General features: G+C 39.0%; 5 protein-coding genes across 11 annotated transcripts; 1 reads left to right on the top strand and 4 right to left on the bottom strand.

Moving 5' to 3' along the window:
* Positions 1-32,431: 32,431 nt before the first annotated feature.
* slc20a2 (solute carrier family 20 member 2) lies at positions 32,432-67,854 on the bottom strand. Its single transcript, XM_008113063.3, has 10 exons — positions 67,553-67,854; positions 61,411-61,551; positions 60,637-60,722; positions 55,909-56,005; positions 54,714-54,830; positions 53,657-53,860; positions 51,614-52,205; positions 41,113-41,298; positions 40,021-40,105; positions 32,432-34,554 (listed from the first exon to the last, which is right to left on the bottom strand). Exons 1-10 carry the CDS (start codon positions 67,839-67,841, stop codon positions 34,390-34,392), a joined length of 1,962 nt encoding a protein of 653 aa, XP_008111270.1. The 5' UTR covers positions 67,842-67,854; the 3' UTR covers positions 32,432-34,389.
* Positions 67,855-67,968: 114 nt separating this feature from the next.
* Positions 67,969-130,468, bottom strand: smim19 (small integral membrane protein 19). Of its 2 annotated transcripts, XR_009999754.1 has the most exons (4): positions 130,240-130,468; positions 125,982-126,106; positions 124,888-125,038; positions 67,969-68,104 (listed from the first exon to the last, which is right to left on the bottom strand). XR_009999754.1 is itself a non-coding variant. In XM_003222395.4 (3 exons), the coding sequence occupies exons 1-3, from the start codon at positions 130,410-130,412 to the stop codon at positions 124,971-124,973; spliced, it is 366 nt and encodes a 121-aa protein (XP_003222443.1). In that variant the 5' UTR covers positions 130,413-130,467; the 3' UTR covers positions 123,077-124,970. The 2 variants fall into 2 exon arrangements, 1 of the variants encoding a protein (XP_003222443.1); XM_003222395.4 differs by lacking the exon at positions 67,969-68,104 and having other exon boundaries at positions 123,077-125,038; positions 130,240-130,467.
* An 11,584-nt stretch (positions 130,469-142,052) lies between these two features.
* On the bottom strand, positions 142,053-151,074 carry pomk (protein O-mannose kinase). 2 transcript variants are annotated; one of them, XM_008113071.3, is made up of 3 exons: positions 150,946-151,074; positions 146,049-146,356; positions 142,053-145,052 (listed from the first exon to the last, which is right to left on the bottom strand). In XM_008113071.3, exons 2-3 carry the CDS (start codon positions 146,328-146,330, stop codon positions 144,282-144,284), a joined length of 1,053 nt encoding a protein of 350 aa, XP_008111278.2. In that variant the 5' UTR covers positions 146,331-146,356; positions 150,946-151,074; the 3' UTR covers positions 142,053-144,281. The 2 variants fall into 2 exon arrangements, with proteins under 2 accessions (XP_008111278.2, XP_003222408.3); XM_003222360.4 differs by lacking the exon at positions 150,946-151,074 and adding an exon at positions 148,227-148,657.
* On the top strand, positions 150,723-189,666 carry hgsnat (heparan-alpha-glucosaminide N-acetyltransferase). 2 transcript variants are annotated; one of them, XM_008113068.3, is made up of 18 exons: positions 150,723-150,899; positions 160,407-160,522; positions 164,785-164,900; positions 166,027-166,148; positions 168,399-168,468; positions 169,733-169,802; positions 171,303-171,412; positions 173,083-173,159; positions 174,153-174,183; positions 175,380-175,540; positions 178,064-178,179; positions 180,986-181,107; positions 182,231-182,357; positions 185,663-185,749; positions 186,087-186,164; positions 189,032-189,102; positions 189,184-189,296; positions 189,418-189,666. In XM_008113068.3, the coding sequence occupies exons 1-18, from the start codon at positions 150,809-150,811 to the stop codon at positions 189,597-189,599; spliced, it is 1,860 nt and encodes a 619-aa protein (XP_008111275.2). In that variant the 5' UTR covers positions 150,723-150,808; the 3' UTR covers positions 189,600-189,666. The 2 variants fall into 2 exon arrangements, with proteins under 2 accessions (XP_008111275.2, XP_062813739.1); XM_062957669.1 differs by lacking the exons at positions 150,723-150,899; positions 160,407-160,522; positions 164,785-164,900; ... (3 more) ...; positions 171,303-171,412; positions 173,083-173,159 and having other exon boundaries at positions 174,175-174,267.
* Positions 189,667-190,826: 1,160 nt separating this feature from the next.
* Positions 190,827-221,315, bottom strand: ints10 (integrator complex subunit 10). 4 transcript variants are annotated; one of them, XM_062957667.1, is made up of 19 exons: positions 221,136-221,274; positions 219,648-219,861; positions 219,137-219,204; positions 217,871-217,974; positions 214,672-214,811; positions 214,145-214,226; positions 213,005-213,145; positions 211,716-211,887; positions 210,233-210,402; positions 208,314-208,447; positions 207,667-207,817; positions 204,961-205,043; positions 204,133-204,285; positions 202,504-202,612; positions 199,412-199,491; positions 197,900-198,062; positions 197,208-197,301; positions 192,936-193,013; positions 190,827-191,214 (listed from the first exon to the last, which is right to left on the bottom strand). In XM_062957667.1, exons 2-19 carry the CDS (start codon positions 219,717-219,719, stop codon positions 191,058-191,060), a joined length of 2,151 nt encoding a protein of 716 aa, XP_062813737.1. In that variant the 5' UTR covers positions 219,720-219,861; positions 221,136-221,274; the 3' UTR covers positions 190,827-191,057. The 4 variants fall into 4 exon arrangements, with proteins under 4 accessions (XP_062813737.1, XP_008111279.1, XP_003222409.1 ...); XM_008113072.2 differs by lacking the exon at positions 219,648-219,861 and having other exon boundaries at positions 221,136-221,315; XM_003222361.3 differs by lacking the exons at positions 192,936-193,013; positions 219,648-219,861 and having other exon boundaries at positions 221,136-221,315.
* Positions 221,316-225,572: the final 4,257 nt, after the last annotated feature.

The following is a 225,572-nucleotide window of genomic DNA, read 5'->3' as shown; positions in this document are numbered from 1 at the left end:
TACGTTCATATCTATCTAGACAACTTTCTATATATGGATAATTATATCTGTATAGGATTTGCAAAGACTTGCAAACATGTGAGGTGAAAATTCATATATAAAATAATGTATACACATAGATACAGATATACAGGTAAATGGAAACCTCTAACTATATGTATATAGGATTTGCAAAGACTTGCAAACATATGAGGAGGAAATTCATATATAAAATTGATGTATATAGATACAAATATAAAGGTACATAGGGATTGCAAAGGCTTGCAAGGTGAAATGCCTATATATCTGTAGCAGAGATTAACAAATATTTCAGGGGGAAATGCTTTTATAAGATTAATGGGTATATATTGCTCCTGACTTGCAAGCAAGGGAGGCTTTGGAAAAGTAAACACTGATAAGGGGGACAAGATGAGAGATAAATATATCATATATTGCAGGCAACAGGCCTCCAGGCTCCGCTGCCGGCTTGACCTTGACCCGATTATAAGCCGGGGGAGGCTTTTTCAGCTCATAAAAACGGGATGAAAAACTCGGCTTATCTTCAAGTATATAAGGTAGTTTCATTGCTTTGTAGGGAATCGTGCATATTTTTTCTGGTTTACAGTGTTCTGATAATTTTTTGCATAATTTTAATTTTCTAGTAGCATTTTGTAGAGCATTTAGAGGTTTGTTTAAAGTCAACAGCTCCCCATCTTTACACATGGAGTAAATTAATCATGTAACCTCTAGTCATCCAATCCCATGTATCGCTTTGCAAATGTAAAGTGGACCCTTGGTACCCACTTAAGTTTGATTCCAGGATACCAATATCCATGGATGTTCAAGTCCCATTATATACAATGAAACACCTGCTAGTAAAAAAGTGTTTCCATTTTAAAATGGCAATATCAGGGTTTGATTTTTGGATTTGTTTATGGGGGGAGGGGGATTGAATCCACAGATTCCAAATACATAGATCTGGAGGTGAAAGTTTTCTTTCACATACCAGTATATTTGCCCAGCAACTTTTTGTAAGTCAACAACAAATACTAAGCGTTGGTTTTCCTCCATAGCAGCTGGTTATATTCCTTAGCGGGAAGGGGCAGAGATTCTGCCTCTTATACAGCAGGGAAAGGAATTATCATTTTGTCACCAACTGCTTGAATGGTGCTCCTGCAAAATTTTAGTGCCAGGTACAATGGGTATATCATCCTTATTAGCGAAGCAGAGAATAGCCCTGTGATCATGAGTTTGGCATTCTTCCCACAGTGACACACTTCTGCACAAAAACCTATCTAGAACATCTCTTCAAGTTGGCAAGCTGTATTGGACTAATAACCCCCATTCCAATGTTATAAAAGGGCATATATATACAGATTTACATTAGGACTATGTTACTACATCTAGGTCCTGGTTGTTGTTTTATTTTAATTGCTGGTATACCTTTAAACCATAGTAAAAGTGCATGGAAGTCATAGCCTGCCAACAATTTTGTGTCTGTGACAGTGAAGATGACAGCTGAGATGAGGTGGTGGTGAGGATGATGATGGTGATGGTGGTTATGATGAATACAGCACAATCATGACATCATTGGATAAAATGTGGATGATAAAAAGTGTGAAATGCAGCTGTCTTTAATATGAATGTTGAAAAGTTTGAAGTTCAGTTATATTTCAGAGGCAGGAATTGGCAAAATCACCTCTGAGTATTTCTTGCCTAAGAAAACCCTGCAAAATTCATGGGTCACCATAAGGCAACAGGCAACTTGAAGGCATATAATATACATATAGGAGGGAAATTTCCACAATTTCTACCATGTCATGGTACAGCAACAAATTGCAATCTACAATCTTGCCTTATCCCATCCACTCTCCCTCCAATCCCGAAGTCACAGAGATTTACACAACACCTCTCTGTCAATTATTTCACTAATAAATTATCCTCTACTCTATTTTCCATTTTATTAATGTTAATCATAACTTTCCCTAATGATTTCTCCAAAAATTTCATTGAAGGTGATTCTACACAGGAACTATAATGCAGGTTGAATTTTCCTTTCCATTTCATCCTGACCGCCCTCTGCTGGAGTATTTTTCATAAAGTGAAATCTGAGACAGAAGCAGAAGTCACGTACTCTGAATATCTGTATAGAAGGAGCCCCCGATGGTACAATGGGTTAAACCCTTGTGCCAGCAGGACTGCTGACTGATAGGTCAACAGTTCGAATCTGGGGAGAGCAGGTCAGCTGCAGCTCCCTATGTGGGGACATGAGAGAAGCCTGCCACAGTATGGTGATGGTGAAACATCAAACATCTGAGCATCCCCTGGGCAACGTCCTTGCAGATGGCCAATTCTCTCACACCAGAAGCGACTTGCAGTTTCTCAAGTCACACCTGACACAAAAAAATAACCTACATAGAAGCTTAAATATTACATTCCCCCCCCCCTCACTCTCTCTCTTTATCTCAGCAATTGGCTGGGATTCCTCTTACAATACTAGGAAAGCCAGTGAGGCGCTTGCTTTCTTCTGACATGTCATTTAAAATTGAACCTTTAGGCAAGTGCTTCACACTCACACTTGAAACAATTCAATGTCCAGACAAATGCTACATACAGTAGAGTCTCACTTATCCAACATAAACGGGCCGGCAGAATGTTGGATAAGTGAATATGTTGGATAATAACGAGAGATTAAGAAAAAGCCTATTAAACATCAAAATAGGTTATGATTTTACAAATTAAGCACCAAAACATCATGTTATACAACAAATTTGACAGAAAAAGTAGTTCCTTACACATTGATGCTATGTAGTAATTACTGTATTTACGAATTTAGCACCAAAACATCACAATGCATTGAAAACATTGACTACAAAAATGCGTTGGATAATCCAGAACGTTGGATAAGTGAGTGTTCGATAAGTGAGACTCTACTGTAATGTAATTCAAGACTGCCATCTACCAAGAAAAAACAAAACAAATTGAAGACAGAGCAAATAAAAGGTTAAAAGGTTAGAAAAGTTCCAAGAAGAGGAAAAGAGTTATCACAGGTAGACAGGTGATGGATTTCCTGAATGTGACACTTGCTAGCAGGACTATTAACACAATCAACATCGGGATGCAAAGGCAAAAAAGCAAGAGTGGTGACAATTCCAGAAAGAAATTTATTAAAGAAAAAGACATGATGACAAGAACAGAAGAAATAAGAACAATGCCAGTTCTCCTCAATCCATTGCTGGGAGCCCCTTGAACAGCAACAAGGATGACCCCAGGCTGGCCAGCGTGCAGCATTCTCCCGGTCTCAGCCTGCATCGAGGTTCAGCATTGGGCTGAGATGTAAGGATTTTTCTATCTTAGTCAAGCAAAGAGGCTAAATTGATCACATCCATTTTACATCAGCCCTCTCATCTCTCTCATGCCATCCCAGTTCGTTTTTAACAATGAGAGTAGGCATAAGAAAGGAAAAAAGTGACATTTATCCCCTTAAAAGAGATTTCATTCATTTTCTTTTTAAGGGCCAATGAGGATAGAAAAATGGGTCTACTGTGCACCTCACCTAGCTTGCCTCCTCGAGATAACAATAGTCTTCCGCAAGTGCCCCCTCTACTCCACCCTCTGAGGTACACAGTGATCCATTTAACCCATTTGCCCTATTTGGTCAGATGAGGATTTGTATAAACCTCCTCAAATCAAAACTAGCCTGATTTCAAAAAAATAAAATACAATCTTTGTCCTGATATTATCCAATTGCCTGCCCCTGTAACATCCATACAGCAACCATGGTTCCTGTGTCAAAGCTTGTTGCTGGCACAAGGATAGGGTGGTCATGTTGCCTACTCCTTGCAGCAGGGATACGGCCACTTTTTCTTGAGCAGACAGATTAACTGGCAACCAAGAAGACACTCGAAATTTAATGCGTTGTAGATGGCTTTCATGGCGGGAATCACTGGGCTGCTGTGAATTTTTCTGGCTGTATGTCTATGTTCCAGTAGCATTCTCTCCTGACATTTGGCTCACATCAGAGGCTGGCATCTTCAAAGGTTCTGTTGGCAATGATGCATTTGGATCCATGGAGGAGAGAAACTAAACAAAACATATATATTTATTGGTTGTATTTGTTATTTATTATTATTGTTGTTGTTGTTGTCTTTTTTGGTGAATTTATTTGTAGTATTTGTTAGATTTTAACATTCATTATTTTGTTTTGTTTCTTAGATATAGTATACATTTATTTATTTTTACTTTTATTTATTTATATCCTTTTTATTTTGTTTATTTTGTTTACACTATTTGCTTTATATTATTTGTTGTTTGGTTGTTTTTTGTTTGCTTTGGTTTTGGTTTTAGTATTGTTTGTTTTTTTCTGGGACCGCCATGGAGGCATTTAACATGCTCAAAACCCACCAGCTGCTTAGGGTAATTTATGGAAGGGGCCTTGACTCAGAAGAAGCCACCATCATCTTTGGTTATTTTGTTCATTTTGGTTTTGACTTGAGATTTGGGTCATTTATTTAAGGGGCCTTGAATCAGAAGAAGCTCTCATCACCTGGCCTGCACTGAATCAGCACCACCAGCAGTGGAGATAATAGCAAATATGTTATTTATTCTGTTTGTACTAATTGCTTTGTTTGTACTAGGAGCCCCGGTGGCGAGGTGCGTTAAAGCACTGAGCTGGAGACCAAAAGGTCCCAGTTTCAAACCCCGGGAGCGGCAGGAGCGGCCACTGTTAGCTCCAGCTCCTGCCAACCTAGCAGTTCGAAAACATGCCAATGTCAGTAGATCAATAGGTACCGCTCCGGCGGGAAGGTAACGGCGCTCCATGCAGTCATGCCGGCCACATGACCTTGGAGGTGTCTACGAACAACGCCGGCTCTTCGGCTTAGAAATGGAGATGAGCACCAACCCCCAGAGTCAGACAGGACTGGACTTAACGTCAGGGGAAACCTTTACCTTTACCTTACTAATTGCTTTATAGTATTTATTGTTTAGATGGGTTTTTTTTGTTTTGGTTTTGGTTTGAGGTTTTTTTGCGAGTTTTTTGGAAACGTGATGGAGGCATTTGACATGCTTAGTACTGGCCGGCTGCTTCCCGAGATCAGGGCGATTTATTTAAGGGCCACTGACTGCGAGGAAGCCCCCGTCACGTGGCCAGTGCCACCCAGCCAGCAGCAATGGCCGAGCAGGCAGAGGTGCCACTTGAGGGAACTCGGTCCATAGTTGCCTATGCGGAAATCCTGAGGAAGAAGGTGAAAAAGCAGTGGAAGGAAAGGGAGATCTGGAGACAGAAACGGCAGGAGCGCCCTGTCTTATCAAGGAAGCTCCACAGCCTTGGGAAGCTCTGCAAGGAAGAGCAGAAAGAACACATTGCATGCTTTTGAACAACTAGGTTGGTGGAATGGCAGTTAAACATGGGAGGAGGGCCTCTCTGTGGATGTTGGAGAGTGCCTGGTTGGTAGGCTGGATCCCTCCCACTCAGCGGCCAGTGGAATGGCAGTTAAAGATGGCGGGAGGGCCTCTCAGCGGCTGTTGGAGAGTGCTTGGTTTGAAGGCTAGCTCCCTCCCACTCAGCAGCTGGTGGAATGGCTGAATGTCTATCTGGACTCCCCTTTCTTGTCCTTTGACTCCACTGCTCTATTTCACAAAATCCTAGAGCAGGGGCCCTCAAACTTTTTAAGCAGAGGGCCAGTCCACAATCCTTCAGACTGTTGAGGGGCCGAATTATCATTTGAAAAAAAAAAACCGAACAAATTCCTATGCACACTGCACATATCTTATTTGTAGTGCAACAATAACAATGAAAGCCCAATACAATATTTAAAAATGAAAATAATTTTAACCAACATAAACCTATCAGGATTTCAATAGGAAGTGTGGGCCTGCTTCTGGCCATTGAGATAGTCAGGTTAATTAGGATTGTTATTGTTGTTGTGTGTCTTCAAGTCATGTCAGACTTTGGGCGAGCCTAAGTCCAAAATTATTTATTTATTCATTTACTACATTTATTTACTACATTTATATCCCACCCGTCCCAACCCGAAGGGAACTCAGAGCACCTGTATATACATACAATATATTATATTACAGTAGAGTCTCACTTATCCAAGCTAAACGGGCCGGCAGAAGCTTGGATAAGCGAATATCTTGGATAATAAGGAGGGATTAAGGAAAAGCCTATTAAACATCAAATTAGGTTATGATTTTACAAATTATGCACCAAAACGTCATGTGATACAACAAATTTGACAGAAAAAGTAGTTCAAAACGTAGTAATGTTATGTTGTAATTACTGTATTTACGAATTTAGCACCAAAATATCACGATATATTGAAAGTATTGACTACAAAAATGGCTTGGATTATCCAGTAGCTTGGCAAGGCTTGGATAAGTGAGACTCTACTGTATTAGCATAGCACAATATTAGCATTGCATATTACTATATTGAACTATACCACTATACTGTAATATTATATGTAATATATAACATATAATTAATATTACTATATGGTATTAAAAATTAGTATTGTATAAAATGATAATATTATTATCAATATCATATGTATATACAATATATTATATTATTAAAACTGATATAAAAATATTATATTATAAATGAGGGCGGGGGCCAGGTAAATGACCTTGGAGGGCCGCATCCGGCTCCCGGGCCTTAGTTTGGGGACCCCTGTCCTAGAGTATCTTCAAAAGATACAAAAGGCCATTCTGCAAAAAAGTGGAGATGAACATTTCTTGACAAAATATTTTCTTTATGACAATATTAACTACTCATTGGATTGAATAGCTCTGATCCTTAGTGACAAGTTAGTCTCCTTGACTGAGATTGTTCTGGTGAGGTCCTTCCTGAAATGTGATCAGTTTGAAACTCTCAGCCAGGTCTTTCTGAGGTTTTTCAAGAAGCATAAAAGCCTTATTGAGGGAGACAATGAGCCTGTTTCCATTTCCTAAAGATTTGCATAGATTTCCATATCTGACGCTTCATAAATCCTCTCCGTTACCCCCACATAGGAAAGAGAGGCGCCCTTTTAAGATTTTCTGAGATACTGGAGACATTGTTGAATTAACAGCAGCAGCATCTGCTACGAATGTATTTGATATATCTTGTCTGGAGTATCTCTAAAGGTAGGTTCATGTGAATCAGTTCCTCCTCAAATTCCAGGCAAAACTTAACATTTGATTCATATGCTCAGTTTTTCTCCTTCTAGAGTCAAGTGCACAAATTGTGGTCACTCAGACGCCAGCCTCTTTGCAGAAAAATCCTGAGGATAGTTGATTTACTTACAAACTTCAAGTATTTAACATGCAGGTACACAGCTTATTGTTTCCATGTTAACTGAAGAAGACTTGAAGCTGTACTATACTGTTCTGTTCTTCAACAATACATCTGCTGCAAACAGATTCATATATCAACTGAACATCTCACTGCAGCATCCTGACTAAACTCCTGCTCTAACTGACATCAACAGACTTCTAACTGACTTAACTGACTCCAACTGACTTCTGATTCAAACACATTCTAAAATGGAGTCTCATCCTGAACATCATAAGATCGGGGTTTAAAAGGAACTGAGGCTTACATACTGGAGTGTATGGGCAGGGAATAGACCTTTGTGCCTCCAATAAAAGCAACATTTTAGCACCAGGTCATACACTCTTGATGCATTTATAACAACCCACTCCAGGCATCGTGATGTGTGATGTGCTCTAGGAGTATATAAAGAATTAGCAATAAAGAGTAACAGATTGGCTACATTTGCAACACAAATGTTTCAACGTTAATAGTTCCACATTTGATTAGAAGATAGCAACTAGGAATTTATTTAGGTCTGAACCATTTATTTTGAAAAACAAAATAAGAAATCCTGAGCAAATTGTAGTAACTCAGAAGTTAATTGCTCTGCATAGACCTCACTTTTAAACATAAAACCTAATATGTAACTTATATTTGCTCTTCAAAACATACAAAATATAATTCCATGGAGAAATGGAGTGGAAGGTGTCCTGATCAAATCTTTTCTTACTCAAAATATTTACTACTCATGGCATTGAGAAGTTTTGTTCTTGTGGTGACTACTTGTTTTCCTTGATTGAGATTGCTTTGTTGAGGTCCCTCCTGTGACTTTTGTCTAAGGCCTCATCTATACTGCCATATAATCCCAGTTTCTGAATGCAGATTATCTGCTTTGAACTGGATATGGCAGTGTGGACTCATGTAATCCGGTTCAAAACAGATAATCTGCATTCAGAAACTGGATTATATAGCAGTGTTGATGCAGTCTAATAGTCACCTTGGTGTCTGTGTTAATAATACAGTAGAGTCTCACTTTTCCAAGATAAACGGGCCGGCAGAATATTGGATAAGCAAAAATGTTGGATAATAAGGAGGGATTAAGAAAAAAGCCTATTAAACATAAAATTACATTATGATTTTACAAATTAAGCACCAAAACATCATGTTTTACAACAAATTGACAGAAAAAGCAGTTCAATGCACAGTAATGTTACATAGTAATTACTGTATTTATGAATTTAGCACCAAAAATTGCAACATTTACTACAAAAACATTTGACTACTAAAAGGCAGACTGCCTTGGATAATACAGAATATTGGATAAGTGAAGCTTGGATAAGTGAGACTCTACAGTACTGTTAAAAATTAATTGGAAGATTTAAGTTGTATATTTTTTAAAATAAAAATTGGACCTGAAAATGTATTGATAAAATATTCTCTCTGTGAAAATATTACGTCTTCGTGTCACTCAGCAGATCTGATCTTATGGTGACAAGATGCAGTGTTCTCCATGATTGAACTTGCTCTGTTGAGGTACCTCCTGAGACTTGATCGGTTTGAAACCCTCACCAAGGTGTTTCTGGAGTTTTTATAGAAGCAAACAACAGCGATGGGAGGAAACGTTGATATTGTTTCTATCACCTGGTGATTTGCATAGATTTCCATACTTGTGGCTTCATAATTCTCCTCTTTATCTTAATCACAATAAAATAAAGATAGTCACCCTTTTAACATTTTAAAACAGGAGAAAATGTTGAATTAAGAGTATCATCATGTTACAAATGTATTTGATATATCTCGTTTTGAACATCTTTAAATGTATTATTGAGATGTTTATATGTTTATTGAGATGTTGTTTCTCAGCTCTCAAGCAAAATTTAATCTTTGACCAACATGCTTAATTTCTCTCCTTCGAGACCTGGCCTCTTTGCAGAAAAACCCAAGGGACAGAGTCGAAATTCAGTGCAAGACCAAAGCTACAGCGCACCTCTACACAGTGATACCTTTCAGTACAAAAAACTAGTTGATTATTTAAAACTACCGCAACAGTTTGACTTGGGCTGTGCTAAATTTCTTTGAATGTACATAAAGAGAAGCTAATAATAAACTAAAATGAGAACTTCACTTATTTGGAAGAGGCTTTTTGGCTTTTTAAGTTTTTTATTCTTTTTCCTCTTTAACAACCAAATTTTATTGCATTTCCAAAATGTATACAATAAAAGAAAACTGTTACCCACCCATACTATGTGCTGAGTTGCATGTGTTCTTTTACTGTTTTATGTATGACAATTATCTATTTTGTCATTTCTAATGGAATTCCTACTGAGTAGACTAGGAGAAGCCTGAGTGTTTGTCTACACTAATAAAAAAACATGAATCAGGACAGAAGTCACCCCTTTTAATCCACACGGCATCCTGGAACTTCTGGCCAATAATATAAGATAAATCCATGTTTACCCTATGTAAGCAGGTGTCAGGAAATGCTTAAAGTTATGCCACAACTGAGACTAATCTGTTCCAAAAAGAAAGCTAGTAAAATAATTAAATATAATTTAAAGGTATGAGCCCCGTTGGCAAAGTGTGTTAAAGCACTGAGCTGGAGACTGAAAGGTCCCAGGTTCAAACCCCGGGAGCGGCGGGAGCGGCCGCTGTTAGCTTCAGCTCCTGCCAACCTAGCAGTTTGAAAACATGCCAATGTGAGTAGATCAATAGGTACCGCTCTGGCGGGAAGGTAACGGCGCTCCATGCAGTCATGCCAGCCACATGACTTTGGAGGTGTCTACGGACAACGTCGGCTCTTTGGCTTAGAAATGGAGATGAGCACCAACCCCCAGAGTCAGACATGACTGGACTTAACGTCAGGGGAAATCTTTACCTTTACCTAAGGTTATGGGTGAGCTACAACTCACATCATGCCAGTTTAACCACTCCATCGGTACTTAAAAGTTGGGCATGTGTAGCAAGTTTGCTTGAGATGCATCATCAGTGAGGTTCAGTGTGCTGTCTGACTGCAGGATGAATTACAACTCCCAACTTGGTGGGCCAGTCCCCTCAAACCCCACCAGTAGGTTCAGTGGGTCATGAGGGTTTTGTGTGCCAAGTTTGGTCCCAGTCTATTGTCTGTGGGTTCACAGTGACTCTGGATGTAGGTGAACTACAACTCCCAGAAATCAAGTTAAATTACCCCAAAACTGCTCCCATATGTTCAGTTGGTCATGGGGGTTCTGTGTGCCAAGTTTGAGCCAGGTCCATCGGTGGTGATGGTCACAGTTTCTCTGGATGTAGGTGAATTACAAATCCCAAATATCAAGGTCAGTTCCCACCAGACCCCTCCAGTATTTTCTGTTGGTCATGGGGGTTCTGTGTGCCAAGTTAGATCCAGGTCCATCGTTAGTGGGGTTCAGAGTGCTTTTGGATAGCAGGTGAACTAAAAATCCCTGTATGTCCAATCCCAAATGTCAAGGGCATTTCCCCGGAAACCCCACCAGTATTCAAATTTGGGCTTATCTTGTACATGTTTACGGTTCTCTCTAGAACATGCAGTGCCAACGGAGGGAGGGCCTTTGGTGGCTCCTTCTTGGTGGGGTTACAGTTGTATGTGGAAGTGGGAGCCCCAACTACACACATACACACATACATACTTTCACTTTTATTATGGATACAAAAGATAGATTTACAGATGTGCGCAAACTTAGGGAGAACAAATAGACTATTGGAAAGAAACATATTATTAGAATATTTTCTAATAATGTTTTCCCGAAAATAAGACATCCCCTGAAAATAAGACCTAGTAGGGGTTTTGCTGGCTTGCTAAATATAAGGCCTCCCCCGAAAGTAAGACTTAGCAACGTTTTTGTTTGGAAGCATGCCTGCCGAACAGAACACCAGAGCATGCAGAATTGGTAAATGTTCGTATCATAGATTGATGGACATGAAAATAATGGTAGTAACAAGAAATTATTGATAGGATTTCACAGTTTGTCTGGTTACACTGGTTTGTGATGACAACTACTGTACAGTATATAATAAATGTTCATTTTTTGTTCAACAATAAATGTGAATTCTTCTTCATGGATAAATAAGACATCCCCTGAAAATAAGACCTAGAACATCTTTGGGAGCAAAAATTAATATAAGACACTGTCTTATTTTCAGGGAAACACGGTATGTTTCTGGTAGATTGCATGACCAGGGGTGAAAACTGCTACATGTAGGAAAACTACAAAATACACCATAGAGGGAAAAGAATAGACTATGAGTCAGGTATGGGCAAACCCTGACCCATGGCCAGATACGGCCCTTTGGGGTCTGAATTCTGGCCCCTACCTACCTCAGCCCTCCTCTCAGCATGCGGAAGAGGCAGCCCACATCGACAGACTGAGAGAAGGTCCGAGACAGAAACATGCGGCTGGCAAGAGATCTCATGAGCTCTTGCCAGCCATGTATCTTCTCCTCCCCTCCTGGGAAAGCGGCGGGCCGCCGTCTCCCCAGGTGGAGAAGAGTGCTGAGAGAAAGACAGGCCACTACCGGAGAGATCTCCAGCATTGACCTGTCTTGTCCTTCTCCTCTTCACCTGGGAAAGTGGTGGGACGGCGTCTCCCCAGGAGGAGAAGAGTGCAGAGGGGAATGCAATGGCCTGTCCCCCCTTTTTCTCCTCTTCTCTGCCTGGGAAAGCAGCAGGCCATCATCTTCCCAGGCGGAGAAGAATGCTGAGGAAAAGAGAGGCTGCTATCGGGGACCTCCGGAAACAGCCTGTCCCCTCTTCCGCTCCCCTTTTCTTCAGCTCAGAAAGCGGTGTTTCTTTCCCTCCTTTGAGCCCAAGGAAGTCGGGCCTCTGCCTTCCTGGGGCCCAAAGAACAGCCAGGGAGAGAAACATGGCTGTGCCAAGCGTGCTTGACAGCAGTGTGTTTCTCTCCTTTCTCTGAGCCCCAAGAAGGTGGGCCACTGTCTTCCTGGAGTGCAGAGAACAGCCAGGGAGAAATATGCGCCACCACCAAGCATGCTTGACAACAGCATGTTTCTCTCCCTTCTCTGAGTCCCAGGAAGGCGGGAAACAGTCGGGGAGAGAAACACACCGCTGCTGCTTGACAATAGTGTGTTTTTCCCCTCTTCTGAACCCAGGAAGGCAGGCCACTGCCTTACTCGGGGCCAGAAGGGCCAGGGAGCAGGGCAATAGCCAGAAAAAAATTTCGGGAGGGGTTTTGAAAATTTCGGGGGGGGGGGGGTTGAACCCCTAGCACACACCCCCCCCCCCCCCCCGCTACAAACCTGTCAATATCTGCTTGAGATAGTGCCTGGAGGGACTCTTGCGTCTCATAGACTTAGCATGAGGATTTGGTTAACCAGTTAAAATTCATGAGTAAACCAGGTTTTTTTTAATAACCTGAAAAATTTCGGGGGGGTTGAACCCCTAAACCCCCCCCCCCTCGCTACAGGCCTGCCAGGGAGAGAAACATGCTGTTGTCAAGCAGCACCAGCACCAGCAATAGCAGCATGTTTGTTTCCCTGGAGACAGACTCGCCCCTTGTCTTTGCCAGCTCCTGTGAGGTGATAAGGTTTTTGCAGGAGGAGAGCGTGGATGTGCTCGAGGCAGGGGAATGATCTTCACTGGGTTTCACTGCTCCACACTTGGAAGCATCTTGGGGGGAAAGGATTGCTGTCTCATGACTTCAGCTTCTCCAACATTTGCCAGTTGGCGCACAAAACCCAGGCCAGAGATCCTATTAATGGAGTGGTCTTCTTTCTGCTCTTCCTTGCAGAGCTTCCCAAGGACATGGGGCTGCTTTGGTAAGACAGGAGGCTCCTGCCATTTCTGTCTTTGGGTCTCCCTTTCCTCCCACTGCTGTTTCACCTTCGCCCTCAGGATTTCCACTTGGGCAGTTTTCTGTGGCTCCAGTTTCCACAAGGGGTGCCTCTGCCGGCTCAGCCACTGCTGCTGTCTGGGTGGCACTGGCTACGTGATGGGGGCTTCCTCGGAGTCAGGGGCCCTTAAATAAATCACCCTGATCTGGGGGAGAAGCCGGACGGTACTAAGCATATCAAATGCCTCTATGGCATGCAAAAAATGAAAAACAAAACAAACAAAAAACAACCAACCAAAAAGTAATATAGTGCAAACAAAATAAACAAAATAAAAAGGCTACAAATCAATAAATGAAAGTAATAAAATAAAATAAACGTATACTATATTTCAGAAACAAAGCTAAATACTGAATATTCAAAACTCTTAACAAATACTATAAATACATTTACCACAGAACACCAACTTAATAATAGGAATAAGAATAAATAACAAACACTACCAATAAATATATTCAAAAAACAACACAACAACAAAAACAATTAACAAACAGTCTAAAATAGATACAAACAAACCAAACAATTATAAAAACAAATAACAAATTCTACTACTACTACAAAAAAAAGCAAACCATGAAACAAAAACAACCCAAATACCAGGAAGCACAAGAGGAGGCAAGGACAGAGGCAAAGGGCAGGCAGGGAAGGGCAGAGATGAGGGCAAAAGGAGGCAAGAGGAAGCCCTGAAGATGCTGAGAGGCAGCAACAGTCCAGTCGCCTGGGGAGACATTGTGACATCAGAGGGAGGGAGGGGGAGGCATCATGACATCAGGGGGAGGTGGTCCTGTGGAGATGATTGTGGAAAAAAAGAAGAATGGGGGCCAAGCAGCAAGGCTTCTTAAGAGGGAGGCTGCCATCTTTGCCTTCCTCTGAATCATAGAATCATAGAATCATAGAATAGTAGAGTTGGAAGAGACCACATGGGCCATCTAGTCCAACCCCCTGCTAAGAAGCAGGAAATCGCATTCAAAGCACCCCCGACAGATGGCCATCCAGCCTCTGCTTAAAAGCCTCCAAGGAAGGAGCCTCCACCACGGCCCCGGGGAGAGAGTTCCACTGTCGAACAGCTCTCACAGTGAGGAAGTTCTTCCTGATGTTCAGGTGGAATCTCCTTTCCTGTAGTTTGAAGCCATTGTTCCGTGTCCTAGTCTGCAGGGCAGCAGAAAACAAGCTTGCTCCCTCTTCCCTATGACTTCCCTTCACATATTTGTACATGGCTATCATGTCTCCTCTCAGCCTTCTCTTCTGCAGGCTAAACATGCCCAGCTCTTTAAGCCGCTCCTCATAGGGCTTGTTCTCCAGACCCTTAATCATTTTAGTCGCCCTCCTCTGGACACTTTCCAGCTTGTCAACATCTCCCTTCAACTGTGGTGCCCAAAATTGGACACAGTATTCCAGGTGTGGTCTGAGAGTGGGACTTTGCCCAGGGGCTTTCGATGGTAGAATGTTACATCCCAAACCTTTCTTAGTTTCCAAAATTGATAGTTTGCAACCATTCAATAAACCCACAGCTGCATCCCAATTAAAGATACGGATAGAAACACAGGACCAGTACTGCTCTCCTCAACCTGAAATACAACATGGTCCAAAATTAAAAATGTCCCACGTTGCTAGCTGAGAGAGTGGCACCTTTGCTTTCTCAGGATTCACTTTGTTTTTGGGGTTATCTTGGCCAGATTTATTCTGAGGGAGTGTGTCTTTGCTTCTCTCTGGATCTGAGAGGGTGTGACATGCCCAAGGCCACCCCGTGGATTTCCATGTTTATCCGGACTCCCCTTTCTTGTCTGTTGACTTCATTGCTCCATTTTACAAAATCCTAGAGTTTGGGGGCATCTTAGAGACCATCCAGCCCACCCCATGGTAATCCATTCCTCTTTCAAAGAGCTCAAGCATTTCTCCCTTAAGTTGAAGCAGGATTTGTTTTCTTACCATTAGATTCCTGTTCTCAGAAACCTAGAGTTGGGAGCAATCCCAGGGACCATCTAGCCCATCCCATTAGCAATTTTAAACTATGAGTTTGCAATTTACGTTGTATTAGTGTTTTAATCTTTGTCCTATGTTTTTTAAATGTACGCGTATATGTATTTTAAGGTCTTTTATTTTATCTATTCGTTTTAACTATAACGTATCCCGTCTTGTGCCTTGAGGAGAGGTGGGTAACAAATGCAATTATTATTCTCATCATCATCCTCATTATCACTTTATTTATACCCCACCACCATCTCACCGCGGGGACTCAGGACGGCTTACAACGAGTATATGACAACAACATAGCATACAATACACACAATCCACTAAAACAATGAGATTTAAAAACAATGCAATACAAGATAAAAACAACATAATAGTTACTTTAAAAACCGGAACATCAAATTGTTCTGCACAGCAGAGGGTGACTAATTATCATTACTATTATTATAAAAGAAGATATACCAATCGGTTAAGCAAACCAAAACTAGGGTATTTATTGACAAATGTGAAACGGCTGTTGCTTTGATTTGTGGGCCGGTTACATTATGTTACAATATTTGATATTTATGTTTTTTTCCTATATCACATGATCTCAGGGCAGTGTAGAAGTCAAAACAGTGTAGGTTAAAAGAACTTAAAACAACAGAAATAATTTAGCTAATCTGAAACATATTCTACAATATTAAGGTAAAGGTTTTCCCCTGATGTTAAATCCAGTCGTGACCGACTCTGGGGGCTGGTGCTCATCTCCATTTCTAAGCCGAAGAGCCGGCGTTGTCCGTAGACACCTCCAAGGTCATGTGGCCAGCATGACTGCATGAAGCGCCGTTACCTTCTCGCCGGAGTGGTACCTATTGATCTACTCACATTTGCATGTTTTCGAACTGCTAGGTTTGTAGGAGCTGGGGCTAACAGTGGGCGCTCATTCAGCTCCTGGGATTTGAACCTGGCACCTTTTGGTCCACAAGTTCTGCAGCTCAGCGCTTTAACGCACTGTGCCACCAGGGGCCCCATTCTACAATATAGACAGTTTAAAATGTTTTTGGACCTTTGTAATAGGGAACAAAATAAGACAGTTCCCTTTGCTTTCTCCCCACTCATTGGATGAGATCCTAAGAGTCACTTTCCCCCATTAACAGACACTTTTTCTCTCTGCGGTGCTTACAGGTATTTTTTTCCTGCAGATGGGAATGCATCTTAATAGAGTGTTTGGGACAACAACCTATCGGAAAGGTTAAATGCAGCCTGTAACATACACATACCCCTACACGTCCAAAAACCCCAAGAAGCACCTGCAGTAAAATTGGCATGGGGAACGTCACTTTGGTGTCATTGAGAAAGTTAAAATATCATCTTGTCTATACAAAGGAAGCATTTACACTGTAGAATTTATGCATTTGACACCACTTTAACCAACCCTGTTTTTACTGTGTTTCTTCGTTGATACAGAGTCCTGGGAGTTGTAGTTTAGTAGGCTTCTATAGCATTAAGTCATGGCAGTTAGATTGGTGTCATACTGGATTAGTTGTATAGTGTTGGCACACAATAGTTTTCCATCCATCCTCAAGAGTGTACACTTAATTGTACATCCTAATTGTCAGCCCAGATTCTATTCACATGTTACCTTGAACTCTACAGGTTTACTGCACAGAGCTGAAGGTTTGTACAGAACCCTTTTGCAGTGATCTGGTACATATTTCCCTGCTAGGTTTTATTACAGGCCATGTGCCTGCCTTCCATGATAAGGTTATGCAACAAAAAGACCATCGCTGTAAGAATCTAGCAAAAGATGGACAAGAATTATGCAACTCGAATGCGGCCTCTGGTGTTGAGTAGAAGGAAAAGCACATGTGTTCAGAAAGGGAAGTTTCTCAGCAGCCAGCAGGTGATACTATAAGAAAGGCAATACCCTGCCAAGCAAACATTGCCTAGAAAACTCTTTTAAAAGCTTGCCATGAGTTTGAAAGACACTAAAGGCACAGAGCAACAACACTGAGGTGCTTATAGTGCTCTGCCAGAGAGCTCCAGACCACTATCTGTATTAGAAATCCTGTACTTGAGTGTAGAATTAAAGTGATTTTATCATTCCCTTCTAAGGCCCCTTCTACACTGCCATATAATCCAGTTTCCCATCCCAGATTATCTGCTTTGTATTGAAATGTTTTTAATGTAAGCCACTTTGAGTCTCCTTGTGGAGAGAAAAAGCGAGATATTTTTTAAACCCGTTTTTTTATTTGTGCATCATTTAGCTTGCATTCTTACTGCTCTTAATGAGAATGTAGCTACATTTTTGAGACAGGTTCATTTATAACAGGAGGTAGGAGAAAACAACAATAATGTTCAGACAGTCTTCCAGAATGCAAAATAATAAATGGTGTTGTAAACATTGATGATGGGTATCTTATCAAAATGACAAAAATTGGCATGATTGATGTCATATAACAGCATACTTCTTGAGTAACAAATGTTATGAATGTTATTACTTTCTCATTGTTTGCATAGGGAGATAGTGGCAACACCATTGGTGACTGGTGCGATAAACTCCCTGCGTTTTTAAAAATAACCATTGAGTGATACTGGATAATTAGAACATCGTATAAAACCAGAGTTTGAAAATCTTTCTTTTTCATTGGAAAAGTTTGTTTATTTCCTAAAACCAGTAGTTAGAATATGTTAAAAACAGAGCTGGGAAAAGTTTCAGTGGGGGAGTTCTGCTCAATGCATAACTTAGAGATTCTAATAAATTTCCAAAAATGTTATTCTTCGAACTTGACTCTTAGTCTCGAGTCATAGTCCAACACCAAAACCACCACACAATGTTGGCTCTGATGCTCAGAATATCATTAGGGTTGTTCCTTGAGGCATCTTCAAAGGCTGTTCTTCTATCTGAAGTTCTGGCCTGAGATACTCCTGGCCTGATCTGTCAACTGTACACACACACACATACCTTTTCTATTATGATCTTTCTATATTTACTTATACAGATGATCCCCATATCTTTGAGGGAGACGTTCCAAGATGTTGTGTGGATATGCAAAACCTATTGAATTGATGTCTTCCAGTGGAAGCATAGACTTGCACTGGAAAACCTAGGGAACGCCTTAAAAGGACACCTCTAGGCATCGCTAGGTCCTCTAATGCAACGTCATGGTCATACCATAGAATCACCCAGATGACCTAGAAAATGCCTAGATAGGACAAATTTTGTCAGACGTAGGTAAATGAAACTGCAGGTAATGGTCTCATAGATATGAGGGAATGTTATGTACAATCGTGGCTACTCTCCTTTGTTGAGGAAAAATACATTGTCTTCTTTGACCCTTCCTCATGATTTAGCTCATTGTCCTTTGATTCTAACCACTGGTCAAGACAGAGTTTTTCATTTAAGTCTTTGAGGCCCGATTTACTTTTAACCATGTACATAGTTTTAAGTCATTTAGCTTTTCAAAGATATTTTAACTTGTTCAACTTGTTTAATATGTCTTTCCCTTGTTTAAATTATATATTTATGTTAATAAAGACTTGTTTAAATTGTTTCATGTTTGCTGCCCTGAGATGTTATGATAAAAGGGCAAGATAGAAATATTTTAATAAAATAAATACATGAAATACTTTCTGATTTATCTTGGACGGCTGATGTAACTGTAGCTCTGCCAATACCCTTACCTTATAGTTGAAAGGCCTGATGTTGTTTTCCACTTGGATCTAGCCACCAGCTGCTCATTTATGCCTCAGGCATGGAGATCTATGTTAGGAGCAATTCCTGGTGGCTTCACCACTAGCTGGGCTCTGGCTAATCTTTGCTCTTTTTTTTAAATTCCAGTTGTTTGTTCGGATGATTCCCAACAGTCAGCCTTCCTCCACTTAAAAGATCTGTTTTTTTAAACATTTATTTTAGAATGCTATCTTTGTTCTGGAAAATACTTTCCTTGAAAAGGGAGCATGGATATGTTGTTTTTAAAACACCGAGACAGAAAAGGGCTAATTCGGTTTTGCTTTTCCAAAAGCATGATAAAAAATCAGCTTCTTTTTCTGCCCTGATATCAGGTTCCACTGTACAATGAAATCTGGACTTTTGTGTTAGGGAATATGAGATATATTAGTGGATCTCGCAAGGCAAGGAATTAGTGATATGTTCCTGGACTTACCGTGAAAACATGAAACTGCAGATAATAAACTTTATTGAAGGCTGAGAGGATACATCATAGCCATGTATAAATATGTGAGGTGAAGTCATACAGTAGGGAGGAGGGAGCAAGCTTGTTTTCTGCTGTCCTGGAGACAAGGATGCGGAACAATGGCTTCAAACTACAGGATAGGATATTCCACCTGAACATTAGGAAGAACTTCCTCACTGTGAGAGCTGTTTGGCAGTGGAACTCTCTGCCGCGAAGTGTGGTGGAGGCTCCTTCTTTGGAGGCGGTTAAACAGAGACTGGACAGCCATCTGTCGGGGGTGCTTTGAATGTGATTTTCTTGCTTCTTGGCAGAGGGTTGGATTGGATGGCCCATGGGGTCTCTTCCAACTATGATTCTATGACATGAATGGCTTCCAGTGGAAGCATGTCATAGAATTGCACTGAATAACCTGAAAATTGCCTGGAGAATACAGCTTTCTAGCATTCTCAGATCCTCCAGAGTGAATCTATGATCAACTTCCATCAAATATATACCATAGAACTGTGCTAGAAAATACCACAAGAGAAAATATTGTTTTCAAATACAAATAAGTGAAATCACAGCTACCAATCCTACAGATACATGGGCCATGCTTGCAAACAGAAGGTAACCAACAACTAGTTCCACACTACCACAACACATACATAGATTCTAGCAGAGAAACAAAGCAGGCGTAAGACTTCATCACATAGAGCTGAAAAAAACAAGGAAAGCGGGGTAAAGGGAGATGTTTCATGGTGTTTTGTCTTTAAAGAAGAAAAAGAAGAATTTACTTCCATCACACAAGATTGCCTCCTCCAGCTTCTGACTCAATCATCTGCTTAATTCCCATCACATGGGCAGGCGATGACTCCTCCCAGGATACCAACACACATTTAAAAACATGCATCCTTTAAAGGCAGCAGTGCCTTCAAGATCCTTTCATTTAAGCAGATTTGAGACATCTTTCTTCAAGCGGCACTTTCCCTAGGGTCTGCACTGAGATTTGTTTCCTTCCATTGTCCCTCCAGGATTTCAATTATCTTTTTTTTTAAAAAAAAATGACCCTGGATAGTAAGAAGTGGTTTTAAATTAATTCTCATCATTCCCTTTGCATTGGCGATCTGGGAAAATGGGCATTTCTGCTCCTCCGACATTCAGCGTCATCATTTTATTTACAAGCAGGCAACAGGAATGAACATCACAAGGGGAGATTGGCCAATTTGCCCGTCTCTATGTGGGGAATTTAAAAATAAGTTGACTGCTAACTGGCTTAGAAATCATTGGAATATTGGAAAAACCAACACCTTAGAAACAGCAAAATACCTCAACCCCAAGGTTGAAGCTTGCATCATGTGAAGGACACCATGGATTGCCGTTTCTTAAATGTATAGAAATGCTGGGTTTACTGTGTGTGATGAAGTCAATAGTCTCCTTGTGATGTAGCTTAAATTTCATAACATCTAATGGTAAATGTTATCTATATATATAAAAGAGTGATGGCATCACGGCAATTCACAAAACAACAAAAGTACAGGCCCCCCAACCTCAAAATTTGACAACACAACCCATCATCCACGCCTCAAGGTTGATACAACAAAAAGAAAAGAAAAATAAAGTCCTAATTAGAGGGAGAGCAATATTTTTTTTTATCCAATTGCTGCCAGTTTAGAGGGCTAATCTCTGCCCACTTGGTTGCCTAGCAACCAAGGGACAGCCAGGTTTCAGTTAGGGGACAGGCAGATTTAGGCCTCACTTAGACTTCTTCCACAGATTATCTAATTTGCACTGGATTATATGGCAGTGTAGACTCAAGGCCCTTCCATACAGCTATATAACCCATTTATAATCTTATATTATCTGCTTTGCACTGGATTATCTTGACTCCACACTGCCATATAATCCTTAATCCCTCCTTATTATCCAAGATACTCGCTTATCCAAGCTTATGCCGGCCTGTTTAGCTTGGATAAGTGAGACTCTACTGTATATTCACCTTCATCACTTGATGGCAGCAACATGCTTTAAATTATGGTTTGCATGCATCTTGGGCCGCTAGATATTGTCACCAACTCACGTCACCTCAACATTTGATTTTCATGTTATTCGGTTTAAAGACAAACAAGCAGATGTATTATTGCATAAACAATTTAGATTTAGTGTTTAGTGTTTCTATATGGGTCCAATTCTCATATTTCACTTTAAGCAATTTAGGCCAGTGCAGAGAAATGAACTGATGTGCAGTATGAATGAAGTCCAAGTAAGGAAAAACTAAATAATTCATATCCTGGTGTGCAAATTAGGACCAAGTCTAGTCTAATCAGCTGTAAGGAAATCCCACGTTTTCGAGCAATTGTCCTCAAAAGTCTGGAATTATATAGGAAACTATTATTTGAAGCAAAGTACTGGAGAAGGCTTTGATTCATTTATTTAATTTGACAACTCAGTGTAGAAAGAGGCTTTCTCTTTAGCCACTTGATAGTTATGTCTGTAGTCAAGCCCAGATTTAGGTTTGTACAGACACTTGCTGATGTATAAATGGCGGCCACTGTGGGATTTTCACCTTTTCAGAGGATTCCTTTAGATCAGCGTTTCTCAACCTGGGGGTTGGGACCCCTGGGGTCGCCAAAGACCATCAGAAACCACATTCACATTCGGACATATTGAGTATTCATGCCAAGTTTGGTCCAGATCCATCATTGTTTGAGCTGCCTAGATGTAGGTGAACTACAACTCCAAAACTCAAGGTCAATGCCACCAAACCCTTTCAGCATTTTCTGTTGGTCAAGGGAGTTTTGTGTGCCAAGTTTGGTTCAATTCCATCGTTGGTGGAGTTCAGAATGCTCTTTGATTGTAGGTGAACTATAAATCCCAGCAACTACAACTCCCAAATAACAAAATCAATCCCCGTCAGCCCCACCAGTATTCAAATACATCTTTTACATTATGATTCATAACAGTTTTCTATATTTAATGCTGCCACCATAGGCAATTAGTCTGAATCCATGCTATCAAATATCAAAATACAAAGTCATTGACATCACAGTCCTCAGTTACTGAACCCCAGCTATATCCTGGGAACCCAAATCATGCATGGATTTCAAACTTGATTGTTTGTAGTTTAGTACCAGACAGGACAATTAGTTAAATGTCCTTTTTAAAATTACTAGTAATAAGGAATTATTATTTGCGAGATTGTCTTTCCTGAGGTCTTCTACAAGAACTCATTTTCGTCCTTAATTTTGATATACTAACATGACATCTAATGGTCAAACTACACCAAGACTTCATACTTTTTCAATTCATGACCTCTTTCTGCCCAAGACATTTTTACACGACCCCAGGTATACAGATATATAAACAAGGTAGAAAAAGTAAACAATTCATGATAATGAATTTGCATGGTTTCCTCAACAAGTATAGCTGAAGCATTTTCTTCAGTCTACTATAAACACTGCAAGTTGTAGCTAAGAGATTTATCTAAATTTCTAAAACAGTCACTAAAACAGAAACCTTTTACTGCTGCCAAATTTTTCTCACACAAAACCCCATTTGGAATTCATAGTTTAATCAAGTTAAGTTAACCAAGTTAAGTTAGCCAAGTTATAATAGTTTAACCAAGTTATCACACCAGGGCTTTAAATCGGGCAGTCCCATATTTCTGCCACCTACAGAATCCTGGGAAATGTAGTATAGTGCAAGGCCTTTTGAATTCTCAGCTACAGAGGTCCTCGCTTTCCCAAACTACATTTCCCAGAATTCTGCAGGCAGCAGAAATGTGGGGCTGGTGTGATAACATAGTAAGAAGCAGTGAACTAGACAACATATTTAACATATATTTTGAAGAGGTGAAACCTCTAGAAGTGAAAGTTATTTGTGATCGCACATACATTCCCTTCACTGTGTATTTTGACTGGATTGCATTGTGGGTCATTGGAAAGAAAACATGGATTCAATTTGTAAATCTGATTGCTAGGCACATATCTCTCACAAATCCTTGATGCAAAAGAGAAAACAGGTTATTATAAAAAAACATGTGTTTCCCTTAGAGTTAAGTCTAGTATACAAATCGGTTTGATATTTTAGGAACCTGCAGATTAGCTGTGTATTTGTTTTCAGAATATAAGCTGTGCTTTGCCTCCAGGTGAGGAAGGGATGGCAGGAGGCACCTACAGGAAAGAAAGGGAGGAGGTATTTGGGGACGTAGAAAAGCACCATCGAGGCTAACATAAAGCTGGGTATTAAGTAAGTAAGTAAGTGGACTGCTGCCAAAGAAGCTGGGAAGAATGTTAAGTCATTAGCGGAGGGTTACCTAAGGCAGAGTGTGGGGGAGAACAAAGAGGGATCCTGCCGGGCAGCTAGAGGGTGGTGTGCATTCCATGGTGTTCTGATACATTCCCGGCTAAATTAAACGATAAAGCGACTGTACTTAGATTGGCAGTACAGCCCTGCAGGCAACACTTGCTTACCTGAACAACTTCGTGTACAGAAGCAGCAGGACACTGAAGTTCCTCTCTTATACACACAACTTTGCAAGGTTACTTTTGGAGCCATCGCTCCCAGAATTGCTCAATCGGCCATGCTAGCTGAGTTGAAGTCCCAGAGTCACATTTTAAGCTTTTCCTAGAACAGCGATGCACAACCTTTGGCCCACCAAGTATTTGTGACTCCAACTCCAATGGTTAGGAATGCCTGGAGTTGAAGTACAAAACAACTAAAAGGTAAAAGTTTCCCCTGACGTTAAGTCCAGTCATGTCTGACTCTGGGGGTTGGTGCTCATCTCCATTTCTAAGCCGAAGAGCCGGCGTTGTCTGTAGACACCTCCAAGGTCATGTGGCCGGCATGACTGCATGGAGCGCCGTTACCTACCCGCCGGAGCTGTACCTATTGATCTACTCACATTTGCATGTTTTTGAATTGCTAGGTTGGTAGGAGCTGGGGCTAACAGCAGGCGCTCATTCCGCTCCCCGGATTCGAACCTGCGGCCTTTTGGTCCGCAAGTACAGCAGCTCAGCGGTTTAACACACTGAGCCACCGGAGGCCCCCTACAAAACAACTAGAGGGCCACAAATGAATTAGAGAAAATGAATTAGAGCTGATCTACATGTTGTGAGAAAGCATGCAACAGAATTTAGTCCTTATCTCAAAGGGGAAGGAAAGTAGTATTTTTGAGTGCTGCACTATTGATGGTAGTGGGAACAGCTGCCCACCAGAGCTGTAGCTGAGGGGGGGGGGGGGGTTAGGGGTTCAACCCCTTTCCCAAACCTTTTCAGGTTTTTTTTAAACTAGTTTACTCATGAATTTTAACCGATTAACCAAATACCCATGAGTGTCCACTGAAGTTTATCAATGGAGCCGGATTTTGAAATTATTTTGCATTGTGGAACTATAATAATAATAATAATAATCATCATCATCATAACCATTGATCATATCCTCAGCTGCTGTAAGAAAATCGCACAGACAGACTACAAACAGAGGCACAACTATGTGGCCCAAATGATTCATTGGAACTTATGCCTCAAGTACCACCTGCCAGCAATAAAGAACTGGTGGGATCACAAACCTGCAAAAGTATTGGAAAATAAGCACACAAAGATACTGTGGGACTTCTGAATCCAGACTGACAAAGTTCTGGAACACAACACACCAGACATCACAGTTGTGGAAAAGAAAAAGGTTTGGATCATTGATGTTGCCATCCCAGGTGACAGTAGCATTGATGAAAAACAACAGGAAAAACTCAGCCGCTATCAGGACCTCAAGATTGAACTTCAAAGACTCTGGCAGAAACCAGTGCAGGTGGTCCCGGTGGTCATCGGCACATTGGGTGCCATGCCAAAAGATCTCAGCCGGCATTTGGAAACAATAGACATTGACAAACTTATGATCTGCCAACTGCAAAAGGCCACCCTACTGGGATCTGCACGCATTATCCGAAAATACATCACACAGTCCTAGACACTTGGGAAGTGTTCGACTTGTGATTTTGTGATACAAAATCCAGCATATCTATCTTGTTTGCTGTGTCATAATAAAATAATAATTTTATTTTTATACCCCGCCACCATCACCCCTGAGGGACTCGGGACAGCTCACAGATATAAAACAAGCATACAGTGGTATCAAATAACAAAAAACACACAAGTAAAATTAAAAGGCATAAAATAAAATCACAGTCATTATAAAACACATGATGAAACACAGCAATAAAATCATACAATGGACTGGGCAAAGTGCACTGAGTAAAACTTGTAAACATGAAGGAAGTTAAGGTGCTATAAGATAATGGGGAAAACGTTAAACTCCTCATTCGCTTAAAAAGTCTCACCCCCACCCCGATTTTTTTTCTGGTTATGGCCCTGCTGTCTACAAATTACAAGTGAACTCTATGTTAAACATTTCCTTCAAGATTATATTCAGCATAAGTCTGGGGAAATAATTTTGTTCAAATGAGAAGACATCTCCTTACAAAAGATGCATTTAATAACTCAGCATTGCTATATATTTCTGCACCTTGTACATCTGGCCCAATACTTCCTGTAGATGATGGAAGACTCACAAAGCACCATCTCACCTGTCTTGAAACCACCCTCCCTCTTTTTTACAGTAACAGTTCTTTTCACAAAGATCATGGAATTTCTCACATATTATAAGGGGAAACATTGTGGTTAAATTTAATTCAGTATTTCAAAAAAGCAAGCAATACTGATGCTTCCAATAACTGTGGATTATGTTGCTCCCACTTGGAAATAAACAGAAGCATCAACGATGGAAGGCTAGATGGTTAAGATCGCTGAGTTGCCAAACTCCCAAATGAATGTGAGTTTTGAAAGATAAGTCAATAAAAATATTTTTGAAAGATTGAAAATTGTTCACGGACTCTTTGAGCAATAAGTAATCTAATAATGTAATCATTTATTAATAAATGAATAAATAAAAAGAATGAAATACTGTTGTAGGCTCTTTGATAGGAAAACAGACTGTTCCACCAGGTAATGGCAATTAGAATATTAGAATCATAGAGTTGGAAGAGACCACATGGACCATCCAGTCCAACACCTTGCCATGCAGGAAACGCACAATCAAAGCACCCCCGAAAGATGGCCATCCAATCTCTGTTTAAAAGCTTCCAAGGAAGGAGTTTCAACCACATTCCAAGGCAGAGAGTTCTACTGCTGAACAGCTCTTACAGTCAGGAAGTTTTTCCTAATGTTCAAGTGGAATCTCCTTTCCTGTAATTTGAACCATTGCTCCATCGAGTCCTAGTTTCCAGGGCAGCAGAAAATGAGTCTGTTCGCTCTTCCTAATGACATCCTGTTACATATTGATACATGGCTATCATGTCTCCTCTCAATCTTCTCTTCTGCTGGCAAAACATACCCAGTTCTTTAACACTCCTCATAGGACATGGTCTTCAAACCTGTGATCATTTTAGTTGCCCTTCTCTGGACACCTTCCAGCATGTCAATATCTCTTTTGAACCATGGTGCCCAGAATTGGAAACAGTATTCCAGGTGAGGTCTAAACAAAGCAGAATAGAGAGGCACCATGACTTCCTTCGATAGACACTAGACTCTTTTTCATGCAGCCCAAAATCCCATTGGCTTTTTAGCTGCTGCATCACACTGTTGCCTCATGTTCAACTTGTTGTCCACAAAGACTCCAAGATCTTTTTTTACATGGAGTGTTGTTGAGCCAGGCATCACCCATTCTGTATCTTTGCATTTCATGCTTTCTGCCTAAATGTAGTATCCTACATTTGTCCTTGTTGAAATTCATTTTGTTAGTTTTGGCATAGCTCCCTAATTTGTTAAGGTCATTTTTAATCCTGATCCTGTTCTCTGCAATATTAGCGATCCCTCCTAATTTGATGTCATCTGCAAACTTGACAAGCAAGCCCTCTAAACCTTCATCCAAGTCATTAATAAAGACATTGAACAGTACTAGGCCCAGGACCAAACCCTGCGGCACTCCATTAGTCACTTTTTCCAAAATGAAGTGGAACCATTAGTGAGCAGAATGGCCATCTATTAGGGATGGTTAGTGCTGTATTCCTTATATTAGCAAGGAGCTGGATCGTAAGACCCTTGAGATTCCTTCGAACATGATACTAAGTAATTTAGTGACTATCTACCATGTATTTAAGATGAACTTTTCCTAGGACTTGCACCCTTTTCAACAGAGACAGATATCAAACCTCTTACACCAAGAAAAGCTGTATGAAAATGGTTCCCTCAAAGCTACTTTTTATTTAATTGCAAATTTTGAAAAGCAATATAATAGAATTCCTTTATAGCCTTTTTATTCCTATAGAACTCTTTAAATCTCAAAAAGTTGTGTGATTGCAATATCACCACTAGTAGAGATCCACATTAAAAAGGACTGCAAAGCAGAGATAGAAAACTATGTGTCACAGGCCCAAAATTATACATCTCTTTATTGGGAATAGTAGTCTTAATAGCAAAAGCAGCTATATTCGTGACTGAAGTGTCATTAAAATTTCAATGGGTATCCTGTACATAAGATTAAATTTGGATACATCCCACTATTTGCTGCTATGGTAATGTTGCTCTGTAAAACTGTTCCTGTTCTACTTTCCATCAGAAATTACTGCTAGATTGGGCCTCCTTCACAAAGACATATAAAATTCAACGTCCCCCCTTCCCCGCCAATCATTTATTTCTAGTTGCTTTGTTTGTCCCATCAAGCTCAATTTTTTTAAGCAGAGAGCCGGTTCATGTTCCCTCGGACTGTTGGAGGGCTGGACAATAATTTGAAAAGAACATGATATGTGCACACTGCACATATCTTGTTTGTAGTGCAAAAAATTGAAAAGTAATACAATATTTAAAATGAAGAATAATTTTAACCAACTAACTTAATAATAATGACTTGATTTTTGTATCCCGCCTCCATCTCCCCAAGGGGACTCAGAGCGGCTTACATGGGGATGAGCCCGGTCAACATCATAGAATATAATCATATTAAAATACATACACAGTATCATAAAACATAATAAACAACAATTAAAAACAATGAAACAGTTGTGATAGAATAAAAGCAATCTCAAACCAATTATATTTTTACTTCAAGCTTACCTGTATTTCAATGGGAAATGTGGATCTGCTTTTGGCTGATGAGATAGTCAAGTCAATTAACGTTGTTGTTGAGTGCCTTCAAGTCATTTTAGACTTAGGGCAACCCTAAATCTAAAGTTTAGGGTGCGTGGCGGATAAATGACCTGGACCGTGGGCCTTACGTTTGAGGATCCTTGCATTAAACCATCTGTCAGGACTTCCAGCTACAGTGTATGTTTTTTTAAGTGGCATATTCTGTTTTGGGGGTGGCAAATGTTGCTGTCACATAATTCAAGTTTGTCTCTCCATTGTAGATAGTGATGCAACTACCTCTGATGGCAGTTTTTGGGCTATCATTAAAAAGCAGCAAATTATTATTTCAGATATTATATTTTTACTTCTAAAGATGGAAAGAAGTGCTGGAGGGATTTTCTGCCTCCACATTCTGTATCAAAATACCGGTAATTTGGCTGGATTTTGATACTGTCAACCTTGATCAGGTGAGTTCTATTTGCAACCCTCAAGCCACATTTCTTGAGCCATTCTATATATGAGAAAGGTTCCTATACAACAGAAGGATTATTGTGAGACTCTCATTGTAGCATCTCTCCCATCGCTTCATGTTACTAGTGTCTTCTGTGTATGGGCAATACAAGAGCATTGTCTGTGAATGACTGTTACCATTATGGGGTGGGGATGGGATTGCTAGGAATGCCGTGGGCGTGTCTGCTGTTGCTATGTTGCAGCTCTTCGATTTCTACATTAAGAGGCTGTAGTTATTACTACAAGTGAACATAAAGTCTCAACAAGTTATACCAGTATTAGCTCTCTGTATAGCAGTGGCAACCTTGGCTTTGTAAGACATATTTTGCTCAACTACATACTTAATAGAATAGCTGAACCCCATTACATCTCTTTGCATAAAAGTTAACACTTGACATTTGAATCCAAACTGAGGTAGCAGAAGATGTTCACACATATATAAGTCCTGTGAGCATCTATATCTGGAAACCGTGACCCCACAATCCCATGAAGGAGGCATGGTGTGCACACATGCCGGTAATATATTATTTCAGATCATGATGCAGCATCTTATTTTTAGCAGTGGCATCTGCCAGAGTTAAGCTCTGGCTAAGCTAAAGGCTTTGTTCTTAATTTTGTTATGTACTAAAATGATTCCACAAAGTGTCCCATGACAGGGCTACTCATTGTTGCATATTAGTGAGGATTGTAACTCTAGGAGTTACTGCATTGTTTAGAAACGTCAATCCTTTGGCTATTTTTTCCCAGAATCTCTGATTACATATCATCTGCTTATTTTAAACCAGGCAGCTGTTCATGTAGCTCAGGGAGGGATTTGTGCCTTCAAATCTAGAGGTTTCTAGTTCAGCCTTGGCAGATGCCTGAAGACCTTAGCTTTGCAGTGGGACCCAGCCATGAAATTAATAAAAGCCTTACCATGATTCTATATTTAACCTATAATCATCCAGTTTCTTGTTCAGATAAATAGAAAGTTAAAACAATTTTTCATTCCTGATTAGGTAAGGTTTTCCCCTGACAGTAAGTCTAGTTGTGTCCAACTCTGGGGGTTGGTGCTCATCTCCATTTCTAAGCCGGAGAGCCAGCGTTGTCCGTAGACACCTCCAAGGTCATGTGGCCAGTATGACTGTATGGAGTGCCATTACATTCCCGCCGGAGTGGTACCTATTGATCTACTCACATTTGCATGTTTTCAAACTGCTAGGTTGGCGGAAGCTGGGGCTAACAGCAGGAGCTCATTCCGCTCCCGGATTCGAACAGCCGACTTTTCAGTCAGCTAATTCAGCAACTGAGTGGTTTAACCTGCTGCACCACCAGGGGCTCTCCATTCCTAATTAACTCAAAGAAAATAAGACAGCAAAGGATTAGCCCACCCATCTTGTTGTGTGTCTTGTTGGTATGTGTTTCCAGTGTATAGTAACCCTAGCATGATTTTGTTTTTGACAAGACTTTTTTCAGAGGAGTTTGCCTTTGCCTTTGTCTGAGGCTGGGAGTTACCGTACTTGCCGAAGGCCACCTAGTAGGTTTCCATGGCTGAGCAGAGATTCAAACTCTTCTCTCCAGAGTCCAACATGCAAATCACTATGCTACTCTTTCTCTCTCTCCTCCCATGTAACACCTCCCACCAAATCTTGGTCAAGGCAGAGTCAACACGCTTGGGATGAAAGGTATTCTCTTGAAGCACTATGCTGATGTAATAATACCAGCACAGGGGCAGGTCCTAAGATGAGAAAAGCTACTGGCCCATCAGCCATGAAGGAAGTGAGGCATTGAGGAAACAGGCTGTCAGAGTTGAGAGATTGAAGCCCTTATAGTGGCTTATAAATAGAGGTTAGGGCAAGAGTCAAAGTTGGAAGGGGTACACACTGGGATGGTAAACCATTACTATCACAACATTCTACAACAGGAATGGGCAAGTTGCCCCCTCAAGCATGTTCTTGTTGCCTTCAAAAGGCACACTTCATCTTTTGTACTCTCCAGATCTTCATTCTGTAATTATTAAACGCTCAGGTCTGGCAGCCTGAAACCTGGGCTCTCTCTCTTAGTTGATGACAGAAGATCATGAAGAGAGGATGAATTCATAGTAGATGAAATGAGCCAACTCGTTTGTTCAGGAATCAGTTTTAAAAGCATCTCTTAAACAGGGTACAATGTTTTCATATTTCATCACCAGACTGGTATGCATGTCGGGTTGACAGCTTTTTTTTTCTTTTTTTCTTTTTTAGAATCATATCCTCTGTAGCCTTGCTGGGAATCACAACAAACTTGAAATGCATTCCTTGTTCAAACATACACATTTTGACTTCCTCCTTTGCTCAGGCTGCATTTACCCTCCTGAAAGGGCCTCTGCAAGAACTTCAAACAACCGTTTCTTTCTCTAAACTTTGAACTCTGCAACCCATGTTGTAAAGAAATAATTTGCATCAGGGTCATATCCTCCTTGTGTGAGAGCAAAACAGGATTTGGTTGCTCTGTTTCACCAAGAGCTTAAATTACATGCAGGTTATGACATTAGTACTGAATCAATAGTAGTATGTATTAGGTAAAAATTGTATCAGGCTCTGTCTGCAAATTCAAATCAACCATGTCCATGCATGAACAAAGTAAGGACCAAGTACATAAATTATTCTACCTAATACTGACTCCATATATCAATTATTTGGATCAACAGATTCAAATTACAGGAAAGGAGATTCCTCCTGAACTTTCTGACTGTAAGAGCAGTTCAACAGTGGACAACAGTGTTCAGAGTGTGGTGGAGGCTCCTTCTTTGGCATGACTGTCATTCAGGGATGCTTTAATTGTGCTTTTCCTGCATGACAGGGGTTAAACTGGATGGCCCACGTGGTCTCTTCCAACTCTATGATTCTATGAATGGCAAACGGTACTGCCCACCTGTTTTACACAATAATTTATGTAAAGATTTACACAGAAATGATCAAATACCGTTATCAGTCTGAAAGATGCTGGCAAATGAAGTGTTCTCTGTTTTTCTTGCTGTATTGGATTGATGCAGCTTGTGGTTTGTCTTACCCTTCATGAACAATTATTTTCAAAAGTTTGAAATCAAAAGCCACTATAACTGTGTCTTGAATAAAAACTTGGTGGGCAGGATTTTTCCCTGGCCTTGCCTTGTCCCAATATGTTTCTGAGCATCTTATTCTCTAGAGTCATAGTAACACATTCATTTGCATCATTTTGTATGAGCTGTTCTCCTTACAGGATTAGCACCAAAAGAGGCCTACATCCTGGGACAAATAGTCCCAAGAGAAATAAATGGAAGGTTTTGTTTGCTTTACACAGAGCTCGGCTTTATTTGCACTTGAGAGTGTGGGAGTGTGGGTGCATGTGTGTGTGCAACCCACCCATTGTTACAAAAGTCTAAACAAGAGCCCACACAGAGGGAGAATAAATTAAAAAGGTCATAACAAATGCAAAACAGCAAGGAATGCTTTGTGTTCAGAAAGTGTCTACAACAAAGATGATGGTAAAGGCTAAGAAGATTCAAGGACTCCACCTGAAAAAGAAACTCCACACAGAAGCAATTTTCGGGCATTATTTTATTAGAAATTTAGAATGAATGACCAATGAAAAAGGATCACAATGGTGTACCAAGAAAGCTCATGTATCAAAATTTTAGCAGCATTTCAAAAGTCAAGATTCCCATTCTCCTCCAAACACACTTTCCTTAAGCCTGATCCAGTAAACCCAACATGGACATTATCGCAATAGTATGTCTTTAGAAGCCATGGAGCACAGTTTTCTCGAAAGAATTGTTTCATAAGCCCAATGGAAACCAATGAGAGCTGTATGAAAAACCAGATATATTCAAGAGAACTGAAAGACTCTATGGCAAATGAAAGAACTGGATTCTACCAGCTGTCTGTTGGGCAATACTATCCCGTTATGTTACTGGAAAAAGACCTAATCCAAGGCATATCTAAGGAATTGCAACACGTTGCGGTTGTAGGGCCAGGTCTCTTCAGTAGTGTTATTATTAAATGTTGTTCATAGGACTAGCAAACTAGGATGCCTTTTCAAAAAGGCATCCTAGTTTTTTTAGGATTCCTGTCTACATTATCAATAGCAATACATTATGACTCCTTGTTGTGTTTGAAACACTTCAAGTTCCCAGTGTCAACAGATACTCCATAGTGCAGCTTCTTCCTATGGCATTACTGCAGTGGAGCAACACTGGCATAAGAAGCTACAGTGTAGACTCTTCCATGGGAGCCTCAGAGATCTTATATTATTAGGAGGCAGGAAGAGTCATGCTGCAGAAGATCTTACTCTGCTCAAGGTTAACATCTGAATTAAGTCTTATATTTGTTCCTTTGTCACAAAAAGACACTTTAAATCCTCTGCATGATAACCATTTTAATAGCCACTTCTAGCATAGGAGATTGACATTATATAATACCTCAAATGAGCCTAATTTGTTCCCCACTTATTTAGATGCTGGGCATATATCACTACAATTGTGCGTGGTACCGTCATTCCCCAGTTGGCACTGCATAGTTAAGACTTACTGGAGGCAAAAGGAGAAGCAAACAGAATGGGCTCAATCCTCATCTTTTGCCCCCTGAACTCGCTGATAAATGGACGTTCTGGGAGCAGAACTGGATTAACATACAAGGGATGATGAATAGATGTTCGAAGAGAATTTGGGGTTTAACACGTAAAGCTGGACTTTTATTAAATCCCATGTGGATAGTATTTGCTATATAGACTGTAACATTACGACACTTTGCTAGTTACAGTAAACAGGAGTGATATCATCCCAGCTTTGCTGACGGTTGATGGCAGAAAATAATTTCCATTCGAAATTTACATGGAGGGGAGACAAACAGCACATACACGGACAGACATATAATGTAATACTGACAAGCTATTCCCCTTCTTTGGTACTTTCTAAACTTTCTTATCCAAAATATATCAGGGAAATGCACCATTAAAAAGCTACTTTTTAAAAAGTATTTATAAAACCAATATTCATACAGTATTATACACAACAATGATATGAACCACATTTTTAACCAATGTACTTCTGCATGGTTTTGCTCCAGTATCATTAAACAGCATTTTTTTAAAAAACTGCACCCATTTTGCACCTTGCTTTATCATATTATCAAAGTGACAAATATCCCAGCTCTTCTAAAATATTTTAAAAACTGCCACCAAATGATACATTATGTACACATTTTTACTAAAGATTAAATTCTAGGCAATTATTTTCACCTCACTTATAATTTAAGGTAGTTTTACCTGCTAGAAGCATATATATATATTTCTTTAATATATAAGAAAACGGCACCACGTGTTATGTCAACCAATGACACAGATGATATGTACAGCAGATGTTAAAGACACTGAGAATACATCCTTGCTGACTAACTGTAGCGTATGGTTTGAATAGGGAGCTCAGCACTCTTGAATGAGAGATCTTGCCTTCTTTTATTTCAAAGAAAGGCTCCCTTCTTTCTGGGAAACAACAATGAAGTCAGACGTAGGGCAGGATACCATACATTAGAATTGCCATGACGCCAGCACTGAATAAGCCGGCCACAGGAACTGTCACAAACCAGGCTAGAAAGATATTGCGGAAGAGATGCCAGTCAACAGCCTTCTTGGAGCGTATCCAGCCAACTGCCACCACAGAGCCGACCTTAGAGGTTTGAGAACAAAATCAGAATTAAATGCACTTAACATTGCTAACAGAAGCTTATCGCCAGGGTGTCCATAATATGTGTTTGCCTTTATTAGCCAGCATTATTTGTGGTTTCCATCACCTCATGGCCCAATGAATCTTCTGGCTTACAGAGATAACTGTAAAAGGCTGGGTTGCTCTTCATGTCAGATTATGGAGGCATTTAGAGTTAGCAAATGGTGTACCAAATGTCTCTGAAGTCCGGCATGAAGTAAAACAGATCTCTTCAGTATGTTCTGTGTGCCATGCATAAAATGAGACATGTCATGCCTCGCTTCCCAATTTTCTCTGAAACATAAGCCTGGCACTTTGCGCATTGAGGCCTGCCAGTGGCCTGAAGGATTTGACTGCTGCTGGCTACCAAGCATCCACATTTCTGGACCCCTGCAAAAAAACCAATGCCAGTCAGCTGATGCCCAGAACTATAAAGCGACTGAAAGCGCTCATTGATGAAATCTGAACCCATGTATCATCTTAACACAAGGATGGAGTTTTGTGTAAAGCTGCCACAGAGGCTGAGAACTACTTGAGATGGGTTGAGGGACTGCATCTGTTTGGTTTTTAGGAAGTGCCTTGCACTATTTGGATTCCATGCCAAGTATTTTTTTTAGCTTTGATTTCCATCTGTCTCTTTTTTTAAAGGACTGGGGTTGTATATTTGTCATATGAATTCCCAACTCTTTTGGTGAAGGGCTCCTCTTTCAAATCAAATCAAATTCAAATCAAGGCGACATTTGCAAAATGATGCTATATACAAATATTAATTTGCCCCTGGAGTGGAAAATAGTACAAGGGGAAAAAGGTAACTTGCCAAGCCTTAAGATTTGACAGAATATTTATTTAAGTACTCATAGAATCATAGAATAGTCAAATACTCAAATTCAACTCTTACATTCTTTTTTGAGCATGATGTAAAACGGGTGCTTTTCATTACTTGGATGCTGTGTTATCTGATGTACTAGAAAGGCTAACAGTAATAGTTTGACAAAGGCAATATATAAAAAAGAATTTCCTGTTCTGATCATTGCCATTTTAGGACATGCCTGAAGCTGATCTCCGGAGACAGGAAGATTAGACCTCCAACATCACATATTTGCTCAAAGTAGTACTATGTTTCCCTGCTCTAACTGTTCAACTCAACAAAGGAGTACAATTTATCTTCCGTGAGAAACTGTCATTTCGTCTAGTTCCTTAATCCAATTTCCTTCCTAAGTGCCATGATGTCTGCTGTTTGCTTTCTCATACCACCAAGTGAAAGCGCTGTAAGTTGATGCACAGAAAACCAGGCTTTTCTATATGCCTTATCCTGAGAGTTGATCACCACTCAGAAGCTTTCTGTCTTCCTGTTGTGTAGCAGCTAGGTAAGAGCTTTTCCATACATAAAAGGAAATAATTTGGGAAGAGATGACACTGAATATGAATACTTCTAATTTCCATTTTTTAGCTAGCTGGAACATTGATTTATTGATCAAAATGTTGTACTATATATTCTGAGGCCCAGAATTATCTGAGATAATATTACTGTTTTAGTTCTTCCCTATCCACATTACTTTGCAATGTTGCATTGAGTTCTCTGCCTTTCAAAAGTAAGGTACTGGTCCATCAAGCCTAGTCAAGATTCAAGTTTCCGACAGAGTGTGAGGTCTCTTAACTTGTAAAACCTCAAATCCTTTTTAGTGGCCAATAAGCTGAGATTCCCAAACTTATCTTTCACTACTAGATTTCACTCAGAGGAAATGTTTACATACTTACAATTGGATTCTAACTCTGGATTTGTGTAATGTACTACAACAGTGTTGGAACTTATAGAAAATTCCAAGAATTGCTCTCGGTGCAGAAGGGTACATGTGAATATTAAAAGGCATAGTCCCCTTTCTTTAGACTTACAGATCAAGTCAGATAGATTACTGAGATGCAAGGTCCCAAAGAATTGATTCAATCCAATTAGCACTGATGGCATAACCCACTTAATATAACTTAGTAGCCAAAAGCCTGTCATGAGACCATGTTTGATCAATCCAATTCCACAGGCCCTGAGTCTTAAAATAGTTAGAGCGGGAAACTACTGACTAAAATAAATTTTCTATCAATGTGATAAGTTTGCTTCAACCCCTTCCTATGGCAGCTTCCATGCCACCAGAAACACTACCATTCAAAGATCATATAGCCATTCAGAGTGGCATACCATGAGGTAGGAGATACTGCTACAAGAAGCACGTGGAAGGGCAATTCTCTTCCACATAGACACGGATAATCATTTTGCATATAAGCCTCTTTGGATCCCAGCACATATAAAGAGTTAATACACTATTTCTTGAAACAAAATAGATTTTAAAAACAAATTCTCTTTGCAAGGTTTTATGGATCCTACTGACACCTGCTGCCCACCTGTGGTCATGTCTCAGTCCTAGAACCCCTGTCCACTGAGCTTTCCAAAGAATTTCAAAATCTTTCCTCCTGTTTGCAGGATAAATCACGATATCCAATCTGTGATTCACTTTCACAGTGAGCCCCAGCATAAGCATTAAGTAAGCTACTTGAGGCAGCCCTTTTTGAGGTGGGGCAAGTTTTTTCTGGGCATTCCTTTAAAAACAGTGCTTGATAATTTCCGAAATAGGATGTTTGGCTATTTATTGTAGTTGCCTTCTCCCCAGCACTAGCCTTCTACACTTTGCTATCATTTCCAAAGGGAACATTCATGAACAAGCTTTTAGACTTCCAGGCCAGGGATGGATCACATCAGTAGTACTTCCACCATTTTCTTTCTAATGTTCATTTATTTTAATAGACAGTGTGGAGAAGGATTTTATTTATTAATTATAATTATATTATATTATTATATTATAACCGCTGCCACCAAATTATAAAGATGTTTTTATTTAAATGCTGCCAACAAATGTAAAGATGTTTATAATGCGGCCACCAGATGTAAAGGGGATTATCAGTGCTTGCCACCACTATGGGAAGGTACAGTCACTAGCTACTTAGAGAGGAGACCTTTTAAATTTTGTTTTTCTTTCTTTTCTTATTTACTCTTGATGGTAATATATGTGTCAGAGACTGAGATGTTTGAAAGAACAATAACACGTTTATTCAGGCACAAAGCTTAATGGTTACAGTAACTTTCTCTTTAGAGGCACTTTAGATAACAGTTGCAAAGCTAGAATGAGGTGTTTCAAACTTCTTAAAATGTCACTTCTTTCTCTACTGCTTTAAACTGCAGTCACCCTGTGAATTACAATCACAGATTATCTGTTCCTTATCAGGAGACAGACTACTTTAAAATAAGTCACCAAACTTATTTTAAACTGACTCAAAAATAAGCAATTGAGTCTCCCTGATCCCTTCAACTGAGGATCAGTCTTCACTGTACCCCATCAGGGCACAGACTAACTGCTTCTTTTTCAAACCTGCACTTCTCCACCCAAACGGCAGTTGGCTCCGCCCACTTCTCCATGGCAACCAACTAATGAGTGCAGAGATGCCATAACTGAAATATTGACCCTTTTAAAACACAATTAAACATGACATCTGTAAACTAAAAAATTCACACTTCATTACAGACAGGAACAGACTTAGGATAGGATTGGGAACTAAAACAAAAAAAGAGACAAAATGGGGGGAAATGTTGTAGATTAAAGGTAGGTTTGAAGTCTGAAAAGGATGACGAATACTATTCTAAAAGAAATATAAAAGGCGCCACTATTTTATTGACATATTCATCTTAGAGGATGGGTATCATTATTTGAGTAATTTATTTAGACCTCCTCCTCTCCTCCCCCCCCCCCCCCCCCCCACACACACACAGTTTAAAAGGGCATCAGTGGTGCTGGCATTGGTAAATCCATTCTAAGCATTATCTAAGTTTATTTTACTAAGTTTTGATGAGAATACAGGTTAGAAAAGCAGAGTCATTGTTCAAAAGTGACAATTCGTTGTCCAATGTCAGCTGTCTTTTGGACTGGCTTGAAACTAAATGCCATTTGCCTTCAGATGTTGCAATACAGGATCAAGAGTGCTGATGACTCTTATAGATGTGTACATGAAGTGCTCCTTAAAATTAGCCATATCAAAAATCCCTTGAATTCCATATGAAAAAATATGTATATGATTTGAGGGAGGATTCAAAGTATAAAAATGTTAGTGCAATGTTAACACTAAGAAGTCTAATGCATAGAGGCAAGAATACTAAAAGTTAAGATGATTGGCACTTGTTAATAGACTATTGGGTGAATTCTACAATGTGACTAATAAGTAGCATGAAAAATAATAAGCTACCTATATTCTTTCCACTCTATAATATTTCAGAAAAAAATCAGCATCCTAATATTTGCAGAAATGTGCATGTTCAATTTTGGTAATACTTTGATTTTGGGATTTGTTTTTTTTTTTAAAAAAACAACAACTGCTTGATGCATTATGTTATGAAGGCAAAATGGAAAACAAGCCTTTATTATATTTTTTCCATCTGTTCGTAAAAGCTTGACTGGGTGTTTATCTGGTGTGACCACTGCAAACTCCAATACCTTGCAATGAGTGGAGCTTATTGGAATACCCACATTTGAGGCTACAAGTACGGTTAGCGCACACATTACTTCAATGCAAAATCCACTGTGAAGAAATAAAAAGACAAATGGGAGATTTTGTAGTGTAAAAGAGTGACACACAGGAAATCCCATGCCATGCATCCATCAGGAAAGTAGAAGGATGAAGGGTGAAAAGTGTCAGAACCTCTGGATAAAGAAGGGGTGCATCAGGTCAAACTTTATGTGGCATGATCTGAGGGAAAAAATCCATTGCTATGAAGAGTTAACCGACCAGCAGCTTTAGAGACAACTTGCAATGCATAATTCAGATTAATTCCCAAAGGAGAAGGGCCATTTAATTCCCCCTCCCCCTCCATGTACAAAATGCTAAAAAGCCGTCTGTTACTTTAAAATCACTACTGTGGGAGGAGCAAATGGTTGGGTCAGCGCCAATCTTATTCAGCACTGTCCTGTGCAACTTTCTGAAAAGTGTATCGTTCCATAGGAAACAGTACACATTACTTTTGTACACCACTTACTACTCTTTGCTTCTGTGGAACACTAACTAAAATTGGCAAAAGTCCAATGGTAGACTGCATGACTGCCTTTTTTAAGGCAATATATATCAAAGCAAAAAGTAATGTGGATGAGCAGTTTTGATGCTAAATTATCTTCCAGGAATACAGAATATGAAAAAAACTGAGATGTCTGAGGAGGGAATTGAATACAAATCTCTTCATGCATTTTACAACTAGATGTGAAACTATTCCTGCCCTACCCACATGTATGGTATTTCTTCATTATGGTATCATGCCACTATAAACTGATCTGAGCAGCAGAGTTTTAAAAAATGTGCAGTCCAGACCAGCCTGGCTGCAGTCACATGGCAAAGGCATACCTTGCAGTGTGTAGTACTGACAGGAAGTCCAACATTGGAAGCTATCACAACTGTGAACGCCGAAGCCAACTCAATAGTGAACCCACTGCAGGAAGCATAAGAAAACACTTCACAGTCACTCTTTTTTTTTAAAAAAAAATTATCTATCAGTGTGGGCACCATGCAACATGCCAAAGTCTTACCAGAGTTGCCGCCAACTGCTGCCCTCCAACTGATTTTGGGTCATTGCGTTATATTAAGAGGAGAAGTTGCTGCTGAATAATGAAAAACTGTACACACGCATCCACATTATAGTAGTTGATCCACTCAATACTACTGGCAATCTATTCTACATTTCAAGAAATTATGCTTAATTAGTAATTAGGTTAGCAGCAGAAGTCTAGTACGCATTAAGAGCAAAGAAAAACCATAGAACCATTGTTTAAAAAATAAGTTACAGCTGTCCCTCCACATTTGCAGTTTTTATATTCGTGTGTTGATTATGGTCAAGTTGTCCTGCTGAAGGATCTAGAGCAAACCTCTTTAAAGTGCGGCTCTCCAGTTGTTTTGGACTTCAGCTCCCAGAATTCCTGACCGTTGAACAAGCTGGCTAAGGCTTCTGGGAGTTGGGATGCCCAAACAACTGGAGGGCCACAAGTTGAAGAGGTTGAGAAGTGTTGAGATACAACTTCTCTAGGAATCTGGAGGTCCTCTCATAAGATTCTATAGTCAGCTATGGAGCATAAAGCCATGCTGGAAGCCCCAGAAATTCCTAGAGAGGTGATCTCTTAAGTAATAAAACAGCGATTTCTTTATTTGCAGTTTTGCACTTTCACCTCAGCAAATGTGGAGGGCTGACAGTATTTGATAGCTCCTTGCGATTTTTGCCATTTTCTAATTTAGTCCTCTCTATGCTTTTGAGACAACAGACTATTCTACGCAATCAGACCTCAACAATTTTAATGCATCACATTAGTTTAAAGATGAAGTCATGCACATCACTACTCAAATCAAAAGCAGAAATCATTAGGCACACAAAGACTTGCATGGAATTTTATGAGAACTCACAGAATTAGACGTTGTCACAACCAAAGCAAATAGGCATGCTCTTACCTCGATGGGGTGATGGGAGTGAGGTCTTTCCCCATTGTTTGGATCACTCTTCGCCCCCAGACCCAAAGGCCTACGCAGATGCCAACACCTCCATACAGTAGTAGCCAAACAGGAGTAGGAGCTTCTTGCATTACCCCGCCTTTGTCATATATAAGCCAGAGGGCTACCAAAGGACCAATAGCATTGCTAGAAAGGGAAAAAAACCATAAAACTGGAGCTCAATGATCAAATTCTATAGCCTTTACTGAATTTCATACTGATCAATATTGACCTAAGGTGGAAGAATGCTTAGGAAAACTTTTTTATCTACAAACAGTAGTCTCATGCTATCTCTATGTTGCCTAACTTATTCCCATTTGACCTCTCTTTTTGGCATACAACACCCAGGCTGTTCAGATATGCTAAATAAAAGCTGAATGACACTTTTACAAAAATCTGGTACCTGGAAAAAAACAGGAACCAATGTAGATTTCTATCATTAACATATTTCTAGACAATTGTATCAGTTTCATTTACTTATACCAGGATGCCCACAATGCCCTGCCTCATGTACGGAGGAGGAGTTATTTAAAGCTACTGACAATGAGGTCGCTGTTGCCCGCTTTTGGTCTAAAACTATTTAGCTGTTTGTCATTTCTTTCTTTTATCACTTTTGGACTTGTTTGTTATGCAATGCTTTTGACACAAAATAAATAAAACCAGGATGATGGCAGAATAGCAATATTTTAATATGGGATTTTATAGTGTTCTTGGCTAGCTTATGAACCACTGCAAGAATGCATCTATGCATGGAAGTGACCTTGATTTTTAAATTAAAATCCAGGAATTGGACAACTTGCCTTCCCAGAAGAATTAAGTGCGGCACCATCCCTATTTAGCTTTAGGAAAGGGGTCAAGACCTTTCCATTCAAGAAAGCCTTTGATTTATACATAGTGAGATCCTTGGGAATCTTAAGCCTGTAAATAATTGAGGTGTCTCCGGTGGAGATAGTGACAGATTATAATTTTATTGTTTTAACTGATGTATGTTTTTGCTATGTTTTTATTGTTATTTACACATTTTAATTGTTGGAATTTGTATGTTTTTATGTTGTAAGCCACTTTGAGTCCGCATGCAGAGAACGGCAGAATACAAACATTCTAAATAAATAAATATTAATTTGTGATGAAGAAATGCCACAGAAGGTCCCAGATCTTTACGAAATTCTGTCCTAGACTTTACTATTCTGTGTCATTCCCACATTTAAAGGAAAGTGTTTGTTTCTTTGGGTTGATATGTAGAGTGGTGAAACAGAGCCAGAATTCATAGGGACAGAGAACACTGCAGCCTCGGAATTAATAAGAATGATGAAATCATTTGCCACATCTACTGCCACACCTCCACCACTTTCTCTGATTCATTTGAGCAAAACAACGATTCTAAGAGCAGCAGGTCCATTTGAGTTTTCATATCCAACAATGCATTATTGTGAGATATGCACATTATGATACAAACTGTGGTGTTTGCTTTTGAATTGTTAATTGTTAATGACCTCTACAAAAGCTTCTAGTAATGGTAAAAAGCGATTAAGCTAATTAGTTAAAATGGATTAATTTCTACCAGTGTTTTTGGATTCTCCTTGGAAGTCTGGTTATGGAGACAGTCATGGTGAATGTTTGCATTTCAAAATTTCCCAATACAGTAGAGTCTCACTTATCCAAGCCTCTGGATAATCCAAGCCATTTTTGTAGTCAATGTTTTCAATTCATCGTGATATTTTGGTGCTAAATTCGTAACTACAGTAATTACAACATAACATTACTGTGTATTGAACTACTTTTTCTGTCAAATTTTTGTATAACATGAAGTTTTGGTGCTTAATTTGCAAAATCATAACCTAATTTGATGTTTAATAGGCTTTTCCTTAATCCCTCCTTATTATCCAAGATATTCACTTATCCAAGCTTCTGCCAGCCTGTTTAGCTTGGATAAGTGAGACTCTACTGTACTGTATGTCATGGGATAAACACATGATTTGTGATACTGGATTTCAAACACAGAATTACTATCACCCTTGGGCTTGTGATTGATGGTTAATACTAAACTAAAAAAGGGTGGGAGCTAGGAATGCATGAGTTCACAGTTCTCTCCTTTCACTACAGTTAAAACATAACTTTCAGCATTTCAGAAAAAGTGTACTATCTTTGTCCCCTCACAACTCTAACCATGTGTTTTACACTGTAGATTTCCTGTGTACAATTTAATATTTGCGATAAGGAGGAGAGAAGATGGCTGATTCGTTTCCCTTCCTCTTTTATGGTCACACAATGTACATATTTGCCTTTATGCATGTTCTGTCCAACCTTTAATTTTACCAATTCTACAAACAGTATGAGGAGTTACAAGTATGTACATACAAATGTAATAAATGAAAAACACAAATATTTGAAAATGTAAAATACACATAAGATACAGGAAAACCACAAAACCCAAGAGTGGCTTCAGCTTTCCATTAAGGTCATAAACTTGGTTTGCAGTTGCAAGATACATAGATGCATAGTCTTTAAAGTAATTACAGTCATGAAATAAGTGAACTACTTTATTTGATAAAATTGTGATTCTGTAGGTGTGCAATAACATCTCACTAACCTGCCTGAACATTTATGGGTCTACAATTAATAAATGTACATTTGTTTTAGTGTAGCTTTCTGTCTACTAGGTACACCCATCCATCACTAAGCTCTAAACTCTGATGCAAATGTCTTGTAAGAAACTGATGTCTAAAGAATAAAGTTTACAGCTACAATGCTGAACACAAATACATGCCCAATATACACTATAAGGTCACTTTCTACTTAAAAGAAAGAAAGCAACAATCAAATTGATTATTAGAACAAAACCACAAAATGCTCAATGTAACAGACCATGTTTAGAAGCCAACATATTCTGGGGCATTGGCAGTGGAGAAAGGAATCTAGAGAATGCATAGTCCAGGAATTGACAGCTAGATTGAAAGACTAGCATTGACTATATTTAGTTTGAGAACCTTGCCAAGATACACAGTTGGAAGAAAGGGCAATGGTGCTGTCTGACATTGTGAGAGGGAGTTGGGCAATGGTTAAAAGTTAATATTTTCTGAAAATTGGAGGCTGAGCTTTCAAATGATATAAATCTTGGAACTTCTGCCTGACATACTCCCTAAGAGTTACAGGCATTCAGCAGTATACTGAAAGCAATAGCTGCAGATAAAAGCAGCACTCTTAATCTCTAATGGCTTTTAACTTAGAAGAAATAACATTTAGAAAGCTGTGATAAAAGCTGTGAAAGAGTTTTATTTGCCAAACTCAGAGATAATGGACCAGGAACAAATACTTTCAAATCAAACCTCAATTGCAGACTTGCTCTGAGCGGGAAGGAGGGTAGATTTAATTGAAAATCTTGTGTCGTACTACTATGTACTACTATGACCTATTTCTTATGATTAATTAAATGTTGCTTATGAAGCCCAGAATCCATCAACTTCGACATCTAATGTCTTCTCTCCTATTAAAAACATTTCAGATTCCGATTTAATATTTTTCACAGTTTGCTCAACTAACAATAACCCCACCCCCGTTCTCTCTTTCTTTTTTCCTTTTTTTGCTGTATAAATTGAAAGTTTTAAATTTTAAAAAAGTAAAAAAATTCTCAGATTTTATATGACCCCTACATTTGGGCACAAAACCTCTCCAATGTCCCACTTGCCAAGATAAGATTGAAATGTCTGTTTAAAAAGAAACAATATTTGTGTTCTAGTTTTCTCGCCTGTTCTTCCCCGCTACCTTTCTTATAGTCTCTAACTTCATAGTCTCTGAGACTGAAAGATAAGCCTGCATCTATTTTACACTATTTATTTACTATGTGAAGACCGGGGGTGGGGGGGGGGAGACGGGGACGACTGTAATATATTTTAACAAAGTCTTCAATTGACGCTGAACTAACAATGTCCAGTAACTGCAGTCAAACATTCTATGGAACCAAGATAGCTATTATGTAGATAAATGTTATGCATTTAGCTGTTTGTGATTCCTTTATTTTATCACTTTAATCTTATTTATTATGCAATGCTTTTGACACAAAATAAATAAATAAATGTAGGTGGTTTCAAATTTCATGTGGGTAGCATTATCAATAACATTAAATGTGGATCTTGTAGACTGTATTGGGGGGGGTGCTGTTTGCTATGAATTACCATTTAAACAAATGAAATGTGTTTATGTGTCCAGATGAGGCTTTCATTATGGAATTGTTCTGCCTCTTAAGAAGTATTACAAGAATTCTAAATATAAAATTGCAGTCCTCCCATATTTTCCCCACTATCCTTTTTCTTACTAGAAAAAGAAATTCTTTTGGGAGAGAGGAAGATAAAATAGCCATACAATATATTTTGATTGAAAGTGCAAATGATAGGGCTCGTGAATTAATGTGCACAGGCCATTAAGAACTTCGGGAAGTTTTGTTTATAGTCCTTTAAGTGATCAGGCAAGGCTTCTAACTGAACTCTCAGCATCTATATCAAACAGAAACTTTCCCTTCTGCTTTTACTGCAGAAGAAACCCCTATACAGATTATTTGCAGGAGGAGGGGCACTCAAAGCCTCTCCCCTTGAATGGGTTTGCTGAGCCTAGCAACCACCACACAAAACATACCATACGCCCCTGGGCTGCTCAGCATTGCAAGTGCAGAAAAGTAATCTTTCACACACTGCACCTGCCATTACCAATCTTACAGTTTAAGAACTCTTAAAAAGCATACAAAGAACACAAATAAAACATTACTTTTCTGTTTCAAAAGCAGGAAAGCAAATGATGAGTGAAACACACATGCATGCACGCACGCACAAACACCTCAAGAAACATAGCATCCTTGCTAATTATGAAAAAGGGGGCTCAAGTTGTGCAGGTAATTATCACCACCAGGTCAGGCTGCCCTGATTACAGGCATCAGTTTTCCAACCATCCAGCAAGTTGAATTAGCTCTCCAAGCCTGCCAGATACCATCCAATTGGCACCAGTGTTCCAGCTCTGTAGTGCTCAAATAAAGATGTGTTCTGGCCATTTGGGAGGTTAAGTAGGAGAAAACAGATAAATATTTAAACTGCAAAGTGCTACTATCTGAACAAAATCATAGATACTGCTTGTCATATGAGGAAGGAAGGCTCAAAACAACTGCAGCATTTCAGTTTGCATTCCCACTCAGTTTAAAACAGGAAGAACAACTCTAGGAATTACCGTATATTACGTCTAGATCATTTTTTATTTTATGTACATTAAGATATTAAAGGGGAGGAATACTTTTATTTAATCCTAATGAAGGATTAAATGTAATCATCTCTCACCTTTGGTGCCTTACATCTTTCCTTGCCTCCAGTGAACTAAAGACACTGCACATGGCCTCCAAAGGTGAAATGTCACAAAAACAAGATCCAGGACTGACAGGAAATGTAAGTATGGAACTAATTAATTTCTATGCCTAGGATTCTCCTGGAGGTATAATTTAACATAGGAAGAATTAGATATATAAATATTAATACAACTAATCCTAACATGGAAATTAAGACGGTCCACACTCTTAGCAAGACATAAGCCTGGATAAGCATAAGTTGATACTAAAGTAATACATTAACAAAAAAAAGGCTCTAACTGCTTTTTTAAAAATGGAATTCTTCTGAAAAACAAGAAACAAACAAACAAAAAGGGAGCAGAAACCCCTGCAAAATCAGTTGACACTCAAATAAAATGTTAGTCATTATTGTCGTGTAGGGAGAATGTTGTCAAAATATTCAGAAAAATATTTCAGGACATTGGTTAGGTTGTTTAAATGATGGCATGAAAGACAGTGCTAAAATAGCAGAGAAAGCGAAGTTATTCTTAGTATTGATCTTTACAACCGAATATGAAACCTGAACCAGTTGGATATATGTTTGAGGAAAAAAAATTAAGCTCTATTAAAAAATTAAAAATTAAGAAGTCATCCAGTTTGGATGGCATACAGGAGAATGCTCATGAAGTACTCAAATATGACTTTGTTCATATTCTAACCAAAACATGCAATTTGTCATTAAAATTAGTGTTATCACCAGAAGATAAGAAGACAACCAAAGTAGTGTGAAAATTTAAGAAAGGGGAACTGAAGAAAGCCAAAAGAATTACAGTGCTAACATGTAAATGGATGACAACTATTTTTAGTGGTTAGGGTTAGATTGATTAAGAACAGATTGAACTTCACCGTAATTTCTGAACAGGAATGCCCTGCTTTACCAACCTTTTAGAGTTCCCTGAGTGTGTCAGCAAGCATTTAGATCAGAGTGATCCCCAACATGCTATGTACTTGGGATTTCCAAAAATATTTGTGGAGAAAATCTCTAACCAAAATCTTCTGAGCAACCATAGAAGTCATTAGGTAAATTCTTCTCTTATGGATTAGTGGCTGATTAAAGGGCATGGGATAATAGGTAAATATAAACAGACAACAGACGCAATGAAGGTAAGCAAGGAATTGGGTCCTTCAAGAATTTGTATTGGAGCTGTTGTTTTTAACCTGGTTATTGATTATCGGTGAGCAATTTAGTGCAAATAACACCAAATCATTTCTTATTTCTTTAAGCATAGGCCATCCAGCCTCTGCTTAAAAGCCTCCAAAGAAGAAGCCTCCACTCCAACATTAGGAAGTTCTTCCTAATGTTCAGGTGGAATCTCCTTTCCTGTAGTTTGAAGCCATTGTTCCATGTCCTATTCTCTAAGGCAGCAGAAAAGCTTGCTCCGTCCTCCCTATGTCTTCCCCTCACATATTTACACATAGCTATCTAGTCTCCTCTCAGCCTTCTCTTCTGTAGGCTAAACATGCCTAGCTCCTCATAGGGCTTGTTGTCCAGACCCTTGATTACTTTAGTCACCCTCCACTGGACACATTACAGCTTGTCAATATCCCACTTAAATTACAGTGCCCAAAATTGGAGTCATCTGCAAACTTGATGACTATGCCAGGTGTGGTCTGACCAAGGCAGAATAGAGGGGTACATTACTTCCCTGATCTAGACACTATACTCCTATTGATGCAGGCCAAAATCCCACTGGCTTTTTTTAGCCACCGCATGATATTGTTAGTTCATGTTTAACTTGTTGTCCACGAGGACTCCAAGATTTTCACACATACTTCTGTCGAGTCAAGCGTCCCTATCCTGTATCTTTGCATTTCATTTTTTCTGCCTAAGTGGAGTATCTTGCATTTGTCTCTGCTGAACTTCATTTTGTTAGTTTGGGCCCATCTCTCTAATCTATTAAGATCGTTTTGAATTCTGCTCAAGTCTTTTGGAGTATTAGCTATCCCTCCCAAATTGGTGTCGTCTGCAAACTTGATAATCATGTATTCTAACCCTTCATCCAAGTCAATGATAAAGATGTTGAACAGAACCGGGCCCAAGATGGAACGCTGAGGCACTCCACTCATGACTTCTTTCCAGGATGAAGAAGACACACTGGTAAGCACCCTTTGTGTTCATTTACTTAGCCAATTACAGATCCACCTAGCCGTAGTTTTGCCTAGCCCACATTTGACTAGTTTGTTTGCCAGAAGGTCATGGGAGATCTTGTCGGAGGCCTTACTGAAATCCAGATACGCTACATTCACGGCGTTCCCTGCATCTATCCAGCTTGTTATCGAAAAAAGAGATCAGATTAATTTTACTAATGTTTATACTATTGGGTTCTTGTTGTATTAATTGATATGTGATTACTGTCTGTGATATATTATTTATTATATACGTTTATTGCTGTAAGCCGCCCCGAACCCTTTGGGGAGAGAGAGCAGGATACAAATAAAGATGATGATGATGATAATGATGATGATGATGATTATTATTATTATTATTATTATTATTATTATTATTATTATTATTATTATTTAGACCTGTCAAAGTTAAACTGAAAAGCCTTACACATATCCAACCTGGATCTGGGCAAGAAGACAGAACAATCTCCTGAGATTGATAAAAACTGAGCTACCCCCTTTGGGGGGGGGGGGGGGGGATAAAGGATCTAACCTAAGAACAATTCAGTCACTGAGAAAACGCATAACACTTTCCATATTGGCTCTTACTTAAGATACTCAGAAAAAACATAACCACAATCCCAAAACAACACTCAATATCCAATGATCTCATAGGCTTGCCTCTGCCCTCCATTCTGATCTTCCACAATGCCCTGGTTAGAAGAACTACAGAATGAAAGACATAAAATAAAATCCCTAGCTAAGTGATTTTGGACAGATTTTGTCCATCCAAAGCCTCAATATGAGCCAAGGGGACTTGTTCTACAAGAATGCAAGGTGCTAAACATTTGGATCACTCTGTAGGAGACTAGTGAGTTCAAAGCCCATTCCACTTGGCCCAGACTTTCCATGTTCAACCAGCTGACCTGAGAATTTAGCAGTCCTTTGAGGTACCCCTCCCCACTCAACAGAAATAGAAAGTGAGGCTCCCCCTGCCCAAACATAACAGATGTGCCTTACGTATCAGGACCAAGATCAAGTGACTCCCTGCATGTTTATGTGGCCTTGATGGCCATGTTTTCAATATGGATCAACACATGACTGCCCTGAACTTCCAGTAGCAGATTGAAGATTGTTAAGTACTCTGCTTGTAGTTGCACTCCCCATCCCATACTGGTGATTATTCTTCTTGGCTCTTGGGTGGACATTTCTAAGTTGAGAATCTCCAAAAGCTACCAATGCATGGAAAACTTTACTGCTGGGGGAAGTCGCATTATCACAAATTGCCTCGCTGCTCTCTTGTCCTGAAAAGGAGGATGAAACCATTGCAATCCCTTAAATGGAACTTGGCCCAAGGAACAGATTCAACACATGCCACCATCAACCCCAGAAGACCAAATGGCTGACCTTGTACTATTAATGATCCTCCAGGTAAGTAAACCTGAGGTACTCTCTTGTGCATCAGATTTTTCTAAATGTACAAGTATGCTTCCTGGAGGGTCACAGAAGGCCAGATAATCCAATTCAACAACTGACTGTAAGGTCTTCATATGGAATGTCCGCCTGGCTATGAAACAATTTATTATGTAAAAATTTGGTATAGCCCTCCAGTACTTGTTTTTCTTTGGTACCAAGAAGAGTACCAAGCAGGACTCTAAAAATCTTTGCTGATGAGGCACTGTATATTCATCTTTTTGGGTGATCCATGTCCTGAAAACTTTGTTGGTACTTTTCCTGAGCCCTAGGGCTGTACAAAAGAATCCAGGGGCTTCCTGATAAAATCTGTCTTGTATCCGTCTCTCACATTCCTTCACACCCAAGCACCTGGAGATGTTTTACCAGTGATGGGCAACGTTCTGGAGACATGCTCCCATTGGGAACTGTTCCAAGTCAGAATGACTAGTTAGACCTTCTAGTTTGTTTTTTGGAGGAAGCAGCACCACCCTTACTGAACCTAAAGACATTCGCTGTCTAGACTGTGGCTTGGAGGAGGCCCAATTTGATCTAAAAGATCTGAACTCCCTTTGCCTGAAGTGAGATCTGTAGGGACGAAAGGACTGAGCTCCAGATCAAAAAGGTTTCTTTTTCTTTCTTATTTCCTTTCCTTTTCTATGCTATTATTTTGGTAAAGAAGACAACCCTTCCTTTTTATTTTTGGTTTCCACCAATACACCATCCAAAGCCTCACCAAACATTTTAAAACCCTTAAATGGACAAGCAGTCAAATTAGCTTTAAAAGAGACTTCTCTTCATCTTTCAGTGAAAACTAACAGTATATTGCGGGCACAGAAACAAAAGAGCTTCCTTAGGTATAAAACATTTACAGCATATAAAGTTTACTGCAATAGGACACGAACAAAAATAAATACAATAGGTGTTACACCAGGCACCCAACATTAGTGTCAGTCAGAGTTCCAGTTATTTCTCCACACTGATAATAGAATTGTTTCTAAATTCAGGTGGTCTTCCTTTCTCGTGACAATGTCAAGCCAATTTACCAACATATCTCTTGTGTTAGTAGTAGTATTTTATCTTATTATTTAAATGCCTTTCTTCATATGTAATTACTATTGCAACATACTATGGTATGTACTTCTTAGCATCTAGTAACTAACAGCAATATTTTATTATCATTTCATTAAATGTTGCATTTCTTTATTTAAATAAATTGATTTAAATAGTAGTTTTACACAGCTGAACATTTCAGCCACTGCTGAAATGTAGTTAGTGAATCCTAACAGATGCAAAACTTGTGGTAAATCAATTTCACTACATCGATGAGTACTAAAATCAATGAGATATCAGTATGATCAAACTTAGTCATGAAAAGTAATCTGGCTCATGATTAACCATTATCTCATTGGCTTTGTTAATCTTGAGTCTTTAAAAAAAACCCTAAAAGTGTTCTCATGTACAGTCAAAAGATGCAAAGAAATTACAGAATCCTTATATTGCTATTATAAAAACTCACACAAATGAGTACCTCTTACTTACCTAACATCATTGCCACCATGAGCAAAAGATCCAAAACAAGCTGTAAGGATCTGGAGAAAGTGAAAGAGCAGGTGGACTTGTGAGGAGTCTCTTTCATCTCTCTCTTCTTCTGGAAGGTCTTCTGGGGGATGGTTCGGATCTACTAATTCAGAGGCCAATTTCATCTCCACGCCACCTTCCTCTGCTTCAATTTCTGCTTCAGCAACAGCATTACAGTAGCTGGAGTAGCTGTCATACCGAACTCTCTTTTTGGAATAAGAAACTGTGTCTGTCACTAGCTTTTCACTATCTTCTGTAGTCGACACATCAGCAGCCTTGAAGGATGAATGAACTGGCATCCCACAAATGGCGGCAGTGTAGCAGGTGTAACTGTTGTTGCGGCGCAGTAACTTGTAGTTATTTTCTTGCAGAGGCCTGTCGTCATTATTACCTCTGTCTAGATGTATTTTGTGAAGTAAGTCTTTGTATAATCCCGAATCTTTGTGCACAGTATGATATACGTGAATGTCACTCTTCATGTGGCCATCAAAATTAAACGTGCCATTGGAAACAGGAGATTTCACCGTACTGTGTGTCATTGAGAAGGCTCTTCCTGAAATAACATTACAAGTCTTGTTTTTCAAATCCATGGATAGCAGAAGGTTGGCATAGCAAGAAGTATTATTTCTCACGTTTCTATAATATATACTAGCATGCATATTCCATAAACCTCTATCATTCTGCATCTTGGGATAGAAGTAGAAAGAGAGCAAGGCTCTTTTCATTGGGAAGTATGGCTATTTGTCAAGCCTTCTCTTTCCTGAAATAATCAGCTCTTTCTACTGGTCTGTTTTGACAGCTATTCACTTCTAGCATTCCCTGACTGGTTTGCTTTGTCTTTCTCCTCCACTTTCAGATCCCACATTTGAGACTTTATTATTTTATATTACCAATTTTGTTGTTTTTGTGTGTCTTCAAGTAACTTCCTGCTTACAGCAATTTTAAGGTGAATCTACCACCTATGTTCAGAGGGGGTTTGACTTTACCTTTCCCCCTGAGGCTAAAACAATGTGACGTCTTGCAGAAAGTGACTTGCAGGGCAGGGATTCAAACTTTTGTCTCCAGAATCACAGTTGAATGGTCAAAGCACTACATCATCCTGGCTCAGTTTTAGCTGTCATAAATGAATAAACACATTTTTCTTTCTATACCTTTACTTTAGCTACAAACGTAAAATGTTTTACCACCATTTTTAAGAAAAATAAAGCACTAGCTTGCTCTATTTATTAAAAGTGCCTGTGTTTCAGCTGTAACTTTCCTTCCTATTCTCAAAGGCTTTAAAAATCCTTGCTGCCTGAACAGGTAAATGTCAAAAGGCACTGGCTGACAGCACTAGCTGGAAGGCCTACTAACTTTTGATGTGTGCCATTTATCTGTTTGTTGAATTAGGCACAGAGCTATGAAAGTAACAAAATAAATAAACCCATATTCAAATCAAGGGGCCAGCAGAGATGGGGGAGAGAACAGATATATATTATATATTATGGGACATTGTATGTATAATGACAGGTGAAGCCTAGGTAAGAGGATGGTGCAGGAATAGGAAGGTCTGATGGAAAGAGAGGGCTAAATGATGAACAGGACAAAAGCTAAGAATTAATATCATTTAAAGAGGGAGATATCAAGTTGCAAAGAAGCTTTCAGATGGATAAAACACTGTTCAATATCTCTAAGACACCACTATAAATTCAACTATTTTAAAATTATATTGTTTTTTATTACCAAAATCCTACAAACTGATTTGACTGTAACTATAACAATATCATTCAACACAACTCATAGCTAATGTAAAAAAAATGAACAAGCCTATGTTAGAAAAGAGCATGAAGAAAATGCACACATTCCTTTGGATTCCCTCGACTATAGTGATAGAAAGGGATAGCTATCTGTAGCCTTGTATCACTTACACCCATGAAAGGAACCACCAGTAACAAGCATGCAATGGAAACAAGAAAAAAAGTTTGGGGGGGGGGGGGGGGAGATTAGATGCTCTTGGTTTCTTACCATATGGTACACGTGGATGATTACCATTTGCAATACTATCAGATACACCAGCGTCTTCGGTTCCAGAGCCAGTGAGAGGAATAGTACTTTCATCTGTTGCTTTGGCACCAGGGAGTTCTTTAAAGACAGGCAGATCTTCATCTTGAAGTTTATCAAGGCTTTCGTCAGATATTTTTGACAATGCACCTTCTTTCTTTAACCGACCTAAGGAAAATCCAAACTTATGAACCATGAAAGATATCTTGTAATCTAAACCACTGCCCTTTGCAGCAGTGGTGACATTTAAATAAACTGTCCATAGTGGTATTCTACCCTTGCCTTTCCATATAACAATCAAGAAAATAAAAAAAATGTTTCCACTGCCTCAACTTTCTAACGAGTCACTATATTTTTCTGAGCTGCTTTTTCTCAAATGTAGGGCAGCTTAGATATTATAGATATTTCTCATCCAAACAGTAATGAATGCTGACCCTCCTTAACTTCCAAGAACAGACAGATGCCTTTAGGATGTTTTGGTCTTATATGCTGGAGTTCATATAACAAACACATACATTATGTTTTAAGCAATGACAATTCCAGTCCAGGCTAGGTTTATTTTTTTAAGTTAGTGATATACAGAATATGCTTTTAAAAAGTGGTTTTGTGTATACATCTTATTTCTCGTATTCCTGACATTTTCAAGTGCTTTTGTGAATGGGGTTTAAACAAATCAGTTATTCTTGAAAGCCTCCAAAATTTGTTTTCTGGAGTATTTTTGAACCTGAATTTTAATTGTTTTCCCTATGAGTGCCAAAATGTTCAAATTAATTCTGCTTGCAGCCTGCAAAAAAGGGATTGGCCCCTGCTGGTTGCACTTCCCTCACCTTTGTTTTATATAAATAAACAAACAAGCACTTTAGCTAACAGCAGCAGTACAAGAAACTAAACCCAAACATTTATAGCAGAAGGCAAAGAAACCACTGGTATAAAGAAAAAGATTTAGTGCAATGGAAATCCACCCGAAAGATTTTAAATGTGTTTTACCTTCCCGCACCCTCCCACCCCTCAGGAGACATACTTGCTATTTTTCTTTTCATCCATGGACACACAAATATCCAGACTAAGGCAGCAATTACTAGTGATACACCAATTGATATTAGTGCTATCGCCCACACAGGAAGAGTGATTCCTAGGACTGAAAAAGGAAGAGAATAAAATTATATAATTGAACACGCATTTGCTACAATTGCAATATGCTCTTGCCATGAGCTGAAGGGGACTGGACATGGAGGGAACAGAAGAGGATGAGGAACACCGACAAATAAAGCACGAAATCCTTAAATCAGGATGCTTGCTCTGTAACTTCTGGATTAAAAAAACACCATTCTGCACAACATGCTGGTGCTATTATAAATATAGGCAGAACACTGTGTCTCCACCACCTGTGGATCACATGAGATGATTTCCTACTACTGAATGCCATCAGACGCAGTGTCAGCTGTATAATTAATACAATGTCCATTTGTGTCAGTTTACAAGTTTAACATAATGCAGGTGGTGTTCTCTTATGCATTCAAAACAGCAAGGAACTATTTCAGGTTGTGAATATGCTTATTTTGAACTGCATGAAAATTCTCCCTTAGGCAGGAAAAAATATCAAGAAAAACATTGGCCGCTGACATTTCAAAGGTGAAGTGCAAATGTGATAAACACACATTTGGGAACACATACAGTACACATTAACACTTGCTGAGTTGCGAGCGAAAGCAATTCCATGCTCAGTGTACACTTGGTGGGTTTGTTTCCATGTGACATGACCCAAGAGAACTATGATAACCAAGGAGAACACACAGTAGTTTGTCAGACTTTTCATGAACCCCCCCTACCTACAGATATGACTTTTTTACAGAAGTAAAAATAAGGTGAGGCATATTTCTAGAACACCTTTTTGTTGTAACCATTGTTAGGTTAAATCCAAATTTAGTTAGCTGCAACTGGGTTGATGGGAGCAGACTTCCCAGGTCTTTCTTACCTGTGCAGCCACTCCAGCATCCAGTAAATGTCACAAAAAGCATTGGAAGGGACTCTACAGAAGCTGTGGGCCAAGGAGGGGGGGAATTATCCTTGAACCTAGGTTGAAGAACCTATCATAAGGAGTCCTTCAGACCACAGAAGGCAGATCCTGGATCCAACACATCCATAATAGAATGATGAGTTTTCAAGATTTATAATAGTGCTTTCATAGTAGACCTCATATGTGAGATAATACTCACCTGGGGCACCTGTATACATTATAGAGAATACATTAATCGTTATTGTAGCAGCATAGAACACTGGAAGGGCACGAAGACCATTGGGTACAGGGTCCTCCTGCATAAAAAAATGGCATACTCAAATCCTGTCACAATAAAAAAATCAGCATAATCCAATAAGAATTGTATGACTCTTTTCTTAGATAAAGGTCCTATTCTGATGTGTCAGAAACAAACACAAGCATGTTCCCATGATGGGAATAAAATGGCCCTATAATTCTCAGTATCCCAAAGAGCATAGCCAATGGTCAAGGGTGTTGAGAGTTGTAGCCCCCTGATATCTGAAAGACTTGCTTTACTTCCACCCCCTTGCACTAACCCTAGGGAATTAAGTCTCATTTTAAGGGCAGATGGGGAGAATCTGAATGTCAGACTTGCATTCTCCCAAAACAAATTGTCTTGTTTTCTAGCCCATAGGGCACAAACCCAAGCATATTTCCATGATGGGAACAAAGTGGTCTCACAACTCTCAAAGTCCTAACAGAACACACTAATGGATGGGGATGTTGACAGTTGCAACCCAATGATATCTGATGGACTATTTCAATTCCACCTTTGCACCAACTCATGAGAATTAAGCCTCATTTTACAGATAGGTGCTGAGATCAGCAGAATCTCATGGTCGGGGAGGAATTCTTCAAAAGCAATCTGCCTTGTTTTCTAGCCCATAGGTAATCCACATCTTTTTATGAGTTCAGCCACACAGCCTAAGAAATACTCAGATACAAGATTCAGGACAACATAATAGAAATTCTTAACCTGGTGCTATAAATGCACATCTCAGGATCCAAGAGTTGGATGCGAGAAGATAAAAATTTTAATTCAATATCCTTCCTTTTATTTTGATAGCTGTGATCAAGTGCATTTTTTCTAGGAAGGGTGTAGCTTTTATCAGACTCTCAAAGGGATCTGTGATTCTCCAAATATTAGGAACTAATGCACAAGGACAAGTTCTCTAAGTATGGAACTCTCTTCCCAGAGAGAACTGGCAGGGGATGAAATAATCATCAGGAGATGGGCTAGTTCTTTCCTTCCCTACCTCATACCCAAGTTAGTCTTTTGACCAGGCCAAGAGGCAGACTGCCAAACACATCATTTTTAATAGCAAAACGGAAGTCTATATTTGCTATTTCATATTCAGCAATTGCTGAAATGAGGAAAGGGTCAAAAAAGGTACAGTTTTTCAAATTGCGCCCAAGCTATTCTAGTATCCCTACACATTACACTTCATTTCTTTTTTCCTTTTTCACATGCTTTCACCTGACTCACACTTCCAGCAACAAACTTTGTTGGTATTTTATTAAGAAATCCAAACAATTACAAAAAATATGTTTTTAATTTCATACTCAATCCCTTACACTTTACATAGCAAAATTCTTGCTATAGAGAAGGGAAAATCTTGCCATCAAAATCATATAAAGAGCACATACAAGCCAAACAGATACTGTTGGCATATCTTCTTCTTTCATTATATTGAATGGGCACAAGGAAATCTTTTACTTCAGTTCTAATTCCAGTTTTTCATCACACCCAACCAAACAAATCCCAAAGCGTGGTAAATATATGGTTTCTTGAAATATACTGTCTTTGAACCCAAGAGTTATAGATGGAAAATATATTTAATGTAAAGACAGAGAGAGAGCATGATAATGACAAAATGATATAAACACTAACCTACTAACAGTCTAAATGAAAACGTAGAACTTTCTTGATAGATATTAATAATAAATAATTTAAGAAAAGATTTAAAATAATCTGTTATGAAAAATTAAGTTTAATTTCCACTGAAGAAAAACTGGAAAAGAATATATGAAGACCAGGAAACAATGTGAGAAGACATAAGAAGATACAACCAATGGACTTAAAATTGTTACAGTCCTCAATATTTTATGAAATATGTGTTAAAGAAAAAGAGATTAAGACTTAGTTTTAACAATAATGTTGTAAAAGAACTCCTCATACCTCAACAACCTCCACCCTCTTTGTTTTCTCCTCATGTCATACTATACATTTGTAAAGATGCAATTAACCAATAGTTAATCTATTATCCCCAAATTTTTCCTTAGCCGTCCCTTATTCCCCTACCCCCCACTTTCCTAGTAAATGTTTAATAAAAATTATTTGGAAGAAAATACAAAGAGAATTTGTAGCTCTGTGGGAAACAATTATACAAGTGAATATCTATATTTGGTTCCATCATCCAAGACTGACTTTGACCCTCTCAACAGCAGTATATCAACAGCAGTTCAGAAGGGGGAAAGGTTTTCAATTCTACCTAAGGCCCCTTTTATACTGTCATATAATCCAAATTATCAAATCAGATCATCCACATTATCTGCATTGAGCTGGATTATGTGATCTTAGGTAAAGGTAAAGGTTTCTCCTGATGTTAAATCCAATCATGTCTGACTCTGGGGGTTGGTGCTCATCTCCATTTCTAAGCCGAAGGGCCGGCGTTGTCCATAGACACCTCCAAGGTCATGTGGCCGGCATGACTGCATAGAGCACCGTTACCTTCCCGCTGGAGTGGTACCTATTGATTTACTCACATTTGCATGTTTTCAAACTGCTAGGTTGGCAGAAACTGGAGCAACAGCAGGCGCTCACTCCGCTCCCGGGATTTGAACCTGGGACCTTTCAGTCTGCAAGTTCAGCAGCTCAGAGCTTTAACACACTTTGCCACCGGGGCGATCTGATCTTACACTGCCATGTATCCCAGTTCGAAACAGATATCTGGATTTTATATGGCAGTGTAGAAGGGGCCTTAGTCAACAGAAAGAACAAACACAGCCATCCAATGTGATGCACAAAACTACAAGCTGTAAAATAAAGCACTGTACTTAAACTAAGATTGAGCGTTATTCTAAATTCCTGGTTGCTTTTTTATTACTGTAATTTTGTAGTTAAAAGAGGGAATCGGATATTGTAGCTCACAATACATGAGGACAAAAATCTTTTTCTAAGCCCTCCTTGAAACATTTGCTTCAGGGAAGAGATTTAGCCTAATGGAGAAAGAGACATGCACCCTACTGTCAAACTCTGTTTAGACATCTCTCTCAGATTTTAAAATGCCATTGGCTTTCAAGCTTACAGGCAAATTCAGAATGCTTATAAACTCCATAATTAGAACCACTGGATTTACCACTTGAATGCTGATGTCCTTAAATGCAGGGTACTGAAACCTTAACATTGGCTGGTGTCCCTGAAAGGCCTTCTTTTTCTTTATGATATGACACAATAAATGAATCATACATATGCTTACCTATTTATTAAGCACATGGCATAAATATATTCACCATCTGACACCTACTCATTCTGGTTCCTGTTTAGTTGTTGTCACTGGACTATACATAATTTCAAATGAATGTAATAATGAGACAAGCATCCCAAATTATTATTTTTACATAAAAGATGCAGAAAGAGGGAGTACTGGCTTTTTTGGCAAGTGATATTTGCAAAGTTGATTTTTGAACTGCAGAGATACACTTGGTGTAGGCATATATCTATACACACTCTGGGCTGAGAACTGAACCCTGTAACCATGATTGTTTATTTATTTTAGATCCATTCTTCTCCTATAATGGGACTCAAGTGGGGCTCACAAAAGAAATAAATTAAAATCCAAGAATAAAATTTAAAAACAAAAAAAGTACAAAATTATTTTTAAAGCACTCAAAAGGTGTTTTTATTTTTTTTTAAGTATATATACCCCAATAAGAAGCCTCACTGAAATGGATTACTATGTATAATATATACATTGAAAGTGCCATGCCAAAAAATTGACCCAATAAAATTGGATAAAGTTATCCACAGATAACAGAATCATAAAGCTGGAAGAGAACCTTGTGGACCACCCAGTCCAACCCCTCCATCACCTGCCCTTGATTTATACATGAGGTCGACTTAGACTTAAGCATATACAGTACATATCAAAAATCTGCCTAAACAAACATATCTTGGAGTACTAGGGAAAGTAATAGCAGGAGCATAGCCTCCCACAGAAAGGAACCCAGAGGATGAGATACATCTTTCTTTCTTTTTCTCACCAAGAGAGCCTGTGATGGTAATAAGGCCAATAAAAAGCCCTACCATGTACACACTATGATTGTGGCAGGTTTTCATGAGAGTGATGACCTCATGGGATGAGGGTGAATTTGCCTGCAATGACCATGTCTCTGCAGTTTTTACATTTACTCTGTCCCAGTGAATGTTAAAAAAAACTGTCCAGACTGCTACTGGCACATTTCATACCTTAAAATTAGATGGCAATAGAACTCTAGAGGTTAAAATCTTGCATTTGGATAGGAATCATGCAGCTGTACATATGTCATTGGATTGCATGGTCAAGTAGGCCTACTCAGCATACCAAATGGTAAAGATTACCAATAGTTGTAAACTAACAACATCTGGAAAGCATAATTTAGAACATTATGCAAGTTTAACTTAAACAATTTAGACATTCTTCAATAATTTTTTAGATCTGTTAATGTGCATACATCTCTTGAAGACTACAGATGCTTGGGGACTATGTTCATCCATAAAAATGTCAAAAACAGAAGGTTGTTTCTGAAACACATTTTGACTCTGTGGAGGGTTGCTGAGGCTACATGATAGGAAATTGCCTTTGTCACATATTTTACAGTCTTACCAGCAACATTAAGAATAGAGAGGACAAACATAGTCACTAACCTTATTTAAGATGCAGAATCTAATAAGCAAAAACAGTACACCAGACATCATCCCAGATAAAAGAGGGGAGATAAACCAAGAAGCAACTGAATAAAAACAAAGATAGGCATAATTATTCAATAAGCAACAACAACAACAAATGATAATCTTTGAACAATGCATATTTATGGTATTTTAATCCTGACTATAGCAGAAATGTGGTTGATTTTTTTAAAAAGAGGATTGACATGACCTAGCAGATTGTAAGAATGCTTATGTTCCATTGATTTTCATGAGTGTGCTAAGTATACATTTATGTCACTTCTACATAAATCAGAGTGGCTGCAAAATGATTGATGTTGTGTGGGCAACATCAGCAAAATGTTGATTTTTTAAAAACACATACACACATATATCCAATCCAGTGTTGGAATCCTTGTCCATGAGAAAAAATAGCATTGATTTAATAGCCACATTAAAAATGTAGGTTCTTTTTCAAGGCCAAAGGTAAACCAAAAAGTTAGAAAGGTTCTACATGCAGCCTTTAAAAAGCATGCCTGGCCTATATTTCTGTTATACGTAAAGAATTCTGTTGAGTGCAGTGTGAATTTGCACAAAGTAATTTCAATTAATACTATCAGCTTCAAGTAGCTGTACTGAAGTAACAAAGTACTCTAGAACACTAAAACAAAAGTATAGTAAAATTATAAAATGCTATTTCTACAACTCTTTTTTTTAGTCAATGCATGATTGTGCACAAACCCTTACCAAAAACAACTAGGAAATGTCAATTACCAATCTTGACAAGTTCCATCCACTGGACTCCTTTTGTTCCAATTGCAACTAATGAGAATCCAATGGTAGCACCTACAATGCAATGTGTTCCGGATATTGGGAGTTTCAAGAAAGATGCTATCAGTTGCCAAACAGCAGATCCTAAAATTTAAAGCAGGGACAAGAAAGTAGTATCAAAAACAACAAACATTTTTACAACTTGTCAGCATTACTGTTTGAAAGTGCATACTTCCCAACTCATAGTAAGCTGTTAATTGTGAGGGGCTTTGTGTTCATGAGCAGTCACAGAACATTTCTGCAAAGAATTAAAGAGCACAAGTATCACCTTTGTTTTACACTGCTTTTGTTCACTTTGTGTTACAAGATGTACTCCAGGAAATCTAGACTGTGTAAACTGCAATAATATTTTTGGCTGAACATATTTCTGCCTGATTTAATGTACATACTTCCACATGAAACTAAAATGAAATAAAGGTGGATTACTTTAAGGCAACTTATTAACTTTTACAACATTCCAAATTTTAAAAACCCACAATAAGGTAAGCAATAACATGTAACAATCTGGATTACCAGAATCCTTATAAAACATGAATATGTAAGAATTTTAGAAAAAGGACAAGTTAGAAAAACTGGTGAAGTTACTGAATGCAATAAGCAACTTTAACATAAAATTTCTGTTCACTGCTAACTTAAAATCAAAAGCTTTAAAATAATTCATAAACTTAGTTCTAGAAACAAATTATCATTTAACTGGAAAAAAACATAATAAATGCATCTCACAAAAAAACATTTTGACAAAATCTTCATTAGAGGGATAGGGAACCTCTTGCCCCCCTATAGGTAGTATAACACCTATCACAAATGATTCCGTTGAATAAAGCCAAAGAAGCTGGAGTCCCACAGCATCTTGAAAACCAGGTTTTTTGTCCATGTTATAAGGGGAAGTTCACCAACCTATTTCTGTTAAAAAGAAATCAATACATGCTGAAATGCATGATTTTTTTACTGATAATGTCAGTATCATGCTCTTTAAAAAGACAAAAATTGTTTAATATTGTATTGCCTAAGTTATTCTATTTTCTATAATACGGGGTGTTTGAAAAAGAACTCCCTATTCACCATTTAAATTAAATGGTAAATAGGAGTTCTTTTTCAAACACCCTGTATAAAAGAGAGGATATATAACAGATGATAGATGTACTGAATAGTAAGACAAAGAATGTTAATATGCAGGCTTCCAACATCAATCAGGAAAGCGCCTAATTTTTCAATGTCAAGTTTCATAGGAAGTTCCACAAAAGTCTGCCAAATTCATTATCTACATGATAGCACAGTGAATTTGTACATTGCAAATTTGTACATTGCAAGCTGAGACTACACAAGAATTTATTGCTTTGAAAAGCAGTAAAGCAATGCTCACATTTCACTCCCAGAATAGCCAACTTGTTCATCTCATCTTTAGAGGAAACCATCAGTACCAAATACAAATCCTTTGTAAAGTCAACAAGTAGAATTAATATTTCCTAACAAGATTCCTGAAGAACTTTTCCAAACCTAGATATGTTGCCCTTCTCCTCCATATCCTACAAAATATAATAATCTCACAATTAGCCTCTAATGTCTTTCCATCCATCGTTTGAATATTGTGATATCTTTCCTCATGGAGTAAGAAAAGTAATTCATTGTTAACTGGCTAATTTATCTCACTTGTCTGGGTATAGGTAAACCAGAAGGCCACATCTAGATGCCCCAAAAAACAAACCATGGGTGCAAACTTCATAGTTCATTTAACTCATTTCTGCTAGCAGCAGATGAAATTGGCAACAAACACCAACAATAAATCCTACAAACCATGGCTAATTGTGTGAACACTGGCACAGAAAAGTAACCAAAGTTGCTGAAATAAAATAAAAACTAAAAAGTGGAAAATAGAATTGCATATAATGACTGAAATTGACTCAGGTTCAAGTGATTGAATAACAGCACCTGAACACTGAACACCCAAGGGAGGTAGCTGGAATATGACTAAGTTAGCCACATCCACGGATGTTCCCATGGTTGTGGTCCTAATTACACTGCAAATTTGCATAGGAAATTTTATTCCATACCACCGGATTAAATAATCATTGATACCAAGATGTGAGAGAAACAGAACATGATTCTGGATATTGCTTCTGCCTAGTTCTGCTTTGCTATACAGGTAGGCAGACATCAGGCTTGTGGGATGTCTTCCAACCACCATCTACAACCAGGTGCAAAAGAGTGGCCTGGGAAGACAGAGATAGAATTGGGGGATAAGGTTTCTCAATCAAACTTGTATTTCAACTAACATTTTAAATTGATGTGGATCTAATTTAGAAGTTAGGCAGAGTGAGTGACTTCAAATAGCAGGATCTTCTCCCTTGTGACCCAAGATTAGGTTGAAAGAGAAAATACTTGGGCCAGGAGAGCTAAGGATGCTAGTGCTGGTTGCTAGTCCATTACCAAAGAGGAGAAGATGATACTAAATTATATATAATGCTGAAAATATCCTTGCGGTCTTAATTTCTTGTGCCTGTGCAGAGTGGTCATAGCCTTTTGAGATTCAGTGGTGCCAATCAGAATCAGTGTCAAACAAGGTAAGCAATACAATTAATAGTGATCTGCCAGCCCAGCTTTTGTATAAAATAAGGAGCGCTTATCTCAAATTGGTCTTACAATTTGAGACACAGAAGGTGTAATCCACCCATAAAAACTACACATCACTGTCCCTCCTGACAGTTCCAGATATAACGAATAATTGGAAGCAGGAAGGATGGGCAAACATTCCAATAACACAATGTAACACGATTTTTGTTCCTGGGTTATAAATGTCATCTTAATTGGTTCTATCATAAAAACAGGGAAAGGGATTATTAAACATTCTGCAGCACATTTTGCTATAGTTTTTCGATGAATATCTCATAAAGTCTCAAACATTCAACATAGTTTGTGGCAGCCACAAAAACAAAGTTTCTGGAGTATAACAACTACTTTCAAAGTAACTACTGCACAATTAAACATGAATACATTTTTAAACAAGAAACATTTTTTTCAAATTTTGTTACATAGTATAAAAGAACATAAGTACTTCTGTTCTTTTACAAGCTCAGAACATATGGAAGATTTGCATGAGACCTTTCTTCATACATACAGCCCCTTCACTCTTCCTTTGTACAATTAGCAATTAAATCATTAAACAGTCAATTAATAATTACATCCTGCTCTGTCTGAATCAGAATACTATGGTTACCAGCTTCAGGGCAAGTTAGATTAACCAACCTCACAGCACGGTAACTATGATTTTCCTACTATGATGGAAAAAAGAAAGTATGATTAATAAGACACTTTTTGGTAGGACAGACCACATATGAAGACCAATAAGAGACTATGACCTTACTGCATATAATTGATGAATCAGACTTTTGGTCTCCAGTGTGCAAAGAAAAGTGATCCCTGTGGCAGGGCATTTTGTTGAAGGTAATATCTTACTATAGCTGTAAAATTAATAGATAGAAGAACAAGTAATTTAAACAAAACAAAAAAGGAAATGAATTATAATCAAACCACCAACTTTTCAGGGTAGATATAGCCCAATTTTCTTTTTGGGGAGTGGGGTATGTATGTATGTGTGTGTGTGTGTTAAAGCTTTGCACTGGGCCCAGAGAAATTATGCCTGGACCATATCCTACTCACTTCCATGTAGTCTTCATTCATTTCCCTCCACAGACAATGCTGCTATGTTATACATCTCTAATGTTCTAACACAGTTTATTTATTTTAAACTTTAAACATTTTTGTTCTAAATATAATTGTGCCATTTGGATCTTAATGGCTGAATTGTAGGAAAATATCAGAGTATACTTATTACACCTCACTTTTACAATGAACATAAAAATAGTGCAGATTTATTGCCAATCAGCCTTCTTCTGAGATTGTTCATCTTACATGAAAATTCACAGGTGTAGAAATAAAAGGTGTTTTGAGTTATTTTTCAGATTTGTTTCAAGACTACAAAAATGCATGCTATCCTATTAATGCAACTGAATAGCGATTGCATTCATGAATTCTCCATTCCACTATCATCAATAGTGGTGTAATCCTTCCAGCTCACTGTGTTCAGGTACTTCAATATTCATGCTACACTCACTCTGATAGGGAGCAGCTTAGACTTTCAATTCATCTATGACAACCATATGTCTGTCCAAATTAGTTTCTGGTTCTATCCATGCTGTAGAGTACACTCTGGTTGCAATTTTCTGCCCTGGGTGGGATAGTAGAGATCTGAGTGTAGAAGTAGATACTTCTCTGCCACCACTAGGTCTACATAGGGTCACCCAGCAAGTAATCCTGAGTGATTGGGGGTCCTTCAGTGCACAGCCATACAAGAACAAAATTAAATTATTCAATAAACCACTGTGAAGAACTTACAAAACGTTTTGCATATAATTGCTTGGGTCTAGTTTAATTTCAAATAATACAATGGAATGGTGATGGCTTTGGTCATCTTGTTGGATGACCTACAACAGAAATAATACAGGTGTGTCCCTGTTGGACATCTCAGTGGCTTTCAATACAATTAGCCATAGTATTCTTCTGGGCTGCCTTTCTAGAATGAGACTTGGAGGAACTGTTTTACAGTGGCTTCAGTCCTTCATGGGGGGCTACATTCAAAAGGTGGTGTTGGAGGACTCCTTCCAAACTTCCTGACCATTAATCAGGTGTATCTCTCAGAGTTGGTTCTGTTCCCCAGGTGTTTACATGCAACTGCTAGGAGAAGTCATCTTGAAATCCAAAGTTCAGTATCAAAAGCTGACAGATGACATCCATCTCTATTTCCCCCTTTCATCTAACTCCAAGGAGGCTATTTCAGTACTGAATCAACCTTTATTCTCTATAACAGATGGGATGAAAAATAATTAAAACTTTATTCAGAGATGCACCTGGTTAATCAAAAGGCAGACAGGGAAGATAGAATTCCATTGCCTCTGAAATGGTTCATGAGTTGGGTACACTCTTGGACTTTACCATGAGGTTTTAGCATTGGTAAGGAGTGCATTTGTCCCATTAAAACAATTACACCAGCTACACCAGTTTCTTTAAATGTCAGATCTAGTTATGATAATATGAACATACTCCATGTACGGCTGTTTCTGTAGCCATCTAGAAACTTCAATGTGTCCAAAATACTGCAGCAAGACAGCTGACTAAGGCTGACTATAGTAAACGTATAATTCCCTTATTCAAAGAGCTTCACTGGCTACCATTCAAAGTGCTTATTTGCCATATAAAGCTTTAAAATATAAGTTTGTCTGAGTACTAAGATCTTAAAAGGAGGGCTTTTTTTCAGTCCCACCACCCTCAGGTACTTCTGATGAGAACTCGAAAAAGTATCTTCTCGGTGGCTGCTCAAACTCTTTTCTCAGGGAGGCTGATTGGTCTCTCTCTGCTCTCCATTCACCAGCTGGCAAAGATTTGCTTCTTTAAACAAGTCTTTAGTTTTAAACTGTCATGATGTTTTAATAAGTAATGTTTTATTTCCTTTAACTGATCTAAATTAAGATTTCGGTTGTTGTTAAATGCTTTTTTTAAACTTCTGTGTTACAGTTTTTAGTTATTTTAAGGTGCTATATAAGTTTCTTACATGGTCCTGTGTTAGAGGGAGGGGGGAAGAGTAATAATTAATTAAAATGTGTATACATCCCCAGCCTTTATTCAAGATAAGGCATGGAAGTTGACATTCCTCAACCAAAGTTCTAATTAAACATTACAACAGTGTTGTTTTTCACTGTAGTTAAATGTTTACCAGATCTAAATTCTGATCATGAGGAACCTGCATATTTCAACTTTCATTAATGTCAGTACCAATAAAAAGGAGAACAAATGTTGACAAGGACAAAGAGAAAGAACTTGAGCCTAGAGTGTATTCTCCACACTTTATCACTACTGAACTCTTAAAAATAAGGGCCCACAATAGCATTCTGAAACAGCAAATGTACACATTAAAGAATATGACTGACAGTGGAAGAGGATGCTCCATTACTTGGTTCTTCATTAGGTGATGTGACTAAGCGGATAGAAAAACCATGCAAGAAAAAGTAGATTTAAAAACAAAATTACTTACCAACCATCGCACTAACTTCTCCTGCCATCAGTAGATCCACAGTGCTGTTGTACAAATTCACATCTATTATACCTTTACGAATAGTTTCGCCTACTTTTGCTCCTAGCAGCACTGAACCAGTAGTTTCAAATATGGAAGCAAGAATACAGGCCTGGCGTAAGGTCACCACACCAGAGCCCACAGCCGTACCAAAAGAATTGGCAACATCATTTGCGCCAACTGAGAATGCTAAGATGAAAGCAATAATAAAACCGACAATAACCATCCACAGATATTCTTCCAACGCCATCTTTGTGGGTGCTGTTGTAGATGTTTCCCCTTTGTAAATATTTAATTAGGCAAAACTGAGGTTTCAGTGAGAGATTTGTAAAGCAGATTTCTTGTACACAATGAGTTATCTCTGGAAAGTGCTGTATAGTGCTGGAGCGTGAAGAAACTGCTAACTGGTGATTTTCAAGCTACTGTCAATACTGTTTGTTTGGCTGGTTTCAGTCACAATTGAAATCCATTCCATATTTTATTTCAATAGTGTTACAGCTGTGGTGATCTCTCCTGCAAAGAAAGGAAAACAAGGGGGATAAAAAATACTGCAAAAATAGCATAAATGCTTTAAATTAATTACTAGGATTTAAGAATGACAAGGAACACTCACAGCAATAAATACAGACAAGACTATTTGAGTTAGAATCAAAGTAGGATATAATTTATCAGTCCTCAACACTATATTTGTAAAGGAATGTTTTGCTTTGGGTAGAGCAGATTGGCAAAAGGTAAATCACAGTCTTCTGGTTGGCTACTGAATCACTTCTCAGTAATACTATATCAAGCAGAGCGGTCACTAATCCAGCAAGGCACCTGTATACAGTATGCACTTTGGCAAGGATGCCTGCTCACAGTTATTTAAAGCTTTATCTAAGGGCCCTTCCACACAGTCCCTATATCTCAGGATCTAATCCCAGAATATCTGCTTATCCCAGGTTTTCTGGCAGTGCAGAATTACGCAAACTAGGAAAGTTTAATTTATTCTGGTTTTGCTGGTCATAAAAAAGGAGGAGCAAAGAATTATTCTGGAAAACGAAGCCTCTGCGCAAGCCATCAGAAATCCTATACAGCTGCCTCTCCTGGTTAGATTTCATCAAGCTTCCCAAATACACTTTAATACACATTGTTGCACTCAAGAAGATTAGAATTACTTGTGGTTGTTGTGGGTGATGAAATCCGAAATTCTGCACCCAACAATATACTTGGTGCCTTTCTGTGCTCTTTGTAGAAATCACAGAATAGCCTTAGTCCTAGCTGCTGCCCAAATCTCAAATGACAAGCACTTTCCTCACCTTATATGCACAGAATTCAACAAAACCATCTTGAATTTTTATCGCCAACACTTCCACATTACAGTTTGTTATTGGAGGGAATCTAATTATTTCACTAATGAACACATGTTAACAAGTTTTTCCATTATCAGAACACACAAGAGCAGTCTTGGTCCTCTGGTTAAATATTGAATATTTGATATTATTTCAAAAGATCACAAATGATTTTCGAGCTCTGGGAACAAAGCTAAAACTGTATAATGTACATGTGATCTTTTCATCCCTCCTCCCCGTTGTAGTACATGGCTCTACAAGGGCCGGAAAAATAGTACAGGTCAATAACTGGCTCAGAAAATGGTGTCAAGAGGAGCATTTTGGCTTCCTTGACCATGGTCTACTCTTCCAAGAGGATGGACTACTGGCAAGCGATGGGGTGCATCTCACACAAGTAGGAAAACATCTTTTTGCACACAGACTCACAAACCTCATCAGGCGCACTTTAAACTAAATCCACTGGGGGAGGGGAACAACAGCCTGGCGAACACTATATTACCCACGACCACAGGGAACCGCCGTAAGGCTAAACGGAGGGCTGCACAAACACAGCAAGGACCAAGTACAGAGAGCACAATAATCCCAAATAAACAGTTCGAGGGGAGGTCACAGGGGCTTACATGTCTTTACACTAATGCTCAGAGCATGGGAAATAAGCAAGACGAACTCCAACTCCTAGCACAGCACCACACATACGATGTCATAGGCATCACTGAAACCTGGTGGGATGACTCCCATCACTGGAATTTAACCATTGAGGGCTATAACCTCTTTCACAGAAATAGAACAAAGGGGAGAGGAGGGGGAGTAGCTTTATATGTCAAAAACAGTTACGTTGCAGAAGAAATGCAAGACTGTAATCCGGGAAACCAGCTTGAAAGCATCTGGATAAGAATCAAGGGAACCAGGACTCAAAAAGATCTTGTCGTGGGTGTCTACTACAGACCTCCGAGTCAGGATGAAGGACTTGATGAAGCCTTCTGTCAACAGCTGACCAAACAGGCACAAAGAAGAGATATAGTAGTCATGGGCGATTTCAATTATCCCGATATCTGCTGGAAAACAAACTCAGCCAAGAGTACAAAGTCCAACAAATTCCTCACTTGCCTTGCAGATAATTTTATGGTCCAGAAGGTAGAAGAGGCAACAAGGGGATCAGCAACTCTTGATCTAATCTTAACAAATGTGGAAGACCTGATCAATACAGTTGAAGTGGTTGGATCCTTAGGGGCAAGTGACCATGTGCTCCTGCAGTTTGCAATACAAAGGAATGCTGAAACTAAGACAAGTCAAACACGCATTCTGGACTTTAAGAGAGCTGACTTCCAAAAAATGAAGGAATTACTGAGCGGCATTCCATGGACGCCGATATTAAAAAACAAGGGAGTTAAGGATGGATGGGAGTTTTTCAAAAGTGAAATACTCAAGGCGCAAATGCAAACAGTGCCAACAAAGAAGAAAAATAAGACAAGTGCAAAGAAGCCAGAATGGATGTCCAAAGAACTTCTAACTGAGCTAAAGCTCAAAAGTGACATGCACAAGAAGTGGAAAAGGGGAGAAATCACCAAAGAAGAATTCAAACGTATAGCCAACTCCTGTAGGGAAAAGGTTCGCAAGGCTAAAGCGCAAAATGAGCTCAGGCTTGCCAGGGACATAAAAAACAACAAAAAAGGTTTTTTTGCTTATGTTGGTAGAAAAAGGAAGAAAAAGGAGGCGATAGGGCCACTGCAAGGAGTAGATGGGGTGATGGTGACAGGGGATAGGGAAAAGGCAGAACTGCTTAATGCCTTCTTTGCCTCGGTCTTCTCACAAAAAGAAAGCCATCTTCAACCTCAGCAACATGGAATGGACGAAGGATTGGGGGAAATCCAACCCCAAATAGGGAAACAAGTTGTCCAGGAACACTTGGCCACTCTAAACGAATTCAAGTCCCCAGGGCCAGATCAGCTACATCCAAGAGTATTGAAGGAACTAGCGGAAGTTATTTCAGAACCACTGGCAATCATCTTCGAGAGTTCTTGGAGAACAGGAGAAGTCCCAGCAGATTGGAGGAGGGCGAATGTGGTCCCTATCTTCAAGAAGGGAAAAAAGAACGACCCAAACAATTACCGTCCGGTCAGCCTCACATCAATACCAGGCAAGATTCTGGAAAAGATCATTAAGGAAGTGGTCTGCAAACACTTAGAAACAAATGCGGTCATTGCTAATAGTCAACACGGATTTACCAAAAACAAGTCATGCCAGACTAATCTGATCTCTTTTTTCGATAGAGTTACGAGTTGGGTCGATACAGGGAATGCCGTGGATGTAGCATATCTAGATTTCAGTAAGGCCTTCGACAAAGTCCCCCACGACCTTCTGGCAAACAAACTAGTAAAATGTGGGCTAGACAAAACTACGGTTAGGTGGATCTGTAATTGGCTAAGCGAACGAACCCAAAGGGTGCTCACCAATGCGTCGTCTTCATCATGGAAAGAAGTGACAAGTGGAGTGCCGCAGGGCTCCGTCCTGGGCCCGGTTCTGTTCAACATCTTTATTAACGACTTAGACGAAGGGTTAGAAAGCACGATCATCAAGTTTGCAGATGACACCAAACTTGGAGGGATAGCTAACACTCCAGAAGACAGGAGCAGAATTCAAAACGATCTTGACAGACTAGAGAGATGGGCCGAAACTAACAAAATGAAGTTCAACAGGGACAAATGCAAGATACTTCACTTCGGCAGAAAAAATGGAAATCAAAGATACAGAATGGGGGACGCCTGGCTTGACAGCAGTGTGTGCGAAAAAGATCTTGGAGTCCTCGTGGACAACAAGTTAAACATGAGCCTACAATGTGATGCGGCAGCTAAAAAAGCCAATGGGATTTTGGCCTGCATCAATAGGGGAATAACGTCTAGATCCAGGGAAGTCATGCTCCCCCTCTATTCTGCCTTGGTCAGACCACACCTGGAATACTGTGTCCAGTTTTGGGCACCGCAGATGAAGGGAGATGCTGACAAGCTGGAAAGCGTCCAGAGGAGGGCAACTAAAATGATTAAGGGTCTGGAGAACAAGCCCTATGAGGAGAGGCTTAAAGAGCTGGGCATGTTTAGCCTGCAGAAGAGAAGGCTGAGAGGAGACATGATAGCCATGTACAAATATGTGAGGGGAAGTCATAGGGAGGAGGGAGCAAGCTTATTTTCTGCTGCCCTGCAGACTAGGACACGGAACAATGGCTTCAAACTACAGGAAAGGAGATTCCACCTGAACATCAGGAAGAACTTCCTCACTGTGAGGGCTGTTCGGCAGTGGAACTCTCTACCCCGGGCCGTGGTGGAGGCTCCTTCTTTGGAGGCTTTTAAGCAGAGGCTGGATGGCCATCTGTCGGGGGTGCTTTGAATGCGATTTCCTGCTTCTTAGCGGGGGGTTGGACTAGATGGCCCTTGAGGTCTCTTCCAACTCTACTATTCTATGATTCTATGATTCTATGATATTATTTTGTTTATTCAAGCTAAAATTAATAAAATTAATATCAGGAAAGAATCTCCGGGAAATGACCAATAGCTCCTCTTTTTAAATCCTAACTAAAAACCTATTAATTTGGAGAAGAAAAAACATTTTGCTAGAGCTCTACTTTATGTATTCTAAGAGATAATCCACCTATCATTGTTCCCCAGACCACTCACTCACAGGGAATTTCTGTTCTTTGTCAGAACATATTTTCTCCACTGAGCAATAGCTTCTGTAGATATAACTATAATCTCACTTAAACACACTGAATGAATTTGGCAGCAATGTTGAAATATGACTTTGTGTTATGTGAATAAGCCTTAAGCCTACCCTACCTTTTTCACCTTAGATTTTCTCTCTTATGGTGAAAACATGAATTTAAGAGAGATAATGTGAGACAAAAGAAAGAAAGACTTCCCATAATTAATAAGGTTGATGTGGACCATGGTGATTCTGAAAATACACATATACAAAAATAAAAATCTTGGATCATTTTATACTTCACTGTTCTCATCTACTTTGAGGTTACATCTAGCTTACTGATTACACCATGTAACAAAATTTGAAAAAATTCTGTTCCTGGTTTGAAAGTGTTATTTCCTGTTTAATTGTGTGGGACTTACTTTGAAACAGTCATTATACTCCAGAAACTTTGATATGTGACTGTCACAAACTATGTTGAATTGGTTGTGACTATGAGATATTTATTGAAAAACTATAGCAAAATGTGCTGCAGGATGTCCTGCAGAAACAAAGTTTTTGCACTTCAATAAACTTTTCCATGTTTTTATGATAGAACCAATTAGGAAAAGACATTTATAATCCAGGAACAAAAATCATGTTACATAGTGTTTTTATGAGCCAAATCTACCCGTTGCATCTGTCAGTGCTTTGCTTGGTCGCTACAGGATTCCATATCAACTTTAAAAATAGTAATTTTTGAGCCCTTGCATATTCTCACAGGTCATGGTTACTTGATATAAGCCAGAGAACTGTGAGACTCTTGGCTTGTTTATGAGTAGGATGCTCATACGACTTGATCAACAGTTTTCTCAATGAACCATACAAAGATGTCAGAATCTTTGTTGTGGGGGGAAAATAGAGAGGGGAAGAAAATTTTGGGATGACCTACTACAATTCACAGGAAAATCAGCTAGAAATTACACCAGAAATACCACAACGTTGGTTCCAGTTGTGTTGTGTTGTGTGTGCTTGGTGAAGGCTGCCAGGGAAAACAAGGGTAAAAACAAATCCCACAATATTTGTTTACCTACTGTTACTGTGAGTGTGAGCAAGTGAAAGCAGTTCCCCGATTTAGCCTAGGCTTTAAAAATACAGAATACATTACTTTAGCATGAAATAATATAGAGAATAATGTCAAGCTTTTCAGAAGCTTCTAGTTATCTTTCTATCTAAACACCCTGAAACATTGCACTAGTTTTTCAGATGACACAAATACAGCTGGCTAGAGCCAAATCAATGGAATTCTGCCTAGCTCTGTGTCAACGTGCACATTTTCCATATTCAACATTTCTAAAATATAAAAATGATGTTCTTTTTACATACTGCATGATTGAGAATTGTGAATCAATTTTTAAAATATAAATAAGGAATTGAACATGGTTGTATTAGATTCAGATTTCATTTTATAAGCAAACTACTTTTTAATGACATTTGCTATCATTAATTTGGAATACTGGCATTCCCCGAGTTATAAACATCCAACTTACAAATGACTCATAGGGGTGAAACAACAGGCAGTGTCAGAAATCTACCCCTAAGGAAACGAAATTTACTTCTGAAAGAGTAAAAACTTTCACACCAATCCTTGTTTCCATAACAAGCCAATTTTTTCAAAATCCAATTACCATAAGGACAGAAAGGTGAAATCTTCTGAATAGGGGCACAGACAGCAAAACAAAACCACAGGAATTAACCCTTCCCTATGCTATCCAAGGAGTGTGAGTGTGTGTGTAGCTGGAGTTATGCTTACAAATGTACTGTTTCGACTTACATACAAATTCAACTTAAGAACAAACCTACAGACATCACAACCTCTGAGGATGCCTGCCATCGATGTGGGTGAAACATCAGAAGAGAATGCTTCTGGAATATGACCACACAGCCCGAAAAACTCACAGCCACCCAGTGATTCCAATCAAGAAAGTCTACAGAACATATCTTGTCTGTCACTTGGGGACCACCTGTATCATAAAATCAAAATAAAGGTGCTTAGTATGTTGCTGCTTTTTTTTACGATCTGTTTTTGTCTTTTAATTGTGGTAAAACTTTACTCTAGTTTCTGACCTCATTCATAGGAAATACTGCCAATTTGTCCAGCATCACCACAAAGGAGGACTGAAACAATGTCCCAGCAGCAAGGATTGGAGAGGCAAAGAAAGCTGATGACAGATGCTTCTGTCCTGAAAAAGCCTGGAGTGCTGACCCTGCTGTACAATGCATAAGAAAAAGGACAGGATGTTGCTCTACCACAGAAGCAGCCAACTGAATGCATCAGCAGGGAATAAGCATGTACGGAATAAGAATATGCTACAAATCAAGAAATACATTACCACTATGTTTGACAGTACTGAAATATCATAAACTTGCTTTAATATTGCCTTCCAATGGTAATCTATTCCTAACCACAGTGGTTAATAACATTGCTGATATACACACAAAGCTGCAGGAGAATGCACTTTCAGACAGACACAGAATAGGTGTCCTTGGCTGACACAGAGCATGCCACTTCCAGGCACTAGAGAGAGAGAGATGCAAAGGAATCAAAACACGGTCTTCACCAGTAGAGTACATTTACCAGTTGAAGGGACTACCAATCCAAATACATAGATGAACTGAGATGGCTAAGCGATTTCTCCAACCTAGGCTGTCAAATGGCACAAAGTAGATCTGTGGGAAAAATGTACTTCCAAAAATAGATGAGGCATTTGTTAAGAATATTTGGAAAGCTATAAAAACAGACAGAGGCTATTCCCATTTTTTGGTCATGTGAGAATCAGGAAAAAGGGGAAATAAAAGATAGGTAGTAACATTTTAAATCCATTAGCAACAGAAAAGGAACTTCCTTTGAGATTCAAGCTACTCTTATCCTGTGAAAAGCTAACTACACAGAGAACACTGAACTTCTCAATGTGTTTGCTTACTGCAAACTAAACTAAACACGACAACATTGCTACAAGAATATTTTACAAGCATTCCTTCAATCCATAAAGTTGCCAAATGATAATGGCCACAAAGTATACAGGACACACCAATGGGCATATGCTTATTTTTAATTTTTTTAAAAAAAAACAGCATTCTGAGCAGCTGACCATATTCATATGATGCAGTCTTAAAAACAAAAAAGCAGCACTAAAGTCCTATGAGCAGGATCAGTTCTCCAGGCCTTTTCAGAAAAGAAGCATCTGTCATCAGCTTTCTTCACCTTTCCAATGCTTGCTGCTGGGATACTATTTCAGCCCTCCTTTGTGTGGGTGCTGGACAAATTGGGGTTATTTCCTATGAGTGAGGACAGAATGATAAGGAAGAGGGAAGCACGTAACAGACTCAAGCAGTAGTGTAACATATACACCAATTACCAAAATCTTGAGCGAATGGTCTTCAAAGCAAAAGGAATTCTACAAATCAAGGTACCACCACAGAAAAGGCCCTCTCCCATGTCCTCCCACAATGTATTTTCTTGCTGATGGAACATAGATGAGGGTCACTCAATAGATCTTAATTCCTAGGCAGGCACCTTGTGTTCAATAAACAGTTGATAAGAACTGAAAAGGGAGAAAAAGCTGGCCTGGTGAGCTTTTGTGGTAAAGGCCAAACAAGAAGAACTGTCCTCCTTTGATGCTTCTACACTATAGAAGTAATGCATCACCACTCTTTGGCAAGGAAGTCTAAAGACCTTGTAAAAATATTTTTCCCATGATTTGATAGGACTGAGTCATGGCAGATAAAGTGGTATTAAATTGCATAAATTCTCTAATATAGATGCATCCCAAATTTCAAATATACTCGAGTATAATCCGACCTGAATATAAGCCGAGGCATCTAAATTTATCACAAAACTGGGAAAACCTATTGACTCGAGTATAAGATGAGGGTGGGAAATACAGCTGCTACTGGCAAATTTCAAAAATAAAAATAAATATAGATATTAATAAAATTACATTATTTGAGGCATCAATAGGTTAAATGTTTTTGAATGTTTAATTGTGATTTATGATAATAATAATAAGACTTTAATAAGATAAGACTGTCTAAGTCTGATTACCTATATACTTAAGTATGAGCCGACCCGAACATAAGCCAGCCAGGAACCTCACTAGAGTATAAGCTAAGGGGAGCTTTTTCAGCCCTAAAAAAGGGCTGAAAAACTAGGCTTATACTAGAGTATATACAGTAAGTAAGACCAGGTATCACTGCATAAAAGAAATGGTTTGCATGCAAAGGCTCTCTGTTTAAAGCTTCTGGCATTTTTCTCTATGATCCTGGAAAGTTACTGCCACAAAGGAGAGAAAATTGAGCTGCGCCAATTTTCTAAAGGAACCTAAATGTCCTAAAGGCAACAGATCCTGTCTGTTGGAAGCTTAGCAGCCAGTCCTGGTTAATACTTGGATGATAAACCCTCAATTAATACTAGGATGCTGTATGCTAGATTTCAGAAGAAGGAACTAGCAAAATCACCTCTGAATATTCTTTGCCTAAGAAAATCCTATGAAATTCATGGGGCCACTATAGGTTGACAGGTGTGCACATCCATATCAGATAATAATATTGGCAAAAGATTTAAAAATTACTTTTTCAAATAACCCAGGCATCAAGTTAGTTAAACTTACTTTAAAAAGGATGTATACTTTTGAAGCTACAGTTCCGTGCATGCTTATATGAGAATAAACACCACTAAGCAGAAGCTTTATACCTCTAGTAAACAAGGTATTTCCAACTCTAAATCTAGGCCCAAAGGAAATTGATCCAGATAATCACTTTTATCCATTAGTACTAGGAGCTGGCTGGCAACCATTTACTCCAACAGCTTAACCCTCCACTTGTAAAGAAATCAAACATCATTTGCAACTAGCCTCTTAAGTCAAAACATATTTATGACATTCTGAAACAAACTAGCCAGTTCTTGGCAGGTTATGTTTTTGAGGCATCTAAGTCAAGTCAAATGTAAGTGATTTTCTCTTGAAAGTGTTTAGCAAATCTCATGATCTCTGAAGTGCTTCCAACTAAACAAGTATTCGAATACCCTTTAAATGCTTCAAAATGCAACTCACATCAATTCAAGTTATCTTAACCATTTGCTAAGGATATGGGCTTTCCATATGAAGATAAATCAGGTTGTCCATCTATGGCTTACAGAATAACTGAGTTAGGCCTTCTTTACTGCCACAACCTTTTTTAAAAAATGTGTGCTAATACAGTAGAGTATCACTTATCCAACACTCGCTTATCCAACATTCTGGATTATCCAACACATTTTTGTAGTCAATGTTTTCAATATATCCTGATACTTTGGTGCTAAATTCATAAATACAGTAATTACTACATAGCATTACTGCGTACTGAACTACTTTTTCTGCCAAATTTTTGTCTAACATGATGTTTTGGTGCTTCATTTGTAAAATCATAACCTAATTTGATGTTTAATAGGCTTTTCCTTAATGCCTCCTTATTATCCAACATATTCGCTTATCCAACATTCTGCCGGCCCATTTAGGTTGGATAAGTGAGACTCTACTGTATATTACAATCAGATATTAAAAGGTTAATTATCATCATTTAGAACTGGAAGACTGTTGTTGGTACGAGTCTTCAAGTTTAATTCTAACTTATGGCAAACAGAAAACAAGCCTGTTGTAACATTTTCTTGGCACCATTTGTTCAAAGGAGGCTTGCCCCTGCCTTCTTCTAACGTTGAGAGAGTGTGGTTTACCCAAGGAACCCCAGCTGCCTTCCGTGGCTGAGCAGGGATTTGAATGCTGGTTTCTCAATCTCCTAGCATAACACTCAAACCATTGCAGCATGTTGGCTCTCTAAGACCAATTAGGAGTCTAAATAAAACAACAGACTGTAACCAACTACAGTATGTACCTGCAATTGCTCATGTTCAAGACCACTATCATATTGCAAAAGTGCACCAAAAATTCAGAAGAAAATCAGCATGTGCATTCATCATCATTTACAGATTATAGCGAAGTCTTTGGCTGTACAGATCATGAAAAACTATGTGGCGATTTTTAAAGAAATGGGTGTACTAAGGATATGATTATCCTAATCTGTAACCTGGACTCAGAAGAAGCCACTACCATGACAGAATATGAAGAGACATATGTACAAGTTTGTTTAACTTGTACATAAAAGTGGATACAACTTTTAAAGCAAAGATGAGAAAACTGGATGAAGGAACATCATCAATTTAAGATATGCACGATATCATACTACTAGTATAGAAGACTGGGAATGACTGCTGAAGAAAGTAAAAGGTGAAAGTGTAAAGGCAGGTTATAGATGAACATTTTTGTTCATTTCAGTTGAAATAATAACCACAAATGATCTACACAGCTTTAAGTAGATAATAAAGATATTGAAATAGTTATTTTCTGTACCTTTGTTCACTCATAAATTAAAATGGAGACCGTAATCTAAAGTCAATAAGGGGTACATTATCTGTCAGGGTTTAATGCTATGGAATCATGGGACATTTAGTTTTAGACAGTCTTTAGACTTTTTTGGCAAAACATTCTGGCGCCTTACCAAACTACAAAAAGGAATGAGCAAGGATGTACCGAGGACTGACCTTGCACCTTGGAGGAGTCACCCACAATCAAGTTTCAAAGATTAGATAGAATTCCCTTTAAAATTCGAGGTAATGAAACAAGTTCAGGTCTCTGCTATGTAAATGCCTACTGGTAATTGCATTCAAAACTGGTGAAACGGGTGCCCTTTCAGATGTTTTGGACAAAAGTTCCACAGTTTGTTTCCAGGACACTTGCTATGTTTATGTTGCTATGTTTATACGATTATGATTTATGGAAGTTGTGATCAAATCATATCAAAAGATGATTTTATGAAATCAGAAGCTAAATCTGTGGTCATATTACTGAATAATGTGAGCCATTATGGTTGAATGATTTCTGCCTGTGTGATCTAGTATAGTGCTATTTCTGCACATTTGAAGATTTCAAATGCAACAGACAGTAAAGTCAACTACATGACTGATGGAAATATAAAAAAGAGAGTTAAGATTATGCTCTGTTTGAGAGGATCTGAGGAGCCCTGAACAAGGTAAAAGACAATCTGTCTCTTATTTTGGGTCAGATTTTACAAACGCATTCTTGTTGCTATTGTGTGACTTCAAGTCATTTCCACCTTAATGGCAACCCTAAAGCAACCTTCATGATGTGGCCACATCATGAGAAGACAGGAAAGCTGGGAGAAGACAATGATGTTGGGAAAAATGGAAGAAAAAAGGAAGAGGGGCAGACCAAGGACAAGATAGATGGATGGTAACCCTGAAGTGACTGGCTTGACCTTGAAGGAGCTGGGGATGGCAACCGTCTGGCGTAGGCTGGCCCATGAGGTCAAGAAGAGTCGAAGCAACTGAACAAATAAACAACGACAAAGCAACCCTATCACAGGAATGTCTTGGCAAGATTTGTTCAGAGATAGATTGCCTCTGTCTTTCTTTGAGGATGAGAGAAAACTGGTAGGTTTCCATGGCCGAACAAGGATTCAGATCTTAAATTCAAACCGCAATGTCACACTGGCTCTCAAATGCTTACATCAAAGTAAAAAACAGGTGTATCATTAGCAAGTGGATGTAAAGAACCCAGGTATAAATAAAGGTTTGTGTCCAGATGCGTGGACAATTTATATTATTATAGCAGTTTCATAAGTATTGAGTGTTTTTTTGCAAAGGGATACTATAATCACAACCAACTTACTGCAAATCAAATTTTGCTTCACTTTTAAAATAAAAAAACCTATTCCTTCCTAGACAAATTATGCTGATGAGACTTTTGAATACAATTTAGAATCATAGAATAGTAGAGTTGGAAGAGACCTCATGGGCCATCTAGTCCAACCCCCCGCTAACAAAGGCAAAATATTTTCAACAGTTAAACTTAAAACAATCACAAGGAAGCTTAAATCTAGGCAAATGTTGTATGACTGCAGTGTCTTACACGTGATGACTTTGCAGCTAATTTAAAAGGCATCTGCAAAATGTATCAAGTATTTCCATTACTTTAATACATAAGACTTACCCATGTCTCAACACTCCCCATTACTATCACAGCCACCCAGTTTATGGGAAGCCTCTAAAAAGTCATGACAACTCCCAAAGCTATGTCTTTCAGCTACTGCTTGAGTCTTTAGGTGTTTGGCATAGAATTGTTACCAACTTTGCCAATCCTGTAATTTCCATCTTCAGTTTATTTATTTCCTACTGCATTTGATAAAGATGTTTCCTACATCTCCAGGAAAACAATCTTATCTCTCATAGATTCTCATAGATTTTCCTTTTTTTTTTCTCTGTGCTTCATCATCTCTAACTCCTAGTGTGTGCAGTACACTCCCATAATTACCAGCCATTGCAGCAACAACTTTTTGCTCTCAATATTCTACACCCTCATGAAATATGCTAATGATTGCCTGTCACATCCAAAGGTCTCTACTCAGTCTTTATACTCATGAAATAATACACCATTTTCTTTTGTGTGACTCATCCAGGTTTCCATGGTTCTGTCCTCAGCAGCTTCTCCTATTTGTCCAACTGTTCATCCAGCTTTTCTACCAACAGCTATAAACCCTTTTCTCCCTCTTCATTAGATTTGACCCCAGACCTTCACTATCATCTCTATGCACAGTATGTGCCAACTGCACATATACCATAGCACTCAACATCACTAATAAGCTTACAGCATACATTTTTCCCTTAGAAGTGCTCACTTTCTCCCACATCTCAACTATGAGTTCTACATTTCTACTTAGCTATTTATATTTCTGCCTCAAAGATTGTTCTCACCTCTTCTCCCAAATCTTTCACTTCTCATGTCCTTCCCAAGCCTATAAATAACAACATTATCAATTCCTCAGCAATTCCCTTTCCATTGCTCTGGGCACATTCAACCCGGTGCTATGCCACAACAATTCTCCAAAAATAAGTCTTTTTCACTTTGCCTACAGATGAACAGAATGTGACCCGCTGGTAATCGGCTGAAGTCATTAGTGTCAGCAGAAAAAATTGTGGTATCATACACGGGGTAGAGTTTACCTCTAGATAAGCAAGTTGCTAACACTGTTGGCAAAAAGCAATGCCCATTTTTTAAAGAATGCCCTTGAAAGTTGCAGAATGAAGTTTAAAAGCCACATCTGGCTAATGGGCTACATTTTATTCATCTCTGAACTGCCCTGAAGAAAACTGAAGAATGCCTTTGGACTTTTGAAAAGTGTCCCTGCTTCATGGAAAAATAGGAAAGCAGTGAGGCAATTACTGCAACCTTCTCTCTTCTTGGTCTTGAAATATTGCATATCAGTTGTTTCATTTCTGTCCACAACTTTCATTGCTGTGATCTTCTCAAATACTAATTTTCAGCTTAAAGACATAGCACAAACTCAACGTCCTTGACTTCAAAGATCTTCTCCATACCTCCCCTCCTTCCAGGATTCAATCTATGATTTTTATTACTATAAACTAGTAACTCATTTTTTTAATCCAAAGCAATTTTGATGGGTTCTCAAAATCTACCATCCTAAAATGCCTCTATTTCTCTTTTTCACCTAACACATGTCCATCTTTTCTCCATTGTTGCCTCGATTTAGTACTGATTCCTTCAATATCTAAGTCATGCTTTCTGTTTCTATTCAAAACTCTTCCCAAACATAACTGACGTCTTTGGTATACAAAATATTTCATCTTAATTCCCTATTACACGAATGCTAACTATTTGCAGCTGAACTGAACATCTATCTACCCTCTACTCCACCACCACCCATTTCTTATTTGCATGTTCTATTTGCTACCTCCAATTTCAAATTTTAGATTGTACATTATTCCTGGTGTGAATCTATGTTTCTTTTGCTGTGACACTGTTGCAGAAGTATGTGATATACTGTATATAATTCACATAACATTATACTGTGTTTCCAGACTTACCTCCACAAAAGCCAACAGGCTATGGAAATCTCAAAAGAATTAATGGTACAGGAATTTCAATTCATAAATGGTCCCTGTCACTTGATCTTTATAACCACCTACTCACAAAATGAGACTCGTCATGCACAGCACAGGCCAATGTAAAGAGTGATGTAAATGTAAAGAGAAAATGATATGGCTGGATCACTATATGTTAGAGTCAATTTGAAGGCACATAACAACAATAGGTTCATAACTAGATATGGCAATGGAGTGAGCCAGCATGGTGTAATGGTTTGACTGCTAGATTAGGACTCTGGAAAACCAGCATTCACACCCTTTCTCAGCCATGAAAGTCCTTGGGTGTTCTTGGGTAAACCATATCCCCTAAACCACAGAGAAAAGGAATGGCAAATTTATCTGATTAAGACTTGCTAGGAAAACTCCATGTTAGTTTCACCTTGAGGTTGCCAGAAGTCAGAAATGACTTGAAGGCACAAAACAACAAGGGTCAATGGAAAAACTATACTTGAACTTCCAGACTAATCTCCCTTTCATTTCTCCCTTGCCTTTTGTGTTATATTGGGTTAAGACTTGACTTTTAAATACTTTGCAAAACATTTTAATACTTTGTAAAGCACTGAATCTTAAGCATGATTCCAATTAATAAAAATATCTAAATTAAGAAGATATTAAGCACCTGCCAATACTCAATGGATTTTTTTTTCTCTCAAAAGAGAAGACAAGAAGAGAAACCTCTTTATTATTAAAGAGAAATATACTGGAAGGAATTCCAGAAATTTGAAAAAGTTAAATGTTTTATGCCATCCAAATGCAAATTAAGAGTTAACACTTACAAAACAATTTACCCTTCTGACCACCCAAACAGTCTATCTGAGAAATGAGAATATCAGTGAGTGACGGTGAAGGATTGAGCAGGATGCTTGCACAGCCAAGTTTGTAGTCCAAAGGAACTGCAATCTGTTTTCAGCCAATGGCAAAATACTCTACACAAAAGGAACTAAGAAACTACAAAGGGAATGCTAATGAGTTATCCTTAAATTTCCTTTGGCAAATACGGGCAAACCCTGCTGAACTATAGTGCTTGTTTACATGTGGCAGATTAATTGCTGCCTGCCCTCTGCCAGCCTTTAAGAGAGATTCATTCCAGAACACATATACAGAAGCTCCATGCTGGAGGATCTTGACCCCTACAATATGGGTCAGAAGGCACTTGCCCTTAAAGGACACTGAATTTTACCCAAAGATAATTGTGCAGCATTCAGATACTTTGATATTCATTAGAGATTAACTATCCAGAGACAAGCATATCAAACCAGTAAATGTTTTCCTTGTTTTTCATCTCATTGTAATCACTGGTATGTCGTGCAAAACAGCACTGAAAACATTTTTATCGCTTATGAGCCAGAAGGCAAATGATGAAAAACCAAATCCAAAAGAACTGCAGGATTTCCCTTCTCTGTGTTTCCCTGTCCTATAAAAGAATCAAAGTGAGCTCTAACAAAGTTATACTTCATATCTGAAAATATGTTCAGGTTTAGTAAAGAGCAGCAGATTTGGCAGCAAGCTGTGTGTAATTTGTCATTGGTTTACAATTTTAGACTAATATTACTTATGAAACACATCTTGCTAACGATATTCTTGAACTATCAGGCAATCAAAGTTGGCTTGTAATAGCAGACATAAACATGTCAGTTAAAACTTTTTCCTCCTCCAAAAGGTCATAGTCACAAAAGGATTTAAAGTTTAACTGATCTTATCATTGCAGGCAGGATAATTAAAATAGTGCTATGCAAAACTGCATCCCTATATGGTTCTAAAATTCTATGTAGAAAAGTTCTAATAGGTATGATGGAAGATTTAACCTCCATAAAGTAAATAATGTCCTTACAATTTTAAAATAAATATCAGTTACATAAAGGGGTCACTTCACATACCAAAACCCAGTTTTCCTACACATCCTTATATAGCTTGGTTAATAGCATGCCATCTTGAAGGAGAAACACTGTATGTTGTTTTTCAAAAAACCATCCACTACCTTCAGCTACAAAACCACTTAGAAGAATGCCTACGTTAGTTAGCTTATACTGCCTAGGCTTTTGCAATTTTCCATTTAATAACTGGATCAGCATTCCCTTTTAATAAGCATACTCCTATATTCTGAATGAAAAAGAGTATCTGCCTCAACATGGCAGACACACTATATTACACACATTTATATTCTACTAGAATAAACAAACACCACTATATACCACAAAAACAACACTGTTTGAATTTAAATTAGTCTGTCAGTTTAAAACACAGGATCATGTTTCTTCCTTGAAACTCCATTTCTTTCTTGCAATTGTGACTTTAAAATGCTTTTCACAAGAAAGAGATAAACCAACTCACATGGTACAAATGGCAATTATCCATATTCAAGCCTTTCATTTCCCCCCACCTCTACACACAAGACATGAACATGTTTTTCAAAGTTTCATGAAGAAACAAAAACATTTTAAAACTCACTCAGTCCTTCAAGGCTGTTTCAAACAGAAGCTAAGTTAATTCTTTGAGCAGCCCTGCCTTGTAGGTCACAAATACATTCCTAATGTCTAAAATAGATGCCCTATCATATTCAGCAGTCACACCTCAAGAGCAGAGATCATAAGCAAAATGAACTGCTCCACAACTTACAGAGTAACCTTCGGTTAAAACCCACAGGCATAACTGCTGGGGAAGACAACACTCACAAGCATCAACCAGAAGTTTATACTCAAGGTGAAAAGATGCCTCGTCTTAACAAGTCACTCTGATGAGGGTGGATACAAAATACAGCACAGCGTCATGTTTACACTATTTAAACCAATCCAAATGAAGCTAATTTTAAAAGGAGTGCTTAAGAGTCCATCCCCGTTCCCAAAGCATGAATACAAAAGATTATTATGCTTCCCAGTATGGTTTTTTTTGTCTTAGTGTTTTCATAAACACTAAGAACCTAATGCTTGGGACAATTCATCCTAAATTACATTAATTTTAGACAATAAACTAAACATTCTCAGTTTAAAAGGTTAAAAAACTAAACAAAATATGAAAGGTTACCTGAAAAATACCAGATTCCATTTCAACTTGAAAGCTAAGCAGAATCAGCCATGTTTAATATTTGAATGGGAGACTACCAGCAAATAACAGGTGCTATAGGCTATTTCAAAGGATGGAATTGGCAAAACCATCTTTTGAATGTTCCTTAGTTAAGAAAATTATATGAAATTTTCTAGGGTCACCGTGGGTTCATAGGTGACTTAAATGTACATACACATACAGAAGAAGATTTATATCTTAGCATAAAGTCCAGATACATATGTTACAAACATAAATCATCAATCTTTATTATGGTATATGACCAGCACAATAAAAAGGAACAACATGTAATAATTTCCAACACTAACTGAAATAGTGAACAAAGTTTCGTTGATTGTCCAGTTAACTGTTTTCCAAATAGAGTATGTTAAACTCCATTAAGTCAACAGGGGAGTTGAAATGCATTACAATCATTCTCTCTTTTGTTAAATTAAATTCCTGTTTACCATTTGGTGCAGTATTGTTATAAGCAAGACTCCGCAATTTCAGGAAACTGGCTGCTCTCAAGTTAGTTTGGATCTCACAGTGTGAAATCTATTTAGCCTGTCAAATATGAAGCTAATGTTTTAAGAAAAATACTGCATGTCATAACATGACTTAAACTGTAATGCTTTCCACATCCAAATTTAGCATGACAAACCTAGAGGACACACAGTATTGCAAGTCAGAGCATATTTGTAGCTGAGGCAGAAACAACAACAGCCAAACCTTTGTTCTTTTTGGTTTTAGTCCAAATGTGTCCATGACTGGGATGTTTCAGCTGCAGCAGCAAACTGAAACAAAATTTAAAGACAATTCTTATTCAAGTATAAGATTCCTATAGAATATGTGTTCCCACCTAGCATAACCATTTTTTTGTGTGTGTCAGGAGTGGCTTGAGAAACTGCGAATTGCTTCTGGTGTGAGAAAATTGGCCGTCTGCAAGGACATTGCCCAGGGGATACCCGGATGTTTTTGATGTTTTTACCATCCTTATGGGTGGCTTCTCTTATGTCCCTGCATGGAGCTCGAGCTGATAGAAGGAGCTCATCCACGTTCTCCCTGGGTTGGATTCTAACCGGCAAGCTTCAGGTCAGCAACCCAATCTTCAAGTCATCAGTCCTGCCAGCACAGGAGTTTAATCCACTGCGCCACTGAGAGCTCCATCACAACCATATAATCATCAGTCTTGTAGAGGTGGGGCCTACTTTTAACTCATGTACAACATTGGAACTTCATATAAACGAGTCTCTCTGTTGTTACTTCTCCCTGTTGAAAAGGTGTCTATATCCTTTATATTTTCTACGGACTCTACCTTGTGCAGCTAGTTGATAATTAAAATGCATGTAACCTGAAATACAACAATCTCTCTTACAACACTACATTGAATTCTGGGATTTGCTGCTGCAATGGCCAAGTGTAATCTATGTCAGAAGCATTATATTGACTACCTTCTGTGCCTCGTGATACTGGAGGGGATACCAAGATATACATTAGGAATTATACAGGCAGTCTCCAAGTTACGAGCAAGATAGGTTCTGTAGATTTGTTCTTAAGTTGAATTTGTATGTAAGTCAGAAGATTAACATTTTTAAGTGTAACTCTAGCCATATCTATCTATCTATCTATCTATCTATCTATCTACCTACCTACCTACCTATCTATCTATCTATCTATCCATCCATCCATCAATCTATCCATCCATGTATCTATACATGCTTTGGATAACACTAGGAAAGGTTAACATCCCTGTGGTGTTTGTTTTGCTGTCTGTGTCCCCATTCAGAAGATTCCACCTCCCTTTCTGTTCCTGTGAAAATTGGATTTTGAAAATATTGGCTTGCTGTGGATTGGTGAGAAAGCTTCAGTGGAGACACCTTTTCTCCATGATAACTCTTTCAGGAGTGAATTTCCTTTCCTAATGGTAGATATCTCTCACTGCCTGTAGTCTCACCTCTGTTTGCAATGATGAGTCAATTCAATTCATATGTAGGTCGGATGTTTGTAACTCAGGGATTGCCTGTACTTGAAGACAAATATCTGTTTGTGTTATGTGCCTTCAAGTTGTATGTTGACTTACGGCAACCCATGAATTTTATAAAACTTTTCAAGCAAACAATAGTCAAGTTTTTCCCGTTCCTGTTTTTGAAATATAGCCTACAACATCTGGTATCCACTGGCAGTCTCCCATCCAAGTACTAATCACGGCTGACTCTACTTAGCTTCCAAGACCTAAGGCCCTATTCTAGATGAATACTTCTCTTAAAAAATAAGCAGGGCTGTCTGCAAACTCTGCCTTAGTAGTATTAAAACTAACCAGTTGAACATCAAAGCTTCATAATATAAAGGTATTTTTGACTGAGCAGTAGTTTACCATGCTGATTGTTTTACAGACCTTGGTCTTGAAACTGCCAAAGGTCAAAAACAATTCTTTAGCCTTCTATTACCGACATTAAATCCTTAATGAAATCATCCTTCCATTTAAAGAGTGAGAATGATCTGTCCTGATTCTAAATTCCCACAAGCTTCAACTCACTCATCTGGTTATTAAATCCAGCGATTGAACCAACAATCACAAGACTATATAACTATGGGGAAGAAAAACATATCTTTGGTTAGAGAGGATATGTTTAATTCTAACCAAACAAGACAACTTCTAGCCACATGAATCTGCTTAGTCCTTTAATAGTAGTATTGTGGGAAGATCTAAATAAGTTCCCACAGTAAACAGATATCAAGAGTTAGTTTTATCCTTAAAATTACTACATGCACAGGCAAAATAAAAAGAAATGTTTATATCAAAGGACAATGAATGGAAATATTTCAGAAGTTTGTCATTGTCACAGACACAAAGACGTGGGAAAGTACCTATAACAAACCTGCAGGAACTTTCCAGTTATACTCCATAAAACAAGTTCACCACTGTGGGATACAGGAAAGGGGTGGGGTGGGGGCAAATTGTGATAATCTCCAGCAGATGCTTTATCAAAATGTATACATAAAATATCTACTTAACTCAAACAAAATGCATAATGTTCTTATACACAAATCATTTTCACACCGTAAGCAAACAGTGAAAAGTTATTGTGGCAGGATATTAAAAAGTATCATTCTCTAGAAAAAATATTGATAACTATGAGATTAGAACACTGTTCTAGGGAGTGTGTACAAGGATTCTGTACATGTTCTTTGGATATAGCAACTCCATGACAGAATATTTAAACTAAAAAAGGGGTACCTAGGGTATTTGGAATACTCAAAACTTCAAACAGGTTTTTCCAGTTCCTTTCCTTAAACATAGCCTCCAGTATGTAGTATTCTTGGCAGTCTCCAATCCAAATACTAACTAGGACTGACCCTCCAAAATCAGACAGAATCTGGTGTCCTTAGAATTTATGCTAGGCCCTAGGAGAAGAGATGCATAGATATTAAAGGAACAGAGATTGTTCAGTGAAGTAATTTCCTGATTCAGGTTAAGAATTTTAAAACGTTTCTAGACGTAAAAATGAAAGCTGCTCATGTTCTGTAGGTTTGTTCGTAAGTTGAATTTGAATGTAAGTTGGAACAGACACATTTTTAAAGTGTAACTCTAGCCAAAAAATATATTTTTAAAACTTTGGATAGCACAGGGAAGGATTAACATCCCTGTGGTGTATGCCTTGCTGCCTGTGCCCCTGTTCAGAAAATTTCACCTCACTTTCTGCCCCTGTGATAATAAAAAAAATTTAAAATGTGGCTAGTTGTGGAAACAACGATTGACGAGAAAGCTTCAATTGAGACCTTTTCCCCATAATTCTTTCAGGAGTGAATTTCCCTTCTGAGGGGTAGATTTCTCTCACTTCCTGTTGTCTTACCCCTGTTCTTAATTATGAGTCATTTGTAAATCATATGTTTGTAACTTGGGGACTGCCTGTATATCTTTTGCAGGTTGGATGGGTTTCCTGAAGAGAAATCGCTGACTGTTAATATCGCAGGTCAGAGATGAAGGTGAAAGTACACTGGAATCACATTTTGAAATCTCCTGTTTTCTCTCAGGCCACAGCAAAGGTCAAGCTACTTAAATTTCCCTGCTAGAAGTCTTTACAGGCCAAAACACTCAGTTAATATACAGAAGCTAATCATCTCCAGTTCCCACATTTCTTTAATGTGGAGAATGACACGTTGAACTGGTGTGTCTCTCCATGTAGGGATGTTCTCCAAACAATAGAGAACTCTAATAAAACCAGGCTCTCCAATCTCATGGACAGCATATGGAGTATAACGGAAATTGGCATGCCAGAGGACTGGGATACAATTTTCTTTGCAAGTTAATCCGTTGCAATTAGAAAGAACAGCTAGGATGAATGAGAGCCTTGGGTGGGGAACCCCAATCTTCTTGATTAGGAGCCCAACCTTTTTCAATAAAGAACACAATCACTCTAATGTTATCATTTATGTGACTGTATTATGTGACAGCGCACACACCACTGTAGAGTAGTCACACCCCACAAATATAAGCACAATTTCCCTGTCATATTCATACCTGACTATCCAGTAGGAAAGTCGGAATGGATGTGCACTTGCACCAATAAAAGTACTTTCTCATCTGCCAGGGCACAATATTCTTTGGTGTCACTCTCTTTATAGAAGCTGGATTTGGAGTCATCCATATCAATAGAACCAATGTGAAAGAACAACTTATAGAATCATAGAGTTGGTAGAGGCCTCATGGGCCATCCAGTCCAACCCACAGCAAAGAAGCAGGAAAACTGCATTCAAAGCACCGAGAGATGGCCATCCAGCCTGTTTAAAAGCCATTAAGTAGTTCTGCCTTTTCCCTATTCTCTGTCAGCATTTCGCTATCTTCTCCTTGTTCTTTGTTTTTCTATCGACATAAGCAAAGAAGCTTTTTTTTTTACTGTTTTAAATGTCCCTGGCAAGCCTGAGCACATTTTGAGCTTTAGTCCTGTGAATCTTTTCCCTACAGGAGTTGGTAATTCGTTTGAATTCTTCTTAAATGCTAGCGAGAGGAAACCATGAAAACTATTTGCTCAACTATCTAAGGCAAACAATTGGCATAATAAAGCATACTGGGTACAAGTTAACTAGCAAAGAAAGTGGGATGATGGTCACACCGGGAGTCAAGGATCTTCTGGACTCTTAGACCAGTTCTTAAACACGCTCCTGGAATGAGCTTCGTGTATTCCAAGTAGACGGGAACGTACTTAGTCCTAATCTTTTTGTTATACTGGTTTTAAACCACTTCATTGGATGTGTTGCAATAGCAGATTCCCAGATTAGCTTAGTGTTTACACCTTATTTTATTTTTTTGGTTATTTAATATTTAATGTTTATTTTACTTAAGTAATATTTGTCTTTACTGTTCTAATGTAGCACAAATTGTATGTAAAATCATGCTACGTATTTTGACATTAATATTGAAATCTGAAATATATACAGAAAGTGATTTCGCCCCTGTTCCACTTTTTAGAAATTATTTGAACATCAATTCGGGCTTCTTTGCACTTGACTTTTTTTTTCTTTGTTGGCACTGTTTGCAATTGCGCGTTGAGTATTTCACTCTTGAAAACCTCGCATCCATCCTTAACTCCCTTGTCTTTTAGTATTGGCATCCGCTCAGTATTTCCTTCGTAGGTCAGCTCTCCTAAAAGTCCAAAATACGGGTTTGACTTGTCTTAGTTTCGGCCTCCCTTTGTATCGCAAACTGCAGAAGCACATGGTCACTTGCCTCTAAGGATCAGACCACTTTGACTGCATTGATCAGGTCCTCTACGTTTATTAGGGTGAGACCAAGAATAGCCGATCCCTTGGTTGCCTCTTCTACCTTCTGGACCATAAAATTGTTTGCAAGGAAAGCGAGGAATTTGTTGGAGTCTGTACTCTTGGCCAAGTTTGTTTTCCAACAAATATCAGAATAGTTGAGGTAACTTAGGCCAAGAAATTTAAATCTGTATCTTCATAGTATACAATTGCATCCATCATGTGTTACTGCTTACTCAGAAACCTTACTTTACTCAGAAACCTTACTTTTAAATCTGAAATCCACAATGATGTCTGCTTAATGTAAATATAGTCTTTTTGATTACTAGTGGTATATCAGCTTCCAAAATGGGCAGGTAGCTATCACTTTTCTATAAATATTTTATGTGTCATTATTTCAAAAGATACAATTACGCATAAGAGTGGACCTTAATATATAAAATGACTATATTTAACAATATGGTGCTAAACTAGCTTGAAATCAAAGGCTTATTGTACTACTCAAATGCTGTCTTGTAAAGAGTATAACAGTTTAGGAATCTAAGTCTAAGCAACACAATAAACTTTCAATTTTTTATACTTAGTTTAGTTAGCTGCATGGGCAGATCATGCAAAACAGTCATGAATGAGCAACTCAAATATGCATAGTGCATCTTCACAATGAGTCATCCTCAATGGGTTGCTTTCATGTGCAAATATAAGAGATGTAAAGTTTAGCTGGAGCTACAAAAACAGCAAAATAATTATACTTTGTGGATTCAAATAGCTAATGAGACTGGATACAACACAATGCTTATACTATTGCAAATGATTTGCTGCTATATGCTGGCTGGGGTTCTTGACAGCTGGTTAATTCATGGAAAGACATCTGAGAAAGGTTCCATAAATAGCATCACACAGAGCCCTTATACAACAACACACATCTTTCTTACACAGGCACTTAGCATTGACACCCTACACTCTGTCAAAATCTCATTGCAATCTCTATTTTAGGGAAAACAAAAGTGACATTTCAGTTAGCAGTGTGATTCTATAGCAATTTATTCTTTTTAAAAAGCATTCATCCTTTTCTTACGTTAAAAATGTACACTTTTGTTGCTTTTGACTGGACCTTCAGAAGTCTTTTACATCATTGCTATAATCACACTAGGTCATATCAACATAATTCTAGCATTAGAGACAAGATTCAGTTCACAGCCCAACCTCTTATTTGCACTAGATACAGTATGTATGTGTGTTGTGTGCCTTCAAGTTTCTTCCATATTTCTGCCAGAGATAATCAGATCATCTTTCTAAAAGTATAACGTATTTAACTAATATATTACTAAATGTCTGAGTGTTTTCAATCAATCCTTCACTTTGAAACATGAACAAACAGTTAACAAGGCTATAGCTGATGCCTAACCTTTGCTCCCTGGGGAGCCAGTGACAAAAGAGGAAGAAGTGAAGGTGACCAAGCTGTGACCTAGTAGCACAATTCAATTGTTCTTCCTCTTTTGAGGAGTGGGACTTCATGATGGGTGGTGCTTTCCCTAGACACTGCACAGAAGGAAAATCCCCCTCCTTCTGTAGCCCAGAGATTCCCCATAGAATCCATTGCAGTAGTGTAGAGAGGGGCTATAGAAGCATGGATAATCATGAACAACATTCACTCCATGTTTTTAAAAACTCAGCAACCTTCTTCAGGAACATGAGGCAAAAAAAATGTGCTTGACACATTTTGGTCTCAAAATCTTCAAATTCTAAAAATGTTCCATTTATAAATTAACTAGTATTTTAATAAACAAATACAATAGAATTAAAATTCTGAAACCTTACAGCATTTTCTCAGACGAATCCTAACAACTATACATTGATATAATATGAATACTTTTTGTCTATACTTAAATTAGTATATCAGCAATTTTAAATTTATTTATTTATTTATTTATTATTGCATTTCTATACCACTTGTCTCATCCCTGTGGGGACTCAAAGTGGTTTACAATGTAATAAATAGCAAAATTCAATACCTCAAATATATGTAAAATACATCACATATCTAAAATAGCTTATAACTGTGGATTAAAACCATTAAAACTATACCTTCAGTCTGTCATAAAGAGCATTCTGCACTACATATCGCTCAATTCTATTTTTATGTGTTTTAAATAATATATTAATAATATCCACCTAAGTTTTGAATTTAATTATCACTCACCACAGTAAATGTACCTCACTTTTCGTAGATAAAATGTTTGGGAAAACTTCATAGTGTAAAAAAAGTTTGTTTACAAAAATAAACACATTAATTCAGATCCCAACTTCTTTCGGAAAGAAATATCCAAAGTGAAGTCTGTAGGTATCCAAAACATTTTCCAAGTAAGATATTCCAAAAAAAAGCTTACTACTTAATTTGTCTCCACTGCCTACTGATACTGCAGCTTTTGTTGAGCTTCTTCAATTACTCCATATCATTGAGAACAATCATTCTACTGAATATTAATAAAGAACTTAGAAAGGCAGTATATAGCAGTCTGAAATCTTAAAAATGAAAGAAATACTTAAAACGTTTCCCATGGCCGACTTCATTGTGGTTTTAAGCCATAAAGTCAAGTAGGCTGTCATCTGTAACAGACAGCAAGGAGATGGTCAAACATGGAAGAAAATTCTCATATCTCTTTCTCCTCACATTTTTAGAAATGGAAATATGCTTTATGATCAGAATTTTAAGCAGATACCTTAGGCTCTCAGTTAACTGGCACCCATGGGGATTGGTAAATACTTGATAAGTGTAGTTTCTGGTTGTTTGAGAGTTACTATGAAAAACAGGCCTAACTAATAATACTGTATCATACTCTGTATTGACTTGATGTTCATATTGAAATACAGTGATTAAAGACAAATAAAGATAAACTTAATATAACACAGCTTTACTTTTTACTGTATTATACAAACAGTATTTCTTCAATTTTTGCCAGTTGCTTGAGAGTTCTGCTTGCCTGAATTCTGATAAACTGAGAGTTTACAGTATTCATTTGCACATTTACTCCCCTAATATTAATATTTGTGCATGTTTAAAGCTCTAGAAAGAAATCTCATTTACATCTCTAGAAAGAAAATAAGGCTTCTTTCTAAATATTCATATTTATGCATGTTTAAAGCTCTAGAAAGAAATCTCATTTACATCTCTAGAAAGAAAATAAGGCTCCTTTCTAAATGAGATGGCTGCATATGAAATTGTCACATTGAACAAGCATTTGTGAGTGAGCTCAGATAATTTCTCCCCACTTTCTATAAACTATTTCCTGGAAAGTTCCTGGAAAGTTCCAATGTCTGCAATCATTGTGGTTTGGACAATTTGCTAAATAGAGTATACAGGATATGAGATACCTTCAAAGAAATAAGCTAAGTAGTACTATTAATACATGTTCGGAAAAACTTATTATTCTGCAATTTCCATCTTACAGGACAAATGCAATAAATTCCTTGTAACGAAATCACATTGCAGAGGAAAAGAGAATTGAATCTCATTTTGCTCTTCTTGCCAGGTGCTCAACTTTTACAATGGGAAATACCAGACATACAAGGTGGACTTCTTACTCTCATGCAGACAATCAAAAGTTTAGTTTCTACTGGAAAATCAAAAGCAGTAGTATTTCTCCCACTTTTTATCTCACAAATTTAATTTCAGTATTCAAATACAGTAGAGTCTCACTTATCCAACATAAATGGGCCGGCAGAATGTTAGATAAGCGAATATGTTGGATAATAAGGAGGGATTAAGGAAAAGCCTATTAAACATCAAATTAGGTTATGATTTTACAAATTAAGCACCCAAACATCATGTTATACAACAAATTTGACAGAAAAAGTAGTTCAATACACAGTAATGCTATGTAGTAATTACTGTATTTACGAATTTAGCACCAAAATATCATGATGCATTGAAAACATTGACTACAAAAATGCGTTGAATAATCCAGAACGTTGGATAAGCGAGTGTTGGATAAGTGAGACTCTACTGTATAATAGAATAACAGATGAAAGAACACTAATTAATTCCAGTAAAAATGTGCAATACTATAAACAACTATCGTCACAGTATAGTTTTCAAAAACCAGACTGTAGACATCAGACATCATGCCAAACATCCCACTGTATTAAGGAAAATCTTAAGTCTGTTTATATTGTTGCAAATATGAATTTGCAAAACTAACCAAGGAAGCTGAATAAACCACACACAGAGATACATCTGTTCTGTTCTCTCACTTATATTAAACAAACACTCTACCTTTTTAATTGACATTTTTGAGGGAACACTTTGCTTGTATTAACTATGAACTTACTGTTTTGTGAATAGCATAGTTTTCCATTTTTGAAGTACTCTCTACCTATCTATCTTTTACTAATGGAACCAGAATGTCAAACTAGTAATAATGATGTACAGGTTAAATATTCTTTATTCAAAATGCTTGAGACCAAAAGGGTTTTGGATTTCAGATTTTTTCCAGATTTTGGAATACCCATATTTCCATATACATAATGTGATACCTTGGAAAGCCAGGTTTAAGCACAACATTCATTTCTGTTTCGTATATATCTTATACACATAACCTGAAGATAATTTTATATACAACTGACATGGGATCCCAGCGATGCCCAGGTTATTTGAAAAAGACATTTGTCTTTGATTGTTAGGTATTCTCAGTTTGGGGTGGGTGAACTACAATTCCCAGAATCGTGGGTCAATCCTCCCCAAACACAGCCAGTATTCAAAATTTTGGGTCTCTGTGCCAAGTGTGGTCCAGATCTGTCGTTGGCTGGTCATCGCCTGGCTGCAGTGCTCTTTGGATGGGGGTGAACTGCTACAATTCCCAGAGTCCCGGGGCAATTGTCCCAAAACATCTGTTAGTATCCACAGCAGGCTATGTTGAATCTATGTGCCAAGTTTGGTCCAGATCTGTCGTTGGCTGGATTCAGTGCTCTTTGGATGCAGGCAAACTACAACTCCCAAAATCAAGGCCCATTACCATAAACCCCTGTAGTATGTTCAGTTGGCCATGAGGCTTCTCTGTGCAAAGTTTGATCCCGGTCCATTGTCGGTGGGGGCCACTGTTTCTCTGGATGCAGGTGAACTATAACTCCCTTTTCCCCAAACTTGTCCAATATGTTCTTTTGGTTATGGGGCCTCTGTGTGCCAAGTCTGGTCCTGGTCCATCATCAGAGGGGTACAGAGTGCTCATTCATTGCAGGTGAAGTATAAATCCCAGTACCTACTACTCCCAAATGTCCAGGCCAATTCCCCTCAAAACCCACCAGTATTCAAATCTGGGCATATCAGGTATGCATGGCAAGTTTGGCCCAGAGCCATCATTGTTTGGGTTCATAGCATTCTGGGTGTAGGTGAACTGCAACTCCTCTACATTCCCCAGTAGGAGTCACAGTAATCTGACTTGATGCAGGGTGATCTACAACTTCTACCATGTGGAGTCAATCCCCCAAACTCCTCCAAGAAGTGTAGTTGTGCTGTGTTTGTTCTGCAGACAGATTTGAAAGGGAAGTGCCGTAGGCAGGGTCATGCGAATTTCACACCAATAGAGAACCCTGGGATGCCTGCCTGTGGTGGACAATGCAAAATCTAGGATTAAATGGTCCCCAAACGAAAGCATTTCTTGGGTGGTGGGCCATAGTGTTTGGGAATGACATGGGCAGGGTTTGGGCTGCATGTTCATGGAGCTCGCTGTAACCACAATGTCAGTGGAAAAGAGTGACTTGCTGGCTCCTCAGCACTAGGAACTGTAGCCTGTTTGTGGAGGCCGGAGCCTGTTCACACAGACACCCGTGCCACATACACACATACGGGTTTTCGCTTTTATTATGGATATAGATATAGTTATAGATATTTTAATAATTTTGATCATGAAAGAAATGTGTGCACACTAAATCATCAGAAAGCAAAGATGCCACTATGTCAGCTACCCATGTATACAGTTTTAGATTTTGGAGGACTTCAGAAGTCTAGATAAGGAATGCTCAACCTACTCAATTAATTATAGTCAACTGTTTACACAAGTCAATAAGCCCTAGAACAATGTCATTAACAAACTAGAGTTAATTTTATATTTTATATACAAGAAGGCAGGAATCCACTACAACAGTTGGGTCCCACTTTTGGCCCAATAATTTTTGACATAACCTTGAGTATATAGATATATCAAATAGGTATAAAAGTGAAAAGTTTACTGGTAACAAATCAGCATTTGTGAGGCTTGCTAAAGAGGTTGATTTTCCTTTTTATTAAATACAGCTGAAGCATTTTCAGCAGAATCCACTGTATATACTGCAGAACATTGTCTAAAACTGCCAACAAACATTCAGAAAACTTACTGTTACAAAGTTTTTGGGATCCCAACACTAAGGTAAGGGCCATTTGGTGTTGGGACCCACAATTTAGGAAGCAGTGTATTAGAATGCAAGTAAATTCTGGATTATTCTATTCACAGAAACGGGAGAAGAGCATTTAAGGCTGATAGTTCATTTCTGCTCCTTTAAGCCTGTGAACACAGCTCTAAATTATAGCTTACCATTACGTGCTATCACAATCTTTTCAGTGAGAAAACAATCCTCTCTCTATATAAGTAAACATATGTGGAAGTAGGCACGCACCCTACCTTCAGTATCATTATACTCATTTTGAGTTTTGTTTATTTAATTCATTCAGATTAATAATTGAAAAATGAATGGCTGTTGTTTATTAATTACACTGCGATATTGTGAAACTTGAATAAGGGAGAGCACATTCATGACTGAACAGCAACTAGCTACTCTAATGAACAGTTCTTCTGATGCATGACCCCCAAAATTGAAAGCCAAGTACTAGAATTGTTGAGTATTACAGCCCTATTAGCAGACAATGTCAACCGTCTTCATTTTTCAAATCTGTGCATATTAACGTACCTTGTTCTGCCATTTCATGTAAGTTCATTCTAATTCCTATGCACTCCATTGTTAACCATCAGAACATTGGTAAAAGTTGTTGAATAATATAAAACTAAATATACAATGTCTTAATGAGTATATAAAACTAAATACAAAACTTAATGCATAGTAATTTAAAACTAAATGGCCTTTTGTAATGTGACCTGAGTGTATGTGGAAAGTATGTAGTTTCACAAAAAAACAAAATGGAAAAGTATAGTGCCTTAGCATTAGGTCTGGCATTGGAGCTAGCACCACTTATGAGACTCAATTGCACAAGAGGCCTTCATGTAGGTCTGTGTTAATCACCTCTCTTCTAAAAACAGAGCTTAACAAACTAACATGCATTTTGTGATTATTCAGTGAAAGGTATTAATTTCAGGTCTGATTGCTGAAATACATACTTCTGCAGATGGAAGGGAAAAATTGGTAAATCATAGGAAATACATATCTTGTTTCAACAGTAACAAGTTGAAAGAGAGAAAGAGAAGAGTAAAATCTCACCCAAGATTTGGAGAAACCATATGAAATTACAACAGGTCAGATGGTACAATGCAGATTAGATAAGGTACCCAAAAAATCCAACAAGATACCAGTGTGGTCAACATGCAGTTACCAAAACCTTAAAAGGCAAGAAAGCTTTTCATAATATAAGCTGTCCCCATATGAGGACCATTAAATCAGCAAAACCTATCTAAGTTAGAAGATGTTGACCACTTCCGCTATCTAGGTAGCCACCTCGTCACAAAAGTTGACATTGATGCTGAAATACAACCTCCTCTGAACTCTGCGAGCGCTGCATTTTTTAATGAAACAAAAAGTGTTTGAAGACTGAAACATCCACAGGGAGACCAAGATGGTAGTTTGCAATGTCATTGTCCTTTAATTCTGTTGCATGCCTGCAAAACATTAATCGCCTACAAACATCACTCTCAACTTCTGGAAAGGTCCCATCAGCATTGCCTTCGAAAAATCCTGAAAATGTCTTGGGAAGTCAGGCAGACAAACATCAGAATTCTGGAAGAAGCACAGACTACTAGCACTGAAGTGATGATCCTCCTCCATCGCTGGATTGGCCACATTGCCTGAAAGTCCGATCACCATCTCCCAAAGCAATTACTTTATTCTCAGCTCAAAAACAGAAAACAGAGTGCCAGTGTACAGCAAAAGAGATTTAAAATGGGCATAAAGCTAACCTTTATAGTGGAATAAACACCGAGAACTGGAAAGCTCTGGCCCTTGAACATTCTAACTAGAGGTCAGCTGTTACCAATAGTGCTGTGGATTTTGAACAGACATGAATAGCGGGTGAAAGAGAGAAATGTGCCCTGAGGAAGGTGCGCAAAGCAAACCCTTGTTGGGACTGTTTTCCATCTGAAAATCTATGTCCTCATTGTAAAAGACTGTGCAAATCCAGAATATGTCTCTACAATCATTTACAGACCCACCGCCAAGACTCTACCTATGCAAGACAATCATACTCGGCCACAAGTGATTGCCTATGACAGTGGTTCTCAACCTATGGTCCCCAGATGTTTTGGTCTTCAACTCCCAGAAATCCTAACAGCTGGTAAACTGGCTGGGATTTTTGGGAGTTGTAGGCCAAAACACCTGGGGACCCACGGGTTGAGATCCACTGGCCTATGGTGATCAGAGTTAACAATAAGGAAAGAAAATAATATATTACTAAGAACATCAAAGCCAAAAATAAATTTCATTCAAACAAATCAGAAACAGACACCTGGTCAGAAAATCATCTGGATAATTCAGTGGCAAAAAATGGGAGGATACAGAACAAGTTTAAAGTGAAATTCGCAGAAAAGGCTGAATCAATCAGAGATAAGAAGGGGGAAATCAGAAGTGATACTAATAGTCTTCAAACATATTTAATTTGTCTCTGAAGGCCTTTTCCACACCAAGCAATAGAAAAATGCCAAAGTGGTTTTCAAAAAGGGATCCAGGAATAGGCCAGTTAATTTCTCATTGTTCTGGTAAACTGGCAGAAAGCAATATGGAATACAATTATTAAGGACAAAGAACAAAATTGGCTGAAAATCAGCTAACAAATGCACCCAGAAATAAAAGATCTGCTTCAGCACAAGTGCATAAATAAGGGTGCTTCAGTTGACTCTATACTTGAGATTTCCAAAAAGCTTTTAAGAAACTTACTCACCAAAGAACAAACAATACGGCTTCCTGGGAGAAGAGACTGTGTTAGCTACTGATTTAGCAAATGATGAGAATAAATAAGACAGTTATCATTATTAAAACTAGCATTAGGGCCCTCCAACTATGTGCCCCCCAGAGCCATGTTTCTTTCCCCTAACACACAGTGTTAGACTCAATATATGCCACTTAAACAACCTGACAAAGAATTAGAATGAACTCTTACCTTTGTGATCTCTCTGTATGCTTTCTATACCATTTGGATGCATCTTTTAAGAGTGCAGAATGCTAGAGTAAAATAATTTTGGTCTGATGCATAATGGCTCTTTTTTTACAAATCTAAAGCAGAGATTTTTTTTTAAAAAAAACTAGTGACCAGCAGACCAATGCAGAATCCAGGTCCCTGCTTTATAACCTATACCTCCTAAGATACTCTGAAGCATGTAAACTATTTTTCTGCAGGCTGTTTTTTACCTCATAAACAATTACAATAGGTTAAAGACACTAAATATTGTGGTTTTGCCTCCATAACACCCTCAATTACCCCCCAACCCCCACACACAAACACACACAAGGTATGCCAAAAACAAAACCAGAAGTGATATGAAATTGATCCCAGTCATGTTGAGACAGGTGGTTCACAACCCTTTTTAATTTTCCTCTGTGATGTAAAAGCCACTGGAGATTAGGCTTGGTGCAGAGAGAAACTATATCTGTGACTGCCCATTACCATAAAAACCAACAAGAACAACTGGAATTATCTACTCCTAAAAACTTGTCTTATCTACCAAATGTGGCATTTGCTATCTTTATTGACGCTTTTTTATTAGTACAATTATATACACATGCACCATCTTATATTCAAGTTTTTCTAAACACTCTTAACATTTCATGATTAAACCTTTTATTTTTATTGTGATTATAGGTATTTCATAAAAATGAGCCAGTTATGGGGGAAGGAGAGAGGAAACACAACAGACTCAATGCAGTGAACTAAGTAATATGAATAAGAAAAAAAGCAGATGAAAACTAAAATCATGGGACTATGTAATTATTACCTAGAAATTCACTGTACTTATTACACTTACATAAGACCTGCAGCAACTTCATAGTTCAGTCAATAGAGTCAGCAGTCCATACCTCCTTCTTCTATATAACACGTCCAATTAAAATTTCAAAAACAGACAGTAGCTATTGCTTCTTTGTCCTGTTATGCACTGATAGGTCAAATCTGACAGTTGCGCGATTATCATAATTAATTTAATCTGCAAGCATCACCTTGGGACTGAAATTAATTTTTGGATTATCCTGCCTTCTACTACTTTTTTTGTACAACTTAGCCCAATGATGATTTTAGAAAACTGGGAAGTTTGTACATTTCCATGACGTTCTAATTGGTCTTAACTGTGGATTTTTTCATGAATCAAGGTAGCTATGCTATCTGCGGTTTTTTACCCAACAACACTGTTCTTTTAGAACAGTGGTTCCCAATCTTTAGGTTTCCAGGTGTTTTGGACTTCAGTTCCCACAATTCCTAATAGCTGGTAAGGTGGCTGGGATTTCTGGAAGTCCAAAACACCTGGAGGCCCAAAGGTTGGGAACCACTGTCTTGGAGCTTTTGTATACAGTGAAACCTCAACTTATGAGCATGCCTATTCACGAGCTTTTCAAGTTACAAGCTATCGCTTGGCCCTGGTTTTGTTTTTACATATGAACAGTCTTTTAATATATGAGCAGCCACAGGGAGCATTAGCGTGAGAGGGAGTGCTAGCGTGAGAGTACAGGGCTTCAAGGGAGCAGCCACTGTGCTTTGTGCCTCTACCTGCATCTCTCGTGCTCTTGTCCATTTTGGGAGATTGGGTTAGCTGATTTTGTGTTGTTTTCATTCCTTGTATGTTTGGCTCATGGAGAGAGAACAGGGAGGGGGGCTGGAATGAGTACTTTACAGTATGAAGGAAATTATGTTTCTGCTCTTTATTTTGTGATTCATTGTCACAACATTGTGCTTCTATCCTCTTAAAGCCATACACTTCATTACTATCAGCCTTCTCCCAGTAGACTTAAATCAAGGAAAAGCTTCATGAGAACCACCACTCCCCTTAATGTTCCTCCAGCAACAGCAAGAGTATCCCTCTGGGCAGCTAAACCAGGAAATATCAAATGGATGCCCCCCTATGAGGGTCTTGCTTCAGGGGCAAACCAAGATTGGGCAACCTGGAAGTCATTGAACAGATTCAGAAGTGGAGTTGGCAGATCAAAAGACAACCTGGCAAAATGGCACAACCTAGAAGAATCCTCCACCTTGTGCGACTGTGGAGCAGAACAAACAACTCACATTTATATGCTTACCCACAATGCTCTGCCTCACGCACAGAGAAAGAGCTGTTTAAAGCTTCAGACAATTTTTGGTCTAAAATTATTTAGCCACTTGTGCTCCCTCTATTTTATCAGTTTTATACTTATTTATGCAATGCTTTTGACACAAAATAAATAAATAAACTATCTTAAAGTTGATCTTTTTTGTCTGTTCCATGTGAATGTGCAGGTGTTGCCTTGCTGTTACACTGGCCAACGCAAATTTTGTGGCTTCAGATGTGCTTCCTTGCCACATTGGCTGGATGGAACCAAGCATGTTTGTTTACATTCTCTTTTATTATGCGTCATTATTTTATACAGTATTTGTTATTTATTAAGTATATTTCTTATTTACAAACACAACAAAAAATGGAGGGGGAGTTGGGGAACCGGAATGGATTAACAACATTTCAATAGGAAAATTCGGTTTGAGATCAGAGCAATTTGAGTTAAGTGCTCGGTCATGGGACAAATTAAACTCCTAACTCAAGGTATCATTATATTTATCAGCAACTGATGCAGCCATAAACATTCTAATGAGTAAGCCTGCAACCTGTAGTAGCTGAATTTTGAGAATACAATAGAGTCTTGCTTATCCAACGTTCTGGATTATCCTACGCATTTTTGTAGTCAATGTTTTCAATACATCATGATATTTTGGTGCTAAATTCATAAATACAGTAATTACTACATAGAATTATTGCGTATTGAACTACTTTTTCTGTTAAATTTGTTGTATAACATGATGTTTTGGTGCTTAATTTGTAAAATCATAACCTAATTTAATGTTTAATAGGCTTTTCCTTAATGCCTCCTTATTATCCAACATATTCACTTATCCAACATTCTGCCAGCCCGTTTATGTTGGATAAGTGAGACTCTACTGTACCACTATTTAATAACAATAATATAATAACTTTATTCTTATATCCCAGCCCATCTGCCCAAGGGGACTTGAGGACCAAGCCCAGTGATAAAGCAATAAAATATATCAACATAACATACATTTTAATTACAATGAATTAACACATAAAAACATATACAATATCATAAAACGTAACTCAACAACCAATTACCGATAGCCAAGTGCAATAAGCATGTTCAGAGCTGGAGGCAGGGCAATGGTAAGGCATGTGCAATATGTTGCAAGGCTACTGGTAAAGGGGCTATTAATCAAGTGCAGAGGCTGGGTATTAAGGTAGAGGTAGGAGGACTAAGTCAAGTTGTATCCAATTAATCAAAGGCATATTGGAATAATCAAGTTTTCAGGTCTTTCCAGAAGGTGGCCAAGGTGGGGGATATTTATAATTTATGTTGATTTTTAGATCCTTTTTTAGTTGCTTTTCCTGTGGACTGCTTCTTGTTGTACTGTATTATGTCATAGCATATTTGGTTTTATGTACTTTCCTAATGTCCTAGGATGACGAGAATGTTAAAAACAACTTTACAAAATACATAATATTGTTCTTATTTAAGCCTCCACATTCAGATCTCTTTTTTGTTTTATCCTTTAATTACTAAGAGGGCAACGTTCTATCTTTTGAAAGCATAACCTTGAAACATCAATTTGTTATAGATCAACAAACTTCACTAGAATAGATTTTCTTCATGTGTTTTAGCCAATTATATAGAATTTACTTACACTGAGATTTCAGAACATCCTTTCAATAGGACTAGGCACTCTTCCAGGAAAGTAATGATCACTCTCCCTACAACATTCTTCAAAACAAATGCAGCATAAGAAAAAATCTGGTATGATGTTTTAATAAGATAAATTTACTTTGCTTGATGAAAACCAGTCATCCAATAAAAATAAATTCACATGAAGATTAAAAATTAGATTTTAATGTATTTATATTAGTCAATAATAGATAGTACCAACAGGCCCAATTAGGTGTATCAACATTATGCACGAGAACTTCATCCACAAAATATTGTGTTAATTTTTTGTAACCACAAAATAGACTAGTTTTTTTTTTTTAACCAAAAAAATGCCAGTATGATTTACAACAAAAGTAGCTATACTGTCTGGAAAAGCATACCAAATAGATTACAAATGCAATTACCAATGAGGTCAAATATAGATGTTAGTGTGAAGAATATACCGTCTATACATTAACTACCTTTTCAGGATCAGAAATCACATTTGTTCCATGTCTGAATGCCTGCACTCTGCAGCCAAGGTTATGTGAACGTTATATAAAACTTCACTGGAGACCACACACTGACTCTGAAGCAGAACCAACAATTTTTATTTTATTCATAAATGATCTGGAATTAAAATTAGCAATAGCGTACCCTAGGTTACATTCATCTATGTAGATCACATTAATTTACTCCAAGTAATGAAAACTCAAATTCTGAAGAGGAGTAAAGAGAAAAATAGACATAATTATTTGTTTATTTCTAGCCCGCTTTTTCCCATGGATGGGATTCAAAGCGGCATACAAAGGATTAAAAGGCATAATTACATATACATTAATACATAAAATACACAATGAACTAAAAACACCATACACCAATTTAGAAAATAACTCAATTTGAACATTCCATGTATAACAATTTATAATGATATTAGACTGACAGAGTGGGTAGAATTTAGCTAGAATGGGAAACAACCGTGTATTTTCATTTTATGACAGTAAAGCAATTTAATTCATATGAAAGAGAAACAAAGAACTTCTCCATGATGAAAAACAACTTCATTGATGCCTGTATAAGTACTCTTACCAATTCTCATGTATGTGAATACAGCTACAAATATAGGCAACATGTACTTTAAAGGTATGTTTATGAAAATATAGGATGAATATAGAAATCGCCATACTTTTGGGAAATGACTGCAAGTTTCCCATGGTAACTCAAAAATTTTACTTAATAGGATGCCAGAAACAATACTGCTATTTATTGTAAGAAAGCAACCATGAAGATTTATACATACATACAATTATATTATATTATATTAACACCCATGCCTTGCTCTGAGGTCAAGAGAGTATGATTGCACAGCTTTCAGAACAGACCAGATCTGATGCCTTCTAGTTTGTTAGGCCATAAGCCTGACCAGGCAGAACTTGGAGCGCCGCTCAGATACAGGGGAAGACCACATGGCCTCCTCCAGAATGGCCCCATCCTGAGGCAACAACAGCCCAAAGGCATGAAGCCCAACATCAGGTCTGAATAAAATGGAGACCTCTAAATGAAGGCTTCCTAATATATTAGCAAAGACTTTAAAGCTGAACATGAGACCTACAACAAGATGGATGCCTCCCAACATGATGGCAAGATTTAAAGCCTAACATAAGGCCTGAAACAAAAGCGCCCCTCTCCACAATATAATTGCAAGAGCTTAACGCCTAAAATGAGGCCAAAGCTTAACTCCTAACATGAGGCATAAAATAAAATGTAGGCCTCAGTATGTGATCACACAGTTAATGAATGGAATTGCCTGTGCCTTCCTGGGGCTGAAAGAGTCTGACTCCTTCCAGACAACAATTCATTAAGCATTATTTTAAAAGAGGGAGTTGTCTGCAACCTTCCTCTGTGGCCTAACAATCATGACTTCATGATTGAGGACTCACCCAGGCAACAGCAATTAAGAGTTTATTCTAAAGGAGGAGAGGGAGAGCAAACCTCCTCTGCTACCGAATGTGCCTTCCTTGAAGCAGCCCAGAAGGGGGAACTTTAAAGGCTGTCCTAAACTGGTGCCTGTCATCAGTGATGGACTGGATGAGGGCTAATAAGTTGAAAGTAAATCCAGACAAAACAGAAGTACTCCTAGACAGTTGTAAGGTGGATCAGGGTATGGGATTACAACCTGTGTTGGACGGCATCACACTCCCCCTGAAGACACAGGTTTGCAGTCTGAAGGTGATCCTGGACTCATCATTGACCCTGGAACCCAAGGTGTCGGCAATGGCCAGGAGCACCTTTGCATAGTTAAAGCTTGTGGGCCAGCTGAGCCCATACCTTGAGACGCCAGATCTGGCCACGGTAGTCCATGCCTTGGTTACTTCCCGTCTGGACTACTGCAAAGTGCTGTACATGGATAGTTCGGAAGCTGCAACTAGTTCAGAGATCGGCATCCAGGTTACTAATGGAGTGCCGTACAGGGAGAGAACTACTCCCATGTTAGAGTAGCTCCACTGGCTGCCAGTCCACTTCCAGGCTAAATACAAAGTGCTGGTTATTACCTATAAAGCCCTAAACGGTTCAGGTTCAGACTATTTGAAAAACCGCATCTCAGCATACAAACCAGCACGAGTGCTACGATCCACGGAGGAGGCCCTGCTCTTGGTCCCACCCTCGTCTCAAGCGCAGTTGGTGAGAACGAGAGGGGGGGGGGTTCTCCGTGGCCGCTCCCCGCCTCTGGAATTCCATTCCTAAAGAATTAAAAATGGCCCCTCCCTCCTCTCCTTTAAAAAGCCTTTAAAGATCCATCTGTAACCTAGCTTATATAGAGGAGGAGGATTAGCATTTCTACATATATTCTCACCTTGACATCAGAAACCTACCTTAGCCTGTTGATGCGATATATCATGTTTTAATGTATTGTATTTTAATCAGTTTTACTCCTTGTACTTATTATGTTTATTTAGTTTAATCCTCGGTTTCAGTTGTTTATAAATTATCTTATGCTTATTTTATTTTTTATTTTGCTGTGATTGTTGTTATTTGTTTGGCATTGAATGCTGGCCAATTTTGTTATTTTTGTAAACCACCCTGAGTATTATTATTATATTAGTGCAGCCACCCAAACATCTAGCCCAGCCCTTATCCTCTGCGGGGAAATCCCTGCCAATAGATGCCAAGGATAGACACTGCCCAGATTGTAGGGTGTTTTCCTGCGGCAAAGGCATAGCAATGGGAACCCTATTATCTGGAAAAGGGGGAGGGGAGGGAGCAAGGAGGGAAAGGCCTAATCTTCCATTAGGAACCTGCCTCCTACCTCTTGCTGAAGCAGAGCACAGCAGGGGACGGAGAAGCCTCAAATAGTCTGCAGCTCCGCCCCTGTCAACCACCCCCACCAAGTCTAATTTCCTTCACAAGGGCCTTCAACCCTTCCATCACTGTGCCTTGGGCTTTGCCTGCCAGTTATGGGTGGGCCAACTTGGTTGCTTCAACTATTTTGGCTATTGCTGCAGGAATGACAGTGTTAATAAATTGTCAATATTTACTTGAGGTAGTGCTTGCAGTTCTGGTTGGACTCGTTTAATTTTTGCTTCTCATAGGCTTAGGATGGGGATTTGGTTAACCAGTTAAAATTCATGAATAAACCAAGTTTTTTTAAACCTCAAAAATTCTAGGGTGGGGGGTTTAAACACTTAACCTCCCCCCTTGGCTACAGACCTGATCATAGTTGATATATTCTAGAACCTAATGGTTTAGAAAACCTAATTTTTTCCTTTTTAATATGTCCTGAGTATTAAAAAGCTTTGAGTATCTGAGCAGAGGTGACATATTCAAGGCTGTTTAATTTTATATTTCTATTTCAGTAATATTTTGCCAGTAACAGTACTTTCAATTTGACACAAAAATAAAATAACCTTTGTGTTATTCTAAGTTAGCAAAGACCTGTTTTAGCATTTTCACCTGAGATTTTGTAAGACAAACTAAAATGAACATGTTATACAGTACATTTTACAAGCCATATGGATATATTAAATTCCTCACATCCATATAATCAAAAAACAGTGAAATTGAATAGCTGCTTAGGAAATTATTTTTCAAAGAGGCACACAAAGCTGTTACAATACTAGTTTTAGCATGCATGAAAAACTATGCATATAAATATGTGCACTTCCTAGGCATAGCCAACTAATAAAAATAATTGCAAGTATAAACAGATCTGAAAAGTATATCGTCCATTCCAATAGCCTAATTTTATTTTGTTATTAACTCATTGAATGGAACAATGAACCTTAAAAGTGGACATTTCTTCACAGCAAAATATAACAGAAGATTTTTACTGTATATCCCTCTTCATGATCCTGAAAAAAGCTTCAGAAATTATCAAAACCTCATATCCCTTCTTCATTTTTAAGTATGTAACAATAAGATATATAGGTCCAAATACAATTACTAGTCCCAAGTAAAGCTGACCCGCAGAATCAATTTCTGAATGCTAGGACAACATTTATGTGAAATCCCACTGTTTTAATGAGTATAATGAAGGCTAACAACTGGATTTGGGTCAAAATATCTTATCCTATCATTTATTCCTGTAGTTATCAATACCAACTTCACAGTATATTGAAGAAGCTGTTGGAAAAAATGGTGTGTTTTCAGAGGCTATTACAGAAACTTGTGTTATCTGCCTGCAATCGTTAAAACAGGAATCAAGTGTACCAGAGTTCAATGAGTACCTGAAAACAACATCAAATAGATCAAAGGCTATCAGCATACTGGTTCCAGATATAGCTTTATTAAGGCAAACTCTATTACATTAAAGAGAACACAGATCAGTGTAAAGATTCAGACTTTTTCTAGTACAATAAAATGCAAAATGATTTGGAGTTTGCAGTCAGTACATTGTTAGATCACTAACAATTAGCTAAGTAAACAAGACTTAAAGAGAAAAAATTATAGTGAATCTTATTGTTAAGCTACTGTACAGCTTTAATCAACACCTTCTCTCAAAAGTAATCTAGATCCACAGACACCACTGACATGTCTGTATTTAAACCCAGGTTTATTTTTAAAATGCTCAAAAATGCAGCTAGCACAGCAGGTTAAACCGCCAACTACAGAAGATCTTGCCAACCGGAAGGTTGGCAGTTCAAACCATGAGTGAGGTGAGCTCCCGTCATTAGCCTAGCTTCTGTCTACCTAGCAGTTCGAAAACAGAAATGTGAGTAAATAAATAGGTACCGCTTTAGCGGGGAGGTATAAGACGTCCCTGAAAAACATGCCGGTGGTTTGATCAGGAAGGCATCCATGGATGACAATGCTCCTTAGCATGGAAGACTGGAACAGCACTTCTGCATGGCCAAGTCGAGCACAGCTTCCAGGTGCCGGAGATGGAAAAAAGAGGGAAGCCTTGCCTTTGTTTATGTACTGTTCTGTCTTTGTCAATTGTATAATGGCATTGAATGTTTGCGATATATGTACCCGTTATCCACTTTGAATCCCCTCGGGAAGATAAAGCGGAATATAAATAAAATATATTATTATTATTATTATGCATAAAGTAACAAATTGACCACTGAACTACCAGACAAATTATACATAGTGTATTTAAACACCTCCTTTCAGTATAAATATATCATCTTACCTCTCAATACTTGGCCTAAAAAGGACATTCGGAATAAAAGCAGTTGAATCTTATTTAGAAACAATGGAATTAGGTGCCAAACACCATAGCCTTTTTTTGTGATCTTGGTTTCTTATGCATTTATCTGTTATGCCTTGCTAATTATGTCAGCTGATACAACTGGAAAAACCCTGTAATCAAAATTAATATTTTCATTATTCAGCCATACTCTAGGTATGCAACTGAGAAATAATTATACTTCTACATTCTGCCCGAGTTGTTTTAACAACACAAGTACTGTACAATATTATTTTCAACTGTTCCTTAAGCATAGCAACATTCCTTCTTACCATTAGTAACATTATGTTCTTTGCTTGAAGGATAAGCTTCAAATAAGATGGGAGTTTTTCGTAACACTCCTTTAAACATTGCTCTTGCACACAAAATGCAGCCATATCCTCCCTATATCTATCTATCTATCTATCTATCTATCTATCTATCTATCTATCTATCTCTTAGGCATGGGCAAAAATACCGTTAATCTCGGTAATCGTTATAAAATCGTATTTGTTCCTACTTGTGAACGTGGTTCCGATGAGGGTTATCGCAGCGGATCTAACCCGCGATTTCGAACCGTTATAGACAATTTTTGTAATTTTTTCGTAATTTTATCGGTAATAAATAAAGCCATTTTTTTTAATGCAACCAAACTTGTTTTGGAGGGAAGCGCAGCCTAGCTTGGGCTTGCCTCCCAGACCAATCGCAGTGCACGTTCATGTAAAGGGAGGAGTTTGTACGTCCTCCACGTCCCTCCATACATGCCTCCTTGAAAAGTGCCTGTGGAGCGCCAGGAGTCTGCATTCGTGTTGGGGCGTGGGAGAGGGAGGTGGGGTCCGGCTGGCTGGCTGTACTGTGTGGATGCGGCGGGTGGCTATTTCTGCTGCAACATAGCCTTGCAGCAGCGCCTTGCAGCATGGCGCCATTGCTGCCTGAGTGCCTGCCTGGCCTTGGGGCAGCCATTGAAAAAGGGGGTGTTGGAATGGGAAAGGGCGAGGGGGTCCTTTATTTTTCTTTTAAAGTTTTAAAAATAATTAGGAGAAGTTGACTAAAGAAAAGTTTTATTTTTGATAAGAAAGGTGTGGGTTGTGACTGGAGGGAGCAGAGTGTTACGCATTTTTAAAAAATTCAATAGCATAGGCTATAGCCGTAGGCGGGGGCCGGAGCACTCAAAAGCCAAGCGTGCCCTCCTCGTTTTGAATGTGTTTGGGTGGGTCTGGGTAAAACAATGAGTCTGCCAAACTACATTCTCTGCCTGGGCGTTTGCTTGCATGGGGTGTGTAGTCCTACAAGACCCATCATCGCTCCAGAGTCCCAGTCATCGGTGGCCCACTCTAACATCAGGAGTGGACTCCAAGTTACATTCTCTGCCTGGGTGCAAAAAGCAAGTCCCTTTCCCAGTTTTTGTGTGTTTGCTTGCGTGGGGTGCAGTCCTATAAGACCCATCACTTATATAAGCTATGAAAATTCACCAAAAATCAGAGGATAAGGAAAACGTTCTGAAATTTGGTGAGCTAGCAGTGTTAAATGTGTTCTACCACTGTACCAAATTTGATCAGGATAGCTCAAAAATGAGGACAGGAGACTCCTCAAAAGTCCCCCCCAGCGCTGTTTTTCACCAATGCACATGCACGTCCACCATTAATGAAATAATTACGAATATTCGGAATTTTCATAGTTTTGAATTTTTGGGTTCAAAATCGGTAATGACTTTAGAAACGAAGCGCACCCTACTTTTGGAGCAAGTATTGAACCATTTTTTTTTCATGGATCGCACATACCTATCTATCTATCTATTTATATGACTTGAGAATTAAATTACAGAGGTACCCAGGCAGAAAGCGGGACATCTAAAACAGCCTAAATCCAGTCACATTTCATAAAATATTTACATTATTACATTTGTATCCAACTCAAACTTTGAAGACCTTATTTCAAATCACAACAAATCTTGATGGTAGGCAAAGTAGAGAAAACAAGGGAACAGGCTACATTACGCAGAAGTGCATACATCTATATTCTCATCTCAATTGTCACATTCAGGTATCACATCAACACACACCCCCGGTCCCAGGTTCTGAATGAGCTGCAACTACTACACTACGGCATTCAGGTTCCAATACTGTCTGCCTCCCACAACTGGGAGATCTTTGGGAATTTTAAACTAATCACATTTAACTTTAACCATAGTTTGTGCATTGCAAACAAAACACATCATAGAAAAACAAACAGAAACAAAAATATCGTAATTTCTCCACCTGGCTATGTGAAAAAATGAGGATGATGAGTAGTACAGGACTCACTATAATTCACGTATATCATGCTAATCAATTTACTAACACAAGCAGAACAAAATAACTATCTGTTGTTTTCAGATGGACTGTCAAATTCCAGGTAGCAGGAGTAATTTCTTTAAAAGGCAGCAGCAACCCTGAAAGCAAATGTATCCCCCCCCAAAAAACCCACACTATTATTAGTCAAAACTAATAGATTGTGCTGATTTCCAGAAATAACGTAAATTTTTAGTTCTTGCATTATCCTGAACCATTTAAATTTAATTCCTCGTGTTCTGTCATGCCCATAGACTACATTCACAGATCGCTGTAAAAGTCACCGTGCAGATCACTGAAATTTGACTTGTAGCATGGGAATGATACCAACTAACGAACACTAGTTTGTTAGCCTGCTTCAACCCACAATTATTAACCTGTTATTTATTGTCAGCTTACAAATTTTGGCATAGTATAACCAGCTTGTGAAAGAACTATGGCTTGACCTTCCTTGGTACCCCAAAAGGCTGTATTAATGGAAGAGGCTTACAAAGTCTGAAAACAAAACCAAGCACAAAGTCGCATTTCTTTCACTACTGCTTTGTGAAAGCTGCTGCACTGCCAAAAAGTTCACACCAACAAATGTTGACTTGTTATTGTAAAAGAAAAGACCATCATGTACTAATTCTAGAACATAGTTATTTTGAAGTAGTTTCTGATTCACAGGAACCTTAAGGCAAACCTAGCACAGGATTTACTTGGCCAAATTTGTTCAGAGGTGGTTTGCCATGGCCTTAGTCTATGGCTGAAATAGCGTGATTTGCTCAAGGTCACACAGGGTTTCCATGCCTAGGGTAGGATTCAAACTCTGGACTCTGGAACTGTAGTCTAACACTCAAAGCACTACACTGGCCCCATTAGCTAAATTACCAACAGTAAAGGTTATCTCCAATCTTATGCCAACCAGAATTCACCTGCAAAGAAGTTTAGAATCATGTCCTCCAGAATGCATTATTTGGAAAATGTGAATATATATTAAAAATAACCACCAAATAAAAATGTAGGTGCAAATGAACCAGGAGTTGAATTTCTGTATTCTCTACACTGCACTGGCAAAATTCCTAGAGGACCCTGTGAAATACTTGATGTATCATTTAAGTGGATGATGACCATTCCTAACTTGGCTTATAGTTTTTCTGTAACTTTCTTTGATGGGAGGAGGTGACTTCTTTGTTGTGAAGCAGTTTTCCTAACATGTCTCCCTATATTATTCCCCTTAGTTTAAATATCTTACAGGTAGTAGATCCTGTCTGATATAAGAAGTTAAGAAAGGTCACCTTTTGTTACTTTTTTTTTTTTAGTGTCAGGAGCAACTTGACTTGCTTCTGGCGTGAGAGAATAGGCTGTCTGCAAGGACATTGCCCAGGGGACGTCCGGATGTTTTGATGTTTTTACCATCCTTGTGGGAGGCTTCTCTCATGCCCCACATGGAGCTGGAGCTGATAGAGGGAGCTCATCCGCACTCTCCCCGGGTGGGATTCGAACCTGGCAGCCTTCAGGTCAGCAACCCAACCTTCAAGTCACAAGGCTTTAATCCACCGTGCCACCGGAGGCTCCACCTTTTGTTGCTACTTGAATGGAAGATCAATAATGAATATCAGATGCCAGAAACTATATTTCATAAGAAGGAAGTGTCAAGCCCCTTCTGAATATTCTTTACCTAAGAAAACCCTATGAAATACATGGGGTCATCATAAAGTCAACTGATAACTTCAAGGTGTGTATGTATGCACATGCTGTTCCCCTTACTGGCCTCTCCACTTCCCCCATGTGGATAATCTACTGAGCCTAATTTGTACACCAATGAAGCTGGAGAGAAAATTTAGCTATGCTCAAAGGCCAGAATTGCAACACTGACCCATTTTCAGTCTAGTCTCAGGCCAAGGTATGGTACAGTGTTACAGTCATGGCTGCTCAGATTGACAGCCTATTCCAGGGTGAAACAGGGAGGGGAGAGCAATTTCCCTGCTGACCCTCCAGGCTCCCACAGCAACCTTTAATACCATTGATCATGGTCTTATACTGGGCCTCCTCTGGCAGGTAAGAGTAAGAGGCACAGTTTTATAATATGTATTGCCTCCCCAAATCCCTAGCATTACAATAATAATTGCTCTTACAGTATGGAATAACAGACAATATCCAGCACGTAGAAAATGTTCATGGGCATCTATGCAGATGCATTTCCGAGAAGCCATAACACTAGATATTACTCTTCACTGATGAGCTTTCAACTAGCACCTTTTCCTATACCATATGTTCATTAATGCTGATCCACAAGATTTCAGTTAAAACAGTTATTCTGGGAGATCAAATTTTTGCTCTATATACAGTTTGAACACCTTGGTACAAGAATAGCATGAGGTCGCCAAGGGAGTCCTTTGGGTATTTGAAGGTAAGGTGAAGGTCACCATACATGCCTCCAAAATTGAAGTAATATCTGATTGCATGACTTATGGTTGTGACATCAGATGTCTGGCTAGTCCCAGACTATAAGACTTTTCAACAGTAGACAACATGTATGTTCCCATAACTGACTTGTATGGTGTGTGGGCATTAACATTTTACCTCCACCGCAGTTTCAATGAAATCACTCTTCCTATTACACAAAGAACTTTCCTCCCATCACAAATATCAGATGTTGGGGAGTATAAAGGAGGGGGGAGCATGAAAGTCTCCATCCCCAAATGCCATGAGCATGATCTGACTCAAGCTCTCCTCTGCAGGCTATTTCTGTTTTGAAAGTCATGCACATCAAGGCCAGGCACATGATTAACACTGCATCTAGCTGCGCTGTTACAGACTACATCCTGTGCCTGGCCAGTAATATAATAAAGCAACAAGCGGCTGGTGATACAAATGTCCAAGTTTTCATTTTGTTGAGCAACCAAAGAAAGCCTATTTTCTGATTTATGTGTAACGAGTCTTTATTAAGTACATTTTATGGCCAGAGCTGTAGAGGAGAAAGGGTGCAAATTCTGATCAGTTTGAACTTTCAGCTCTAATGACTCACTTAAGAATTATTTATGTACAAACAAGATCATATAGTAAGATAATCTTTATTAACGATGAAACATAGTCACATTCAAACCACTAATCCAGAAATCCTATTTTAACATGGCTCCACTTTTACTTTCTGCTATATTTATTCCTCTTTTCCCTCCCAAATTCTTGCTGGAGAGGGGCATTCTTATTTATCTCTTATAGAAAAACAGAAATGACTACAGTGAGTCCCTGAAATTCACTGAGGTTCAGTTCCAGGACCATCTGTGGATATGTAAGTCACTTTACATTCAAAGTCATAGTAAAATGATGCCCTTTACATAAAACTAGATTAGGTACCTAGTGATGCCTGGGTTGGATATTTTGTAATGCTATTTATTCGAAATACTATAAGTCTTTGTTTGCTTTGGGATTTTACAAATGGACACATTAGAAAACACATAACTGAATAATGGGTCCATTTCTAAAATTGTACGGCTGTGGGGATGCAAATTCCTACAACCCAAAATCTGGTCAGGCTGCATTACTTATTTGGTCCATATCTGGTCAGCTCTAACTCTCAGACCCCATCTATACTGTCATTTAATCCAAATTATCAAAGCAGAGAATCCACATTATCTGCTTTGAACTGGATTATATGTGACTACACTGCTATATAATCCAGTTCAAAGGAGATAATCTGGATTTTATATGGCAGTATAAACGGAATCTCAGGGCCCTTCCACACAGCCATATAACCCAAAATATCAAGGCAGATAATCCACAATATCTGCTTTGAACTGGATTGAGTCCACACTGCCATATAATCCAGTTCAATGTGGATTTTATACAGCTGTGCAGAAGGGGCCTCAGGTATCAGTGGGATTCACAGATGGGGGTGGTCTAGGGATTTATTACTGGAATTGGATATTTTTGGATCATGTTTTCAAGCCCTGGGTGGGTGTATCCATTGACAGGGAGAGTGGACTGTGATGAATACTATGTTTACCTCACCTTTCTTCCAACGAAAAGAACATAGTGATCACATTATCCTCCCTCCCGTACAGAGTGCTGATGCTGCCTTAAAAGCTTAAAGTCCAAGCTGTATTATGCTCAAGCGCAAGATAAAAGAGACAGACCAGGCATGGGCAAACTTCGGCTCTTCAGGTATTTTGGACTTCAACTCCCACAATTCCTAACAGATGTGAGAGTTGAAGTCCAAAACACCAAGAGGGCTGAAGTTTGCCAATGCCTGAGAGAGACAGAATCGAATTCAAGGCAAGTATCAAGTTTTAAGAAGCACAGTTGCATCCAGAGGAGGGCAACTAAAATTATCAACATTCCTATGAGGAGCTGCTGAAAGCACTGTGTATGTCTAGCCTGCATATAAGGTTGAGAAGGAAAAGAAAAAGGTAAAGGCCTGACATTGAGTCTAGTAGTGTCCAACTCTGGGGGTTGGTGCTCATCTCCATTTCTAAGCCAAAGAGCCGGCATTGTCCATAGACATCTCCAAAGTCATGTGGCCATCATGACTGCATGAAGCTTTATCCCTCCTCAGTGCGACATCTTTTCAAATATTTAAGGGAAATATTTGAAAGGATGTCGCACTGACAATGGGAAAAGCTTGTTTTCTGCTGCCCTGGAGACTAGGGCCCCTTCCACACAGCTGAATAAATTCCCACATTATCTGCTTTGAATTGGGGGTCCTTCCATACAGTCATATAACCCAGAATATCAAGACAGACAATCCCACAATATCTGCTTTGAATATCTGAGTCCACGCTGCCATGTATTCCAGTTCAAAGCAGATACTGTGAGATTTTGTTCAGCTGTGTGGAAGGGGCCTGGAATATATAGCAGTGGGGACTCCGATAACCCAGTTCAAAACAGATATTTCGAGTGATAGCCATGTATAAATATGTGAGGGGGAGTCATAGGGAGGAGGGAGCAAGCTTGTTTTCTGCTGCCCTGGAGACTAGGACGCGGAACAATGGCTTCAAACTACAGGAAAGGAGATTCCACCTGAACATTAGGAAGAACTTCCACTGTTCAGCAGTGGAACTCTCTGCCCCAGAGTGTGGTGGCAGCTCAATCTTTGGAGACTTTTAAGCAGAGGCTGGATAGCCATCTATCAGGGTGATTTGAATGCGATTTTCCTGCTTCCTGGCAGGGGGTTGGACTGGATGACCCATGAGGTCTCTTCCAACTCTATGATTCTATATTTTGGGTTATATGGCTGTGTGGAAGGGCCCTCGGATTTGGGAGCAATGAGTTCAAATGACAGGAAAGGAGATTGCGGCTAAACCTTTGGAAGAACACCCTGACCCCTGAGAGCTGTTCAAAAGAGGATCTGGGAATGTGGTGGAAGCTTTTCAACAAAGGCTGGATGGCCATCTGCTGGGGGTGCTTTGATTGTGCTTGCCCTGCCTGGAAGAATGGGGTTGGACTGGATGGCCCATGCGGTCTCTTCCAACTCGGCGATTGTATGAGAGCGAAAGACGAGGCTGACAAAAGTTCTCCTGACGAGAAGGAGGGAGGGAGGGAGATAAGCGGATTGGGGAGAGCGCGCGCAGAGGGCCCTCGCAATGAGGAGTGGACTGTCTGCCTGAGGAGAAGAGGGCTGAGGCGCCCTATTCCCTCCCTGTTGCCTTTTGGGGGCTCTGCTTTGCTTTCCCCTCTCCAGAGGTGTGACGTCCCTCAGAAGACCTTTAAGGGAGGAGGGGGGGCGTTGTAAAGGGTCGCGACAGAAAAGCCCGGCGGCGCCAGAGGAAAAAGAGCCCTCGTGACTGCAGGTCACCCTGACCGGGACAACCAAGAGCGAACTGACGGGGGAGGGAAGCCCGACAACAACAACGCCGCCGCCGCTACACAAGAGTCGTCCCGCCCCCTCCGCCGGCTGCCTTTGCTCACCGTCCCGCCAGCCACGCTTCCCGCCCGGCGCCTCGCCTCGCCTCACCCGCTCTCCGCAAGAGCCGCCAAACACGCCGGCAAAAACCCGGATGCACATCGACAAAAACAAAGCCAAAAGGGGGAGCGCCACCAAACGGAAGTAGAAAAAAGGCAGCGGGCCAGAACGCACCAAAGAGACTCGGCAAGGACACCGTTCCCAGAGCAGCCCCGACTTCCGGTCGCCTGTGCGCTTCCTTCCTCGGAACGGAAGTGAGATCGGCTTGCTAATAACAAATAGGGAGGGAGGGGAAATGGGGTCAGGTAGGTTTGGCTGAGACGGACCTTGTTGTCAAGCCCGTAGCCAAGGGGGCGGCATAGGGGTTAAAAGTAAAGGTTTCCCCTGACACTAAGTCTAGCTTTGAGTCCCCTCGGGGAGAAAAGCGGGGTAAAAGTGATATAAATAAATAAATAGTCGTGTCCGACTCTGGGGGGTTGGTGTTCATCTCCACTTCTAAGCCCCCAATGGTGCAGCGGGATAAACCGCTGAGCTGCTGAACTTGCTGACTGAAAAGTCCGCGGTTCAAATCCAGGGAGCATGGTGAGCTCCCACCGTTAGCCCTAGCTTCTGCCATCCTAGCAGTTCAAAAACATGCAAATGTGAGTAGATCAATAGGTACTGCTCTGGCGAGAAGGTAAAGGTGCTCCATGCAGTCATGCTGGTCATATGACCTTGGAGGTGTCTACAGACAATGCCAGCTCTTCGGCTTAGAAATGGAGATGAACACCAACCTCCATAGTTGGTCACAACAAGACTTAATGTCGGGGAGAAAACCTTTACCTTTACTACTATATCATAAGTTGTAGTACATAAAATATATACTATATTGCAACATTATTAATATTATATGTCTTCCTTATGACATCATTTCACATATTTATACATGGCTATCATGTCTCCTCTCAACCTTGTCTTCTGCAGGCTAAACATGCCCAGTTTAAGGACCATGCCCTCTGAGGATAATCAGATAATTAAAGCAGATAATCTGGATTTTATTTTACAGTGCAGATGGGCCTTAGTCACCCCAAAGCTTTTGGGTTTCTATTCTGGCCCCTTCTACAATGCCATACAAAATCCAGATAATCTGCTTTGAACTGGATTATATGGCAGTGTAGACTCATATGCTCCAGTTCAAAACAGATAATGTAGATTTTCTGCTTTGATAATTTGGGTTATACTGCAATGTAGAAGGGGTCTTATTTTTGCTACAACATTAGGACATTTAGAGTGTGGGATTTCTGAGTTTGAAGTCAAGCACACCCCTAAACTTTAACGAGTGTTTTTAAAAAAATGACCTTAGGACTAAAACTACCAAAACACACTATTCCTGTCCCACTTGACACAATATAATATTAACTTACTACAAAGAGAGACATTTCTTTGTCCTTCCTTCAAGCCAGAGGAAGATGGGAAATATCTCCCTGGAGGTTCAATTTACATGGCCAAGATTATTTCATATCCAATGATGATTCAAACCCCTTTAGAAAACCTCACGGTACATATAGCAGCTCTGGTGCCCATGCCCAAACAAAGCAGGCATGAAGTTCTTTCGGAACATTTCATAGCACAGAACAATGCCATCTATTGCATACACAATTTTGGAGTTGTTTCCATAAAGTACCAAATCCCCCTCCTGGCTCCAAAACAAAAAAATGGCAGCATATTACTGTCAAGGAGTATAATATTATATACAGATCCAAACTATCAAAATATATCAAATCATGTGGGTTTCAAGGCTTGAGGAAATGCATTTTATAGCAAAGGAATGCATATCCTCTGCCCATTTTTTAAATTCCTGTACAATTTGTACAGATGGAATTGGCACCTTTTGATAACAAGCTGAACTGTTATCTACCATTGTGATGAAGGCAGCGACTGAATTAAAAAAAAATACAATTGAAGTGGCTGAACATGCGCCCAAACTCAATTTCCTTTGGATTAGCCGTTTGCCTCAAAAATGGTTCCCGCAAGGGCACAATATCAAGAAAACAAGTAGGGTCAAATGCAAAATCTTGCTACTTGGTATGAATTGACTATACTTCACTGAGACATAACCACCTTTCAGCCTTGATTATCAACAGTTCCCTGCATTTCCCCTTCCTTCAAAATGCTTCCCTCCCCTTCAACAGCATCATCAGATACAGCTACTTTTGCCAAACTTTCCTATACATATTCTTCAGACTTCCAGTCCTTTCTCCAAACTATCACACACAAACTGCTTGTACAGAATAACTGTTATCTTCCCCGAATTCTAAATCTCCATAACATGAAGGACAGAAGTGCCCATAAAAGCTAAGAGGGAGCAGGAAAACAATCACCCTGAGAAAATCCACAGGTTTTGGCATAGTGAGCTGTGGGAACCATTTTTCTGTTTTCTGACATATGACTAGTAGCACAACACCCTCCCAGAATCCCAGAGTGGCTTCCGCCCCTCCAGAGGAACAGTGGACATGATCTTCACTGCACAACAGCTCCAAGAAAAATGCAGGGAACAAAATCAACCTCTGTACATGGCATTCATTGGCCTTGCAAAGGCATTCGACACAGTGAATCGCAGCGCTCTCTGGACCATCCTCCAAAAAATCGGGTGCCCTGACAAATTTGTGAACATCCTGCGGCTCCTCCATGATGACATGATGGCAACAGTCTTGGACAGCAACGGCTCCCAAAGTAACCCATTTAAGGTGGAATCAGGTGTCAAGCAGGGAGTGTTATTGCCCCTACCTTATTTTCCATCTTTGTCGCTATGATACTTCACCTTGTTGATGGGAAGCTTCCCACCGGTGTGGAAATCATCTATCGGACAGATGGCAAGCTATTTAACCTCAGCAGACTGAGAGCCAAAACCAAGGTCACCACAACATCTGTTATAGAACTCCAATATGCCGATGACAATGTAGTCTGTGCGCACTCAGAAGAAGACCTACAAGCCACTCTAAACACCTTCGCAGAAGCATACGAGAAGCTCGGCCTCTCACTGAACATCAAGAAAACCAAAGTGCTCTTCCAACAGGCACCAGCTAATCCCTCTGCAATGTCAGGAACACAGCTTAATGGTGTAACATTAGAAAACATTGACCATTTCCGCTACCTTGGCAGCCACCTCTCCACAAAAGTCAACATTGACACTGAAATACAACACCGCCTGAGCTCTACGAGCGCAGCATTTTTCAGAATGAAGCAGAGTGTTTGATGATCGGGACATCCGTAGAGATACCAAGGTGCTTGTTTATAAAGCCATTGTCCTCCCAACCCTGCTCTACGCCTGTGAAACGTGGACGGTCTACAGACATCACACCCAACTCCTGGAGCGTTTCCATCAGCGTTGCCTCAGAAAAATCCTGAAAATCTCTTGGGAAGACAGGCGGACAAATGTCAGCATGCTTGAGGAAGCAAAGACCACCAGCACTGAAGCAATGCTCCTACGCCATCAACTCCGCTGGACTGGCCACATTGTCCGAATGCCCGATCGTCTCCCAAAGCAGCTACTCTACTCCGAACTCAAGAACGGGGAACGTAATGTTGGTGGGCAGGAAAAAAGATTTAAAGATGGGCTTAAAGCCAATCTTAAAAACTGTGGCATAGACACTGATAACTGGGAAGCCCTGGCCCTTGAGCGCTCTAATTGGAGGTCAGCTGTGACCAGCAGTGCTGCGGAGTTCGAAGGGGCACGAATGGAGGGCTTAAGGGAGAAACATGCCAAGAGGAAGGCCCGTCAAGCCAACCCTGACCGAGACTGCTTTCCACCTGGAAACTGATGTCCTCACTGTGGGAGAACATGCAGATCAAGAATAGGTCTCTTCAGCTATCTACGGATCCATCCCCAAGATAACAGAAATGGAGGACCATCATCCTCATACTATGAGGGATCGCCTATGTAATAGTGCAATCAAGGACTTCTGCATAGTTGTATTCCTCCTCCCTCCTAAAAGTAGGAGCAAAAATGCTATTCTTTCATCTGTAAATATATGTAAATCTTGCATTTAAAATTAGGATTCCAAATGTAAATAATCAATAGTTCTCCACAGCTGTAGCTCAGTGTCTAAAAATCTCTCAGTCTAATACGTGTTCCATCCCTGTCTACTACTTCTTCTTTGCCTGTGACATAGGTGTCAGGAGACAAGCACTTAAACCTTTGTTCTACTATTCTAGTATCTCCATCAATAACTTCATATCTCAATGCTCTATTCAATGAGCACCCTGTATTAATCAGTAAGAGTGCTATCATTGCTTCCCTTGTTGTTTAGCCTCCTTTTCTGCTGGATATTACTTTTTTAACAAACAACGCCTGTCCCACATGCATCTTATATGTATTTCCTCTCAAACAATCTACCTTACATTGCCACAATTATTGCACTATTCAGTGGCCATAGCATCTTAGATTTTTCAAAACAAAAGAGTTGGCCATCACCACTATTTCACTCAAAAGAGTGCTGATCCATTCTTTAAAATGAAATACAGAAATTTATTGCTACCCATTATATCATTTTAGTGTATTATCTAGAATATTAAAGTGAGTATTATAAAGAATTTTTTAAAAAATCGACAACACTACAGTGCCGGAAAAAAGACATTTCAAACAGATCCAGCTTTATATAATTTTTACTAAGGTTGAAAACAAAACAAATATTTCATACACAAGGATTGTGGAAGCATTTTATAAGTAACACACTGAGAACCAAAAACCTAGCTATTTGTAGTAGTATTGGCAATTCAAAAAAACATGACGTCGTGCTTTTAGAAAAAAACAAAATCCTAAATTCATAAAAGATGTAAAGCTGTTCTTCAGACACACACATCATAATGAATTCCTCTGCATCACTTCTCTGCTCTTCTGTAGCTATTATATGATCACAGAGATTGTTGCGATCAAATTGTACAGAAATGTTGCTACACCCAGATATGCTGCACCAAATATGGGATTAACTGTTGTATCTTTTATTTTTAAAAAAAACTGTCCCAGGAGAATGCAAGCAGTAGTCCTCTACAGTGAAAGGCTTCCCTCAATATGACTACAAGTGGCAAACTCTTCGTCAAAACTAAATGCTCTGTCCTATACTACAAATATAGAATATAATCCCTAAGGTACTCATTATATGGTAAATTTAAATAAAAATCTCTAAAGACCAAGCTACTGTATTTCTGCCAATGTCTACTTGAAAGACAGTTCCTCTGTTAGAACTGTGACCTCAAAACTATACCCAAACATCATAAAAACCGTTGAAAATAAACAATTCTTGCTGTGCCCATGTATTTGAACATCTACCTTCCCCACAAGACAGCAAATCAGGAAAATCAGGGCAAAAATGTGAAAATATCGGAACTTCATGTTTAAGAGTAGACAGAATTTATCTTTATTCTATCATTTTGATACATACTAGCTGCTTGGGGATATAACATAGAATTTCAAATATTTCAGGAAAATTCAAGTCCAAATCAAACTTTTTCATGTTTCTTCAAATATTTATGAGCATCTGTATACATATATTTTTCTTGCCTACTCACTATATATTCTCAATGTAATTTATGTCTAAAATATTAGTAAACTACTTAAGACTGTAACTACCTGCTTTTAATCAGTTTTAGCTGTAAACATTAAGAGTAGAAATATTGCCCTATATTACCACAATATCTTCTTCTTTGTAACATTTCGCCTATTAAAGTGCCATTTAGAAGCTAAGAGCAATTGTCCTTGCCATAAAATTACAGACTTCATAAATGGGGCTATGCCAAGCCATTTAAAACATTTTTTTAGTTAGCATAATCTAGATACATAAATCCAAGGAGTACAGAGGCCCCATGTAATCTTAACTGAAAGTATTCTGGTTTGAAAAAAATAATAAAATACACAATTTAGAATATACTATAGAAAGATTTCAGTGGACAAATTTAAAATGGGGACCTGAACAGTATGTAAGCATTGAGGTTCATCTGACTAAGAGAATGGGCTATATCAAACAAGCATGTTATTCACAGCTCAGTGTTTTGTCTATATGCTAATGTTTCATTAGTCAAAACAAGAAGTGCACTTTCCAATATGTTGACATCTTCATCTATATTCTATTTTGAGAACAAAACATACTTAAACATCTCAGTGTGAGATGTTCTTCCATTGAAAGCACCAAGGAGTTTGATGACATTATAACAAATCAGATACCATATACTTCTTAAATCCATAATGAATCCACCAGTAAGAACAGCTGCAGTATCTCAATAGAACACTGGCCTGCTTCCATGAGCTATGACTTTTATTGAAAATCATTTGCTATACAAACTGGAAGACAGCACCTGTATGTATTATCCACACCAAATTTTCTGTTTCCAAACAATATTCATTGTACATTTACACAGCGCTGATCATTAAGAGACATGATATGCAACTGAAAAGACTATATACCTATAATGTTGCACTGAAAGTGACTACATCCCAAATGCTCTGTCATCTTCAGCACTGTCTCTCAGCTTCAGAGATTCAAGAACTCATTCCACCAAAAGTTGTACACTATCAGTCTGTTTCTGTGGTTGTTGCTGGTGGTCGTATTTTCTTGCTAGAAGAATAAATACATGTAGACATATTATGATAAAACAAGGGGAATACCATGTGTCATATCTGGAGGAATATCATAATATTTCAATCTTAAATCTGTAAACTATCACAGGTTTACCCAGAATAAAAGTTGTCAATTTGACCAGAAGCGTAACACAGAGTTGCACTCAGGACCTCTTTTATTTATTTATTTTACTGTGAATTTCTAGCTCTTCGTTTACATTTACAGTGTTAGTCATATTAAACTAAGAATCTGCACCCAAAGTACTCCTGTGGGTTATACTTTTTAAATATTGTTTATACTACGGGTAATAGCAAGCTTATTCTCTAAAGCATCAGCCCACACAGCCAAGATGGCACCTCCCATATAACAAGAGTGACATCAACAGGCATATAGAAACACCAAAAAAAAGTTTTATGAAAAATAAATGTTATGGGGAGGAATCCCAGGTCCAATTCAATGAGAGCTAAACATTCCCAGTGACAGAAGAACATGAAGTACCTGTTGTGAGAAAAGACTAGAAAGTTGAGAGAATAGAAGAAGAGGTGGTGGAAGAGAGTGTTCTGAAATCCTGAACAGAAGCATGATACATTACAACAATTTGCTGCATGATCTTAACTTATATAGCTTCCAGCCCTGACCTAGGATGACTAGAATACCATTCCTAGTTCACTATAATAAAAAGCACTATTTCAAGCATCATGAACTAAAATCAGACGAAGAAAAGGGTACACTAAAAGTACTTTTATAAGTCTATGCAACAAGCACAAATTTTGGAGCAGTTTTGCAGCCTGCTTTGTATGAAGATAAACTATGCGTCAAGATTCACCAGCACAGTAAATCTGTGTGTGACCCTGGAACTGGTCATGCACATAACCCATACCATTTTATTACGAAATTGTAATAAAAACTCTTGACACCAAAACAGCAAATGTATACCTACCGATAGAATACATCTCTAACTGCTGGCGTAGACGAACTTTTTTCACACTGTCATAAAAGTTTGGTTCAGTTGACATTTCAACAGCTGGAGGTAGTGTAAAAATCCTCATGATCTTCCTTTTATTTCTGAAATTTGAATGAAGAGATAAATAGTATAAAACAGCAAGTAACATTAACATTCTCCTTGTGACTTGTAAATGGAGTCACCCATAAATGGGAAGCTCAAATTATTGTTGTTGTTGTTTATGTTTATTTATACCCCGCTTTTCCCTCTCCACAAAAGAACTACACAAAAGTAGTGGAACTAATTATGCTGTGGCATATACTGGGCCACAGCATGACAATTAGTTCCAGTACTTTTAGGCAGCAAACTATAACACCCATCTCCAACACCAAGTGCCTCTAAAACACCATAGTCCTTGTCACCTTGTCCTCAAATATTCATGCATTGAACAGAAGATCCTCAGTCAGAACCTAAATACATTTAGCCAAATTCACTTCAGTTCCTTCATGTGACTGGAATCATTTGGCGGCATGAAAAAACCTAAACACTTCCAGTTAAACGTGTCGATTCGGTATCACACCTTATATCTATCTTGTAAAAATTTGGGAGTAATACCAGTATTAGCTGGCAAGGCCAGTATTCACAGTTCTTCTTTGTGTGTTCTTTGAATGACCAGAGCTCAATTTGTTTAGTAATCTGGTATCATGCTATATAGTAGGAATGCGATTATAGGGAAGTTATGCATGGATTATCAATCTAAGCCTTCAACATGAACAGCAAACATACACAGTAGTACAACCCCTGTATTCTATCATGTTTGCTGGTAGCCATCTTGAATCCCTATGTCAGGAGAAAGTTGGGATAAAAATAAATAAAACAATAGTTGAATATATTACAACCTTTTGGTTGGATATATTACAACATAATAATTGCATATTAAAGATCTTTGGCACTTGTAGATGTGGCTTTTTTAAAAAAAAACTACATCCCTATGGTGTGGATGTGGAATCTAATCAAGAGTCAATGCGATTGGCTCCTTCATGTGTTCACTATTGCAAAAAAAACTAGTAATACAACATTAGAAAAGTAAGTATTTGCTAGCTATCATTCAATGCTAAAAAGGTCTTACAAGTTTAGTTATACATTAACTAACATTTATTTTTAGGGTACCAACTTCAAGAAAAATATATCTCTGAAAACATAGTAATCTTACACCACTGTATACCAAGCCCATATTCATATCCTATATACTTCACCATCCCTTCTTCATTAATCCCTTTTTCCTTTGTAGTTGTTCTTTCAAAATGCATTTTAAAAATTTTATTTGCCCAATAAAGGCTTCCGCTGACACTTCAAACAAAGCTGTAAAAACAGAGTCTTAGATGTAGATGTTCTCAAAGATTCAAATGAAAAACTCCAACTGGATTCAGGAGTGGATATCAGGACAGCAGACATGCTGAAATGAACCTACCTTACACTAGCCACTACATCTGGCCAGCCTGATATTTCTAGTTTTCATTTTCGAAGGGCAAGACTCAATTACTCAAAGCCAGCAAAGCTGTTTCCTTGGTGTATATTAGCTAAAGGTCACAATAGAACCTGCACTCCTTGATTATATCCCACCTTGGATACAACTGTAGAAAGAATTGTACCACTGAAATGAATGGACATATTCCTTTTATCTAGATTGAGCTTCAGTTTATGAACCCAACCTGCAGCTGGTTCCAAGCATTTGGTCATGAATTCTACCATCCTGTGAATGTGTGAGGAAATGCAAAACAGAGAAAAGTGTCATACGGATAGGGAGCCACTAAGTATTAAATGTTACTGTCTTTCAACATAACTGTATATTATCTCCAGGTGGATGTTTGCGATAAATGAAAAACTTTAAAGATCAGCAAGTGGCAGTTATTACATTCTCCCTACATCCAAACAATCTAGCGGTATAGATGCCTAAGATGTAGTCTTTTCTCAAATAAAGAATAGCACCACCTGACCTAATTCAGATGTAAGATCCATTTGCTACTATGTAGACTGTAGCGAGATGATAGAATAGCCTCACTGATGGTTTGTTTTTCTTTATAGCATATACCTTAAGAACCAACAACATTATTAATAACTTAACACTATGAAAAAATAGAAAGGAAACAATAAGTAATACTTCATATGATATTGCTAATAAAAGCAGCAAAACATTGAACTATGCTAGAGGAGCCCAATGAACTCCAGAAAAAAATCATTTTGACAATGCCACCAAGTCTCTTGGAGTTAAATAACTGTAAAACCTGAGTTACAAAAGCATACAAGGAAGTTTTTGCTGCTATGAACAATGGCAGCAAGCTCCTCAAAGTAAAGCAAGACTGATAAAGCTTTGATCTTCCAGAGGTTTTGGCCTTCAAATGAAAAGACTCCACCAGTATGGTCAGTGGTAAAGGATTTGTGTGTGATGTCCTTCAAAACATACAGAGGGCCAAAGCTTCCTTATCGTTCCTTAAATTTACACTAGCCATGCAATATAAACCTATCCGCCACAGCCCTGCCACGTACAACCAGGAACTGAAATATTTAAAAAATGACACTTTGACACATCTCCACCTCACATATGTAAGAACAGGAACAAGTGACAAATGTACAGTAGAGTCTCACTTATCCAAGCCTCGCTTATCCAAGCCTCTGGATAATCCAAGCCATTTTTGTAGTCAATGTTTTCAATATATCATGATATTTTGGTGCTAAATTCATAAATACAGTAATTACTACATAGCATTACTGCGTATTGAACTACTTTTTCTGCCAAATTTGTTGTCTAACATGATGTTTTGGTGCTTAATTTATAAAATCATAACCTAATTTGATGTTTAATAGGCTTTTCCTTAATCCCTCCTTATTATCCAAGATATTCGCTTATCCAAGCTTCTGCCGGCCCATTTAGCTTGGATAAGTGAGACTCTACTGTATCTGTTTTGTCCCCTATCAACTTATGGCGATTTGATGAATTTCATGGAATTATTTCAATAAGGATGATGTTACCAGTCCCTTTTTCAGAAATATTACCTACTGAGTATAATTTGGAATCAGGAAAAGTATTGCTTAAATCTCACTTCAGCCACAAATCCAAGTTCTCAAGGCGGGTTAACAGTGCTGTCTCTAATCAGCTCATTCGGGTTCAATATTGGGAGGTGTGGGAGATAATACCCTAAAGCCACCAAATCCCATTTCCGCTTGAAAGCTAAATAGGCAAGCCCCGGTTAGTCCTCTGATGAGACTGCAAACAAATACCCAGTGCTGCAGGCTATGTTTTAGAGGAAGGGCCTGGCAAACCCACTTTTCAGTATACCCTGTGGCCCCTTCTACACAGTCCTTATATCACAGGATGGGATCCCAAGTTATTTGCTTTGAACTGAATTACTGTATATAAGTCTCCACTGCCATATAATCTGGGATAAGGAGTTAATCTGGGATCAGATCCTGGGATATAAGGAGAATGCAGAAGGGGCCTAAGAAAACCCAATAAAATTGATGGGGTCACCATAAATTGATGGGTGACCTGAAGGCACAGACAGACAAGATCTGTCCATGGTTCCTTTTTACCAAATGCCCCTGGCTGAATAGGAAATAGGGTCTTTTGGACTGTCACTCCCAGAACCAAAGCAGCAAGGCAGTGAACTATGCAAGAGCAGCCTAATGAACTCCAGAATAGTCATTCTGACAATGCCAAGTGTCTTGGAGTTAAATAACTGTAAAACCTGAGCTACAAAAGAATACAAGGAAGCTTTTATTTCTATGAAAGTGGACAGCAAGCTCCTCAAAGTAGTGACCCGCCTTTTCGTCTGTAAAGCAAGGCTGATAAATCTTTGATCCTCCGACAGTTTTGGCCTTCGGATGCAAAAAGACTCAACCAGTATGGTCAGTGGTAAAGAATTTGTGTGTGATGTTATCCAAAACATACAAAGGGCCAGATCTTCCATACTATTCCTGTAATGATATACACTAGCCATGCAATAAAAACCTGGGTGTGACGGTCCAAAAAGAAGGGCTTTCTCCAAGCTCAGGACTGCCAATGAATACTAGGCGCTGGAAGCTCTACTTCAGAGAAAGACGCTGGCAAAACCATCTCTAGCATCCCTATGAATTTCATGGGGTCTGTGCCTTTAAGTCGAGAGGCGCCTTAAAGGCACAGGCTCAGCTCTTCTATGAAGAACCCTCCAAACCCAGGGAGACTTCGATTAATGCCCTCCGACTGGGAGAACCCCACCTGCGCGCGTAGACCAGGAGGGCCAAACTGGCCAATACGGCCAGCAAGTAGACGTTGGTGGCCTCGTTCCACGCCTCATGCACCGAGTAGTCCATCGCAGCAGCCGCCGCTGCAGCCCCCCCGCCGCCGCCGCCGCCGCCTCCGCTCTCGTCCAAGGCTCGGGCCCCCGCCATTTTGGAAACGGCCGCTCCCGGACGCACGTCCTCCTCAGCGCAGAAAGTGAAAGCGTCCGGGTGATGTCACTTCCGGCTGAAGCCTCCTGCCAGCGAAGGGCAAACGTGGTGGGCGGAGTCACAAGGAGGAAGGCACCATTCTATCTTTACCTATTACAGGAAAAACAATAATCATGTGGCAGCTTATTACACTATGCAACAAAATTGAAAAAAATATATATTCCTGGTTTGAAAGTGTTCTTTCCTGTTTAGTTGTGCGGTACTTAGTTTGAAAATACAGTAGAATCTCACTTTTCCAACATAAACGGGCTGGCAGTATGTTGGATAAGCAAAAAGGTTGGATAATAAGGAAGGATTAAGGAAAAGCCTATTAAACATCACATTATGTACAGTAGAGTCTCGCTTATCCAACCTTCGCATATCCAACGTTCTGTATTATCCAACACAGTTTGCCTTTTAGTAGTCAATATTTTTGTAGTCAATGTTTGCAATACATTGCAATATTTTGGTGCTAAATTCGTAAATACAGTACAGTAGAGTCTCACTTATCCAAGCTAAACGGGCCGGCAGAACCTTGGATAAGCGAATATCTTGGATAATAAGGAGGGATTGAGGAAAAGCCTATTAAACATCAAATTAGGTTATGATTTTACTAAGCACCAAAACATCATATTATACAACAAATTTGACAAAGAGTAGTTCAATATGCAGTAATGTTATGTTGTAATTACTGTATTTACTAATTTAGCATCAAAATATCATAATATATTGAAAACATTGACTGCAAAAATGCATTGGATAATCCAGAACCTTGGATAAGCGAGTCTTGGATAAGTGAGACTCTACTGTAATTACTACATAATGTTACCATGTATTGAACTGATTTTTTCTGTTGATTTGTTGTAAAACATGATGCTTTAATTTGTAAAATCATAACGTAATTTGATGTTTAATAGGTTTTTGCTGACGTTTTTCTTTGACGTTTAATAGGCTTGAGTGATCTGGACCAAATTTTGCACACATACCCTTTATTGTCCAACTTAAAAGAATTGAGGGTTTTAAATCAAAAGCCATTCTTTTTGGGCCGAGAGTAGAGAGAAAGAAATGGAATGAAGTGGATTGGCTGTTGCTAAGTGAAGTGGCCCTCTGTGATGTGTCTGGGAATGACAGGGAGCGAAGTAGATTGGCTGCTGCTAGGTGTCAAGTGTGTGAGGGAAAAGAAAGGAGAGATGAAAGAGAAAAGGAAAAAGAGAGGAGCAAGGAAAAAGAATGGAAGGAATGAAAGAAGGAAGAGAAATGATGGGGAAAGGTATTTTAAAAAGGATGGAAGGAACGAAAAAAGGAAGAGAAATGATGGGGAAAGGTATTAGAGATGGCAAGAAAGAAAGGAAGATAAGAGAAAGGAAGGGAAAAAAGAAAAACAAGGGAAGTGAAAGAATGGAAAAGGGGGGAAGGTGTATGAGGAAAAATAAAGGGGGGAAATGAAGAATAGAGAAAGGGACAAGGTGTATGAGGGAAAGAGAGGAAGAAAAGAAAGAGCCACAAACAAATGCAAACCTAGCCAACACTGGGTATATACACTAGTTAATGTATAGAAAGTCTTCTGTTGCATCTATACAGTATAAATAATGCAGTTTGACATCACTTTTACTGCCATGGCTCAATGCTATGGAATCACGGGATTTGTAATTTAGTGAGGGATCAGCAATCTTTGACAGAGAAGGCTTAAAACCTTGTTAAAAACTACAACTTCCAGCAAAAAACAAAAACAAATGGGGGACCCCCAGATCACTTGGGGAGATGGGGCAGGGTATAAAAATAAAGTTATTATTATTATTATTATCACTAAAAATGTCCTTGACAGCCTCGTGTTGCCTGAGACCCTTATATTCTGCACTACAGAAATGATAGGCCTATTTGTGTATCCCTATGAATACCCCGGAGGCGCAGCAGATTAAACCACTGAGCTGCTAACGTCCTGACCCAAAGGTCGGCAGTTCAAATCCGGGGAGCGGGGTGAACTCCTGCTGTTAGCTCCAGCTTCTGCCAACCTAGCAGCTCGAAAACATGCAAATGTGAGTAGATCAATAGGTACTGCTTCAGCGGGAAGGTAACGGCGCTCCATGCAGTAATGCCGGCTACATGACCTTGCAAGTGTCTATGGACAACTTCTGCGGCTTAGAAATGGAGATGCACCAACCCCCAGAGTTGGACACAACTAGACTTAATGTCAAAGGAAAACCTTTACCTTTACTATGAGAGGGAAATGTCATTGTCCAGGCTGTGGTGAGTTATGATCACAATCTCTGTTTATATTTTTTTTAGCTGGGATTTGCAACATCATGAAATATTCTGTTGTTTTAAATGTCTTAATTTCTCATGGAGCATATTCTTCCTGGTATTAGGTTGAATGTACTAAACTGGGTTTTTCATGTAATTAGGTAGGTGTTGTAATCTCAGGAATCTATCATGTAATTGCACAACAGTGTCTAGAAAGTGAATCTGTCATGTGGACTGGACTGCCTTCAGGTTGAGAGAGCAGTGGAAATTATGGAAATCATAGAACACTTTCATTAGCGCCTCCTATTAGTTTTCTGTAATGTGCCAAAGGAGGTAGAAATAGCTATTTTGAAATGTCTTTCATAACCCCAAGTATTGTAACACAAAAGTGCTGCTGTATTCATAAACATGACAAGGACTTTTTAGAATTATACGGTATGCATGGGTGTGTATGTATAACCTTTTGATTTATGGTGACCTCATGAATTTCACAAAGTTTTCTTAGGTAAGGAGTACTCAATAGTGGTTATGCCAGTTCCTTCCTCTGAAATAAAGTCTACAGCACCTCCTTCCTCTTCATTAGTGGTCTCCCACTTGAGGACTAACCAGAGCTGACTCTTCTTAGCTTCCAAGATTAGATAAAGACCTGATACCTTTAGGATACTTTGGTGGTGGTTCAGAATGATCATGCCTCTAGCACAGGCATGAGCAAACTCTGGCCCTCCAGGTGTTTTGGACTTCAACTCCCACAATTGTGTTAGGAATTGTGGGAGTTGAAGTCCAAAACACTTGGAGGGCCAAATTTTGCCCATGCCTGCTCTAACATATATGCCTGTTGTTACTCAGGTTTGCATTCTGTTTGTGGCCTTCTTTTTTTCCTCCCTTTCCATCCTGCACTTAGTTACTCTCTTTCTCTCAGCTCTGAAACCAAAAGGGGTGTTTTTAGTTCCATCCCCTCAATTATTTTAGGTTGGATAATGAAGGGTATATGTATCAAGTTTGGTCCAGATCCATCAAACCATGTAGGATCCTTTGTGGTGCAAACAAAAACAACCAACTAACCAACTTACACTTTATACAGAGATATATAGTAAGTAATATACCCAATTTCCAGTGACTTCATCTATATATGTGTGTGTGTTCTGTCTGTTTTTAGGATTGAAGAAACAACAAAACCCCTGTAGCAAAACACACCAAAATTGGTCACAAAACTCCAATACAACACAAAGAAAACCCACACAAAGAAAAAAAAATTAAAAAGATAAAAGGACACAAAAAACCAAATTAATACAATAACAACACCACACATGTGCAAAAAAAACTACTTTGTCGCTCCTCGCCCTGCCCCCCCCCCCACCATGCGATGAAACACATGTTACAAGATGGCACCAGACCATCCACTGCCACAATCCTTCCCTCCCTGATCTTCCCCCCAGCAGTGAGGAGAAGGCTGAAGAGAGTCCTGAGCCAGGAGGGCCCTCAGCGGCGCCTACTACTATTCTTCCTCGCCTCCTCCTGCCGCTGAGCCTGGGCACGTAGTAGAAAACAGCCAGGCTTTGAAGCTCTGCTTCCTCTTGCCGCTGAGCCTGTGCCCATGGTAGAAAAGAGCCAGGCTTCAAAGCGGCAAGGCTATTCACTGCTATTCAACCTGGCCAACAAACAATTCTCCTAGGAAGGAAGTAGCCAAGCTTCAAAGTGGCAAAGCTATTTGGTGCTATTCCAGCTCAACAAAGATTCCCATATGTAGGAAACAGCCAGGCTTTGAAGCTCCAAGGCTATTCAGTGCTATTCTACCTTGCCAACTAAGGATTCCCCTAGATAGAAACCAGTCAGGCTTTGAAGCTGCAACGCTATTCTGTGCTAATTAACTTGGCCAACAAAGGATTTCCCTAGGTATAAACCAGCCAGACTTTGAAGCTGCTAGGCTATTCATTGCTATTCAAGCTGACAAAACAAGGATTCCCATAGGAAGAGAGTAGCTATTCTTCAAAGCTCCATGCTGAAATTTTAATACAGAAGGGGAAATTTTATTATTGGGGGAGGGGGTTTGGAGGGAACTGACCTTCCTTTCTGGGAGTTGTAGTTCACCCACAACCAGAGAAACTGGAACCTCCACCCATGGTTAACTTTTTTGGGATTAACCAGGCATGATGTGAGTTGTAGTTCACACACAACCTGATGCATTTTGTACATATATACAAGCATATAACATATACTAAATACCACCACTTCCCCAGTACTTTATTTTCCATACCATCAAACTACGCCATAGCAATGTGTGGCCGGACACAGCTAGTTTTGCCTATAACTAGCAAGACAGTGGGGAGGAAGGAAAAGATAAATACTTAATACAGTAATTTGAAAGCAACTTGTTACTGATTTGTTTTGTATTTTACAATTTAAAGCATTTTATATTCAGTCCATTTCTTGTACATTTCTTGTGAAACAATTATTGACCCAAATGTAAAATTTTTCTACTTCAACAGCAATGCTAAAATATAATATAGGGTTTACATTTTATACTTGTTCTATAGCATAGCAAAATTTTAAAAAGTTTAACACATTCAGAGAAAAGCATTCTGCGTTTTTTGGGGGGCGGAGGGCGTAAATATATACTGCCAGCAGGTCCATATGACAAAATCTAGGTGCCATCGAGTCTTTATAATGTTGGGGTGCATAGAAAGTGATCTCAACATGTATTCTTTCTCAAAAGTGCCTCTTTCCAGCAGCATTTTGAGATTGATAGAGAGCTCCATAAAGAGAAAAACAGATGGGGAAAAGTAGTTAGGGAAACAATTAAAGTGTAGGAAATTTTATAAGACCTGTTGTACTTTAAATGGTATTGTTTGTGTATGCCACATCTCATGAAACACAAGTACATAATAAAACATATTAGTTCTAAATATCTTGTATCAAAGTAGATAGTGTTGTTTTTTTCTCATTTCTGAGGCTGCTCAGATCCCTTTTTTCAGTCCTTTTCCCATCTATTTTGACCAAGCAGACAGAAGTAGAGGATGACGACCGACATTTCTCTCTCTTGCTCCTTACACAAAACAACTCTGAGCAATTATTCTTTGACAAAAACTGTAGATTAATCTTAGAGTGCAAAAGTAAGAATTAATATGTATGTATACCTCATGTAATTATACCTCACTCAACCATAATAATATGTTGTTATGTGTATTGCTTAATCCAGTCCCAGGCTCGAAAAACAGTAATCAAGTTAAATTCTAAAGAAGCAAATTAAACATTGACTCCCATGACTTTTTGGAGATCCTAAATGGGAATTTTCTCAGACAGATTTATAAGAACAGTATACTCAATCCCAAATCCACTGATGTTTGTATGCTCCCAGAAAGAAATTCTCCATCACTTAGAGCAGAGCTTTCCAAACTGTGTGTCGTGACATGTTAAGTGTGTCAGATGCAGTGTGTAAGTGTGTCGCGGGAAACCTCTGAATCTGTGGGTAATAAGCAATACATCATATACCTGTATTTTAAAAAATATAAATGAAAGGTTTTCATGAGATTTGTTGTGTCTCCATACATTTTGTAATTACAGTTTATATCTCTCATAGCAGTGGTTCTCAACCTTCCTGATGCTGTGATCACTTAATACAGTTCAGGTTGTAGTGACCTCCAACCATAAAATTATTTTCATTGCTATTTCATAACTGTAATTTTGCTACTGTTATGAATCGTAATGTAAATATCTGATATGCAGAATGTATTTTCATTCACTAGACAAAATTTGGCACAAATACCCGATACGTCCTAATTTGACTACTGGTGGGGTACTACAGTCTTAACCTGGTTTAACAAGCTAGATTGGAGAGTTAGATTTGTCTAACATTCAGCACCTTTCTACATTACATTTTGCAGTTTTCTTTTAGGATAACCGTATCTATTTAAATGTTCAAAATCTAACTTTTTAAAAAAAGTAAAGAGAGATCCTTGTATCAAATAGAGTTTCTGTGTAAGATGAGTTATTACAGTGTACATGATTTTCTTGGAAAAAATAAATGAAAGCTTGCAGATAAATGATAAATACCTGTTAGACTAAATCACACCAGAAACATCATAGTGTTATGAGAACCACTGTACACAAAGCCCTCTATTCTTTCAAACACATTATTTGAAACAGTGAATTGTAATTTTAATTCTAGAAAATTGTAGCAGAATAAGCTGCTTTCAGTTAGTAAGGTTCCACAATCCATTTTGCCAAGAGAACATTGGTCTTCTCAAGGGAGACACAAGAAGAGATTATTAATATAATTTGTGATATCTGGAATAAAAGTCTTTGTTTTCTTCACAGCCCTAGGAATATCCTCATGATATCTGACACTTTGCCTTCCAAAACGAGAAGTTCTACAGACATGAAACATTAAATTTGTAGTAATGGTTGTTGTGTTAGATGGCCATTTTATTTCTTTTATTTTTTAATGGAGAATGAGTCTTGTTTTAGCCAAGTAGAAACATTATGCCTCTAGGGACATCAAGGGTATGGCTAAGGAGTTAAGTTCTCTTCCACTTCAGCTCAGTGTAATAGAGAAAGCAAACCACAAAGAACAGTTGGCAAAAAAACTTCCTCTAGGTATAGAGGGCTCGAGGATTATCCACGAGCCAATATTTGTCTTAGTGATCCGTTAATCCATACTGGAGATGGCTCAAGGTCCACTATATTAGGTCCCATCTGCAATGACCATATAATACAGTTACGTAGCAATCTGACACAATAAAAAGTACCAACGTTGAAGAAAGTGATTTTGCTGTGCAGATGATTCTCTTTAAAAAATTATTTTTAAAAAGCTCACATGTTCATAACCCTTTGTGACCTCCACATATATATTATGTAATAAAGATAACAAAGATGTGCTGGAGCGAAGTATCATATCTGTGTTTATGCAGTCTAGAGCTTGTTTCTTGGGGAAAGCTTAAATAATATGACATGCTTAAATAATATAACATGCTTGTGCATTTCCAGCTCCTCACCTACTGTGAGGTGGGCCCATCAGAAGGAGACAGTGCCAGCCTGGGAAGTTAATTCCATCAAGTAAAGTTTCCCATTTCCCAAGGGAGTCTGGAGACAAGCTGCTGTCAGACATCAGCAGTGTATAGATTAAATTTGTATCCTTTACATTGAACTGTTCATATTTACATAACGGCCCATTGTGTTCTCTGAGACTCACCTTTTGTGCAAACTGGACTTGATAAATAATTTCACGATGAACTGTTTTATATATTGACTGAAAACCTTTCACATGCTCAGTCTTTTTTCCAGGACAGACCTTCCAAACGACTCTGGCTTCAAACCAAGAAATGTCAGGGTTGTTGTATGTTTTCAGGAACATGGCCATACAGCCCGGAAAACATACAACAACCCTGTGATCCCGGCCATGAAAGCCTTCGACAATACAAGAAATGATAGCTGTTCATTTTTCCTGCCATGGAGGAAACTCCAACCACCACTGATGTCAGGATGATTCCACAGCCAACAAAGGCCTGGGTCCTGGCTAGACTGGCTTTTGACCAACCAGGGGAGAGTGCTGTCAAAGAGAATAAAATGTATTGTACTGTACTGCATGCTTTATGTTCAATCATTTTGAGCACAGACTCTGTATCAGACATCCCTTTCAGGCCTGAAAGTAATAAATCTCTGTTCCTGTTGCCTTCAAACCTGGCTTGCATGTGGATCTGGTACGCAAAGTAGCAGGGTGTACTGGGCACCAGACCGCAGCCCACTCCTTTGGCAGGTAGCTGAATCTAGACATCACAGGCTTTGATCAAACAGAAAGACAATGCCTAAACTAAATACATGAGTCCATTTAGATGAGAGAAATATATTAAACTTAAAGAGACAATTTCGTATTTAAGTGATGACTTGGTGTGCAAGATGAATATTGAGAATGAACTGGGATTAACATAATTCTGGCAGAATAAAAAATAAAAAATATATTTTTATGTAGGAGGTGGATTGGTGAAACAAGAATATTGAGAATGAAGGGAGAAAGACAACATACGAGAAATAATTTATAATTTATTTCTCATATTATACAGAAATAAATGGCTGAACTACAGTAATGGACCATATGAGATTAGACAAATTAAATTAAAAAGGAAAAATCTGGGTGGGATAGTGAGATGATGAACTGAAGAAAAATGTACAAGAATTTGAACTTTAGTCAAACAGGTTAAATAGTTTATATTGATTCTACTTATGTACATTTTATTTGTCTATATTTAGCGGAAATTGAAATGCAATTAAGTAGAACAGCAAGTACAATAGTTTTATAGTTGACTTTGTTAAAGAAGGGAAAAGTCAGTTGTGTTTTTAGTGTTTTTCTCTATCCCCCCCCCCTTTTTTATTTTTAAAGGGGTGATCGACTTTATTTGTTAGTTTTATTTGGCAGTAATGGTGTAAGAATATTATGAGGTTATTTTTATACTAAAATTGTGTGTTTTGTTTTTTTTTCTTTCACTGTCTATGTTTAGTTTCATATTTTTAATTTGTTGTAAATCTAATAAAATATATTTTTAAATAAGCAATATGCCTCTGAATACAAGTTGCATGTCCTCATGTTCCATTGAGGGAGGTCCCGTAAATTACTACCATTGAAAATAGCCTTTTAGACTAAATTAACATGTGGCTTTACTGTCAAGCAAGGTTCTTCTTATTTTAAATCTGTAGTATGGGAATCCATGTCAACAAAAATAAAAAGAAATAAAAAATAAAGGAAAGAAAAAGACATGCATGATAAAATAGTGCTTTAACATATACTGAGGCTTAACATGTAGCTAGTTAGCAGTGATAAAGAGTATTTTTGTTTGATTCACTTAGATGTCAAATTCACAATCAGTTTTAGTTGATAAAAATGTGAAAGATGTGTATACACAGAAAAATGTGTTGCTTTTGCTTCTCTCTTTCCCACTGTCGATCCACTTTTAGATAGATTGTGAATTTTTAACCATAGGGTTTGAGTAAAACAGTACATTCTTCTAAGCAGTAATTACCGTACATTACAACACAATCACAGCCCTTGAATAAATACACAGAAAGGAGGTTCACTTAATTGAAGCTGCAGGGAGGAAGCAATTTCTACAATAAATGGTAGGCTTTGACCATGTTATTTGGAATGGTTATGGTTAATCCTTGTCACTACAAATCCATTAAGTATAAAACACAGGAAATCAGATCTGACAAAATTATGCTGCTTACGTCTTTGGAGATCCTGATTGAATTTACTTGAAACAGACCATTTCTTCTATTCTCCCCTACACTCCCCCACAATATGTATAATGGTTGCATTCTGATTTGATTAATTATGCCTTGTACTCAGACCTTACCCTGGCCTTCTATTTCCTACCAAATTTGGCTCAAGAAGCTTGGTTTGCACAGCAGTACACAATTCTGGCCCTTAGCAATCAATGAGACATTACTCATCTGGAACCAAGGAGCTAGAGAATGTGCCTCCTTCAAATCAATTATCTGAAAAGAAGCGGGCAGAAAAACTATCTGATTTTTTTCCCTTGAGGAGCTTTGGAGCAGAAGTGTTTTGGATTTTTTCAGATGTTGAAATTTCTGCATTTGCATATACTGCATGTACATAATAAGATATCATGGAGATGGGACCTACGTCTAAACATGACATGCATTTATTTTTCATATACAACTTATACATGTAGCCTGAAGGTAATTGTATAAATAAGCATCTGTCTTCTTTCCTTGGCTCCAACCAAACCTGGAGACAATCCCTTGTACTGCATTTTCAACAAGCATTTCATGGTACTTGTTACATCTCAGCCAGAAGGAATAGGCCTGTGAAAGCATACACTTACCTGAGCCATGGCTTCTTTCTTCAGTAGGTGAACATACTCATGGCTACTGGCTTGTGACAGTTGTAGGATAGAGAAAATGCATCTCAGAAGCATTAGGAAAGTGCCTGCTCAAGAAGGCAGTCATCCTCACTGACCATTTAATAGGCTTGGGCCTGAATCAGTTTCAATGAAAATGATTTGTAATATTTGGTGGTCCGTTTCATATAATTTCCAAAAATAGAACAGGGAGGAGGGAACTGAAAAGCTGACCAAAATGGATTAAGGGAGCCGGATTTTATTGGTTACTAGAGAGGATGGAGTTAAGTCTGCAATATACCTAAGGCAGGGTCTGCTGCGGGGCTCCTTGAGAAGATGGGATTATTGCAGAATCTGTTTCTTCTTCCACCGGCGGCGGCAGCATCCATCCATGTATTTTTGGTAAATTTCCTAGGCGCTTCCTCCAGAGAAGTCTATGGTGGGAACTCACTTTCCCAGCAGCACTTGCATGGAGCAGGCATTGAAAAGTCTCTCTCGAATCATGATGGGAATTTAAGGGTTCATTTCTTTCTGTTTCTCAGCCAATAAAAAGCCTGGTTGTGTCTATGCTCTAATTGGCTGAGAATTGACACAATCGGCGACTACAACTCCCAGAACCCTCTTTTGCGGTTCGTCTTTCAGTAGAGTCTCGCTTATCCGACATAAACGGGCTGGCAGAACATTGGATAAGTAAAAATGTTGGATAATAATGAGGGATTAAGGAAAGGCCTATTAAACATCAAATTACATTTTCATTTTACAAATTAAGCACCAAAACATCATGTTTTACAACAAGTCTGCCACTTGTTTGGGAACGTGGCTGCACTTCTGTTCTTGTTGGGCTGTTGGCCTGCTGCGCGTTGCTGCCTAGAGAACTAGCTGGGGATCCGGGCAGGAGGCAGACTGCGTTGGATAATACAGAACGTTAGATGAGCGAAGGTTGGATAAGCGAGACTCTACTGTATTTTAAAAAATGTTATGGTAAAAACTTAAAATTGTAAAAAATCAGGAAGGCAGTCCCAGTCAGGGTTGGCTTGATGCGCCTTCCTCTTGGTACGTTTCTCCCTTTCGCCCTCCAATTCGAATTCTTCAGCACTGCTGGTCACAGCTGACCTGCAGTTAGAGCACTCAAGACCCAGGTTTTCCCATTTCTCAGTGTCTAGGCCACAGTTGTTTTACTCTGAAACAACTCTAAACCAAATAGAGTTAGACATGTCCAGAGTTTTAAAGGACTATTAAAACTGTGTGTGGACTTCAGTGCTGGACTTTTTAAAAAGATAAGTTTATTTGTTTTAAATTAAGCTATACAGTTGAGCCTCCCCCAAATTCTTCCCTGAAGAGATGAAGAAACAATCTGATCATTTTCCAAATGTGAGCATTTATCATTATCTACCAATCATAATTTATCTACCAAATATAGGGATTTCATTTTCAGCTGAAGACTACTCATTTTCTGAAGACCAGACCATTTTCTAGACCACTCAGAAATTCTTAGATATTGACAGTCACATCTATTTTATATTTTATTTGCTACTTTTTGTGTGTATGTTAAAACACAAGAGGAAGCAAAAAGGAACAAAAATGGTTAAAAGAAACAAAGATAAGATTTGACAGTTCTCATCCATCTATACTCACAAATGTCAATGGTGAGTTTGGTCATAAAACTCTGTAGGAGAATATTTTAAAGACATCTGATCTTCAGATAAAAAGATGTACATATTGCAACAAACTGACCTGCTTGTAAGAATGCAACAAAGTATAAATCAAAAAGAAAGGAAGGTGTGACATTCAAGATGTATTTCAATTGAAGGTCCCAGCATTGTTCCCATCCTGGCATTAATACTACTTCTGGGGTAAATTAGCATGGAGTAATACATTATATATCACCTGTCACATCAGCACTTTTCATCTTGTACCCATTACTCTGGCCCGGCCCAGTTCTATTGTGTTTTAGCGTATTGTTATTGCTTGTTGTTTATACTGTTTTAATTGTTTTTAATTTGCTTTTTGTTTTGTATTGTTATATTGTGTGTTGAGGCCTTGGCCTTTGTAAGCCGCATCGAGTCCTTCGGGAGATGCTAGCGGGGTACAAATAAAGTTTAATAATAATAATAATAATAATAATAATACTCAGACTGCATCATTGTTTAGGACACTGCTTCTTAAACTGTGGGTCAGGACCTCAAATGGAATTCTTTTAGCTCAATGTTGGGGTCACAAAAATTTGGCAACAGTAAAAGGTTTCTGAAAGCCATCCATTTACATAAATCTGTTATTAATGATGTTCAGTGTTTGCAGTGGATGCTGAAGAAAATGCTCCAGCTATACTACACAAAAAGGAAAATGAGCCTATTTAGCAAGCCTTGTAAGGGCTGATTTATTATCAGTAAATGTTTCATTTATATCCCTATTTTATTTACCTGGGGTCACATAAACATTTCTTGGATGGAAAAGGATCATAAATGGGAGAAGATTAAGAAGCCCTAGTTTAGGGAATAGAGTAATGCTTCAAAAATTATTCAAATGGAGTTAAATTAATATTATTTTTTTCACTACAAATCCACCTTGATCGTATAAGACAACTTAACCTTCCTGTAACTTCCAATTATCCCCTGTAAATACCGGTAGTTTCCCTAGCTGAATCACTCTCCATTTTAGAGTGTGCAAAGAGATGGGGTGGCAGGGGGGAACTGTGTGCAAAGGAAGGATTAAGGACCCCTCCCACTGGTTTCTCTGGTGGATGCTCAGTCATACATACATTAGTAGAGGTGTCTTTGCTTTACAACATGCAATCTGCCCAAAAGTGGCAACAGTAACCTCTGGAATTGTGATGTATTTCTGCACCAGTCACAGCTAGATACAGAATCATTCGATTTTGCTACATGTATCATACTGTAGAATTTGAGAACCAAAAGGTCACAGGTTCAAATCCGGAGAGCAGAGTGAGCTCCTGCTGTTAGCCCCAACTTCTGCCAACCTAGCAGTTCGAAAACATGCAAATGTGAGTAGATCAATAGGTACTGCTCCGGTGAGAAGGTAACGGTGCTCCATGCAGTCATACGGCCACATGACCTTGGGGGGGTCTACGGACAACGCCGGCTCTTCGGCTTAGTAACTGAGATGAGCACCACACCCCCAGAGTTGGACACAACTAGACTTAATGTCAGGGGAAAACCTTTACATTTACCTATCATACATGTTAATAACAAGAGTTGATTCAAGCCACCTTAACAATAAGTATAAAATAAATCCTAAGGAAAATTGGTGCTGAGATGAAAGATAGATATTAGAAGGGTACATAATTTAAAAATGCTACAAAACAGACAAACACAAGCAATTGCTTTCTATCATAAGAAAGAACAAGAAACACTCGTATCAACTCTATGAAACACTTTGTTACATCTCTCCTTTTAGCATACCTGTGCCAACTTGACATAGGACCCTTCTACACTATATAATCCAGATTATCAAAGCAGATAATCCACATTAACTACTTTGAACTGGATTATATGAGTATACACTGCCATATAATCCAGTTCAAAACAGATAATCTGGATTTTATATGGCAGTGTAGAAGGGACTTCCATTACATAATTTTTTTAAATAAACTGTTTTGGAGTTTCATCATTTCTGTTTCTATTTCCCAAGCATCCCCATGTATTTTTCAAAGTCAAGCTACAAAAAATGTGAAATACACTCAGTTCTTGTTATTGTATCAAAACATGCTCATGAGTATTTCTTATAACATGTCCCTTATACCTGGTATAACTGTTTCTTTAACAAGTAATGCTAGCACTTTTCGGTATGTGTCAAGAACCATCTGTGCGGATGGTCTTTCAGCTGGGCTTTTCTTACACTCCAAATGAATGTCGAACAGATGAAACCGGACAAGATCGCTCCCATCAACATCACCTAAGAGAAAGTTGGAAACATCCGGGATTTTCCATATATCTGTCATTTCATCATATGGAGGCATGAGGCTGTCTTCAAAAGGCACATCCTCACCATAAGGCCAAAGCTGCTCAGGAGCAACAAACTCACCTTGTAACTCCCGGTGGCCACATTTAATCAGTTGCCCAGCCTTTCTGTTCACAAGAGGCAGGGCATCCAAGTCATTCACAACAACATGAAAGCTACTTGTCAACAAGTACTGTGAAAGAACTTTATCCAAGTCACTAGAGTCACACATCACAAAAGTGCCCAGAGGACTATTGTGCAGGTAGTGGATGATGCTCACATAGTCTATGGCCAGCAGGAACCTGTTATACCAGGTGTTTGAGTTCTTATATTTTGGAAGGTTCAGTATCTCATTCAGATTCTTCAGGGAACCAAATGGATGATATTCGGTAAGAACCACAAACTCCTCCTCGCAGTATCCAAGTAGTTTGACCACATGCTTGCTTTGTAAAGATTTCAGCATGTGAAGTCCATGAATAAAGTCTTCTTGCAGTTCTGGAACAGTCAGTTGAGAAAGGGCCACTTTGTTTTCCTTCCATTCAGAAAGGAAAACCTAGATACAAGAAGAAACCTTCATTTATTTTTCGCAAATGGCACAAGGCAGTTTCTAATAGCCAGTACATTTTAATCATCTACTCATTCTAGGATTCTAGTTTAGTATGATCAACCCAGCTGTAACAACTTTCCCATTCAATAGGGAAGATATTCACAAGAGTTTAATTAATCATCACAGGTGTTAGAAATACTCCTCATTCACTATTTAAATAATCTTTATCAAAGGCTACACCCATTGCTTCTGTCAGTGAAATTTGAACAACCCAGTTAGGAATATAAATTAGACATCCTCATAATGTTTACCTGAATTCTGTAACTTAGAGAATGATTTATTTTGCCAAGAAGTTGCTATGAAGCTACTTCTATACTGAATTAAATTAAGACATTTTTTGGAAGAACTGGAGATGTTCAAAATTGCATTGCTTTCCCCCTGGTGACATTGTGAGCATGAAAGGATTTAGAATAAAAACTAAAGTATTTTCCAGTTGCAAGAACAATAGCTCAGTTTAGCACCCCACTCCTGAACTTAAGAGTTTACTACCTGAATTGGCACTGACTGCTGTAAAATACAAAACAAAAACCAAATTGATTCCTAAGAAGGAAGAGAACTATGCCACAACTCTGCACATTATGTAAGAATGGTCGTCTAAAATGTGTGAATGTTAACTAATTCCTATCCCGTTTTTAGTGTTTAGCCAAATGGAGATTCATCAATGAACGTTGAGATGTCACCTATGGTATGTATTTTTGTCCCAAACTTAAGAGTGTGATATAGTATGTTTCCCAACATTGACAAAATTATTCTCTGATATATACAAATAATCATCAGAGATTGAACTTGAAACAATACAGGAAAAATATGTCATTTAGGAAAAAAATATGGAAGCACCCATAATAACACATGTAACAGAGTATGGTTGTCATTAAGTCACAAACAGTGACTGGTGAATATACAGAATAACATCTTTAGTATATGTTATTATTGTAAACTAACCTTTTTCACAGCACCTTCACCAACACGTTTCAGTCTGCGAACTTCTCTTGTTATGGCCTCACAGGACAACCACGGTGTACAATTCTTCAGGGATCCCAATCTGAAATAACCATGTGGACACAAATTGTGCTCTACACTGATCTGGCCATAGGAAAAATACACATTGCTGAAGTATTGGTAGAGGAACAAATTCACAAGCAGTACAACCAGAAGGAGAATCAAGGCTGGAGAAATCAACTTTTGCACAGGATCAGTTTTCACATCATATGATTTTTTCTCCATGCTGAAAGCATCATCTTTCAAATTTTCTGTAAAACATAAGAGATATGAATTGTTAATTCAGTGTAACAATTTTTGGAAGGGAAATAGTACATATTGTTTGGACACTGTTATGAACACAGGCTTTCTGTCTTTTCATAATAAAATTACAACCACAAATCCATGAGCATGAAACTTTAAGCATACAATTACCGGGAAGTTTCTTTTAACAGATTGTGATAAAGTAAGCATAGGGGAGAGGAGGACAAGCAGTAGCCCTAATTATTTAGTTACAAAAGTTTCCACTTCTTTAGATCATTGTTTTATTAATAATACTGGTCAACACACATTTTGGGGCCTCAGATGTTAGACCTGCTTCTGGTTATATTCAACTTGCTGATTCCAAAAATTGCACCAATTTCCCCCTATCAGCTCTGGTTTTGGGATGCAGAAAATATGCTACCTACCTATACATCTGCTGATCCATAAGAATAATGATAACCATATCTAAGAAAGACTTGATGCAGTCTATCCAATGCAATTTTCTCAATCGGTGCCCCAAATAACCCCAGAAACAGGCATAAAAATGAAGATATCAAGAATATTTTTGTTGGGCTGTGTAAGAGGTCTAATTACAAAAAGAAATAAAAATTTCAGAATTACAGACACTCCGCAAATTACAAATATCCAACTTGCAAACAACACATAGTTAAGAATGGGGGTGAGACAACATAAAATGTGAGAAAAGTTCTCTCAGAAGGAATATCTATTTCTGGAAGAGTTATCATGGGGAAAAGGTATCACCACTGAAGCTTTATCACCAATCCTTGTTTCCACAACAAGCCAAATTTCTTAAAATCCAGTTATCACAGAGACAGAAAGTGGAGAGAAATCTTTTGAACAGCGGCACAGACAGCCAAACAAACACCACATGTTTTTATGATCGCATCAATTAGGAAATGACATTTATAACCCAGGATCAAAACACATGTTACATAGGGCCCTTCCACACAGCCATATAACCCGGAATATCAAGACAGATAATCCACAATATCTGCTTTGAACTGGGTTATCTGAGTCCACACAGCCACATAATCCAGTTCAATGTGTATTCTATACAAGGTGTTTGTGCCCCACTTTGTGCTCGTCATGGACCATAATAAAGTGTTGTTGCTGTTGTTGTTACAGCTGTGTGGAAAGGGGCCATAGTGTTATTATTACATTTATTTATATACCACTTTTTTCTTTCATAAGACACAAAGCGGTGAGTCTCAATTTATAGAATCATAAGAGTTGGAAGAGACCACATGGGCCATTCAGTTCAGCCCCATTCTGCCATGCAGGTAAAGCACAATCAAAGCACCCCCGATAGATGGTCATCCAGCCTGTTTAAAAGCCTCCAAAGAAGGATCCTCCACTTCACTCTGAGGCAGAGATTTCCACTGCTCTTACAGTCAGGAAATTCTTCCTAATGTTCAGTTAAAATCTAGACCCCTTCTACACTGCCACATAAAATCCAGATTATCTGCTTTGAACTGGATTATATAGCAGTGTATCCTCAATTAATCCAGTTTAAAGCAGATAATGTGGATTATCTGCTTTCATAATCTGGATTATATGGCAGTGTAGATGGGGCCCTATTCTCCAGGGCTGCAGAAAACAACCCTTCTCCCTCCTCCTTAGGACATTTTTTTTCAAGTATCTGAACATGGTGATCATATCTCCTCTCAACCTTTTCTCCTGCAGGCTACACTGAAGTGCATTATAGGAGTCCACACTGACCATACAGTACAGTTTCAAACGGTATGCGGCGGTATAGATGGGGCCCTGGAGACACCCTTTCCCAGCTGTCCACTAAAAGGAGGATCAGAGGAAATAAATGGGCATATTTAAATCAACCCAAGCAAATCCCTTCCTTACCCTGCAAAGGACCGCTTTGGGCGCCTGGCAGCAGGCATGGAGTAATGTTCCCAGAATCCCGCTCTTTGGACACGTGAGCAGCAGACCTCGCTCTGTTCATAGAGATTTTAAAAGAGTAGAATCATATACACTCCATGCTCCCCGCTTCATTTGACACTGCGAACTCCTCCGAAGAAAATGGAGCAGAAGAAAAGAAGGGGAAAGGGGGAGGGGGGGTAGATGGAAGGCTAAGAGTGCGTCTACACTGCAGAATTAATGCAGTTTGACACCACCTTAACTGTCGAATCCTGAGAGCTGAAGTTTTACTAGGTCTTTAGCCTTCTCTGTCCAAAAGTGCTGGTGCCTCACCAAACCGCATATCCCAATATCCCATCGCATTGAGACATAGCAGTCCCACGGGTGCCAAGCTGTGTTAATTCACAATGTTTTATATATCTTGGCCAGGAACCGGTTTTCAGCAGTGACTTCCCACACTCTGGCGTTCTAGTTGTTGTGGACTTCGGTTCCCAGAATCCCTCACCATTGGCCACAGCGGCCGAGGTTTCTGGGAGTTGGAGTCCAAAACAAACCAATATAGGGAGGACCGCTTTTAGGTTTGTGGATTTATGTTCCCAGAATCCCTCACCATTAGCCACAGCGGCTGAGGTTTCTGGGAGTTGGAGTCCAAAACAAACCAATATAGGGAGGACTTCTGTTCCCAGAATCCCTCACCATTGGCTACAATGACTGAGGCTTCTGGGAGTTGGAGTCCAACCCCCCCCCCCCCAGTATAATACATACATACATAGGCCTCTTCCACACAGCTGTATAAAATCCCACATTTTCTGCTTTGAACTGGGATATATGGCAGTGTGGACTCAGATAACCCAGTACAAAGCAGATATTATGGGATTTTTTGCCTTGATATTTTGGGTTATGTGGCTGTGTGGAAGGGCCCATAGTCATCTGTCAGGTGTGATTTGATTGTGCTTTTCCTGCATGGCAGGGGGTTGAACTAGATGGCCCATGGCCCCTTCTACACTGCCCTATAATCTGGAAGATCAAAACCGATAATACATATGATCTGCTTTGAACTCGATTATCTGAGTCTACACTACCATATAATCCAGTTCAAAGCAGATCATGTGAATGAGAGAGAGCTATAGATATAAATTTCTAGTCGAGATAGTCACGCCATCAAGAACTGGGGCCCCTTCCACACAGCTGTATAAAATCCACATTGAACTGGATTATATAGCAATGTGGACTCAAATAATCCAGTTCAAAGCAGGTATTGTGGATTAACTGCCTTGATATTCTGAGGCCCCTTCCACACAGCTGAATAAAATCCCACATTATCTGCTTTGAACTGGAATACAGTAGAATCTCACTTATCCAACATTCGCTTATCCAACGTTCTGGATTATCCAACGCATTTTTGTAGTCAAATATATCATGATATTTTGGTGCGAAATTCGTAAATACAGTAATTACTACGTAGCATTACTGCATATTGAACTACTTTTTCTGCAAAATTTGTTGTATAACATGATGTTTTGGTGCTTAATTTGTAAAATCATAACCTAATTTGATGTTTAATAGGCTTCTCCTTAATCTCTCCTTATTATCCAAGATATTCGCTTATCCAAGCTTCTGCCGGCCCATTTAGCTTGGATAAGTGAGACTCTACATAGAGCTACAGATATAAATTCCAAGTCACACCATCAAGGACTGGGGCCCCTTCCACACAGCTGTATAAAATCCACATTGAACTGGATTATATGGCAATGTGGACTCAAATAATCCAGTTCAAAGCAGATATTGTGGATTATCTGCCTTGATATTCTGAGGCCCCTTCCACACAGCTGAATAAAATCCCACATTATCTGCTTTGAACTGGAATATATGATAGTGTGCACTGATGCCCCTTCCACACATCTATATAAAATACCACATTATCTGCTTTGAACTAGATTAAAAAGTAGTGTAGACTCAGCTAACCCAGTTCAAAGCAGATATTGTGGGATTATCTGCCTTGATATTCTGGGTTGTATGGCTGTGTGGAAGGGCTATCAAGAAGACCTAAGTGGGCTCAGCGGTCCCTTTAAGACCTTTAAGACTCCAACTCCCAGAATGCCTCGCTATTAGCTTCATCAGCCAGGGCTTCTGGGAGTTGGAGTCCAAATGCTTTGAAGGCCCAAAGCCAAGCGATGTTTGGGATCCGTTCGGCCTTTGAAGCAGCCGGGAATGTAGAGACTAAAATCTCATTTGAAATATAGAAGACTGTTCTTCAAAGGGCCTAAAAGCGACTGAAAGACAAAGCCACAGATATAGGAAGCGGGAAAAAACAAAAACAAAACAGAGGCCCAGTGAGGCGGCCTTGTTTCTATTGGGTGGGGGGTTATATGTGTTTTGAGTCAGTAGCGAATGACTTCCATAGTTGTCTTCCTAATTTTGAGCCCGGGGGGGGGGGGGCAGGAAACTGCGGCTTCCTCCTCCTCCTGAAGGCCGGCAGGCGGGAGGCAGGGAGGGAGGGAGGAGGAGGAGGAGGAGGAGGGAGGCCAGACTAGCGCTGGCCCGTCTCTCCTCAGCGGCGCGGGACGATGGCGGGCGCGGGGCCTTGGGGCCACTCGGCCTCCTACCTGGCGGGGGCGCTTGTGGCTGTGCTGCTCTCGGGCCTGGCGCAGCCCCACGGTGAGTAGCAACGCCCCCCGTTCCACTCTCTTTCCCTCATCCTCACCTTCCTCTCCCAGTCAGCCATTGAAAGGCACCGCTTCGTTCTCCCTCAGCCAGGCCCGTAGCCAGAAAAAAAAAAATTCGGGAGGAGTTGAAACCTTTTTTCTCCAAGTTGGCTTTTCAGGCCAGCGTCTCCTGATCTGGGACGAGCTCTCAACAAGGCTCTGAAATTACCATCATTATGCAAAGGTTTTTCAGAGGTACAGTAGAGTCTCGCTTATCCAACGTAAACAAGCCGGCAGAATGTTGGATAAGCGAATATGTTGGATAATAAGGAGAGATTAAGGAAAAGCCTATTAAACATCAAATTAGGTTACGATTTTACAAATTAAGCACCAAAACATTATGTTATGCAACAAATTTGACAGAATTTGTAAATCCAGTAATTACTGTATTTACAAATTTAGCACCAAAATATTACGATGTATTGAAAACTGACTACAAAAATGTGTTGGATAATCCAGAATGTTGGATAAGCGAGTGTTGGATAAGTGAGGCTGTGGCGCAGGCTGGAGAGCAAGCCAGCTGAAACCAGCTGCAATAAATCACTCTGACCAGGAGGTCATGAGTTTGAGGCCCGCTCGGAGCCTATGTTTGTCTTGTCTTTGTTCTATGTTAAAAGGCATTGAATGTTTGCCTATATGTGTAATGTGATCCGCCCTGAGTCCCCTTCGGGGTGAGAAGGGCGGAATATAAATGCTGTAAATAAATAAATAAATAATACTGTAATCGGTCCTGAATCATTGCTCCATCTTTAAGCCCGTTCTTGTCTTGGCCTACATGACCCATGTGGTCTCTTTCAATTCTATGATTCTAACTGGATTATATGGCAGTGTAGACTCATATAATATAAACAAATAAGATAATAGGTCTTGAATCATTGCTCCATCTTTAAGCCTGTTCTTGCCTTGGACTAGATGACCCATGTAGTCTCAATTCTATGATTCTAACTGGATTATATGGCAGTGTAGACTCATATAATATAATACAAATAAATAAATAAGATAATAGGTCTTGAATCATTGCTCCATCTTTAAGCCCGTTCTTGTCTTGGACTACATGACCCATGTGGTCTCTTTCACTTCTATGATTCTAACTGAATTATATGGCAGTGTAGACTCATATAATATAAATAAATAAATAAGGTAATAGGTCTTGAATCATTGCTCCATCTTTAAGTTGGGGCCCTTCCAGACAGGCCCTGTATCCCAGGATTTGATCCCAGGTTTTCTGTTTATCCCAGATTATCTGGCAGTGGGACTCATATAATCCAGTTTAAAGCCGAAAACCTGGGATCAGATCCTGGGATAGAAGGCCTGTCTGGAAGGGCCCTCAGTTCTTGTTGGCCACAAAGGACAATCGGTTCCACAATTGGCAGAAGTTTCTTTCTGGTTTCTTCTTATTTCCTTTCTCATGGTGACGGGTCACATCAAGACATTTTCCGCTGTGAATTAGCAAGAAGTTTTCCACCAAACACAAGTTGTTCTGATGGCACTCTGTTTTTTAGTGTCTATTGAGGATGAAGGTCCGCATAGTTAAAGCAATGGTATTCCCCGTAGTGACCTATGGATGCGAGGGCTGGACCATAAGGAAGGCTAAGTGAAGGAAGATAGATGTTTTTGAACTGTGGTGTTGGATGAAAATTCTGAGAGTTCCTTGGACCGCAAGAAGATCCAACCAGTCCATACTTCAGGAATTAATGCCCGACTGCTCACTGGAGGGAAGGATATTAGAGGCAAAGATGAAGTACTTTGGCCATATAATGAGAAGACAGGAAAGCTTGGAGAAGAGAATTATGCTGGGGGAAATGGGAGGAAAAAGCAAGAATGGCTGACCAAGGGCAAGATGGATGGATGGTATCCTTGAAGTGACTGGCTTGACCTTGATGGAGCTGGGGGTGGCGACGGCCCGCAGGGAGCTCTGGCATAGGCTGGTCCATTACGTCACGAAGAGTCAGAAGCGACTGAACGAATAAACAACAACAACATTGAAGACTTGTTTTGCATCTTTCCATTACACAAATGGTTTAACCACCAATGCACCAAGCTTGTGGTGACCACCTTTACCCCCACCTTCTCCTCCAAACACCACACAGTACTTACAGAGTGCACTTTGTACATTAAATGAGTAGGCTAACCAGGGGGAAATGCTGAACCATTTGGGTTGAAATCTTAGATGCCTCTTCTTATCCATAGGAAATATATATCCTGGAGTCTGTGGATTTTGCCCTAACTGAGCTTTTACTTGGTCATCAGAAACAGTCTTGTTCATATAAAGTCCAAGGTCTAACAATGACACAGATTCTTGTATTTACACCTGTTCCATGCTTTATTTGGCAAGACTTGGAATACATGAACCAGAGGTAGACACCCCTGTTTCCACAGTTTCCTCAGTTTTCACCTGCAGTTCAGGTCAACCCCCTCTCCCCTGTGTGCGTACCATAGGCTTTGTCTGCCAGCTGCAAGCAAGCCAACTTGGTCACATCCACTATGTCCGCTATTGCAGCTATTGCAATATAAATTGATAGAAAGGTATGTAATGATAGTGTGAATAAGCAAAATTTGGTTGAGATTTGGGTCCATATGGAGAAAGGCAGCATAGAAATTCCCGAAATAAATAAATAGATTTTATTAGTGGATCCACATATCCCCACTTGCCACATTCCTATAGACCTCTGAACAAACCTCTGAAGATGCCTGTCATAGATGCAGGTGAAACATCAGGAGAGAATGCTACTAGAACATGTCCATATAGCCCAAAAAACTCACAGCAACCCAACTGAGTATTAATCACCTTTATTAATGGCTTGGATGAAGGGTTAGTGGGCGTGCTTATCAAAATGACACCAAATTAGGAGGGAGAGCTAATACTCTAGAGGACAGGATCAGAATTCAAAATGACCGCAACAGATTAGAGAGCTGGGCCAAAACTAACAAAATAAATTTCAACAAGGATGAATGTTAGCTACTAGACTCAGGCAGAAAAAAAATAAAAATACAAAGATACATGTTGCGTGGCACCTGGCTCAACAACAGTCCATGTGAAAAAGATCTTGGGGTCTTTGTGGACAACAAGTTGAACATAAGCCAACAGTGTGATGCAGAAGCTAAAAAAGCCAATGGGATTTTGGGCTGCATCAAAAGAATGTCTGGAACGAGGGAAGTCACAGTGCCTCTATATTCTGCTTTGATTAGACTTGGAATACTGTGTCGAATTCTGTGCAACACAGTTTAAGAGATGTTGACAAGCTGGAAGGTGTCCAGAGGAGGACAACTAAAATGATCCCTATGAGGAGCATTTTAAAGAGCTGGGGATGTTTAGCCTGCCAAAGAGACGGTTGAGAGGAGACATGTATAAATATGTGAAAGGGTGCCATAAGGAACAGGAAGCAGGTTTGTTTTCTGCTGCCCTTGAAACTAGGAATCGGAGCAATGGGTTCAAATTGCAAGAAAGGAGATTCCACCTGAAAATTAGGGAAACCTTTTGACCGTAAAAGCTGTTCAGCAGTGGAACTCTCTGCCACAGAATGTGTTTCTTGCATGGCAGGGGTTGGACTAGATGGCCCATGTGATCTTTTCCAACTCTATGATTCTAAACCTGAGGCAGCAATCTGCTGGGATAAGTTTCTGAATCACTTTCACACTAGCCAGGAGTTCATAATGTCTGTGATTCATTGTCTTGGGTGAATTTCTCATTGCCTAGATAGCATAGCCAAGGCTGAAGAATGATGGGAGTTCTAGTCCAGCAAAATCTGGAGGGACACATGCCACCCATTCTTGGCCTAAAGTTAATAATATGAAACAATTCAAATTTCAAGGTATTGGTAATAATTGTACAAAGTGAAGGACAGAGTAGCAAAATGGAAGTTATCTGTGCAGTTGCAAACACATTTTTGAATGGAACAGAAACACTAACTTCTGTTCCATTCAGGACCATGAGGTATTGTTTAAATAATATAGTTGGGTTAGATTTAATGATACTGATATTTATTATTTAAATGTGTTATTATTTCTTTCATTGCCCTATTTAAATAATAAAGTTATATTACATTTTTTTTAAAAATTGGGGAATTGCACCCTTATGAGAATTCAATTGCTCATACATTTCACTTCCAATTTCTGACATTTTAGTAACTTAAAGCATCAGCTGAGCCTTTAGATATGCAGCCTTCAAAGCCACCATACATAAGAAAAGTATATTATATTTTATATTTTAATGTTTTCAATGAATATTTTGTAAATAAAGTTATATTATTATAATATTTATGTTCCACATTATTATCTAAAAAAACACCCAAAGTGCCGGTGCCGGTACAATATTTATGTAACAAAGTTTTTGGACACCCTATAGCAGGGGTCCCCAAACTAAGGCCCGCGGGCCACATGCGGCCCATCGGAGCCATTTATCCGGCCCCTGGGGTGGTGGCTCCCTCCTCTGCCAAGAAAGTGTGGTGTGGAGAAGGAGGAGAAGTTTCTTGTCAACCTCTCCTCATGGGCACTTTTCCGGCCGCTGCCGCCGAGGAAGGGCCTCATGAGGCGAGGAAAAGGTGTGCGGCTTTCCTCCCTCACACCATGGGCAGCTTTCCTGCTGCCACCACTAAGGAAGGGCCGCACGGGGCGAGGAAAAAGCATGCACCTTTCAGCCCTCGCCCCGCGGGCAGCTTTCCTGCTACTGCCGCCGAGGGAGGCAACGGGAAAGGTGCGCGCCGCGTGAGGGAGGAAAGAAAGGTGCACGCCTTTTCTTCGCCCTGCATGCACCTTTCCTGCTGCCTCCACTGAGAAAGAGCCGCACTGGGCGAGGGAAAGGCATGTGCCTTTCCTCTCTCACCTCGCGGGCAGCTTTCCCGCTGCCGCCGCCGAGGAAAGCAGCGTGAAAGGTGCGCGTGGGGTGAGAGAAGAGAGAAAGGCTCATGCCTTTTCCTCGTCCCACACACACCTTTCCCGCTGCCGCCGAGGAAGGGATGCACGGGGCGAGAAAAAGGCATGCGCCTTTCCTCCCTCGCCCTGCAGGCATCTTTCCCGCCGCCGCCTCTGACGAAGGCCTGCACGGGGCGAGGGAGGAGGGAAAGGTGCACGCTTTTCCTGCCTCCTTGCTCGCCTTGCATGCTCCTTTTCCGCCTCCTCCCCCACCTGGGATGGAGGAGTCAAAACAACAATGGAGGCATGCCTGTGGCAAAAGGTAGAGACCTCCCGTTTTATCTTGCCACGTAGACTCCCTCCTTTGCAACCCTGTCATGGATTCATTTTTCTTGAAGGCTAGCACTCTTCCAACCCCGAACATTACAGTATTATTATTATTATTATTATTATTATTATTATTATTATTATTGCCATTGTTGGTCAGGGGTGCTTTATGTTTTGGTTCACAAAGGGAGAAAGGGGTTGGACTATATGGCCCATGGGGTCTCTTCCAACCATGTTTATTATGGTGTTGTTGTTGTTGTTGTTGTTGTTGTTGTCATTGGGTGGCTATCTGTCAGCGGTGCTTTGATTATGGTGTGGTGCACAAAAGCAGAAGGGGGTTGGAGTAGATATCCCAAGGGGTCTCTTCCAACCCTCTATTATTTTTATGATGATGATGATTAACATTGAGGCTGTATTTGTTCCCTTTTTGTTTTGTTTTTTACTTCAAAATAAGATATGTGCAGTGTGCATAGGAATTTGTTCATAGTTTTTTTAAAAAAACTATAATTTGGCCCTCCAATGGTCTGAGGGACCGTGAACTGGCCCCCTGTTAAAAAAGTTTGGGGACCCCTGCCCTATAGAATGGGGAATCTTCAGAAAATCTCAGCAAATGTAATTGTGATTTCCACAATCTTTCTGTTTGTTATGCTACAAATTTGGGAACTGAAGAAAGACTTTATTGAAGGCAGAATACTTATTTTGGGAGGGGAAGAACCCCTCCCTTCCCTTTAGCTATTTTCTGTGAAAGCTTTAATTCTGCTTACTTCCTCTTTCATCTCTAACAAAGTAAAATCTGTGGGGAAGCTAATATTTAATTTTTAAGAGATATATTTATGTTGCCTCCTTTACTATACTACACAGATTAAAAATAATGCCAAAAGTCTACAAGTAATAAATAAAACCTAAAAGGTAAAACAATATGCCTTCTTCTTTGTCTCAAAATACTTAATGAAATAAACAAATGCCTTTATGTATTATATATCACAACTTTTAATCTGTTTCCCTTCAATATTCACATGCTGTAAATATTCTGCTCTTTCCTTCACTTCACCTACCACAGTGTGCCAAGTTATGCCCTAGTTTTGAATCTTAAAATCTGCTTTCCGTTTTTTTAACCCTAAATTTGGCAACAGTTTACCATATTCAGTTACTACAGACAAATGCCACTGTTGAAAAAAAAAGCAAAATTGTCTTCCATACACCATATTTATCTAGATACGGTTCATTTGCTTGTTTTTCATTCTTTTCAAACTATTGTTGTCGACCGCGTTTTAGGGGATCGGGCCCCTTAAGGAGAGAGCCGATCCGGTCCTGAGAGAACGGACCTTGGCGGAGCCAATAGGAAAATATGAGCCGCAATACAACCTGAAGCCGAAATGAAGAAGGTCCGCCAAAGTTGAAGGAAAATCCGCCAAGGAGTCTTTATTGAGCGATTCAGCTGAAAAGGACTCTAGTAGTGATCATTCAGTCTACTAGGGTACCACATAATCAAAATAAAGCCATATTTATACAAAGTTTCAGTCTGACAGCCCCTTGAATTTCCCGCCCCGCTCCCCCGCCCATCTGATCGCTGATAGGCTAGAAGGTTGAACGAGGCGGGCTTTCGTTTCCCGCCTTGCTCTGTTGGCCCAATAGGGAGCTGCTTTTTGTCCCCACTCGAGCCAATCAGGAAGGAGAAGGCGGGAGTTATTGAAACAATGAAGTGACAGAGCAGGGAAGATTGGATTATCTCCTGCTAGGCCGATTTCTAAAGGGATTAATGGTAGCAATCAAGGATGTCTGGGTTTCTGTCACGTATACAGATTTTAGATATGCCTTGGGGTGTCAGGGGTGGAAGTGGAGATGGGTGGTGATGAGCCATAATTGACAGGCTCTGCAGGGCGCCTTCCTGAGGTGTCCTGGTTTTTCCTTTGGATGAGATATGACAATGTTTGCCTTGGGGCGAATCACCTTTAGGTCAATACTCCGAATTCGGCGACTCAAGCCCTATATTGTCCATGCAATCTGAATTTGATTGGGTTAAGCGGTGGCGGATTATCCTTTTGTTTTTGGGAAGGGAAGCCTGGGTCATAAGAACTGGGATGGGTCCTGGGGTTCAGGTTGAGTTCAAAATATTTCCTATTTGATTTCATGATTTAACAATTATATGAAATAAAATGAAAAATAAAATAAAGTTGGAATATAAACCCTGCTGGGAAAAATACATATTTTCCGGGGATCCCAAAGAGTACAAATACATATAGGCAGATAGATAGATTTCATGGGAATAAGGGAGAATCCATAAGAGTAAGTTACATTGCATAAAGGGGAATCATAAATGATATAAACAATTGAAAATATTTGATAAGAACGAAGTTCATAACATCTGGGGAACCCAATATGGAAATTCATAAAAGTGGAGTTTCAGCAGCGTGATTTTACAATTCATGGAGTTAGCCCAACGATTAGAAATTCATACAACAGTGATTCATGAGGGTGTCCAGGTACATAGAATATGAAAATTCACGGATACATTGGAAAAAAAGTTCATTTGTGGTGGAAGGAATTCATAGAAATAGCATGGGGAAGAGGTACATGTGGGTTGCAGTCTTTGGAAATATAGGATTTCATAAGTTCAGGGGTAGGTCTGGGAAGAGTGTTCTTCTCATTCATAAAATTATGAAGGTGTGAATGAAACGTGGAGGGCGCCCGTCCAGGCACCCTTCTGGCAGCTGTAGAGAGGGTGAAGGTCCTTGGAGAACTATGTCTCCCCAGCGGGAGAGCGATCCCCCATCCCCAGTTCACAGAAAGGGACCAGTGATCTCTTAAAACCATCCCGCGGGTCGCGGGGAGAGGAAAGTCCGGGATAAGGCTGGAAAAGAGCAGTCTGGCTTGAAAAGAGCAGTCGGTCCCGTTTGACAGTCAGCTGATGAGGTGCCGAGAACTGGAACGATTTTGGTTCCGCTGGTGGTCCTCGGGTCAGGAGCCTTAGGAAGGGTTAGGACTAAAAGAGGAGCGTGCTAGGGGTAATTTTGATAAAGATATGAGCCAATTTGTATCGTCCGCCGTATTAACCTATGGCGGGGAAGCCTCCGCCAGGGTTTAAAGGTCGGACGGGTTAGAGAGAGAGAGGGGGGGGGAATTGCGTGCAAAAGAAGGAGTCAGAGAAAGACACAAAATAACCAGATAGAGAGTGTTACTGTTAAAAATGAATGCTACTTTTATTGGGGGGATTTGTTACATAGTTCAGGGAAGGGGAAAGTGAAGAAAAAAAGATCTTTTAATAATAGTCTGCTGCGGTCCCGCTCCGTTCCTTTTGGTGATGGATCTGCGGAACTCTCCGCTGCAGGTTCAAATCAATTTGAAAGCCGGGGCCACGGTCATCACTATGATCCCCAAAATTAGTGAGCTAGATTATAGACTTAAGGCATCGTATAAATGTTTCCTGATAGAAAAAAATCCCTCCAAATTCTTACCATTCTTTTAAATGCAATTTGGATAATGTGACTAAATGGTTTCGTGCACATTTTACAGATTATGCACTATGTAGTAGTATCACATGATGATAATTTAATAATTGCATTAGAATGTTACTATATTGGGTTTCCCATACAATTTCAATCCAAAATTCCAAGACTTTTGATTGTTAACATTGTTATTTTTTTATTACTGACATTTGGAGTGTCTTGATCCATACCTCCTCCATGTGGATACCCTGGTCAGATCAAGATAGTTACTGGCATCTTTATTTTTGGCATGTGTTTGGTGCCTCTTCCTTTATGCTCAGGCCTAGATTAGGTTCTTGCTGAATGAGGCTGATTTTTTGAAATCCAATAGGCACCATTTCATCTGGAATACTGTATTCTGGAATAAATCTTATTAAGTGCTCTAACTAATAATCTAATTCAGCCTTTAGCATATGTGACATAATTCTGTGGGTTGACATCTGTTTGCTAATGTCTAAATTTGGTCATTCGCACCCAAAGGTTTCCATAATCATAAAATCATGAGCTAGAAGCACCCACAAAGGCCATCTAGTCCAATCACCTATACAAAGCACTTCCAAGATATGGCCATCCAACCTTTGCTTAGAAGTCTCTGAAGAAGGAGAGTGCCCCCTCACCACTATAAGGTGACAATCCATCGAGGGGAAGAGTAATTGTAAGATATTGCTGATGGTTGTAATCATTTACAAAGATATTTGGAGCTTGCATGCAGTAGTCCCACAATTCTCATTTCCTCTGAGTTGGAGCAATAATTTAGAATTTTTGCCAAACATTGAAACTCTTTCTGTTTCTAATAGATGTATCCAGACGACCAGCCTGGGATTTGAAAATTGATCAAGCCTTACTACAAGTTCATAATGAATTAATCAATGAGAACTTGACTGTCTACTGGCTCTCAGATTATTGTTATCAGGTAACTCATGTTTGTTAGTATATGTGTGTGTGAACTCTTGAATACCATCTTAAGAATCCAGCAATTGGAAAAAAATGATGTGAAAGGGATAAAGTTTAGTATTTCATCATTTTAAATAAAGTGGCATTTCCCACATAGTCTTTAATTGGGAAAGAAGATTTAGGATAACAAAAAGAATGGCCCCAAGGGCCCAGCACTCTGGGAAAGGCCTGAAACTTATAGTTATGCCATTCAGCAGAATATCTCAAGGGAAAGTGATGAAAGCTAGAGAAGAAAACAGATTATAGGGTTGTCCATATTTGAGCTCATTATGAATTTACCCTCTTGTTTTAGTACAGAAACAGAAAGCCATTAAACCACATGTATTTTCTAGAATTCACCCTGTTATTTGCTAAATAGTAGTAGATAGCAGGGTAGGGAGTCATGGCAGGGGGCAGACAATGGAAAGCAGAGTACCTGTCTAGGGAACTAGTTCAGATGTTCTCTTAAACACGTTTAAAGCTAAAACTAGAAGACTTCCAGTCATTTTCACATCCCAATTTTTGGTACTATAAATTTTCAGGTGAAAGCTTAAGTGGGGCTACTAAGAGATACTGAAGTATCTTGATTTTTATCCACGCTTACACTTGTGTCCTGCCTCTTGTGAGCAATTCTACAAACTTAGAGAAAGAAATGAGATGTTGGTTGGAGGAAAAGAATCTAATAGAGGCAGTCCCTGTCATGATAACTGATCAGTTGCAAGTGACAATGGATGTGAACTTGATGGGGAGCTCACTGAGATCATTTCAGCTCAGTTTGTGGAGTCAAGCATACAGAATTCACAACATCTAATTCATAGAGCTTAAGGTGGTGAGTTTAGCTCTACTTTATCAAACAATCAGTCAAAACTTTATTATAACCCAAAGACCCGATTGGCTTAACGGTAAAAGGTGCATAACTGCAAACAGATTAATGAACTGATAAAACTAATTAGACACAGGACAACGTGCAATACAAGATGCATACGAACAGGGGTAGGAACACTGCAAATAGATACACGGCAAGTTTCAGCCGGAGTCTAATACAGGGTGTCTTATCCTGGCTACCTCAGAGAGAAACTTGGCAACAGCCAAGGTCACCTGGAGAATATTGTCTCCTAATAAAAACTTTTAATGGAATTGGACTGATCTACTGGGTAAGTTTCTCAGTAGTGGGTTAATAATATGTAGCCAAGCCTGCTAATAAACTGCAGGACAATAAAACGTGATAAATACATTCAGCATCTTGATTATTGCATGGGCAAAGTATGGGACTCCTGCCAATCTACCTTGAAGCACTTCAATCAGGAACACCTTGCATCTTGCTTTGGAGAATAGGCAGCGATGTTTGCCAACAGTCAGGTTCTTAAGATAATTTGCTTCAGCATAGTGTATACTCAGGTTGCCTGTAACACTGTCAGAGATTAAATGTGTCCTTCTGTTTTTGCAACATGGTTTGACAAAGGGAATACAGCTGAACATGTTGAAGCATCACATGTGGCCATTGTCAACCATTTTGAAGTGTGAATGAGAATCATTGCAGCACATCCTCATGCGAAAAGATTTCTAAGAGGTTCAATATTATCTATGAACTATGCATAAGATTCCATTTTGGAACTTGAATTTAAGTTTGAATAGGTTAACATTTGACTTTAGAGCCAACATTTATGCCATTTCTAAATAAGTGTTTAAGGATACTATACATTTGCCACTATACATTTGCACTAACCTGAAGCATCCATCAGAGTGGAGATGGCATATCTTGGATATTTGGCATGCAGTGAAAATGCAATTTCAAAGGACTAACCTTGTTTGTTTCATTCAACTGATGGTTATTAAATCAGAAAGTAGCCACGTGTTATAACACATTTCTCTGTTACAACTTGGAAAAGAAAACTTGTCCTGCAAATGTGTGGCCACATTCAACAGTGGTGTCCTATGTGGTAAAATCATGTGTAAAGAGCATTTGTGATGCAGCAGGATGGTCTGCGTTGAGTAATTTTATAAGGCACTAGCTGTACCCAGCCATGCGTTGCTGTGGCCCAATCTGGTTAGATAAAACATCTGGGCGTCTCCTGGGCAACATCCTTGGAGGGAGGAGGAAGGAAAGGTGTGGGTACTAGGGTGCCTTGGGGCATGAGGAGAGCACTCTCTCTCTTACAGGCCTGGTCCAACTTGGACCCTCCCTCCAGGTGTCTTGGACTTCAACTCCCACCATTCCTAACAGACTCAGGTCCCTTTCTATTTCTATTCCCTTTCTTTTTCTGCTTAAGCATCTGAAGGCCTTCTCTCTCCATCGGGAGAGGCCTTCGTGAAGGAAAAAATGACTTGAGGAATTCGTTCCCCTCATGCTGTGCAGCCACGCCCACTCCGTTTGCTAAAGGGTGGAGACTGCTTGGCCATTGCGCCATTGCTAAGGGTAGGGGCCATCTGTTACAACAGTTGCTTAGGAAGAGGGGAATGCTTGGCCATTGCTGAGGGGGGGGGGAAGCCATCTGTTAGGACGGTAGCTAAAAGTGGAGGTGACTGTTTGGCTATTACTTTTGGGTTTGTTTTTACCTCTCTCAGGTGGGTTAGGTTTGTGAGAGTAGGCTTGCCAGTTTGAATGCTATGTTGTGTCCAAATTTCATAGCCATCGGTGGAATAGTTTGGGAGAAATAATGTCCCTAATGGACAGACATTACATTTTTATTTATATAGATTACAAAGTGGACATGTTTCAATAAGTAGAGGCTGCTTTGGACAAGATGATATTGCAATTAGTGAATTGTAGAACTGGATAGTTCCTAATTGTGGTGGATTGCTCCTCATGTTATCCCGAGAATGAGAGACTGGGCTAACTGTGAAGATGCATTCTGAAATGGGAGGAGGAGCAATCCAAACATGCCCTTGGGATTATTATTTTTTTAAGGAGGAAAGGAAAGGAATTGAACATGGGTTTATAGCCAATGTTTGGGTAGTTATGTTTGTGAAATTATGAATTAGGCACACCTGAATTGGCTTAGCAGAGAGTCAAAAAAGAACTAACAAAAAAAAAAAGAAAAAAGAAAAAAAGAAAAGAAAGTGGGCTTCTGCCAGTTTGTTTGGTATGCAAGATGGATCCAGTCATGGTGGATTGCTTTTCCTGCCTTCCCAGAATGAATCTTCATGGTCAAACCCATTTCTCAGTTATTTCTTTGTTCAAAGCAGACAATCCCTTTGCTTAAAACAGGATTAGGTTACTTGAGCACTCTTCTGCCCTGGCTACTTCCAGACTGTCAAATGTGCTATAATATATATTTTTTTAAAACATGGCTGGATGCTCACTTCTGGTTTTGAAAAACAAGTATTTTGGATGTTAAAAGATATGGAGAGAGGAGACCTGTGACTGGTTAAAAGATAAATCAGAGCTCCAGAACCTGAAATTAATCTTTTTTCCCCTAAGAAATGTGGTTTTATATATATGTGTGTATGTGTGTGTGTTACTTACTTTACTTACTTAGGCGATCCCTCGTAGCTCGAGGACGATTGTCTTCCATCTTGGGGGTGGGTTCTTAGGTGGCTGAAGAGACCGATTCTTGACCCGCATATTCTCCCGCAGTGAGGACAGTGGTTTCCAGGTGGAAGGTGGTCCCGGTCGGGGTTAGCTTGACGCTCCTTCCTCTTGGCACGTTTCACCCTTAGGCCCTCCGTTCATGCCTCTTCGTACTCCGCAGCACTGCTGGTCCCAGCTGATCTCCAATTAGACCGCTCAAGGGCCAGGGCTTCCCAGTTCTCAGTGTCTATGCCACAGTTTTTAAGGTTTGCTTTGAGCCCATCTTTAAATCTCTTTTCCTGCCCACCAACATTCCGTTTCCCATTCTTGAGTTCGGAGTAGAGTAGCTGCTTTGGGAGCCAGTGATCGGGCATTCGGACAACGTGGCCAGTCCAGCGGAGTTGATGGCGTAGGAGGATCGCTTCAATGCTGGTGGTCTTTGCTTCTTCCAGCACACTATTTGTCTGCCTGTCTACCCTGCGAAACGTGGACTGTGTACAGACGTCACACCAAACTCCTGGAGCGTTTCCATCAGCGTTGCCTCAGGAAAATCCTGCAAATCTCTTGGGTGTGTGTGTGTGTGTGATCCAATTGCTTGGGGGCATGGGGGGGAGACAGTGTAGCCTTCTATGGGCTCAGGCTGCATTTTCACATGTTAAGTGTGGGTATTTTTCCTTATCTAGACAGCTCTGTTCCTTCGTGATCTTCATTTCTTTTTCAATATTTTCCAGTGCTTGTATCAAGAGCTCATTTCTGTCCCCATGAACAGCATTGGAACTGGCCCTGTGGATTCTCAGCATGCAGTCACCCTAATAGTTAATGGTAGTAACAGCAAACAACTTTGCAGGTTGGTATCTGATTTTTAAAAGACGTGTCTTAAAATAACTCCAAGTTGCTGGCTTTTTCAGTATTCCCATGGCTATGGTCATACAGGTTGACTACCCCTAATTTGAAATGCTTGGGATTTGATATGTTTTGGATTTTGTCCCCCCCCCCCCCCCAGATTTTGGAATACCTGTATTTCCATATATATGCATAATGAGATATCTTAGAGATGGAACCAAATCTAAGTATAAAGTATATTTATCTTTACACGCACGCATACACACACACACACACACGATCTGAATATGATTTTATACAGTATTTTAAATAATTTTGTGCATGAAACAAAGGTTGTGAACAAAGCAACTTATGTGGACAATTTATGATTTCAGGAGTATTTAGATTTCTGTATAAGGGGTGCTCAATCTATATTGTTAATGGGAACAGATATTTATTGGAAGTCCACTATGGGGGTAATTGCTCTAGAATGAAATTTTATTTTAGGTATTTTATTTCACTTTTTACATACTGTTATGTAAACATTGTTGCACAGATCATTCTTATTGGAAACAGTGAATAAATCCCCAATGCTTGATGCATCAGTACTAAGAAAGAGTGAAAGAAGCACAGACTGGAGGCGTTAGATATATATGTGTGTATTGAGAAATAAGAAGCTATTGTGAAGAGGAATGCTTAAACGAATAGCATTTTGCAAAGCAGAGGGAGAACACCCAAGTATGTTTAAAACACTTTATTTCTACAAAGGATTTAAATGGTTTAGAGATGTATCTATAAGCATCAGGGCAGGGAAGGTATAATGTCTCTCCCCAAAACAGGTGGAAATCCAGATGCTGCTGGATTTCTCACTCCCAACAGCTCCAGCCAGCATCACAGCGGGGAGGAATGGCGTGAGGTTCAGTTTGACAACATAGAGGAGGGAGGGAGCACACAATTCCCCTCTGCAGGCATTTTAGTCATATGTGAATGCTTTTGGGAAGAAAAATTGTATCTGTTTTTCAAGTCATGTTAACACTGTTATTTATATTTATCTTCTGTGGTACAGAGTCACATTGTATTGTACCAGTATAATTTCATTATCAATTTGATTTAAAATAACACGACAATACATTTCTCTTCACTGTTTGCAGGATACATTATCATTTTGGAGAATTTGGAAACTATTCTCTGATGGTTAAGAATCTCCACAACAACATCTTGCAGTTTTCATGCAATATCATCATCAATCAAAATCCTTTCAACAGCAATCTTCGTATGTTACTTTGTGCTTCTGTTATATAAATATTGCAGTCGTTTCTAAGTACTTGTTATCTCTGAATTCCAGTAAAAGAGCGCTTAGCTTCCATTAGATTATTGCAATGTTATCTGCAATGTTTTGATTTGCACCCATTTCTCAATTGTCACTTACTTACTGAACAAGTGGATTTTCAAAGGATGCAACTTAAATTTCAACTTGGGGGTGATTTGAGTAACCCCTCATCTCCTACTCAACCTGTTTAGCCAGTTTTTCCTACTCTCTCTGTAGCCTAAAAAGGGCAGTCTAACATATTCAGCAAAGAGCCTTTTGTTCTCACAAGTATACAGTGAAGGTTTCAAATTAAAACATTCTGTAACAAACAAAGAAACAGATAGAGGATCCAAAACCTCAAACAGAAGGAGCCCCTGGTGGTGCAGTGGGTTAAACCCTTATGCCAGTAGGACTGATAACTTGAAGGTTGGGATACTGACCTGAAGGTTACCGGTTCGAATCCAACCCGGGGAGAGTGCAGATGAGCTCTCTCTATCAGCTCCAGCTCCATACAGGGACATAAGAGAAGCCTCCCTCAAGGATGGTAAAAACATAAAAACATCAGGGCGTCCCCTGGGCAATGTCCTTGCAGACGGCCAATTCTATCACACCAGAAGCGACTTGCAGGGCGTCCCTTGGGTCATCCTTGCAGATGGCCAATTCTCTCACACCAGAAGTGATTTGATTTGTCAAGATGCTCCTGACACGGGGGAAAAAACCTCAAACAAAAACAGCTGGGTTTTTTAAAAGTCCTGCACTGCTGTAACTAGGGGTTAGAAAGGAAAGTTGTTTTAGAACATTGTGCAAGGATGTATCCACTATTTCTTTTCGTAATAGTTTTTCCTGGGCAATCTAGCATCACCTAGATGGCACTGGGCAAAATCCCCAGTTGGTTGTGTGGACACCAAGAGGGTTACATCACACTGCCTTCCTCTCTCCTGGATCTCCAATAAAACCATATTGATAAAGCTTTATATTCTGATATGATTAAATAGAACTGTGGGCTAAGTAACCTGGTCTGTAACTGTTAACATGCCATCAATTCAACTTATGGTTACGATTTCCTCAGATTTTCTGGTTAAGATTTATTCAGAGGAGGTTTGCCCTTGCCTTCCTCTGAGGTTGAGACAGCATTACTTGCCCAACACCATCCAGTAAGTTTTCATAGCTGAGTAGGGATTTGAGTTCTGTACCTTATCTCTTATCAAAATAATATTTGAACCCTGATTTCTTGGTCTCCGTCCAACATTCAAGCCAGTATGTCATGGTGGCTTTCTTAAACGTTGTTGTTTGACTTCAAGTCATTTCTTACTTATAGAAACCTCAAGGCAAGCCTATCACAGGGTTTTCATTGGCAAAATTTGTCAGAGGATGGGGTTGCCTTTGCCTTCATTTGAAGCTAAGAGAGCATGACTTGTCCAGGGCTACATAGTGGGTTCCCATGGCTGATTGTGGGTCCCAACCCTGGACTTCCTGAAACAGCCCAACACTAATCAATAGACGACATGTGTCAAACTCAAGGCAAGTGGGCTAAATCTGTTCACCATGTCATTTTATGTGACTCTCTAGATGCTATGATGCAGCAACAACTGGAATACTGCAGTATGTTCTACTTAGTCAGGATATGGCTTTGAATTTAGATATAAGGATGTGATGTTTAACTTTAAAATTCCCTTTAGCCTTTCCCCAACCTCAGAGCCACAAGGGCTGTTGGGTTGCCATTCTCATTATCTCCAGTCCGCATAATAAAAAATGATGGGAGTTGTCATTCAGTAACATCTGGAGACCCAAATTGGGTAAAAACTAAAAAGCACTGTCCACTATGTAAAAAATTATAGTTGGCCCTTTGTATCCATGGATTCAATGGCCCTTTGAAGGCAACCATAAGTCTGATGTGGCCCTTGATAAAAATGAGTTTGATGCTTCTGAATAGACCATGCTGGCTCTTGGCTGTCTTAAATAGAAATTTCAAAATGGTTTGCAATCAGCAAATAATATTTAGCACACTATCTAGAAATATTCTTATGATAGCACATCATATGTTTTGTCTTAGTGTTCATGTCTTCAAACCTTAGACTGAGTTCTATAAAAAGCCTGACAAAATTTAAAAGGTCCTTTAATTTTGCCAATATGAGAGGTTTTTGCACAGAGTGTGCACTTTATGACTTGTAGAAATTAAAGATTAATTCATTTTTTGTATTTTCTTTTGTACAGCTATTTTCTTTGCATTCCTTATCTATGTGGTTATTTTCAGTATTCTGATGTTGGGACAATTTTGCATGAAGTAAGTAAATATCTGAATGTGATGGTCCTAAATGTAATGTAAATTTTTTGTATGTTAAGTTCTTCAATGGAGACTATTCTCTAAATATCCATTTTATCCTCTAAACGGCCTTTTCTTAGTAGGTACAAAGACAAGTTAGAATTCTCTGCTTAAACTGTTTTTTAAAAATTGTTTATTTTTTATTTATTGTGTCAGAAGCGAATTGAGAATACAGTTAGAATATATAGAAAAACCATAAACAAAGTTAAGAACTTGACATTATGCTCAATTTCCTTTGACTAGAATTTAATTTAATTGTTTATTAAAATATGTGTATTTCATCTCTATCCAAAGATTTCAGAATGATGTATAATAAAACCCATTTTAATAATTTAATATATAGAGTATCTATTGACATCAAATCAATTTATTTCTCTGAGTCTTTACCATTTGTGCGTTCAAATTGCCTGTTGACTTATTTTTTTAATGGGGTTTTCTAAGACAAGGAATACTCAAGAGGTGGTTTTGACAGTTCCTTCTTTTGTAATATAGCCAACAGCACCTGGTATTTCGTTAGCTATCACCCATCCAAGCACAGGCATGTCCTGCTTTTTGATGATCCATTCTTTCAATCCTTCTCCATTATAACCAGAACCCATACATTCAGTGTGTGATTCATTCTTTCAAATGATTTTGTCATGTTCGTATGATACTTTTGCAACCAGAAGCTGTTTTTCGGTCAATTGACTCAGTGCCATCTTCTCATTCAGTTTGTGTGTTATTTCTTGAGTTATTTCTGATTATCTCTTAGAAATTGTGTACTGTGTGTCTCTTATATTTGTTCATATAATATAGTTTTCATACTTATATTTGTGCTTATATATAGCACATTATTTGGCAATGAGGGTTCCACATTGTGTCAATTTCCAGCTTTTGACAGTGCTCTGGTCCTTAACTTGTCAAATAAACATGGGATGTCTCCACTATTCAGGACTAACCTTGTTTAGCTACCCAGATTAGACAGGATTTGGTGCCTTTAATATTTCCAGCTCCTTAATTTTATTTTCCTATATAATTTTCCTATAAAATGGACTAATCCTGCAGATTATTCTTGGCTATTTCTTTTGATTGAATTGGTGTATTGTAATTCATGTTCTTACTATTCAGTCATCATTATATGATACCCTGGGATAGGACATAAAGTGTTACAAAATTATAACTAGAACAAACAAAACTAAAGGGAGCATTACCAAGAAATAAAATCTGACCTTTTGCTCATTCACAGCATTGAACTGATCAGGAATTGGCTTTACAAGAAGATGAATCCTAGAGAAACTGATCGACTTATTAATTCAGTAAGCTCTTACAATAATATGAATTCTCATTTTTTAAATGATTTCAAGAAATGCTAAAACACATAGCCTTGAGGGCGTATTTAACAGATCTTGAAATCTTATTTTGATAACAATTTTTTTGTTTTTGTAAAGTTGCTGGCTTAAGGTGAAGTTACATGATTACTAAATATTTGTTCAGGTGTTTTGGATGTAGGCTGCATCAACAAGTGTTAGTCTGCTAACCTTGTTTGCATCGTATGGAGTATGCCTTTCTGATAAGAAGAGCCCACATGGTGCAGAATCTTGATCCTTAACTGTTGTGAATTGTTTGTAGAAGAGGCCCCTATGCATAGAAGAAATAGCCTTGGTAAAGCCACAGGACAGGTCTAGCACGCTTTGTATTTTAGTGCATTTATTTACTCTACCTTTATAATACATGAACAGGGCTCAGATCATGATTTTGAAGTCTGAGATTACCTGCACAGAATGATCAGCCTGCATGGTCATGGAGGACTTTTGGGATATCATTTGATGCCAGTCCACATGAATTCCTTTTTCTTTCTTCAGTTGAGCCATTCAGCTATTAAATGATGCTGGTGTATGGATCAGTTCTTCCAGCCTCTTCACTGACAGCAGAGTACAATAGGCACAAGCACATCCCGTTGGCTTCAGTACAGTTTATTCACAGGCATATGTTTGCAGATAAAATACATTGTCCCCAAAGCACTAATGTGACATTAATGCTGGGTGTGATTTAGCTTTGGGTAGAAGAGAAAAGCTCATCAAAAGGCCACCATCACCCAATTTTAATAAATAATGAGTATAATTCTCTGTTACGTGAACCCAGGTAACTCACAAGATTAGATCTATGTCCAGAGTCAGACAGAAGATGTAAATGGGTCTTTTTAAAAGAAAGAGATATAAGAAGCATTCTAAATGGGTAGGAATTGCCCCATTAATCCTATGCATGCTACTTAAGTAAATTTTACTGAACACATGGAGGGGGCACACTGTGATTATCAAGAGTCTTCCAGTTTAAAGACAATTGAATGATAATGAATGAGAGAAGTGATTTTCCCTCCCTCTGACTGCTCCCTACACCTGATTTTCTACACCTCCAGCTTGGTGGACATATATGTTCTTTTGTGCTGCCGTTCAGAACATAATGGGTGATCCTGTATTTTCTGGCATATCTCCACAGCATTTGCTTTTACAGTTATGTAGTGGAAGTTTGGTTGTAATAGGGGATCTTACAGACAACTTTGGATTCACTTCATAGTGTCTTACACATTTTGGACCTTTGCTTGATATTTGTTGATGTGATTAATTATGTTATTTTAGATGCTTAATGTTTTGCCGTTTCATTTATTATTTTGCTGTTACTTAGTTGTTTACTTGCTTCTGTGATGATTTCTGTGTTCTGATTGTTTTGTAAAAACATAACTGCAAATAGGCAAAATATTGACCTTCCTACCAAAGTTCCAGGACACTTATGACTTTTCCTTGCATTTTTTTTTCAAGGAGCTTGGATCACCAAGTAGAGCAGATTCCATTGGTAGTGATCTCCCAGCTAGTGTATGGAGCAGTGGCCCTTCCCTACATCGGCTTCGTTCTCTTGACACATTCAGAGGGTAATTAACAGCTATAGAGGGTTTCTCACCATATATATGTTAAGATCTGTCTGTTAATGTGTTAGTAAAAGCAAAGTCAAAAAGTTAATGTAGTAGAGTCCACAAGGGAGAAAATTCATTGGGTTAGAGACTATAATAGCACAGCTGTACACAAGAATTAAATGCCAAGTACAGTCATCCTTCCATACTTGCGGTTTTGACTTTTGCAGACTTGATTATTCACGGATTTGATTAAAAGATGTTAGCCATTGCTAAGTCCTCCAGTGTGACTCTATACTCAAGTTCCTCTGGTCATGCAGGATAACCTAGATATTTCTAAAGAGAACATCGCTCTAGGACACTTACGTTCTCCAATGCAATTCTTTTTTTTTTTTTAAGTTTTTTAGATTTTATTTATTCATAATAAATAAATTATACAAATCACACACAACTAACATTAACACAAAACATGCAATAAAATTAATCATATATTTTATACATTTAAACTCTATGTGCACCCACCACTCATGGGACATTTATTCATCTTTAATGTTAACAATCCTTATATTGATCTAATGCTAATATATGTTGATTTGATTTTATTCCTTTTTCTTTGAAAAATATATATTTTAAGAAATCACCCCATATTGCCTCAAAATCATTTCCTTTTGTTTAATCTCTTTTTGCATTTTTTTCACAAGTCTGTTTATTGTTTATTGCGATATTCCACACCTCTTTGTCCCAAATATCAGTTTCATATTCATGCTTTTCTTTCCATTTTTTGGCTCTAACTAATATTAGAGCAGTAATTCTTTATTTTGCCGTTTTAATCTTTTGTCTCCAAAATTTAGCAGAAGTATTACATTTGGATTTTTTTTGTAGATTAGTAGATAGTATGTCATTCATTTCAACAAATTCTTTTCCCCATTTTTTAATGTTTTCACATTTTCACCATAAATGTATATAATGCAATTCTGTGTTTAGCTACCAGCGGAATTTTACTGCAGAGTCATGTTAGAAAACCTTGACATTTCTAGAGAGGTATCCCTAACTCCAGCAAATGTGGGAGGCTGATTGTACTTAGCCAAAGTACTGCTTCTTTCAAGAATAGGCTACTAAACTAATTGAATTTTAAACTCTCGCAAACTGTGCATTTATTCAATATGGAATAAATAGAAGTCGAAATATGTCTGTCTGCTTGTACCACAAAGGCTAGGTGAAGGATTGGTTGTTGCTAGGTGAAGTGGCCCTCTGTGATGTCACTGGGAAAGAAGGGTGACATTTGTATGAAGGGAAGAGAGGAAGGAAGGAAAGACCAACAGAGAATGGTGTTGCCATTGAAACATCATGTGGTAGACCCTTTCACAGCTGGAGGAGGGAGAAAGGGAAGGGGAAGAAAGAAAGGAAGAAAGGAAAGAGAAAAAGAAGGAAAAGAGAAGGAAGAAAAGGAGGGAGAGAGGGGAAGAAAGAAGAAAGAGAAAGGAAAGGAGAAAAGCTATGAGGGGAGAAAGGGAATAAAAGCAAGCCATCCAATACCTGGGCAACACCAGCTATATACGCTAATTCAGAATAAAATGGAAAATACAAAAAGTATGTTATAATAATCTGCCAGCAGAATGTTTTTTCAGGTGGTGGAGTCTATCAGCATCCCACTAACAGATGTGTTTTATGATTTGCTTTCCTCTTCGTAGGTTGGCCCTTATAATTATGGTCTTCGTGAATTATGGAGGAGGAAAGTACTGGTTCTTCAAGCATCAGAGCTGGAATGGTAAACTGTTGTTTGTAAAACTAGTTTCCTGTATTCAAATGAACAGAGATAGCCAGACATGACCTGAATTGTTGCCCTGTGTCCTGATTGCGGGTTTTCTATATATGCTTGATGATTGGCCACTGTAGAGAATGCTGGGTCCTGGGGCTAGATCCAATATGAGGCAAAGGTTTTCCCCTGACATTAAGTCTAGTAGTGTCCAACTCTGGGGGTTGGTGCTCATCTCCATTTCTAAGCCAAAGAGCTGGCGTTGCTGTAGTCACCTCCAAGGTCATTGTTCGCAAACGCACCCAAGATTATGTGGCTGGCATGACTGCATGGAGCTCTGTTACCTTCCCGCTGGAGCAGTACCTATTGATCTACTCACATTTGCATGCTTTCGAACTGCTAGGTTGGCAAAAGCTGGGGCTAACAGCGGGAGCTCACTCAAGTCCTTGGATTCAAACCACCGACTTTTCGGTCAGCAAGTTCAGCAGCTCAGCAGTTTAATCCACTGCGCCACCAGGGGCTCCTAGATCCAATATGGCTGTTCTTATATTCAAATAACAAAACGCCAGCAACCTGTAACAAGATGAATATACATACAGTAGTTTCAACTGTTAAGAGTTCTTTTCCTGCTTTTAAGTTTAGGAAGCATTAATAATGAAACCTATCCCCTAGTATCCCCAAAACAAGAACAAACATTCTCTCTGCAGAAGCAGTGTGGGTTGTAGGTGATTTGAAGCAAAGGAGCGAAAAGTGAATTATCCCCAGACTCCTTCAGTCCAAACGGTCCCTTCCCAAAGTGAATTGGAGGGAAGGGCAGGGGCGGGAAAGGCTTGGGATTTGCGTACATATATTTTGCGTGTAACAGGTATATTTTTGCAAGTGCAGAAGTATAGAGAAAGTTTATTGACACATTAGACTGAAGGATTTGATTTCAGCCTGAAAAACAGTTACTAGTGGATTGATGACAATCTAGGTTAAACCATTGTGCATTTTTTCTCTTTGTAGGACTAACTGTAGCCGACCTTGTCTTTCCATGGTAATTCCTCATGATCGCTAATAATGACTTCACAGCGTTCAAGACATTTCATTCAGAACAGCTCCATATGGGTTTTCTTTTACTGTATGTCAAGTTTGATCAAAATGGATAAGTCCTTGATTTTTTTTTTGGCTAAGATGAACACCATTGTAATTACAGTTTTTCATTTGTTGTTTTATTAATCCCGTGATTTGAAAAATGAAAACACAGTAATGCTGGCACAAAACCTAGAGCACAGTATCCTGAAACAGAATGCTTGGAAAGAAAGTTTTTTTTTCTTATAGACTTCCAAATCATTTTCAAGTTCTGTATACATAGCTAAAGATTGTGTGTGTTTTGGCTTTTACTATACATGTTGCACTTGTATGTTCCTTCCAAATCTTAATCAAATGTTGAGAACATACCAATATAAAATTATAACACATTTCTTTGAACAATTGAAATTAGTGAATAGAAATTCCCATGTTTGAAGGTATATGCGTGCTTGTATAATTTGAACCTTGAGGGTGTTTTTTTGTTGATACAAGCAACCTCTTCTTCAGAATCAAGCCTATTGCACTATTGCCCACCCCAGGATTTAAAATGCTTTAAGACAGGAATGGGAAATCTTTGGTCCTCCAAATGCTGGGTTGCAACTCCCAAAAGTCTTATCTAGCATGGGCAAAGGTTAGGGCTGATGGGAGATAGAGTCCAATAATACTTAGAAGCCCACATGTTCCTGTCCCTGACTAAGGGTACATCTAGGACTATCATTTTTAGGACTATCAGTTGTGACCCACATGGTTGAGACACTTGCCCAGAGGCTAGCAAGAGTTCAGTGGAGCTCAAAGACTCACTGTTCTGACTTCGCTGTGGGTAGTTCGAAACATCAGGCAACTCATAACTTCTGCTGCTTTTATGGCATGACTAGCAGAGGCAAAAGCAACAAAAGACATGAGTTGCCTCTGACATTTCAGACTTTTTTATGGCATAAGAAATAAGAGCATAAAGAACCAGGCACTTTCCAGAAGAGAGATGTGTGTACGTTGTTCAACTATTTCCCTGGTATTTCTGTATTCCACTTCACTAAACACACAATCCTTTGCATTTAGACAAAACTTCCTTAAATCTTAGCGTTGCTGAGATTGTAAGAAAATATATAATAGTTAAGATCTGTCATAATGAAATATGTTTTCTTCCCCCTCTTGCCCGCTTAGGTTTGTGTTCATCATGGGCACCTCCATTTCACTGTCTCTGAGTTCCATGTTGCGTCGAGGGTGCTCAAAATGGAAACTGCTTGGAAAAATCCTGTGGAGGAGTCTCCTTCTCTTTTTGATTGGAGTCATCATTGTGAACCCAAATTACTGCCTTGGACCTTGTAAGTTTTGTGAGGTTCACTAAGACATGTGCCACTCCATTTTTATGAAGCTGCATGAAATTTAAGTTTGTCCAAATACATTATTGCTTTATGTGCATACAAGTCCCCTGATAGTTGTGGTGTTACTTCTGTTCTTCCTCTGCCCTATCTGGAGTGGCATAAAATGATCTCAGAAACAGTAGGATGCTAAATTTGCAAGAATCCACAGTACATGGGATCATTTGGTTCACACTCTTGCAAATTTTCTGGCCTGAGTGCATGAAAGGAAGTGCTGAAGCAATAGGTCCAGGTTTTGTGTTTCTTCCATGTTCGCCTTAGGTATTATTAGTATCTATACCTGACGTTGCCCAGGTATCCGAGAGGCTGCTGCCTGCCTGTTTTCTCCTTTCTCCAACTCTTAAGGCCTACCTCACACTGTCTCCATGGCAACATTCTGACAATTCTCTTTGGGCAGGCTCTCTTTGTGGCTCTTTCCTTCCTTCCCTTCTCTTTTCTTTCCTTCCTTCTTCCATTGCTTTCCCCCATCCACCTCTGCATACTTTGTTTGCTTGCTTTCCTTTCTCTTCTTTTCTCCTCCTGTCTTTTTCTCTCTTCCTTCCCTTCCTTTGTCCCTTCTCCCCTTCATTTCTCTTCCTTTCTTTCTCTTTTTTCCCTTCCCTCCTCCCTGTCTTCCTTTCATTCAATTAAAACCCCTCGATTATTGTAAGTTGGTGAATGAAGAATATGTGTGCTAAAGCTGTCCCAGATCCATCAAGCCATGCACATCCCTTTATGATCCAAACAGATATTTTAAAAAAAATACATATTTGACTTTTATATAGAGAGATATTGTATTATTCTTACTGTCTTTTAAAAAAATTGTTGGCTTCAGAGAAGAGTGTAAAGCACTGACAAATTCACTCACACATCAAAAACAAGGAATTTCTTAGTTAACCTTAACTTTCACACCTTATAAACAGTACATGCATATTGTATATATTTAACCTCCTTGCACACATTGTCTGTTGGTTCAGCAATAAGCCTCTTTTTATAAATGTTAAAATACTAAGTTTAAAACAATTAAAGTGGCAATGACCATCTGTTTCTCACATGTATAGATCACTCCCTTGCTAACCTTACTCAAAGAGAAAGAGTGCATTAACCAACACTTGCACCACAGGATTTTTATAACATAAGTATATCCGCAGTAGCATTTTGCAACATTTTTCTCTCATGTAAACAGTAGTAGTTAATGGCTTCCAGAGCAGTAAGATAGTGAATCTACTCTGGAGTTTAACCTGAACTTTAAAGGAGCTATCCAAATACTGAACCCGCACTGGTGATATGATTCAGTACTTTGGATAGCTCTTTTAAAGTTCAGATTAAAACCCAAAGTGGATTCCATTCACTAACTGACATGGAAATGATCAGCTGCCCCTACCCCTAAACTGCCAAAAGAAGAAAATGAAGGTTTGTTTAAGGGGTTGTAATACACTAGAGTCTCTCTTATCCAACATAAACGGGCTAGCAGAACATTGGATAAGCAAAAATGTTGAATAATAAGGAGAGATTAAGGAAAAGCCTATTAAACATCAAATTATGTTATGATTTTACAAATTAAGCACCAAAATGTCATGTTTTACAACAAGTCTGCCACTTGTTTGGGAGCGTGGTTGCACTTGTGTTGTTGTTGGGCGTGTTGGCCCACTGCGTGTTGCTGCCTAGAGAAACAGCTGTGATCTGGGCGGGAACAGACTGCGTTGGATAATACAGAACGTTGGATGAGCGAAGGTTGGATGAGCGAGACTCTACTATAATGATATGACTGAGAGGAATTGTACACCTCACTTCCTTGTTATAAGTTATCCACCTTTACATTATTATTTCTAACACTCATTCAGGAAATAACTTACCCCAAGTATTCTTATTAGATTCTTATGACAAAACAGTTTTGACTGTACGGGCATTTCAAATGCTGGAATTCTGAAAAATTCACCTTACCTACACAAACAACTAAGAGTTCAACAAATAAGAAGCCCCAATACTGTTTTGTTATCCAGGCAGACTCCAGAAGGGGTCTAGACAGAGAAGGATAATCCATTTTATTTGGGGAGGGGGGGGGTTGAAGGAGGAAAACCATTTCCTTATTTTTGCTGGTTATTCCCCTCCCTTTCTCATATAATAAATGATGGTTGTTTCGACTTCAGCAACATTGGGGGGGGGGGGGGAATAACAGGAAAACAGGGGAAATGGTTTAACTCGACAACTTCCTTCTCCTCCTGTAAATGGACTACCTTCTGTCTAGCGCCTCCTTGTGGAATTGTTTCCCATAGAACATCCTCTGAAGATATGGCTTAAAAAAACAAAGGTGGCTAAGTGAACTAAAAGAAAGCACAGATTAAAATTTACATGGGGGGGGAATCGCTATAAAGCTGCTGGTCATGAAATAATATCTTTAATTTCATGCCAGATTCGTAGTTGGATTAATCCTCTCTATTTAAAAAGCAATGTTTGATTTTCATATTATTTATGTACTTTCTGCAGTGTCTTGGGAAAACCTGCGTATCCCAGGGGTGCTTCAAAGACTGAGCTGTACATACTTTGTAGTTGCTGTACTTGAGCTCCTCTTTGCCAAACCTGTGCCTGACAACAGCACTCTGGTGAGTGAATTATGAAGGAAATGTGTTTGATTCTTGGTTGTAAATAGTATTTGGAATGATTCTGACACTTCTCTCAGAACCCAAGTTAGTCAGGTTTGGAAAAGTGATTCTCATGTGTTGTTAATTTATATGATTTATTTCATTTATACCTGCTTTTCTCCCATGTAAGACTCAAACCAGCTAACAGTACATGTTTGAAATGATAGCTAAATACAATTTAAAGACCATTAAACAGCCCACTTAAAAAGATTAATGCAGAACAATTAAAAACATATCAAAACCTATTCCATATTAAAAACAGCATATCTGTTCCATTTCCCCAATTAGAAGCTGAAGCTATGAACCTCAAAAGAACCATGATAAAAGTTCTGAAGGAAGTTTGACTCCTTTTATATAAACAGCTTTATCTGTAAAAATATTATATTGTTAACTCATCTGCTTAAAACCCAGCTCATATTTCTGAACTGAGACTGAGAAAGGAATCTTATTTTTTCTAAAAATGGAACATTTGAAAAGATGTGTACTTGTCTTAGAACTCAATCATGGAGGTATAAGCATGGAAGTTCTAAAAGAACAAGCTAGGAAATTTCAGACATGAATGCCCTCAACTAGGCTTAACATGGGACCTCAGATGAAAGTGTTGGATGACCCGCTTCCCATCCCGTGAAAACTATCCCTACTAGCCAGGCTGGCTCATGGGATGACAGAATGTAGGATTTCATATGATTGTAAGCCACCATGTGGTTACTCTGTTATTTGAGAGCGAAACATTCAACATTGAGATCTGTGTTACATTTGATGACTTGTTATACTTGAGTAAATATGGGTAGTTTGAAAGTATTGTTACAACAGTATTCCACAGGTCAACATATGAATGGGGTGGTGGGAAGGCAACAGAGAGCTGAAATACAGATGTTATTCCAAGAGGGAATGATTTGAAGTCCAACTTTCTCTCCAAAATCCATCCCTGGCAGAAGTACCTCTTGGCTCGACTAGCCAATCTGCTGGCCAGCCAGGAGGATTATCACAGGGACCAGTGAAAATTTTGAGGCTTCTTGGGAAGAAACTAGCATGCTCTCAAGAGAAGATGGGAGTAGCTACAACATACACTTGGAATCAAAACAGGTTCCCTAGGGCACTACTTCTTCAACTGTGGGTCCTGACTCCAAATGGAGTCTCCTTAGCTCATTGTTGGGGTCATGTAAGTGCTTAATCTGTACTCCAGAAAAAGGAAAATCAGCCTCTTTAGCAAGCCTTGCAAATGCTGATCATCAGTAAATATTTGATTTTATACCTATTTTGTGTACCTACTAGCTGTACCCGGACATGCGTTGCTGTGGCCTAGTGTGGTTAAATGGGAGAGAAAGGATTGAGAAAGAGCAGGTTTCTGATATATGTGATTTCACAATGCTTGTGGGTAGGCAATATTTGTGGTTGTTCCATTGTGCAGATATAGAGATTGTGTGGTTTGGCGACTCTGGAACACGCAACATATTATTATCCATGTGAGAAGCAATCTGTAAACAGCAGAATTCCAAAGAGTGCCCCTGAGTGTAAAAATAGATATTTATTATATATTAATGGATGGATATAGAGCTCTTTCTTTCCCTGTCCTTCCCTTGGGGAGAATGACGGGAAGCCATGCCCCTATGTTATTTTCCTGCTGGGAGAGGCTATAGGCCCCTCCCAGGGAGTGACCCTAGTGCCCCGCCTCCCTTTTTTTGCTGTTGTAGTTCTTGTTAGTGGTTGGGTGGAACCCCAAAGACACTCCCCCTCCCTAAGCATAAGGAGGGTCACAGAATTCTAAAGATTGTCTTTGAGTGTAAATATAGATAGATAGATGGATATATATATATATATATATATATATATATATATATATATATATATATATATATATCTTTATTTCTCCTCCCTCCCCTTAGGGAGAATGACAGGAGGTATGGCTTCCTTGTGGTCCATGCCCCCATGTTATTTTCCAGTGCTTCCTCCTTCCAATTATTGCTGTTGGTGTGTGGGGCCCCAGTGATGCCCCCCCTCCCTAAGCATAAAGAGGGTCTTCCTAAATGTCTACCTTCCCTTCCCGTCCCTCTAAGTCATTCACTCTCTGGTTTCCCTAGAGGCCTCTTCTGCCTTAGCTGTTACTTTGAAGGCAACGCCCCCCCCCCCTTGAAGCGGAAGGAGTCTCTTGCTAAATGTCTTCCTTCCCTTCCCTATCAGTCATCCTCAGGCCTCCCTGTAAGGAAGCGATTCCCATTATGGCCTGTCTCCAAGGTGGAGGGAAAGGCCCTTCCCTTCCCCCTCACCACTTCCGATTTTGCCTCAACCCTTGCCATCTCCGCACGCCCTTCTCCTCCTTCTTTAAACAATTGTTTGTAGTACAGCAGCTGTTGCTTGTTTATCCAGCAGATTGCGCTGTTTGTGTACCTAAGCATGTTTTTTCCTGTCTCAGGTGTGACAGGTGTGTAATATTAGGTATATGAATACCTTAAAACACTCGCCAGTTCGAATGCTATATTGTGTCCAAATGTCAAAGCAATCGGTGAAGTAGTTTGGGAGATTTGAGGTCCCTCACAAACTGACATTACATTTTTATTTATATAGATTTACCTGGGGCCATGTAAAAATTTCTGATATTAGGGTTTGTGAGTGGTTTGTTAGGTTTTAGAAGCACTGCCCAAGAGGAAGCTGGGACCTGCACTTCCTTTACAATGGTAAATATAGCCTACATATAGTGATGGTACTGATGGTAGGTTCCCAGAAGGCACATTGCTTGATATTTAATGTCTTTTCTATGTTTCAACAGGAGATTCCATGCCCTGCTCTCCGAGACATTCTGCCTTATTGGCCCCAGTGGCTTTTCATGATGGCACTTGAAACAGTTTGGCTTTGCCTTACCTTCCTGTTAAACGTTCCTGGATGTCCAAAGTCAGTCAAAATTTTAATTCTTTGGTCCTTTTCTCCCAGTATTTCACTTGCTTTTGTCATTATGGTCTTTCCCAGCTTCACAGCCAGGTCTCATTGGACTCATACCTATTCACAGTATAGACATCTGAAGCTGAAAATCTAAACGACATATCAGGAAACAATTTGTTCAGATTTCTCATGCACAAGTTCACTGATTGCAATTAGAAACACGCGGGGGTGTCAAACTCATTTTCATCAAGGACCATGTCAGTCTTGTGGTTGCTTTCAAAGGGCCATTGAATCGATAGATGGAGAATTTATGGATACAGAGGGCTAACTATCATTTCTTCACATGGTTGGTGCTCTTTAGTATTTACCCGATTTGAGTCCCCAGATGTTAATGAGTGACAACTTCCATCATTTTGGATTATCAGTCATGCAGACTGGAGACATTGGGAATTGCAACTCAACAGCATTTGTGGCTTGGAGGTTGGGGAAAGGTTAAAGGACATTTTAAAGGCAGAAATCATATACACAAGCCTTGCATCTAAATTCAAACCCCGCTCTCCTGACTAAACAGAACAAACTGCAGCCTTTCTAGTGTTACTGTGTCACAACTCCCATCATCTCTAGTCATGGATGTCTAATGATGAGGAATACAGGAGTTGTAGTCCAGCAGCTGGAAGCCACGTAAAATGACATGGTGGGCTGGATTCGGCTCATGGGCCTTGGTTTGATACATGTGTCTTAGGTAGACATTCTTGAGACATTTTGCCCATTCAGGTCTCTGTTCTGTCTGTTCCCCATTCTTCTTCCCCTCCTGATACCCCAAACTGGATACTAGAGACCACCACTCTTATAGTAAGGCTTTTTCTGTCCCAGGGGTTTGGGAAAAGCCAGTAACAACCAAGAATTCTGTTATTCTGGTATTACTAAACTTCCTGGGTGCTCCATGCAAACTAAGAATGGCAACAGAGTGGAAGAACTGGGCTCTTATTTTCTAGTAATAGGCAAATCCATTGCTATCTTCTGGAGCCATATGGCTGCTCTAGGCTGATGATGGGAATTCTTGTCTCTTCTCAAAGCATCCATCTCAAGCCCCCTCCAATTGCATACCTCACTTTCCTTTTTCTCTCTCTTCTAGTGGTTACCTTGGCCCTGGAGGCATAGGAGATTTTGGAAACTATCCTAACTGTACAGGGGGAGCAGCTGCCTATATTGATCATGTGCTCCTAGGAGAGAAACACATCTACCAACATCCTTCTTCTAATGTAAGTGGTTTAAATTTCTGTCACATCTTTAACCACTCAGTTAAAAAACCTAAGTGGCATTGGAAGGGAAATTGCGGCAGGCGGTTTTATAAATCACCAGAGCTGAACATCACTATGCTATTTGTTTGTTTATTTGTCAGGATTGATATTTGAGATTACAACTAATACGGCTTTGATGCTACTGTATTTAAATTCAAAATTTTTATCAGGAGCACAGTATTCTTTGTTGTGGCAGAAAAATAGTGTTGGTGGGAAACCCACCTAGACCAAACAGCAACCAATCAGATAAAAATATTGTATTTCTTCAATCCTAAAATGTACTTTTTTCTTATGTAAACATCTCTAAAAAGAGAGTGTGTCTTTGAATCACAGGTATATCTTATGTATTTTTGTTGGTGGTGGTGGTGGTGTGCATCTTACAGTTGAAGAAATACAGTACCACTCTTATTTCCATTCAAAATAATAAAAACAAATTTTGTATTCCAAAAGCATTACCATCACCACTCTATAGAGCAGTGGTTCTCAACCTGTGGGTCCCCAGGTGTTTTGGCCTACAACTCCCAGAAATCCCAGCCAGTTTACCAGCTGTTATGTTTTCTGGGAGTTGAAGGCCAAAACATCTCGGGACCCACAAGTTGAGAACCACTGCAATAGAGGTTTTTTAAGGTTCTCATTTCAGGCTTAGGAGAATTTTATACTTACCATCTGCTTAAAACAGATAAGAAGATTTCACTAAAGCTTCTTATGAATAATGTAGAATATATGGCCAGATTCTTTGCTGCAGAAATGCTCTTCTGCCAGAGATGTGCCCACAAAATACTTGTAAGAAGAGAATGGAGACATTGTTTGGTGGCAACATCTATTATCTCATTTTAGTTTGGTAGCCTGGAGCAAAATCCTACTACAATGGTGATTTTATTTCTTTTCCCATTTCTTTTAACCTAAATATTTACCTAAAAGTTTGGACACTTGTATGGATTTCTATAAAAGGAAATGTAATTCATAGTCCAAGCTGTTAGAATCATAGAGTTGGAAGAGGCCTCGTGGGCCATCCAGCCCAACCCTCTGCCAAGAAGCAGGAAATCGCGTTCAAAGCACCCCCAACAGATGGCCTGATTAAAATGATCAAGGGTCTGGAGAACAGGTCCTATGAGGAGTGGCTTAAAGAGCTGGGCATGTTTAGCCTGCAGAACAGAAGGCTGAGAGGAGACATGATGGCCATGTATGTGAGAAGTCATAGGGAGGATAGAGTAAGCTTGTTTTCTGCTGCCCTGGAGACTAGGATGCAGAACAATGGCTTCAAAATACAGGAAAGGAGATTCCACCTGAACATTAGGAAGAACTTCCTGACTGTGAGAGCTGTTCGGCAGTGGAATTTTCTGTCCCGGACTGTGGTGGAGAGGCTCCTTCTTTGGAGGCTTTTAAGCAGAGGCTGGATGGCCATCTGTTGGGGGTGCTTTGAACGTGATTTCCTGCTACTTGGCAGGGGATTGGACTGGATGGCTCATGAGGTCTCTTCCAACTCTACTATTCTATGATTCTATGAGAGCAGGATGTAATTATTAATTGACTGTATAATGATTTAATGGCTAATTGGGGGTGGTTTGAACTCCCCTGAATCTAGACACTATACTTCTATTCATGCAGGCCAAAATCCCATCAGCTTTTTAAGCTGCCGCATGACATTGTTGGTTCATGTTTAACTTGTTGTCCATGAGGACTCCAAGATCTTTTTCACGCGTACTGCTGTCGAGCCAGGTGTCCCCCATTCTATGTTTGCATTTCATTTTTTCTGCCTAAGTGGAGTGTCTTGCATTTGTCCCTATTGGATATTTTGTTCGTTTTGGTCTATCTCTGATCTATTAAGATTGTTTTGAATTCTCCTCCTGTCTTCTGGAGCTATCCCTCCCAATTTGGTGCCTTCTGCAAACTTGATGATCATGCCTTCTAACCTTTCATCTAAGTCATTAATAAAGATGTTGAACAGGACTGAACCACTGTTGATTGCAGTGCCATTGGTGCCTTATAAATCAAAAGGGGCGCTGCTCTGTTGTTCTTGTTGAACTTCAGTAAATGTGTCAGTGACATCCTGGATATTTCCCCCCATGTTGTTTAACATCTACATGAAGCCGCTGGGTGAGATCATCTGGAGTTTTGGAGTTCAATGCCATCTGTACGCAGATGACATCCAACTCTACTACTCCTTTTCACCAGATGCTTAGGAGGCTGTCCAAGTCATGAACTGATGCCTGGTCGCTGTGATGGTCTGGATGAGGGTTAACAAATTGAAGTTGAATCTAGACAAGACAGAGGTCCTCCTGGTCAGTCGTAAGGCCAAACAGGGTATAGGGTTACAGCCTGTGCTGGATGGAGTCACACTCCACTTGAAGGCACAGGTTCGCAGCTTAGGAGTCCTCCTGGACTCATCACTGAGCCTGGAACCTCAGGTTTTGGCGGTGGCTAGGAGGGCTGTTGCACAATTAAAACTTTTGCACCAGTTGCGCTTATACCTTGGGAAGTCAGATTTAGCCATGGTGGTCCACACTCTCGTGACATCTAGGATAGACTACTGCACAGTGCTCTATGTGCTGCCAAGTGCAGTCAGTGAGATTTTCTGGGAAGACAAACATTGCACATGCTTTGCAGCAGTGACAAATCCTTCTGCCTCCATCCCCAAACATTTTTAATATCTCTTTCAGACTGTAATAACCCATACTGTTATGACTGGCTCATGCTACTAGCCCTCCAAATACTTGGGCAGCAGTTATGCCAGGCATGGGCATGCCATGGGCAAACAGCTAGTAAACTGTTAGGAATTGTGGGAGTTGAAGTCCAAAACACCTGAAGGGCCAAAGTTTGCCCATGTCTGAATTATACAGGGCTGGTTGCTGCTAGCTTTGCCCCCCAAGCAAGTCAGCAACTCCTCTGATGCCCTGCTACCTTGTTTCTTAAATTTTCATACTCATACTTTAACGAATTTGCCCTGTTCTAATTGTATTGGGTCATGTATTGTTAGTTGCCTTGAGTCCCTATATTGGGAGAAAGGCAGGATAAAAACAAAGTAAATAAATACATGAACCCAGTTACTATTTCCAGTTAGAATTAATCTGCTGACTCAGTCACCAGATCTATTTTAGTTAAGACTAGGCCTGGCTTCCTGGATCCAAAATGGTTGTTGCAGTGGTAATCTTGAAGACAATAAAGTACTGGGAGAAAATATGAGAAAAGTGTGTGAAAGGGTTAGTATGGAAAAGGAAAATCAAGCTTAGGTGGCACTTTCATGTCATGCACTTCTCAAATTCTAGGTGCTTTACCAAACTACCGTGGCCTTTGATCCTGAAGGGATTTTGGGAACAATCAATTCTGTCATCATGGCATTTTTGGGACTTCAGGTACTGTATCCCCTTCTCAACATGGTGCTGTAAAAGGTAGGAAAGCTCTTTAGACTGCCTCTCCAGCTACCTATCTATGTAGCAAGGAGATTCCTTCTCTCTCGGTCAATCTTAGGAACTTTCAGCACATATGAATAAGTTGTCAGTTTTTTTGCATGGGCATTTGGAAGTTATTTTAACACAATTTTGGTTGAAATTTTAGAAAAACTCAATAGGAATTAAGAGATGTTTATGTTAGTTCTTGCTGCAATACTCTGCTAGTTTCCCTCTCTGTTAAATTCATTCAAAGGGCTTTTGCTTTATCTAATATGCATTTTCCCCATCTTTTTCTCTTAAGGCTGGAAAAATTCTCTTGTTTTACAAAGATCAGCACAGACAAATAATGCTCCGCTTTTGCATATGGAGTGTAGTAATGGTAAGTTACCATTTGCATGAACATTAGTTGACCTTTTCATTCAAATGGTTCTTCCTTTGACTGAGTTAAAGCTTTTGTTATTTTCTGAAAAATTTACTTAAAGGAAACTTTCTGTTAAATATCATTTTCCTTGACATCTTGGTTTGAGTGCATCAATTTCTAAAAGCACAGGTGGGCAAAGTGTGACCTATGAACCATATATGGGACTCCCCTGAAGATGCCCCTAGTCTCCTCCCATTAAAAAGATGTTTTGAGTTTTGGGGGTTTTTTGCCCCTAAACCGGCCAAAATGAACCCAAACCATTGAAGTATGTAGTGATTTGATACCCCTAACCCTACAAACAGACAAAACCTTCATAAAACGGTGAAAATTGAAAGGAAGCAGAGTCAAGGTTGGTCAACTCAGCCTAAAAATACAACAGTTGCAATTCAGTACAGTGTTCTAAAGCTCAGCGAAATCAGTGAGCCTTAGGGTAGTTACATTTGTGCTGGACAATAACTGGCAATAAAAGAAGAAAGAAATAGAATAAATTTGACAGTTTTCACAATTGAGAGGCATAAGAAATGAAATTCCAATTTTGTACATTAGAATCATCCCTGTATCAGGCTTATTAATAAAATAAGATCAGGAAAAGGGGAGATAGCAAAACAGCAAATATATTGAAAAATGGGGGTCCTTTGTAATACATTAGAAATTGAGAGCTCACGAAGCAAAATAAGCGTATTCTTTGTTGGAGTAGTTTTTGTTTAATGGGTGTAAGATCCAAAAATGTAATATACTCTATTTCAGAGGTATTTTGAAAGATGTCATTCATAAGGATCTCTGTAGATAGTATTCTTGTTATTCGGAAATATTTAGAGTTAGGTGTAAGCAGTTAGATGCTTCCAATTTTCTGTTAATACCATATTATTCATGGTGAAAAAATGGATTTTGAAGAGATGTAGATGGATTTCTTCAAACGGAACTTTCTGAAGTAGTTAAATGGGCAGCAAAACTGCAAGCGTGGCTCAGTGTAACTAAGTATAAAAGAAGTTTAAAGTGATCATCATCTGGGGCAAAAAGTCCTAACTGGTGAAGTCTGAGCTGGTAGCAACTGGGACCAACAATGTGGTTGTAGACAATTGATGAGCAAAGTCTAAAAAAGATAAATCCTTGCTGGGGACCATTGGGAGAGGATCAAAAGCAAATCTGCCAACATTGTAATATTTTCATATCTATCATTGGTGTAACCACATTAGGTAATTTTAGTTGATGCAAATTTTAAAAGATTTGTTTTAGAACTGAAGCAATTTTAGAAAAAGGGCAATAAATAGGATTACAAGGGTGGAACAAATTTTCTGTGAGGAAATGACATCAATGTTTAGGGGAAGAAAGGCACATCAAATGGGACATAGATGTTTACAAAATGTATTATGTGAAGATACGTGGTTTTCTTTCTAATTCTACCAGAATTGAGCTTACCTTTAAGTCAATAGTGTTAAAAGATGGGAGGTGAGGACAGACAAAAGAACATATACAGGGAGTCCCCAGATTACGAACAAGATAGCTTCTGTGGGTTTGTGCTTAAGTTAAATTTGTATGTAAGTTGGAACAGGTACATTTTTGAAGTGTAACTCCAGGTAAATAAATATATATTTAGATATTAGCTTTGGATAGGAAAGGAGAGGGTTAACACCCTTACGATGTTTATTTTACTGACTATGCCCCTGTTCAGAAGATTTCACCTTACTTTCTTTCCCTGTGATAATTGGATTTTGAAAAATTTGACTTTTTATGGAAACAAAGATTGGTGATAAAACTTCAGTGGACACATTTTCCCCCATGATAACTCTTTCAGGGGTTAATTTCTTTTCCAAGGGGTAAATTTCTCTCACTTCCTGTTGTCTCACCCCCTTTCTTAACTATGAGTTGTTAGTAAATCGGATGTTTGTAACTTGGCACTACCTGTAGTTAGAACTATGAAATGTACTGTCATGAAAAGTAGTGACAGCCACCAACTCAGGTACCTTTAAAAGAAATTTAGACAAACTAACAGATGATATTTGCCAGTTGCTGCTAGTCATGATAGGCAAATCCCAATTTTCATAGATGCAGTATAGTTTTGAGTACCAGTTACTAGGGAATAGCAGCAGGAAAAGCTCAGGCTCTTCATTAATGTTTCCATGAACATATGACTGACCAATGTGGGAAACATGGCACTGGGCTAGACAGGCTCTCATGTTTTTTAGAAAAGCAAATTTATAAGCGGTTAAATTGGTGTTTGCTGTAGTTTTCCCTCAGTACTTCGTGGTTCACTTTTTGCAGATTTGCTGTTTTGCGGTTTTTCAATAAACTCTAAAAGACTATTATAAATCATAAAAAATTACAATTTACAGCCTAAGGAAGGAAGGATAAGCCAAATGGAAAGAAAAGGAGCCCAAGCGGTAACAGGAGGAGGCAATTTATCAATACACGATTGGTTGATAAAGACTTTAAAAAGTGTTTAACTACTAAAATAATGTATAAATATTAAAATAAATATAGTTTCCCTACTTCGCAGATTTTCACTTATTTCGGGTGGTCCTGGAACCTAACCCCAGTGATAAGTGAGGGAACACTGTACTTAGTTATATATTTTGCATTTTACTGTATTTTGTTGTACTGTTATATTTTATTGTACCGTTTTTATTATGCTTAATTTTTAAATAGTATAAAATGTTAAGTATTTTAAATTTAAATAGTATTAAAAATCCAAAAGGTCTTTCATTCATCTATACACGGCTTTGCCCTTGCCCATAGAAATGATCTACTTCTCAACATACCATCCATCCATGGATTAAACAAGATCAGTCTAAGTCCCACATTCTTCTCTAATGTCTGTTTTTCAGGGTGTCATTTCTGCTGTCTTGACTGAATGCTCCAAAGATGAAGGCTTTATTCCAGTGAATAAGAATTTGTGGTGAGCAGAATAGCAAGACATTTTATTCTGTTTACCAGTAATTTTAGGCAATTTTCAAACTGTCCTTTGAAATTCCTACAGGTCAATCTCATATGTGACAACACTGAGCAGCTTTGGCTTTGTTCTTCTGCTGTTAATCTATTATCTTGTAGATGTTAAAAAAGTATGGTCAGGATCTCCATTTTTCTTTCCTGGTGAGTGTTTATCAAAAGGAATCACACAACTCAATAGTGTCATTTAATCATTAGTAGCTACTTTGTAGTACATCTGCCATTCAGAATAATGTTCCTAATCTTATTTTTGGTCTTTTAAAAGGTATGAACTCCATTCTCATCTATGTTGGCCATGAAATATTTGAAAACTACTTTCCTTTTAAATGGAAGATGCAGGACGCACAATCTCACAGTGAACACTTGGCTCAGAACCTCATTGCCACCTCTCTATGGGTTTTCATATCCTATGTACTTTACCGGAAAAGAATATTCTGGAAAATCTAACTCAATGAACAATAGGTCAAAAGAACTTGGGGCTCTGGAATACTCCACCTTCTAAGTGTTACTTTTTTTTTTTTTTTAAAAAAGGGATCATGTGTTTGGTTTACATTCCAGGCTATCTCAGAGACATACATATTTAAAGTCTTCTGATTTGGCATCTAGCTAAAACTATTTGTTACAATTTTATCTACATGCATTATTCCATTTCTAAATAAAACATTGAATCAGTTCTAACATTTGTATGGTTTAAAATGACTTTCGAAAGCGCATAGTCATTTCATTTAGGGATATTATATTCTTGTATCATGTATAAGTGACAATGTATTTGATGTGTTTGTCCATTCTCATGTCATGGAAGCATGTCTGTAATTGTCAAAATTACCATATTTCATCACATAATAGTCACACTTCTTATCACAATATTTTATTTGCAAAAAGGCAGTGCAGCTATTACACAATGAAAAAAAATCTGCCTTTGAGTCTCTGGCTTGTTTGTTGTTGTTTTTTTTTATAAAAAAAAAACTGACTTACTCCCCAAGACAGGAGGACGGATGAGCCAGCCTCAAACAAGCAGCTGTTTCTTTGTTTTTAAAACTGCCTTGCCTCAGAGAAAAAAATCCTCTTCCTTTCTTTCTCCAAAGAGAAGACAATTTACAGTATCAGAAACTGAACTCTTTGGAGAAAGGAGAGAAACATTCAGTTCAGATTTTTAAAAAACTCTTTGGAGAAGGAAGGGAGAATGGGCCTCAAACTGCTCTGAGACTATTATGTGGAGAACACACAAAAAACCCAATTTTGACAGGCAAAAGATGGGGGTATGACTATTACACAGTGGTGACTATAATGTGATGATGTATGGTAGCCAAAATTTGGATGAGGTATTCATTCTTTTGTTGCTCCTTAAGAAGGACCAGTAATTTTTTCTGACACCAGCACAGCTTCACTGTGTAAACCAGTAGTTCTGCATACAATGACTTCGACTTAACATTGCCTTTCTTGCTCCACAGCTTCCTGCACTCAGCCTATTTGTTTACAGTTTTTTACATTCTAATTACCTCTGAAAATCTGGAGGTAACTTCATAGTCATTGACTCGGCTACAGACGGCCATTTATACATGATTCCTTGAACTTCTGAACGCGAGAGGACTGTGGCCACACACTACATACACAACTGTTACAGCCAATGCTTGGGCCAGACGGTGCAACCAAATACCTTAAAGAAAACATGAATTGTTTTATACATATGAAGGTTATTTTATTTACAGTGGCCAACTGAAAGATGGATGTTGATGGATGATTCTCACCACATTTTCTGAGCTTAATGTTATTCAGTTGATAGTCTTTAAGCACACTGAACCATAGATCTCAGAGTATCTAATGCAATACCAAGAGAATAGCATGGCTTTTCTCTCTTCCTGCCTCTTCTAAGTAAGATTTTTCCAGTATGAAGTTGATTGGTACTCAAGTCAGTGTCTGAAGGAGCAAGATCTTCTCATTGATGCAGAATCTGTGCAGCACCATCATCAGGTTTTCCCCGCAGCGTGACACTTGCCGCTCCATTGCCAAGCGGAAGTCCTCCTTCACACCTTTCGTTATTCCTCTGGTAACTGTGTGATGCCTGAAATTGTAATACAACAAATAATTAAAAGGCATGGATACATTGTTTCTGTTTAAATAATTCTGTTTGATCTGTGTTACAAAATCTAATTTCCCAGTTTAACATTCTTATCATTTAATTATTTAATAAGATGGTTAAATCCTAATCCACAAATGATATAAAAATCGTTGAATAATCTAAAAAAATATTCAAGGATCTTTGAGTCTCTCATGAGTCTCTGATGTGTGGTATAAAAGAAGAACCACTGCTACCAACAGTAGTTAAGTTTACATTTGATAACACACAACAGTCAAATACCCATGTTAATCAATAAGACAAAAACCTGGTATGTTGAGCTCCTGCATAGGTTGTTCACCAAGCAGAATACAAAAATGTGTATGATGGAATAATGCAGTAAGCTCTAAAAAGTGTCCATAAGAACTCAGTCATGGCCAAAGACTTGGTATTAAGTCCCCCTTTGGCATGTTCAATGGTGCTGATGCCCAACAAAGACACAGGATATCAAGTTCTGTTATTGTTCATAATGCTACAACTTCTACAATGACTACTGGAGCTCCAAAGGCTACAGAAATAAAGCCACCTTCCATTTTACAATGAAGATTCTAGGTATAGCTCTACATGCTCAGTGTCTTACCCCAAGATTTTTGGACTGGAAGTGTGACTTTCAACGTGAAAGGTCACAACAGCCAAACAAAAACAACCTTAATAGATTAAGGTGCAGAATTCCATTAACAAATAGAACTTTAGAAACCTACTATTGCTGTTTAATTTATCCAACAAGAATACATCTAATGACTTTGAGGTTACTATATAACACTAACGGGTGAAGAGAGTTCCAGGAAGACAGAAAAGGCAAGCAAGAGGCAGACTGGAACTGCAACTCCTTACACATTTAAAAAGACCATTGGCTTATATTTATCTCTCATGGTGACAGCATAGATCCAAAATTGACATACTATCAAAAAGCAATTGGATACAACTATTTGAAATATTAAAAATACAGAATGTAACTACATTAATGCCTTTAGTTCTATTAGAGATGTCCTAAACTAATTTGCATCTTAGTTTTTAGTTACCTATCTAACAAAAAGTTTACTGGGCAGAATATTTTTTTAATGAACAAATTTATTAATGTTATGCCCTGTTTTTTTTCAATGCCTCCAATTTTTCCCAAATGATATTTTGAGAGTCAGGGGCTACTTTCTGTCCTTGCCCATCTGCAAAATAGAAAATAGCCAGTATATGTGTCTCCTACTGAAGGATTAGAAAACAGTTACGCACAGGACAAGATTTTCAACAGGTGAAGGTTGATCAAATCCAGGTTTCAGAGGCAAGGAAAACAAAAGCAAGCAGATACTCAGAGGGAAATAGACAAGAACCGTAATATATTTAACAAAACAATGCCCATCTTTAGTTAAATTTGCATTTTCCTAAAATAACAGATGGGATACTTTACCAAAAACATAACCAGAGCATAATTACTGTTTAATTATCCAGCAGTCCACTTAAAAATTGAAGTACACATATGTGCCAGTAACTTATGGAAAATAATAAAAATGTTAACAATAGTAAAACATGGCTTGCCAAGTGATGTAGGCACAAATGAGGAACAAAAGCATGGAGAAAACTACTGAATCAACAAAGGTCGATAACCATGGGCAGTAAAACATATTGACAAAAAGACAGCACACTATGAGCAGGGATGTTCCCCTGCTTAGTACCTGTCAGCAGTCTGCATGCTGGGTTGTAGTACAGGTATGAATTCCTGCTGCAGTAACCCCAGCGGAGGGCTAGAAGTCCTTCAAAAAACAGCAAACGGCAGCATTCAAACACCCACACCAACTTTCCCTGTCCTACAAAAAACCAATGCCCCAGAAAGAGATAGAGAGAGGAGAAAAAGGAAGATCCAAACCCTCTTGTAGGCATACCATAATTCTTTCATTAAGGATGACAGATGTCAAAGAGTTTCATTTAGTGGCTTGGTAACCCACAATAAAGAGAATGTGAAAAGCTATGGAAGTTAAATACCCTAACTACACAATATGATGCATTTACAACATACAAACACAAAACTGGGGAAATGATTCCTGGATTCTATTCCTCGTACCAGATTCTAATTACGTAGGAGCTCAAGCAAGTGTTTACCATGTTCAAGAGGCAGTCTGAAATACAAAAACGTTGAACCTCTACCTACTTTTCAAGTCTGTTAAAACTGGCCAACCTTGTCAGACCAGGTTCCCACTAATGAATGATAAGAAATGAGTAACACCACAGTCCCAGTATTCCTTTCTTTGCAAATTGGCCCTGGTAAAAGGCAGTTGGCAACACTTGAGAAGGGGCAGGGTCGCTTATTCTGATTGTTTGCCATCCTGCTTTCCTTTGAAACTTCCATAGCCAACCCCATTCACCTCCCTGGCCCTCAGTTTCAGTAATTTTGCAGAAGCAAGTTTCAGGAGAAAACGAACAAGCAGGAAAATTGTTAAGGGTGCTTTGGAAGGAAAGAGAATGCAACCAGTCTTTATTATATGCAATTCCACTTTAATATTTAATTTAGGTACCCTTTCACACAATTATAGCACTATGATTCCACTTTTAAATGTTATGATTCCATCCTATGGAATTGTACAATGTATTTTAGGGAAGACGTACTTGGAATTTTCAGCCCGAGAACTTTAGTGCCTCACCAGACTATGAAGTCTAGAGCTTCATAAGATGCTTGCCTTTGAAGTTAAAAGTAAAGTCATAATGATATAATGAAGAGTGTGGCACAATTTAGTTCTAGGGACAGATAGGAACACAGTAGTAATATTTTGTTCCCATGTAAAGCCTCCCTACCCAAAGTTCTAGCTCTTCTGATATTTAAGGTCATTTACCAATATTACCAGTAAGGCAATTTTGACTGTCAAAACCATATCTAAGAATCCCTTGTCTAAGAAAACCCCATGAAAGTTGCTTTAAATCATCAGGCAACCTGAAGGCACATATTCACATAATGGTATTTGTAGGTTTCTAATATTTGGCATGTAAATGTTGAAGCAAAACGGCATTCTGGGTACATGTAATCTAACTTGGCTTTATGCTTAATGCTTAATCCTTATAAAGAATCATTTATATTCTAAAGTTTAAAAGCTGCAAAAATATCAGTGGTCCACAAACAAAGCAAATAAATAAAGTTTCTAGCAAATGTTTCAGAGATGGTTTGACTGAAATGAAGTCAAATTGGCATACTTCCCGCATCTTAGCTAGAAAAGATGGTGAGAGAAGATGCAGTCCCACAGAAACATTTAAGATAATTGAAAACGAACTGTTTGAAAGCTAAGACTGGGATAAATGGGTGAGATGTTTAGTTGATGGGATATTTCTATTCTAGATGACCCATGTAGCCATCACCAATAATTCCAATAACACTAGGAACCACCCCATCAGCATTTGTTTTGCAGTCTGCTCAAATGTTATCAAACTAATTTAGTCACCCCACAATATTCTTGTTGGCTATCAGGAAGCTGGATTTGCATCTATTTCAAATTCTCTTCAAAATAAAATGCCAGCAGAATTCGATGCTCTAGAGCAGTAGTTCTCAACCTGTGGATCCCCAGATATTTTGGCCATCAACTCCCAGAAATCCTAACAGCTGGTAAACTGGCTGGGATTTCTTGGGAGTTGTAGGCCAAAACACCTGGGAGCCCACAGGTTGAGAACCATTGCTCTAGAGAGCCCTTTTCAGCAAAAGAATTACCACATCCACAACAAGAATTTAAAACAGAAACTTTTAACTAAAGAACAGTCTCAAGAAGATGAACAGCTTCTTATAGTGCTAAACAGAGACAGAGAAAGAATAGAGAAGTGAGAAAAGGAAACCTCCATGTGTGAAAATTATTCAAAAAGACAAATTTTTCCTTGCCACTTAAAAAAACACAAAAAAAAAAACTCCCCCACAATGTTTGCTGATCTTTACTCCTGCTTGGGAGGAAATCCATAACAAGCCTAACCTACTGTGGGAAGAAAGTTGGGAAGAAGGAAGCCTCAGGGCAAAACAGTGACACTTGGAATTTGTGAAAGGACCCATTTATCCCTGCATTTTTCCTGTATTTTCCCATTAGCTACCTTGAGTACCTTGAGGACATATTGCTGTCAGTCCTCTACCCACAAACATGCATTTTCAGACAGTATCTTGTTCCAGTAAATACACTGGAAGCAGACTTTCATACATTTGGCAAACTATAGCACTAATGCTGACATCAGTACTATCAAGGACTGTTTCTCTCTGCAGTTCTGTTGCCAGTGTATAATGCAATCCCCAAATTATGCATTCTGAAAACAAAATTTAAAGTAGCTTTTAGTCTTTATGACAGCCATGAACAAAGATCTACTTCCAGCTACTCTATTATTTCTTCCAGTCTCCATCTATCCTGGGCATTTTTCTGGATAATCCTTCCTACTATATATCTAAAGCAAGGCTTAAGTTATATGAAGACTGATACCTTATGAAACTTTACTAACAACTAAGTATGCTATCAAGGCATTACCATTGACCAAAGGCATCTAACTACCTTGATCTGGACGTAGAAGTCAAGTCACAGAATGGGATGTTCACTGATGGTCCAAACCCCAACTACCCTCATTCTCCCATGAAATGCTCCCTTGGTCTTCCTTATAGTGCAGGTTATTTACCCACACCTTTAATGACCACAAGAAAAACCATTTCCTGATTATTTCTTCTTGTAGTCATTTCCTCCAATTCTCCTGATCACATGTTTAGTGTTGCAAAACATCAGCTGATGTACATTCAAACACTCTTAAATCATGTGAAAAGAAGGAAAGCGACAGTTGATGCTGAATGGACCATGAGAAATACACAATAGGAAAAGAGGTTGGACTAATGAAGATGTTTGGTTGCAAAATCCAAATTGGCAAAATACATCTCAAGGGACTCAACATCATGAGTCACACAGCCTAGAACTGCCCAACTTGGGAAAATCTCTCAAATCATCATCACAAAGAAGCCAAGAATAGATAAAACCTGGCTGCTGTAGTGCTATAATGTATCGTCGCTCCATGAAAAAGAAGCCTAGAATTGATAAAACCCAACGGATGTAACCGCCTGAGCTGCTTAATAGCTGAGCTTGTTTGTGACCTGCTTGGGCAAAAAATATAGAAAATAAATTGGAGCTGACATCTGTTGTCACTATGGATTCCATCATAGCAGAGCTTTCAGCTGACATTCCTAATAACACTTATGCCTTAAAAGACTAGCCATTATAAAATTACTCTCTTCATATTAAATGGAGGAATGACAGAAATCCACTTGGAAATAAGATAAACTCTCCCAGGACAAGTCAGATTCTCCTCCAGGACCACCTTGTTTTGCAATTTAGGAGATTAATACAGTAGAGTCTCACTTATCCAACATAAACGGGCCGGCAGAACGTTAGATACGTGAATATGTTGGATAATAAGGAGAGATTAAGAAAAAGCCTATTAAACATCAAAACAGGTTATGATTTTACAAATTAAGCACCAAAACATCATGTTATACAACAAATTTGACAGAAAAAGTAGTTCATTACACATTAATGCGATGTAGTAATTACTGTATTTACAAATTTAGCACCAAAATATCACAATGCATTGAAAACATTGACTACAAAAATGCGTTGGATAATCCAGAACGTTGGGTAAGTGAGTGTTGGATAAGTGAGACTCTACTGTATTGCAATTCCACTATGTTGGGGAGTATTACTCATCTATATCCAATTCTGATACATAGGTAGTTAAGTTTTTTAAAAAACACACACCTCATTTCTATGCAGTCTTGCATTGATTTATTGCTGCTCACCAAGAAGTTCAAAATGAAATCGATGCAAGCTGACAACTAAGTTCATTGCTCCATAATATAGTACTTTAGCAATTTAGACAGCAAACATCTCATAAATTATATTGGTAATCACAACGATCTTGTCAACTCTAAAATTTGAAAAAAATATTCTTCTTACTTTATCAACATCCCCTGATTTGGTAGCAATTCCAGGTGAATTTTTCCTCCTTCTTGTGTTCTTAAGTAAGAAAACTCTTCCAGCATATCAATATCTGGTGAAATGGTTGAGGTGCAAAACTGAAGCAGACTTAGTAATAGAAAAAGCACTGATGTGAACATAATCTATGCATAGGGTAGTGCTGCAAAACAGGTAACATACAAATAAATAAATGAATAAATGTTTTGATTTTTGAAGTATGTTAAAGATTTCTATACACTAATGTATAATATTTACTTTTCATTTATTTGTTTCATTTGATAATTTAATATGCTGTAAACTATCCTACATTTCAGTAAATCCCAATCTCAATCCCATATCCAAACTCAGGGGTGCTACTAGAATGGCAGAGGACTGTACTAGACAGCCTTTGCAGCTACTTATGATAATATAATGCTATAAAATAAAAAATGCAGGGACTGTTACCACTTTAGCATGTTACAGAGTTTAAGTGGTATTCCTGAACTGCTTTTTGTTGCTTTCACTCTCTTAAAACTCAATTGTTTCCACAATCTTTCTCCTCTCTTCTTCTTGTCCCCAACTGATTTTACTTCATTGGCTGACATTTCCAAGAAATCTTCCTTTTCTTTAGCAAAAAGAGGGGAGTTCCTACCATCTATTTCAATCTAACTGACATTTTGAGAAAAGGATACTTGTCACATAGTTGAAAAAATTTTCATACTGGAAGTTTCCTTGTTGGCAGATTTTGTTCATTGCTTTCAAGAAGAGGTTTTCGCCTCGTGGCCACTCATGCTGGAGCAACACAATCACGTGACCAAGTGCCATATCGTCCCTGTTGTCTGTGAAAGCTCTCAGCTGTTAGGGAAAAAAATGTGCTCAACAAGCCTAACCTGCACTTTTACCCAACAAATTCCAAATCAATACTTAGCAGACAGAATGGCTTCAATTTTTACACAACACATGCTCTTCAATAATGTATCAGGTTACAGACTGCACTGCTTCCACTTATTCTCAAAATGCTGGTTAAAGGAGCATGTAAATGTGGACTGCTGTTAGGACGGAACCTATGCTTAAAATGAAATATACAAGATCTCAAACAATTCTCATTTGAAATCAGGAATGTGGGTGAATCAGATAACATAAACTGTAACAACGAACTATAATTTCCAGGAGCCACAGCCAACTAGGAGTTGGGAGTCCGACATCATGAGATCCCCAAAGGATAGTTCAAGAAGCCTTTCTCCCTCTTCCCACTCCACATGCCATAAATAAAAGGATAGGATATTTAAATTGAGCCCCCCCCCTCCTCTATATATACATACATACAGTATATCTATTTTGGTCAATCACCAGCATTAAAAACAAACAGTAAAAAATGAGTAAAACATAAGTACAGGCATTAAAATACAATGTTTAAAAGCAGAGTTAAGACAAAATGTGGAGTATGAGGATTAAAAGTACTGTATTGAAAATTTGTATATTTGAGTAACAGTGATAAAAGCTGAAATAAAATAGTATTTTAAGATAAGATATAGGGAAGCTTTGGCCCTCCAGATATTTTGGATCTGAATTATAAAAACCCCAGATAGCATTATGTATTTATAACAGGTAAGTACATGGGCTGTAGCCCAAGACATCTGGAAAGCTTAAGTTATTACTAATGCTATGTATCAATGCAGTGCCTCAGTAATAAAAATTCTCTCTTAAATCAAGGAGGTGAGAGGAGTGCCACATGATCTGGGACAGAGATAAACATTTCTCTCTTATATTTGCATTAAGACACTATATAGGTAATTAGTAAATGAAAGTAAATGAGTTATGAATATTTTTACTTTATTCTCATCCATAGACACAGATTGTCATGAAATTCTTTCATATTGATTCCCAATCAAGACAAGCCTGATCCAAGTTATCAAAATAAAATGAAATAAAATTTCTCTAGATACACAGAAAATATAGGTTTCATCTGATACTGGTCCAGCTCTTGGTCTATTTGGTATCACTTTTCTACCTGAATTGTCAAATGGGATGCTGGCAACAGGGCCAACTGACATCACTGAAGCACTACAGTAACGTACAGAACAAAAAAAAATGAGTCCAGGGTGCAGAGAATGAAGACAGAAAAATTTATCCCAAAGTCACAACTATTAATACTGAGGAGCCAACAAGATGTTTTTGTCCACTGCGGTGGAATGATATCTTACCTTAAAACAAGCTAATAGTAACCGTAGACAGTAGGGCATAATAGCCTTACTGGTACAAGGCCAGAGTTTCAATTCCGAAGCTAAAGACAAATAATACATGTGCACATATTAAAAATTCCAGTATTGACCAGAATTAAAAATGACAAGTCTAAAACTTTTATAGCTTGAGTATTTGTATAGTTTTCTGCATTCTACAATGCCCTTAAAAATAGAGACTGCTCTTGTCTAAATAAAATCACAACAGGTTTCCTTCTCTATTAAAGACAACATTTTTTTGTGGAAAAAAATGAAATTCAGGTCCCAGGAAGAGGAGGCATGGATGCTGGCAAGGACTATGTATCCATCTGAAACTTTGCTTCCTGATCCAGCAAGGGGCAGGTTGTAATTTTCGTTACTGTATCCTGGTCTAACTCATCCCACTGTTCTCCTTTCAGGCTGAGAAATGGGGGAAGTTAGCAAGCAGGATCACCTTTATTCAAGAGTACACAGATCTAGCAAGGGAGTGGGGGGAGAACCACGGGAATTGACTATTTTAAGAAAGAAGGATTGTACTCAGGAATAAGTATCAAATACAAAGCAGGAGGTGAAGTTAATCCAGCCAAGCACTTCTTTCCTGTAAACAGTTGCTCTAATGGCAGGTTAGAATGCACATAGGATTAGGGTGGAATCTTTTCCTTCCACACAGGTTCATACAAGTTGCTGGTTGCTTCAGCAGGAGGACAAATATGTCTATTCCCATCTTCGAAACATCTGTTCACCAAGCCAGATTCAGAAATTGGGCAGTTTAACCCATTAGTTGGCTAGAAGACTAAACCTACTTCTGCCACTCAATTCTTTTTACAGAAAATATTTGATCACCCTATCTAGCATTCCTTATAGCAGGGGTCATCAAACTTTTAAAGCAGAGGGCCGGTCCACAATCCTTCAGACTGTGGAGGGGCCAAATTATCATTTGGGGGAAAAAAACGAACAAATTCCTATGCACACTGCACATGTCTTATTTGTAGTGCAAAACAACAACAACAATGAAAGAACAATACAATATTTAAAAATGAAACCAATTGTAACCAACATAAACCTATTGGGATTTCAATGGGAAGTGTTGGCCTGCTTCTGGCCAATGAAATAGTAAAGTTCATTAGGATTGTTGTTGTTGTTGCGTGCCTTCAAGTCATTTCAGACTTTGTGCGAGCCTAAGTCTAAAATTATTTATTTATTCATTTACTACAATTATTTATTACATTTATATCCCGCCCTTCTCACCCCGAAGGGGACTCAGAACAGTGTATGTACATACAATATATTATGTTATTAGCATAGCACAATATTAGCATTATATATTACTATATTGAACTATACCACTATACTGTAATATTATATGGAATATATAACATATAATTAATTTTATTGTATGGTATTATTAGTATTATATTGTATAACATCATATTATTATCAATATTATATGTATATACAATATATTACATTATTAAAATGATATAAAATATTATATTATAAAACTGAGGGCCAGGGCCAGGTAAATGACCTTGGAGGGCCGCATCCGGCCCCCGGGCCTTAGTTTGGGGACCCCTGCCTTATAGGGTTCTGGACGTCCCAATATTCTTTCCAGAAGCAGAAAGCAAAAATATCTCCCAACATACTTAGATTACTACTATCCCTCTTCTCCCAGCCTTCTCCTTACAACACACGTAAGAACAACAAATATCAGAAAACCAAATCACTGTTATTTAACCACGTATAGAATTTAGATTTCTCAGTGTTATTTGGGTTGGGCTGATATGGGGAGAGAAAATGCTACTTTTAAAACACTTATTACAGACTTTTTCTGGAAATATGCTGGCTGTGGTTTGATAGGCAATATATAATAATAAACACAGCTATCTATTCTAAAAAAATATCTGAAAAATATGCACCACAGTAAAGGTTCAAAACATAGAACACAATATGTATATTAGAGCATCATTTACATAATAATATTAACAATAATACAAATAATAATACAACTGATGATCCAATTCTGTCAGCTGTAGTGGCACACAGTCGTAACTTACAGAGTATAAAGATTTTTAGACTGCAATCATCCAGATACTGACAGAAAACACTTATTACAGACTTTTTCTGGAAATATGCTGGCTGTGGTTTGATAGGAACAGCTTTTTAAAAAAATACTGATAATAAAAAAGGTTTGATTGGACCCAAGCACAAATAAAACATTGAAAAGGGATGCCCTTTCATTTTTTAAAATTATCGTATTTCTTCAATTATCAGATGTAAATTGCACCCCAATTTCAGTACAACCAACAACAAAAATACATTAAGATTTACCTGCGACATACTCAATTTTTAGAGATGTTTATATAGGGGGGAAAGTGCATCTTAGAACTGAAGAAATACAATAATATAAAAGCAGACTGACTAGCTACTACTGTGTTTCCCCCGAAAATAAGACAATGTCTTATATTTATTTTTCCTCAAGAAGACACACTATGGCTTATTTTCAGGGGATGTCTTATTTTTTATTAAATATGGTACAACAATCTGCATTTATGGGATGATCTCTCTGGGCTCAGCAGCAGACTGCTTGCTGAAGCTTTTCCCCTATCCTCTGGTGTTTGTGTGGGGTGAAAGAGACTCGCAGACTGTTGCTGGTCAGTGCTGGGGAGCTGCAGCTTTACTGGTGTTTGTGTGGGGGTGAGAGAGACCCACAGACTGTTACTGGTTGGTACTGGGGGAGAGAGACCTACAGTGATGAATAAAATGGCAGCCACAACTTTGCTTCTTCCCCGAAGACACACACCTGCTCCTCACTTCACTGAGACTTTTGCTTTCTATGTCTCTCTCTCTATGCCTTAGCTTGCAGCACGCACAGAATGACCAGGACTTGACAGGGGGAGCCAGCCACGCCTATCACTATGTCTTATTTTACGGGTATGGCTCATATTGCGCAAATGCTTAGAAATCTTGCTACGGCTTATTTCATGGGTATGTCTTATTTTCGGGGAAACAGGGTACTAATACATTGGAAGTTTTATTCCCTCCTACCTTGCCATCTGACAAAGAAAGTCATCCTTTACCTTTCCTGTGTTTTGACTTCACCGTTGGCTGTTCTTCCTGGGGTTTAGGTACATCTAGTATGGGAAGCACTGCGTAGCACATTAGATCAAGTACCTTTTCACAGGTTAACTACGAGAACAAAATAAGATCAATAGTTTTATAAGTGAATCCACAGATAGCCAGTTAACGATTACAGTCAGCTCTCCACATTCATGTTTCACACTTGCAGTTTTGATTATTTGCAAACTTGTACAGCAGACCCGCCTCCCAAATTTGGGGTTTCTATGTGTTATACTGGAACTCAAGACTTCCTATGCCTCGATCAGCTAGGATTCTGAAGCCAACAAACCCTGATTCAAAGTTGGCTAGCAATTTTGAGTTTTTAAACACAATCAAACACAATCCCAGGTTCAGACATCACTAAGCTATTTCAGTCTGGACTGTTTAACCACTGCTGCAAAGGGAGAGGGAATTAACAGTTTGTTCAGTCATACTGATTTGATTAACCAGGAGTTAAGGTTTATGGTATAATGCAGGGGTGTCAAACTTATTTTTACTGAGGGCCATATCAGTCTTAGGGTTGCATCGAAAGTTGAATCTATGGATGGAGAATCTGTGTATACAGAATGCCAACTGTCTGTTTTTAAATATAATAGTTGGTGCTCTTTAGTTTTTACCACAGATTTTACTGAATGATATCTCCCCTCTTTTAATTATCTGCCATGCAGACTGGGGATAATGAGAATTGCAATTCAAAGCACTTGTGGTTCTGAGGTTGGGGAAAGGTTAAAGGACATGTGGCGCAGCTGGTTAGTAGCCAGCTGCAATAAATCACTACTGACTGAGAAGTCATGAATTCAAAGCCAGCCCGGGTTGGATTGGGCTCCCGACCATTAATAGCCTAGCACGCTGCTGACCTAAGAAGCTCGAAAAACAGTAGCATCTGTCGAGTAGAAAATGTAGATACCGCTTTATGCAGGGAGGCTAATTTAACTAATTTATGACACCATAAAACTGCCAGCAGCATGCGGAAAGACACGAGGAAGTACTCCATCAAGGACTCGGTGTCACAAGTGGATGATGAAGCAGCAGCTCCTCCTGTGGCCGGAATCGAGCATACCCTCATGAAGCTGGAAAATGTTAAATTGCCTCTGTGTCTGTCTATATGTCATATGTCTAATGGCATTGGATCTTTGCCATGTATATGTGGATTGTAATCTGCCCTGAGTCCCCTTCGGGATGAGAAGGGCTGAATATAAATACTGTAAATAAATAAATAAATAAATGTTTAAAGTTGGGCATCCTATCCACAAGCCCTGTTTCTCAATTCAAACTCCCCACTCCTGACTAAACACAACAAACTGATGATTTCCAGATGTTACTGTATCCCAACTCCCAACAGCTCTAGTCATGATGTCTAATGATGAAGAATACAGGAATACAGGGATATTTGCGAGGGCCACATAAAAAGACATGGCTGTCTGGATTTGCCCCACAGACCTTGAATTTGACACATGTGGTATAATGGATGTAACTTCAGAGGCTTGAACGTGTTTTTTTAAGTTACACCAAGCCCCACAGATTTTAATGAAAGTACCAACAACAAAAATAAATCATTTAGCTAGGTAAAGAAGACCTTAGCGACTTACACGGTATTCTCCAAGCGCAAAGTGACAGGTTGCTAATTGGATCAGAGCTCGTTGGTTCTCTAGTGATCCTTGCCCCATGATCTGTTGCTGAGGCTGTGATCCTTGCAAAGCTGCTAAGTGATGTAAGCTGACAATGGCTTTTTTATATTGACCCTTTCAGACAAAAGAAATGAACACCAAATTACAATAGCTCTCCAATCTGCTAGCAGTTCAGATTATTTTAAAACCATGGAAACAAAAATGAAGATGTTATTTATAATTTCTGCTAATATTAAACATCACAAATCCTCTCTTAAACCCTTCAACATCCTTTTAAGATGGACAAGTATATACACACCATTATATTGAATGTGATGTAAAACATGACTGAAAGCAGTCTGCTTAGATCCAGTGAACTCAATACAGGATTGAGATTTGGACTAATGATGTCACAGCATCTCTTTAGCCTTCATGAAGGTTCAAAGCACTCCAAGGAAACTGCCCAGTTCTTGCAACCAATAAGTTTCTGATGGCTACACCTCTAAAGAAAGAGATGAACATTTCTTGAGTTCAATTCTAAAAGCCAAAGCATGTGTGTTCAAGCGCAAAAGCCTAATCTCAGTATGGCCTCATGTTTGGCTCATTTGAAAGAAACATAATTTTTCATTATATCAGGCCAAGCACTTCCTATTCAACACCTTCCTTCAACATACTTTGGGTAACAAAGATCTTACGGGTAACAATTTCCATCAGTCTCTGCCAGCTGGAAGGTACAAAGCTGACTGAAAACAGATGATCCATTAATCTTACATTAGGATGGCAGAAGCACAAAGTTCCTGCATATTTTACCTGATAAATAATCATATCTGTGAGAAAAATCCGTAACCAAAGCCATGTATCTGTCTTCCATGAAACACAAATTCTTGTAAATTCTGCAAAAAAGAAAAAAAAAAGAATATGAAAAAGCTGTTTTAAACTGTCAAGAGTGTACTCTATGTAGCCAAACAGTGGAAAGGTGAGGAGAGCACCCATTGGTGGGCCACACCATGCTATTTTTACATCATTTTTAGCTGAAAGTAGCAATGAAAAATCACTTCCAATTACTAATTCCAGGTTTCTCAGCATGTTTCCAGAGAGGCAGGGAGGAGAACTAAGAACAAAACGATTTGCTGTACAAAAATGGCCTATATATATTTTAAAAGCACCAGGAAATTATTGTTTTGTGAGGGAGGGCCTATGAAAATCAGAGAACCACACCATTCCCACCTTGATGGAATACTGTACTGAATACTGAATGGAATACTGTTGGCACTGAATAGTGGTGGCTTTCTAAGTTTTCAGACAGCATTTCTTCATAGCATTGTCTCAGGTTCCTTCCAAACAGCTAAATAAAACCCCACACTATCTGATTTGAACTGGAATATATGGCAGTGTGGACCCAGATAAACCAGTTCAAAGCAGATATTGTGGGATTTTCTGCCTTGATGTTCTGGGTTATATGGCTGTGTGGTAAGGTCCCCAGTTGCCAAGGATTGAACCTGGGACCTCCTATATGTAAAACAGATTAGAGGGAAATAACAAGACAATTGTTTTATAAGTTCTCACATGGACAGCCCTCAGGAAAAGACTGTACAAAAATTAATCTTGGGCTAGGGATAAAAAAATTATTCACTTGTGGATGAGGTTGTTCATTTCAAAGATGGAAACAGCCATTTTCTATCAGGGAAAACTAAAAAAGATGTCTCTGTGTGAGGGGAGCAGCTGACCAAACCTGGTTGGTACCAGTCAAGCACAGCTCAGGGAAGGATGTAAAAGTGAGTCTATGGGGGAGAAAGAATACAAAGCTGAGGTCTGTCCCTGACAGAAGACAAATAGGGAAAATATGGCATAGAGATAACAGTAATGGGAAAGACAAATGTGTTATAAATTGATTGAATTGATTATATATCTGGAGTCTGGCTAAGACCTACTAAGGGCAAGGAAGACTGAAGCCACCATTCTAAACATGGAACCTGAGAATTGCATTATGGGAAATCAACAGAGATGAGGAATTACACAGTTCAACTTTTTAAATTAAGGAACTTGAAACAACCCATTAGTTCTGTGATTTATGAAGCTACACCAGGTCAAGTAGAATGGACAATGACTATCAAAACAATCAAATGGTGGCTGAGAAAATCTCTACATAAGGAAACCCCTCTTCCTAAATGAGTGTGTGCCAGACCTTTAGTGTCTGTCTCACCTCTCTTTTCCCCCTACAAGGGAGGAGAGATAGTGAGTATGTATGTTAAATGTATGGACTGTGAATTAATGTTTGAGTGAATGTGGTGTTCCCCCTCTGTGTGAATAACCAATATAACTATTATAAAAACCAGCACTGATGTCTGTGTGCCTACTTCTTTCTCTTAAAGTCTCACTGAAAATGGATCAAACTTCTTTTTTGAGCATGAAAAGTGTGTACTGTTTCTTCCACCAAAAATGAACTGAGCCATGAACCAGTTAACATATAATCCAAACCAGATCATCCAGGGACAATTAACCTTCACTTCTAAACAATAGTAAGACAATCAACATCCAGTGTTGCTTTTTAACAATCAATGGTCTAATAAGGTGCAAAGTCACATTTAAAAGGCCATTTAAAGTACTGCCCGAATTGTGGGTCCCTAAATCAAATGGAATGACATCAAGACAACTGAAACCGTTATGAGCGTATTAACATATTTTATCTTCTAAATATATATTTTAGGGCATGAATACTGTTAAATTCATTGCTGAATGGTGAGTCAACACATAGGTAAATCCCACTGATTCAATGGGTCTATTTTTGTTAAGACCAACAATACGTTCTAGGCTGAGCTGCGTGTATTTCACAATGTAAAGTATAACTGTGATAAACATGCCCATGAATGCATGCATCATAAAGATATTAGTTGGTATCCAGTATTGCAGTTACATATGTGTATCCAAGAGTCAGGGGTTCTTGTGTGCCTTCAAATCATTTTTGACTTATGGCAACCCAAAGGAAACCCTATCCCGGGGCTTTTTTTTTGGGGGGGGGGGGGCTTTGCCTTTGACTGGACTATATTCAGTAAGTTTATACAGATCAAACAACATTTTAAGGTTTCAAATATTCGTAACAAATGGGTAAGAGCTGGATAAGGTTTTGGGGAGATGTGAATAATTAAATTAAATTCAGTTCTATTCATTTATTCTTTTTTTAGGACTGTGTTCTGAGAAAGAGTGTCATCAAACTGTACACAGTGAACCCACACAATAATATAGCCAATGGTTCATATACCGATCACCCTGAGGACTCAGTACTCAATCCAGTGCAGGACCTTGAGGGGAAAAGGGCAAGGTGAATGAAAATAAACTGTTTAAGTTCAAGTGCTCCCCTTATGAAGTCTTTAGCAAGTGTTTCACAAGTGAAAACTCAAATAGTGGCTGCACCATGCTCTGACAGAAGAACAAGAGCTGAATCTAACACAAATGTAAAATGAATGCTGTGTATTTTTCATTTCCAAACACAGCAGAGCAGTGTGTCAGCATTCTTACCTTTATCTAGCAATTCCATTGAATGAAGAAGTTCCCAGCTCTCTCTAGCCAGCCTAAAACTCTCTTGGACTTCAATAGAATTTGAAAGATCTGCTGCATTTATCATGATAGGCCTTTTTCCCTTCCCAGAAGGATCCTCATCATCAGAGCTCTATACAAAAGTCAACAAAATATGTAGTAATCATCTCAACCAACTGCTCAAAACCGGTAGTGCCATAGCATTAGCTTTTAAACAATTGTGCACCTGACCACTGGTAGAATGTAAGTTCTGTCTTCAAAAATTAGGCCGGGAAACTGAAAACAAGCAGTTTTTTTTAGGCCCCAAAATATTTTGCTTTTCATTAATCCCTCATTATTATCTTAACATTTTCGCTTATCCAATGTTCTGCTGGCCTGTTTGTTAGATAAGCGAGACTCTACTGTACTTAGAACCAAACTTCAGCAAAAACTAAGATAATACAAATCCAAGTTTATTCACACTGCAAAATGTCAGTTTAGATATTTATCACAATGCTTGATGTATGCGCTAGGGGGAAATCATTCTTTCTACACACAACATGGCAGAGTTTTGGAAGCAATAGCTATGAATAGACTAATATTTTTAATTTTACATGAAATCACGGCTCACTAATAATGAGAAGCATTACCATTGTTTTCTCTCGCCCTTCAGCAAGTTTCCGCTTCTTGTGTACATGTTTGCTGCGCTCAATGTCTGTATCGCCATACACATTGGACACATCCTCCAGGAGTACCAGTGGTACTTGATTTGGAGTATTTGGCCCTAAATATGTTTACATCAAAAATACTGTAATAAGAACAATTTCTGTTCACAAGCATACTAATAGAATCCACTTCCATGATTGATATGATGGTACAAACACCCAGAAATTTTTCTCATTTCCAAGACAACGATCCCTGGCTAGCAAATTAAAAAGCTAAATTTATCACTTTTAGAATTGAAATAGAAGAGATAATAACTGCAAATACATCCTCAATACTCATCAAGCTGGACATAACATTTTAGTCCTCCAGACAAAAATACAATGTATATAGAACTAGAGTTACAATATTTTAACATAGTGTCTCCTGAACAGTTGAGAACCATGTCTTAAAATTTCAGCATCCTGCCATGTACAGGTACTTTTTAAAAACCAACCAAGTACAGCTGGGTCAAAAACGATCCTGAAAAATCTATTGCGTTTACAGGATTTTGCGGGAAGGGGAAGCCAAAAAAGTGTTCTCAAAACAATTCAAATCAAATGGTCCTGTGCATGTGAGCATTTGTCTTCTAGCTCTGTTTGGATACGGTGGAATAAATTGTATTTGGAAGCCATAAAGATTACTATAGACATGGAAAATTTGTAATACTGAAATAGTCACTGGAACTTGTATTGGAGAAAATAAAAATCAGAAAATGATCATGTGCTTCCTCCTCAGAATGTTTTCTCTTCCATAGACATACACACCTGATTAAAGGATTCTGGCTACATTATCATTATCTTTAGAGGATGCACATATTTGATTGTTAAACTCATAGACTCCCTCTGCAAAACAATGCCACCAACACCATGGAGGCTAACTAACATGGTCCCTAGTGATACCTTTAGTGACATTCCATATTATATGTCTACTGGCTCCAAAATGTTTCCTGACCTTCACTTCTGTATGTGCACAACCACCGTATGGCTGTTATTGAGTGGCTGCCTATAGACTCTGGAAGTCTCTGCCTAGGAATACCAGAATGGCTCCCTCCCTGCTAGCTTTCTGACAGCCACCTAAAACCTTTTTATTCAATTAGACTTTTAAAGAAGAAATGTTTAAAGAACAAACCAGCAAATGCTGTGTAGGGTTTTAATTATTTTTAAAGTTTTTAATGGTTTGGTGTGACGTCAACCACTTGCTTTAACAATAGCTATATGTTGTAAGTTTTAAACTGTATTATTTTTAATGTTATGAGCTGCTTTGTCTCTCATTTAAGAGAGGAAAGCAGGATAATAATAATAATAAGGAACGCTGATACAGTATTTCTCTACAGATCTGCACTTTTTCAGTCTTCATTCTTAGACCATCTGAACAGATGCTATTACCATAACACATTCAATACTACTCTGGATGTTGTGATAGGTAAGAACCAAATTATCATCTACATGGGGTACTTTTCCACCATTCCTGATATTCCTATTGGAGAACCCCTGATAAACTTGCCATAAACCCCAAGGTTCCCAAAGACACAGTTCAGAAGAGGCCCAAGCATAATGTGCAACAAACAAAACCAACCAAGCACATATTGAGGACACTGTGTTTCAAAGAGGATTGCTGCACTCATTTGAGTGACTCTAGCCCTTGACATATGGTCCAAAGATTATGCCATGCTGGTGTGCATATATGGAAGATACAGTAGTAAAGACCTAAATCTGACATGACATCAAATTTATGCAACCCAAATTAATATTTCATATTTTTAAAAGTGGCTAATTTCACTTTTAAAGCAGGCACAACATTAAGTAACTCTAGCAAAAACTTACTACACCAAACCTCAGAAGAAAAATCCATCATTTGAACAAACCTTGGAATAGAGAAGGTTGAATGCTGCTGACGTACTGGAATGCATTTTTGAAAAAGACCAGCATTGTTGAATATACAACTTGAGTTTTGTATTTTGCATTGGCTTCATTATCATAGTTGCCTATGTATCTGCAGACATCTTTCATTTTGAGCAACGTATCACCAAAACTCCTAAAGTTACAAAAAGGATATCATTAATAAAGTTTCTAATCTGGGATTCAGAACATATGTTTCTAATGTTCTCCTCCAGGAGGGTCACTTTCATAATCCAAAAGAAGGTTATGAGCTCTTCTAAACAAGGATGAGAAATTGTGGACTGCTGAGTGAAAGACATAGAGTAATCAACACTTAAATGGGTCTGTCACATGTGGGGTACTCATCCCTATTCCATCACCCAACGCTGTGTCAATTCCCGTATTGTTGAGGGTGGCCTTCAACCTTTAATTGATCTTTTTGAGGGAAAAAGTGAAACCAAGAGGGAGGGAACACTATTTTTCTTCCATTAAAAGAAAGGAAGCAAAATTCATTAAATGAGATTCAGACCATTCCATCTAATGACTACAACTGTATATGTATCAACCTAGAAACAAATTCAACTGAATGCAATGGGGCTTATTTCTGAATAGATATGCAAAGGATTAAACTGTAAGTATATTTATTGAGGCTAAATATTCTGAAGACATCTGATCTTCGAAAGTAAGCAGGGTTAATAACCGGTAAATACTCGAGTGGGTGATCATGAAAGGATACCAACATTTTAAAGCTGTATTTCAGAGCAAGGCAATGGCAAACCACCTCTGAGTATTCCTTGGCAAAGAAAACCTTTTAAGGCAGCTCAAAGGCAAATATTTATTTAGGGAACACAGCAATCAGCCATAATTTGTGAGGAAAATTTCTGAATGTTGAAAAAAACCACAACCATGGAAATGTGAAAATATCCTCTATTCTTTATCCACCTATTGAATTACAAAATGCATGGAAATTGTCCAAAGTCTTTGCCATTCAAAATAAAGTCAATTAGTGAAGTACTGTATTTAAAATATATAAATCAAATATAGGAAGGGGGACTTAGGCACCCAGCAGCCTTCTAAATGTCTGGCACATCCCAGGTCAGTCAATCTATCAATCAATCATTCTTTATTTATGGTCCATGATCAGCACAAAGTGGGACACAAACGCCCTGGGAAGTCATGATTTTTATCCCCAATGAGATATGTATCTAGATCAGGACTTTCATTCAAGACACACTGAACAAATTAAGCTTTTTACACTGAGAGCATTTGAATTCCCATTCAGAGTACATTAGCCATTGCCTGTCAGTGCAGCTGAACAGGCACCATTATCTCCAAATAGTGACCTTTAGAAACAGTTATGTTGGAAAACTGTGAGCTGTCACTTGTTTCACATGTTATTAAAACAATCAAGTACCAGTTTATCAACTTGGATAACTAGAAACGTTGTTTTAAAAAATAATGGTATCAAACCTTCTTGCCATGTCCATTTGCCATTCGCATCTGACACCTACTACTGATAGTATCTTGAACACCCTTTCCCAAGGATCAGTAATCTGAGAGGATTTCTCAGTCAATCCCTCTATTACGTATTTCTGGGAACTTCGTTTGCTGGGCGATACAAGATCAGATGTATCCTGTGTGCCTAAAAACCAATGAAAACACCAATTTGCTTTTCTTTTTTAAATAATTTAATTTTATTTATTTATTTGTATTTTTAGAATGGTATAACAATTACAACTAGAACCAACAGTTACAAACAAAACACCAATTTATTTCCAGGGTGGAAATCATAAAACTCATTCCCACCCCTATTTTTTTAATCCAGCTGGAAAAATAGCTTCTATATGTCACGGTTCTAATAATAATAATAATAATAATAATAATAATAATAATAATAATAAGAAGAAGAAGAAGAAGAAGAAGAAGAAGAAGAAGAAGAAGTTGTTTATTTATATCCCGCCTCCATCTCCCCCGAAGGGGACTCGGGGCGGTTTACAGCAAAATCGGATACAAAACAATACAAAATAAAATATGAAACATTAGAGAATAAAACAAGTAATAATATATACACAGCAACCAAAAAAACAAAACAAAAACACAACACGGTATTAAAACATCGAATTAAAAACAATGAGGTTGCAATAGTGGATAAGCAAGGTGCACATTATAAATTACAGATTTTAAAATAAAGTGCAATAGATTCATTCAAGGTCACATTGGGTAGGGAGGAGCCCTGAATTAATATCAAGTAATCAGGAAAAGAGCGACCATACAAAAGGTCGAGGAGTATAGTTGTAATTATGATGGTACAAAACAGACAAAAATGTCTTTTAAAGCTGAACAGAAGTGACTGGATCATCACTTTTTATTGCTGAAAATGGTTACCAAAGCAGCACAGAGTACCCGCAGTTCAAAATTGCCCTAAATTGCACTTCAATGCTCAGCACGCAACCATCCTCACTTAGCTTATCACGAGAAATTAATTAACCCTAGTTCTAACAACTTCAGCTCCCTGTGTTCCTTCCAATGACTCCAACCTTTCTCCGTGTCTCTTACAAATGGAATTGCTTCTCAGAGGTTCTCTGTGCTGACTTCTAGCTCAACACACAGCATGTGTACTGTACTATGAATTCTCTTAAGTACATGTAATATAAAAATGGAAAAATTTATCTCTTTCGGTCCCTGAATTTTGAAATACACTAACTCCTCTGGTATTCCTTTATAAATTTTACTAGTATAATTAACTTCAGTAGTTTTACCTTGATATTGGCTTTCTGCCTGTGCAGATCTCGTCACATAATTAATGTAAAATTCTGCAGCTTTATTCAGATACTTGTACAACAGGTTGGCTGGGAGCCGCACATCAGGGTTGTTAATTATCAAGGGAAGGACATCACAGACTAAAGAAAACAGATTCAAAAACTGAAAATTAGATCTTCTCGTTGCCCTGAGAACATACCATTTTTAACAAGGCAATCTTTAAAGGTCTAAGCAAACACAATACTCAGTGGCAAGCTGCTTTGAAATGCAACCTATGACTCATTTAACAAAAAACTCAAAAGTTTATACATGTACAAGCATGTACACATACATGCATACTTCACCTTTTATTAAAATATGTTAAATTTTGATTTAAAAAATTAATTCAGCTGCAATGAATTAACCTAAGAGAATCTCTTTAGCATACACTTCAATATCAAGAGCACCCACTGTCTCTTCCACTGGAATACAAGAAACCAAGTTACAAAAAAGTATAATAGTAATTATTATTATTAATAACTTCATTACTGCTTCACAATTTCTCCCCATAGGGACTCAAGGTGGCTAACAAAAACATGACACAACCCAAAGAAATTAGAAACAAGGCAAATACAAAAATAAAAACAATTAAATATTTGTGTCATGAATACAAGATAAAATACAGTTAAGATAGAATAAATAAAAATACAATTAAAATTACCTTTAAAACTGAAGCGACTCTCAGTTAATTTACAGCTTTGTCAGCATGTGGCATTTTTAACAGTCTAAAAGAGAGAGCCACTGGATATAAAAATATAAAAGTGCTATCAGAAGAATGCTGGGTTCAGCCAACTACATGAATCACAATACCACTTTTCTATTGCATACTAGGAAATGTATATGTTATGTCCTTTTTAACAAGGGCATAAATTTCAACACAAGTCAAGCAGAGCCAGCCACAGTCATACAAGTCAAAAAGCGACTACATTGAAGGTGTATGTGCTGTCATAAAAATGAAAGAGCACATTATTTTTATGTGAAGGTTAGTGAACAGAATCCGGTAATGTCACCAATCTTCAATAAATTAAAACAGCCATTTATCCTGCCATTTGTTTTTTAGCAAAATGATAAAATAATAATAAAATAAAATACATTCTTACCAAATAATTTCCTAAAGCAATTGACAGGCGATTCTTGGTCTTCGATACTTTCTGCTTCTAATAATGTTTCCCCAAGTCCCACCTTCAAAACACATTGAATTCTGTTAATTAATTATTTCAGATTTTCAATATTGTTTACAACACATTGAAGAAAATTTATGACTTTATTCTTCAGTAGTTTGCTGTCTACAACTATATTATATCTTTTGAAAAACAGTCAATTAGCTACATGTACATATCAGTAAATCTGATATTATTTTTAAATAATATCAAATAAAGATAAGATGTAGGAGCAATAAAATGTGACAATATCAATGCAGCATCACTCTTCTGCATTCACTAACTAGTTCCCACTTCTCATTAATTCTAGTATAGAATACTTCAAAGACCATGCAATCCTCCAAATAACATATTTTATTTATTTCAAGATTAACATATTTCTACATTCCCCCTAATTTTGTACATTTAATAATATTTTATGGAGCAAATGAGTATTTGCAGCAAGATAAATATCTTCATTCTCTTACCCCATGTTGAACAACAGTCTCAGGGAAACGTCGCAATAGAAGAAGCAACATTTCTGCCCGTTCTAGTGTATTGAAACACTGCTCAGTGGCTTTCAACAACATTTCACACTGAACTCTACCTGGAAGAGTCTCAAATAGACCTATGTGAGGGGAAAGAGGACAATGAGCCAAGCAGTATTTCCAAAGGTGGGATGTGCCCGAGAAAGGAGCAGGTAACAAGCTTCAATGGACAACATATGTGGAGAAGAACAGGCACCCACAAAAAGTGTGGTAGACCAGGGTTGAGAATTGTGCTCTCTCACCATTGACTATGCTGTCTTGGGTTGATGAGAGCTGAAACAAAATCTAACAACATCTGAAGGGGCAAATGATTCCCAACCTTGAATGCAAGAGATTACACAGTAGATTATCTAGAGAAAGCTATCTAGAAAAGATTATCTAGAGAACAATAATTTGTTGGGCTGAACAAGCCAGGAAAGCTACTATTGAAAATACATCAGATACAATAATAATAATAATAATAACAACTTTATTTTTATACCCCGCCTCTATCTCCCCGAAGGGGACTCAGGGCGGCTTACATGGGGCCAAGCCCGAATAAAAACAGTAGCAGTATAAAACACAGCAATAGACAACAACTTGCACAATAAAAAAAAATAAAAAATAAAAATAAAACATTAGCCAATAAAAAACAAGAACTAATAAAAACATGGATTAAAACTGAGAGATTGTAAAAGTAGACTGGGTAAGGTGCACCATATAAATATTGTAGACACAAGGTGACTGATAAAGTGCTGCAAATTCTGGAAGTGCAAATTGGGATGGGAATAGACCCTGTGTCTATATCGAGTTGACAAAGGTAAAAGGTGCAAACCGGTACAAGAATGGTCACAGATACAGATTGCTTCTGGATGAGCAATCTTTATCTAAAGGCTTGAGTAAAGAGCCAGGTTTTCAAGCTCTTTCTGAATGCTACCAGGGTGGGGGCTTGCCTGATTTCCCTGGGGAGCGAGTTCCAGAGCCGGGGGGCCACCACGGAGAAGGCCCTCTCTCTCGTCCCCACCAACCGTGCTTGTGACGGAGGTGGGAGCGAGAGGAGGGCCTCCCCCGACGAACGAAGAGATCGTGCAGGTTCGTAGGGGGAGAGGCGATCACTAAGGTAGGAGGGTCCCAAACCGTTCAGGGCTTTGTAGGTGATCACTTGCACCTTGAATTGGGTCCGGAAGGTGAACGGCAGCCAGTGGAGCTCCTTAAGCAGGAGGGTTGACCGCTCCCTATAATTTGCTCCAGTTAGAAGCAAGGCTGCCGAACGTTGAACTAGTTGGAGTTTCCGGGCCGTCTTCAAGGGCAGCCCCACGTAGAGTGCATTGCAATAGTCCAGTCTAGAGGTAACTAAGGCATGGACCACCGTGGCCAGATCAGACTTCACGAGGTAAGGTCGCAGTTGGCGCACAAGTTTTAATTGTGCAAAGGCCCTCCCGGCCACGGCCGACACCTGAGCATCAAGCGTCAGTGCTGAGTCCAGGAGGACCCCCAAACTGCGGACCTGCGCCTTCAGGGGGAGTGCGACCCCGTCAAGCACAGGTAGCCACCCAATACCCCGATCGGACATACGACTGACCTGGAGGACCTCTGTCTTGTCGGGATTAAGCTTCAGCTTATTCGCCCTCATCCAGCCCATCACAGCTGCCAAGCACTGGTTCAGTATCTGGGGGGCTTCCTTGGAGTTCGGTGGAAAGGAGTAGTAGAGTTGAGTGTCATCTGCGTAGAGATGGCACCGAACTCCAAAACTCCGGATGACCTCTCCCAGCGGTTTCATGTAGATGTTAAAAAGCATGGGGGACAGAATGGAACCTTGCGGGACCCCACAGGTCAAAGGCCAGGGGTCTGAGCAGGTGTTCCCCAGCTTCACCAACTGGGAACGGCCCTCCAGGAAGGACTGAAGCCACGACAGAGCCATGCCCCCAAGGCCCATCCCGGAGAGCCGTCCCAGAAGGATACCATGGTCGATGGTATCGAAAGCCGCTGAGATGTCCAAGAGAACCAGCAGGGTCACACTCCCCCTGTCCAGCTCCCTGCGGAGGTCATCCACCAAGGCGACCAAAGCCGTCTCAGTACTGTGCCCAGGTCTAAAGCCAGACTGCGATGGGTCCAGAAAATCGGTGTCATCCAGGAAACCCTGGAGCTGCGAGGCAACCACCCGCTCCAGGACCTTGCCCAAGAAAGGGAGGTTCGAGATTGGTCTGTAGTTGTTTAGAATGGCCGAATCAAGGGAGGCCTTCTTCAATATAGGTCTCACTATGGCCTGTTTGAGGACAGATGGAAATTTGCCTTGATCCAAAGAGGCATTAATTATAATCACAAACCACTCTACCAACCCTCCTCTGGCCGATTTAATTAGCCACGAGGGGCAAGGGTCTGCAGAGCAAGTGGTCGCTCTCACCGCCCCAAGGATCCTGTCCACGTCATCCGGGCGAACAAGCTGAAACGAATCCCACAAGTTCGAACAGACAGGTGCCTCAGTTACCTCTTTTGGCATTGCAACAAAACTAGTATCCAAGTCGAAGCGAGTCTGAGCGACTTTGTCTGCAAAGTGGTGCGCGAACTCGCTGCACCGAGTTGCCGAGTCTTCGGGTGCCCCTCCCCCCTCAGGAGGGTGAAGGAGCTCCCCGACGACCCGAAACAACTCCGATGGTCTGTTAGTTGCAGACGCTATGCGGGCAGTCGTGAAGGTCTTCCTGGCTGCCCGCAAAGCCGCGGAGTAGGCCCTAATAGCGGCTCTAGCCCGTGCTCGGTCAGAAACGCTACAAGTTTTCCGCCAGTGGCACTCTAGTCCCCTCCTCGAGCGCTTCATCACTGCCAGCTCCTCCGGATACAACTGTTTGTTTCCAAAAGGTATCACCACCCCTCAAAATGAAAAATGAATTACAGGTGGCAGCATATTGTTGGCTAGGAGTAGAATATTATGCACAGCTCAGAACTATCAAAATGTATCGAATCATTTCAGTACAGTACAACGTTTGGAAAATTGCATTTTATAGCAAAAGAATGCACATCCTCAGCATATTTTCCCCGATTTGTTCAGATGGATTTGGTACCTTTTGGTATCTCCACAACTAAGTATCAATAACTGTCAAGCGAAGTACGAAACTTCAGAATATATAGCTGGTCTGCACAGTGCAACAGTGGAGATACATACCTCTTAAAAACTGAGCTTGTTTATCCTGTGAATCATTCCTTAATGCTGAAGTAATAACACTAATTTCTCGCCATACTACTGGTTGATCTGGAAAGTTTACAAACCTGAAATAAAGGGGAGAGGGGTGAATATCAATAATGTATATTTGAAAATTAGCCAAGAACAGAAATCATGAAGCACATACTACCATTTCCATCAATTCTAGGATGCCTTGGATTGTAAGACTCACAATAATGTTATTACCATCAACAGTACCATCTATCTATCTGTCTGTCTGTCTAAGCACTTGATTTTTCAAAGATGCACCCTGTTTTTAGGGATGTTATATGGGGGAAATGTGTCCTAGAATCAAGAAACTACAGTATTAAATGCAAATGTTTGGGGGTTTTTTGCTCATACAATGAGATCAACATTTTTTTTGAAATATTGTTGTTCAAAAACTGTAGGTTATTGGCTCAAGTAGCATAAACTGACAATGCCAGAATTTTAGAACTAAAGGACCTAGCCACCTGAGGTTTCTTTATTATAACAATAAATACTAGTATAGATTCAGTTATTTTAACTGAATATTTGAACATCTTCTGATACAGCATAAATATTCTCTAAAACAGTTTGAGTCATCCATGCCTTACTTTATATCAGGTTTTCTGGTTTAAAATAGGTTAAGACAGTTTTATATCTGTCAGAGAACCATTGCACTATGTAACAAAATTTTTAAAAATCTTGTTCCTGGTTTGAAAGTATTATTTCTGTTTAATTCTGTAGTACTTACTTTGAAAATAGTTGTTATACTCCAGAAACTTCATTTTTGTGGTTACCACAAACTGTGTTGAATTGGTTGAGACCCAGTTAGGTATTGATTGACAAACTATAACAAAATGTGCTGCACAATGTCCAGCAAAAACAAAGTTTTTAAAGTACTGCAGGTGCAATTTTTAATAGACCTGTTCCACTTAATTTGCCTATTCTCATTTGAAATCAGTTACCACATTCTATGAAAGCAAATCAAATGTAACAGATATGGGCAGCACAAACAACTCAACTTTGGTCCCCCATGAGTTCATTTAATGTCACCAAGTAACCATGAGTTCTACTAGAGAAAAAATCTCTGTCTACTTTTGTCAAACCATAATTTTATGACTTCGACACTTGAGACATGGGCTGTTCATCTTTCTCATTCTGTTATAAAATAACAATTTTAAATGCAGCAACTTAAAACACCAATTCCTTTGTTGGGATTAAAAAAAACTCTTAAAACGTATTTACATGTCATAGAGCAATCTGCCTGCTGATGCTGTTCGTTCTGCATTCCTCTCAATAGAGTACATTTCATACTGAAAAAGAGAGAGAGAAGCATGCGAGTCATATAAAAACTAGATAATGATTGATTGATTGATTTATACAACATTTTCTACTTTCACCACAATGGAAAACCAAGAAGAATGCAACTACAGTAGAGTCTCGCTTATCCAACCTTTACTCATCCAACATTCTGTATTATCCAATGCAGTCTGCATCCTGCCTGGGTCCACAGCTGTTTCTCTAGGCAGGCATGGATGACAGATTTTTTAAAAAATCTTCACAGGACTGAACTTTTTATGGATTTAGCTTACAACAATGTTGTTACTGTAAGTTCATTTTATGCAATTCTATCTTTATTTGTAGTCAATTTTTAGTAGTCAATGTTTTTGTAGCCAATGTTTTCAATACATTGCAATAGGAGCCCCCGATGGAGTAGTGGGTTAAAGCCTTGTGACTTGAAGGTTGGGTTGCTGACCTGAAGGCTGCCAGGTTCGAATCCCACCCGGGGAGAGCGCGGAGGAGCTCCCTCTATCAGCTCCAGCTCCATGCGGGAACATGAGAGAAGCCTCCCACAAGGATGGTAAAAACATCAAAAAACATCCGGGGGGGGGGGGGGGGGCGCTGGGGGGGCTGGGCAACATCCTTGCAGACAGCCAATTCTCTCACACCACTAGTGACTCAGGTTGCTCCTGACATGAAAAAAAAAACATTGCGATGTTATGGTGCTAAATTTGTAAATACAGTAATTACTACATAACGTTACTGTGTATTGAATTGCTTTTTCTGTCAATTTGTTGTAAAACATGATGTTTTGGTGCTTAATTTGTACAATCATAATGTAATTTGATGTTTAATAGGCTTTCCTTAATCCCTCCTTATTATCCAACATTTTCACTTAATCAATGTTCTGTCGGCCCGTTTATCTTGGATAAGTGAGACATTACTGTATTGACAAAGGGAAGTGAATTTTAAACTAGACTGATCCAGCATATCTGTGTGCAGACCTGCTCTCAGGTCCAGGGTTTTTTTTGTGCCTCATGGGAAACCTACAATTTGGTGCTGTCTGGAAGCGCCTTGAATTATCAGAGTCCACACTGCCATATATTCAAGTTCAAAGCAGATAATGTGGGTTTTTATTCAGCTGTGTGGAAGGTGTCTGAGGAAGGAATTGGCAAAACCCCCTCCGAGTATTCCTTGTTTAAGAAAACTGTATGAAACTCATGTGGCTGCCATAAATAGACAGGTGAGTTGAATCTTGCTGCCTAATAGCATCGCTCTGCAAAGGGGATGCCATTTGTTACAGTCCCCTAAAAGGTAAAGGTTTTCCCCTGACGTTAAGTCCAGTCGTGACCGACTCTGGGGGTTGGTGCTCATCTCCATTTCTAAGCCGAAGAGCCAGCATTGTCTGTAGACAGCTCCAAGGTCATGTGGCCGGCATGACTGCATGGAGCGCCGTTATCTTCCCACCAGAGCGGTACCTATTGATCTACTCACATTGGCATGTTTTCGAACTGCGAGGTTGGCAGGAGCTGGGGCTAACAGCGGGCGTTCATTCCGCTCCCGGGATATGATCCTGGGACCTTTTGGTCCGCAAGTTCAGCAGTTCAGCGCTTTAACAAACTGTGCCACCAGGGGCCCCTCAGTCCCCTACAAATTGTATCTACAGGCAGGCCCGGTTTGCCAAAAGAGAACAAACCTCACATTGGGGTGAGAAGGGAGGGCCCTGCTCTGTTGCTTAGCAACAGGCATCCTTCCTGGTTTCACTGCGATGCTTCACAAGGCTGCGTCCTTCAAACACAGCGGATTGCTTGACTCGCCCTCCCTTCTCTCCCTCTCCATGTGAGGAAGCAACGGGGCCTGGTCCCTAAAGCGAGGCGAGGCTCAGAGGAGAAGCTTCCCTCACAAAGAAGGGAGCGCGAGGGGAAGAAGGCGCTGAGGCCTAGGCTTGGGCCTCTCCACAGACCTGGATGTTGAAGTCGGCCGGGTAGAGGCTCCGCGCGGTGATGAGCCAGGCCTTGGCCGCCCACAGGTCCACCTGGACCAGCTCCCGCGCTCGCTTCACTAGGAACTCGCAATCCCCCTGCGCCGACATCTTGGCAGCAGCGACAGCGCCCGCCTCTGCTCCAATTGCACATGCGCACTGGATTCGCCGCTCTCGCAGTTTCCCGGGACCAATAGTGCCAGCCGGTTGCTCTGCGCATGCTCCTCCCTAGCTGTCGCCATAAACACACTCAGTTAAAGAGTCCAACTTAGTCGTTGAGATTGTGAGTACTGTATAGAGTATGACTGACCTAAGACTCCACTCAGCCCCAACTGCTCTCAATTTCATTCTTTTGTCATTCTATACCTGGATCTATACTGTCCTGAATCTCAGAATCTGATCCCTATTTTGAATTTGGGGACCTCCCACACAGCCATATAACCCAGAATATAAATGCAGATAATCCACAATATCTTCTTTGAACTGGGTTGTGATAATACACAATATTATTCTTGGAACTGGGTTGTCTGAGACCCCTTCCACACAGCTGAATAAAATTCCACATTATCTGTTCTGAACTGGAATATATGGCAATGTGGACTCAGATAACCCAATTCAAAGCAGGTAGTGTGGATTATCTGCCTTGAGAAATTTTGGGATATAGGGCTGGTTTATGACGACAACTACTGTACAGTATATAATAAATGTTCTTTTTTTTTTTTGTTCCACAATAAATGTGATTTCTTCTTCATGGAAATATAAGACATCCCCTGAAAATAAGACCTAGAGCATCTTTGGGAGCAAAAATTAATATAAGACACTGTCTTATTTTTCAGGGAAACACAGTATATGTCAGGAGCAGATCCCAGATTTTCTGCTTTAAACTGGATTGTATGAGTCCGCAATGCCAGATAATCTGGGATAAACAGAAACCCTGGGATCAAATCCTGGGATATAGGGCCTGTCTGGAAGGGCCCTGGGTTATATGGCTGTGTGGAAGGGCCCTGAAGCAGAAGTTCCACTGCCAAACAGCTCTTACAGTCAGGAAGTTCTTCCTAATATTATTCAGTTAAAATCTCTTTTCCTGTAATTTGAACCCATTGATTCAGACCTCGGCCCATTCTAGAGCCTTTCAACACAGCCATATAACTCAGAATATCGAGGCAGGAAATCCCACAATATCTGCTTTGAACTGGGTTATCTGAGTCCACGGTGCCATATATTCCAGTTCAATGTGGATTTTATACAGTTGTGTAGAAGGGGCCTCAGGACCCTTCCAGACAGGCACTATATTCCAGGATCTGATCCCAGGTTTTCTCCTTTAAACTGACTTATGTGAGTCCACCATGCCAGATAATCAGGGATAAACAGAAAACCTGAGATAAGATCCTGGGATATAGGGCCTACCTGGGGGCCCTTCCACACAACCATAATCCAGAATATCAAGGCAGAAAATTCCTCATTATTTTACTGTGGACTCAGATAATCCGGATCAAAACAGATATTGCGGGATTTTCTGCCTTGATTTTCTGGGATATAGGGCTGTGTGGAAGGGCCCCCGGTTCAAAGCAGATATTGTGGACTGTTGTTGTTTTCAACTCTTTGTGACCTCATGGACCAGTCCAAGCCAGAGCTCCCTGTCGGCCATCGCCGCCCCCAGTTCCTTCAAGGTCAACCCAGTCACTTCAAGGATACCGTCTGTCCATCTTGCCCTTGGTCGGCCTCTCTTCCTTTTTCCTTCCATTTTCCCCAACATCGTGATCTTTTCCAAGCTTTCCTGTCTCTTCATAATGTGGCCAAAATACTTCACCTTTGCCTTTAATATCCTTCCCTCCAGTGAGGAGCTGGGCATTATTTCCTGGAGGATGGACTGGTTGGATCTTCTTGTGGTCCAAGGCACCCTCAAAGTTCAAAAGCATCAATCTTCCTTCACTCAGCCTTCCTTATGGTCCAGCTCTCACATACATAGGTTACTATGGGGAATAATATTGCTTTAACTATGAGGACCTTCGTTGCCAGTGTGATGTCTCTGCTCTTCACTATTTTGTCAAGGTTGGCCATTGCTCTCCTCCCAAGAAGTAAATGTCTTTTGATTTCCTGGCTGCAGTCTGCATCTGCAGTGATCTTCACGCCTAGAAATATAAAGTCTGTCACTGCCTCCACGTTTTCTCCCTCTATTTGCCAGTTGTCAATCAGTCTGGTTGCCATAATCTTGGTAATAATAGTGGACTATCTGCCTTGATATTCTGGGTTATACAGCTGTGTGGAAGGGCCCCAAACTCAAAGTACAGTAGAGTCTCATTTATCCAACATAAACGGGCTGGCAGAACGTTGGAGATGCAAAAATGTTGGACAATAAGGAGGGATTAAGGAAAAGCCTATTAAATGTCAAATTACTTTATGATTTTACAAATTAAGCACCACAACATCATGTTTTATAAGAAATCGACAGAAAAGTAGTTCAACACACAGTAACGTTATGTAGTAATTACTGTATTTATGAATTTAGCACCAAAACATTGCAATGTATTGAAAACATTGACTACAAAAACATTGACTACTAAAAGGCAGACTGCGTTGGATAATACAGAATGCTGGATAAGCGAAGGTTGGATAAGCGAGACTCTACTGTAGGTATTGTGGATTATCTGCCTTGAGATTTTAAGTTATATGGCTGTGTGGAAGAGGCACTTTAACCATGTGATGTTCCTCTTGCACCATTTAGTGAGATCATATTCCTGTAACTATCAAAGTAACGAAAAATTGCAACTACCACAAAAGTTAAAATTATAACATAATATAATGTAATTATTTATTTATTTATTAGCTACATTTATATGCTGCCCTTCTCACCTCGAAGGGGACTCAGAGCGGCTTACAAATTAAATTTACATACAATATTATATTAGCATAGTACAATACTGGTAATAAATTACTATATTGTACTGTATCAATATATTGTAATATTATTAGTAATATTACATGTAAAATATAATATATAATTAATATTATATTGTATTATTAGTATTATATTGTATTACAATATAATATGAATATTATATGTATATACAATATATTATAATTAGTATATATTATTGTAAATTATATCGTGTGTGTGTGTGTGTGTGTGTGTGTGTGTGTGTGTGTATATATATATATATATATATATATATAAACTAGCATAGCATGTTATTGCGGGGAGGGTCCCTCAGCTGATGCAAAGAGACAAGATGGAACTCTCTTCATGGCTCCCTCTTAGCTCTGGCACCCGAGCGTCAGTTGGAGATGGTGGGATGGGCTTGACATTATAATATCATTGCTTGACATTGTTATTGGGGAAAGGAATTATCCATACTTCAATTGTAATTAGTTATCTCCAGGGTTTGGTCTTTTTTCTATGCTTATGTTAATTCAGTGGATTAGCTATAATTCAAGCACATCTAGTTTTGCTTCATTATCAACTGGGATTGCCCTTTTAAAGGACTCTACCCTGTTTCCCTGAAAATAAGACATCCCCGAAAAATAAGACCTAGCAGAAGTTTTGCTGAATTGCTAAATATAAGGCCTCCCCCGAAAGTAAGACCTAGCAAAGTTTTTGTTTGGAAGCATGCCCAGCGCCTGCCAAACAGAACACCAGAGCATACAGGATTGGTAAATGTACATACCAGTTGTACATGGAAATAATGGTAGTAACAAGAAATTCTTGATAGGATTCACAGTTTGTCTGGTTATGCTGGTTTGTGATGACAACTACTGTACAGTTTATAATAAATGTTAATTTTTTTGTTCAACAATAAATGTGAATTCTTCTTCATGGAAAAATAAGACATCCCCTGAAAATAAGACCTAGCACATCTTTGGGAGCAAAAATTAATATAAGACACTGTCTTATTTTCGGGGAAATACGGTAGTATCAGATGCCCTTGCCTGTGAACAAATGCTATTTAAACATATCTGTGCTACCTAACATAATATATTCATGGCTTCTGCAATCATACTTTTCTTTTCTGGAAAGAAATCTTTTATCTCTTCATTCCTGCCCTATTTTGCCCAAAGTTCTTAGAACACTTGTGATGATTTATATAAACATTGAATATTTATTGCTTCCTGAGCACCACTGAATCAAAGCAGACTCTTGGAAACTGAAGTAAGCCCGGTGTTTTTAATTTCCTGTTTCATTGACTTTTAAGTGAACTGAGATAGAGAAATAGAGAGGGAGATCTTCCAATGGAGTATGTTCTGGCAAAACATTCTGAGGTTCCTTCTACACTGCCATATAATCCAGGGCCCCTTCCGCACTGCCCCAATTTATCCCAGGATCTGATCTCAGATTATCTGTTTATCCCAGATTGTCTGGTAGTGGAGACTCACATAATCCAGTTTAAAGCAGATAATCTGGGATCAGATCCTGGGATATAG

The sequence above is a fragment of the Anolis carolinensis genome, chromosome 6 (assembly GCF_035594765.1).
Source record: "Anolis carolinensis isolate JA03-04 chromosome 6, rAnoCar3.1.pri, whole genome shotgun sequence".
NCBI classification, from domain to species: Eukaryota; Metazoa; Chordata; class Lepidosauria; order Squamata; family Dactyloidae; genus Anolis; species Anolis carolinensis.
Note: the sequence above shows the minus strand (reverse complement) of the source record. Positions and strands in the feature narration are given on the sequence as shown.

Coding starts and splice junctions, on each gene's coding strand:
- ints10 (XM_008113072.2), bottom strand. CDS start 221,264: ATGTCGGCGCAGGGGGATTGCGAGTTCCTAGTGAAGCGAGCGCGGGAG. Junction 214,812..217,870: donor ACAAGCTCAGTTTTTAAGAG/GTATGTATCTCC, acceptor CCCCTCACATAG/GTCTATTTGAGACTCTTCCA. Junction 210,403..211,715: donor CAAATGGACATGGCAAGAAG/GTTTGATACCAT, acceptor TTGTAACTTTAG/GAGTTTTGGTGATACGTTGC.
- pomk (XM_003222360.4), bottom strand. CDS start 148,326: ATGAACAGAGCGAGGTCTGCTGCTCACGTGTCCAAAGAGCGGGATTCT. Junction 146,357..148,226: donor CCAAAGCGGTCCTTTGCAGG/GTAAGGAAGGGA, acceptor TATGTTTTACAG/AAAATTTGAAAGATGATGCT. Junction 145,053..146,048: donor GTGAAGGTGCTGTGAAAAAG/GTTAGTTTACAA, acceptor TCTTGTATCTAG/GTTTTCCTTTCTGAATGGAA.
- slc20a2 (XM_008113063.3), bottom strand. CDS start 67,841: ATGGCGTTGGAAGAATATCTGTGGATGGTTATTGTCGGTTTTATTATT. Junction 61,552..67,552: donor AGAAGTTAGTGCGATGGTTG/GTAAGTAATTTT, acceptor TTTAAATTTTAG/GATCTGCTGTTTGGCAACTG. Junction 41,299..51,613: donor CATGGTGGCAATGATGTTAG/GTAAGTAAGAGG, acceptor TTCCCTTTCTAG/CAATGCTATTGGTCCTTTGG.
- smim19 (XM_003222395.4), bottom strand. CDS start 130,412: ATGGCGGGGGCCCGAGCCTTGGACGAGAGCGGAGGCGGCGGCGGCGGC. Junction 126,107..130,239: donor CTCCTGGTCTACGCGCGCAG/GTGGGGTTCTCC, acceptor TTCAAATTTCAG/AAATAAAAGGAAGATCATGA. Junction 125,039..125,981: donor GTTAGAGATGTATTCTATCG/GTAGGTATACAT, acceptor TTATTCTTCTAG/CAAGAAAATACGACCACCAG.
- hgsnat (XM_008113068.3), top strand. CDS start 150,809: ATGGCGGGCGCGGGGCCTTGGGGCCACTCGGCCTCCTACCTGGCGGGG. Junction 160,523..164,784: donor TCTCAGATTATTGTTATCAG/GTAACTCATGTT, acceptor AATATTTTCCAG/TGCTTGTATCAAGAGCTCAT. Junction 171,413..173,082: donor TCTCTTGACACATTCAGAGG/GTAATTAACAGC, acceptor TCCTCTTCGTAG/GTTGGCCCTTATAATTATGG.